This window comes from Paramormyrops kingsleyae, chromosome 6 (assembly GCF_048594095.1).
Source record: "Paramormyrops kingsleyae isolate MSU_618 chromosome 6, PKINGS_0.4, whole genome shotgun sequence".
Taxonomy (NCBI): Eukaryota; Metazoa; Chordata; class Actinopteri; order Osteoglossiformes; family Mormyridae; genus Paramormyrops; species Paramormyrops kingsleyae.
Window position 1 is genome coordinate 6829998 of NC_132802.1, and position 288358 is coordinate 7118355.

Here is a 288358-nt window from a genome sequence, read left to right on the forward strand (position 1 = left end):
ACATGGTGAGGGCAGCCCCTCCTTGTGGATCTGAACTCAAAACCGCACGCACTCATCCGTCTGCCTTACATTAGCAGGCGGTTTTGTAGGTTTATTGAAAGTTCATTTCTTTTCCAAACAGTCGTCGCTGATCAAAAGTCAAAAGTGCGGCGGTGTCACATTAGCGGCAGCAGGTGGCGTAGTCATTAAATGACTAGATATGTGGCAGCAGCCGCTGAGACTTTGGACAAGTATACAAAACAGATGGCAGAAGTGCAAAACCTTAAGGGTGAACACGTCGCATTATGAAGTGTTATGAAGAACAAGTCCCTAGTATGAACTGGGAGGGGACAGTGTAAGAACCAAGGGACAGGCTGGGGTGACATGTGTTGCCATGAGAAATGGTCCTTCAGGCAACCTCAGCCGGGACGTGTTAGTGTAGAACATCTTAAAGGTTACAGGCCATTGGGGAGGACAAGCGGAGGAACCAGCAGAAGCTTTTGCTGTATTATCACCTTTTATGGGTTTAGCTTAGCTGTGTTTCCTGGTGTTTTATGAGCTTTTAGTTGTTTTGTGGTTTCCTGGGATACAGGGGCCCCTAACCGATCGGCTGTTGCTTCTGGGCATGTGTTGTAATGCTGTTTGTGCGTGCTGTTCAACAACATTTAACGTTTGATGGTCGTTGTGATTAGTACAGATGTTGTATGTTGTCTTTCTCTTTTCAGCAGACATGGAAGCAGGTTATCTGTTTTGTTTTTTTCTTTTCTCTCCTCTCTCTCCCTCTCTCTCTTTCCCCCTTCTTCTCCTTTGTTTCCCCCCTTCTCTCTCCCTCGCCTTCTCTTGAGGAAGTAAATAAAAAAAAATAAAATAAAATAAAATAAATACAAATAAATAAAGTAGTCCTCCGCAGAGGGGGGGTGGTGGAGGGAGTTAAAAAAAAAAAAAAAAAAGATTATGTGCTGGAAAGATTCTGCTCACACCTGCAGCATGCAGTCAGACATACAGCCTTTAAACTCGATTACTTGGAATGTGCTGGCAGGAATATGTGTGTCTAGTAACCATCCCAAAAGATGTAGAACAGGCTGTCACTGAAGTGGTGGAGAGGGAGATGTGCACTGTGACTGTTCAGCAAGAGCAAGGATGAATGAGAGAGCCACATAGAAATATATCACATCAACACATATCACCTCACCTCAACACATCACACATTTCATGGAAATGAAGTTGTTCCTAGTATAACCAGGATTCTAAGAGTACGCCCACATAAAGTATACAAGCAAACTGCAGAATTCCATCTCTCAGTCAGGGCATGATGTAGCAGTTTTACTGATGAAGAGTTAGATGTTTGTGTGACGGACATTAAGCAACACATTGCCACGTTTGTGAGAACAGCATTACAGGGCATTGGGTGCAGGTTGACCACCAGAGTGATATCTTGAATGACACCACTTATCAGATTTTTGTGCATGCAGGTTTTTGGATTAACCTTTAGGTCAGCTGTTCAAACCCAGGTGTGAGGACTCTTCAGCAAATCAGTGCTCTAATTAGTAATCTAATTAAGGAGTTGCAGCAAAAACCAGCATACACACCGGCCCTTTCTGGATAAGTGTGGACTACAGACAGGAATCATCGCTGGTTGTACCATATCAGTGTCCTTGTTTGCCTTGGCGATGAACATGCCTGTCAAGGCAGCAGACGTGGAATCCGTGGGCTGTCCAGCTGTGCCAGGTCGCTGATGGCTCCTTTAAGGGCAGGAAAGCTGATTAAATCAGCATTAGAAACATACAAGTGTACACAAATGTGGTTTATGTTTTATTAAAGTTTTTTGTGTTTCTTCAGTGTTCTTAAATGTTCTCATATTTTTTGTGCTGTGTGTTGCGCTTCAGGACCACCTAACTTTAACTTGATGCAGAATATTGGGGTGATTATTTCGTTTTTTTCAAACACGAACACTCACGCGTAGCTTCACAGAGCTTCAGCAATGTTTCTTTGTCAGAAGCTTATCTTGCCCTCTTGTGGTCGATTGCGAGTACTGCATGTCAGCTGCGATGGCTTAGAGATTCTTTCTACTCAAACACGCTCTGTGGATAGAAAGATCCCCAGTCTCATTGACTTTTATTTGCTATGAGACTGGGAACACAGCTCCACGTGTCCAAGGATTACTGAGATTTTAGTCAGTCTGGATCAGACTGGATGAGAGACCGCAGGGTAAACAAAGTAAAAAAAGCAGTTCAGGTATTTACATTATACCAACAACACAGTAGAAAATGATAACAAAACAGGCAGCTGCACGTGTCCCAAGCTTGGGGCACCAAGCGCCCTATGCAGGCTTCATGTTAGGGCACCATGCAGAGGGGACCCTTTAAAAACATCACCTTTAAGTTCTATTTGTGCAAAATTCCTTCCATTTCACCAAAATTCCAATCCTGTGTCACCAGACTGGAAAGTCTTCTGCATAGATTGGATTTCATAAATACCATTCCCTTAAGCTCAGTGTCAGGCCAGGGTTCGAGTGTTGAGGCATAATCAGTCTGTGTTGTCTTTCAGTGGAGTGATCGGTTTGCATGCAGCTGAATTAAACGGATTCTGTCAAGGCTGTTGTTAAATTGGGTCAATAAGCACCTGGGTGACAGAACAACTGTGGGGTTTGTGACCGGACTGATAGGAAGGACACAGCAGCCACTGACAGGGCTAACAGGCTGGGGGGGGGGGGGGGGGGGGGTGCATATTCCAGGTGGGGGGGGGGGGGGGGGGGAGACAACTGTCGTGCTATTTAAGTATTCATGAATCACATGAATAAAACAGAAGATAAAACAGTGTTAAGGTAAGAAAATGAAGTACAGCAGAATGTCAGCTGTCTGTTCCGTTCGGCGGGGAGGTGACCAAAGAGCTGTTGTTTTTGCATGATCTCCGTGCAGCTTAAAAGTGACAGACGAAACCTACCCTTACTCACCTCTCAGCATGTGACACATCCAGCTTCTCTTTGTGTTTCTCACCAGCTGAAGATCATTAATTTTCTCTACAGACATATCCATTTACAAAGGTGAGTCTTCCCTCCAGTTTAACAGGTTCTCTCACAGAACAGTCAGGACAGTGAGCAGAACCATCCGAGACGCGGGTTCCCCTTTTCTTTGTCACAAATACAGTTCATGTGCATATTCTTTCTCGTGATTGCACCTTGCATCCACATCACTGTGCTCATTCTGTCTCTTACCAAATAAGTAAATGTAGCAAATTTTTAGCATGTTCTATCCATTGTGAGGGGTATACGCTCTGCCTGTTTTGTAATAATTGCAGTAATTTAGACTCTTGCTATAAAGTTTAGTGTTCATAGAATGTTGTTATTAAAACAAAATCGGTGCATGGGAGATATTTCTAAATGCACGGCACAAGACTGACAGCAAGATCAGAAAAATATTGCTCACAGATTTGGGAGGTATGATGGATCAGAAACGTCTCCCGGCCACATTAAAGGATGTTATTCTTCAATAAGCAAGCTATACATCCTTTTTTCATTTTGCGTATGTTACAGTTTCATTTTCAATATAAATAAGTTGAATGTTTAGATGGACAATGAGGCAGAGCGATGCTCTGAAAGGGGCAGTTACCATGGTTACTACATCCTAAAGCAGACCTCTGACTATGTTTGAAACGCCCCATTGACACCCTCAACACAGACCTACTAGGAGTGCCCAAGGATGCTGATGCATTGTAACACTGATATACTGACCATTTGCACATATGCGGCAGACGAATTGCTCTTTAATTTGATATATTCCCTAGAATGTCTGAACTGAATAAGTTAAAAATAAACAGACAAATAAACCAACAAACAAATAAAGAGAGTTAAAGGATAAAAACTTGTCTATATCTTGGGCTTTGTCAAAGCTTGTGTCGACAGGTATATGGTTTTGGTATCAGGTTTCAGTTCCTTGAGTTATATTTGGTTAAGAGATTCACCGGCTTGTTGTGCCGGGTTTGGAGCTTCTGAGAAACTGGGCGGTTGTTATGAGGTCCTTCTCTTTGCAGCAGAGCAATGGTGTAAGCAAGGGCCTCACAATGGGACACAGTGCCAACCCCCAGCCGAAGTCGCCCCCCCCCCCCACGGGAGCTGCTTCTGTGCTGCTAGACACCAGCCACACTCTCGAGATGTTTTTCATTGAAGTGCCACTTGCCAGGCAGTATCACTGCATATCACTGTACAGCAGCGTTGTTTCTGAATGATGTTTTACATTAAAGGACTGTGGCACCAACAAAAGCCTCATATTCTGCTGGCAACATGGCGGGCGCTTAATAATTAATGACGCACAAGCAACGGACTCACTGGAGATTAAAAGCAGAAATACCTTTAATCTCTAGTGTCTTTTGTCACAGAGGCTGCTTTGATCACCGCTACGGGGCTCTTCCTGCATCCTCCCGCCCTCGCGGCTGGCGTTGCAGCCTGCCAGTGCGCTAAGGGTACAGTTAAAGGCACAGAAAGGCCGTGAATCCAGCTGCACATGTGAAAGGGTGACATTCCCCTGGACAGCTGCCTCTCACTGTCCCCATGGAAACAAGAAGACCGCATATGATGTAATAGTTGAAGGACCAGTTGTTAAAGCTGTAGGTTGAAATCCCTGGAAGGGAATCACTGTTGTACCCTTAAAAGTAAGATTTGTTTTATTGACATAATCATCTATTCCATGTATGCAGTGCTGGAATGAATCGAACCCACAACGCTGGAGGTGGGAAGATACAGTACCTTAAACTAAGACACTGTACTGTTAAATGAGTTTATATAATAGCCTGTTGAGAAAAAAAACATATGTAACAAGATTACGCCAAACTGAAATCATTTAAATCTGTTATAATGTTTACATCATGCTGCCTTTTCAGGGTGTTTATGACACTCTGACTAATCACTGTGTTGTAATGACTCTTTGATTTCCCTGTGGGTGTCGTTAGTTAGTGATAAACATGCCACCAGGGGGAGCTGTTGCTCTGTCCAGCTACTGAGCTGGTTGCTCACTAAATTCAGTTGATTCTGTTGAAGATTCCTGGCTCCATCTCTCTGTGCTGCCAGGACCTGTGGTGGTCAAAGTTATTCCTATTAACAATATTAAAAATGTGTGTTTGTAAGAAGGGAATTCCATCCATTCAAATGCAAAGGTGGGATCTAAACCCCCAAGCACACAAACACAGGGTGGAGGTGGGATCTAAACCCCCAACCAGCCACTGTACCACACAGCAGGAAGACTTCAAGTTAATTACTTAATTCAAAGGCACAACAGCAGACATTTCTCAGATTTGAACCTTAAACTTTCGGGGTACAAGTCTGTCCTGTGATGCAGTGTTTCCCAGCACAGTCTCTGGGGACCCTCAGGCAGTCCATGTGTTTTGCTAAAAAGAGGAGCAAAAATGTGGACCATCTAGTAGGGAGCTGGGAGGGAGCAAAATCGCGGACTGTCTGTGGGTGTCCGCAGACTGGGTTGGGAAGCACTGTTAGGACTTTGTGTTTAGGACTCCCTTGTGCCTCCTGCTCATTGGTAGCTTTCAGGAGTAGGAGCACAAGGGCACTGAAGAGGATGTTTGGTAAGCTGTCTGTTGTAGGGTCAATGAAACACACTGCGGGTGTCAACCTCAAGTGTTAAACACAGTGCCGCAGCGCCAGGACTTCATGCCGGCCTCTACTGTGACCCCATAGCCCCCTCTAGTGGAGGACCTTCTGACACATAAAAAAACCTGTAGCCATGAAATGTGCACCCGTGAAAAACAGATGTGCAAGGTAGAATAAAAATTACAGGTATGTGGAGACTTCGTCTGGCTGCGACTTTTCTGTGCTTAGATGTGTCCTGTTTAAAAAGCAGCTGTAAGCTTTCTCGTAAAGTCCGTCCGTTCCCACCGCTGTTCTCTATGCATGGATTTGCATGCTCTTTCCATGTTGTGTGGCCTGCCTCCTGTTATGCAAATATAGGCCTCTAAATTGCCCATAGAGTATGAATGTAATGGACTGACATCCATCCAGGGTGTTGCCGACCTCGTACCCCCGCTGCCCCCCACATGACCCTCGCCAGGATAAGCTGATAGATACCACCATTTACCTTATTTGGAATTTATATAAATATGAAGACAGAACATTAGGGTGACTGAGTGGGTGACACTGTCACCTCATAGTGTCCTCTGTTTCCAGAGAGAAGCTGCAGGTTCTCCGTAACCCTGCACTGGATAAATGATTAGAAGATGGATGACAACAGACCGCCAGCGGACATATTGCCAGTTGTGGGCTGATGTCCATATTCGCATTTTACATCTCGGCTTTTTACTGTTAAGTGCTCCGCTGTGATCCCACACGAAGGCCGTAAAGTCACTCGAGTTCCTGTTCTGGTCCCTGACACATCGCTCTTGATTTCTCATGCCGCTTGCTTTCTGTTTCTGATCCATCTTACTTTCTAAATATGTGGGTAGTAAAATAAATCCCTGTGGTCAGTATTTTTCTGATCTCATTGTCAGCTTCTGTGCACCAATTTTGTTTTAATTGTAATTTTCTATGAATGCTAAAAGTTTCAGAAACAGAGCAGCGTCTCCCGGGTCCAGCTGACCCCTCTGCCTCCTGGTCTCTGTGCTCAGTTTGATATTGTGTGACTAATGTGCCCTAAAGACCCGAGCAGCCAATTGACCTTTGACCCTCTGGGTTTTTCCTCCCCACTAATCCAACTTAAGAGGTTTTTCTTGCTCTCTCCTGCTGTCTCCTGGCTTTGACTGTTTGCCCAGGGTCCTGAAAGTATTTGTATATGTGCATGAAAAGCGTCCAGGGGCAACTATGTTGGGAAGAATGTTTTAGAAAAAGGAACTGGACAGTGTTTCAGCTGTTTCCAGTGCTTACACAACAGCGTACAGCTGTAAAGAAACACACACACAACACAAACAAACACAACACATTCGCAAACTCACACACACTGTGCCTCATCCTTGCAAAATAGCACCTTTTCCCTCTCAACCTCAGTTACTGCTTTTCGCTGTTAATGTTAATATTTTTTCCACTGTTTTGCAGGTCCATTGTTGATGTTATTTTAACATTTTCTTCATGTACGCAGGGAAAGAAGGATTTCTAGAAAAAAAGCCTCATAAATTTAAATCCATTTGCACCAGGAAACATGGCTTCAGAGTGGATCAGTTCGACCTGGCAGGAATAATCCCACATGAAGAGTGTTTAAACATGCTGGTGAAAAGGAATGGTTTATCACCTATCTATTTTCATTATCCCTCAATAAAAGTACCATTTGATTATATTATTTTCCTTTTAGTCCAGCCCTTTCTCCCCCCAGACGCTAAAAACCCAGCAGAAAATGTATTAGATACTGCCTTTCATCGCAATGCTAATAAGATGCTAATAAAAACATATAGTGGCTCAGCAGTGGACAGTTAGTGAGCGACTGCGTCAGTGAAGTGAACCGACCAATCAGGAGACGCGCTGGGGTGTGCACCAATCGGTACTACCCTCACCCGCACCGTCAGCCCACACCAACTCATGCGTAAACAAAGAACCAAGTGGAAACCTCTATATCGGAGCGATTTATTTCCAACATAAAAAGAAACCTAGCTGCTTTGCACAGATATCACAATCACAGTAAATGTTGTCAATATGCCACAAATCTCGGTAATGAACCATGGACGAAGGTATGTAACCTAAAGCGTCAAAGGGACATCCATCGGTGTGCATGGGACACGTAAACTCAAAGCCAAAAAATACATACCATAAGAACGCTTTCCACACTGATAGATGGACTGAAATGTAAATGAATGTCTTTCTGCTCTGCCCCTTATTAATGGTGCATCTGGGATGCTGCTGAGCCTAGACAGGAGTCAGACGCTGGGAGCTGGCCAGCCTCCGGACCAGGGAGCTACTGGTGCCGCTGGAGATGCTGTGCACCATCAGTCACCTCTTACACGCCTGCAGGATTACATCAGTTTGACAGCTAGTTCCTGCCTCGGGTCCAGAAAGGTTCACCAACATAAACATCACAGAAAGACGCCTGCTTGCAGTCAGTGTAACACGATCTACCCCCAGTGCGGCCGCCAGTCGGATGCTAATGCTACGTTCCATTTGAACACATAACTTGGAGATTCTGAGTTCCTAGTTGGAAGCTTCAGCTGGAACGCCGCCTAAAGTTGGAAAGTCAGAAGAATCTACACAACCCTGAACTCAGAATTCAAGATGGCTGCACTCTTTATCAACTCTTTATGTCGTATTTGTGAGTCATTAAATCAGTTGTACACACAGTACTGTCCAACCGCTATCTGTGGACATGCTGCTAAGGTGTTTTATGCGCAAAATACCAAGCGATGTGTTGTTATTAACTGGTATTACTAATAATGGCTAACAATTAAGAACTGGGGCCTGTTTCAGAAAACAGGATTTCTTGCTTAGCAGGATAACTTATTGGATTTAAGGTAGTCTGGGCTAAAAGCTGAAGACCATTTAAATTCCCTGAAAAACTTCCCCATTCATTCTTAGGCCTCGGTGCACCACAAACTGATGAGGTGATGAGTTACTTGTTCATGGGGGACGCATAACTCACGCTCTGGGTAGCTGAGAAATGGGCCGGGCCCGGTGAGTGTCTGGTGACAGCGACTCCATCGTCTCCACTGCCCACAGGCCCCGAGACTAGGATCCGCGGGTCTCGAAATCAACACACAAAGAATGAGCGAAAGCGTTTCACAATTGTGGAAACATTTTCACACTGTGACTCGCGGCACAATGGAGGAGGGTCCCTTTCACAGGAACCAGTTCCCATGCACGGTACTCATGATGAATAGGAGGTATCTGTCCACAAGGGCCGGCTGCTCCACCCTCAGGCAGTGAATGAGACATGCTTTATTAATGAGAGCTACACTCTCCCACAGATTTCTCACAAGGACCAGCCTTTGTTCACTTACATTATGAATAAAGGACATTTTGCAGGATGTCCAAATGACACTTTTCAGTAAATCTCTGTGTCCTCACAATGAATAAGATGCAAGGGTGAGAACCTGCATATCCTTGAACCGTGGGAGAAAACCAGAGAGTGTGGAAGAAAGCCACACAACACAAGGAGAACATGCAGACTCCACAGAGATTGGAGGCCGGATTCAAACCCAGCGTGACGCAACAGCTCTGCTCCCAGAACCACACTGTATATCCAGTATGGGCAAAGTCCCACAATGACAGTCTTACAGTGGTTCAGAATCTTTAAAAAGATGGAACATCCTTTTTTGAAAGTGAACAAAAAATTATCGAAGCAGCAATAATCACCAAGGGACCTACTGTGCATATACATGTTTGTCTGGTTCCACTGTGAATTGTTACACAGTGACAGACTTGCTGGAGACACGTCCCACACATTGTCTTTCCATTCATCTGTCCTCCACCATCACATGACACGTGCGCCTGCAGCGGTTTAGAGCACGGCGCAGCGTCAGCCGCTGGAAGGCCGGTTGTAATGACTCCCTGAATGAGCTGCGATGATGCGGCTGGCTAACCCTCCAGGATCTATGCAGTGCAGCCCTTGCACCTTATTCCCAGTGTATGAGTTTCCAGCACAACCACAGCAGACATCAAGTTTTTTCCAGTGATTAATGATGGCTGGAGCCCTGAGTGCCCCTGAGTGCACTGTGTGCAAAATGCAGTGGCGGTAACAGACTCACTGATTCCCATTGTATGACTCATTTGCACAGTAATTTGCAGTGTTTTTCTGATGCATTAATCCAACACTATGATATACGACCTTTCCCACTGTGCCACAGTTTTGACTAATATTCTCTTTCATACACAATCTTTCTCTTCCCAAACTCCACTAGGAACTATTGGCTGTCATTCCATATTTCCCAGATTCTAGCAGTTCCAGTTCTTCGGTGATGCCATTTTGGTTGAGCACATAGAAGATGCATTTATTTTTTACGTGACGCACTGAATGTTCACTATTCACAGTCTTTGTCTGTGTTCCTGAGCTTCTTTCCGACTTAGAACGAAAATCCCACTGCTAGCTTAGGATGGTGGAACCTTGAACTAAATAAGCATTACCCAGATGTCCAGGAAAAAAAAAAAAAAACTTATTTCATTACAGTGTCACACTGATGGAGATCATTGTTAACCTGGAATTCCCTATTAGTCAAAGAGAGTCTGAACATTGAACCTGCTTGACAGCTTGAGAAGTCGTTTTTTTTTTTTTAATAGTGTCAAGGGTAAAAACACAAAGGGCATGGCTGGAGGGAGTCGGGCATGTGCTTCTGTCAGCGGAACACTCCAAGAAGACCTAAAGGCAAAGAGGTGCCATGTTCTGGATCCCAGTATCAAGGTTGCTGGTGACAAATTTCAGGGTTCAGTTCTGACGGGTGAAAGGCAGCACATCCAGACTCTGATTCGCAAGCAAACTGAAATGTAAAATGTCATGTATGTTCGGCCATACTAAGATCTTTGTCTGACCCCCCCCCCCCCCCATCAGTTTGTGGTGCACCGAGGCCTAAGAATGAAGTTTTTCAGGGAATTTAAATGGTCTTCAGCTTCACTCACTAACATCAAGCCCAGACTACCTTAAATCCAATAAGTTATCCTGCTAAGCTGCTGACTTGTCAGAGAAATAGAAGTGAAATGCTGTGCGGCAGGTGCAATGTGTTTGTGGGGTCCGGTTTCAAGTCGGCACGATGAAAACTGTTGTTTCCTCACCCACAGGTCACTCTCAAGGCTACAGAACCGGAGCACACGTACCAGATCTCTCACGACAGGACCATCAGCGAGACTATGGCACGTCCTTACAGTTATTAAGCAGACAAAGCTCCCTCATCACAACCTGATGTTTTCTGGTTTCACGTTGACTTTCTGGCCACACAAGCAGTCGCCTTTCACACCTGCTCTGTCTACCGTTAATGCTCCTCTTCCTCGAGTCAAACTTCGACTTAGAGCCATGCATCAGTCTGACTAAGACAGGAACGTGGGACTAGTTCTGGGCCAGAAAGCCCCTGGAACCTGCTCTAAGCTCATCTCATAGTGTGGAAGGTTTCACACCAGGTTAGTACCTTGGTGGGACACATTGCTGAACCATGCTTCAAAAATGCCAGTCCGAAATTAAACATCACGGCTTCTTCATCAACCATCATCTCATGGCCTTTAACATGATACTTCACTACAATAAAACAAAAATAATTAGCCTCATTAAAACTAACATTTGCATACATTTACTAAAGTTCAGAAAAACAATATGTATTAAACATCTAATATATTTATTTATTTAGCAAATGCTTTTGTCCAGAGTGACATGCAAGTGACTCAAATAGCAATTATAAACACACAGCTGTGAGAGAGTGGGTTAGGTGCAGCTGGATTGAGCTTCCAGTGAATTTCCACTTCAGGGAACAGGCAGTGCAGGTTTTTGCAAATCTCAGTTACAAAAGATTTACAACATTAAAACACCAGTTCAGCAATATTTTACAGTCAAACGATGCATTTCAAAGCGGCTGCTAGTTAGCTAACTTGGAACAGTATAATACTTAAGAACAGAACTTCACTGGCTAACAATGTAACATGCCTTCATGCTGCTTTTTATACTGCACCCAGAAAGCATATGGCAGATCAGCACTCACTTGCATCATTATTTAATAGCCAGAAGACCTGCCAAGTGTAAATCAATACTTATGGATGCGCATGTGTTCTCCAAAAGCTCTCTCCCTCTAATATCCAGGCCTCTTGTTTATAATACACAACAGTGTGCTGGGACACACACAGCCCAGAGGTAAGAGGATTAATTCCATATTACTGACAGTCCCCTTCCCTGGGGGTCCCACTGCACGGGTTCCATTTGCTACATCGCATCGACACAAAAGCACGAGCACAGACGATGCTTCTGTTCTTTAACAAGAATTTCACCAGTGTAACAATTTAGTATATGCATGATGGTGTGGTAATGTGGGGTGGCTGTAATTAACAGGAGGTGATTCAGCTTCGGCCAAGATGACTCAACAAGTAGAGCATTGTGCTAACAATGCAAAGGTTGTTGGTTCAAATCCTAGGGAGCAAACACAAAAAGTGTCAGATGAATGAGATATAAGTAAAATATGAATGAATTTGGGCTTGTATTTTGAATCCACACCTTCTTGTAGCCATTACGTGACAGGCCACTGAATCTCACCTACTTAAGTGTCAACCGGTACAGTAATGTACAGTAGAGTATATTACTATATAAGGAAATATTGAGTCCTCAGAAACCAGTAAGGTAGCATTAAAAAAAACACATAATGGGGGTTGAACTGCAAAATGCAAACCCAGTCATTCATGAAAGAACCAAGTGCAACACATTTCTGGTAAATTATATGATAATTACATTAGCCTGCATCAACCTGCCTTGGAGCAGCTTGTGGTTACGACTTGATACTTAAAGCAGAATGTACTTTAAAAACAAAAACACAGTGATTACCATTCCAACTGTAGCCATGCTGAAAAAAAGAATTTTTCCACTTCAAATACTATGGAATCAGACTAAATACTAGTTCCTTTGTACACTGAAGTCCTACAACATTATCCAGTATTAACACCACATCACAGCAATGAAAAGCCTTTGGGAATCTTGAAAACGCAGAGAGAAGACGGCACATTCTGGAGAAATACTGTCGACTTGATGGCACAAACGGTAACAAGAAGAACTGCTACTACTATTATTAATAATAATTTACATGAGCAATATATAACAATACATGTTCCAACTGTATATACAGCACCAGTTAAAAGTTTGGACACACCTAGCCGCCAACAAACAAGTGATGATTGGTTGATTAGATAACTGAGCAGATTGGACCTGGTCACCTGACCTAAAGACAGCAGAAACGGTCTGGGAGGAGTGTGACCAGAGAGTGAAGGAAAAGCAGCCAATGAGAGATCAGCATATTTGTGGGACCTCCTTCAGGACAGCTGGAAAAGCATCCCAGGAGGCCACCTCATGGAACTGGTGTAGAAGAGACAGTAGGGTCAGCCAGTCCCTGGAGCAACTGGGATTAAGGGCCTTGCTGAAGGGCCCAATGGTGGGATCACTCTGCTGACCACGGTATTTGAACCAGCAGAGCTGCCCCCCAAAACATTTTTTTTTATGTTTAATACTTTTTTGATCACTATATAATTCCATATATGTTTTATAGTTCTGATGTATTATTTGATGAATTGTTTAAAGTTTTAGAGAATATTACAAATAAACCTTTCTATTCAGGTGTGTCCAAACTTTTGACTAGACATTATTCACAGAAACAATAATGTCAGTATACAGGTTAGTCCAGTGAATATATTATGATTCATGCAAATGAGGGTTCTGGAGGTTTGCTGCAATAAGCTATTATTTGCGTTCTCTAGAGTCCAGGCAAGGTCACACATGCCGAACAGGAGCCAGGCGAGAGTGACCACCAGGTCGGCAGCAATATGGGACTGTGTCAGTGACATACGATCTCAGTGGGTACAATAGTAAAGACAATATTTCAAACTATGTGGAAGAAGGCAAAGCTAAGCCATTTCTGGTGGATACCAAGGAAAGATTATGAACAGACATGACAGAGCCGATAATATAGTGCTGCCAGATGACTCCCTTGGGTTGGAAAGTGTGTACTGAGGAAGACCTAAGAATTCTTCGCTGTTCAATTGTTGTTTATGACAGTGTTGGATCAAAACCCTTTGGAAGACCAATGTCCAATGTTGCCATGCTGGAAAAGAAAATCAGAAACAGCAGAGAAAGGATCACTGTCGGTCGGGCTGCACAGGGTTAGGTTTAGGGTTAGGGTTAGGGTTAGGGTGTAGCTGGATATAGGGGTAAATAAGGAAATGAACTCTGCACACGAGGCGCAATCTTGGGCACTGGTGAACTTCAAAGGATGAGACTAGGACACTTTCACTTAGGTGAACAACTGGGAAATGGACAACATAGAAGATACGGTGTAGTTTTAAAACTACAGACTCTCATTTACAAGCTTCAAATGGCGCTTCTCCATCGCACAAGGTGCGGTACTTTTGGTACTTCAACTTTTCCATTGACTTCTGGTCCCGGTACCAAAAGTTCTAGTACCTGAAGTACCAAAGCAGCTGGGGTACCTTATTGGTAATGTGGTTCTCTGGGGTGGGATTTGCAAATGTGTTCATTGTTGATTGGTTATGCATATACACTCACCTAAAGGATTATTAGGAACACCATACTAATACGGTGTTTGACCCCCTTTCGCCTTCAGAACTGCCTTAATTCTACGTGGCATTGATTCAACAAGGTGCTGAAAGCATTCTTTAGAAATGTTGGCCCATATTGATAGGATAGCATCTTGCAGTTGATGGAGATTTGTGGGATGCCCATCCAGGGCACGAAGCTCCCGTTCCACCACATCCCAAAGATGCTCTATTGGGTTGAGATCTGGTGACTATGGGGGCCATTGTAGTACAGTGAACTCATTGTCATGTTCAAGAAACCAATTTGAAATGATTCAAGCTTTGTGACATGGTGCATTATCCTGCTGGAAGTAGCCATCAGAGGATGGGTACATGGTGGTCATAAAGGGATGGACATGGTCAGAAACAATGCTCAGGTAGGCCGTGGCATTTAAACGATGCCCAATTGGCACTAAGGGGCCTAAAGTGTGCCAAGAAAACATCCCCCACACCATTACACCACCACCACCAGCCTGCACAGTGGTAACAAGGCATGATGGATCCATGTTCTCATTCTGTTTATGCCAAATTCTGACTCTACCATTTGAATGTCTCAACAGAAATTGAGACTCATCAGACCAGGCAACATTTTTCCAGTCTTCAACTGTCCAATTTTGGTGAGCTCGTGCAAATTGTAGCCTCTTTTTCCTATTTGTAGTGGAGATGAGTGGTACCCGGTGGGGTCTTCTGCTGTTGTAGCCCATCCGCCTCAAGGTTGTGCGTGTTGTGGCTTCACAAATGCTTTGCTGCATACCTCGGTTGTAACGAGTGGTTATTTCAGTCAAAGTTGCTCTTCTATCAGCTTGAATCAGTCGGCCCATTCTCCTCTGACCTCTAGCATCAACAAGGCATTTTCGCCCACAGGACTGCCGCATACTGGATGTTTTTCCCTTTGCACACCATTCTTTGTAAACCCTAGAAATGGTTGTGCGTGAAAATCCCAGTAACTGAGCAGATTGTGAAATACTCAGACCGGCCCGTCTGGCACCAACAACCATGCCACGCTCAAAATTGCTTAAATCACCTTTCTTTCCCATTCTGACATTCTGACATTTGGAGTTCAGGAGATTGTCTTGACCAGGACCACACCCCTAAATGCATTGAAGCAACTGCCATGTGATTGGTTGATTAGATAATTGCATTAATGAGAAATTGAACAGGTGTTCCTAATAATCCTTTAGGTGAGTGTAGTTAAAAAAAAGTAATAATAATAATATATGCCTGGACGAATTAAGAGACCTGGGCTTTAACTATGATCTGGACTAGAACCAGGTGAACCGGATGCCAAGAAAAAAAAATACACACAGTATTGGAAAAAAATTCAAATATCGCGATGTGATTTTGTTGTAATAGAAACTGGGATGTTTATAAAGCAAAAAGGGGTTCAAAACAAATTAATTTCTCACAAACCCGACCATGAGTGATTTAAACAGCAAGGATGAAAATGATTATGATTGTCTAAGAGAACGCATGCAGCGCTCATGCAAAAGTAGTGGATGTAAACTTTAAAGTGATCTTTCAAAACATATACTAGATCATTTTGAAGTGGAATAATCATAAAAATTGCAATGCTTGCTATGTTTTGTTTCCTATGACAAAGTAAAAATGTTATAGTACAGCTTAAACCTCCTGCACTCTCATGTCCAGACAGTATGAAGGTATAATAAAGCCTGATCTCAACCCAGCTGACTGTTGCAGTCCATGCGATGTAAGAATTGCATGTGCATAACATACAATGTTGGTATTAATATCACACATCGCTCAGCCATATAATACATTACAGCTATTTTTCGAATTCAGTACAAAACATTCTGCCTCACATTGTGATGCAATTCAGCGCCGGTACCAGTATTTACACCAGTGGAAAACCAAAACCTTGAAGTACTGCACTTTTGGAGCTGATGTATCAAAAATACTGTGTCTGGTGGGGTGGAAAGCGCCCAAAGTTGAACACAAAAATCAGGAAAGGGATATCTTAACATTACTGAATTCCAGAAAGCTGCCAGGAAACACAAAGTCCAATAAAACTATTATTGAAGAAGATCCATGAAAAAAATAAATAAATGGGGATTCTGACAGAGATCAATGGGCAAATAATAACAAAGATCAATCAGAGATAGATGGAATACATAGAAGATTTTTACAGCAAAGATAGACACAACCAAGATATGATTAATGAGGTCAGACACATGGAAGAACCTTCCAGTAATGGAAGATTTGGTCAGATTGGCCCTTACCTCATTGGCCACAAGGTGGTGTCCTGAGTCCCCTGCTATATTCCCTGTACCCCCATGATTGTACATCCTTACACAGCTCCAATCAGATCAGGTCAGGTTGGGGAGCATGAGCTGATGCAGCACGTTGCCGAAACTCCTCGGGATCCCGGCCAGCGATCCCCCAGGCAGACACACGGTCCAGTCCCACCCTCCAGAAATGGCCATCCATCTGCCGCAGCCAGGTGTCACGTGGGCGTCCCCTTGGCCTGGTCCAGCCGCTCGGGTCCTCAGCAGTGAGGATCCTGCGAGCCGGATCACCCTCAGGGAAAAGCGCCACATGGCTGTAGTGCCGTAACTGACGCTTCCTCACAATGCAGGTAATGTGCCTCATTCTGGACTCCGCTAGCAACCGCTCATTCGACACAGAGTCAAACCAGCGGTACCCAAGGATTCTCCAAAGAGACACAGTACCGAAGGAGTCCAGTCTTCTTCTCAGGTCATAGGATAGGGTGGTTCAAGGATTGATCTCCAGTGAGGATGTATCTACCTACCGGGATGAGCTGGAGGCACTTTCTCAGTGGTGTCAGTCCAACAACCTGGACCTTAATGTCTCCAAAATTGAAGATGGCTTTATGGACTTCTGGCAGAAGCAGCAACAGAACTACACTCAGGATCTACGGGTCTCCAGACCCAGCAGCTACAGGTATCGTGGTGTGCATATCTCTGATGACCTGGCATAGACTAATCACCCTTCCACGCCAATGCAGAAAGCAAGGCACTGCCTGTATCACTTCAGGCAAATGAAGAAATTCAAGGTTTCCCCCACCATACTAAAGACATTCTTCAGTGCTACTATAAGCCCTGTGCTTACTGGGTGCATCACAACCTGGTTTAGTAGCTGCAACTTCCAGGAGTACAAAGGCCTGCAGAGAGTGATACGGTGTGCTGAACGGATCACCAGGACAACGCTGCCATGCCTGCAGGACGTCTGTACTCATGGGAGCAGGACCAGGGCAAAACAGATAATTACACACACTTCACCCAGGCCATAGACTTTTCCAGCGGCTGCATTCAGGCCAAAACCTCTGTAGCCATAAGGCCAGGACAGAGAAGCTTTTTCCCTTAGGTTTTACGAACTTTAAACTCTGCTTTATCTGGTCTTAAATTCTGATAATGACTGCATTTGCACATCAATACTGTGGAACAATTTGCATAAAATGTTCCACACTTCATTTACACTCATACAATTTGATTGCCTTTCTAATAGTTCTTTTTTCTCTCCGTTTTATTACTTTTCTTACTTTTCCCCTTATAATGAATGTATGTTTATGCAAAGTGACGGAGCTGTTTTGCCACAACAACATTTCACTGCCACTGTACTGCACAATTGCACATGTGATAAATAATCTTGAACTGCTACAGAGGAAGGCTAGGAGGAGATTTCAAAGTAATAGAAAATTGATTAGCAGCTGAAGATTCGAAGTGTTGACCAAATTTGGAAAGCAGCTCAATGACCAACAGACTGGATGAGACGGACTTATTCCAGTACCAACGGAGACCAGTGTGCAAACTGAAGTGTCTCCCACATATCAGACGCCAAAAAAAAAAAAATAGAAAAGATCATTTAATGCAGATTACAGCTCTAAAAAGAAAATGTCCTGATGCACACACTGAACTCTGGAAAGACATCACAGAAACAAACGATATCATTACCAAGGCATGATAGATATACAAATAAACTGATGAATACCAGGTCAACAGGTGTTTATTAAAACAAAGCCTTTGATTGATAGTATTTCTATAGACCATGTCAATGTGTGGAATGTTCTCAGGAAAACTGTGGCATCACTGCTGTACCATTTATGAAGAATGTCTACCATGGATAAGTAGCCACAGTGAGAATGGAATATGGAGAGATTGGGGGGGGGGGGGGTTGGATTAGTAAAGTAGTTAGACGAGGATGAATACCAGCACCATACCGATTCAACTATTATTTAACATTCAACAAAACTTTGAACGACAAAAAATGACATCACAGTGAGTATGGACCAATGAAGTTGGCTTATAAAGACCTCATCAGAATTATACCACCCAATTAGCTCAAAGGCAGACGGTGAGCAGCAGAACTGTAAAAAAATATATCTGAGGTCCTGTTTACACTTAAATGTGCTTTAGGCGACTGGCGCGTAAGTGGACAGCGCTGAAAACACGTGTAAGCGACCACCATTACGCACAGTGATCCAATCACTCAGACCACTTGCTGAGGTGGTCTGCAACACATTAGACCACATTTACAGTAGTAGTGTAAACACTAATACGTCCTGGGTGTGTCCCCAACAAGGATGTCACAATAACTGTGTGCGGAGCAGTAAGGAAATCAGGACAGAAGCGGTCAGCTGGACACCTTGGAGACATGTGAACAACGATGTGTCTCGGTGGTCCATTTGTGATCCGATCGCCCAACACACATTTCAGAACCAAGTGTAAAGAGTGCCTAACAGCAGGCAGATCGAGTAGCACAAATCTCATGGGGGGAGTTTATTAATCTGGGTAACTTCCATTATATTAAGGCTGCTGATATAAAACAAAATTACACAAATTACATTTATGCGGACTGATACAATCCAGTATTTAGAAATACATTCAATGTTTTTTTTTTTAAGTTATACTCAATTAGAAATCGAACACAAAACAAAATCACACTTGATTCATGATTAAATGTCCACGGGGGTAAATGATAGCAATTATCGAATGATCAAAATCAACGTCATGCAATGTCATGCAGATCCTCTATCTATAATTCCGCAGATACACCAGTCTGTGCGGCAGGAATTTCTCACGACATAATGGACATTCCGCCTGCAAAAGGAACAAAACAAAGATTCACTTATTTCTCTGGAAATTGCAGTCCGCAGATGGGCGATATAGACATTGCAAGGTGTTATTGAGAAAGGCAGTTTAATTCAGCAATTGCATTCTTCAGACCACATTAGCATGTCTGGACACCTCTATGAAAGGGGCCGCTTTGGAAAAGCATGGGTTATTATCATTGTTCTGGAGGCTGCTGGATGATCACACCTTCTTGGGGTTAAGGTTGCAATCTTCTAATCAGGGTCTAATAAACCCAGACATGGGGGTGGAAATTGAGAGGAGGGCGGTGTGTGTGAAGAGTTGGTGTCACACCTAAATTGCAGGTGGCTATTTACGCATAGAGAATACGAGTGGATCACCCAGATTCGATTCTATTATGTCAGAATTGTCCTTCTCACATTCATCTAAAATGCCAGCAAACAGCAACGTGTGTGTGTGTGCGAAGCAGACCAACCTCACCTTGGTGTTGCACCACTCGGTGATGCACTCCCAGCAGAAGAGGTGCCCACAGGGAGTACTGGTAGAGTGTCGCCGCTCCTCCAGACACAGAATACAGCGAGAGGCCCGGGAACCAGAGGCTTCTACTGGCTGGGCACTGCGCAAAGAATGGGGAGAGCGGCGGGCAAGAAAGCGCTTGACATTACACCATCCATCCACCCTACAACAACTAATCCTGGTCAGGGTACCTAATCCAAGCCCAGGCAGCACAGGCCACAAAGCTGGGGCTCACCCTGGATGGAATGATGGAAGGGCCATCACAGGGCTCTCATTCACACACACACACACACACACACACACACACAAAATCATAAACTATGCTCTATTTAGAGATGCCAGGTAGGGAGTGGCTGCATGTCTTCAGGCTGCAGGAGAAACCCATGAGAGAAAGACGACACTCATTCCAGACGCACAGCAGATACAGGATTCAAATCTCCCTCCCCGGAGGTGTGAAGCGATAACATTAACTACTGAGCCGCCCTGCTGGTAACCAGGATCAAAAGTATTTCTAATGAATGGATTTAGAAAGCTTGCACAAATACCTAATTTGCCCAGATAACATTAAAATAAAAACTATCAATCTATAAATTAATCCTCAGTCAAGTATTATAAGTATCATTTGAAAAATTACTTAATGTACCTGGAAGGTAGATTTCGGTGCAGTTTCCACTCCTGTCTGGCTCTCTGTCTCTGCCTCAAGTTGTTGAACTGCAGCAGTAGAGTGAGGGCAAGCTGCAGCAGGGACACCACGCCCAGCGCTCTGTAGCTGCTGCGGATCAGCCGGTCATCGCCGGACATGTCCAGAACACGCAGCTTAACAGAACAAAGACAAGGACACAATGAGCCACGTCATCCACACACAGCCGCATGTTAACCCTGTATTCATAGTATTTACACAAGTCGGGGTTTAGTCTTTAACAGGTTGTGCTCTCCTCGTTTTTATAGTCAACAAATTTGTAGTTATTTTACATTCTGTATGAATATATGCCATATTAATTTCAAGATTTGTGTTTGGTTTTTAACCAAAAGATACCCGTTTATACAGATGCCCTGTCATAGTGTTTAAACTGGCAACCGTTCAACTACAAGACTCCCCCATGTCTGTTGAGTCTCTTAACTTTTCAGACCTCGAATCAACCAATTTCAAAATACATGCTTTTAAAATAACCAGCCTTATTTAAATGAATAAAAACCAGGGCAGGACCCGGACTCAGCCACTTACATAAGTAATACCCGTTGCCCTCTTGCTGAGGTGGTAGAAGGTCCCGCTGAGGTAGAAGACGGCCACATGGAACCTGTGCAGCAGGGTGACGGCCTGCTGGAACACGAGGAGCATCGGCAGCAGGGCCTTCCTCTGGGGCTCCGTCAGCAGTCTCACCAGCCGCCGGATCTGGGCCCGCACACATGAAGCTGGGCTCCACCGATGGCCAGCCTCACCCGGGCTTGCGTGCGAGTCCAGATCCTCAGCCTGGAGGTCATTTTCCAGGTATACCAAAAGTTTGTCCAGGCAGTAGGGCAGAAAGGTGTGGAGGAAGACCAGAGCAGCTCGCCGACTATGGGAGGGTACCCTACGTTTCGAGGGGTCCACTTGGACCATGCTAACATACTCCTCGCCCAGAGTCTGGTATCCTAAAAAGAGAGTGGAAGAGTATGGACTGTATAAGATCATTTGAAACCAGGAATAATATTTATACGGACAGGGTGAAGTATAGCGTTTCAGGTTTTCGATTGAGTTCCCAGGGGGACCTTATTATTGTATGCATCCGTCGGCAATATTCATAAGCTGAATTGCAAACATTAAAGGTGTGTATTAAATAGGCTCAATCTGTCAGTTGTGTTTGATGAAAACATTAATTCAAAGCGACTCGTGCAAAAGTTTTCTGTTTAAACAATGTATTTAAAAGCAAATTTACACTAACGAGAAACAATTTAGTCTTCCTTACCCGCATATGTTGTTAAACTATAGTATGCAAGATCTGCAAGTAACTCAATCTCTTTTCTCCATTCGAGCCATCTTTTGGATCCTGCATTGGAAATAAAACAAATCAGTACTGCTTTGAAAGGCTTTATTATGTGAGTATGTGCAGAACCGTCTTCGCTTTTTTAGATGACGACTTTGACTTGCCTGCAAAAGTCTGGAAGGCTTCGTTGGTGTTATTGCGGAGACAGTTCTGGTAATACTCATCTTTTTGACTCGAGCGAATAAGCTGAGGTTGATTTGCAGGAATAAGAGGCATTTTGTTCAGTGTAGGAGATGGGTAGCTAGCTAGCTTTTAAATCTTTCTCCTACGCATTTCGAAAAACAGACAGTATGCCTGTTTGCCAGTTTAAAATGCACATCGTTAGTTAATTACTTCAGAACGCGTGAGTATTAAGATACCAACATCAAAGCACGCTATTAACATCACTTCTGACAGTCTCAACTTCTTCTCTTCCTTGCAGCTATTTGAAAGAGGAGCGCCAGACAACGACTGCTAAATAAGCCCTGTTAGGATTAACAGCGCCCCCACCAGGAAGTACGCGCGTAGACCTCCTGGCAGTTATTTTACAGTACAACACTGTACTTCATAACTGAAGAACATAGCGCACAGACACGGGCAACTTACTATTATTTTAGCTGTATTATTTTAATAATTTTGAATTCTATTTGTACCCAATGTTCATTCTTCATAATCTAAAAAAACAATGTTCTTGAGGCTACCTAAAATCCGTGTAAAACAGTGTCGTTCACATTCCATAGGGTAGGCTACTACGCAGAAATCATTTAATGTGAGACTGATTCATTTGATTCATTTGATTTATTAATGGGTTAAATATCGTAACTGTAATATTGGTATTGTAATTGTAGTATTTTAAAATTTCATGAAAAATACTGAACTTACAATAATTGAAACTTCTTACAAAAATTATCAGATTAGGTCGTCTTCCTATATTTATCCTTTTTGTTTGATAATGTATCTCATCGTTAAGTACTGTTCTTGAGTTACCAAGTCTGTGACGATTGATATTGTCCGGGGAACTTGCCGAACCAGTTTCTTTGTTATTTCAATAAAGAAAAATAAAACTCCGGTTTTTTTTTTTTTTTATCCACCAGGTGAACGCTCGCTTTCTTCCGATGCGAACAGAATACCGCTGGCAACAGGCAAACTAGCCGGTCAGGAAAGTTACTCCCGAACTCCTTGATTAATAAAGAGACACACGTTAACTCATCTGTCATTTCCTACAGACAGGGGAGAAATCCTTTTGTGTTTGCCGATAAGTGGGAGGCGGTGAGTTTTTAGTTACTTGCGACTTCTTACAGCGCAAAGTTATAGAGACTGGGCGGCGAGCAGACAATTTCCCCTGGGAAATAACCAGCACTGAAGGAAACGTGCAAAGGTAAGCCTTACAGTTTCTGTACTTATAATGGTAGTTGGCAATGTATTTACAGATAAAAAAAAGAAAATTAAAAAGTAGACAGTAGGCCTTTATATTAAATAGAGCATTGCGCTTAAACACATGCAGGTATGTAGCCTAATTTTGGGATGTCTGACTTTGGGTGTCTGGGCAATCCTTTGATGACTAAGAATTTGTGATTCCGCAGGGCAACAAAAGCTTAGAAACTTCTGTGTAAGGTAGTGAAAATTGACAGGTATAAACATAATCGTAATCCTAAAATAGTGTTAGGGTACAATTGCGCAGGAAAAGGATTTTAGGCTGAATTAATGAACCTATTAGCAAACCTGAAAATGCTCACATCCAGGTGAATATGGAAGTCTGTGCACTAAGACTGTGGGCATGTGTTGGCCATTCAAAACGCATTGGGCCGATTTGTACAAAGAAAAAAATTTTTTCATGTCAGTTATGGCTATTTTGATGTTAAGTATAGATAAATTGAATATAAGCAATGTTGTTGAAGGAAATGGTTTTGTTTGGACCAGCAGTATGTGCAAAACTTGGATAACACATTTGTAAACTGTTAGGAACTCCGTACATTACAGGAATTTTAAATTATTTCTCATGTTAATAATATCGAGATGGCATTTCATGCACATGCAGTTGTCATATATATCGCTATATGACCGCTATAGTCTGCTATGTTCAAATCAAAGTTGCACGAAAACATTTTTACTCAGTCACAGGAAACAGAATTTAGCAAGCCCTACAGTTTTAATGATGGTTCCTCACAATACTTTAGCAAAAAATATAATATTATATGGTATCACGCACTGTTTTATGTAAGACGATGCGGCAAAGCGACGGGGCTAAGCCGCTGTTGCCAACTCGGGTCAGCTGGCTGGATCGAGTGAGATTTTCTATTCGAAACAAGTCTGGACACACATGCGCACACATTTACATGTACAGTATGTCACAGTTTTATTACAATCTAAACAGTTAGTTGGGTTTGCAAACTACCCCAACACTTTTGATGTAGCTTATTTTAGTGTTATAATGGAATAATTTAGATTTGTCGCAAGATTTCTTGCGTGACTCTGGAAGCGTGAGTGTAACGCCAGTTGCGTGAGACTTCGTAACCCTGCTAACTTTCGTTTCGCTGTGGTGATTTTGGAAGTTTTGCTTTTCAATACTGACACACGACTGCATTCTCATTGGCTTTTAAGGTGAAGTGCTTCCACACAAATTATGCTTTCTTTCTTTATTTGGATCCTCATCCCCCACACCTTCTTCCATCCGCCATATTGCCAAGTAATCTATAGAAGGAGAATTTTAGTCGATGTTTTAAAATAGCCGATTAATCGAATTTAATCGAGTTATTGTGACAGATGTAGATAAAACTATTAGGAAACATACACGAAAATGAAAATAAACGCTGAAACATTCCGCATATATGCAAGTGCATTCTGAAATAGGCTAGATATTGAGATATTAATCCACGATAACAACGTAAGCCTAGAATAAACATACAGAGATAAACCTAACATGATGATAATAAAATGCTTTGGTGGCAGGAACATTCCCAGAGCTTTAGCCAACAGGAAGACGTTCTTACTGTAAACGTTAAAGTACACAGATTATATATTTCATATATATTATACTTTTAAATTATATATTTTTATTTGTTTATTTATTCTAATATATATGCATAATGTATGGTAGCATGTAATATTATACATGCACATGACTTTGACCTATATACTGTAGCTCCTTCACTCTCTACATCTGCAATCCTTGTGTTTTACTGTATTATTGTGTGTATTATTGTCTGTACCACTGGATGCCTAAATTTCCTTCAGGATGAATGAAGTATGTATGTATGTATGTATGTATATGTATGTATGTATGTATGTATCTATCTATCTATCTATCTATCTATCTATCTATCTATCTATGTATGTATGTATGTATGTATCTATCTATCTATCTAGCTATCATCGTTGAGAAATACTGTTTTATAATAAAATATTATTTTGTCAGAGTGTCATAGGCTTATGTTTACACTGAGCACACCATCCAGCCCTGAACCCATGATCTTTGGTGTGTAAAACAACAGTGTTCCCCTACCAGGTTTTTTATTTCTTTCTTTATTATTAGGCTTGGTTGTAGCTGAATTAGTGGGATAGCATAACCGTTTGATTTAACCCACTGATCTCCCACCAGATCAGGACAAAACATGCAAGAAAGCTGGTGCACTAGACTAGGAGAAGAAAGACTTTATCACCATCATAAACTTCTTATTGTAGTTACTTTGCTCATAGTAGTAACTATAGTAGTAACTATAGTAACCATGTTTAATGTGCATTTTCATTTTTAGACTTGTTTAATGCTGTTGTTCCTGCGGATTGTCCCTGTGGATTGCAATTGCTTTTTTGTGACAGACAAGGCTGGAATGGCTAACTGGCATACCGGCATTTTCCCAGTAAGCCAATGGGATTGCGGGGCGACAAATTTATTGTGAGCGCCCCCCCCCCCCCCCCCCCCTCGTGCTCAGCCAAATTTATCAGCCAATCTTCAGCTGTGGTAACAGATTTGTTGCAAATAGCCTGGCGACATTAATTCAGGATTTTAGGGGGGGGGGGGGGGGGTAGGGGGCATATGAGAAATATACACACAGAACAAAAATGAAACATTTCGACCAATTAAACGGTTGCTGCAGATTAAACCAACAGTAATAATCAGGTAAAGTGGTCATTTAGGGGTTTGTGCAGTGGTTTCTTTTATTGCCTAAATGGACAATAATTAACTGGGGCAATACATTTGATTAATCATATCTGCTAACTGGACACACTACGAATTGCCTTTGCTTTGACATGGCTTACTAAGTAACCTGTTTGCTTCAGGTGTCACCCATGGGGCAGGTGGGCGGGGCAGGTGAGGTCTGGCAGGACTTTGGCCCCTGTGGCACGGCTGTGAAGCCGGGCTTTGCCGACATCGCTGTGCACTGTTGGGTCTAACCCTGGATAAAGACACCGTGCGCCGAGCAAACAGATGCTTAAATGTTGCCATTATTTATGGAGCAAAGCAGGCAGGCTATGGAAAGCGGCTGCACACAATCAGGCCTTGTTCTGCTGGCCTTGGTTTACAACGTTGCCGAACAGAAGCGCTTTAGTGGGGCTCTGCATGACATCAAATGTAAAGGAAAAGCACAATAAGTCACAGTTCATTGTTGAGGATCTGGACATTATTCTGTTATTTATGCTCGCACAGTTGCTGAGTAAATCTCTTTCACCGAATGGATAAGGGAATAATTTATTATCTGTGGGTGAAAATTGAGGACTGTTTAATTCAGCACTGAAATGAACATTTCTTCTAACTATCCCTCACTACACGTCATATTGTTGCTTAAGAACACTAGATATTTCAGAAATGCACATGGATTTATTTATTAATCTGTAATATGTATTATGCCTGTTTCAGTTAACATGAACTCTATTCATGATTTTTGTAAAGGTGTTGCTTCAGTAAAAGTAGCCAAAAACGATTTCCATGGAAATGTGGTTGATATGCAGTCATACCAGTGAATGACGCTGAGTAAATTATGTAGATTTTAACCTTTGTACATCCAGATATTTGTCTCAGAATTATTATTAAATGATTATAATAATTTGATAAGTCAAACATATTACATACTGTACACTACAACAGTAGTTATCAATCCTGTTCCTGCCCCCCTCCCCCCACCACCAGAATGTTCTCCTTCCAGCCCACACTGCTTTCAACCTGCCTCATTGATTATTAGCCTATTAAGGACCATAATGGCCTGAATAAGGGTTGCAATGAAAACATTCTGCTGGGGTGGGGTGGTGCTAGGATCAGGACTAAGAACCACTGCACTAGAAGATTAAGGCCTGTGTATTCATTTAGTGTTTAAAAAAAGAAAAAAAAACTTTTAATTTTACAATAATGTAAAGGGTAGATGGGAAAAGTCTGCTGAATATTTTTTTTGTGCCATCAGAGTGAGCATAAGTTGTGAATGAGGTTCTGCTTTGACAGGAGCGTTTGGCAGATGGTGTAGGGTTGCCCGCTGCAGAGGTAACTCATTTCCCTATCCACACATTCGCTGTGACTTGCCACATAGTCGCTGTGGCATAATTAGCATTTGCTGGGAGGTGCGAGAAGGAGCAGGAACACCCACCTCAGATAAAGCCTTTTGGATGGCACGAGAGCCCCTCTATGTGTGTGTGTGCGTGTGTGTGTGTGTGTGTGTGTGGAAGGTACGGACCATCACGCGCCTCAGGCAGAATCTGGCAGGTTGTAGCCAACTGGGCTGTCACGGGTCACCGCTTGTCTTGAGAAGGTGAGTGAGGGACCCTGGAAGGTGAGCATTTGCCGCTTCGGCACGTTCCACAGGGGACTGCGGTACAGGGCAGAGCTTGGAGGAAAGTTTTTGTACCCTTGAACTTTTTATGGGCTCAACTTGTAATACCTGAGTTGTGAAACTGCAGGGGAGAATGTGGAGGGGGTGCAAGGACAGGGTCAGTCATACCTGCTGTCAGGTGACAGGTAATGGCAAGGAATGTCCTGCGCAAATTATGGACCATAAAATTATGGGACCATAAAGTATCTGAAAGGTACAAAAAATAAAACAAAATCCATGTAAGATAATGAAAGTTTCACTAGTTACAAGTGTGTTACTCTGTGCTGTGTTGGCTGAGAGACCTGCTTTCATACCTCAGTGTTGTCTTTGACAGTGGTATCTGTGTCTGACTTGCTGAGGACTGAGGTGTACGTTTACAGGCCGTTAATGGGCTGAACTGCATATGAGGAATACTTCACTGTACAGTGAACACAATGCTGCTGTCTTCCAAGCTCAGATATCCTCTTAGTCTGGTGCAGGAGCCACCCTCAAGTCTCCAGGTCTTATTGTGCTGCGGGGTTGGCAGAGAGGGCCAGGGCAAATGGCAGTAAATCACTGGAAAGACCATGCAGGCAGGAAACACCCTCCGGTTTGTGTCATTTACGAGGTTTATGTTACGAGACAAGACACTGTCTGGCGCAGTACAAGCGACACACTAACTGCACAGCCAGTGAAAACGTGAAGTGTTGGATTGCACACATCAATCAGGGCAAAATACAGACGACAAAAGGCCCTTAGGTGTTAAGCGACAGAAGTCAGTCTACTCGCATTCTGTGGAACCAATCCGCCAAGCTGCCATTTCACTCTGATTAACCCTAACAAATACACCCTCAGTTAAGTGCCTGTATTGCATATATAGGTGCTTCCTGAATCTCAAGGATGCTGGAAGGCAGCCATTTTGTAAGTTTTTCTGTGTAGCGGTTAGTTCTATAACAACTTAGCTTGGTAGCCTTGATTGGATGCACTGTCAGGTCTACTCTGACTTTGCTTTAGGGACAGACTAGAAGAATGGTTTTTGTAATATCTGAAACAGCTCCCCAATGGGCATGTAAGTATTTGCAATTGTCTCTTTCTGAAACTGGAAAATAATGTCCTGTCTTATTGGCAATGTTTGGAAATATGAATGAAGTTATATTAAACATTTAACCTTCAATGGAGAGAAACGTTGCAAGCATTCTCTCTGGCTGAAAAGAAGCCAGACTGGAACCAAATATCCGAACGACATCTCAGGCCCTTTATATAATTTGGGCAATTTAAGACCATATCTGTTCTATCTGAGATTGTATCTGCCGGTCTCTTCTGCAGATTACATCTGTCATCAGCGCGACTTAAAAATCCGTCTCCTTGATGGCACAAAAACGCAGATAATCCTTTGCAAAGGACATGATGTGTGATCTTGTAATGGAGAGCAGTCTTATCTACACAAGAGCTCCCTGTTCCTGCCACATGAAAAGCAGCTGTGATGTTTGCGGGGGTTGGGAGGTGGTGCCAAGTAAATGTGAAGCGTGGAATTGGGTGTGTTTTAAAGCCCTGCTTCCCAGTGTTGCAGCTTGTGCATAATCAGGTTTTTCCTTTCATGGTTTGGAGAATGAGAACAATCAGAGCAGAATGAGCCACTGATTATGTATTTGCCATGATCTTGTCATTTATAAGTAAATCTCACATCATTCATTTTATTATATTCTATAATACCTGAGGAATGTTGTTATGTTTCTGTAGGTTTTTGCACGAAATGGACAACCCACATTTCTGGTCATCGGTGTGTCACCTTGTCAGCAGTCTTGCAATTTTGATTGGTGAATTAGAAGTGTCATAGTTTACATGGTTTATTTCAAATTAAGGTAGTCTTTTCTTTCAGTGGATTCTCCCAGTGACGTGTGTCTTGCCTTGAAAAGACCAGTTCATACTTCACTTTTCCGCATGTGCTTTCGGTTGCAGATGAGGGGACATGACGTAAATTTTGTCTTCAGGGGTTGGCTGCAGACGACTGGCATCATCGCCCAGATGTCAGGTAGCCCAGATGTTTATGTCCACGCATGTGCAAGATAATAGATTAGGTATTTCCATTAGGTAGCAAAATTTCATAGATCAGTGGGCAATGGCGTAAGAGCAGAAGAAGAGTAGTTGCTGTTGTTGTACCCGTTTCACTGCAAAGTTTATATTTGTATTTGTACATCTGCCCTCTGCTGGTCTGGTGGAATATCACCGCTGTATGGATGCACCGACGGCGACCATCTGCATCCGTAGCCAAATGCCATATGAATACAATCTGCCACAGGGACGACCGCCCCCAGCCCGAGAGCACGCAAAAGCGCATGTGGAAAAGTGAAGTATGAACTAGGCTTAAAGAAGGCTTTCCTGCCATCCTGCTATCCACTGTAAATGTCATTCAATATAAGATCTTAATATTAATATGACTTAATTCTCATAAATGGATCTTAAATACCCTGACATTTTATCAATATTTGTGAAAATTGGGGTTTTTGCACTAGGGAAAAGATGTTGACATTTTTCATGAACTTTTGTGCCCTAACACAGCTAGTAAGGATTTCACTTTGATTAATTAATTACACTGGTGGTCCCCAGACGATTGCACCTGACTGACTGAGCTAATGTGCTCCGTTCTGCTTAGTGCCACAGATGAATGTATGAGTTTTTTTTTTTTAATTATCTAAAAAGAGCATGTAAACGTTTTCTCAGGGAGCATCAGCTAAAACCACAAATAGATGTAATCATACCAATCCCTGTTTGTGCTAGCCTGTCTTGCTTAATTAAAACAGCAGGCATCAAAGAAACGTACATGGTGGTGAGGTGTAAGTAGGGGCCACGCCCAGTCTGGGGGCAGTCTGCTGACAGTCTCTGGGCTCAGGTCTTGTGAGGGGTTGTCAGGTGTTAGCCCCCGGGCATGGTCCGGGTCCTGAGTCGGCATGTTGATGTATACAAATGGCCGCAAAAGCAGTCTGAACACCTGTTCCGCCTTTTCCGAACAATTGAATGTTTTAGCAGCCTGATAAACAGTGCTGGCCTGTGGCCTGTTATCTAAAAACCATCCGTCAGCATAGCCCCTCCAGCAGGATCCTGGACAAGCCTCGTCGTGGGTGGGACGCGGCAACTTTTCCGCTTCCCGCTATTGCACAATCCCCCGGGCTCGCCGGAGTTCAGGTGGGCGACGGCGGACACGTCCGGGCCTGCGCTCACACACGCCTCGGCCCCGTTTGCCCTTCCAGATGCACGTCCCCCAGCCCCTTGTCAGCTAGCGATCTCTCGCCTTCATTTCTCGCACGTTTCCCTTTGGCTCCACATGCTGTTAATGTCTGTTTGAGTGTGTGTTTGTTTTTAAATGCACATATCAGTAGATTTTTCATTTACAACGTAATTCATCCTGTGTATGGTAGGCCTAGTCTGTGGAATGTGGGGCGAGACCCTGTGGACTGTAGGGACTTGTGCTTGTGTACCAGAACAAAACAGAGTGCAGAATAAAGTGTCTGAATAACCTTCTCCCCTTGTTAGCTAACAGGAAGGGGAGGTGCCGCACTGTCATGTATCTGTCACATCTAGAATTCATTCAAAATTTCACATGTGCTTGGCATTCCAGAACCCTGTTCAAATGTCAAGATGCTTTGCCTTATGTGATTGAAAGGCAGAAAGGACTTTAAAAACACATTTTTGAATTTAAGAAATTGCATCTGAAATTTAGAAAGAAACAATGTAGTGGAAGTAACTTAATAATAATTAAGCCGTTCAAACAGGGATAATCTCAACTATTAGCTAATGCTGTGAAAGAACACGATTAGGTTTTTCTGCATGAGTTTGGGGCATGACATGAGTAACAGGAAGCGTATAATCCTCCATTGTCCTGTTCCTTCCCACCCACGCCGTGTGAAAGCCGTGCCAGGCTCTCTCGCGGCACTCGGCGCTGGGAGAGATAGATGGCCACGATCCAGCACCTTTCCCGTCCGCACTGGTTCGGATTTCCACGGCATGTCCTCTACTGCCCCAGTTTCCGATGTGAAAAGTGGGCCGGGTTCTCAGAGCCGGTCCCTGGTGCAGCAGTAACCTTGTATGCAAGGTGCCCTTCTGCGGACGGGCCGTACGCAGAGGCTACACATCTGTGCCGCTTGATTGCTCAGCTGCTGTTAGCCCCAGAACTGTCCAATTATTCAATTATAGACTCACCATTTTTCTTCAAGGAGGATGCTGCCTCTGTGAAATTAGTTTTTCAAGGATGGAATGTCTGTAATTGATTAAATGCTTGATAAATACATTGACTCTACAATGAAATCCTTAAAAAAAAGAAAAGTTTGTAGTTTTGTCTGTTTTAAGCAGATATTTTTGTCTGTCCCAAAGGGAGGCCTAACCTTCTCCCTGGCCTGGTGACTTTGACTCAGATGTACAAACCCAGTTTTCTGTGATATAGTAACAGTTGGCTTAACACCCTGGCTTAATACCAGTGGGCTGGTGCAGTGGAGAAAAGACTTGGCATATGAAGTATCTGTATTTACACAAAATCAAACAAGACTCTTAACATATCGCTGGGGTGTGAAATGCACCCCTTATCGGCACAGTCAAGGTCAGACATAACAGGTGGCGGGGAGGAGAGGGTGATGTCATCCGAATGGCGTCATCTGAGCAGATTCTGCGTCACTGACAGTACAGTAGATATTGACAGTGATTTCAGCCGTTGAAGAAATAGTGGAAAAAGGGCAAGTCTGGGTGGGGACACTGCAGGAGTGGGGGAGCGGGGGGGGGGGGGGGGGGGTTACTGTATGTTAGTCCTAATGGCGAGTTGAAACTGGAGAAACATGGTTGGCAAATAAGGGCGGGAATATCCAGTGCAATCACAGCCAGGAACACAGGGTGTAACACTGGCTGTAATAATTTACATTCGTTTTTAAACTTTTTATGACTATAGAAATATATCATGCCTTTTTCCAGGTCCCCAGGAGTTGTCCCCTAAATGAATATCCTGTTGTGATAAAAAGATTTCCACCGACGCGTATGAAGCAACATAAAAATTAATTCCGAAACAGGGTTTATTGACGACATTCTGTGCTGAAAAAAAATTGAACTGAAAGAATATGAAACGTGTTCTTTGTACTTGTATTCACTCACTTGCAAAGTACCTATTGTTGTGAACAATATGCTTTCGTTTGTCCTGTCAGAACTCAGAAGACTTTATTGCCGGTTTGTTTGGTGCCAAACCTGAAGTGCAGCATGATCTCACGGCCACTTAGCCGAAACACTTCACTGTACACAAAACGCAGAACTGAAGAACACAACAGGAATTGGAAATTTACAGGAAACACACTGCAAAGTCGTCTTAAAATGGATAAGTTTGCAAAACAGTATCATGTGCAAATGACTGCAAAGTCCAAAGGAAACAGAATGAGCAGGTTACACAGGCGCAGAACAAACCGATGACCGGAAGTAGTTAAGAAACAAAAACAATTGTTCACGGTAGATCACATTCACCAACGGAGCAAACAGACACAGGAAGAGGTGAATTGTTCCTGGATGAAAGGACTTCACCTGTGTGACAGGATTATTGGGAATTTGGGTGAGTTTTTTAAGGAGCTGGATCACTATAGGAAAGAAGCTGTGGAGATGGTATGCAGTGCAGGTCGTGTAAGAAGCTGTGGAGATGGTATGCAGTGCAGGTCGTGTAAGAAGCTGTGGAGATGGCATGCAGTGCAGGTCGTGTAAGAAGCTGTAGAGATGGAATGCAGTGCAGGTCGTGTAAGACTTGTACCTCAACTGTGATGGCAGTTTGGGAAACTGAAAAGAAGTACAGTGAAAGAAGTAAAAGAAAACAAAGTAAAAAATAAAAACTAAATCAAAGACTTTTAAAACTGTTGATATACTTATTGCCTACTTTACAGTTTATTTTATTTTTAGTGCTATTTCATTCTTATTTTTCCTCTTATTTGTTCTTGTATGCTGATTTTGTTTTTCATTGTGTCTATTATTTCCTTCAAGCACAATCTAGGAAGTAGGTGGAAAAGCATTTCACTACACAGTAGTACAGTGTATGATTGTGTATGTGACAAATAAAACTTGAACTTGGAAAGAACGGGTATATGTTTGCTAACAAACTGCTGCCTCTTTAACGCTCGCAGTGGTAGCATAGCCGAGGAATGCTCTGTCGGACAGCATGTTCACTCATGTATGGACTGAACAGGCAATCTAACGTCTTGCCTCTTTCCTCACCCCTTCAGGTGCTGCTCGTGGTCTGACCCTCCCCCCCACCCTCCTGGCTCCGGACTTCCCACAGAGCCGGCCCGGGGCTAAGGCGCTCGTTTAGCGAAGCCCGGCTTATTACAGGGTCTTTCTCATGCTCAGGAAGATGGGGGCACTTACTCTGCGCCGTGCCTTCTAATTTCCGCTCCTTAAGCTTGGGACGTCTGCTGTCTGCCGGCCACTCTGCAGCTCCGGGATCCCACCTCAGGCCCAGACTGGCAGCGATGGCCCTCACCTGCCAGGACCGTTTGGGAATCTGTGGCCATCCGTCTCTCTAGTTCTCACGGTGCACACTTGAAGGTGATGAGATAAGGGGTCCCGGGCAGGACCTGCTTGTACAAACACAGATGGATTTTTCCCAAGGCTGCCTGCTCAGCCTGAATTTGTGAAGCCAGATTTGTGTTTTGAGGCTGTTATCTTCAATCTGGAGTGCTTCTTAGGATTTTCTTCTGCTCTTCTCCTGTTGGTAACCATACAACATTTGGGGAAAAGACCTTTCCGGACCTTTTTCAATACCAGCCCTGGGCTGTTGGATCTGTGGGGACTGAGCTATGTCTGCAAAAAAGCCAGACCCCTCTTTGGCTGCCAAGGACTCCACAGAGAGCCAGGATTCCCACTCTGTTGCTGTCAGCCTCTTCCATGCCTTCTTTCTCTCTGCGAACTTCATCGGCGTAGGTGAGTGGGGCAAAAATACACCTCTGGGGGGTTGGGGGTGGAGGGTGGCTGTCAGTGTCATTTGGAGAAAAGTCCATGGGGGTATTTGGCATGTGAATCCAGCAGTGGAAACACCATGTGTTGGTTCCATGGGGAATTATATAAAGCAAAATCAGATTGGAAAAATCTTTACTGGCCAGGTATGTTAACCATACAAGGTGGTGGTCCAACTGCAGCCATATAGAAGTATAATGCAACTCATCATTAAATGTTTCTCTGTGTTCGGGCTGAAGTTGTCTTGTAAGTTTGCTTTCATTTCCATTGAAAAACAACTTTCAGCTGAAACGTTGAGAAACGTGTATTAGCAGCCTCATCTGATTGCAAATTATTTGCAAATTATGCAAATTATGAAAACATAATAAGGCCAATGTCCTGACCGTGGAGGCTTTCAGAGCCTGGCGCGCTGCTAATGGCCTTTGGTCTTCTTGATTAGATAAGGAGAGAAGTTTTACATTTTATTATATGTGGCTAGTGGCATCAAGTAAATGTTTTAGGCCTAAGGGAAAGGTGTACTGCATTTCATATATATTTCAAAGCAGAAAGTGCAACTTAAGTAAGAAAGTGTTAGTAGCCTAGGCATTTCTAGAAATATATGTCGCCTAAGCGATTCTAAAATTATATATTTTTTTATCTCAGGTCCTCGAAGAAATTAAATCTATTTAGCGTTTTATTAGAGGTGTGTCGATTTTTGTACACATTTCATAGAAGATGGTAGTCTGACCACCGTCACCCAGTCTCCGCTCAGACCCAAAGGGCAGTGGGCTGGCATCCTGTTTTTCTTCAGAATTTGCCAGGGGTTGCGCCCCCTAAAGGTCAAATCTCAGAATTGCCGCTGGATAGTAGTATTACCTTTTTAAATCCAGACATCACTACAGTATTAAAACCAGTCAAACAAAGACTCATGGAGCTAAAAGGCGTTCGTTTTAAGCTTAGGGCTGCCTGGTTCTGTTGACAGATGTGGCGTGGCTTTTGGCATGGCTTTATACCTACTAAACCCCCCCCCGAGCTGGAATTCATACAGGACTTATGAGGTGTGTGATGTATTAAATCAGTCATTCTCAGAGATGATGTCAGCGATAAAGTGTCCCATCTGCTGGTTTCTGATAAAAGGGCTCTGTGTTTGGGGTGGGGGGGGGGGGGGCTCTGAGCTGACATACCGCTCCTTAGTGTGTGGGGTGTATGCTGTGTATAATTCTCTGATTCCATACAAGCACATTATGGTGGTTGCATCACCCCCCCCCCCCCATTAGAGCTAAGACTAAAGTTTGATTGGTTCTGTCAGTGGGCGAATCCAGTCTCTCGTCATAGGATTGAAATCAAGGGTGGGGATGCATGATTCATGAAAGGTCACGAGGAATCACAATACCTCAGCCCTGGGGAGAGGTATCTCAACAACACTCCAGGGTTTGACGATCCACAGGTTCTCAGCACTGGGGCAAATGTTACATTTTTGAGCACGCGGTTTTCATCCTCATTTGGGTCGAAAGCGTGGATACGATGGCTCTCAGAATCACTCCTAAATTCTGCTTTGTGCTTCAGTCATCATTCATTGTTGGTCTGTGCTGGCCATTTCCACAACTCTGTATCTCATTACAGTTTACATATACATTAGGGTACATAATTGTGCTTTGTTTTCAGTTTGAGTACTTTATGGCAAATTACAACCATTTCTAATCAGCCATCAGCAAAAGCTTTTTCTTTCCCTGAGAACCTAGATTCCTATCGCTGGTTCTGTTCTGTACCGTAATTAGCCGTCAAAGGGTAAGAAATGCCAGACAGCATAAAACTGCAGGGCAAACAGTAGGCAGGTTAAACAATGAAAAGATTCATATTTCATTGGTAGTTTATTATTAGATATAGCAAATAGGGCTTGGACTGATTTTGTGGTAGGAACAGGGAGTAAGAATGAAGTCTCAGTGTCTTCATTAAATTTAAAAAATAATGGAGCTTCAAGGAACTGAGGTCCAGGTTACATGGGGATGCTGATGTACCTCAGTAATGACCCATAGTACAGTAATTGTGTGTGTGTGTGTCTGTGGTCCAGCTAAACATTACATTGTGGGGACCAAATGTCTCCACAATATAACAAAAACCTGGGTACCATTTTTTGGGCCCCACAAGGGGAAATTTTGTAAAAATCTGTGACTGCAATCAAAAAGCTAAAATTTCCAAAATACTTGTTGCTTATGGTTAAGGTTAGGGCTGGGTAGTGGTTAAGGTTGTCATTTTTGGGTTTAGGGTTTTGCCCATAGAAATGAATGGACGGTCCCCACAAAGATATGAGTTCAAATGTGTGTGTGTGTGTGTGTGTGTGTAGGGGGTGAAGCCTGGGGTTGTTCCAGGGGCAGACACTTGGGCAGTGCCTTGCCAGGTGCCCGTGGCTGCTTGGTCTCTGGTTACATTCGCTCTTTAAAAACTGATCTGAGCGCATATTTCTAAAATAATCACGTTGATCCGGGCTCATATGCTCTTAGGGTATAATATCACTGTATTGTTACCCGCAGTTAAAGTTTACTCAGAAAGAAAGAAAAAAAATGATGTCAGCCTTCTGTGACAGTTTGTTTCTGAAAGGAATAAAAAAACGAAATACCAAAGCAGAATGTCGAAATCTGCTCTGAATCTGCTCCACTCTAAATGTAAATCTCCTTTCCGATTTGGACCTTTCCCGCTAATGAATCCTCACGGCTTTCTCATGTATGTTAAACGTTTTATTATCCCATGAAAATGATAGATTCCAAGGATCTGGGCGTTAGTGCAGAAAGCAGACGGCGACAGACAAAGTTCACGCCCACTGGCAGTTACCCCAGTCATGGTGAGGTGGGGAGGTGGACTGAGTCGGACCCACCTGGACCCCATACCCCTCAAACAGGTGTGCTAATGTCTGACGTTTTTGTGGTTATAAGATAGTAAGACACCTATTTTATGAGTAATGAACAAGGGATGATAGACTTCTAATCAAACAGGTCTAATATTTAGCATTGCCCTTTTACCCACGGATGGGTAATTGTAGCCATATCCATACAAGCTAGTATGTTAATTATAGATTAAAGATTTAATTGAAGACAACAATTCAGCAGTTAGAATCCCTGTCTCCTCCAGCTTACGCCTCTCTTTCACGGCCTGACACTTGTCCAGTTCAAGCTAGACTCAGAGGACATGAGTCACCTGCAGTCTAAACAACACGCATTCCCACCCTCACATAATCACAGGGAAATCCCACAATCCTTCGTCTGAGTGGTATGACACTCAAGGGTCATTGCAATATCCTGGGGCTGGCATCAGGACCGGCGAATGGCTTTTGGATGAAAAACAAAGTAAGCGCATGCAGAAACGGATTAGAGACAAACTGCTTATTTCATCAGCATAATTTTACATTCAGTTTTAAGGCCATGATCCAAACCAAGATCAGTGATTAAAAGATGGAGGAATACATCATAGGCCCTAATTTCTTCTAATGTGAGATGACAGTTGACATACTAACATAAGGTTTTTTTTGATTGTCCATTCTGATTGTTCATTCAACAATATAAGGCTGGTTTGGTGTCCTGTTAATAAGTATATGTGAGATGATGGTGATGACTGGTAATGACCAACTGAGGGAAAGTTTTTTTTAAAAAGTCAGCATTGTTGTCACACCGTGTCACGCAGCAGTCAGGTGATGAAGCCGGCTCTGTGAGATCTTGCTCTGAGCCTGTGCTAGTTGGCTTATTTAAACAGAGCAGTGAGCATTGCTCACATCTTACTTGCCATTGGTGTTTGGGTGTAAGCGTTGATCAGTTCAGAGTGTACTCAGCGATCCCATTGGCCGCCTGCTTCCTGTGGTGTGACGTGTGAAGATCTGAGTGACCTGCAGCCAGGTCTGGCACTGGGGGAGGGTGGCCTGCTATGGGGGGCTCTGTTATGTCTAAACACGCTTTAACTGATCATGACAACTGTAGTGGCCGGGACATGTTCCATCCCCAAAATGGTGGAATCGGCACGGTATATTCTCAAATTCATTAACCTATGTGAGACACGTTTGACAAGGATGTGAGTTTTGCTCTGAAGAAAGGTCTGAATTTACCATCAGTGTACTGCAGAAAGAAGGATGTGACCCAGATATCCCGGGAATGAGGGAATCTCAAAGTAACTGTGTCAGGAACCCCCAGGCAGAAAGCATGATGATTCTCATTAGAGCCGCAGTGCAGAATGAATAGCAAAATTGGTTCATTTCAAATGTAATTTCTAGCTTAGTACTTGCAAGCATTGTGATGTTTTGTTTAGCAAAGTCAGTGTTTGGCTCTGAATACTATCGCTGTGTGAAATTAATGCTACAAAAAAATGTGCAGATACAGGACAGACAGATAAAGACAGATGTGTGTGTGTCTGTGTGTGTGTGCGTGTGTGTGTGTGCGTGTGTGTGTGTCTGTGTGTGTGTGTGTTTGTGTGTGTGCTGTTTTTGGTAATACAACAGCTCCTCAAAATTAAGCTATCATTACTTCAGAGAAAGAAAAGAGCAAAAATGTGGTCTATCTGAAATTGTTAGAGTGGAAATGGAAGGAAGTACTGGCCTTCATGTGGTGAAACGTGGTTATTAATGGAAACAAGGAGGGTTGGACTGTAGCAAAGACTTTCCAGCCACACAACCTCAGCAGCGTGAGCCATTTGCACTGATGAGGAGCGACTGAACCCATACTGTGTTATCAGGTGTGTTCAGCTTTCAAACAGAAGGTGTCCTATATTCTGAGAGGCGTGATAAATGTTCAGCTCACCGGAAAATATGTCAACCTCCATAATGGTCCATAATGTCTTTTTTAATTTGCCATTGTAATACTCAGTGATCAATAATAAAATGACTTTGCCATGTTAGCATTAAACATTTCTAACAGCATATCACTACAGTTCATAACAATTGACATAAACTACTGTGGTAACATAATTTTTATTTAGAAGGGTAATATTATGGTTTTACGGTGTGTGATTGTGCCCTGCAATGGGTTGGCATCCCATACTGGTTTGTTCCCTCGCTTCTGTCCTTCAGACTTCGGACCCCCAACAACCCTGAACGGGACAAGTAGTTCCCGTAGTAGTGAATGGATGGATATTAAGGTTTTGAATATATCCCTCACCATTTTTTTGGAATGAATTCTAAAGTTAATCAAACAATAGTACTACTTGTATCAATTACAGAATTATCATCAAGAACAAAAACACAGTTTTACACAATTTCTATATAATCAAGGTGCATCTGTTCCCAAACCGTTTTTAATCAGGCTAATGAGATGGGCAGGGAACACGTCATCAAAAACGATAACTAAATGGCTACTTTTTATGAATCATGTACATTTCCCACAAACATTATACATTTTTCCTAGTTAACTTCACATGGATGGGTAGCTCTACTAGACCGTTCTGGACAGCAGCGCACAGTAGGGAAGTGAGGCACTCAAATGTACTTGTTTAACCAAAAATCTGCTTAAGAGCACTCTGGAGAGCACAATTATCAGTCGTTATTTGGTTGGGAAGAGGCCAGTCAAATGCAGGGGCCGAGAATCCTGATTAGTGTAATCACAGACAGAATTGGCTGCCCTCTTATCAGTGCATGTGGTCCTTCCCACAATGCCGTTCTCTGTATCTCCAAGTGATTGGGCGTCATGTTTCTTAGATTCCAGAGAAAAATGTTGGCAGGGAAACCGCGTGTCTTCTGGTGGTAGTAGTAGCAGTAACCCCATGCATGACATATCCCTTACATTTGCCTGTAGGATTCTTGAAGCGTGCCCCAGCTCATGGTGGGGGCTTGTTTGAACTGGAGTGAAGAGCAAACACTTGATTGGTTGGTTGTTTGCTCCTCGATTCACCAATCGCTGTTGGCCCAGGGTTTCACGAGCGGCTGTGAGCCGCATATCCAGGCTCCACAACATCCATGACACTTCTGTAAGGAGGTTTTTAAGGAGATTCTTGTAAAATCTTGGGGATATACTTCAGTTTTGTTGTATATTTCCTAATGAGACTTAAAATTCCCAGTAGAGGGCAGAATTGGCTGGAATTGACGCTCTCCAGGGGCTCTGAGTTAGCAACTTCCCCCTGCAATCGAAAGGCTTATAAAGTTTGTAACAGTGAAAAGTTTATTTCGTCTCAGAGGGATTCACTGGTTTTCCTTTTAAATAATGATTCTATTCTGAGTACTGTATTATACTGTAGTATGGTAACAAGGCAGATGTTTTTGCGTTATAAATTTGCCTGCATCCCGCTGTTCAAGGCAAAGATTAATCATTGTTCTAGTTAAGAGAAGGAAACTGTGGGCCTCTTCTTAGGCTGTGAGCTGTAACAGCCCCATATAGTGGGCAAGACATTCGAGAATTAAGTGCAGGCTCCGAACAAGTTATAGCCTTGGCTATGAATCACACAAAGTGCTGAGTGTGGAGTTTGGATGGACGGCTAAGAAGGGTTGAGGTCAACGACATCACTGTGGGGAATACTTGGTAACGGCTCTGCATTCGATTAGCTGATGGTCATACAGGAGCTGATTAGCTGAACATTTTCATCAAATGAATAAGTCGGGTTATTTCAACGTGCCAGTACAGGTCAGGTACCCCATTTAATGTTACTGCAGCGATATCCATTTCTGAGACCCATGCCAAAAAGTTTACAAGTGTGTCTATGGGCCCAGTGTAAGCATTATAGATAGCAAGAGTGTACATTAGGGACCAGTCCAGCGGTGACCAGGTAGACCCAGCTTTAGTGGGTTATGAAGTTTGTTGTGTTGCTTATGCCCACTTGGGCTCTGGTTAAAGACTGATAGCACCTACTTCATGGGTGATTCTAGAATTTTTTTAAGATGGGTGGTATGAGTGGGACCATAATTCATACAGAGGGGGCAACCGTATTTCTGGCCCATGGTATGTTTGGAATTGGTGAGTGGCACTCCAGGGGGGCCAATCAGCTTTCAGGCAGGGCTAGTGCAGCTGAGGCCCCGCCCCTGTATCTGCCCCGGCTCTACCTGCCCCGGCCTCACACTGTTTGGTGACTGCCGTGGTGACGAAGATGCAGGTTGCGGTAACAGCAGCTGAAAGAATTGGTTGTTCGCAGACAGCAGTAAAGTCACAAGCCTGCACCCTCCCCCATCTCCTGTCAAATGAGCCTTTTCACCCTGACAGACTGATGAGAGATTCTCCTATCAGGGGGATCAGAGGAGGATCATAGCGGACGCTTTATTCCATCTGCTGGGCCGCCTTTAATCTCCCTTCCTCTGTCTTCTCATGCATGTCTGAGGTCTCAGGGAGAGAAGAAACATCAACTGGGAGGCATTTGCTCTCTACGTCTCCCTGCATTTCATCCGTGGCAAAAGCAGGATTTTGACCGATAACTAGTTAGCCACCTCAGGCTGGGCCGCGGTGATAAGGTGCTCGTGGGTACAGGGGCGGGCAAACAGCTGGCTGGTGGGGAGGGCCTGAGAGATAAATGATGCGCAAGGTAGATGGACCAATCAGGGAACAGGGAATAGATGGAGGGTTTGATTGAGTTGATGGCGGCGGCAAATCGAAGGACGGCTTTAACAAAATGAAGCAAGGCGTCGGGGGGAAGGGCCGGAGGTTGTTCAGGAAATAGCGACGTTGATGTAATCGCTAAGGCAGGCGGCAGTAAATGGGGAGTGGAAAGTTTCCTGGGAAGTGACGGTGCGGGAGGGAAACGCTGCAGTCCTGTAACCATAAATTAGCATGAGCGCGGTACCTGCTTCCTCACATCTTTACTTGGCACAGACCTGCCATTCATAAGCTTCTGGCAAAAAAAACTGACTAATTAATCATGGCATAGTAAAGACAATTGTTATTACTTTATTGTCTTAAGCAATTCACGTAGCAAGGATCTCATTCTTCTTTTGAAGAATTGTTCAGCTAATACAATTACTACCGCTAATGCAATACTGGACTTCACTGAATTCGCTGCCCTAACCATCAGCAAAAAGGCTGTGGTTTTGTAAGAGATGATGGTGTAGGTGGAAATTGTTTTCGAATTTAGCTGAAAGCGTGTCTCTCTCTTGATGTTCATGTTGGTTTCATGTCATCCACGGAATGCCTTCTCTGCTTTTGCTCCCAGCTGGGGTATTTTTAAAATGTAGGCCGAGGGGACCTCATGGGATCATTTCCACGGAGCATCTGGCCTTCGCTGTTGTTGTTTTCCTGTCCACTGTGCAGCTCCTCTGCCTCATGTTTGAGTTTGACTGAAGTGCCCCTGAGTTGTCTGATCATCCCTCTCCCTTCCTCTTTTGCTGCAATGCACTCATCTCTTTGGTAAATCGGGATTTACTTTTTGATGTCTGTTTTCATGTAATTCTATAAAATCATGCCCTTGCTTTAACTTCCTACTTGAAATGAATTTGCTGACATATATTGCCAATACAAAATTTAAGTTGATATTCAGTGGAAATTCAATGTATTTTCAAGGTAAATTTGTGTTTACGGTGGGTGTTGAGGTATGACGGCAGTTGCTTCCATCCGTCCATCCATCCATTTCCCATCCACCCATCGCAGTATCCCTGGGAGCCCAGGCCACATGGCAGGGGACACCCTGGATTTAACTGATGTCCATCTTGGGGCAAACCTGTGGTCACAAGGTCCCAGAAAGACATGGCTGGGCCCCTGAAAAATTCTACTGAACTTAAGGCCCCCGACTTAAGGGCTATAGCCCAACTGAGGCCCTAAGCAAAATGTGAATAGCTGCCCATTGCCACGGGCAGGTTAAATTTGCCGAAGATGGGCCCCGCCAGTGCGTGGGCCCCTGAAAGTGTTCTGCCCTTCAAGATTCAAGATTCAAGATTCTTTATTTGTCACATGTAGTTATAGCTGGTACAACATACAGTGAAATGTGTTTCCCTGGCTGAAAAAAGTACTATCCGACTGTGCTAGACATAAGAAATAAGTACTCAACCGAGGATACGTATAAAATAAGAGGAAAAACGAATTTATATACATCTATATACAGAAGTAAAGATGCATTTACCATGTAATAAATAATGTGCCATAAGGTGCAGACAAGGTAAGGCGCAGATGTGCCACCCTTATATACCCTTAGATGTGCCATAAGGTGCAGACAAGGTAAGGCGCAGATGTGCCACCCTTATATACCCTTAGATGTGCCATAAGGTGCAGACAAGGTAAGGCGCAGATGTGCCACCCTTATATACCCTTAGATGTGCCATAAGGTGCAGACAAGGTAAGGTGCAGATGTGCCACCCTTATATACCCTTAGATGTGCCATAAGGTGCAGACAAGGTAAGGCGCAGATGTGCCACCCTTATATACCCTTAGATGTGCCATAAGGTGCAGACAAGGTAAGGCGCAGATGTGCCACCCTTATATACCCTTAGATGTGCCATAAGGTGCAGACAAGGTAAGGCGCAGATGTGCCACCCTTATATACCCTTAGATGTGCCAATCCTATAAGATTTCACCCCTCTTATCGGTCACCCTGCTCACGCTCAGGGACCATGGACATTATGAGGTCACCAGTTCACCTCATTTTTGGGCTGTAGGTTTATAGTGTTTGAAAATGCAAGAAATGACTAAAATATGGTAACTAGGTGAACTGCATTTACAGCAGTCAACCTGAAACAGAGCCTGTAAGCGGAATCCACCTTAAAACACCAGCTTGTTGTGTTATAATCAGCTCTTCATCAAACCATTAGGCATTATGCTGTCAAAATTATGGGATGCAAATGGGTAATTGGCGAGAGAAGGTGACAGATGAATGTTGATCTTGTCTGTATATGTTGTCTGCAAATAAAAGCATTTGGATTTCATATAAACCTGGCAGGTGCTAAGTAACCCAGTATATATATATATATATATATATTTCCTCCTGGTCATACATAAATAAAATAAACATCAGGAAACATTTATTATGCAAACAAGTAATGGTGTAGTACTTAGGCTGACAAACACACACAGATGATTTTTACATATAGAAATTGTTAACTGTTACTGCAAAGGAAACGAAATGAAATGAAAAAAAATGAATTTGACTGGAATATTTACTTGGTTGTTCTTTACCTTCAGTTGTTATACTGCCCTCATTAAGTGGCCTGCTTACATACATACAATGTGTCTTAGTGATTTATTGTGTCTGCATTGTGGTATTCTTCTGCTACCCAGATACGCTATCAGTTTTTTTCCAATTACTAAGACAGAATTTATGAGGTCAGTTTTCTATGTTTTAGGGTATCAGCAACCCCTACAGAAGCAATCCCAATTTAAAAGGGAATCCTATAAGATGGCAGATAATATATAGGATTTCAAAGACGGAGATTATTACGCTGTTCGTCTAAAGACACCGTCCTGCATTTTTGAGAAATTGACTTGAATGATGGTGCTTCCTTCGCTGTCTCTGTACGATGATTGTCGTATGATTAAGTATTAGGGCCGCATAATCTCAGATTCAGCTCTTTTGCTTTGAAGAGACATTTCTGCTCGCACTAGTCTGCTTTCTTTGTTTGCATGTGCCACATCAAGCCCTCTTCTCTGGGCGTGATGCTGATATCATAAGTGCCTCTGAAATCGTGCTTTTTAAAATAATTTGTCCATTATCCAGCTTCAATACAAAATGAGCAAAGTAAATTATTAGATTTGATGAGGAAAAAGAGTCCATTGCACCCAAAAGATTTTATCTGTGCTCGGATTTGGTGGAAATTTGGTGGAAGTTTGTTCCCAAACAATGCAGTGGACTCTCTTGATCATTAGCTGGGGTAGGACAGGGGTTCTTAAAGCAAGGCATTCTGCTATTGGTTTTGGCAACCTGGCCATCAAAGAGGATTTCTCATCTCTGTCTGCATTGGCCAGACCGTAATGGATTCCCCTTTAACCCAGTCCTTTTCTCAGCAGATCATATTGAAGCTGTCTTCTCTGCTCACCCATTCGATTTATTTGAATTGGGGGGTTAGGGGGTGGTGCATGTCCCACAATGCACTGCCAGTGACCTCAGACATAAAGAAAGGCATTTTTAATTGAATTTGTGTCTGAGAAACAGAATTGGTGAAGAACATTGTCCCTGGAGTGCTGCCCATTTCGTAAATAGAGGGTTATAGTTGGGGTTAAGATGTATTATTAATGGATGAAAAAAAAATCATTTAAGTCGCATTCAGCTCTGCATTCTCAGCACGTCTGTGTCTGTAAAACATCATGACTCATTGCAGTCATCTCTTTGGACTAGATGATGTCCATTTTTAGGTGTCAAAAATCCCATTTTCTTACAAGCAGGAATGGCCAATGTCCACGTCTGCCGGATCTGCAGGGCTGAAGCCTAGCGAGCATTTCCTCTGATGTTTGAAGTGGCAGAGATATCTTGCTATTCATTCTCTGAACTGCCGGCTTTCCCGTCCTTGTTAAGTTGCTGAAAAGGGCCCACTATTGGCTCAATTACAGTTTCAGGCCAGCAGAGGCTGCTGTTGAGCGAGAGGGAAGCCCACCTGAAAGAATATGGGTCGGTTTCTCTGTTCTCCAGGCCGCCTCGCTATAGACGTCTCGTGCGGCACTGCGGGAAATGGACCCCCACTGCAGGACGCATCTTGCATTCACCCACGGTTATAACAGCGTTCACTGATGGATGGCTAGTTTTTCAAAAATAATTGCCAGTCTTTGCTATTTTTGTTTCTTATGTTACATTTTGCCTTTAGGTAGCGGGAAGGTTTCTGTCAGTGGATTCCACTGGGACGGCATCCATCAGCAGTAACCGCAATCCCCCCGCCCCCCAGTGCTATTTCCCTCTGTTTGCACTATCATGCATCCTTCCAGTGTGCCATTCTGGGCAAAGCAACATACATGCATAATTAAATATTTAGAGAAGAGGGATGTTCGTAGGGCATACGGTGGCACGGCGGTTACCTCACACATCTGAGAGCAGGGTTCGAGTGTCTGCCGTGGCTCCATGTGCATGTTCTCCCTGTGTCATTGTGGTGTTTCCTCTGGGTATTCAAGCCCCCCCCCCCCCCCCCCCCAGTCCAAAAAACATGCTGAAGTTAATCGGAGCTGCCAAATTGCCCATACAGTAGGTGTGCATGTGTGAATGACTGGTGTGTGAGTGTGAGTGACTGGTGTGTGAGTGTGAGTGACTGGTGTGCGAGTGTGAGTGACTGGTGTGCCCTGGTGTGCCCTGTGATGGGTTGGCGCCCCACCCTGGGTTGTTCCCTGTCTTGTCCCCGTACCCTCCGGGATAGGCTCCAAACCCCCAGCAACACAAGCAGTTACAGAAAGGAAATGGATGGATAACCTAGCTGGTGATTTTCGGTGGGGGGGGCATGGACAAGGAGCACAGGCAGGGAGCAGTGGAATTCCCAGAATGCAATAGGTTGTTCTTGGGAGTAAAAGTTGTCACGCAGCAGAAATGTCTGGATCGTCCTTTTTTAGCATCTTTGGGTGGTTATTTTTGGGGGAGCACAGACAGTCATTTGTGGGGGGGCAGGCCCCCCAATGTCCCCCTGGGTTCTAAGCTCACTGTTCTCCAAAAGCAGCACAGTTGTATCCAGGATCCCCCAAAGCACAATGCGACAGGCCACAGCTGAGGTGCACCTGTGCATTACATCTGTATTTGTCTTCTTTGCAGTCCAGCTCAAAGTGGCTGCTGCTTGTGTTACAACCTGAACTGTAAGCGGCACGGCAGCTGGTGCCTAGGAGGGACAACCCGGTGTTAGAGACGGTACCGCTGTGAGGGAACCCCACAATGACGCAGGGAGAACATGCAAACTTCACACTCATGGAGGAATCTGACAACCCAAGGAAAACAGATTCATCAGGAAGCCTAACGGAAGCAGCACGTGATCCGGTGCTCTGGGGGCATCGCGGCGTCTTGGAGCCAATCGGTCGATGGTATTTATTTTGTGTTAGAGTGGAGCGGCTTGTTTAGGGTCATCCGGGCTTCAGAATAAGCCAGATCTCCCTCAAATCCTGCATAGTGCCGCAAGGCTGCCTCCTGCCCTCTCACTGTATCACCAGTGACTGAAAACTGTAATTTAACTAGAATCTGATTGGATATAAAAGGGGTAAGTGGGCAAAGGAGGGTGTTGCTTGCTTTAGATGTTTTAATGCAAAAGCAGCTTATGCAGCTTACTTTGACAGATTGCATATTAGTGACTGTATGTGTGTGGGGTTCAATCCATTCTGCACTTAATTCTACCCTTGTGACATATTACATACTGTGTCATTAGAAAATTGAAATAGCCCCCGGGAAGAATATTTTTGCATTTTTAGTTTTCACAATAAACATGCAAAAATCGTAGTCATATGATTTAATTGAGCACATATACAAGTATTCTGATGCCTAAATACAATTTACATTTTGTGATTAGCCATTTTTAGAACCACCAGGAATATGGCCCTCGCCTTGAGAATGTGGTATGATCGGAAATGGTTGTTTTAGCGGTCAAAGAGGTGGGACTGGGAGGTGCCCAGTGAGGCCTCCTGTTCATTGCAGGGATGAAGCTGAATCCACAATGACTGGGATCCCACAGGCCCATGATCCCATAGCGTTTTTTTTTTATTCAATCACACACACACACACACACAATTGCAGTTTAACAGCAATTTAGTGATATTAAAGGTCTATTCAGTGGATTATAGCTCACAGTGTCTTTATTGTTGGTGCCAAAGGGGCAGGAGAAGCAAAAGCTTTGACAGCCGCTTACAAAACCTTTAGATTCATATGTGAATTTTGTGTCCATCAAAGGGGCAGAGAGGCAAATAGCCCCTTTCTCAATGGGCGATAGACTCTAAAGTTGTTTCTCAATATGCGTACTTGACCGTACTTGTGTTCTCATAGACCGGTTTTACATCATCTTTTATTGGCAAAGACGAATTCCAATGCTAAGAACAGAAGTAAGGAGGACAAAGGAGGACAAATATCATGGATACATCGGTTGCATCCTCGCCAAAGGAGACCAATCCCATGATTCATTTCACCCTAAGTCTGTTCCTGGGAGGCAAGTTAGCAAGATCTCTCTTGCCAAGATCACAAGCATGGTCTTTGTGTTCTTCGATATTTAAGGGGACACCTTTAGACTCGCCTGTTCGTAGGACGGCGCCCTCCGGTGTTCACTGGGCTCACCTCTCACCATTTCACATGGTAGCTGCGAGCAACGGCGACCAGAAATCCCACCATGGAGACCAGTGCTGGCCCATTTTCAGCTGAGCGCCTGCCCACGGTCACCTGATTAAACACGACGCTGTTTGCAAAGCAGCCGCACAGGTAGTGCTGTGTTAATATTCAGGCCATCCGCAAAGGCGTGTGTTCCTGACCCCAGAGACTCTCTGTGCCCCATCACCTTCAGGAACGAGGACCAGCTTTGTGTCGTCACGTCTGATCGCCTCTGATGGCTGCTCTCCTGTGTGAATCTGTATTACGACTTGCTGTTTTATTGAGACCCTCAGTTCAGTACCTATGGTATTAATTTAAAATGCTGTAATTATACACTGTGCTCTTTTTCTGTGCTTTGCTGCTAAGGTTTGCCAAAAGTGTCATATGCACTAATTGTCATCTAAAGAAAAAGAGATGAAGTTGCGCTACAAACTTGTGCGTCACGTTGTTGCTTATCGAGGCAGCCCCTAGGGGGCTCTTTTCCACAATGCCTGCGCATTTGCTTCGTCTTTTTATACTCTCGGAATTTGAAACTGCCATTTTTTACTCTCTAAATCTGAAAACTGCTGGAACCTGGCCTGAATCTGTACTATGCTGTGGGGAAGAAGTTCTCCGAGAATGACAGCTGTAGACGTCAACAGAGCGAGCCGGTCTCTCATTAGAGATATACCTCCACAGGAGGAAGGGGGGGGGGGGTTCGTGGCTGCCGCTTCCTCCCAGCTATTGCTGGCTTATGAAGTTGCTACGAGTCGCTCTCCCAGGAAGTGAATCGGCTTCGGTACCCAAGCTAATGCGTAGCGGAGAAGATGTGCCGAATCTCTCTTTTCCTTTGTCCCTTCAACAGCAGAATGGTTCTAATTGGGGCTGCTGTTTCGCCCAGACTTTTGGCCAAGCTTTTCATTACCGTGTGTTCACTACAGTGTATGTTTGCCAACCCACCCTCGTGGTAACCAATCACCCCTCACCATTTGAGTGACGGGGGATAATTTTTGACAGCGTTGTTGCGTATTGTGATCGATTGCTCTTTGTTAAGTTTGCACCTGGCCCCAGTTAGGATGAAATGTCATCGGTTACATTGGACTAAAAGGATAGATTTTGCTGTGGTGCATTTGCTGTATTTGCACTACATCAGGAAAGAATTTCACCAGTGAACAGAGGCGGTGATGGACCTGCAGATCACATAGGAGGATTCACTATCAGTAGGATTCGAAAGTCATCTCCGGCCACTATGTCATTCTTACTGCAAATCAAGGAAATCATCAGATCAGAAGATTCTCCCAAAATGTGACAGAAATGCTGCTCCACGTATCTCTGTCTAATCTTGACATATTTTTTTATCCACCTTGTTTCTGTCTAATTTCAAGGTGTTGACTTTCCATGGATGCCCCTATGAATAGTCAAAAAGGTAAAACCAATTTCACACCGAGTTCATACCCCTCTGAACAATTCTCCGTCTGCTTCATAATTCAAATATTTTTAGGGTGTGGCTGTTCGCCTTTGCACTTGCGGGGAAAAAGAAGGCGGCTTGTGTTACAAACTAATCCTAGAGAAACCCCAGTGCGCACGGGTGTGATTTCACGTGCACGAGAATGAGAGAGGGATCGCAGCCACGTGCAGGTGTATCTCTTTCCGAGGCTCCCCCCACCCAACCTCAGTTCCTGCCATAAGTCCCCCAGTTGGGTCTCACTGAGGGTGGGAGGCTCCCTTGGGGGGGGGGGGGGGGAGTAGATGGGGCTGTGGTTGTTTTTCGGTCGCCGCTAGGGCTTACCTTGATGGAGAGAAAGCTATTAAGCTATTACCCATTTCTTGCTTTCACAGATCGTTAGGGAGTCTCTGCTGAACCCGCGAGTGTTCCGGAGAACAAAGAAAAAAGAACGTGTTTCAGCTCAGGAACGTGCGAATCCTTGGTGGCCGAGTTAAAAATGGTCCGAAATGTAAACATAAACCCCCCCCCCCCCTCATTGTCCCTCTCCTCCTCTCCCTCCCATTCTTACTCGCGCTCATTCTCTCTCTCTCTCTCTCTCTCGCTCTCTCTCTCGCTCGCGCACACACGTACACGCACACACACACACACACACACACACTCCCATATATGCGGGGTGCCGAGGCTGAGATGAGTAGGAGGAGTGTGCACCAGGAGTCCGCGCTTCTCTCGCTGCACACAGGAACCGCTCTGCCCCGGCGCACCCCCCCCCCCACCCTCCCAGCGCTCGAGCCTCCAGCCGCGCAGGCATGGAACTGGGAGGCTTGCCTCAGAAGCACAGTACGTCTCTGGCCGCCGTACACGCCACACTCGCTTTGCTCTCTGTGGACCGGGAATGCGCCGTTGGCTTTGGGTCGCCCCTGAGCATGTCTTACTTACTTACCTTAGGGGTCAGGTGAGGGCTCGTGTTCTGCGGGGCGTCGGGTGGGTGTGGAACATCTCAGACTGTGAAAATGACAGCAAACTCTATAGAAATTTGTGAGCCGTGGGCCCTTTGCCGTGGTGTGGTTTTGGGGGGTTGCGGGGGGTCGAGAGTGGAGTAAGTGCTTTTGGAGAGTGACTTCTCTGTCCCCGGGGCCACGCTGCCTGTCCGCTTCTTCTCTTGGTTTCGGTTTCACTTCCATCCATACTCGTGCCGTGAAAAGTGCCAACATGCCTTGAGTGACCCTCGCTGCTGGTTCTGGAAGATCGCAGTATTGCCGTGGCGGTTCAGCATCGCCTCCGTGAGCGGCCGGGCATGATTGGAGCTGCCCGACGGGTCCGGCGTCCTCCCGAGCGGCACCGGCAGTTACTTTTTGCGAGCGGCGGGAAAGGTGCTCCAGAACGTGGCAGGCTGCCGGATCCCTCCGCCTCGCCCGCAGATGGCACTCGGGGAACAATTAATGACAAGATTCAGAGAGCGAATCACTGGAGCAATGCAGGTTAAGTGGCCGTCCCAAGGGTACAACAGAAGGTACCTGAACTGTTAGGCTTTTGTTTCAGAGTACATTGGCTTAGATGTTTTTATTACATTTTAAAATAGCTCTATTATTGAATATACTTCTAGTGTTGGTTCTTGGTCCACTAGTGCAATTGAAAACTGCCCAGAAAAATGTCATTGGTCAGTATGTATCTATATATTCTCAGCTCTCTGCAATCTCTCGGAAACAAAGGATTGCAGTGTTGAGTTTGACAAACCGTGTCTGGCCTCCTGAAACGTTCCACGGTTTGATGTGTTTCACGTTCACCAGCGAACGTGGTCCTTGGAGCTGGTAAAAGCTGGCAGCATGAAGGGCTCTCATTGGCTGGATCTTTGGTGCCGTCGCTTTTCCCCGGAGAGGCTCTGGCACGGTGGCGGCTCGGGTGGGATTGCCAGCAGCCCGGCTGTCCTGTGTGTGTGTGTGTGTGTGTGTGTGTGTGTGAGCGGGTATACCTTACCTTATGGGGACACAGTGTCCCCACAACATGATGAATACCCGTTTTTTTCCCTTATGGGGACCAGTTTCCTCGATTTACTTAAAACCTGTGACTGCAATGAAAAAACTAAAAATGTAAAAACTCTTGTATTTTGCTTGGTTACTTTTGGTTATGGTTAGGGCAGGGTAGGGGTTAAGGTTGCCATAGTTAGCGTTAGCATTTTTCCCATAGAAATGAATGAGCGGTCCCCATAAGGATACGTTTACCCGACATGTGTGTGTCTGTGTGTATTTGTGTGTGTGCGGGTGGAGGTTCTCTCTCACATCTCTGCCCATTTGGGGAGTTGCAGTTCATTTCCTCGAGGGCTGAGCATTCGCACTCAGCGTAGTGAGAGATCTGCGGGCGCGGAGCTGACCGTGTTCAGCTGTGTCCTCGTAACCCCTATAGTGGCCTCGTACCTCTTTGCTATAGACAAAGCCGGTATCACTTTGAAAATTGATTTATGCTCCTGAAAACAGCATTATGGCCTCGATGGTCTCCAAGGATACCTCGTTCTGTGTCGCCCTAATTGTTTTCAGCTGGAAACCACGGAAACCACTTTGTGCGGTCAGGTGAGCTGTTGGTCCTTATTTTCAGAGTAGCACATGGCCTTCAGTCTAAATAATGCTAATCCTGTTTGGGGAGGGGCACTGTCTCTTCCTTCAGCACCTCCCCCGGCTGGACAGCTCCCCCCAGAAAGCCCAACTGCGTTCAGATGCTTGATTCAGTTATGCCAAGCAGTCTGTCGATCTTGGAGTTTATCCTCACGGCAATAAGAACTGCGAGAACGTCTGATATGATTTCATTTTTTTTTTGGGGGGGGGGGGGGGGTGGGGGGTAGCAATGAAAACAGAGAAAGAGAGTGAGTGAGAGAATGAGATGGAGAGGAGGAGAGGAGGAAGGCGACCGGCCCATAGGGGCCCCTGTGCATTGCATGCGAGCGCCGCGGGCCAGAGTGTACAGCATGCAGCTATGAGGTCATGCGTGGCTCGTCTCCCGCGAAGACACCCGCAGTGCGGGAAGCCTCCCCACTCAAGCCGTACCAACTCTCCAGCTCAGCACGCTCCTCTGTGTCTGCCCCAGTTACAGCAGAGTCTAATGCTGGAAGCGGGGGGAATGGCACACGGTGTACCTCTGAGACTCAGCTACTGTGGTGCCTAGGAATGCGAGCCCTAGAAAGCCTGAAGGGGTCTGCTGTTGCACCCTAAAGCCAGGTGAAATATCCAGGTATATGAAAGGGTTAAATTATGAGCACATACTGATGATGGCAGCTCATCCAATGATATCAGGCTTCGGGTTTTTCCTGGCTGTGCCACTCCGAATCTACCATGGCACCCTGGTTTAATGAACCTTCTGGACTCTGGAGCCCGTTTTTGTCCATCTCCGGTCACACTAGAGCATTCCAAAACAAAGCAGGTGGAATCGCGGCGTGTTTTTTTGTGAACATTCTGACCAGCATCCTTTGCGAGTAGCTGCATGAAAGACGCCGTGTTGTCCCGCAGCCTCATCCGAAATGAATGCCACGGGGCCCGGGCTTGGAGGAGAAACCCGATAGCATCCCTGCGGAGCTTCTCCGAGAGCGATGACACACCACGCCTCTCCACCACAGGTTCAGCTTGCTGCCTGGAGGGGACTTTTGTCTTTTGCCTGTTCCCTTTGTTCCTTGAAAAACTTACATTCCCACCTGTTTTATTTTTCTAATGATGACATTTATGGGTTCGATTTCCCTTATGGCCTTTTGCTCCTGAAATTCACGGTGGGATGAGGGGGTGTGGGCTGACCATGCGCCCATCAGGGTATGTCCGTGTGTGTGTGTCTGAGAGTTTGTTTGTGCGTGTCTGTGAGCGTGTTCTTCTTCTGGCCCTGCCAGAATTTCCTCTGCATAGCTCGAACCCTGTGCCAGGGCGACTGGCAGGCTGCTGCGGAAGCCCAGAGGTGGGGTTCTGCACATTGCTTCTACCCAGGTAAGCCCAGCCTGGCCTCTCCTCCACCTATCCCCCCCAGCGCTGTGTGGGTGCCAGGGAGCTGCTAAAAATAGTGCACATTGATTTGTCCTGCTCTGGTCTAACCGCGGGGGCCTGTCTGCCGTTTGGGAAGGCTCTCAGGAACACGAACGGAGGGAGCAATATTTTGTAAGATGTCTTTGCTGCAGGTGTAACCCAGTGTGGGAACGTTATTGCATTGCCAGTGTTTTTTGTGAGCTTCTGGTACCATGGAACGGACTGTGGAACTTCAGCGGTGCCTTCGTCGTCTGCGGTCAGGACGCCCAGAGAACGCAGAAACTGGGACACCCGGGCAGGTGTGCAAGGCTGCGTCCAGAGTGGGATGCAGGTTACGGTCGGGCACGTCAAGCCCATGGCACATGGACAGAAAACAAGCTGACTGACAGGTCACACGTCTGATCTCCCTGAGGAGGCAAACGGACGTACGTTAAGCAAAAAACATAAAAAACAAGAGGCGATTTACAAAACAAGAAACTGTGCGCTCTCGATATTTCCTGCACCTAGGACATGATGCGTGAGATGTAATTGAATGGAAACATTCTCCATAGACTGGTTGCTAAACTTCTTGAATGATTTGTTGTCATCGTGTACTGAAATTCCCCTGAGGCCTAGTGCCTGAGACGAGCGATCCATCAGCATTGCTGTTTGGCTGTTTGTCATCCATCGTCACAAGAGCCTCCATCGGAAGACAGCCTGCTACTCACTTAGCGAAACAACTGTGTTCCTAACTGCGCACATTTGTCACCGTGAATTATGATGCCGGTTAATCCAGTTAATGAGAGTTTGATGGCAGATTAAAAACGGCAAGTTATACAAAGCTAATGTTCGCTTGAAATACTGAAAATGAATCTTCTTTCTGAAACTAAATAGAGTAATTATAATTTGCTTATTGTGTTCTGTATGTTATTTATGCCCCTTCAGTGTCAGATACACACGCATCAGTCTGTATACGGCCTTTCACAGCAGTGCCAATATCCCACCCTCATACTGGACCTGAACTATCAGTAGTTCTGGGGTTACAATCACAGATATTTTAGTGTACAGAGCTCAAACACATTTGTAATATGTACAGATGGAGCTTAACTCACATAAATGGCTCCATTGTTGATTTGTGAGTTGCTGCACTGTTTACTTGTTTTGTTTTAAACACGTTTTTCAGGAAACCAATCCAAACCAAGCATCTCTGTAAGGTGGGATACAGCTTTGGTACCATCACTGCTGTTAACATGGCTTATCTGTAAGGGAGGACCACTGTGATTTGGGCTAGTAATATGATACATTTTACTAAACCTACTAATATCCATTTTACTAGATGATTATGATCAGTAGCAGCATCATTTGGGGCAACTTAGCCTTTTTTGGGAAATGTTTGCCTGTGTGTTGGCAATAAGAACTTTGAGATGTAACATGACGGTTCTTGGGATGGGGTGTCATGCTGGGCCAGTGGGAGGTACTGTTGCTTAACATCTCCAGGGATGTGGATTTGAATCTCACCTCCACTCTGAGTGCTTCCCCGCGTGCTGTGTCAGTCCCCTCTCACAGTGTGAACACCTGCAATTAGACCGTGGGATTTCTGTGACCTGCGATGGACTGGCATCCTGTCCTGGACATACTTCTGCTTGCTCCTGCTGACCCTCCCCTCCCTAATTACGGCCAGAATTAGATGGATGTTTTTAAGATTGCCTGTAATTCTTCATGACACCTGTTCTGAAGCCCTTCTGTTACCGTAAACTATTCTATCTTTGCTGGTTTTCATACCGCCGACAAGCCGTGTCACGCTTGGCAGCCGCCCGCATTCCCGACCCCTCCATTACTTTACCCGTCGTCGTATAATAAAGCCAGCGAGAGGATCCTTCCGCTGCTCTCCTGCCACCATCGCTTGACGGATTTGTGAGGCTTCTCAATGCCCATCTGTCGCTGTTGCCAGCAGAAGCAGGGTTTTGTTAATGATCTATAGTGATGATAACCACAAGAACAGGTTTAACCTCTGGAATTATTACTTATTTATCCACTGACTTAAATAGCTTTGTCGTTTCACACTTCTCCAGTCTGCTGTAGGGTTCCATGTTTTTCATTCGAATTCACAATTTTTAATTTGACTTCTCTGCTGCAAGTTCGACCAAGACTGCAGGAGTATCGCAGTTCGCCATCATAGGCAGGTATTGTGGTGTTTCTTCATGTGCGGCAAAATACTGTAATTTGTATGTTCAGTGCAGCAAGACAGATATAAATTATGCAGCCTGTTATTGAATTAAAGTGAGCGTGCGTGTGAGGCTGCCGCGTGTGTTAGGTTGCTCTTGATGTTATCTGCATGTGACGCTCCGTGCTGCACTTTCACTGGAAGCTTTGAATATCATAATGCAGTGCGGTGTCGCCAGTGTTGCTGGATAAGCAGACATATTCCCATTGTAATAAACAGAATTCACAGGATCGCTTTCACCAAGTGGCAGATTTGTTGTTGCCTTTGCTTCCTTCCACTGTAGCTTATTTTAATGGAATATGTAAGAAACACAGTGCACCCCCCAAGTCACCTTACCCACGTCTGTGCATTGCTGCTCAGTCCTATTCAAACCCTGAGCCCACTGATGCCCAGTAAGCTTCTCATTGCTAACCACATTTTCCTGGTCAGTGGCTTTATCTCCTGAACGTATGGGAACATTAGAATACTTCTTTTTGTGTACCCTGTCTTGCTGTTCTTTTTGAGATGGGTTAGAGCCGGGCTGTTGAATTCCAGTCATGGGGGGCCGGCTTGACGTAACTTCCCAGCGTGACGTTTATCCCCGGAGCGTGATAGCTAATAACCTGAGTTTGCAGAAACATCTGACCCCCTTCTGGCACGCAGGTACTCCTGGCCGGAACAGCACCTCAAACCTGAGGCCGCCCTCCAAATCCATCTTGACCTTTTCTGCGTGTCCTGGCAAAGCCCTCAGCCTACACTGGCTTTGTAGTGGGTTTAACCTGCTCGTGTGTGATGAAAGGTCAAGCATAGGTCGGCACGTAAATGTCAGAATGGCCTTTGATGGTGGCACAGGGCAAGACTGAGCTTGGCCACTGATGTTTACTGCAGTGCAGGGGGGGGGGGGGTTATGTCTCATAGCTCAGCATGGCACCCCAATGGAATGCAGACTGGATTGGCTTTGTGTGCAGTGCTCACAGGAAGTCTTGGGACGCGGTTAATTCAATAAAATTATTGCATATGTGTCAACTTTATAACAAAAGTCATCACTTTATTCATTTGTTTACAAAAAAATATATATCAGCACCAAGCCATCGCAGGGCACAATCACATGAGGGGGCACCAAGCCATCGCTGGGCACAATCACATGAGGGGGCACCAAGCCATCGCAGGGCACAATCACATGAGGGGGCACCAAGCCATCGCAGGGCACAATCACATGAGGGGGCACCAAGCCATCGCAGGGCACAATCACATGAGGGGGCACCAAGCCATCGCAGGGCACAATCACACCCCAGTCACTCACACGCTCACACCTACGGGCAATTTGGTAACTCCAGTTAACATCAACATTCTTTTGGACTGTGGGAGGAACCCGGAGGAATCGCCTTGACGACACAGGGAGAACATGCAAGCTCCACACACATGGGACACTGGCAGAAACATTCATTTTAAATATTAATAAATTGAAACCCAAAACATAGTTATAAAAGAGCTGTTCTGAGTTAAAAAGTTCATTGACAAGCATCATTGGCTGCTTTTTAATTAGTATCACCTTTGACCTTTGCAATAACATAAAACACCAAACATTTGTGTTTAGTATCCATTTGGGAGCCAATGGGTACTACTGCAATTAATAGCAAAAGACTTTTGTTATGAAACCAAGATCTCCGCTGAAGCCTCTCTGGGTTAGCAGGCAGAGGGGCTTAACTTAAAGCCTGATTGTCTTTGCCTTATTAGCAATGAGGGGTCTGAGAGGTGTGCATGCTGGACATGTAGCTACCAGTCCCTACTGGGTCAGCGGTAACCAGGGAAACAGGGCAGTTAGGGGCATGGGGGCCATGTGACGGGGGTGGCCAGTCAGGAGAAGACCTGCTGCACCCAAAATAGCGGAAAATACGGAAATGAAAAGGCTGGTAGTGAATAAAAAGCTTAAGTGTAAAAATGCGGGGATATGTTGCCTTGGATAAAAACATCGGCCAAGCAATTAACAGAAAATATTTTTTGTTAATTCCTACACAGTTAATTAGGCAAAATGCTCAGGGCTCCTCGGCTCAGCCCTGTCCTCTGCGGGTCGGATACATCCCTGTTTGGTACTTCTAATGAAAGGCTGTGGCTTGGCTTGCTGAGCGAGCGTTAGTAAAACAGGCTTGGAGAAATGTTCAAACTTAAAGATGCTGGGAATTAAACCAGCGGGGTACTATTCTAGGTAATGGCGTTTAATTGCAAGCTCATTATATAATCTTATGTAAGCCTTCCTCACTCCTACATAAGGAGCCGATCTTAAAAAAAAGCTGAACACGCAGGATTCATTTATTCTCCTCTCCCTTAGTGCTGCAGCGGTGGCTGGATCTTCACTTAAGGTCCACATCGCAGTTGATACCGTTTTAAAAATAAATGGAAAACTAATTTACCGACAGTCGAACACATAAAATGAGAGCCTAAAATACCAATCTATGACACAGTCTTGGATAACATGCCTTTTTTTCCCTCGTTTTACTCCAACTTTAGTCAGCACTGTCAGAGATTTCAATCCTCTGTAATGACCCTCCTATCAGTCATTTTTCCCCCCTCTTCAAGCAGACTCTCTGAAACGAAGCTGAATGTAATTAAAGCTTATCATCGGGGGTCTTGAGCAGTGTCAGCAGTCTTTGAAGTCTTTTCACGGAAGCTTCCGGCAGCCTCCGTCTCCAGTCTGCGAGCTGCCTTTTTCCTACAGGTGTGCCAGTTGCCAGGTTGCGCAGTGCAGTGGGAAGATCTTAGGGCCCGCTGCAACATCCCTGTTGTCAGAATGGCTGCAGGTAGCATACCTGCTAAGGACATGGTACCTGAAGCTTCTCAGCTGATGCCTGAAGCAAATTAGCTGCTTGGGCAACCAGATTCAATAGAGCTGTTTGGGGAACATCCCAAAGATGTTTTCTGCCGCTACCCTGTCATGCTAAAATAGTGAGCCCATTTTATCTTTGTTTACACACCAGCCGGGTTTCAGTGATCCCAGGCCATATTTCTTGTCAACCTAGAGTGTAAATTCCTCGGCGGAATGTTTTGTAAATGAAGTGGGATCTGACAGTCTTTGGTATCTGGGTATGTTCCAGGCAGCTTGCAAACATAACTATAATTAGATCCCCTACTGACTGTAATCTGCATTGTTTCTCTGCCTCCCACACCAAAGTCGTTTATTACAAGGATGCCTGTATATCCTGGAAATGATCGCTTCCTAGAAATGGTTGCGGCCATTAAGAGTAACGCTTTTCCCTCGTGGATGTTGCAGTGCTCCAGACACATTTCTGTTGGTTTCACATCCTGACGGTTTGTTCCTGGAAACCTGACTCATAAGCGAGGGCCGTGATGATGAGACTCAAAATTCTGCTTTTGTGGGACGGCGCCTCCCGGTGTGCAGTTCAGGGGGGCAGCAGGTACCGATGATGGTTTCTCTTCATCACTGATACTCAAAATAGCTGCATTAACATGCCTTACGTTGTCGTCCACAATGGACATGACCCTAGTAGCCTCCGTGCTGTCGGCCATGGCTGCCTGGAGGCCATCGATGGGTGTGTGGAGGTTTTTAATGCTGCCCATATGTGTGAGAGCCTCCAGTACAGCACTGTGCCTGCCTTCCCTGCCCTGCCCGTTCTCCCTCTTCATTTCAGCACCTCCCCTGCATACTAAAGTCTGGCTAACTCATATGAGGCACTTGCGGGGCTGCAGATAACGCCATGTGGGCCTCTGGCTGCATTTTCATTGGTGCTTTCCTGGGAATTGAAGTGCGTCTGTAGCTTATGGTCAGTTTAAACCAAAATAGACCTTTGTGCTTCTTTCCCTCTTCTCTGTTGTCCCTCCTCTCTGTCGACAAGCGAGATAACATAGAAGCACCTCAGGGATGCATTTGCCGTCCATCTCAGCCATTAGCTGGCTTCAGGAATCCTTGATTACAACCTCTCCTGAGTTGCACACCACCTCAATCTGTCCTAAGAGCACTGTTTCCACCATATTAATGTTAAAAATTAAAGAGGGGGGAGAGGCAGGAGTCCATTTCACTGCGGGAGAAATGTCCACTTATCAGTGCTCCGTAGCGCCCACTACAGGTCACTCATATGAATGTCGCTGCTCCTCACAGAAACCCTTTGGCATAAAGGAAAAGCCCACACTGTCTGTTGCTCTCATGCATAAGTGAAGCATGAGATACTGGGCATTTATAACTGCCTTGGAGCAATGCATCCAAGCATAATATCTTTTAGCGATATTATATACCGTAGATGATGAAATTCCCGAATTCTTTGCCATGTTATGTTGAGGAGCATTATTCTTAATTGTTGCACTATTTGCCCACGCAGTCTTACTAAAAAAGTACTAAAAATAAATTGAATGTCAACACCATATTGAGCTGTAGAATCTAACAATAGATCAGTGTATGTGCTGTGTTTGTTGTTTTTTCTACTCAAGAATCCAGCCAAACCCCTTAACGTGCTGTGCAGGAGGGTCACCTGAACGAACGCTAGTCCAGCTGTTCACTCTGATCATTCAATTAGCAAAGCAACCTTGATATTTTAGGCTTTTGAACATCTGAGCACGGTCCCTCCTCGTAGCTCAGTGGGGTGAAAGCGAGAGCATTTAGCCCGCAGCGATTTAAAGTTCCAGTTTAAGTGGTCTCAGTCATTAATCATTTATCAGATCAGGTTGGGGTGGCATAGTGGTGTTTCTTAGAAACGGCACCTTAACGCATGTCGCCATGGTTGTCGGTTTGAATCCCAGCTCTGTGTGTAACACGGGATTCTTCCTGCAGTCCAGAAGTATTCTCCGGGGTGAAATGGTATGATTGTTAGGCCTGGGGATCTTCTTTTATAAGAGATTTATAATTAGATTAAAGTAAAGTATTAATTACAGTTATACTAAAGAGCCAGCCTATCATCATGCAGTAGCCTAAACTCTTGATGTGTAACCGACCACACGGGGTGAACGTTAGCCCACCACTGTCCTAAGTGAGGAAGCTGACGAGAGAGTACCATAGAATAACACATTTTTATTTGTTTAGCTACCACAGCAGAGAAACGCAAGCAGCAACAACGAAAAGGGTATAAATTGTGGAGTGAAGTCAAGCTATGAAACATTGGACAGCTGACATAGGCTTGCAACTTAAAACTCAAACAAACGACGTCAAATGCTGCCTTCAGCTTAGGCTACATCTAACTATGCTTGGGCTATATTTAATTTTTCATGCTGTCATTCTGCCCATGTATTATACCAGGATTATGTTATTTTCATGGTATTTTCCAATGCAACACTATTATTTATTTATTCACCGAAGAAAGGGAGGAAGGAGGGTCCCCAGAGTAAAAATTGCTGAGGGGGAGGGGTCCCACGTTAAAAACTGCTGGGCGGGGAGGGGTCCCACGCTAAAAACTGCTGGGGGGGAGGGGTCCCACGCTAAAACCTGCTGGTGGAATCCAAAACAGTTTCCAGACTGCTCTTCTCGGGATTCTGAGGGGTGCTGTATCGCCACATTCTTCTTCTGATTCACACGTTATTTCACTGGTTTTCTTGTTGGCTTGTGTCAGCCATCTTTAGCTAGCTCAATGAATTCACTGCAGTCTGCCCCTAGTGGCAGATCCCATATTCTTTGTTAAGCGATAAGGGCAATTAGGCAAAACAAAACTGGAAAAAAATATGTATTAGATGGCTTAATGGTTAAATACTAAAATATTTTTAAAACACGAATTTTATTCGAATAACGAAATTTGACCTCCCAGCCCTAGTGTATGTGCCTCCTAATGGACTGGCATCCCATCCAGGGTGTTCCCCTGCCTTGTGTCCTGTGCTTGGGATCGGCTTCTGGTTCCCTGTGATCTTGTGCTGGATCAGTGGTTATAGAAGATGGACCAGGTTTCTAGGGAGAAGGGATTCACAAGGACGCACTCTTGGATCGTCATTGACCCCGTGAGAAATCAACACCACGAGAAATGGCATACTTCAGAAAAGTAGCGTGTTAATGTCACAGCTGTATGAATTTCCCGGTGAAACAACTATATCATTTGTATTATAATTAGTGTGTGGTGTAATTATCCCTGTTCAGTTAATGTCAGAGGTGAAGTTAAACAAACAATCGTTCTCTGCTGGGGGAGCATCCAGCTGCACTCAGCACAGACTCGCTCTGATCTTTCTCGTTCGCCACAAGCACAATCTGCTTCAGAGCCTTTCCCAGGCCCCTCAACCAGACCAGAGACCATTCTAGTGCTCCTGTATGTGATCTTCCAGTAATACAGCAAGCCCAAGCTTTCTGTGGTGAGGTCCCAACCGCAGGAAACCAGGAACAGGCCATATTGTCTGTCTCTGATTTTATAACATGTAACCTTCATCGCAGATTTTTCACCTTGTCAGATTAAATCCTGGCACTGCGTAGCTGTCATCCGCAGTGTGGGTCCGGCTGCAGTGTCACACCCAGTGTCTGACTGCTCGCATCATGGCTGTCCTGCACCATTCACAGCTTGGCCTCTTAACTGCAACCTCTCTGAAATGCGACACCACGTTCTCCACCTCTTCCTCTTCCATTTTTTTTCACCCTGTGCACCGCCCCCCCCCCCTCCAGTTTCCACCCTACCTTTCTGTGGAATACTGGAATAAACATGAATTATCACTAACTGCAACAGACAGTAGACCCCGATGACTGATCGTTTTATCTGCGGTGGTCCTGTGTCGCTCGAGGTCTGATGGCTGCCTTTAGGCCTGGCAGGGCTGAGAATTTGGTGCCACTTTTGCTGTTTTTGGGATTATGTGAGGAAGTTTCTTTAGGGGACGACAACAAAAGGAAGGTGAGAGCCGGTCTCTTGAGAGCAAGGTGCTGTTTCCCCCGGCGACATAAAGGGCTCAGCTGTTTGAAAGCAGGTTCTGTGGGGGGGGCGGGTTCCTGAGATCCAGATGACCTGCTTCTTCCTTTTCCACGTTGCTCAGTGGGCTTTGTGTGTATCAAACACACATCGTCAGCCATCTGACCAGACCCCATTGTGACTGGGGATGGGGGCACTTGGATCTTCAACAAGGGGGTTTAGTGGAAGGAAGGACCCAGTCCTTTAACATGCTTTCTGGAACATTCCGGTTGAGCTGGGACCACTGTCAGTCATAGCCCAGGTGGCACCCTAGGAAAACTGGGGTGGGGTGGTGAGGGGGGGGGGGTGTCGCCAACCCTCACACATCTGACGTGGCACTCACATTTTCACACTTTCACACTCATGGAAGAATTCTTACAGCAAATCTATGTTATTCCATTATAAGCCTAAAATTAGCTACATCAGAAACATTGAGGCAGTTTGCAAACCCTACAGACTATTTACAAGTTAATGAAACTGTTACATACATGCAAGTGCGTGTGCATGTGTGTGCAGACTTGACTGGAATCGAAAAGCCAGCTGACCAAAGTTGCGGGGTGGGTGGCACATGCGGTAAAGCTTGCCCGGGGGGGTGTATGCTAAGTAGGTGCCCTCTCAGAAGATGCTGCCCTGGGCGATTGCCCAGGTTAACATGCCAGGATTCTGACACTGCATCCTGGTGCTGATTTGCATGGTGGACAGCAGCTCGCACTGTAACAGATATAACAGATATTAATAAAAAAATGCTGCGCTTTCCAACCCCTGTGGCACCTGAAGCCGGCTGACAGCTTGACGGCAGTGACAGCTGGGGCCACACACACATCCAGTGACTGCTTGGGCCGCACACACATCCAGTGACTGCTTGGGCCGCACACACATCCAGTGACGGCGGTGACGGCTGAGGCCGCACACACATCCGGTGACGGTGGTGACGGATGAGGCCGCACACACATCCAGTGACGGCTGGGGCCGCACACACATCCAGTGACGGCGATGACGGCTGGGGCCGCACACACATCCAGTGACTGCGTGGGCCGAACACACATCCAGTGACGGCAGTGACAGCTGGGGCCACATATGTAATGTATGAAACCAAAAGGCTTGTTTCATGTTAAGTATTTTTTTTTTTTTTACAAAATTACTATAGGAGATTAAGTAATCATTAAATGTTATAAAATATAATTTCATAAACAGATTACTTTATTTTTGGCGAGTTTTATTTAAATGCGTATTTGAATAATAATAAGTAGTTTGATTCTGTGAATTCTGTTCAACACATATGATTTGAATGGCAGTTTATACTTTTGTACCACAGATATAATTCTGAGCCCCTTTTTTATTTTTCAGCAGCTATTATATAAGCTCTATTGTTGCACTGCTAACTAGTTTTATGTATTCCGAACATTGCCATCAGTTTTCTAAAAACAGTAAGACCTCAAGACATTTCTGCTGTCAAACAAATGTAACGATATGGAACATGTCAGTTTAATCACCAAATCTTAAATATATTAAATGAAGACTAATTAACTGTAACTGTATCCTTGTAAAACAAATTTGAACATAAGAACATAAGAACATAAGAACATAAGAATGGTTGGTAATTCAAAAAATTTTTAAATAATAAAGAGTTAATTATTAGTTTTTCTTTTTTATGTCTCACAAACCAGTTTGTGTATTGCTAAATTGCAGTGTTTCGCAACCCGGTCCTTGGGGACTCACAGACGGTCCACATTTTCACTCCCTCCCAGCTCCCGGAAGGAGCAAAAATGTGGACTGGCTGGGGGTCCCCAAGGACCGGATTGGGAAACACTGGTGTACTGTCCTGTTTATCTTGCCCAAGGCCTGGTTACACACAGCCGTAGTGATGGCTAGCCCTGCATCTCGGGCAGGCAAATCTAGTCAAATGGAAAGAGGCCCCCTTCATGCAGATGGAGGTGAATTGCTTATAATCGTATCAGGCACTTGCCTTCTCAGAATGTTCCAGAGAGGGCCTGCGCATTAAGGCCAGCCTCTTCTGTGAGGAGGCTTCGTCTCCTCCTGTCCGACCCCTGGGAAGCACTCTGGGCGTCTCTCCCCTTCTCCTCCCGCTCTGCTCTGCTGTACAGTAACAAAGCCGTCAGCACCTTCGTATTTCATTACAGCTGCATCTGCAGGCTGGCAGATTAAACTGGCAAAATGGGGATGCTGTTGTCATTAATTACACTCCGCTTAATATTCTTTGGCACCCGTGACTGAATGAGATATATCTTGAATGAATGTGACGTGTCTTTTCTTCTAAGAATACACTTCTTCTTGTTAAAGGTCTGAAAGACAATAAAGAATGGTTTGATTTTATTTCGCGAACATGCTTAATGGTGAGGGCTCTGGACTTCGAAAAAGCAAAGGTTGCTGGTCGAGATCATAGGATGTCCTGTTGTAGTACTTGGAGTATAATACTTAGCTTACAGCCCTTTATTAAAAAACAAAAATTTTCTTTGTATTACAGAATCCTGTGCAACTAAATTTTATGACTACAGTACAATGCAATATTCACATATTCTCCTTTAAAGCACATGGACTTAAATCCCACAAAAGTTGATTTTTCAGGTACTCTTAAATGTGCGTGTAGTGTGAGGAAGGTGATGCACATGTGTCCAGTGGCTTCTTTTTGAGTTTGCCAGCGAGCCTTGGTGTCTCTGGGGATCCTTATGGAGGACCTAGGCACCGTCGCTGGAGTGTGGTTCAGGAGGCGCCGACCCTTGGAAACCCTGAGGACACTCTGGGTCCATGCCCAATTTCAGGAGGCCACTGACTTAGTTGCAATCTCAAGCTGGTATCAATGACAAACAGCCCACCCTGTGTCCATCAGTGCATGGCTGTTATAGCCCACCATGGTCTGTCAGATGAGGCCAAAGGTTGTGGGTTCAAATCCCAAAATTGAAATTGCCCCTGGAGCTTTTAGCAAACTGCTACTTACTAACATACCATACTTTACTTTTGTTGGTATGTAAATATATTAGAACAACACTGAGCTTTATCTGTGAGTGTGTCGTATCTCAAATGTTGGAGCGACTGGTTTGCCTGAACTGCACATCTTTTGATCTGCGGGAGACAGAGGGGCCCCCTCGCTGGGGGCTGTGAGAAGGCAGCACTAACTGCTAAGCTTCCTTGTCAGCCAATTAGCACACTAAATAATTTAACAAGCACAAAAGATTCACCGCAGCTGACTGCTGTAAAAGCACAGGAACACAATTACACCAAATAACAAATGTTTTGAGGTATCCATGTTAATGTTATGATAAATCCTAATTACTCGTTCTGTACTAGTCGCAATAATGCCAATGGTGGTTTACTACTGAATGTATCCAGTGTTTAAGTGGGAAGAAACGATACAGACGGCAAATGCTGTGAGAGTAAATGTTTAGTGTTGACAGAAGAGAAAGCCATTAATTACGAACACATCAGTGGATGGAGTGAGAGACGATGTAAAGAGGGATCCGATTCAGATTTAATGGCCCGGTATTGTGTGCTGAGTGGGGACACGCTCTCCAGAACAGCTGATTTGTGTGTGTGTGTCTGTGTGTGTGTGTGTGTGTGTGTGTGTTTGTGTGTGTGCGTGCACACGTGCATTGAGATCACCCCCTCACCCCCGATATTGCATCATTTCTAGAACTGCAGTCACATAAGTGCCACTAATGCAAAACCAGGAAGTTCCCCATGAAATATGTACTTCTGACATCCTTCATGTACACTGATATGCCCTATAAGAACAGATAGGAAGCCTAATAGACGGAGAATTGTTGTTTTGAGAGACCTTCAAGTCAGATGCCTTCAGAAAAGTATGTCTGATAGTTTCCTTGGCCTGGATCGAGCTGTTCCTGTACATTTAAAGCGGCCCTTTGTACTGCGGGGATGCCAGGCACATATGCTTACTGTATGTACTCACTTGTCCATTATAACACCTCACTTAGCTTCTTTACTGCTGTGTTGGTAGCAGAAGGCTTTTGGTTTGAGACAAGGCTGATATTTATAACAGAAGAGGATGTGATTTTCCTGAGGTGCCAATTTTTTTTTTGCCCATTTGAGAGAAATTCAGGGGTTATGTGGTAAAATCTTTCAGCATTGCTTCCGCAAATGAACATTTGTCCTGCTCTCTGTTCCAGGAGGTGTAATGTACTACCAAAGTAATCCTGTCGAGACCTTGGATGCCTGAGACAGTTTTGTGGATTACACCGTCTCTTCAGATCTGTCTTGCTCAGAAAAAACGGGCCACCGTTTACATTAACCTTATCAAAATGGAATCCTCTTCATTCCTCTTCATGCCTGACATTATTTAAAGCCTTAAAATATATAATCCCGGACTAATAAGAAAAAATATCATTTTATCGTCTCATTATCATTTCATGCTTGTTGTATTACAAAATTTGAAGTATTGTTTTATTTTAATCACATGGAGTTGGATCGGAGAGCTGGTGATATGCATGGCACTGTAATGATATCTTTAACATTTGATACCTCCCCTTCTGCAGGTGGACTATCCTGGGAACTGACATTTCACTATATTATCTCATTTCACAGTCCCCAGCATGGTAGAGGTGTACGTCCCAAAGGCTTGGTCAGCTACACTTGTTGGTAATAGACTGAGTGCCTCAGCTTCTTGGTTCTTATTTAGTTCCTATTTGGTTAAAAATAGACATGATTGACAGTGTGTGATAATACCACCTGTGGCGAGGTTCAAAACCTCATTTCCCCCCCACCCCCCCCTGCTGCTAAGCACCATCAGCCATGCCTCCAGGAACTAGTAATATGGCCCAAATGTATTCTGGACGTTCTGCAAATTATTTCCATCATATGAGAACACAGGCCTGGTTAAGTGTGTGTGTGTGTGTGTGTGTGTGTGTGTGATACTCCTATCTTTTCCCCTGTAATGTGGCACCAGACCCTGAGAAGGAACCTGGCTCTTAGATGTGTCTTATGACGTCCCACGGTGAGCAGCGTAATCCCCATGACAAGACTTCGGAATTTATTAGCCGTGTAATTCCTCAAGCAGGAAGGATGCTGGTGTCCCCCCCCCCCCCCCCACGCTGTAAGAATGTGGGGCTGCCCGCGTTTATTTGCAGCAGGAATTCTGTCCAAATTTATTTATATGTTTTCGGTAACCAGAACGGGGTTTTGCGCAATGTGGCGGGGGGGGGGTGAGTGTTTATAATTTGGAGAGGATATGGCCCACACTAGCTGATCCAACTCAGCTCGATACGGCATTATGGGATGCTAATGAGGCCAAAACTGTGTCTGAAATGGCTCCAGTTTACAAACGCTGTCATTACACGAGTGGCCGTTTGCCAGACCTGCTGGGCGCAGATAGCGGGTGTCTTCGTGAAAACGGTGAGGGTGCGTGCTGTTCCTTTAAGGCACGGCTAACAAGAGGAAGCTTCTGCCGTTACTGGCTGAGGAAATTAAAATTCTAATCAGATCTGCATGCGATGGGACGTCCCAGTGCACAGAAGTGTCCAGCTGTTTATGATGTAAATGCCCCACATGGGCCTCGATCCCATGCCTTTGTGCTGTTAATGCCCCACACTGGCCTCCATCCTGTGCCTTTGTGCTATAAATGCCCCACATGGACCTCGATCCCGTGCCTGTGTGCTGTATATGCCCCACATGGGCCTCGATCCTGTGCCTTTGTGCTATAAATGACCCACACGGGCCTAGATCCCATTGTGTCCTGAGGCAGCACTTTGAAACAGCTGAACGATGCCAGCTTAATGTAGGCAAACAAAACTGGCCAGGTTTAAGGTAGATAATTTCCCTGCAGACAGATTTTGTTGCATTGAATCAAATAATGAGCCAAATTCCTGTCAAGCTTAAAGCATTAAGTAACCACTAATAATGTGGATGATGATCTCTGGGGCACAGAAGCCTTCCTTTCGTAGTCGGTTCAAAGCAGTGGTGCCATTTGTAATGGTGAAATACAGGGGAACACAGAGAAATCTTATTCTAAAAGAGCTAATGAGTCAAAGCTGTGTGTCCCTGTTAACAGACTCTTTAGTCTCATAGTCTTTCATGGGGTTAGTAACCCTGTTGCTGAGCCTCAGGGTCAAAGTGACAAAGGAGACCAGCATTTCTCCTTTTCTAAAGTGGCGTGAGAACAGGACTTATTAAATGATTAAATGACTGCCTGGAGGATTTGGATGTCAGCACACAACTGATGCTAGGAAGAAAGCAAGTGGACATTATGGAAAAAGCAGCACCTAGAATGTTAATTGGATTCACATCTGTGTCAAACATATCTGTGTCTTGTAACAGTAGCAGTTAAGTCTCATTATGTTCTTGCCTTGTTAGTAGTTGCTGTGTATCTCCTGCTCTACTGCTTACACCTCGGCATCCGTTGGAGTCTGATCGCAGCTGCACTTCTGCCTAGCTGACAACTTGACAGAATGTATGTTTGCGATGTGCTATTTGCCTCAAATGAATATCGCTTTGGACTAAAGTGTCTGCTGAATATGTAAATGTAAATTTAGGTATGCAGATCAGCGAGTGGATAATTATTACATAGGTCTGCAATCATTATAGTTTTATGGTTTTGATAGGTTATCCTTATTTTGCAGTTGTTATCAGCATTTTTTGCTAAACACTCTGATATTAAAAATTAAACTAGGGCAATAAGTTTAAGCCACATATTTTACCTTTCACATTATAAAAGTGATTTTTGATAATGCATTGTAATAACATTAAAGCAGCACAAATTTGCATTACAATCTCCAGGTGTTTTACAAGGCTGAATGGAAGCGTGTTTACTGTACAGTCCATTCCAGCTGTCATCCACTGTAAGAGAAGGTATACTGATCTCAGATCAGTCTTTTGCATTCATGTTTGCTGGGCTGACTTTTTAAACACGCTAATCTATACTCTTTTTCATTTTAAACTGGGCTTCTTCGTGCATCTATTGATACTTTTACCCATTTTCTTTTTCCCTGCAGGGAACTAGTTGTTCTGTAGTAAATTTATGCAAGGAAAGAAAGAAATGATAATTGGCAATGGAACCAACTAAACCTTGATAATTATGAGAGTTGTGCATTCTGTAATAGATCACTAATTACTGTGTGTTTAATGTGCCTTTCGTTATAGTCACAGTTTGTATAAAAGCCCAGAAAACTGACAGTTTTCTCAATAACTGTTACTGAAAAGCATGACATTGGTAATATGTACAGTATCTGCAACACATCTGAACTTCTCCAAATGCCTTTCCACAGACTCTAGACAGTCTGTAATGAGTTAAATCCGACCAGAAGAATTCTATTTGGTGTCATTAGTAATTGGAGAAATGAGATTCTGATTATGGAGAGTAGTGGGTCAAGTGTGACTGTCCATACGTAGCGGAATTGGTGAGACATGGACATCTTTTTAAATGGGAATGATTCCTCTCCCATATGTGTCAAAGATTAACCATTTTCAACTATGAAGAAATGTGAACAGAGCAGCTTTAATTCACATAGTATGATGCATGTGCACAAACACACACACAGACACGTGTGTCCAACAGATCTAATGTAATGTTCAAAAACAGAAGCCATTTTGATTTATTAGCTAAAGGATCAGGTGTATGATTTGTGTACAATGACAAAGCGTGGGGTCTCTCTCTCCCCACTGATCTATTCAGTGTAGATATCATCGACTTGTCAAGACAGCCTCCTGTCATGAGCGCCAACCGGAACAGTTTGGCTTTGGGATATTTTTTTCGGTTATTAAAGAAACTTCAGCGATAAGAAGCCATGCTGGGAGATTACAACGGATGTGCTTTGTAATTTTCAAATGCTAATTTGAGAGACGTCTAATAACGAGAATATGATTAAAAATGAAATTGCAGTCTAATGATTGATATGTCTGGTTAGAGGGTTATATTCATCCAAAAAACTTTTTCATTCATACTGGCAGTAGACAGCAGAGGTGGATTGTCATTCAGCGGCAGAACTGTAATATACGTACATTACGCTGTAGCTAATGTGTGATTGCATCGTAGACTCATACCGCTCGACACCCTTCGTCTGACAGAGGCTTCGGCCTTGGCTGATTCTTTATGGAGTCATGTTTGCCTCGTGCCTTTCGAAAACGCAGTCCTTGCATCTACCTCCATGTGGTCCTCCCCCTTCCACAATGTTGACCTTGCCTCTTTTCATTTTCTGTGAGTCGGTTGGATTTTTCACTATAACGATATTGTGTGTTCAGCCCCTTTCATGTGAACAGGAACAATGTGTCTTCAGTCTCTTCCCTCGAGAGACATGGAAGATTCACGCCTCAGGCAGCGGGATTTGCAAACATGCACAGTGTTTACGGCTAATCTGCTCCTGAGTCTGCCATCAGATATCGGTTCTTCATTATGTCCTGCTGGCGCTCGGCATTTCTCTGTGGCTGCATTGACTCCAAAACAACCGCACCGATAATGAACTTAACAGCACCCCCTATAGTAACACAACAGGTAGATCTGGGATTCATTCTGCATGGCGCCAGAAGCAAGTGATGGGAAGAAAGGATTGGCTGAGGAGACAAGGCCGAGCTTGTTAACGTTCCTCTTGGCATGTGGGTGGGCTCGATCTAGCTATCACTTGGCTATCAGTGTGAGCAGAAGGCAGGCTGATGGTTGGGATTCTTTAATAAAAGAGCACCCCAGGCAGCGAACGTGTGCAGCTGAGATTCAGGACATTTGTTCATTGCTTTCAATCCCAACGTTTGCTGCTGACCTGTTGCTAAGGGAAGTTCACTAGTTCTTCGTTCCATCGACAAAATGTAGGCTTCTGTACAGACTCTAGAGCCCTGCCAACTAAACCCCTTGAAGATGCTTGAGTGGGTTTAAGATGGAGACAAGGTGTTGCACCAGAAATACACCATGTTGCAAAACACTAATGTAATCACTGACACTTTCACAAAGAGCATTCACAAGTAATACGTTATGACAAGTAACATTTTCATAGGAGCTGCTACATGCAGAGGTTTCACTGTGGAAGACTTCCTCTCTGCATTCAGCTCTTTGCAGAGTTTTGAAACCTTCTAAAGGTCTAGATAGAAGTCTTCCTGGATGTAAATCACTATTAGTGCATATGACTATTTACGTGCACAATCCTTGTTATACAACAGTGAAGACATTCTTGGTTGGTGCCACCTAGGGGTTTGTTTGGCCTCTGCAAATTGAATTAGTGCCCCTGCAGTGAGGCGCAGCTCTGCTCATATACACTGCAAGGCTCACACTTTGTTAGGAGAACAGTCGGCTTGGCAGAAGATGAATCAGAGGTGGTTAGAGGTGGCAGCTTCGCGGGCGCCTGGGTAGGTCAGGAGACAGTGGCAGAGCGCCAAGTTTAACACAACGCTGCAAACATCTCAATTAGGATGAAAATATGAGTTTTTCCGCAGAAATATTAAAGGTTGTCTGTTGCTCTTCATGGCTGGTTTATAGTACAGAACCAGGAAGCAGAACAAGAACAAATATTTTAAAATAAATTTTCATGTTAGTGGGGATGTAAGTCAGGATGAAGTGTGTGCTTTGCATGCATGACATGCCGTGTTTGGTGCCCAGCATCTGCATGCAGCCTGAGTGTTAGGGGAGGGTCTCTCGGTGGGCTGGCACACCTTGCCTGTGATCCGAAAGTCGCTGGTTCAATTCTGACTGTAACGTCAGAAATCTGACTTTTTATCTCAGAATTCTGACTTTAATGTTAGTTTAACGTTTAATGTCTGAATTCTGATTTTAATCCCAGAATTCTGACTTTTTTTCTAAACTCAAAATTCTGACATTAAAGTCAGAATTCAAATAATATTTTCATGGTGGCCCTAATCCTCTTCCGTAGTGGTCAGTTTGGTTTTCAGTATTAGTATTTCTCTTTCTCAGTTTTGGAATATACCTGTACAATCGCTACTTAATAACAAATTTCAATATAGACTTCAATTTTACAAGACTACAATTTAAAGAACATGACAAAAATTATTTTAATAATTTCATTATTTGAATTATTATTAGAATTTTAATTATTTCAAGTCCATTACTGACATAACACATTTATTATTTTTATTATTCTCATTATTATCAAATTTATACAGCACCTTCAAGAACCCAATGATGCTTAAAGTAGATGAGCGAACTTCACCAAAGTGAAGCAGTAATAAACACAAGAACTCAGATAATCTGATACAGTAAAGTCCGCAGTAAGCAATGCAGTAATAAAGAAATACAATAATAGAAGTGTTACATGGTTGCTGTACAAATGGAGGAGAAAATGTAGCATAATGAGCACAAAATGCTAGCAGGGCACAGTGCACCAATCAAAGCGCAGAATGTGGAGTGAGGGGAGCAGCATGCTTGAGGGGTTTCTGGGGAGGTTTGAGATCTTGGAGTGAAGCAGAGTTTTGGGCATCTGGGGGAGGGGGATTCCTGAGACGGGGAGCAGCCCTTCAGGAGGCTTGGTCACCGAAGCTGGAGAGGTTGGATAGAGGAGTATTGAAAAGTTCTAAAACACTGTATGAAGATTGTACAGTAGAATATTTGATACCATATGACAAAATGCCAAAGGCTGAAAATACACACTTCTTCGTCGTCATATCTCACTTGTTGTACAACACCTCATGCATAAAACACATACACCCTCCCTTTCTCTGGGGGTGTATTTCTCTGGGATACATCAATCATTTAAGTGGTGTGTTTTTTAAATGTAATTCTATGGAAAGCTTTTGTGAATCGGATCCTTTATTCTGGAATTGTTGGAGGTCATAATGGTTTTTTCAGCTCCGGCAGGAAATGTGGGAGATCATTTTTCATGTGTACTGCCTAATGTCCGTGCTTGTCTTCTGGGCTCTCCGTGCCATTAAGATTGTCACCACGAGTGGCTGAGAATCTGCTTTCTCTGTTTATCTCCAGCTGAATTACCCCTTGGCCGTTTGAGGTACTGGAAGCTGAGTGTAGACATATTCCCAAGCCCACAGATCCCGGGATCAGTTTCTTGCACTGGAAACCTTTGAGAAATTATTGCGTTGTTCTGCCATGGAATGCAAACTGCCCCAGGGGGGTCACTTTGGGTGTATTACCACCACAATTCATTTATGGTCAGTGAAGACCACAAACACCATGTCGCAGTGAAGGTCAATAGCAGGGCTTGCAGCAACCTCCAGAGTCACACTGCTCCCCAGTGTTATTAAAAACAAATTAATTATCACTTTTAAATCACCTGACCACAGTCAAAGGTCACTGGAAGATATGCTCTGACGGTTCGTAATGGAATGTTACTTTCTTATTAACATTCTGTGTAGCTCACTGGAAAATGTTCAACCAGAGGGTTGTGGTCAAAGATCACATATTAGATACTTATATGACTGTAACACAGTTCAGCAAGGCTCTGGATCATCTTATCAGCCCTAATTGAGTTTTGACTGATTTGTCTTGTGTGTGTGTGTTGAGTCCAGTGTGATTACAAGACTGTTAAGCACCTAAAAAACCAAACTGTACATACATTTGGTCGATGTCATATCCAAGAATAAACGGAAGGCTTTACTTGAGTTTTAGACCCACTAAAAATCAGCGCACTCTAAAGCAGGGGCAGAGCAAAAGGTGTGATTAAGTTTTGTAGGTTCAAGTGGTCTTCCAAAGGAGGATATGAGTGACTTGTCTGTGGAATACTTACAGCAATCTGAAATGTAAGAATTGACTGGAGCCAATTCAAAGAGTCAGTCACAGGGCCACTTCCTGTTAACATTACATAGAAACAGGAAACGAAAAAGCAAGATAGTTTGCAATCTTGATTTCTCTTCAGGGCTGACTTCTGACTGTGCTGTGTAATGTTGTGGTCTATACCTTGATTCACATTGCTTCAGTTGTTTGTTCTGAACATATAGTGACGAAACTAAAGACCTTAATTTGTCTAAGTCCTTTCATGTTTTACCGCAACGTGGAGCCCTGTTTTGCTTCTTTAGATAACAAAGAAAAATCAATCTAGCAAAGAGAATGAAGTAAAACCTTAGATGAATAATGGATCTGAGGATCCAATTTGTCAGATAGGTAACTGAACCGCCTTTTTTCCTTGTATAAATCTATTAATTATAAATCTATTAAGGTTTGAAAGTTTTTTTTTTTTTTGCATTTGCTCATACAGAGGATGACCGTAAAATACATCAAATGCTACCTTTTTGATATAAATTATACTTAGAGATTTGAATTTGGTCAGTTTTATCTAGATGTGTAAGCTAGATACATTTGGGTCCAAGCATTATGTTAATATTAGGAGGTGTTCATTTATAGTAGTTTGTCAATTTAAAATAATATGCTCAAACAAATATATTTTTTAAAATATGCAAATGTTTAACTGATCCACACACATGAATATTCATTGAGATACAGGTGAATATTATTGAAATATTAGAATGAAGCCTGGTTCTAATTTTCAGTACATCATCTGAAAGTGAAATTTGGACAGATAATGAAGACAACTGTCCAAAAAGCACAATTAACTACATGAAACGATTTGATAAATTGCCAGACACGATTAAAAGGTTTGATAAAGTACACAAGAGCTATCTGGGAAAATGTGCGAGTTTAATGTAGTTATGTAAGCAACAACTATTTCAAGAGCCTGTTGTTACAGTTTTAATACACATTTATACCGATGACAGATAGGAGTGTAATTTGCTTCCTGTAACTTGATTAATTCTCAAATGTGGCCACTGACTGCGGAAGAAAGAGCAAATCAGATGCCTAATAGGATAATTCAAATGAGAGCCATCAATCTGGCCAGAGTGGCAACCAGCGTGCAGCCGCTTCTGTCTCCTCGGGGCCGAGGCACTTTCAATTACGCGGCAGCTCACTGGCGACCGCGGCCACCTCAGCGCTGAATTACGGCAGCTCACTGGCGACCGCGGCCACCTCAGCGCTGAATTACGGCAGCTCACTGGCGACCGCGGTCACCTCAGCGCTGAATTACGGCAGCTCACTGGCGACCGCGGTCACCTCAGCGCTGAATTACGGCAGCTCACTGGCGACCGCGGTCACCTCAGCGCTGAATTACGGCAGCTCACTGGCGACCGCGGTCACCTCAGCGCTGAATTACGGCAGCACTGCTACCTAGCTACTGCGTAACTGAAAAAAGCGGTGTCTGGTGTAAATGCTGCTGTAAATTACCTTATATATGCATACTGGGGTGGTATTGGTTGCCAACAATAACAGTAGATTACCTTTGCCTTGTATGGAGTTGGTATTAGTAAGCCCTTATTATAATTAGCAGTGGATTTCCATTGAGTTATGTATGGAGTTGGTAATGGTAAGCCCTTACCATCAGTAGCAGTAGATTACCTTTAAGTTATGTATGGAGTTGGTAATGGTAAGTCCTTACCATCAGTAGCAGTAGATTACCTTTAAGTTATGTATGGAGTTGGTAATGGTAAGTCCTTACCATCAGTAGCAGTAGATTACCTTTAAGTTATGTATGGAGTTGGTAATGGTAAGTCCTTACCATCAGTAGCAGTAGATTACCTTTGCCTTGTATGGAGTTGGTATTAGTAAGCCCTTATTATAATTAGCAGTGGATTTCCATTGAGTTATGTATGGAGTTGGTAATGGTAAGCCCTTACCATCAGTAGCAGTAGATTACCTTTAAGTTATGTATGGAGTTGGTAATGGTAAGTCCTTACCATCAGTAGCAGTAGATTACCTTTGAGTTATGTATGGATAGGGTATTAGTATGTCCTTATAATAAGTAGCTTTAGTGGATATCTCACTGTGGAAGTGTAGACATGTTGTAATGAGGTTCCTGTAATGTTAATGCCCCTCAAAGCCATGTACTCCTGAGACACAGTCTAACAAGGTGGCTCTGATTTCTTAAACAGGCCTTGCTATTTATTTATTAATGCAGAGTCAATGGGGGAAGCTGGTAATGTAGATAAATGGCACTCACAGGGTACACACTGCCTTCAGTCCTTTCTTTGGGAGCGTGTGAACGACGAGCAGACACCATTACTTACAGCCAGTTGTAACTTGTGTCGTCTAATGTGTTCTGGGACTGAGAATAGCTGAGACTCTGGATCTGTTCATTTTTTCCCTCATTGGTTCGCATTCACTGAAACGGTATAGTTTATTAAGTACGCTGTAAATACTTGACAGTTATCCACTGCAATTACAGTAGGTGTCATCTTCGCCAACACGGGAAGACTTAAGTGTTTGCTGATACAAATCACTCATTCGCAGGTCAGGAATCTCTGCTGTAGCTCAAGCAAAGATGTTTAATCTCCAGCAGGTTATGTGGGAGGAGTGTAAGCCGTGTGCATGGCTTTGGCTAAAGTTGTGCAATGAAATGTTTGACTCAAAACACCCATAGGTGGAAATTATGACGTACTTTTAAAGGGGCCCTATTATGCTCATTTTCACTGTTAATAATTTTATAACAAAATAAAGTCCCTTTAAACTTCTCTTCCGGCTGACTTGTCATTTGATATTAAAACAATGTACACCGATTATCCATTTCATTAAAACCACCTGCCCAATATTGTGTAGGTCCCCCTCATGCCATCAAAACAGCTCTGACCCATCGAGGCCTGGACCCCACAAGATCTGTCCTGTGGTATCCGGCACCAAGACATTAGCAGCTGGTACTTTAAGTCCTCTAAGTTATGAGGTGGGGCCTCCATGGGTCTGACTTCTTTGTCCAGCACATCCCACAGATGCCTGATTGGAGTGAGATCTGGGGAATTTGGAGACCAAGTCAACACCTTGAACTCTTTTTCATGGTCCATTCCTGAACAATTGCTGCAGTGTGGCTGGGTGCATTGTCCTGCTGAAAGAGGCCACTGCCATTGGGGAATACTGTTGCCATGAAGGGACGGACTTGGTCTGCTACAATGTTTCGGTAAGCGGTCAAAGTAACGTCCACATGCATGCTAAGGCCCAAGGTTTCCCAGCAGAACATTGCCTGGAGCATCACACTGCCTCTGCTGGCTTGCCTTCTTCCCATAATACACCCTGGTGTTTTCCCTTCCCATAATACACCCTGGTGTTTTCCCTTCACCATGTAAATGACGTACCTGCACCCAGCCGTCCACATGTAACAGACCAGGCCACTTTCTTCCATCATTCAATGATGCAGGTCTTACCCTCACATGCCCATTGTAGGCGCTTTTCGGGGTGAACGGTGATCAGCATGGGCACACTGACCGGTCTATAGCTACACAACCCCATATGCCTCAGGCTAGCCTTTGCTCCCCATGCGCATCATTGAGTCTTGGGCACTCAGGACCCCACCATCGGCTCACCAGTTGGCTTCTCGTGGACCACTGTTGGTAGTTACTGACCACTGCATATCAGGAACACCCCACAAGACCTGCTGTTTTGGAGATGCTCTGACCCAGTCGTCTAATCATCACGAGTTGGCCCTTGTCAAGATCTCCCATATCCTGCCCATTTTTCTTGCTTCCAACACATCAACTTCAAGAACTGGTCACTTGCCTAATATATATTGGCACCCTTGACAAGTGCCATTGTAACGAGATAATTAATGTTATTCACTTCACCTATTGGTTGTTTTAATGTTATGGCTGATTGTTGTAACCTTGTATAATAGAGAAAAGCACATTGTATCCTGATTCTGCACACTGTAGATGGAATGTAAATAATTCTTGCTTGTTTGTGTGGCCTGCCGACATTCAATGCTTTGTACACAGCCTGTCCTAGAGGCACAATTATATTATGAGCAGTAGGTGGCGCTGTAATTAAGGAATTGAATATTTTACTGAATAATGTCAAATCAAATCCCCGAAGGGCCTGGGTGAGAAAACACTGCTGTTAAAATGTACATTTGTTTAAAAATATAATTTTCATTTGAATCCAGAATTACTAACAAAGCTTACAGTGCATAAGTTCACCCGTAACTGGAAAAATTCTGGTATGGTAAGGAATCTTCCTGGATTTCTGTGTCCTCAATTTTAAATCAGTATTATACTTGCTAAATACAGAAGGACTTTCAAGGTTTATATGTATAACTACAAAGATGGGTGTGTAATTTTACCATAAAGTCATGTAAATCTCTTTTGACATAAAAAAATCCTCTAAATATGATGTAAGGGAGTGTAATACAGTAAGTCCATCATCCCCCAGTCCTCAGCATATCTGTCAGCCTGGTCCAGCAAGCTGAGCTCAGAGGCAGGCTATAGTGGGCCCTGTATGGCCAAATCCACGTCACATGACCCGCGCACGATGACATCACATCCAACAAGGGCTACAGAAAAGCGGGTCCTCTGGCAATGAAAGCTGTGGCAACGGTAATAGTTTGTTTATTCACCTTTCCCACCCTGCTGCTGTTTTTAACAGTTTACTGTAAATGTAGTCACCCGACATATAAGCCATAGTCCTTGAATTGCGTCAAATTTCTTTCAATAAAATGCATTTGTTTAATTTGAGAAATGACATTAAATCGGCATGAAGCATTTTTAATCCTTGACAGGCAGCGTACTATATTGCTGTGAAGTTTTCCTTCTCTTCCCCTCATGATGGATAATTTGTATGATATACAAAGTACCCTCTAATAAAACCTTTCTTATAATATGACTTAGGATCTCATTAACATATTAGCTTAGCGCCGCATGAGTGCGGGCGCCAACGCCTGATATCTAGGTGGCTTATTTTCTCCTGGCTCATTATAGGAAGAGCCTCCAGCAGCTGTGGAGCCCGGGTCCTTAAGGGGGGTCTAATGGTTCCCTAACCCTTCAGCCCAGGCGTCGTACCACGGCACAGCGTAATTGGGACTCCAGGGTAGAGCAACGGGTTGTAATGACGTGTCATTCTGACCTGAAGGTGGGGGCAGGGGAGGAGACTGAGGGGTGGGGGGAGGTTACTATGTTGCCTAGCACCCGTTGGCCATGTACATGCAATACACACACACGCACACACACACACGCACGCACACACACGCACGCACACACGCACGCACATACACACACACGCACACACACACACACACACAATGCAATAATGGGCCTACAGCACAGGATTGGTTAGTGCCATTGTTGGAATAATGACTGAAAAAATGTGAAATATGGATTATGCATAGTGGTGAATGTGATTTTGCGTGATATGAAAATCTAGATCCCTGAGTCCTTCCCTGATATTGTATTTATGAAGACTCATGTGCACTTGAGCTTACTAAAGAGGAGTGCAGAGTAAACGACAGGAAGGGAAGTGAGGCCTGGAGTCCCACAGAGGCCTGATTAGTGTGCGCTGTCAGTCACTGCCTGGTTTAACCCAATGGAATCCATTCGAGTGACCAGTAGTGACTGTGTTTAACCAGCCTGGGGTTTAGAGCCTTGTTGCTCCCATCACTGGCACACATTAGCATCTTGGGCCAGTCAGTACTGTTCACACAAATATGCATCTGTTGAGTATCAAATCATAATAACCATGCTACCAGTTAAGCCCAGAAACACTGTAGAGCAGTGTTTCCCATTCCAGTCCTCAGGAACCCACAGACTGTCCAGGTTTTTGCTCCGGGAGCTGGGAGGAAGCAAAAATGTGGTCTGTCTGGCAGGGAGCTTGGATGGTGCAAAAACACCATGTGGGTTCCCGAGGACCAGACTGGTAAGCACGGCTGTAAAGGAAAGTTACACTAGTGAAGGAGAAGAGTTGGGCACTACCAATCTCTCACCATGGATCAGTGCAGATTAGTCCTCATGTCACCCCTATTGCAAAAAGTCTGGAAATTGGCTTTACTCTAACCCTGCAGAAAGGAGACGTGGTGATGAATTGCCAATGTCTGGTTAAGAACGTATTTTGAAAACCATAGAAGGACAGGTACAGAGTGCACTTTCAGACAGTATATTTTAGTTCAGACGGTGCCTTTATTGACTGAAGGTGCCTCTGGCAATCTGTCTGAAAGGTGCGTGTGTTTTTCAAGTGTACAGCAGTTCAGGGACATTCCAGCATGTCTGTAACAGCAGAACTTTAAGAGCCTTTGCAGTCTTGGTTTAATTCAAGGCATGAATCCTTTGGGAGACCTTGATCTCATGATTTCCCTTCCACTAGAGGGTGCAGCTGGGAAACACACAGCTTCATTTTACCTAACTGAAGGTGACATAGATCCATCCAGCAATTATAGAAAACTTTACTAAAAATCCTCGACTTGAGTGACAGTCACTTCTGGATATGTTGAGAACAGGTATTTTGACAGGCATGTGATTGTAAAATAAAAATTTAAAGAAGACAAAGAATCCTTCAGTTAATAGGAGTTCGTAGAGACTGAGAGAGATTTTTATGTGGCGGTTATTTTTATAACATCATTGCCGCCTGTGTGCTTTCATTCATGGAGATTGCTGCCTTGAGTTATGGACTTGATTCGGCACAGCCCAGTAATTTCCAAAAGACATCCTCATTACAGCATCTTCACGAGGGAACGTTTTCATGGGAACAATCCTGGCTTTGGCTTGCGCTGAAAGCTTTCCCCGTCTGTCGTTTCTCTGTATCCGCCGTGCTTGTGCCTCTGCCTGCCTTTGTGGCTGGTCGCACAAGCCATGCATGCCTGACGTGTATTTGCATGAGAGCACTTTTTCACTGTCAGTGTTAATGACATGCCAGTCGCCATTCTATTCCGCCCCTGGTCTACCGGTCCCCTTGGAGAGAGACAGGAAATGAATCCAAGGAAAGAGCTCTGATAGACCAACTGTAAAGTCCGGAAATGCGGAAGATGTGCCCTGTGCGGTGGCACTGCAACCTAACCAACCGTCTAAACCAAAATTCTGGCAGATGCTCACAAGAAGCCCTTTAATACCTATAAAGTAAAGAGTTCATTAATGCGGTTGAAAAACTTGAGGAGAAATTGCACAGGCACTTTAGTTGGAATATTTAATGGTGATCTTGCATTATGTAAGCTTTCAGGGAATTTGGGCTTCCTGTTTTTTGAGCACTCCTCGTACCTTGGAGACAGGGGTGCGAGTTGGAAGAGTTTGCCTCGGATTCAAGATGTTGGTAACGGCAGTACAGTGTCACTTTTCCACTTTGGTTGATCCTTAATTAGCTTGGAAAATCACAGTATGCTGCAAAGCGGAAAACTATTTAAGAAGGTGCAGAATTTGCACTTGCTGGAAATTAAGTAAAACTGTCACGGCTGGCTATACTGGTACATTTTTTTGAGGACCCTGCAATTGTGTTTGCATAGTTTTTAAGAATATCACATTCAGAACAAAAGATGAAATGAAGCATAGATCACTTCCCAGAAACACATTTTCAAAAATAGGCTAGATAAACAAGTGGCACCTCATGTTTGCTTGGCTGCATGTGGAATTCGGCGCAGCCCTGTGTGTGTATGAAGCTTAACATGCCCTTAATGTGTGAGTGACTGAGTGTGTGACCCAGTGAGCGCCCTCTAATGGACACTCCAAGCACCTCCCTCTACCCTGCCAAATACCTCATTGGTCCTGGATCACTGAACCATAATTGGAAAAGCAGTTAGTGAAAATGCATGGATGGATAGGCGTGTTTTCTTCCTTGAAAGTGGGTAGTCATTTTAATAAACTTCCTTGACCCTCTGAACCGAGAGAGGCTGATAATCCGAATCCCAGAAATCATTGTTTTATGCTCCTATGCTTTGCAGTCCCTATGATTTATAAGTCCAGGGTCACACTTAGGCTGGAGGATTTTTCAGTTTTCATCCAGGTCACATGACTTGTTTCTGTTATGCTGGCTATACCATCCAGTGTGTGGGGTAAGTGTAGAGTATCAATGGAGTTACCATGTGTGGGGTAAGTGTAGAGGCTCAATGGAGGTACAGTACCATGAGTGGGGTAAGTGTAGAGGCTCAGTGGAGGTACCATGAGTGGGGTAAGTGTAGAGGCTCAGTGGAGGTACCATGAGTGGGGTAAGTGTAGAGGCTCAGTGGAGATACCATGAGTGGGGTAAGTGTAGAGGCTCAGTGGAGGTACCATGAGTGGGGTAAGTGTAGAGTATCAATGGAGGTACCATGAGTGGGGTAAGTGTAGAGGCTCAGTGGAGGTACCATGAGTGGGGTAAGTGTAGAGGCTTAGTGGAGGTACCATGAGTGGGGTAAGTGTAGAGGCTTAGTGGAGGTACCATGAGTGGGGTAAGTGTAGAGGCTTAGTGGAGGTACCATGAGTGGGGTAAGTGTAGAGGCTCAGTGGAGGTACCATGAGTGGGGTAAGTGTAGAGGCTCAGTGGAGGTACCATGAGTGGGGTAAGTGTAGAGGCTCAGTGGAGGTACCATGAGTGGGGTAAGTGTAGAGGCTTAGTGGAGGTACCATGAGTGGGGTAAGTATAGAGGCTTAGTGGAGGTACCATGAGTGGGGTAAGTGTAGAGGCTTAGTGGAGGTACCATGAGTGGGGTAAGTGTAGAGGCTTAGTGGAGGTACCATGAGTGGGGTAAGTGTAGAGGCTCAGTGGAGGTACCATGAGTGGGGTAAGTGTAGAGGCTCAGTGGAGGTACCATGAGTGGGGTAAGTGTAGAGGCTCAGTGGAGGTACCATGAGTGGGGTAAGTGTAGAGGCTCAGTGGAGGTACCATGAGTGGGGTAAGTGTAGAGGCTTAGTGGAGGTACCATGAGTGGGGTAAGTGTAGAGGCTCAGTGGAGGTACCATGAATGGGGTAAGTGTAGAGGCTTAGTGGAAATACCATGAGTGGGGTAAGTGTAGAGGCTCAGTGGAGGTACCATGAGTGGGGTAAGTGTAGAGGCTCAGTGGAGGTACCATGAGTGGGGTAAGTGTAGAGGCTCAGTGGAGGTACCATGAGTGGGGTAAGTGTAGAGGCTCAGTGGAGGTACCATGAGTGGGGTAAGTGTAGAGGCTCAGTGGAGGTACCATGAATGGGGTAAGTGTAGAGGCTTAGTGGAAATACCATGAGTGGGGTAAGTGTAGAGGCTCAGTGGAGGTACCATGAGTGGGGTAAGTGTAGAGGCTCAGTGGAGGTACCATGAGTGGGGTAAGTGTAGAGGCTCAGTGGAGGTACCATGAGTGGGGTAAGTGTAGAGGCTCAGTGGAGGTACCATGAATGGGGTAAGTGTAGAGGCTTAGTGGAAATACCATGAGTGGGGTAAGTGTAGAGGCTCAGTGGAGGTACCATGAGTGGGGTAAGTGTAGAGGCTCAGTGGAGGTACCATGAGTGGGGTAAGTGTAGAGGCTCAGTGGAGGTACCATGAGTGGGGTAAGTGTAGAGGCTCAGTGGAGGTACCATGAGTGGGGTAAGTGTAGAGGCTCAGTGGAGGTACCATGAGTGGGGTAAGTGTAGAGGCTCAGTGGAGGTACCATGAGTGGGGTAAGTGTAGAGGCTCAGTGGAGATACCATGAGTGGGGTAAGTAAAGAGGCTTAGTGGAGGTACCATGAATGGGGTAAGTGTAGAGGCTTAATGGAGGTACCATGAGTGGGGTAAGTGTAGAGGCTTAGTGGAGGTACCATGAGTGGGGTAAGTGTAGAGTATCAATGGAGGTACCATGAGTGGGGTAAGTATAGAGGCTTAGTGGAGGTACCATGAGTGGGGTAAGTGTAGAAGCTCAGTGGAGGTACCATGAGTGGGGTAAGTGTAGAGGCTTAGTGGAGGTACCATGAGTGGGGTAAGCGTAGAGTATCAGTGGAGTTACCGTGTGTGGGGTATACAGAAATCACAATTTCATATTTTTCATACCTGACATGGTATCTGATTACCAGTGTCTTCAAGCTAATGTGAGTTATTACCATTTTTTTCACGTTGTTATCTGTGAAATTCAACTAAAAATGAATTGTCTTCGCCAAATTACTTTTAGGTTGTACTTGTAATTATGGATGTTTCACAAAGTTGATTATGCCCCACAAGGCATTTTACGGTGTTAGTCATCTACGACGTATAATGTACTTGCTGACTAAATGTGTGACCTTAAATTACTGAAGATTTAAATTAAGGCTAAATTACCTGCCTGCAGATGAGTTTTAGAATTTAATTCTATACAAAGTAGTATATTTTCCTCCATGGCATGCTTAAGAACAGTGGATGACATTTTAATCAAATTCCTTTATCTGTACTTGTATAGCAAACAAACCTTTGCAAGTCATTCATTCATAGATAGTCTTTGTTGTGAATGGTGTGACTTGAAAACGAACAGATGGTTTGAGCGGCCATGGGGTATTCTGTCAAAATATAGAGCTAGAAAAATGTATTCACAGTGTATGTAAGTGTGCTCCATTTTTTCGTGTACAGTACTTGTGAAAGAAGTGTTCTTTAATTAAAGAAAGGTTTTCTTTTTGGTCTGTGTGACAGAAAAAGCAGCAAAAATACTGTAGCACTATCTAGGGCGGCCATCAGAAAATCAGGCTTGTGATCATAGACTGTGAGCTGCTGTCAAACACAGTGGGTCAGAAATAAATTGTTTACTCATGATTGCGTTTGTTAAGCATTTATTCATCTCCTGCATGACGGGTAAATGGTCTGACTTGCCATGTGGCCAAACATCATCCCGTAATCATGAGACAAATGGATTTCCTGGTTAGTCCTTGGTAAGAGGAATGGCAGCTAGACCCTATTGGGGAGACCTGGGCTTTTCCTCTTCACATGGTGCATCACTGAAATAGTCACATCTGGCATAACCTGATGTATATGCCATGGAATATGGCCGGTAAATATACTGTCCAGCTCAAGACTAGCCAGGACATTTCTCTGCAGTAATTATGCTCTTTAGATAATTCTGCATGTTAGTAATGTTTTAAAATAGCTATGCTAATACTAGTTAGCCTCCTTGATTCTGGCTATATACCCTGGGATACCCATGTGGACTGGATTTGTGTTGTTTGAATTTTTTTTTTTGCAGTAAAATCCATATTTATAAATGCTGTACACTATAGTGGTTTCGGCCAATGGCGCGGCCTCTCAGCCCAACGGCGGTTCACTCGCGGCTGCCTTGGCTCCCGGTCGCGGGCCGCGTCTGTCTGAGAGCCCTGCGGGCCAATTATGGGACAGATGTTGGCACTTTAGGCGCGGCGCCTCCGACAGGCGGCTGGCAGCACACGCACACGGACCCCTCTGTCTGCCATGCTTTCGCCGCTGCGGGGATTAGAGCTATTTTTTCTCCTTGGCTCGGCTGTCTAAGGCTGCTGTCGCCCCCCCCCCCCCCTCCGTACGGAACAGTGCGCCCTCGCTGCGGCTGCAGGCGCTCCCCGGAAAGGGATGCACCCCGTACGCAAAGGCCCGGCAGCGCCACGCTGAATAATACATGTGAGCCTGTCCCCGTGCCTCCACATCACAGCTGCCCCCCGCATCTTCCCCTCTCTCTCTGCCTCTTCCTCTGCCCCTTGTTTTCTGTCACCCCTCTTTTCCCTCTGTCCTCAAAATTATGGCCATCTCCCGCTGTTCTCTTTTTTCTCTTTGATTTTTCTCCTGTTCCATCTCTCCCACCCCCTCTGAACATTAGTCTGCTCCTGTTTTTCTGTTTATTTCTTTTCTTTTTTCCCCCTCCCTGTCTGTTATTACTCTCACCCTATCTTCCGTGCTCACGCCCGGCCCGCTCTCTCTCTTCTCTCTCTCTCTCTCTCTCTCCCGTCATTCCCAGGTTCCTCTCCGTTCTGTGTAATAGGCCTTTTTCCCAGGTGATGCACACCAACAGGGAACCACATGGGGGGGGTGGGGGGGGGGGCGTTGGGGGCTTGTTTGTGACTGGCTGAGCTCGTTTGGCCTACCTCTCGACGTGAAGACCCTACAGTTTGCTGTGAGACAGAGAGAGAGGGAGAGAGAGAGAGAGAGAGAGAGAGGGAAAGTGAGAGAGATAGTATTGGGAGGGAGAGACAGAGAGCATGAGAGAGAGGTAGCGGGAGCAGGTGCTGGCTCCCCCCCCCCATACCTCCGCCATGCCGCCCTGGTGGCCCTCGGTGATTCGGTGTGTAAGCAGCAGGACTAGAGGCAAGAGTAACCAGCTCCTTCCGTGAGCGAAAGGCCAGCTTTCTGGGGACATGGGGGACTTCAGCAGTATTAGATGCCTCAGCCCGGAGAAAGGTAAGCCCGACGGGAGACTTGTGTTTGTGTTTGGTTCTGAGGGTACGGCTAAGCATGACAGAACTCCTTCATGTTCACCTGGCTTACAGGTTTGCTCACACCTCAACTGGGCTTTGAGTTTTCAGACTGGAAGCACTGGATTACATGCTGAATTCATCCTTTTATACTTTAGAATGTGCTAAATCAGGGATAAGCAGTCTTATCCAGAAAGGGTAATTTAGTGTGCAAGTTTTCACCACAACTGCCTAATTTAATTACTAATTAGAGGACTGATTGGCTGAAGAGTCCTTATACCTGGATTTGAACAGTTGACCTAAAGGTTATCCCAAAATCCTGCATACACACTGGCCCTTTGAGGATAAGATTGCCCACCCTTGGGCTGAGTCTTAAACTGTCATAAACAGTTTGAGATAAGCCTGCACATCTTCTTAAGAGATCCTTAAAACCCAGCAAGCAGTTACTTTAATTGTCCAAGGTCTAGATGTTGGGGATTTTTATGCTGCTCCAAGGTTGAGAATATCAGTTTGAGTCAAATTCCACGTTAAGAACTCACCTTCTAAATCAAAGTGCTGTTGGAACATGTGCCAGTGGTTGATCCTCAAAGCATCTCTTTGCTACTGATTGATCTGAGGAAGCCTTAGATATGCTTCTGTTGCTATCTGTGTTACCCGTGTGCCGGATTTGGGAGATGGGTAGAAGACGTAGGTAGATATGAGGTCCTGCTGACATCCCTCCTCCAGGGCTTGGCTCCATATACTCAGTTTGTCCTCGGATACAGTAACCATGGCACTGCGTATTACAGTGCACTCACGGAGGGCACATCGCTACCTGTGCATAGCGGGGGGGGGGGGGGGGGGGGGAAGCTGCGGGGCTGGCCCTGCTCAGGACTGTGTAGCCACTCTCTCGTCCTAACAAACTCTGAGCGGAGAACATTTCTCACACGCCAGTGATTCGCCGTAATAAAACTCAGGCACTGCAAGGTGAACAGTGAGGTTCATCCATTTTCATTCTGAGGAACGTTTTTGACCAGATTAATATTTCAGAACTATTTTAGGATCTTCTGACAACAGGGTGTAGGACAATGAATTTTAGATGAGACGCTCTAAAACTCACTTTGAAGCCTAGATGGATGAAGAAATATACTTCGTATAAGAAAATATATTTTAGGCAAATTTAGACTACCTTTACACATTTTTGTATTATTTTTTTTTTGGAAGACAGGGCTGCCTATGTAAGACGTATTTTGAATTTTAGATTCCTGTATTTGTGTCACTAATATACAACATACAAGCGAGTACATTTGACACGTAGTGTGACCAGTTCCACCACACTGATTGGTACGTAGTTTGCTACATAAGTTGAATATTTTTTACTTGAGGGTTTTTACCAAGTTAATGTTTATTGAACAATGCTGATGTGTTTATTATTATTTTGGGGGTCAGGGGGAGCTGTGGGTATTTGCTCATGGGAAGTTGCTTTTCTTGCAGTGAATCCTACATCCTGGTATCTGGAATAAAATTAGTTTTGCTTGCCTGCAGCACAGATAGTTGCGTAACATGAACTAACCTTACATTGCTGTTGCAAACTGACAGATCAGTAACAATCAGAAACACACATAATTCCTAAAGGAGTAACATAAACAATGCTAGATAAAAATAGATGACTGAGGATAGAAGGTTTAGTTGATTTGTAACGGTTCCTCTTATTGTCATGATTCACAATGCAGTTGAGGATAAGTGTCCCACTCATAATGCTGTGATATAGTATCATGAAAACCATGCACCCAGCACAGATTGATTAATGAGCCATTTTAATTCCTCACTGTCAGGAGTCCAGAGCAGCAGAAGGTTCCCATCTGTATGGAGGTATCGACAAGCTCTGTACCCCCCCCCCCCCCCCCCACACACACACACTCCTAACCTCTCCCCTGTCTCTTCCTGACCCCCACCTTGCACCCAGCTGGGACCATGAATAGTGCTTTTTTTTATTACCATACTTCTTGAAACTTTCCAGGAAAATTGTTTTGACCTCGCCGATTGGCGTTTCAGCTGCTGTAGTTGAAAAGGAAGGAGAGATTTTATGTAATTTGTGTCATATTGCTATTCAATAATGCTATAAGGCTAAAACAACAAAGACTGGCAAGCAATTTCCAGACTGCATAAACATTTTGGAAAAGGGCTGTAATTACCATTAAGCATCTCAGGTGCTATTTTGGCGTTTTTTTTAACCTGCCTAAATGTACATCCATTGTGTTTATTACCACCATATACCACGTAATCTGATGCTTAAACCAAAAACCTGCTCCGTGATGGACTGGTGTCCCGTCCTGGGTGCCCCATACCCTGTGCCCAGCGGTGGACTGGCGTCCCGTCCTGGGTGCCCCCTACCCTGTGCCCAGCGATGGACTGGCGTCCTGTCCTGGGTGCCCCATACCCTGTGCCCAGCGATGGACTGGCGTTCCGTCCTGGGTGCCCCCTACCCTGTGCCCAGCGATGGACTGGCGTTCCGTCCTGGGTGCCCCATACCCTGTGCCCAGCGATGGACTGGCGTTCCGTCCTGGGTGCCCCCTACCCTGTGCCCAGCGATGGACTGGAGTCCCGTCCTGGGTGCCCCCTACCCTGTGCCCAGCGATGGGCATCCTGGGTGCCCCCTACCCTGTGCCCAGCGATGGGCATCCTGGGTGCCCCCTACCCTGTGCCCAGCGATGGACTGGCGTTCCGTCCTGGGTGCCCCATACCCTGTGCCCAGCGATGGACTGGCGTTCCGTCCTGGGTGCCCCCTACCCTGTGCCCAGCGATGGACTGGCGTTCCGTCCTGGGTGCCCCCTACCCTGTGCCCAGCGATGGACTGGCGTTCCGTCCTGGGTGCCCCCTACCCTGTGCCCAGCGATGGACTGGCGTCCCGTCCTGGGTGCCCCCTACCCTGTGCCCAGCGATGGACTGGCGTCCTGTCCTGGTGCCCCATACCCTGTGCCCAGCGATGGACTGGCGTCCCGTCCTGGGTGCCCCCTACCCTGTGCCCTGTCCATTTCCCCATAGTGATAGTATGGAAAATGAGAGGCTGGGTGGATTAACGTTTAGGTGTCTGGTGCAGCCCCACAGCCAGAAATCAATATCATGGGGTGTCTGGCACCCTTACCTGTCCCCCTCGGTAGATTTTGCCAAAGGTGGTCTGTTGAAATGTAATACCTGGCTACACATGGGGTGCCCCCCCCCCCCCCCCCCCGCAGAACAAGGGGAAGATGCTTTTACCTCAGTTCACTTATCAAACAGATCCATCTTGGCCCCACTTACAAATTATTAAAACCAACATGTTGTGCATTTTCTGCAACATTTTAAATCATGTCCGCAGCAGAAGATGAGAGCACCTTCTACGCAGGTCCTGTGATTCCTGCCTCTGCTGAAACACTGCTGGGACGTGCTGGTCCGGTTCTTACTCCAGTCCCTTGTAATGGTCCTGCTAGCGGCCTCATCGTCGTTAGTCAGGGTCCCTAATGAGTCTGATTACATTGTCAGTAGCCATGTGACACTGGAAGTCAATTATAGGAATTCCTTGGCATCTCATAACCCTAGAGTCCTGTCATAACCATAATCATAGAATGTTTCTGAACAGCAGTTCAGCTGCGGTTAAGCTATGCTATTAATAATGTCAGCCATATTTCCTCAATAAAAGCAATGAGTGACATGTTACTATACTACCCATCCATCTTTTTCAATACCCTCTTATCCACTAAGTGATCCAGAGCAAACAGAGACTAGGGCAGGATGGAACGCCAGTCCGTTACTGTACGCAGCCACACGCTTGCTCACATGTGCCCGAACCCGTGTCTCTGGAGTGGGAGAGCAAAGTGTACCCACTCCCCCCCCCAGGAAAGCCACACAAGCACAGAGAACACTCTCAGCATATGTCTTGGTTCCTGGTGTGCTTTCTTCTCAAGGGACATCTACATGGAATTCATTCAAAGGATTAGGAAGACACGCACGTCCATGTCGTCATCATGAAAACATCAGTTTAGGTCAAAGGTCAGGGGGCAGAGACTAAGTTGGCTCCGTCAAGAGCTGGAGATGGAGGGTAGGGGGAGAAGGAACATGATCGGATCACGCTGTCCTAATCAGCCCACTAATCTCTTGTCACCGTCTGTTTCTCTTTGTCCCTCATCATATTGTAAATGACAGATGAGGACACTTTTGAGAATGGCTGCTCATTACAGTGACTTCATTGCCATCCCTCTTCAAGTGGCAAGTTGGACTCAAGGTCATTTGTGTCGGGCGATTCTTGCTGCCTCCAGAATTGTAATTTGCTAACAGGCAGTACTGGGAAGAGAGGTTATTCGCAATAGAACCATAGCGAGAGACTCTTCCTTATGGCCAACAAATTGTTAAAAATGTTTAGAAGTTTTGCTTCTGTATTATTTTGCTTACCGTTTTAGTGGCATTATGTAAAATTAGAAACTGCTTCGGTGCATTATTTGGTACAAAACAAACTCAGTAAGAGGAGAAGTCCCAAACAGCTGCCCAAACTCTCTGACCCACTTTGTGAGCAGGTCTGCTGTCATGTGACCTGTGCTTTTGATGGCCTGTGTGGACGCTTCATACTGACAGTGTACATGGACATTTAGGTTAGGAGGGAGGGGTATTATGGTGAAGATGAACCAACCTGGGACCAGAGTGGAATTACTACTGTGTAAGATCATCTCTGGGAAGGTGTCTGTTCTGTTTTTTTTATTTTTTTTATTAGGAAAGTCTGTGCAAGCATTCCTCAGTTGGAGTGGGGGGTGGGCAGAATGCCTTGACACAGAATTGCAATGAAGTCCCACAGGGTCTTGCCAAGAAGGGGCAAGGAAGAGGGAGAGGGTGAGAATGGGACTTTTATTAGATCTAGTGCAGTATCTCACAAGTTCGGAATTAACACTTATCTTAAAAACGCCATTTCCTTGCTGTCACCAGGGGTCATTGAGTCCCCATGTCCCCGGCTTACAGACCCAGCAGTGCTCTGCTCGTGGTGAATCTTCATCATGTGGGTCCGAGCAGGCAGAGACCCACCGGGCCTTATGCCCCAGTGTCTAGGTCCGAGGCTGATCAGCAGGTCTCCGAGAGAACGTCGTACGTCTGGGTGTGCCGGGACGCTGAGCGATACCGGGGACCATCAGGTAGCAAGGCAGCTTCAAGACTGTGGTTTTCCTTCAGTCACAGGGAATAAATCCTAGAACAAAGCCTGATCTTGGACCCTTGATTCTGGGACACCATGTTAAACCTGCTTCAGTGTCTAACATTTAAAAGCACATATAATAATCTGCAGGTGCTGTTTACTGGTGTGGCTGATGTCATAGCGATTACCATCACGTCCCAGACACAATGCGTGTGCAAGATCACAGATATTTTAGGAATAGGCATGATTTTTCTAGCTTAGCCTCAGCTCTGCCTTTTGTTGCGTGTGATTATGCTTGATTGTGACACTCGACTGACTTTGTATCTTCCATGGCTGTAAGTCAGGCTGGTTTCCAACTCGCTTTGGACTTTCCCCCAGTTTCCTTCAGGACAGGTGAGTGAGCAACATTAGCATGGCCTGTTCCCCATGACCATGACCTTAGTACTGTTTCTAGCCCTGTCTCCTGACAATACTTTGTGTAAAGATGCCCTTTAGAGCTGAGCAGTCCTCGATCAGGTGTCTGACGGATGGAATGAGTCCATAGGACGCACAGGGGGTTGGGCTTATTGCACTTCATGTGTAGATATCCCCTACCTAGCCACTAGAGAGCAGCAGACTGGGGGGCTAGTGGATGCTTGCTGCCACCCATGCCCAATAGGACCCACAAAGAGAAATCTCTATCGGCGCCCATGCCTGTGTGTTCATGCTCCCGCTGCAGAGCTCCGCCATTGGTTATGGTAGGTGGCTGGCATGCAAATGAAAATTACTTGTATTTTCTGGAACAGGAGAGGGACTAGGATTTCGTGGAAACCACTGTGGTGTTTCTGACAGGTTTACAGCATACAAAGAGATTACTTTTTAAAAGGTTCTCTGTGAAACTGGTGAAGTTCTTCATGCACTAGAGGTGAGCACCATTTCATCAAAGTAATGAGTGGAAGTGCCCTGTTCATCTCGCAGGAGAGTTTGAATGAGCTTTTATACGTTTGAATGAGCTTTTATACGAGAGTAAGGAGAATAGGGCAGCGTCTCCCAGTCCGGTCCTCGGGGGGCCACAGACGGTCCACATTTTGCTCCCTCCCAGCTCCCGGAGAGCAAAAACATGGAATGTCTGTGGGCCCCCGAGAACTGGACTGGGAAACACTGGAATAAGGGATGTGCGACGACGGTAGGTCAGCGTAGCAAAACAGAGTATTTAAGGATGCACAGTGGATAGGCTTAAGTGTCACCTAATCTACTTTAATTAAAATTATCCACGTGTGAAAATAGGTAAGCAATTAAACAACAGTGATCTGGGGAAATTGGGTAAACAAACTGGCAAGCAAAACTCTTATCAGACCACAGTGCCTGGAATGTAAACATGTGCTGCCTGATCAGCAATATTACAGGTATGTACTGTATATGCTGTTATCAGCCCAGTAATACAATATACTGTATATGCTGTTATCAGCCCAGTAATACTATATGCTGTATATGCTGTTATCAGCCCAGTAATACTATATACTGTATATGCTGTTATCAGCCTCTGTACTTTTCCTGGGGAATCCTTTTGAAAGTGCTGGCTTGACACGTGTGGGATGATTCACACTGCCATGTGACACAGCTGCGTGTGAAGACAGACTGAAGTTCTGTTTTCCTGCTGGGATCGGGATCTGTTTCTGTCTGTGCTGTATGTGTGATAGCGACGCGTTATTAAAAGACCCGGCACGCGCCTTCACGTGTGACCGTATGTCTCAGCCGAGTGCTAAATACTAAATGAGTTGGTGATGACTGAAAGACCAAGTTCTATCTCTCTTTATTAATTAAGGAGGGCTCTCTAGTTTTATTTGACAGCTAGGGCAGAAGAAATCAATTAAACACCGGTGCTACATTTAGAGCAGTGTTTCCCAAGGTGGTCCTCGGGGGCCCTAGCAGGTCCATATTTTTGCTCCCTCTCAGACAGTCCACATTTTTGCTATGGAGGCCGGATTGGAAAACTCTGATTTAGAGGAATTAGAGGAATGACTTGTCTGCTCTATGATTATGTCGGCTTGTCTGCTTGGTGATTGCAGGATGGTTTGTGGGGTTTTGTAGTCTGAAAAACAAAGGGAGTGTGATCACTGTTGCCAGCTGCCGCTTTCCATTGGCTGCTTTCTGGGGATGGACAGAACCTCCCATGCTGATTGGCTGTCGTGCATGAGGGAGCTGTCTCCTCCTAACTGACCAATACTGCCAGTCTGTCACATTTGAAAAGGAGAATGACTGAGGGTCAGGGCTGTGGGCCGAAGCGCTGATGGGTGAAAGAGAAGGACTGAGGGGTCAGAGCTGAAATGTGGAAGAATGAGGTACAGGGGCCAAATGCTCAGTGATTGGCACTCATGCCTGGGTGGCAGAACACACTGCATGCCTCTGCAGCAAATTCACTGCTACAGCTCCTTCCTCACAGATGTGAAAAAAGGAAAAGGTTTTCAGTGGGAGTGGCTGCGCTGTTTGGGGAGCAGATGAAGCAGTGTGCATAGCTCCACTGCAGGCCTTCATATTGCTGCATGTTTACTGAAGCATTACAGCTTATGTACCTTGGACAACAACCACAACAGTGGTGTGTACAGTTTCTCTTGTTACAAGCCTAACACCAAAATGATTATATCTCCTGGTGCTTTGTGCAGATTATCACTTCTTAAACACATGTCTTATTAATACCCCCACATCTGTTTCAAATCATTGTGTATTTTTTTTACCTTCTCCAGTTTCAAAGGAAGTGAATGTAAAGGTTCTTGGATTTGATGTCTTATGTGTAGCTTACAATCATGTGAGAATCCTGTAAACCAGTGTTTCCCAATCTGGTCCTTGGGCTTGGGGACCAACTGACAGTCCACGTTTTTGCTCCCTCCCAGCTCCTGATAGGTAGCTGTATATACAGTACTGTGTTGTTTAAAGATCTTTTTGTTGGTATAAAACTGTGATATTATGTCTGTCAATGTATTTCAGCTTAGCCAAACCTCTCCTACAGTCATCCCAGCATTAGCAGTAACCATCCAATAAACTCACATATTTATTTACTGAACTAGCACACCGCAATATTCTCGTTGATTTAACACAAATAAATTAATTAATCAATCAATCAAGTTAGCTGTGGTTAAATTTGATGAATATACTCCCAGGCAAAAAACAAACTATGGCTAAACCAAAATTGCACAATTTCTGCACAATTGCACTGGCCTGTCCCTGTACTGCACCCTGTCCCTCTCCCTGCATTGTACGCTCCCCCACCCCTTTCCCTGCACTGCACCCTTCCCCACCCCTCTCCCTGCACTGCACCCTGTCCCTCTCCCTGTACTGCACCCTGTCCCTCTCCCTGTACTGCCCCCTGCCCCTCTCCCCTCCCTGCACTGAACCCTGCCCCCCCCCCCCTCCCTGTACTGTACCCTGCCCCACCACTCTCCCTGTACTTTTGGTCCATATCGCCCATCCCTTCCTGAGTGTATACAGTATGTAATGGCAGAGGTGCCCCTGAGGAGAGGTTTGGGAACCAAAGCTGTGTTCTTCTAGCCATCCAACTAGATATCAGTAACTTTTTGGAGAACAGAAGAAATTCTTGGTAATTTTTTTTGTTTCTCTTAATTTGCATACATTATAAAGGTAGTTCTGTTTTTTGTTCTGAGCAAATACACACTTATCACCATGATACATAGCTTTAGACATTTCTTTTGACCTCCTAAGCCTTTTACACAGGGCTGTATTGTTAGAAAGTTTAAATTTTCTTCAATGAAAGTGGCAGCTAAGCAACTTAATAAGCCCAGAAGGTGAGCTTGGGGGATGCACTGCCCCCCCCCCCCCCCATCCCCTGGCAGATATGAGCTGGTACTTGGCTGGCACCGCTCTCTGGGCCACTGGGCCATGGCGCGTCCTGCTGTGTGAGCTCGGCCTGCGTCTCCCGAGGGGGGCGGGCGGGCGGGAGGGGCATGGCGGACGGCGCCAAGTCTGGAAATAGACACCAGACCCGATGAGTGGCATGAGGCCCATCGGTGGCAAACAGGCAGGGTCCATATCACCTACTTTATTAGAATTTGCAGCTTTTTCAGCCCCTAAACAGGCTTATAAGCCCTGAAGCAACAGTGAGTTCCATTGCATGCTGGTATTTAATGTGGAATTAGTATAAATGGCCATCGGAGTAATTGGCTATGTAATGTTTGGACATCTGTTTCTATGCCACTACAGCAAAGAATTATTATGTTGAAAACTGCTGCAGGAGTCACTGGTTTTGTGTCTTGTATCAGACCAGTAAATCAGCAATGATGAATGTTCCAGCAGCTCTTCGGATCTGCAATCTGGGATGTGGGTCTGCATCGTGCCGTGATTTTAGTGTGTGATTCAATTTTGTGCTCTGCTCCCAGACTGGGACTGATGGACAAACCGGGACAAACCGTGTCTTGAGAGAGATGACTTCACAGCAGCATTCAGGGCTTCGGCGATGCGGGACTTTCAGCTGATGCGACGTAGGTCAGGAGTACAGGCCTTCTGGTTCATCAGTAAGGCACAGACAGTGATGCGTCATTGCTACGCTTCACTAAATAAACCGGACAGTAAGCAGCACACGCCAGGCAAACAGTGACCGCATTACTCAAAGTAACTGAATTAAATATTTGCTCACCTGTTACTGAGGACAGGAGCTCATTGGATGGCTGCGGCCTTTTGTGATTGGCAGTTTAGATTTAATGATAGGCGGAAGGAGGAAGAGCGATTATCCTGTGAATGAAATCGGTCGCTCTACTCCGGAGGTTCTGTCTTCTTGCATGAGATTTATCTATGCCATTTCTTTGCTTTATAACCCATAAATTTTCCATGCATGCATTTCCAAACTTCTGGCAGAGCTGGAAATTTTAGATCCAGAAAGTAAAAATCCAGTACAAGATTTTACACCTCTGACCACTGGTTAGGGTAGTGGGGAGCTGGGGCCTATCCCAGGCAGCATAGGGCACAAGACTGGGGTAGACACTGGATGAGATTCCAGTTTAATAAAGGGCACACACACACACACACACACAGACACAGACACACACACACACACAGACACACACACACACACATATGCACATAGACATACAGACACACACACACATGCACAAACGCACACACACACACGTGCGCACACACACAGACGCACACACACAGACACATATGCACATAGACATACAGACGCAGACACACACACACATGCGCACACACACAGATGCGCACACACACACATGCGCACACACACACATGCGCACACACACAGATGCGCACACACACAGACGCACACACACAGATGCGCACACACACAGACGCACACACACAGACACACACACACACACACACAGATGCACACACACACAGACGCACACACACACATATGCACATAGACACAAGTAAAGTATAGAAAAGCAAGTATAGAAAATAAGAGGTAGATTACATCACCCATCATGGCCATATGCTCATAGGAATCGTTTCTAAGCTGTAGTTGCTAGACAAATGAATGTCTCAGAGGCTTATACTGAAAGGTTACCTTCTACATACAGGGAGACTTCACACACAAAGTGGGGACTTGAACCCCCAACCATGAGGTTAGGCAGTGAGCCACCATCCCACCTCTACTAACAGTATTTACAATATAATGCTGCATATCTGCTATCAGTAATTTCATATTTTCAGTGGCGGTTCTAGACCATTTCAGCTGGGGGCAGACTGGGGCCAGTTGTTCTGTTGGGGGGGGCAGATGCATTTGACCTTGACGTCCTACTATTTGCACTCGATTGCCAGCATTAAGAAGCAAAAGACAATTATGAAAACCAACGAGTTATGTATCGTACACTTTGCAGTCACATTTTACAGTTTTTACACCCCCCCCCCCCCCACACACACAAACACAACTGCCCTGATGCTAAGCATTATTTATTTTTTTACTGAAAAAACACTTGTTATAAGTTAACATTCACGGTTTAAGCACAGGTTAAGTTTACCCCAAAGATCCCTCACGGGGCTGTTATATCTCAAACAATTATCCTGAGCTTTGTTAGGGTGAGACGGAGTCAGGATTGGCACCATGATTAAGTCATTTTGTCATTGTCCCTGATGTTCAATTCATTATGCCTGTCGCTCACTATTTGTCCTCCTGAGATTTTCAAGGTCCGTGTTGTGCTTTTATTGGTGACTAGTGATGCTTATCCTTCTGTAATTTGAAGGCCTGTGTTTTGTGCTGGTTTTTGATACAGCTATTGCCTTTATCTCTGTGTATTAATCATAATGGAGGCACCATTGCAGGAAATGTTTAATGATATAGACACATACCAAGAAAGTTTCAAGTCACAGCAAAGTAGCCAAGTATCAAGTTGTATAAATGGGCAAAAACTTGTTTTAGTTAGAAGAGTCAGCTGGGAAATTTCTATAATAACAAAACCCTTATTGAGGACAAAGTAGCCTATCAGAAGCCTTCTATCTGCTATGTCACAGTGACAATGTTCTGATATCGTCAGTGGAAATGAGTCTGTGACGACGCCTTGACATACAGACAGGAGCCTTGTGGGATTTGTGGAAAAGTCACTGCGTCTGAGCTGGGGGTCCTGGGCGTGAGAGCCACCGGGAACGGAAACTGCCACTGCATTAAAAGGGACTCTGCTGAATAACAAAAAGCCACATTCTGTCGCAGTGCCGCTCTTATTTACACAGCATCTGCTGGTATTGAGGAACGTGAATCAGCGGCTATGGGATAACGGGTGAGCTGTAGTTTGATACCTGCTGCCCTGCTTGATGACCCTGACATGTTTTATTAATAGTGGTTTGGCTCTCACTTCAGGCAGGAAGTCTATAAAACATTACATACTTTTCTATCCTGCACTGACATGTTGGGCCGGGCCTATCAGGCTCTCTATGGTCTTAGACCCTGTGACCCTTAGAAAGTCTGAGTATTGGACTGTTGGATTCTTCAGCATGAACCCACCTCATTTTCCAGTCCCTGTGAAAGTGGCTGGATGACTTTACCATCAAGATGTCAGAAGGTCTCAGCTGGTACTATGGTGCAACCCCAACCTCTTTCCTCATATGAATCTCTGTCTACTGCTTTTGCAATAGAAAGGGATCGATACACATTTCTGGCAGTTTGAGAGAAAAGATTAGCCCTTGACTGTTGTATAAAACATGAAACCGTTTGTTCACCTCCTCACCACAGGGTCATGAAAGCTACTGAGCACTGACCACCATCTGTCTAACGGAGCTGCAAAATGGGACCCTGGCCAATGGGGCTTGTTAGTGGGGCGAAGGAAAGTGCAGCTCGAAAGTAATGCGACACTGCCGAACGGCGGCAGAGCTCGTTAGACAGGGAGGCACTGCGGAGGAAAGCCCAGGCCATCCGTCAGGCTCACTGCTGCTGGCCTGGGTGCTGAACAGCCCACGCTTATCCTGCCCCATGAATGCCAGGTGTTGCTGAGTGCACGATAGGACAAGACACTTCAGCGTATTAAACTAACGTAGGGATGTGTGTTTATATCGTACTGCTGGTCCTCTCAATCACAAGTCAACAACAACCACCGTGAATTGACACATGGAGCCACTGCTGCATTTGAATCTTTGGCTACAGGCCGTTCCAAATTGAAACTGAAGGTAAATGAGGTAATCACTCCTATTCTTGCCGCTGTAATGTCTGCTCTGTCAGAGAAGTGAGTATCAGGGTTTCCAGCTTTGGTCAGCTGGCTGGCGTGAGATTTTCAATTCGAGACAAATCTGCACACGCAGTTACATGTCTGTCACAGTTTAATTACCTTGTACATAGTCTCTTAAGTTTGCAAACTACCCCAGTGCCTTTCCGTAGCTAATTTTAGGTTTATAATGGAATAATACCGATTTGCCATAAGATTTCTTGCATGGGCATGAGAGACACAAAGCACAAGTGAACGTCAGATGTGTGAGAGTTGGCAGTTCTGGAGTATTTACATTTTTTCCTACTGCCTTCAGGTGCAGTTCTGACCTGTAGGGTAAAAAATCTTGGGGTATCAGCAACAGAAGCCCGATAGCTACCTTCTTAAGCAGTCATGGTGCTGAGTCAGCTTACGATAACGGGGAAGGTGTGAATTTTTAATGAAAACATGGATTTTAACATGATGCACATGTCAGAACATCCCCCCAGGGCTTACAAAATCAGCGACTGTTCAAATAATGCCATTTGATGGAAAGAGAGGGTCTTTGGTCTTGAATTTCCGCTTGCTGAAGTCTTTACTAGGATGTTGTTGTTGCCAATCTGCAGGGTTGGGGCCATTCTGGAATGCAGTCATCAATTCCAGTCCAAATCAGGAGATGGAACTGTAAATCTCCCTGAAATTTGAATTCAATTCCGTTCCCCAAAATTTTTTTTTATCCCAATCCCAACACCAGTTCCATTCCGGATGTATTCCGGAATGGCCCCAACCCTGCCGATCTGTTTGTAAAGCATGAGCAGTCGGTCCTAAGTGCTCATCCAGGTTGTCTGGTCTCCTGTCACAATGCAAAGAGAATTGCTCATTCAAACTGGCGACTCTAGATTGTGTGACTGAGTACATTAGTGTGTTTCTGCCCTGTGATGGGCATAAGACTTGCTCAGAGCATTCAGTGTACTTCCCGGGGTAGGTTCCAGATCACCGTGATGCTGACTGGATAAGCATTTACAGAAAATAAATGAACAGATTACACAAAAGCTGAGAGCATTATTTCTCTATGGTTTGCCATGTTACTGGTAATGAAGATTAACACAGCTCTGCCCCCATAACTATTGCTTCTGATGAAACCATCCACTCTACAGCTGAAACAAAATGTGCGAGTGGAGATTGTGAAGCATTCGATGTGAAAGGATTCATCAATCCGGTTGCTCTGTGGCCCTACTGAGACCGTGGTTTTTTGACTTCTATTCCTTGCCACACTTGCTTTCCAGTAAAAAAAAAAAAAAAACAGAACAAAGCAATTTCTCAGTCAACTGTGGCGGCAGAAGACGACGCCTGGGGGTTTAATCAATAGTACTGGAGCGCTCACAGAACCTGACTGATTCATTAGTTTTGTCCTCATATATAAACACACGTCTCCAGCTGTATAAACTTTGATAGGCTATAGTTGTCTAGTTGACTTGATGTTGAGTCACTTGAAATGAATAAATTCATTTAAAGGTGCAAGTGTATATTTTTTAAGCTGTATCAATGTAAGTGGCATATTAGAACGTTTATTTTTAGCTGTCTGTTAAAAAATAAGTGTTGCAGGGAAGAAAATCAGATGATTTTATAGCTAAACGTGACTTCCAATCTTATAATCTTTTAGTAACATGTTTTCCTATAAAAACATCAGATTTTTTCCTGCAATACATATTCTTAATAGAGGACCATAAAATAAATGTTGTAGTATTGCCACATACGTTAAAATGCCTTAAGAAATATACACTTGCACCTTGTTCAATTCAAGTGATTCAGCATCGCCAACTAGACAACTATAGTCGATCAAAGGTTATACAGCTGGAGACGTGTGTTTATATATGAGGGCAAAACTAATGAATCAGTCACGTTCTGTGAGCGCTCTAGTAGTATTGATTTATCCTCCAGGCTTTTTGATGCTACGTTCTCACCAGTGTTTGTTAGTTGGTCGCTAATGAGAAGCTCATCCTAGCTACAGCTGAGCCATTTCCCTGGCAGCTTGATGTTTCTTATCTGTAATCTGCTTCACTGGAATGTCACATCCTTTTCCGGGTAAAAACTCAGATAACCAATGTATCCGGTCATTGTTTATTGTCCATTTCATAAGCTGAATATGATTTTCTTCCATAATCATATGATTTCCAAACTTAATTTCAAATCTGAACAACGCGTATGGGGTGGTGTGTTGCTCAGTAGGGTGGAGGTCTGTGCCTGGAAGTTTGTGGGTTCAAATCCCATGGCGGGCAGAGAAATCATATCACAAATCGGTCCTTGAGCAAGTCCCTGACCCTAGCTACTCCTGGGATGCTCCTCACCTGTATGTTGCTATGGACAAAAGTGTTCGCTGAATGTAAGCATATACAGTAAATATGACACGCCTGGTCCCAAAATGTACTGCCTGTATAACATATTGGGAAGACTTCTGTGTTGTTTGTTTGGAAAGCTGACTTTATCTCTTTAATGCGGACTGTTAGGCAACGCTAACAAGTCTCACGAGAAGAAAATAAGTGCAGGATTTCCTTTAATAAGAATTACTTTAAATGACAATAAAAATCACGGCTTGTTTTTGGTTTTTTAAAGGTTTCGGTCAATTGTACAGCAAGGAACGCTTCAGTAACTGGAAGCCTTTAGCTCACATTAACTATCACTGTAACCCACCTACACGTTCAGTCACTCCCAGTGGTGGCTAAATCGGCTTTGTGCAATTTATTTCTTGCTGACTCAAGGTTCCCAACGTGTCGGAAGAAGTAGGCGTGCCATAAAGCCGAAAACAGTATCACACGAAAACAGTATCAAGTAACCATTATGGTTAGTTGTGAATGTGCTCAATTGTGATATAGTTTATTATACATATGTTTTATATACCCGGCAGCAACATTACTGTAACGTTTTTTGTTCATATTTGGTGCTCTTCTGTTTCTAGAGATCTCGCTAGATCTATGCACATGCTGTGTGGTTTGTTTGAAAAGTGTTTCTTAAGTTATGTGTCATTTACATATTTGAAATATATTTTGTAACAACTCAGGCAACTTCCTCGTGTTAAGAATATCACACGTCGTAGGTTGTGTGTGAACTGACGTTGAAAAGTAAGTTTCTCATTCTTTAATAGACGTTAAAACAGTGTGGAAATATGCAGATGTTTTCTGTGGAATGGCTGGCGAGTCTGCCCTGCAGTGTCGATTTGCTTTCTTTGACATATCGGTGGTGCAGAGGAGCCGGTAAACCATCGAGCTCCTGTACCTGCTTCTGACAGTCTCTGCTGTCAGAGTGCTTCTGAAGCAGCTGGTGAGACACAGTGAGTCGACGCCACTCAGCTTTAAGCATCACACAGTCTCACACTGTCACAGTCTCTAAGTCTTAGTCGCTGGAAACGCCAACGTTCATCTGGAAGAAGTGCTTTTAAAGTATGGTATTGCTTCTCATAATGCCACCGTGTCATTTAAAGACAATTAGGCAGTGTGTGGGAGGTAAGGATGCAGTAAAGTGATATAGTTGAGTTTCTTCTTTTTGGGGTAATTTGGCTGCATATTGCAGTGCTGCCTTAAGAGTTTGAGAGTGCCTTCTGCATATTGCAGTGCCGCCTTAAGAGTTTGAGACTGCCTTCTGCATTGCAGTGCCGCCTTAAGAGTTTGAGAGTGCCTTCTGCATATTGCAGTGCCGCCTTAAGAGTTTGAGAGTGCCTTCTGCATTGCAGTGCCGCCTTAAGAGTTTGAGAGTGCCTTCTGCATTGCAGTGCCGCCTTAAGAGTTTGAGAGTGCCTTCTGCGTATTGCAGTGCCGCCTTAGGAGTTTGAGAGTGCCTTCTGCATATTGCAGTGCCGCCTTAAGAGTTTGAGAGTGCCTTCTGCATATTGCAGTGCCGCCTTAAGAGTTTGAGAGTGCCTTCTGCATATTGCAGTGCCGCCTTAAGAGTTTGAGAGTGCCTTCTGCATATTGCAGTGCCGCCTTAGGAGTTTGAGAGTGCCTTCTGCATATTGCAGTGCCGCCTTAAGAGTTTGAGAGTGCCTTCTGCATTGCAGTGCCGCCTTAAGAGTTTGAGAGTGCCTTCTGCATTGCAGTGCCGCCTTAAGAGTTTGAGAGTGCCTTCTGCGTATTGCAGTGCCGCCTTAGGAGTTTGAGAGTGCCTTCTGCATATTGCAGTGCCGCCTTAAGAGTTTGAGAGTGCCTTCTGCATATTGCAGTGCCGCCTTAAGAGTTTGAGAGTGCCTTCTGCATATTGCAGTGCCGCCTTAAGAGTTTGAGAGTGCCTTCTGCATATTGCAGTGCCGCCTTAGGAGTTTGAGAGTGCCTTCTGCATATTGCAGTGCCGCCTTAAGAGTTTGAGAGTGCCTTCTGCATATTGCAGTGCCGCCTTAGGAGTTTGAGAGTGCCTTCTGCATTTTACTTCGGGCATGTAATGTGCTGCACAACCTGCCTGATGTATATGGTTTCTTATCCATTTCTCAGCTGAGCAACATGTAATCGATGAATTGAGATGTTCAAAATATGTCCAGCTGCTGATTTGTAGAACTTAAGTTTCAATTCCGTATAACTACCCACCTAAAACCTTTTATTGGTTATGTACTGTAGTGCATGCAGGGTTCTTGTCTTAGTTTTAAGTGTCTATATATCTATCCTACGATTTAAACCATGGGGGAAGTCTAGAACGTCCATTTGCCTCTTATCACCCGACATCAATTAAGCAACCCATCCAAAAAATATCCGATGTTATTTTAGAAGCTTAAAAACTATTTCGGTTTTATTAAAATCACCCATATAAAATAAGGCATCAGTCCCACTGGATAATTCTTATATCCAGACCAATAGTTCATTATGTGGAATAAGAAGACAAATCCCAAGTAATGCGCAGATAATGGTTTGCTAGGAGGAAAAGTCATTATATCAGAGATGGTTTGAGTACAGTTAGCATATTGGAAAAATAAATTCATTTAGGGGGAGCAGCGTACAGTATTAGATTATTGGAGTCAATAAAAATGTGGTCTCTGATAGTTTGGTTTTTCGCTCTTGTTGAAGTTGGAATAATTTCCTTTCGTTGCCTGAACATTCCGTCTCCATTTGGTTTTATAAGACTAAGTCCTTATAAATGGGTCCAGTTTTTTAGAAATATTTTTTAGGTGACCTGCATCAGCCGAAATAGTCCCCGGGGGTCGTGCTGGTTTTCATGCCGGACATCCCGTAATTGCATTTAATGGAGATTTTATTTAGGTGGGATCCACTGCAATGTCACCTGGCACTGCAAGTGTGAATCAGAAGCTAACAAAAAGTCCCGCATACGTGGGGACCCCCCTCCCTTAATCTGAAGTAATGAAAATGTAAAGGGGGTGGGGTTTTCCAGCAGAGCTGCCATGGTAACTCATACAGTAGGGGCTGCACCCACTGTTCGAATGAAAAGAATTAAAAATGATATTCAATAATGGCTGAATAAAGTGGATTTAAAAAGATTGTATGTCATACTGAAAGTTTCTAGACCATTTTCCCTTAGTTGCCCAGTTGATCTACAGAGACTGCGGGGTGGGGCGTACTGCGTACTATGAGACAATTCAGTGCTCATTTTTATCAGAGATTATGATGAATGAGAAATAAAACAAACTGTCAAGCCAGCAGTATTGTGCATGCATTCGCTGTAACAGTGATATATTGCTTTGAATTTCCCGCCAGTCTGCTGTTGGTCACCCAGTTTAAATGTGTTTGAAATTATTCATTGGTAGTTCATTAAATGGCATTTTACTGATCTGACTAGTGCATAAAAAGGAGGGAGAATTTGTCAGGGGATCAGAAATTGCCGCTGCACTGTGTTTCCTGCTTGTCAGAATTAGGGGCTCAGCATACATTTACAGTATATGCTGTGGTTCATATTCTGTGTGGTTCCCTGCTCTCCTTACATTTTAGTAATTGCTTTTTCGCAGCCAAGGCAAATAATTGAAGCCCTCATTAGAGTTAAGGCTGATATGGCCTGCGATCCCCTCCCAGGAAAGCGACCCCTCGCATGATGGGCAGAGTCAGACGAATTCCTTTCTGTCCCTTGCCGTTGATGGCTTGTGTCACCTCTCGCCTGGAAAGCCTGCAGGGCCTTCAGTAATTCTGGGATAATGAAGATGCATGTGGGTCTTGATTTACAGGAGAGAAATATTTTGTTGATGGTATTTTCCTTTCCACCGTGAATGATATGAAGGCGTTCATCATCAGTCATGACTTTTTTTTTTGCTTTCAGTTTATTGGTTATATAGAACTTTCTTTCCTTTTGTTTTCTTTGACTTCATCCCAATATCGCCAGGAGAGTTGTTTGGTTTGTACTGATAACATGGAGAAAATTAACACTCAAAACAAACAAAAAAAATCACTTTTTTTCTGATCCCAATAACTGGGCCTTATTTAATAATAAAAGTGTCTGCAATTTTTGCCCTTAGTGGAGCTGAGTAAGTTCATTAGCTGTGTCGTTTTAGAGTGAGATTCCCCAGGAAAGCAGCGCTTGCTGTTTCCTTGCCACCTGGAGTGAAAGTTGTTTGTCGGCAGCTCTGCAGACACGATACGAAGCTGAGGCGTGCACGCTTGGCTGCTCTGATTGGTGAGCTGGGCGCGCTTGGCTGCTCTGATTGGTGAGCTTGGACTCAGAAGTTGCATGGGTCTGTACCTGAGAAGTAATTGCAAACGAGACAATGTTCAGCTCTGCTCAAAGACAGAACTAGGAGAGGGAAGGAGGAAAGTACATCTAAGTCTCTCATCCGCGTTCCTAAGCAGCATGAATGAAGCTGATCACGTTTAGCCACTCTTAGAAATGGGAAGTAGTTTTTTTGCTGGCTAAGAAAATTGTGATTTGGTGTGGTGTTATCTGTCCTCATCCCTATTCTCCCCACATACTCAGAGTTGTTCTCCTGTGTACAGACCTCTGCTGTCTCTCTCCCCCTCTCACATTCTTTCATTAAACAGTCGCAGGCAACATGTAAATCCCGCAGCCTGGATAGGGCTGTACGCTGAATCTTGGATTATAGATCCAGAGGGATTTAGGATTTCCGACTGACACGTGTCGCACAGTTTGTCTGCATGGCTTTCTGCTGCTGCCGCTTCATTCCGTATGGAAGCTCTGACTGAAAGCGTTGGAACCTTAACAGAGGGAGGGTGAGGAAACAAAGACAGATAAGAACTGCACTAAAACTTAAGGATTTTTTTAACTTGAAGTTGTTGAGGAGGAGGTGAACCTTGAACTGTTAAGGAGGCAGGCCTCTGAATTGGCAGGCCTCTGCTTATTGCCGAAGGAGCCATCATAGGCTACAGACCACAGCTAGAACCGTAGTGAAGCTGCTCCTGTTCACTTGCGGGTTTTTCTTCCCCCTGAAATTGATTTGTTCCCTTGCTTTATCTAAGCAGTAATCAACTGGAAAATGAGGCCATGCTTTAACAAATTTTTCTGTTGATTTTTATGCAAAAAAAGAGGAGAGCACCTGCAAAACGAACACGGCTGTAATAATCGTGGCCCAAGCCACTGCGTCTCTGCTGACTATGCTGGCTGGCACGCCGTCATCCCTGGGCCAGCAGCGTCCCACTGGGTCTCGACCCTCTTCCCCGGGGCCCCTCACCTCTCCAAAGTTATGGCAGAAGGCCTCAGTGTGCCGGTTAGCAGAGCTTTTTTTCTGGATCAGCGGCAGCATAGTGGCAACGCCAAGATGGAGAATGGCCCAGATCGGTAAGGCACCATGGGCATGGGACCAAACTCCAGGAATTTATTTTTTCTAGTTGCTGTTGGATATGTTTGTGTGAATACAGGTGTATTTTTCACTTTAAACAAGAAGATCAGGCCTTTTTGTAGTTAGATGGCTACTTCATTTAGTTCTTTTTTTGTTGTAAAATCCCAAATTCTTGCTTTTCACTTCGGGGAATGTTGTGTATGGTGTTGACAGGCACTCTGTTAATTGTTCTCGTTTACTTTTTTCCTGGCACTTGTGAAAAATGGGTTTCAAGAATACATTAAATGAGCATCAAGTAGTCACTTGGAGAAACAAAAAGAAACTCCTGAAATGTCTGGTTTATGTTTGATGTGACAGGAATAAGTGACATATGGCATCGGTTGTACTCTTCAGTTTTTCTGAATTTTTATGGGTAGGTTGAATAGTTTTATCTTGCTTGCGGCCATAAAAATGTAGAAATCTGTTTGTGGGGTACATGTCACAACTGAGAGCCAGTAAAACTCAGCCATCTTGTTTGTAGGAATATCAGGAAGGATATAGAAATTAAACCTCGTAATGTGAACATTTGCATCTTGCCCAAAGATTTGACGGACCACAGCTTTCATTAACTATCTCTGGGTAGTCGTTAGACTGGCAGACTTTGGTTCAGAGCTTTCCGTAGCTGCCCTCGCATTAGCCTTGAAATGGGGTCAAGACATTTTGCGTCAGTGGGGGCCACCTGAGCAATGCGAACACCTGTCACTGGGTTGCTGGCCATATGGTCACCAGACAATCCCTGAGCTTAGATCCATGTAATGGGACCTGGCATAGATTTGCAGCTTTCTGTCACAACTCCCAGTGCAGCCCAGACGAAAGTGTCACTCAGCCTCCAGCCAGGAACGTTCCAGAAAGAAATTGTCTTTCAATCACTTGCAAAATAAATAAATAAGGAAGCAGTGACCCCTGTTCCTGCACCCTTTCTCTTTTTGGTTCGTCACTTTGTCTTTAAAGTTGACCTTGTTTATTTCCCACTTGCAGTGTCTGTCGCAGTGGTTATCTGAGGCAGTCAGGAGGGGCCCCGCACTGCACCACAAATCAGTCGGCCAACTGCTCATGTAACTCTGAAGCGCCTTATCCTCCTGAAGGTTGCAGTGAATGTTAATAATGTCAGTAGGCTTATATTTAATCATAATAAGCATTCAGTCATAACTCATTGACTATTCTACTTACCTTAACTACTCCAGAAATACAAGTAAAATTGAATTTAAATTGCCTGAATGATTGAATCCATCTTCAGCCTCTCTGTGAAAACAATAATTATGATACAAATTGTACACTTAATGTATATTTCAGCTTTTTTGTCCCCCATTGTCAATTAAGTCTTTTAATAGTCTTTTAAAGTACATTTTGTTTCCAATTACATTTCCGCTTATGCCTCTGTTTAAATTAGACCAGTATCTGACTGTCTGGTACTAGATTTCACAGAATTGTCATATGTAAATAATTTTAATGAAAGCAAGAAAGAGAAATAAACTCTCTAAACCTGAATATTTTTCAGGAAAAGGAAATGTCAATTTCCCATAAAATTTCATTTTAAATTTCTCAGTTGAGTGTTTTAATGCTGTACTCTTGTGTACATAGTACAACACAATTATTACCTATACATTTGCTGCACTAGCAGTATATTCAATAAATATAACTACAGACAATAAATAACAATGGATCACGCTGCTGAGTAGATTAACTGGATTCAAGGGTTTTATTGGTCACAGCTAAGGTGTAGAGTCTGACCATAACCTGCAGTGAAATGCAAGGTGGTCAACTGCACCATATGCCCACGTAAGAGGCACATTAAAGCAGGAATAAAATGTGTAGCTGTGAGAGAGAGGATGTCTTTTACAATGCTAAGGCAGTTGTGTTTGGGCTGGTTTGTGGTCCTGCAGTGCAGTGGCCGCAGTGTCAGAGTACACCTTTTGCTTAATGTACACACTCATTTAGCCTGTGGGTATGCATGGAGACTGTGTTCTGGCTGACCGGTATTTCCACATGCGGCACACTGTACGCAGTTGTGCTGCAAACATGGTTTGGCCCCTGGTTGCAACAACATCTCAATAACATTGTTGATAATAAGTAATAGATATAGCTGAGAACTAATTTTAATCGCAATTTTTTTGCTTTGCTTTATGAATCGCGTGTAATGACATTTGTCATTTTGTATATGTGTCCATTTCTAAGAATGGACCTTATTGTTATAAAGTGTTGCCACATTTTCCCGATGGGAAACGGTCATGTAAGTAATTCCGTGTGTTTTTCTCAAGAAATGTTATGCTCACGCTTGATCAAGCTTTGGTCTTTGTTTCCATGCTACTTTGTCTCTTTAGAGATTCTCTATACTGTGTAAATTTTATATTACAATTGCAGCTGATTGTTTTATCTTCAAACACTGTTTTGGGCCAACTCCATTAGTTGATTGCCTGATCATATGATTATGTGATTATGAAAATAATAATTTTTTGCAGCCCTGCTTTAGTACCCCACATTACCAGTGTACGTCTTTCTGCAACTGCGTATTTCTCAGCAGTCTGAGCGGCTCCCGCAGTGGAATCTTTTCATCTCTTTCACTGCTTATTGCAGTTTCCTTCACAAAGCGCTGCTGGAGCATTAAGCAACGCCGTCATCCTTGGCATCACTGGACCTGCGAGACGTCGCTCCTCATGCTGCTTGAAGACATGTTGAGAGAAGCAGGTCCAGCTGCTCTCTGCGGCTCCCCCCGTTTTCTGCACAACAGGGATTTATTTCGACTTTTGATAAACAGTAAAGCGTTAATACATTCATTTTGCCAATAGTTCTTACCCACAGACAAAGGTTTACTGCAAGAAACCGTATGAATTTTCAAGCAGTTTTTTTGTGGTGGTACGATGGGGTATCGAATTTTAATCAAAATAGCCGTCCATTCATTGTTCATTTGATTTGGTGAGAGGCTACAGGGATGATGAGGAATCCCTCTGTGCGCCTTTCTAATAATCTCACCCATCCAATGAGGAGGTGACTGGCCACCAATAAGAGGACAGAATCCATCTTCGCATGGCTTATACTCATGGTTTGTTTGTGGGGCTCTTGTATTGATTTTTAAAACATTGTTTATGAAAAACATTATTTTCCCAAAACTAAAGCAGATGTGCTGCTTCAGTGACAGTCTTCCTGTTAGATCCCTTTGAGCTCACATTTATTACGTCTGTGTTTTCTACGGAATGAAATCCAGCAAATCAGTCACGCATGAGTCAACATATGAACACATAATGTGTCCCAGTAACAGTTTTAATTGTCGTGGACCCCTTAATGAGCTGTAATGTTTTAGTGTTGGTGGGCGTGGTGTGGCTCTCTGTGCTGGAGGTGCACTGCTGGCAGGATGGTGCCATGCAGAGTGTCCGGCTTCCTCGATTCACAAAAACGATCCACTGTGTTGCCTGATGTTGCCTGTGTTCCCCACCCGGTACTCGGGGACCCCCTATCGGGTCCACATTTTTGCTCCCTCCCAGTTCTCTGCCAGATAGCCCACATTTTTGCTCCCTCCCAGCTCCTGGCACAAAAACGTGAACGCACCTGGTTGTCCCCGATGTCCCGATTGGGAAACACTAGCCTAATTTGACTGGAGGCTGCAGCTCAGGAGTCAGTTTGCCCTGACCTGCCACTGGTTTACAACCCTCCCTCGTCAGGGCTGTTTGTCCCTCACCGCCAAATAAATGTGCAGCCTGTTGAGTCGCAAAGAGATTCCAGCAGTTGTGTCTAAATTGGCTGTCTTGGCGCCGTGGTGTTGCCACATGTTTTGCGGTGACCGTATGTGGGTCAGCAATATTGTATTTTTTATTTCTCTCATTTGCATTTAGTCCCTTTCAGGGTTTGTTCCCTGCTTCCTCTGGTTGTATTACGTCTAGCCCCAGCTGGCCTGTCTCTCTGCCGGCTCGTGCCTCGGTGTCGCTGGGTCGCATCCGAGATCCAAGCCGCCTCCATTTGCCATGCAGCGGCAGCCGAAAGCCCACGCCCCCGTCTCCTCTGCTTGCCAGCCTGGAACGGCAGATGTTCCTTCGTTGGAGACCGTCTGAAGTTTTAATGAGCCTTATTAAATTCAGATGCCACCATGGATTTTTCAATTTTTTTTTTTTTTTTTTGATGGCCAGGAGCTAATCAGTTTAATTTTCAGTGCCACAGCACAAACATTCCCCTCCGTAGTTTGTGAGGCTGCTTAGCCTGCTGTGGGAGGGTGGAACAGCTAGGTACGTTAATCAAGGGGAAAGCCAGTGCGTCCAATGTGCAGTGCGGGATGTGCATCGCCAGCAGCAATGAGCTCCGCCCCTTCTCATTAGGGGTGCCGCCCATCCTTGCTCTCCAACGAGTCACATGGGGTGGATTTCAGACTCAAGAGGGGGGCGAAGGGGAGGACAAAAGGATGGAACACTTAAGGAAGCAAGTCAAAGTTTGGGGGAGGAGAGCGATGTGAGGATTGATGAAGGGAGCGTTGCTGTGCGGAACTCAGCAGAGAGACCTGATATCTTCCTGGTTTGTGTTCCTGTGGATGTTCTCAGAGTCGAGGTGAGGTGTAGGACACTCACAGCTGTCAGCCTGGGAACGCCTTTAGCTCCATTAGCCAGACATACTGGGCAACTCACATGTAGTGCAGCTCACTGTTACTTAACATCATTTTCCTATGTCCTGAAAATGTAAAACAACGTAAAGAAGAAAATGAAGATAGATCTTTTTCCTTGTCCTTCTGGCAGAATTATTTCTGTTCTTGATTTTTGTCTGTATTATACAACAACCTCAACTGGAATTCATTTTCAGCGCGGCTAATTTGCTTGGTGCCTCTTCCCCACGTATTTTATTAGGCTCTCTGTTATGTCGCCGGTAACCAAGCGGAACGCTTGTCACCCATACGTGAAACTGAAGTTTCTTGTCAATGTTTTTAAAAATAAAACATCTACAAAAAGCAGATTTCAATACACTTTTTCTTTCTGCTGCCTTGTTAGAGGACCGCTCAGATTTTCGGTGTAACGATGCCCTTGTCTTTCTCTGCCAGCTGTTTTTGCTTGATTTAAGACGAGCTGGTGCTTGTGAGCTTAACTAGTGATATGTAAGCACGGTGTATGCGGAAAGGTGGGCGGCCATACTGTCATGCTGAGGGCTGAAACACCCCTTTTGGTGGAATAACAAAAACATAAGCAATCTAGAGGTCATCCTTTACACCAGACCGCTTACAAACTCCTTCCCCTTACATTTGTCGCTGATGTTTTCTTTAATGCTAACAGCGGCCCTCCCATGTGGTCAGGATTTTTCACCAATTAGAACTGAGGAATCTGTCTGTGTTTCTAATTCCCTCAAACGGAATTTGTCTGTACGTCAGATTAGGGGAACAAAAAAAGCCAAATTAAACTACTATACTGCTGTGTCACGTTGCGGCAAGAAGGTGAGCAGGGAAGCAGGAGAGCAAGCCGTACTCACGGGTAATCAGGGGTTTAATAGGCAAAAGACAGACAGGTAGGGACATCTACGGACACTACAATGACGGATCTGGGGAAACTAACTGAGACACGGACTAAATGCACAAGACAGGTTGAACATAACAGGCAACAGGTGATCACAATCGGGGATTCACACGAGGTAATGAGGGGGGCGTGGCACACACGAGGACCGTACGGAGCTGGGCGTGACATGCTGTTATTTCAGTCAGAGTATGTGTGGTATTGTGGTTAAAAGTAGCTTATTATGCCTGTTTAAACTAATATGGCTACTGTGTCAGGGCTGGAGTCTGTGTCCATTATGAATTTTTGACCCCCATCCTGAGTAAGGTTCTGGAATTGTCTGAATAAAAATACCAGCATGAATAAGGATGTAACACTTCACGTAATGCTATCTGGATTTTTGGGTGTCTCATCTATCAGTGGAGGAAAGTGTAGTTCATTTGTATACCTTGATGTCAGAATATAAGTGTAGTTTTGATATCCTGTGATATGACTCATATGGCATATACGTGACATGGCTTTGTGGGCTAAGGCTCCGTGTTCGTGATCAGAAAGTCGTTGTTTTGATGCCAATGTTGGCAACATGATTTCAACATTGAGTACTTGATCCTTCATCCCAAATTGTTCTATGGGATGCTGTCTGACTCTGATCTCTCAAATGTATGCCGCTTTGCAATATGTAAATGTAATATGCAAATATAATGTCCATATCTGAGTTATTCATAACAGGCAGAGGTATGAAAAAAAACAGATTGTTTCACAAATGCTGTTTTCCACCTCGGATCTGGAACACGTTGAGCGCCTTGTCTGGCCACAAGAGTGGTAGATGGCTCAGTTACACTGTGTTTACTTGTAGATCAGAACAGGAAAGCAACATCCGTGTGAGAGTGCTACAACGGGCACAGTGAGGTGTTACTCAAACTATCGTGACTCACATTGGGTGGTCTGGCAACAGCTCCTGATTTAGCTCTTTTTAACTTTGTTCATGTATGTTGCTTGGTTTGTCTAGCCACTCTTGTACTCCCCGCCCCAATGTGTCTGTGTGTGTTTAATGTGATCTCCTCTCTCCTCTCTAGTGGAGAAATGCATGAACTCCATGCAGACTGGGACCCAGATGGTGAAGCTGCGTGGTGGGTCCAAGGGTCTGCTGCGCTACTTCTACCTGGACGAGCACAAGTCCTGCATCCGGTGGCGCCCATCCAGAAAGAACGAGAAAGCCAAAAGTGAGTGCTGCACCCCCTCCCCCGTTTTCACGCTTACGTTTGTCACACCACCAGAGGTAGGCTGGCCCCAGCCAATGTCTGTCCCTTTAACATATGTAATGCGGATGACTGGTAAAACATTTATCCAGATAACCAAAATATATACAGATCCTTGCTGTACTGCTCTATCTAATGAATTATCCTGAACTGCTCCAGTAGAATAACCTAGAGTATTATTGGTAAGAGGTTAATGGTCTTCAGATAAAGTGTTAGCTAAGCAGGTAAATTCTGAAGGTACTTTTTGACTCGTTAGATACAAGTCAGGTAAAGATTTGTTTACTGCTCCTTTGGCCTAACTCCAGGATGAGCTAGTATGCTCTTTGTAGGCCAATAGCTTATTAGGTCATAGACTTTGGAAGCAGGGGCATCTGGCCCAAATCATTTTATTTCCAGGAATGCCCCAGGTGATGTGCCACGCGTGGCATTGTGGGATGCACACTATACAATAAGGATCGTGTGGTGCAGAGTCCTCTGTATCATTATTTGGTCATTTTACAGTGGAGTGAACGAGTAAAGCGAATGGCTCGAGTGACTCGTGCCGCCAGGTAATAAACTCTTTCTATTATTAATGGACTTTAATTTCACAGATGCTTTATATTGAGCGCCGTGCAAATCCATCTAACACACATGAGGGGCAGTCACCGCAGGTGTCCCCTCGCGGGTGTCCCATCGCGGGTGTCCCCTCGTAGGTGTCCCATTGCGGGTGTCCCCTCGTGGGTGTCCCCTTGCAGGTGTCCCCTCGCTGTGCGATTTGGGAGCTGGACCTATTGCGTTGATGCACACCTTGTTGCTTGCACTGACTCGATTTGGGAAATACCACAACAGAGATCTTATGCATTATTTGTCTTTGTCTGTGAGCTGAAGAAGCACGTTAAGAGTCAGTCACACTCTGAGTGCATGTCTGATCCTGTGGGGATTAGGGCTGTTTTAATTTAGATGCGTGTTTGGGATTTACAATAACAGCATTGTTACTTCTATAAAGAAGCTGAGAGGCGAGATACCTTCTGTTAGCCTGTCACACTTGTCCAATTATGGATTCTTGGTTCTCCAAATAAGACATGCTGATGTTTAGTGGACCTACAAATGGTCTTGTTATACATACCTGATTGTACCAGTAGGAAACTGTTTTAATTTTAAGCTTGCATTTGGATGAAATTCAGGGACTAGTATGAACGTTACTTTTAATTGATTTCTTTTGCAGCTGTAATGCTGGTTTTCTAATGGCTTGCGGTCAGCAGTTTGAAAAGTTACGGTGGTCTTGAGATAATGGTGTGTGAAAGTGGGTAAGGTGTAATGGTGAACGCAACAGTAAACTGGCCGCAGAATCAGTGTCAGGAAGCTGGTGCAGACCATTGAATCCAGGCCAGATTCTGGACAAGAACATCCAGTGCAGGATCTCATGGCTTTGGAATTGAGAGGGAGTTCAGACTGGAGTTTCAGGCTGTACAAATTTATTCAAATAATAGAGTAAGCAACACTATGCCCCCGAAAATATGTTGCATGCAAATATGATCTGTTACTCATTTTGTGCCTAATTTCTAATGTAACTAGATCTGACTGTTGAGTTTCATGCCCCAAGACAGAATGTAAACTCTACTTGTGTTACAGTCTGTAAAAATATATTGGGTGGAAAAAAAACCTGCTAAGTAAACAATGGATTATTACTTATGATTATTTATGCTTAGAGTTTAGTCCTAGAGGTGGTTGTGAAATAATTGGAGATTAATATAAATGGGCATTGCATTCTGCTATGGTAGTGTAATGAAGGACCTTAGCTTGGACAAAAGTGCAATAGTGAGCAGACCCTGAGCTTGACCAACAGTGGCACTGATCTGAGATGTCACAGCACCCCTGGAGCTGAGCACATAGCACTGCACATCTGCAACTCCACCCTAATCCTCCAACTGGGCTTCACTGAGCCCCATGACCCGGGGGATCTATTCCTGGATCCGGCTCATGCTCGTCATTGACAGGTGTCCGCTGGAGGTTACAACATCCCACTTTAAGGAGACATGTTGGAACACTTGATGTGGAAATTTATGCCGATACTGATAACTGCTATATTTTTGTTTAATATTACTAGGGCTGCATAATATCACACTGCGATATAATCGCGGTTGTGTGGCGCATGCTCACTAATCACCAGGGCTTTAGGTGACAGGCATAAACATTTAGATATTTCGCCCTGGTAGAATGCTGGGGTAGATAATTGGTCAGAGCTGCTTTGGTTGATATTGGCACTGTTGTCATGGTGAGGGCCCCCGCAGGCCGGAGCCCGGGGCGTCATCTGGAGGGAGCTGCAGCGTAGCAGCACTGCACTGCATGTTTACCAGCCTGCTCCCGCTGTCAGTGTGGCTGTGACTAGGCCACCTGGAGGTGTCCCCGCAGGCGCGTGAAACACGCAAACACGCTGACAGGGAGCATTTTGGACTTTGGAGAGCCTTCTGTTAGCCAGCTCCGCAGAAGAGCGCATTTCAACCTGCGAGCTGCATTAGGAAAAATCCAATTTTGTTTACGACGGCTGGGACTGCGGGGTGTAACCGTCCACACGGCTGAAAATGAGAAGCACTTATTGGTGCCCGGAGGCCCCTGCTCTATAAACACCATCGGACTCTCAAAGTGGAAAGTCTGTACAGTACGGCCCTTTACTGAGGTAATCCAATTAGATAAATGCTTAATCTGTCTTTTCCAAAAAGTAGCCAATCTTTAGCTTTGTACATGATTCTGAATGTGACTGGTAACCTCAGAATACTGCTGCAGCTACCATCATTAGAGAGTGTGCACACCTAAGCCACCATCATTAGAGAGTGCACACCTAAGCCACCATCATTAGAGTGTGCACACCTAAGCCACCATCATTAGAGAGTGTGCACACCTAAGCCACCATCATTAGAGAGTGTGCACATCTAAGCCACCATCATTAGAGAGTGTGCACACCTAAGCCACCATCATTAGAGAGTGTGCACATCTAAGCCACCATCATTAGAGAGTGTGCACACCTAAGCCACCATCATTAGAGAGTGTGCACATCTAAGCCACCATCATTAGAGAGTGTGCACATCTAAGCCACCATCATTAGAGAGTGCACACCTAAGCCACCATCATTAGAGTGTGCACACCTAAGCCACCATCATTAGAGTGTGCACACCTAAGCCACCATCATTAGAGTGTGCACACCTAAGCCACCATCATTAGAGTGTGCACACCTAAGCCACCATCATTAGAGAGTGTGCACACCTAAGCCACCATCATTAGAGAGTGTGCACATCTAAGCCACCATCATTAGAGAGTGTGCACACCTAAGCCACCATCATTAGAGAGTGTGCACATCTAAGCCACCATCATTAGAGAGTGTGCACATCTAAGCCACCATCATTAGAGAGTGTGCACACCTAAGCCACCATCATTAGAGAGTGTGCACATCTAAGCCACCATCATTAGAGAGTGTGCACATCTAAGCCACCATCATTAGAGAGTGTGCACACCTAAGCCACCATCATTAGAGAGTGTGCACATCTAAGCCACCATCATTAGAGAGTGTGCACATCTAAGCCACCATCATTAGAGAGTGTGCACACCTAAGCCACCATCATTAGAGAGTGTGCACATCTAAGCCACCATCATTAGAGAGTGCACACCTAAGCCACCAGGGTGTTGTAGGTTGTTTATCATCAATTGTTTCTCCTACAATCTGTTTGAATTTCTGTTGAATTTTGTTTCTCACATTAAATTTGGTCTGACATGATTTGTCGTAATCTCTGGCTTTACATTACAAAAACCTACTATTTTAAGGATGTGTTGACGTTTTATATACTAAATGGTATTGTATCAGGCAAAATCTGCTGTATAGAAAGATTTATATATAAATAACTAACGGTGCACATTGTAAGATTTTCCATGATATGAATTTGCAAGGCAGCAGTATCGAAATATCTGCCGATATTAGAAATGTTATTGTGATACGATACAATACGATTCAATGATACGTTATCAAAATTTTCAATATATTGAAACATAAGCTGACTCTAGTGAAATTTATTTGACTACAAAATGACGTAATATGGATTTAATTTTTCATTTTAACAACAGAATATGTTGGGGGAAAAAAACTATAACACATTGCTTTTAGATTGTCTCAAAAATAAAAACAAAAAAATGGAATTTGACCTGGACCTTATGTTACCTCATGCTGGCTGAACATTCCTTTGGGGGAAAAGTTGTGCAGGTTTGGTCTCAGGTGGAGTTGATTTTAAAGTCGGTTTGAAGAAAGAAGCCCAGTGATGACTTTGGTTCCTCAAGCTGATTTGCATGCATGGTTTTCTGATGTGTCTGTCCCCCCCCCTCCCCCCCCAGTCTCGATTGACTCCATCCGGGAGGTTTGCGAGGGCAAGCAATCGGAGATCTTCCAGAGGTACGCCGATGGCAGCTTCGACCCCAACTGCTGCTTCAGCATTTACTATGGGGAGCACATGGAGTCTCTGGATCTGGTGTCCACCAATGGAGAAGAGGCACGGACCTGGATTACCGGCCTCAAGTACCTGGTAGCGGGAATCAGCGACGAGGACAGCCTGGCCAAGCGGCAGCGCACCCGTGACCAATATCCTCTCTGTCCCCTCCTGCCCCGTCAGCTGCCATGCTTGTTCTGGATCGCACTGCTTTTTGTGGGACAGGCTAAGCTCACCTCTCCTTGTTGATATTGCAGCTACGGGGCTGTGAAATGCAGACGTCTTGGCGTGAGCACACACTGCCCCAAAGCTAAGCGACTGTTGTTTATCGATGAGCCTTCCACATGCTAATGCGGCACTGCCAGATGCTAATGCGTCTGCATTTATTTAGTTTCCATATCCATTGTAAATATTCACAATCTCCCATAGAAACACAGAACCAGCAGCTATGCATGAACCGAAAAAATACGGAAATTCACAAACTCCCTCACGGCTCACACGCACAAGCTCGTTTGGGACACATACAGAGAAAGCAGAATTAATAGGTGAATACATTAAGGGAGGCATTGTTTGTGTTCCATAGATAAACTGGCATAAACGTGCTTCTTATATGTAAGGATGCCTGCTTATCATAAACACGGATAGGATTTATGCATTTTATCAGCTGTCTAGTGTATTGAAGTCATATTCTATTTATTCATGCTTATTTTATTCCAAGTTAATTGCATATCAGGAGTCGAATGCATCCCAGGATTGTTTTACATTTTAAGTTATGCACATTTTAAAATGTTTCATAAATCTTGTCATTCAGTTTAAATAAGCAGCATAGGATACTCCTTTTGCATTGTTTTTGTAACCTGACTGTAATGAGCAGAATTATTGGCTTAGGGCAGACGTCTCGCAAGTGCCTAGATATATATTAGGGGTGGGACTTGATAAAAAAAAAAAATCTAATTAATTAGAAGCTTTGTAATTAATTAATTGAAATTAATCACATTTTAAATCACATTTCAATATTTGACACGAGAAATAAGAATTGAAAGTTTAGTTGATGAATGAATAATTATACATACATAAGCTTAAACTTCAAAACCTTGTTTATTTTCCCATCGGTCTACTACACAGACCAATAGATGAGTGCAGAAAACACAGAGCAAACACTGGAAATTTTGACCAAAAATGCCAAAGTACTGATTGACTTCAACTGCTCCCATTTTTCAAACATCATGTATGAAACACCAGAAAAAACAAACAATCCCATTTCAGTCAAACTCCCTCAAGTATCCCTGGGCAAAAATAAACAGACCAGCAGTTCAAGATAAAGTGCTACGTTACCGACCTGCGCGGCAGCCCCAACATGTTTTGCGTTGAGGTGGTAAAAAAGGGTGGAAGTGCTCCTGTGAAAAGCAAAGTCCTTCCTGTATAAAGTGCAAATAACAGCATTTTTCTGTTTGCACTTCCATCTGGAAATTACTTATATTTAAATTTCCCATCCACCAGCGTAGTCTCATCTGACTTCCATGGTCATCACATTGTGCGTCGATATAATCTATCTGCCTGGAACTCGTGCACTGAGAAACATTCTGCAGTGCAAATTAAAGTGCAAGTTAAATGTGTTAATTTTTTTCATTAGCTATTTTTTCTGTAATTAATTCATCAAAATTAACGTGTTAAAGTCCCAGCCCTAACATATATATCTGGATATTGCTTTTGTTGCATAACACCAAGTATCTTTTAACATGCTCTGAGCTCCAGTTATTCTCCTACTTACATCACATTTTTTCTTTTATCATATGGATCAGAAATAGGTCAGTTACACCGAAATCTGCATTCTGCATTTTTCAGGCCACAGAAAAAGTCTGTCATATAAAGTGCACTTTGAACGAGAAATTTAAAATGTCATTTCATGGCTGTTCTGGGGAAGTCGTCAGTGAAACCAGAGATATCGTGTCAGACGGGACCTTGGAAATATGGGCCGTCAGTGGATTGGGGGATTCGCGTTGCTGTTGGCCCTTAACTCCTGCTCCACGTGGCTCAAGCAGACGTTCTCCGAGGCGGACAAAAACGGCGACGGCAGCCTGAGCATCAGCGAGGTCCTTCAGCTCCTCCACAAGCTCAACGTCAACCTGCCCCGTCAGAAGGTCAAGCAGATGTTCAAGGTAAGGCGGCCTGTGTGGTGGGAACCAGGGACCTGGGAAGCGCCCTCTGCTGGTGGACCCTTGAATAGGCTACTTAATCTGAATTTACGCAATAATATTGGTGCGTTCGTTTTTCTCTCGGAACTCGGAAATTGAGTGACATCACGTCCGACACGTCACGTTCGAGCTACCACATCTCGGAATGAACATGGCTGCCTCCATGAATACGCTGCTGTGTGTTGTAGGGTTATATTTTAGCAGATTGGAGAGATTGAATTTTTTCCGAGAGACAAACAAACAAGAATCACGAACTAGTCAAACCACATTAAAAGCTTTATAAAATATTTTAGTACATTCATAGCGATATTCTTTTTTCGAGAGGAAAAACAAATTACAAACAAACCAAAGACACTAACAAGTCTGGTAAAAATCTGATATTGCATGCTAGAATACTGTTCACGGTCATGATACGGTATTCTCTACATCGAACACATGCAATTACATTTATAAATATTAATACATTTAACAAAATAAACATTTTTAAAGATTTATAAAATAGAATTACTGTTGAGCGTGTAAGCCGCCATGTTGAAATTACGTCACAGCGGAATCTCGGACAAGAAAATTGACATCAACTGACATCAACGACTCGGAGAGAAATAATCGAACGCACCAAATGTCTAGATATCGAAATGTGTTTCAAAATTGTCAGTTTGTCAATAGAAATGACATCTTAATGATTCAAGCACAGCATGTCCTACTTGTATATATAAAAAACTAATTTATAAACAAATAATAATATACATAATAAACACTGTTTTGGGATTTGGAACATCCCTAAACTGTCTACAGAACTGATTAAATGCTTTAGAAATACCTTTATCTTTTTCATTTCTCAAGTTCAGCAGACTGGTGGGAATAGTATGGGTGTTTGGCAGGGGGGCCGAGGAGCAGCGGAGCAGAGCAGAGAGAGGTCACACACAGTAGCGTGGCCACCTCTGTTTGCTCTTACTGCTTTTCACCCTGACTTTATGACAGTTAAAAAAAGTAGTTGAGACTCTGAAACCGAGGGTGACTGGTGGGGATTAAGCGGTGCCTGTTTGTGACTTGCATTGTCAGCATCTCATTGTGTCACCATGTCATTGACGTCAGCATAGCGCTCTGGGTCGCTAGCCCAGTTCGTCGGTCCAGCCTCACACAAGCCAACGCTAATGGGATTTGGCCACCTGTGCTTTGGCACCGGCACTCGGTATTGGATAATATCTGCGTTAAGCTCTGGTACATTAGCAGCGGCCAGGTAAGGCACAGACTGATTGGAGAGCTGGGCATTTGTCACTTGCATGGAGTAGACTCTCTGGGCCTCTGGCACCTCACGTCGGGTACTGGGTAGCTTTGTGATAGCCATGGACATGTAGGAGAAGGTGTGAGGCACTCTTTGATGGCCAGGCTATATAGATTGCCTTATGTTTCCATAAATTTAATTGTGTGTAGGTATATGAGTGTGTTTCCTTCTTCCTCAGTAATATGTACTAATATATACTTTATATGGTAATATATTCTTTATATAGTAATATATACTAATATATACTTTATATAGTAATATATACTAATACATACTTTAGATATATTATACCATGTATAATATATAATATATTCCCTATTTATACAACACAGTCAGTAAATCTGCCAGAGCATTTCACTGTATGTTATCTGAGTACAACTGCATATGACAAATAAATAACTTAAACACTTGTCACATATTCCCCTTCCTCAGACAGGACCCAAGTCAAACCTCAATTAAGGAAGAATGAACTTCAGAGTCTTTGCACTGCTAAGACAGACTGCATCTCTTATTACCTGTAAAAGGCAACTCTACACAGAATACCCTTCTTTATTAATAGCTGGGAAACACTGCTGAACATTCATCATTAAATCCCCCAACTTCTAATTAATGCCGTTCCAGTCAAAAATATGACACGAATAAAACCAAAACTTTTATCGCTATCCCTTTCTGAGTGGCTGGGAGTTTTTAATGGGTCTGCAAGTGTTCCTTTGACATTTTGTATTGAATTGCTATTCCATCACAAGTGTTTATTGCATTTTAAAAACCGTAACAGGTTGTGGTTTCAAGTGTTCTTTAAATCTTTGAGTGCTAGTTTCAGTCATACAGTATTAAGTGGGCAGTATGTAATAAGGGACTTAGCATGGTGATTAAAGACCAGGACTCTTAGGCTAAAGGTTGTCAGTCTTGGTCTCAGGATGGAATTGTTACTTACCCAGTGTAATATCTAGCTTCACATTAAATTCACAAGTGGTATTGTTGTGTAAAAGTACCAGGTTATCAGACTGCAGTTCTACTGGTTCAAATATCAGCATCAGAAGAATGATTAGTTATACTTTACATTAACTGCACCTTCATAAAGCATTCATTACGTATTAATTGAACATATTGCATTCATAATGCATTTATAGAGCACTCATAGTCAGCATGTTTCTATACCTTAACATCCTAAAATACCATAACAGCTTTAAAATACATTAATAACAAACATTATCAGATTAAATGATTATAATGTTATTATCATATAATGTTTGTTTTTAGTGTATATTTAGTGTATATTACGGTATGTTAGGATATTACGGTATACTTACATGCTTCTTATGAATGCTCTATAAATGCATTATGTAGGGCCACTGAATGTTCTATGAATGCATTATAAGGGCATCATCAAGGTGCAGTTAATGTAAAGCATTACCGAATGATTTTAGGGTTGAGCCCTTGAGCAAGGATCACTTCAAGGATTGTCTGACCCTACTTCCTCAGTTGTACATGGCTTTGAAAAAGCATCTGCTAAATTAATGTACTGTAATTAAACGCTGAGGCAGGTTAATAAGCGGGCACTGAAGTATGTACCATCCCCAGATATTCAGGGAGCACAAGTCCTGTCCCAGGTAGCCTGGTGATTTTAGGATAAATGCCTGAGGTGCAGTTAAGGGGGGGTCACCCCCAGTTTGCTGTATTCCTCTTGCACAGGACGTCATGTCCGAATCCTCACCCCCGCCGGCCGCAGGTGACTAAAGCTCACGGCTCAACTGGCCGGCCGGCCCATATGGTCTGAGAGCGGCACAGATGGTGGGGTCCTAGGGTGCAGAAAGCGCTGCCGGGCGGCAGGGCCGGGCGGCAGGGCCGGGCAGCAGGGCCGGGCGCCAAGCTGGCCACGAGGAGCGCCGGAGCGCACGGCACGCTCACGTCTCCTGGCTGCTCTGCTCACACAGGACGTGTCCTGCCATGTTCCTATGGCAGCTCTGCTTAATTCACCACTGCTGTTTTAGTAGAGTGCAAATTAGTCTTCATTTGCCTTCTTCCCTTGGTTTCTCAGTCTCGGTTTTTGATTTTGGGAAGAGCCCTTAAAGTAATGTTCTGGCCTCCCCAGGGTTCGGAGGACCATTCAGCTCCTGCTGTTAATCCTTTACAGTAAATTGTGATTTTTACAAACCCAATCATGCAGGTTTAACTGCGTAATTGCAGGTCTCATGCTTTCAAAAGCCATAAAATTAATGGTGTTAAAGATTTCACTCTTTTCATAAGTAAGTGCTCAGAAAAAAGCAAAGCAGGTTTGCTGAAGTGCGTCTCTGGCCTTTGCTGCTGCTGCCTAATGACCCCTGACCCCTGTCCCAGGCTCAAGCAACTGGTGGAGATGCTGCAGTTTCATTTAGTCACAGACAGGCAGACGCTTCTACTGGGAAGCAAAGTGAGACTGAACATCGGGCTTTGCTGGTGCCATGACTGAGGCGAAGCGTTTAAAAATCCAGTGACAAACTCAACGAGCCGATCACACGATTGCTTAAAAACAGTAATAAAGATTTGTGTTTGTTCAGCTATCGGCCTTTCGCTAGGAGGGCATCCAAGTTTTTTGGAATGATTTGTTTATTCCTCCTCCGTGCGTATTAATCGTTGCGCTGAGCCTGTGTCGTCATTTCATCACTGTGCGCATGCAGGCTGCTCAGGCAGCGGTGGGACAGCCTCAGCGCTCGGTGTGTGTGGCAGTCTGCATGTCGCCAAGCCGGCTAATTGAGTCAGACGTGAAGGGCGAGCGCCGCCAGCTCCCCCCAGCGTGCCGAGGTCGCGCTCCTCGGCCCCAAACGGGCTTGTCGGTGGAGCCGTCTGGCAGCGGCCTTGGCACGGAGACCCGCCGCCCGCCAGGTGCGTGTCTATCTGTCCGCCGGGCCGTGTAATTCCGCGGGGCTGAAAGCGGGTTCGCCTGCCCCCCATCCCCTCCCTTCCTCCGAAGCTGTGGAGGCCGTACTCCCGTCTAATTATACCTACTGGAGGTGCTGGGTTATGCAACCGAGGCGAATCTTCTCGGTGCCAGCACGATTCTCCGCCGATATGCAGCCACACGGTTCTGTGCTGTTCTGAAGCTCTGCTGATGTGGTGGCTGCTCCACCTTCCGCTCCGCTTTGAGTACCGTGTCCTGTAGCACCGCTTGAATTAGTGCTTTGATTCTTCCGCACAATTTGTGTTTTCCTCTTTAGGCTTGTTTTTTTTGTGGAAAAGCATACTTTCAGAAAGCTTGACCACTGGGTTTTCAGGTGGTTTCCCTGTGCCAGTCTCATTTCAGTGCTGGTGAGAGATGAGTGCAGTGCCCATAGAACCATCGGTTTGCAAACTGAATATGCATACAGTACCGTGAAAAACCCATCGGAGCCAAAGAACACGGTTTACCTTATAGCCATTTCAGAACTTCTCCAAAAATCATCTCAGTTTTTACAGCAACCATCCTACATTCCTGTGTGTTTGTTGATTTCACCAATAGCATTACGATGTATAGCTAATCAATACCTTAACAAGTTATTTAACTAAGTTAATTAATTAAGTTAGCTGAATGTGAAATAGAACCAATACAAAGAATGGCTGAGCGTGCTCCCCAGGAAAGACTCAATAAGATCCAATTAGATATTAGTAACTTTTTGGAGAACAGAAGAAATTCTTACTATTCATTGTGTCACTGTTGATTTGCATATATTGTTAAATTGTATTTTTTTTCTGATCAAATAGACACTTTGTACCCAGATAAAGAGCTTTAAACATTTACTTTGATGACCTTTGAAAAATTTAGCTCGGTACCGTTTGTTGATAACGTTGACATGATTGGTTCTGCTGTGTCCTCCTGCAGGAGGCAGACACAGATGAGAACCAAGGAACCCTTGGTTTTGAGGAGTTCTGCACCTTCTACAAGATGATGTCCACCCGCCGGGACCTCTATCTTCTAATGCTGACCTACAGCAATCATAAGGACCACATGGACACCGGTGACCTGGCCCGCTTCCTGGAGATCGAGCAGAAGGTTTGGCTCTCGTTCTGCTCCCGCCACACTGGTATCCCGTGACGTCCTAATGCCGGCTCAGGGGTTCTGGATTTCAGGGAAGAGTCTGTACAGGTGCTTCAACTTGTGTTTTCAGTACCATTGAAGTTCCATTGGTTTTCCTCTCCAGTTACGATGACCTATGAACATGGGGCATGACATTTATTGTAAATATGACTGCAGGCTGTTCTTAAATCAGATACTTCAATATGTTTGAGGATTTAAAAAAAAAAAATCTTTATCTCCTCGCTTATGAAGAATATGCCGCAGGGCAGTTGTTGAGGAAATCGATTTGACTTGTATATTAAATCTGCCAGGACAATTATAAGATAACCCAGAAGTTTTTTTTAGAATATTGTAGCATCTTCGAGGTCTTCTGTGTTCCCGTAGTTATTATGTAAGTGCAGATGTCAGTCTTGCGTTAGGGGCCGCCTTTGTTATGAAATAATAAACTGCTGCTCCAACTTCACCCTTAGCTCTACAGTGTTTCCTGTGGCAGACATGAGGAGTGGCAAATGGATGCACAATCCTGCTCATTTAACTTCAGAAAGATATTTAAAAACATACAGTATCGGCTGTGAGGCTGCCAGATGTGAATCTTCCTGAAACATGTTTTGCGTGACAATGCATCACCACAAGATTTCACTCAGAGCCAAAACATCCAATACCTACTGTAAACTGGCGCCTTTACTTTCAGACTGTAGCCGCACCGTGCTGCACAGTGTTTGTTTATCAATAAAATGCACCTCTTTGCTGATAAACAGATACCTCAATTCAAAATTTTACCATTATTTGATTAACTCAGTTCATGGCTGGACATGTTAACTTAAGATTATTTCATTTCATATTCATTTCAAGTAATCCTTACATGAGCAGGGAAAGGGAACCTAAGAGCGAGTGCATTCGCTGAAATCTGCTTCCTGTTAATTGTCATGAAAGGTCACCTCGGTTTATGCGATTCAATGGGTTGTATCCCGTCTGTAGGCATCCCACGTCGTTCTGCAGGATGTTTTCGATCTGTTAACTTCGACTTGTCTATAAGTGTCCAAGTAAAATAAGATCTAGTGGAAACCTATGACTGACTCTCAGCTGAAGTGATTCCCATTGCCTGAAATGGCTTTACTGGTGTGCTAAGTGCTCTAATAGTAGGACTGCAATATCCTTTGTTAGCTTCAAATGGATGTTAATGGCATTCGGCTGAATTATGGTCACATTCTAATGGTTGTTGGTGCTCTTAAAATACTCAATCCTTTATTTACCTCAGCCAGTTTTACGCAAGTTGTGCCTGTGGTTTCTCCCCCGCCCTTTTTCGATGTCTGTTTCTTTGTCTGTTTCTTTGGTACAGGCTTCTCATAATTCAGTTAGTTTACTTTGGATGGCAGTACTTACTGAACCATTGGAAGTTTAGTTTACCTGAAATAGTAGGATGAAAAACGAGAGACTTTTTCCCTCAGTGACTGCTAATCATGTCTCCCTCTAATTGGCGAGTCCTTCAGACAGCTTTGCACGCGGCGATTCAATTTAAAAGTTGACAGAATCCACCAGGGATATTTTTAGTGCCACGCAACACTGATTATTCAGCTGATCTCTGTCTCTCCCTTTTTAAATGCTGCATTTTCTGGCAGTTTTCAGATCTGGAGATCTTATGCATCATCTCATTACTGAGAGGTTTCTGGTTACTTTCAAGAGAACTTTTAGAAAGTGAAGCTGTGGGATGGTGTGGGTGTGAATTATAAATGGTGTGTCTGTGTTTCATCATAACCTGTAAAGCATCTTTGTTCTCAAATGAAGAGTGGGGTACGCAGAACCCTCAATAATAGGTGTTCCTGAGAGATGCTGAAGACAGAAGGAGACTTCTACTTCCGCAAACTACTTAGGGAAAAAGCTCCTTTCTGGGATTAAAGCTATGGAGACACTCAATGGGACATTTCCCACTCGGATTTCTGCCTACGGTGCGAGGGTCACACTGCTGATTGGCAGGGAAGGGAATCGGATCGGCCCATCAACTGATTTTAAACCCCTAGCTGTCAGGTTAAGGAACTGGGTTCCTGTACAGAAATGGGACAGAAGTCACTGGTGGAGGTGTTTTTAAAAGGATTACCTATTCTCTCTTATTTTGAGTGTTGCCTGTACTGTTGCTGTTGTCAATGCTCTTTTCATACTTTCTGTTTTGATTGACAAAGTGGGTAAAGATTTCTGCTATTTACTCATGTTTACTGGTGTCAACTGCTCTCTCTCTCTCTCTCTCTCTCATGTCTTGTAGATGACTTCTGTCACAAAAGAACATTGTTTGGAGATCGTGAACAAGTTTGAGCCCTGTCCTGAGAACCAGGCCCAAGGGGTGCTGGGCATAGACGGTAAGGAGCGACACGATTCTCACCGGCCTTTGCAGTCACCTGTCAGAGCTTACTTAAGCTAGTACAGTCAGCCCTCCGTATCCGTGCGTTCTGCATCTGCGGATTTAAGCAACGGCGGATTGAAAATATTCAGAAGAACAGAAATTCTAAAAAGTTTCAAAAAGCAACACTTTTTGAACAACCAAGCCGCTATGCTAAATCCTTGCGGATGAAGTGATGTGTAGACATTCCCGGCTGCAGCCTCTGCGCGCCAAGCACTATGCTCAATCCACAAGGATGAAGTGATGTGTAGGCATTCCCTGCTGTAGCCTCTGCGTGTCGAGCACTATGCTCAATCCACAAGGATGAATTGATGTGTAGGCATTTCCTGCTGCAGCCTCTGCGCGCTGAGCACTATGCTCAATTCACAAGGATGAAGTGATATATAGGCATTCCCTGCTATAGCCTCTTAGCACCATGCTCAATCCACAAAGATTAAGTGACGTGTAGGCATTCCCTGCTGTAGCCTCTGTGCGCCGAGCACTATGCAAAATCCTCGCAGATGAAGTGATGTGTAGGCATTCCCTGCTGTATCCTCTGCGTGCCAAGCACTATGCTCAATCCACAAGGATGAAGTGATGTGTAGGCATTCCCTGCTGCAGCCTCTGCGCGCCAAGCACTATGCTCAATCCACAAGGATGAAGTGATGTGTAGGCATTCCCTGCTGTAGCCTCTGCGTGCCGAACACTATGCTAAATCTTCGCGGATGAAGTGATGTGTAGGCATTCCCTGCTGCAGCCTCTGCACACCGAGCACTATGCTAAATCCACGCGGATGAAGTGATGTGTAGGCATTCCCTGCTGCAGCCTCTGCACACCGAGCACTATGCTAAATCCACGCGGATGAAGTGATGTGTAGGCATTCCCTGCTGCAGCCTCTGCACACCAAGCACTATGCTAAATCCATGCGGATGAAGTGATGTGTAGGCATTTCCTACTGCAGCCTCTGCACACCGAGCACTATGCTGAATCCACGCAGATGAAGTGATGTGTAGGCATTCCCTGCTGTATCCTCTGCACACCGAGCACTATGCTAAATCCGTGCGGATGAAGTGATATGTAGGCATTCCCTGCTGTATCCTCCCGCTGTTTCACAGATCCTCAGTCTCTCACCAGCACTTGCTGTTTAAGCATTGTTCACATTGTGTCTCTTTCATTCGCTACTAGTGTTTTAAGTGGTTTAAGTAATCTGTAAATTGCTAAACTTTATGTTGCTACTGATGTGTACTATGTAGTTAGGCTTACTGAACATGTACAAACCTCATTTCCTTACCAATATTCCCTAAACAATACAGTATAAGAACTATATGCATAGCATTGACATTGTATTGGGTATTGTAAGTAATCTGGAGATGATTGAGATGATTTAAAGTATACAGCAGGATGGGCGTAGATTACATGCAAAGACTAAGCTATTTTATATAATGGACCTTGAACATGTGCTGATTTAGGTATCTGTGGGGGTCCTTACCCACCCCCCGCCGATACCGAGGGACAGCTGTATTTTGCATTATTTGATGAATCTATTTCTCCGCTTGGTGTATCCTATAAATAACTGCTTTCACGCATAAAAGATTGAGCTCCTCCTTGGGACCCTTATCCTGTTTCTGCTTCCTCCCCCCACCCAGGTTTCACTAATTACATGCGCAGCCCTGCCGGGGACATATTTAACCCGGAGCACAACGAGGTAAACCAGGACATGACGCGACCGCTGTGCAATTACTTCATTGCCTCCTCGCACAACACCTACCTGATGGGGGACCAGCTGATGTCTCAGTCCCGGGTGGACATGTATTCCTGGGTGCTGCAGTCAGGCTGCCGATGCGTAGAAGGTCAGACCCCCCCCGCCCCCCTTTCGGTCTATAATCAAATCCTTTTACAGCATATGGGATTCTTAAGGTCACTTTCAATGTGAGTTTATGTTGTTGACCTTTTATTAAAAGCTGTTCCTAATACACGATGTTACCCAGAAATGACCCCCCCAGCACGAAAATACTGCTTTGACTAATGATGATTGCATGCTCAAAATACATGGGGCCTGCAGCCAGACTTACAGCACAGGAACAAGTTGTAACTTTTCTTTCGAACTGTTGAATAGGCCAAGTGTGCATTTGTGAGCACTTTTGTATTAATAATTGATTTGTTTTGTCTGTTGTTAAGGCTTCTGCAAGGCTCAGTGTTTTTATACAGCGTAAGCAAGCAGTAAATGGGCCATTCAGAAGCAGCAGCCTGCAGGATGTAAATATCATAATGGGATGTTTTCATTATATTATCCCATAAATCTGCACATATATAAAACTTACAGCTAGTATTTTATAGAGAGATTTAATTGTTTTTTATCATTGAATAAACTTTTGACAAATTTTTGTGCTTTTGTTTTATTGCTTTTTGTGCTTTTTTCCCGCCAAATTGAGCTGAATATTTTTCCCGTTTTGCGTTGCTAGATATTTTGCCGAATGATGTAACGTTAATTTAATGATGTAATGTTCATTTCTGAGGGGGGTCGCTAGGTGATCTTTTCCGGCCCACTGTTCACGCCGATTGTAATCATTGTATGTCTCTTTCCCTTACAGTCGACTGCTGGGATGGTCAGGATGGCGACCCCATCGTGCACCACGGCTACACGCTGACCTCCAAAATCCTCTTCAAAGATGTGGTGGAAACCATCAACAAATATGCATTTGTTAAAAACCCGTATGTCTATTTAATTTTTAATAACTCTTACCATTGTTTGAAAATTCACCATGAAGCAGGAGTTTGCTTGCATGTATCCTGTGCTTCATAATTGAAAAGGATACATTTACTTGTAAAGAGAGTTTAAGTTTTGGTGACAGAATGTGACTCCTCATTTTCCTTTTAAGGAATGATTTGGAGATTTCCTTTTAAACGGTGCTGTAGGTGCCGGGGAAGGCGGCTGGAAGCCACGCCCTTTATATTTACACTTAAGCATTTAGCAGAAGCTTTTGTCCAAAGTGACAAACATGACAGGAAATTAGCACAATTACAAACATACATGCTGTTGAGGAGTCAGCTAGGCATTAGTGCATCCAACAGATGCTGAGGTGTAAGCAGTAGAGCAGGGGCTACACAGCAACTACTAGAACATAATAAGGCTATTCAGTGAGCAGAAGTGCAACATTAAGATAATTCAGGGAACGTAAAGAGGCATCAGGCTAGTAGAGGAATTCATGGCACAGGTGAGTTCTTGAAGGTGGAGAGGGAGTCTGCTGACTGGACGTGTCCACCATCAGGAACCACTCATGAGAAACGTCTGGAGGGATATTCCTCGTGTGCTGGAGGGGGCTCTGAGCTCCTGTATCTACAGTATATGTCATGGTGCTGAAGCTTATCCAGAGCTTACTTATGCTACAAGAGGAACAGCAAAATTGTCTTACATCAGTGTCTGGTATTGAGGCTGTAGGGAGTGTCAACCTTCAGCGATTGACTTTTCACAGAAAGCGGATCATGGCTGAGGGAAAGAAAGGTGATCAGAATGTGTCTCTTAGCGGAGATGCCGGGTTGCCCTGTGAAGGTCTCTGCGTGGCAGCGATGTTTAATTAGCGAGGCACTCATGCAAAGGTTCATAATCCCGGCAAGCAGCACAGGAAACGTGACCTTCAAGGTTACTCATGAAGTAACTGAAAAACTCAATTAAAGAATGAAATTTAATCATTTTATGTCAGGGTACCATTAAAACCTGTAGGCTGCTCAGAAAACATCAGAAAACAAGTGAGCGTCATAATCACAGCACAAAACCAAGGCTGTTTTAAACAGAAAAACACTCATCAAAGCACCGTGTAGCAAATGAAGTGGAATGGAAGGCACTGGCTTGGATGGTCACCCATCCACCTTCCAGTCATTAATTCAGTACGGGACGGTGGGAGCCCATGTCCTGTCCCAGACAGCAGAGGGCGCTGGGCAGGAAGATGTCCTGCATGGAAGGCCAAGCAATTGCTGGGTCTGAACAGTCAGTAAAACCAAATTCTGAAATGTCTGCAATCAGCTAAAATAAGAACCTCATTACTGATAAAACAGCGCAGCGAAGATTGGACCGTCGTAATGCGTAGTCTTGCTTTAAATGTGATTGTTACCTTCCATGAAATGCAGCATTTTTTGACTGGAATAAAATGTCCACAGAATGTTTTTGATCACGTTAAAAATGAATCGCATCTTATATAGCAGTGGTCCCCAACCTTTTGTAAAGTTAGTGCTACTTTTCCGAAGAACATTATCTGGAGGGCTACCAAATCACAACAGTATGTTTTGCTGATGGGGGGGGGCATTCAACCTCAATAGGTTTTGCCGATCGGGGGGTGTAAAGATGTCGCCATCGACTACAAATGTCTTGATGATCGACCTGTGGATTGAGATTGACCGGTTGGTGTTATAACTTCTATAGAAAATGTCATAGATTTTTGAAAAATGAAATATCTCAGGTGTTTGTATCGTATCTCAACATTCCTTAACCATACATCTACCCACCTTCCATAAGCACTAAACCAGTACGGAGTCACAGGGAGCCTGAATGACATCACAGGGTGCAAGGCAGGGGATTCCCTGCATGAAGAGACTGTTTGAGAGACTCTAAGCTGGGAGGGAATGTAAAGCAACAGCTTGTTTGGAGCTTTTCTATCGGCTTTCGGAGGGGAAAGAGGAAAACCGGAGGAAATGGAACGTATCTTATCAGGCTTTCTGGAAGAGAGGCAGACACCATGAATGAGGGTTATTTTCAGATCTGAGGAGTCGGCAGCCTTACAGTATCTAAAGTCACCTCTGGATCATTACACAAAACTCATGACTTAAAATCTAGATTAATCATATCATGCTTATTTTTTCTGGTTAAAATGGAAAAAATGTGGATGTGATCTAAAAGAAGATTTATTTAAGCGAAAAAAAGAGCCTTTGATATTAAAAGTACATCAAATTCCCTGTACGGCAGCAAGGTGGGACACAAAAACAAAACGAGCATGTTATTGTTTGTGGATTTGCTATGACATGTGTGCTGTATTCAAAGAGAATTTTGGGAAGTCTTCAGGTATCAGATTTGATTGGCTAGCATTACGGAGAATCACTGGAAGTCTAATAACTTAGGGACGACAACTTAATAACATTTATGTCCCCCTACCCCATTTTTTTTTGTTTGTGCTGTTGTGTCAATTTTGATATTTAAATGAAATGCGGCTGGACTGTTTTCTGTGCTTGCTGACAAGCCTTGAGCTCTCTGTTGGGGCTTCGGGTGATATCACGCAATTAATTTATTATGGTTTCCGCAAAAATTGCCTATAAAAGGCTGAAGGTTCAAAGGATTACAACAATATTGGTGTTATTGAAAATATGGAGTCTTTTTAATCCCGTTCAGCATCACCTGGGTCATGTTTAATGTAAACAGTACAGGAGATCCATGTGTAAAATACTTATTTTAAAGTACGTGTTGTTTGTTCTGCTCTGCAAATGGACATTTTGCAGACCTTAACAGACCTTAAATAAATTATAAATGTGTTAACTGTGTTTTCAGTTTTCTAGATGCTAACTGAACAACTAACAGCCTGGTTTCAGGAACAGTGCTCTGTTAGCTGTGGAGGTCATGGAAAGTGCTGTGAAGGCTTCACTGATCAAAGATTAAAGGAGTTTTGTCAAATAGGTGATGAAAACCAATAATATAATCTTGGAGAGGAAAATATTGACATGGCTGACTGGCCTGACGCTTTGCGATCGTCTCCAGATACCCGGTGATCCTGTCCATCGAGAACCACTGCAGCGTTCCTCAGCAGAAGAAGATGGCCCAATATCTGATGGAGGTGCTGGGAGATAAGCTGGACCTGTCTGACGTCAGCTTGGATGAATCGGGCCGCTTGCCCTCCCCTGAAAGCCTGAAAGAGAAGATCCTTATAAAGGTAAAGCTGTAAAAATATCCTGAAAAGACATCAGGGATGATGAAAGAAGCTTCTGGCATAGCATATCCGTGGCTTTGTGCGAGGGTAGGTGGGCAACCAAGTTCAACAGCAAAGTAGGACAAAAGGTGACGACTTTAAGGCAAACAAGAGAGACCATTTCATAAGAGGAACCATTTTTCCGTAGCCAGTGGGACTCATTCTTATTGCAAAGCAGGCCACTGCGTGACTTTGATAGATGGGTTTGTTCAAGTTACAAGTCCGTGGCCTGTAAGCTGACAGCGTGCTGTGATCCCTGAACATGTCCCTGGCTGTTCTTCTGAACCTCGTACTGCGTAACATGCCGGTCACTCACCGTTCATCCCGACCGCACGTACCCAGCTGAGCTTCACTGCTCTCTCGGACTTCGCATCACGTACCGTGTGAGCCGCTCGAGGCTGACCAAGAGTAATAGGGCCCCTGACAGACCCCCGATTCTGTTGGCCTCTGGGAACGTAACTGCAGAATACCGGAAGGGCCCGAAGCGTGAATTCTGATGTGTGGTGGGGGCTGCTTCCCGCCCGTATCAATCACTTCTAGAGCGAAGTCTGAGAGAATCCCCCAGAATCCCCCAGCTTCGTGACACCCTTCTGCTAATCAAGTCTGTCTCGCTGTAATGGCAGACTAGTCTTGCTCTGGAAAAAGTTTTGACAGCTGAAACACTGAAAAATAAATATCTCAGGAGTATGGAGTAATTTTTAGGTCTTCTCTGTAGAATGGAGGCTGACTGAGGTAGTCAATCATGCAGTGGAGCCTGTTTTTAAATGTGAGAAGTCCTTTCCACCACGATGCCGTCGTGGCCAGACTCCTGTACTACAGTGTGCCGTCATGCTAACATTTTCTTGGTTGGCTTAATCAACATTCACACTTCATTCATGTCATCCTTGAAATCGACCGGCCCTGTTATCCCTGACAGCTGAGTGTCAGGCACCTGCTACACATGCTTGTCAAATGTATTTTGGACCAGAGCTACCATTACGATGAGCAAGATGAGTAACTAAGAATGCCACACTGTTCGTGTGTGACATTCGGTTGTGTGGCAGATTTATCTAAAGTGTAGGGTGGCCTACAACGGTTAACAGTGTTTATGTATTGGGCAATTCTAGCATTATGGATGTGACATTTAGATTCACTGGCAAACAAAATGCCTCGGAGCATGTCAAGCTTAGTATCAGTGGATCAGTTTGCATATCTATTCACGTAACCTTTTGGATTGAATGTAGACCAGTCCTTAAAATTCATATATTAATTTGCATTATAGAAATACATAGCATTTTATCAGTGTTAGAGATGTGAAATCAAATGGACCTTTGCATGAAATTGCCCTATAAGTGATCTTTCTTAAGCTTAATTTTTGTATTACTAGAATATGTTATTATAAAGATATTTTACACTATTTGTATAGTTCAGTTTTAGTGAATAACAGGTGTTTGATAATATGGTTATCCAAAGTAAGTAAAGGGAAAAATTTTCATTGTTGACACTATAGCACACAACAATGAGATTTAACCCATATGTGACATAGCAGCGGGCAGCCCTTATTTAGCCCCCAGGGAGCAGTGCGTGGGGGCTGTATCTTGCTCAGGGTACCTCAGTGGTACCTTGCTGGTCAAGGATTCAAACCAGCAACCCTCACAAGTGTGCTTCCCAAACCATTAGGACACCACTGCCCCTGTTAGTATTGGCCAGTACTACTATGGTACGTTTTTTCCCTTCCCAGGGCAAGAAGCTGCCAGCAAACATTGACGAGGATGCAGAGGAGGGAGACGTGTCGGACGAGGACAGCGCCGATGAGATGGAGGACGACTGCAAGCTCATGAACGGAGACGTAAGGCTGCCGGCTCTTCCTCCAGCTCACTTTCATTTTACAACGGTGCACAGAATGGAAACACACCAGGTTAATGTCCACTACATTTGTATATGTCACATTCAGGCAAATTGATCTAGTTTATCAAAAAAATGCCCCCCCAGATCTATGAATGGCAATAATTTACCTGTAAATTGTGCTTTTTATTTAGTTAGAGTTGAGAGTTTAGTCCAATTTACGCTCAGTGGAAGGAGTTAACTGGATGATGTATCACGTACTCCTTGCTGCGTGACATGATGAGATTCTCGGAGGTCCCTGAAGGGGTGGGCAGCAATTACGAAGGGATAGTGTGCAGTTGGAGCCGTTGGCTGGGAGAGGCTCTCGTGTCGGCAGCCGTAATGAAGGTGTCCCGTGGCCACGTCTCTTCACGATGATCTCGCACCTCGTGCTTTGATTGTAATGTGCATGTAGGGGACATGTTTTCATCAATTTGAGCACTCCTGATTTTTGAAACATTAATTGGTGGCTGGCAGCAACATTGCCTGCCCACCCCTGATGAATCTTAATTATCATATTCCTTCAGGGCTTGGCCTGGGACCCTCTCAGTTAATTCTCGAATTAATCATTTGCTTTCCCTCCCCCCACCTTGAATGAGATGAATTGTATTCCCGCAAACCTTTCTTGTCCATGAAACCCTCCAGCTTTGAATATGGAATCGAGGCCTGGAAACCCAAACATATGGTGTGGTTTTTTTTTTTTTTTTTTGCTGTCAATAACTAAACAGTTTAACCTGCTTCCCACTGGTTGTTTTATTGGCTCCCATTGGGCTAAACCAGACAGTGATTGACAGCACCCGCTAAGTCCCGCCCCCATTACAATACCAGTAAATACATCTGGATGCCTCTCCTTTGTTGTGTGTGTATCCTGTGCACTTACAGCGTAGGTCCTGATATCCTCTTACGGTGTTACTAAGTGTGGAGCTGTAAGCTGAACACAATCATGAGTTTGTTTGGACCTTCTGGAAGTTTCAGCATGCTGAGGAGTGAGGGTAGTGAAAAGACTTTTATCTCCCCTGATCCGCCACTAGTGATCAGAGTGAGGTTGAACGTTACCTGTCTTTGAGTTCTGGAAATGAATCGCTAACGATGTGAGTATCCTGAGTGTGGCGTCTGCGCGCTCATGCGTGCTTTATTATTAGCGGCCTGTCAGTCAGCGCAGTTGCATCAGGCCGCGTTGGTGCGTATCGCTGGGTCTGTGCTGCCGTTCTTCTGCTGGTAAACTCGCTACACGCTTTTGCATCACGGCCGTTTGACGCTCGGCCGCCCGCGTACGGGGAAGACGGCGGTCCGGACCCCGCGGTCCCCATGCCACGTGATGGACGGGAAGCGCATGGAGCTTGAGCAGGGGGCTCCGGGTCATCCCCCCCCCCCCCCCGCCCCGCACAGCTCTCAGCAAGCACCGGCACCGCCCGCGAGGTGCGGGTCTGAAACAAGGCTCCAAAGGACTTTCGGCAGGGGGGAGGGGGCCACGGCAGCGAGAATAACAAGACGGCCATTGATTCAGCGTTGCCATAAGAGGCAGACGGCTGCCCATTGGACCTCTGTGGCAGTGGCCAGTGCTGGTTCAAGCCCATTATGTCTGCTGCCATCAGCGGAAGGGTGAAAAGGTTAAGGCTCACTGGTGCCCCCTGCAGCTTCCAAACGGAAATTCCTTCCCACTGAACTGTTTGGTTATACTCTCTTTGTTAATGTTATTCTTAGTTCGAGTGTAATTCAGCTGTATTGTATTATTTTATTCTGAAACTTTTCGGTGGTATTGTACAAATCTTGATCTTTCGTCCAGATGGTGCCAGATTGGTTGTCACTCTGTTGAATGAAACTAGTTATCTGTCATGGCTAATTGAAGCGTTTATCCTTCTCTTGATCTTCCTGATGGTTTTAACTGCTGGTGGTGTGCTGTTTTATCTCCAGTTCAGCTTTAAATATTTTCCCCTCACAGCGAATATATGAATATATATGAATTTCAAAGCTGACTATTACAGACCCTGGAAATAGAGGCCAGTGTTTGGGCTGCTTAGAATTTACCTGAATTTACATCACAATGAAAAGCTGCGGAAAAAGACTATTTTTCCCTTAACAAATAGATACACTGCCGGTCCTAGACGGAGGGTGAAACAAGCCCAGAGAATAGATACAACAAGATGTTTGTGAAATAACTCTGCCCCCTAGTGTTCCGTATTTGTAATTGTTCAAAAACAAGAAGCTGGGCTCGCTGGTGTCGTATCAAGCCTTACTCAGGAGTGGAGCTGTTCAGGCTGTGACCGTAACAGGACCTGATGAATCAGGCACTGGTAAAGAATAAAAGGCAATTTAAAAGCATGCTGTTGTCATGCTAGTGGTAGCAGCTGAACAAATCTGCCCTGTCACTTCTAAATGAAGATGCCCAGATGAGAATAAGACGCCGCTTTCAGGCTCTTTCCCTCAAGGGGCTGCGCTGGCTGCTTGTCGCAGAAGTTCATTTGGAAGCCCCTGTGATTCCTGGATAACTTTCAGTTTGCTGTGTCCCTCTCGCCACCTTCCACTATTAGTCTGAGGCTCGGGGAGCAGGGAGATGTTTCTGCCCAAATGTCATTTATATGGCAGTGCAGTTGGAACCGGTTGATTAGCTATGGGGGTGGGGGGGTGGGGGGGGGGGTGTATCGCTTTCCTGGTTATCGCTAAATGGGCTCAGTCAGATGGGGGGGCTGCTGCTCTGACTTCAGTGTTCAGAAGTTCACAGTGTGAACCGACTTAAAAACTGAAAAATTTGCCATTGGTATTATGGTGATTATGTGGAAAAACTTTCAGAGTGTTTCCTGTTTCCTGCTATTGAACGGGAAATAAAATGTTTCAGCATGATTCCACAGGGACCTATAAAAATCATGGTTCTTTTAGACTCTTTATCTGCACAAAAATCCTAAAATGCACCAGTATGAAATTTGGGCTTTGGAGCCAACGTGATCCTGTTTATTTTGCTTTAATGTGTGTTTGCGATGCAGGAATGGCTGTTTTCCCTCTTAATAAGGATCTGATCGGTGATCTCAAAATGTAAAATGAGTAACTAAAATGTGACTGTTATAATGTGTTTTTCCTGAGTTGATATATATATATACTCCCATCCTGCACTCACGCTCACATCTCTGTGCACAGATGTCCGTAAACAGGAAGCAGGTTGAGAGTTTGGCAAAAAAGAAACTGGACACACTGATGAAGGAGTCAAAGATCCGCGACCGTGAAGACCCCGACAACTTCACCATCACCTCTCTGCCCGCAGAAAAGATTAGCCAGAAAGGATCCCCCAAGGTACTCCATGTTTTTGTCCGTACCCCATAATTTAATATGTGCGATTAGCTGGAATCGGTGGATCTGTCACTATCCGTCACCTTTGGATCTTAACCTTGTCAGCGGTGTCACGTTGGATGGGGACACATGCTATATCTGTACTGTGTACATGTATTTTTATCTTCTCCCTGTTCCCAGACGCCCACGTCTCTGAGCGCCCTGCCATTTGTTATGTAATCTGTGCATCAGCCTCACAGTGCATTCTGGCTTGGATTACTGGCCTGCTGTGCCGAAATCAAAGATGGTGCCCGCTCGGGGGATGTAGGGGGTGTTGGGGGGAGGGGGGGGTGAGTTTATCCACTGACCCCGCATTGCTGCAGTGCAGCTTTATGGCTGTTTTTTTTTGGGAGGGGGGGCATTGTGTCCACCTGTATTTACAATTCTGTGAATGCCTTTTCTGTCTCCGCGTGTAAAGATCACGGGTGATCTTCCCGTTACATGGGAGGGAAACATGCAGACGGAGCCCCGGAGAGCTAGGCTTACCCATAAAGCCCCTCCCACTGCACCCGCTCCCCCCCCACCCCGCCCAACTGCCCATTCATATGGAACACAAAACGGCCATTGAAGGATCACTTCCTGTCATCAGTATGTCCTTCTCCTATGCAGCTCATGGGGCTTCATTGGATATTTAAATTGACATTTTCTCAGCCCCTTCTGCATATGAATGTCAGTCCATCCATGTGTGTGATTTTTATGTACCCAGAAGGCCGCCCCTGGTCCAGTGCACACTGGCATCCCCTGGAGTCATCACTGCGCAGTGTGGCTCTCCATGTTGTACAGTTGTAGTCAAGGCCTCTCCCTCGCATTCGTGATATATATACGGCTTGCAGAGGGAAACGAAACGATGTTTATAGTGGGGGAGAAAGGTGGGGGCACTCCTGGAGAGCAGATGCTTGAATCAGGTGCCCTTTATTAACCGATGTGCCCTGGAGCCCTCTGGAAGTGGACTAAAAGAAGGTTTCCAAGTGGGGACAATAGATACAACTCAAATCAAAGGTACAAGGGTCAGCGGCCAGCAGCTGTGTCCTTTGGTCAGCAATCTCTTCACATGTGTCTTCCTGGGGGGCCAGGTGGGGGGGTTGGACCCTGTAGGCTAGGTGGGGCACTTACATACCAAAGGGGCAGAGTACTGAGTCAGTGGGAGATGAGAGGCAGAGACTAAGAAACATCGTGTTCTGCTTCCACAATAGACATTTTTAACTTTTTTATCACTGCGGCAAACACAGTTGATAGTGTTTTTGGTTCAGCAGACACCCCCATGCCACACTCCTCCGACCCCACAAAACAAGATGGCTCTCGTAATTTGCCCCCCCCCCAGTCTTCTGTCACTGTGTAATTACCTGCTGGTGTGATAGATCAGCGCTGTAATTGGGAGCCCCCTGGGGAAGGGCATCCCCGCTGGACCCCCGCTAATAGTGATGAATGTGCAGCATGACTGGGCACGGCCCCCTGACCCCCTCCCTCCTACTCACGGCTCGTCGCAGTGAGTAACACTGTGTAGGCTGGGGGCGGCACCACGAGGTGGGGGGAGTGCAGCTCACAGGCTGCCACAAGGGCAGGAGTACGTGGTCTGCTTGAAATTGGGGGGTAAACAGGGAGGGCTGAATTACCCCACCGATTCATCTAAACTTAATGAGTTACGTTTCAGAAGCTTTTCGACACTGTTTGTGAAGTATCACCTTTACCCATCATACTTTTCACAATTATATCTTTCAGAATTTTAAATGATTATTTTCCTTACTTTGGATTATTGTCTGTGCTGTAAGATTCTTGCTGGCAGTAAGTGGGCACATGTTCCCTGACAATGAGGGAACGATCAGTGTGTTAAATATCACTGTGTGGTCTGTCTGTTATATATCACTGTACTGTGCTTTTATAGTGTCGATATACATTTTTTCCCCTCAATTTCGTTTATTTTAATATCCATCCATCTCTCACCTGCTTATCCAGTACAGCTTTGCAGGGGGACTGCAGCCTGTCTCAGGCCATCATCGGGTCATACTGGTTAAGTGGTCGGACCGTGTGTGGAGTGCGGGAGGTACCCAGAATAGCACCCCGTGTGGGGGGACATAGAAACTGCACACACACACATACAGTAGAGCAAGCGAGGGATTCAAACGGCCCACTGGGCCTCCTGCCTCCTACTTTCTGTTCTCTTTGAAATGTATCTGTATCATCTGCACACAAATCAAATTCTACATCTTCTCTCAACTTTCATTTTTCTTCTTTCCTCTCACCCCCCCCCCCCCCAGGTCAAAGGTGATGAAGGCACTGACACTGCTGATGAGTCAACCCCCAACACCAATAAGCGCGTGGGCAGATCCTTCATGGGAAGCTTCTCCAAACGGAAGGTTGGTCCTCAATCAGAGGCCCCCCTCAATGCACCCCCCCCCCAGTGCCCCTCTCAGAGCGCCCCTCAATGCACCCCTCAGTGCCCCCCCCTCAATGCACCCCTCACTGCCTGCCCCCCATAACCCGTTTCAGATCTCCCTTTATTGCCCCCCTCAGAGCCCCCCCCCATTCTGCATTGTCTGTCCTGGGGGGTGACGCTCCTCTCATCATTCCACGAGTCCCTTCTCTCCTCAGCTGACGCTGATTTCTGTCCCACAGCTTCCTTCACAGCATGTCTGCCGCTTACTCCGCGCGGGATGCCGTCCCCAGAGCGGCCCATCCGCACTCGTCTGCCCCCCGTTCCCTTTGAGCGGCCTTGACGTTTTCGCAGATATGAGCGGCCAAGATGCTCCCGCGGCCCCGGGCGCCACGGGACACTGAGCGATGTCACTCCCGTTTGTCTGTCACCTCCACAGAAAAAGGCCGCCAAGCTGAAGAAGACGTCCAGCCTGGAGGACACTGACACGGATCAGGAGAGCTCCAGCAGCGCCTCGCGAGCACCAGGCCATCACAGCAGGTACTGGGACGCCCGCCCACCCCTCCTCCGAGAAGGTCCTCATCCAGCAGGACTACCACAACTCACTGGAAAGTTGGGAGCCTGTTTGTGCATGTAAATCAACAGGAAAATAGATGCTATACATCCAGATGTATATTTCTAAATTTACATTATATACTTACTGTCAAACTGCCAGCTGAAAGCATATCATCACAAATCCGAATTTGAGCCTGACCCTCATGTGGCCTTTTGCAATGGAAACCGAAATGGATTTCAACAGCAAAAGGATGCTTGTTCCCGTCAGGAAGAAGAAGACCATGAAACTGTCACGGGCTCTGTCCGACCTGGTCAAGTACACCCAGTCTGTGGGCATGCACGACATCGAGACGCAAGGTGAGCGGCCGACGTGCTCCGAGAAGCAAGGTGCACAGAGTGATACAGGGCGCCACCTAGGGGAGTGGCGAACTACCTGCATGAGGAGGGACATGATCCCCCTCATCCCCCAAAAGGGCATTGTGTAAGAATCAGGGCCGCAGTAGGGAGCCTGGGTACCCTGGCAGATCCAGTGGGCCTGGAACTGAACAGGGGCCCTTTAAAACATTGGATTGTGAATTTTATTGGGGTGGGGGGGACAAGGTGACATTTTGTCAGGCAGCCCAGAATTTATAGCTTTACCCCTGATAGGAATCACACATAATGGCTTGATCTGGAGAAAATAACAGTGAATAATGATGTTAAGTATGAGGAGGTCATGCAGAATGTTCAGGAGAGTAACCTGAGCCGCTCCTCCCCCCCCCCCCGCCCCCGCCCCCCCCCCCCCCCCCCCCAGCGGCCACCTGCAGCTGGCAGGTGTCATCATTCAGCGAGACCAAGGCCCACCAGGTCATGCAGCAGAAGCCCGTCCAGCTCGTCCACTTCAACCGCAGGCAGCTGTCGCGCATCTACCCCTCGTCGTACCGCGTGGACTCCAGCAACTTCAACCCCCAGCCCTTCTGGAACACGGGCTGCCACCTGGGTGAGGGACTGCGGAGCCGGGAGGTCGACGCCCATCTCTTTATCTATTACGCCAATATGATCCCTTTCTTTGGCTACCCTTTGTGGCCTAACTTTAAGCCTATAGCCAGAGCAGAGAGGTGCTAATCGGTTTGATGCTTGTGACTAATGCCCCCTCCGCCCCCCCCCCCCCCAACAGTGGCGCTGAATTACCAGTCCGAAGGCCGTGTGCTGCAGCTGAACCGAGCCAAGTTCTACAGCAACGGCAACTGCGGTTACCTTGTGAAGCCCAAGTGCATGTGTGAAGGTGGGGGCCCTCAGGGTGTATGAATTAAAAACCAGCCCGTGGATCTGGCTCTTCCCTGATTGGCGGAGTGAGGATGAGGAAGAGGAGTAGGGGTGGGGGTGGGGGTGGGTAGGTGGGGGGTGGCAGCAGCACAGGTTCAGTGGCGTCTCCTACAGGTGACTTCAACCCCATGGCGGTGGATCCCTTACCGGGACAGATGAAGAAACAACTGGTGATGAAGATCATCAGTGGACAGCAGCTCCCCAAGCCCAAGGACTCTATGCTGGGCGACAGAGGCGAGGTGAGACCCCTCATACTGCTATGGTGATGGGGGGGGGGGGGGGGGATTTCCGTGCTGAATCAAAGTACTATGCAAACTGAGTGGGTCTAAATGAGTACCAGATTAGTACTAAAGAGTACCAGTTTATATGCATGACTATATAAATATATAATCATTAATATGTATATGTGTGTGTGTGTGTGTGTGTGAGCGGGTTTACCTATCCTTATGGGGACACAATGTCCCCATAACGTGATAAATATCCGGCTTTTTTTTCCCTTATGGGGACCAGTTTCCTGTGGTTTAAGCTGAATTGCCCAATACATTTGCCAGGAAATTAATACATTCCATGTATGGGGTTTGCTAATATGAGGCAGCATCGTGCCTGTCTGACTGGCAGGATGCAGCAGGAAAGTTGTTTGTCTGAAACATGATATTGAGTACTTAGTCTGCAAAGATAGACTTGTTTTGGGAGCCTGGAAGCTGTCCTGCTGTGGAGTCACATGGCGGGACGGCCACGTCACCAAGGGCACGTCCCAGTCTCAGGGGATAACAGAGCCTCCGTCACGCAGATCATTGACCCCTTCGTGGAGGTGGAGATCATCGGGCTCCCGGTGGACTGCAGCAAGGAGCAGACCAGGGTGGTGGACGACAACGGTGAGCCAAGGCGATTAGCGTCCGTCTCCAGCAGGCCGCTCACTAAACTGTAACGTAGCGTAAAGTTTGGACAGATGCATTGCAGTGTTAAATGCGCAAAGAAAGATCAGATTTTTTATTATCATTTTCTCTATATTCCATTTGCTGCATGCAGTGTGTTAGACACCTTTAACTGTAGACCTCCTCTTGGAACTTTGTTTTGGGTGGGTATCCTTTCCAGTTCCTTAATCGCTGTGTTTTCTGTATTGAAGACAGTTCTGTTCTCGGCAGTTTTAAGTACACTGTGCATGAGTTTAGAGTTTTACAGCCGGCCTGTTTGTAGCTGATGGTTTCAGGTGTTACTGATTCCCTCAAGGGTATAACAGCATTGCCCAGGACTGTGAGCGTACAAGAGGGTTAACATTTAGTTTAGATCACATCTTTAACTTTGACCTGCCTCGGGTATGCAGTACAGGTTATAAGCGCCACTTTAACCAGTAGTCATGCATCCTGCGGTTTGCATTTCCAGCGGAGACTGCGGTGTTACGTTTCCAGTCAAGAACAGCTGAGCGTGCGGTTAAACAATCCTTCTCTGCAATGAATAATGCATGATCCTGCTTTGAGGATGCTGTCCATCCTCTCCCTGTTTCTCGGTCTGTCTCTCCCTCGCTCACTCTCTCTCTCTGGGGCACAATAAGGATGAATTATTTCCAACTCTCTGCTGCAGGGTTCAACCCCATGTGGGAAGAAACCCTTGTCTTCACACTCCATATGCCAGAGATCGCACTGGTTCGCTTCCTGGTGTGGGACCACGACCCCATTGGGCAGGACTTCATTGGCCAGAGGACCATAGCTTTTACCAGCATGATGTCAGGTACCCCATGCAACGTCACCATGCCTCAGGACAGGTGGCCTGGGTGACCGTTTAGGAGAAATGTCTTGTGTGTCTAAAGATGCACCTTTACTGCATAGTTTACTGCATTGATGATTGACAGATGTTTGTTTCCATTTTGCGTGTGCAGTGTTGGACTTTGTGTTTTTTAAAGGTTACCGCCATGTCTACTTGGAGGGTATGGAAGAAGCTTCAATCTTTGTTCATGTAGCAGTGAATGACATCACTGGTAAGGTAGGTACTCAGTAAAGCTGTGAGAAAAGCAAGGGGGTGACAGTCTAACATTCACTGGCACCTTGCAGCTCGCCGCTTAAAAGTCCTCAGAACATAAGATGTCCAACCCTTTGTGGAACTGCAGGAAGAGACTAGGGCTTGGCAGCTTGTATAGGGGCACAGAAGTCGACTGGGGTTTTTCCTCAACGAGGTCCTTAGTGGCGGTGGATGGGGTTTAAAATGACTTTGTGAATGACTTTGTGTGTGATACTGGGGGATAAAATGACCCCCCAAGGAAACTGCCGAAACAGATTTTAAATTAAAGTCTGGGTGGAGTGAAGAACATTTTATTGACTGTGGATCTTTTGGTCTTATCAAGCCAGGGAAATTGATTTTAACTAATGCAAAACATTCCCAATTACAAATACCTTAAGCCAATCGCATCTTCTATTTTGATTCTTCGTGCTTTTTACAAGTTCTCTTAGTGGAAAGCGTTTCACAGCAGTGCTCAAATTAATAACCATTGAATAATCCACTTTATGACAAATTGCCCGGCTCCTCAGTTTGGGCATTTTGATGTGATAGGCCCACAGTTATTCAGTTTGGGTGTGTATTTTGATGTGATAGTATGGGCTGAAATTTGTGCCACTAGAAACTGAATATGAATAGTGTATATTTGAATCTGCAGTTGTTGCATTAAAAAACTGAATCTTGAATTTATTAGTTTGAATCTGAATTCCAATAACTTGAAACTGCATTTATCCTACCTGGAAAATTTCCAGTTCACAAATTCAATTTCAATTTATTCAGACGCACATCCGGGTCCTTGAGGAAAAGTCATTTCCAACTCATTTCCACGTTTACGACAGTTCTGCTGGTCGGGGTAAAGTGGAAGCGTGTACTGGGGTGTCACAAACGCATTACCTTATGATACATATGAGAATAAGCTTTATATACACAAGCGACAGCATAAACATTAACCATACGTGTGGTTATTATGGTAGTATATGTGGTTAAATGAACGATTTCTCGCACTGCTAGTTTATGTTAATATGGTAGACTAACGCAAAACTAGCTAGGGATATGAATTTTACTTCTAGTTTAGTTTAAGTTATGGCTCGCCCGTTCATCTCATGTGGCTTTCTAGCTGTGTTTATGCTAAATATCTTCATCTCGCCGATATGAGGCGGAAATCGCAAATTTCTAATATGCGAGTATGGAATATTATTTAGCATTTCTTAATGCATAGAGAATGTAATCATTAGGACTCTATAAGAAGCTGATGTAAACTGTTGAGAGTGACTTTGTAACCTTCAGAGAATGCAGACCAATTACTGCTGTGCACAATGTGACGAAAGACGAATATGAATTAGCACCTTGTGTTGGCTTAGAAGTTTCTGTATCTGCTAGCTATTTTGTTAGCCTTTGATGTATGAATATGTACTTTATTAGTGCTGCAGCTTATCACTATGTTGAAGGACAAATATATTATTAACCCTCTAGCCAGACAATGTGCAACAAGCTGAAGTTGCCAAGGTTTGCTACTGAAGGAAGGGATTGGTCTGAGTTCATCAAAAGTTCGGTTCATAGAGATGGTCACGCCACCATTATGTTCAGCCGAGGGACCAAACAGTAAAAGAGATGATTGACAAACTTATCATATAGGGGTGTGGATCAAGGGAGAAAACAACGATGGTGAATGGTTGAAGAAATGATGATGCTTAAGTGACGAGATATTGTTACACGATGAGAAAATGTATAAAAAATGGTGTAAAACAGTATTGGACACACTCCTGCAGGGTGTCCAGCCTTGGGTGTAACCTCACTGTGGCAATAAAGGCTGAATCTGAAGATCTACACATGCGGCTCCTGACTCCTGATTGGTGGAGAAGAAAAAAACACAACATGAGTGCATCGATACACGTACCCCTGTATCGATCTAAATGTAAAGTTATACTGCGGGTTTGAGGTGAGGTCAGTTGAACTGGCGTTTAATATGGTGATCTGTATAAGCAGTGCTGGAAGTGGAGAAATAAAAGTGTCGCTACTGTATTGACTGTGAGAAAGGCAGCGGGGGTGTTGGTAATTAGGGGTGTTGGCGCTGTCGGTACTGCACACGCTGCCCCGCCACTCTCGCGTGACGCTTGTCTCTGAGTAGCAGAGTACTGGTAACTTGTGAGAAGTGATGGTACGATAAAGATTAAAATTTAGCAGTGCTGGTACCGCTTAATTCTTATTACGTATATGATGACTACGTATATGATCACGCAATAAGCTTGCGACATCCCAGCACACGCTTCCACTTTACCCCGACCTGCAGGACTGTCGTAAACGTGGAAATGAGTTGCATCATGAACTTGCGGTCGATTACTTTTCCTCAAGAACCCAGATGTTCGTCTCAATAAATTGAAATTGAATTTGCAAACTGAAAATTTTCCATGTAGGATAAATACAGTTTCTAGTTTTGGAATTCAGATTCAAACTAATAAATTCAGATTCAGTTTTTTAATGCAACAACAGATTCAAATATACACAATTCATATTCAGTTTCTAGTGGCACAAATATTAGCCCATATGATAGCCCCTCAGTTATTTAGTTTGGGTGTGTATTTTGATGTGATAGCCCCTCAGTTATTCAGTTTGGATGTGTATTTTGATGTGATGTCTCCACAGGTATTCAGTTTGGGTGTGTATTTTGATGTGATAGCCTCTCAGATATTCAGTTTGGGTGTGTATTTTGATGTGATAGCCCTTCAGTTATTCAGTTTGGATGTGTATTTTGATGTGATGTCTCCTCAGGTATTCAGTTTGGATGTGTATTTTGATGTGATAGCCCCTCAGTTATTCAGTCTGGGTGTGTATTTTGATGTGATAGCCCCTCAGTTATTCAGTCTGGGTGTGTATTTTGATGTGATGGCTCCTCAGGTATTCAGTTTGGGTGTGTATTTTGATGTGATAGCCCCTCAGTTATTCAGTTTGGGTGTGTATTTTGATGTGATGGCTCCTCAGGTATTCAGTTTGGGTATGTATTTTGATGTGATAGCCCCTCAGTTATTCAGTTTGGATGTGTATTTTGATGTGATAGCCCCTCAGTTATTCAGTTTGGGTGTGTATTTTGATGTGATAGCCCCTCAGTTATTCAGTTTGAGTGTGTATTTTGATGTGATAGCCCTTCAGTTATTCAGTTTGGATGTGTATTTTGATGTGATGGCCCTTCAGTTATTCAGTTTGGATGTGTATTTTGATGTGATAGCTCCTTGGGTATTCAGTGTTATCCATTAGACATTTTGTCCCTCTGAGCTGGTCAGTGGATTGTGAAGATGAACTGTTCCTTCTCTATAGGAGGAGATCATTAATATTTGACAAAATAAGATATTTAGATTAAAAGGAACCTTCTAAGCAGATATGTTTCCTTGGAAATGTGTTTTTGGAATGGCTCATTCATGGGGTGCTGATTATATTAACCTGGACATAGGAGATTAATGGCAGATTAATTGCACAACCACTGAAGGTGCTTAATTACTCTGATTAGACTTAATTGGGAGAAAATCATCTTTTTAATGGCAGATGAATTGCAGCTTTTCACTTCCTCCTTTTGTGGTGACAGCTGTGTGTTCTTTTCTATTTTTCTGCCTCTTCTCTCTCATTCTCTCTGATCTTTTCTCCCCCTCTGTCTGTTTGTGATTTCAGTGCACCTCTCTTTGTCAAAAACCCACTTTTAGAAGCAGGAAATTTTTAGGAGTCATGAAGGTGGCCCTCATACCTCAGGTGTAGTGAGAACCAGTCGGCACTCTTGCATGCGCCACATGCCCCTCCCTCAGTGACTCTGTCCCCTCCCCCCTGCCCCGCCCACTCAGGAATGAGCCACTAGCATTGGAGATGCCAACTCATACAAACTATGAGTTGTGACATGAGTGTGACAGCTGTGCTTGCCAGCATTTTCATTTTGCCAAAGTAGATCCAGTGTCACGACCCGCAAAAAACAGGGCATCAAAGAGGAATGTGTGAGGCTCCACTCACTCCAGCATCCTGAAAATAGCCTTAACTTGAGAGATTCTCAGCCATGTGTGCTGCATTTAATGGTGAATCGTTAAAAATACAACACCCAGGTATTCAAAAGGACTCCCATCCAGGACTGGCGCAGCATCTGGGGTCCTGTTGTATCTCATAATCCTGTTGAGGATCTCTTAAGAGTGAAACTTTGTTTTGCAAAAGTTCACCGTTGAACGGCAGGCCCAAACATGGTTCAGTGTTATCCTTGTCTCACCAAGTTAATATATGTTGTCTAGTCCCTCATCTGTATATTCATGGCAGGATAAGGTAACTCACAATGTCCAATGTACAGTAGAAGCCTTGAGTGCAGTTGCATCGGGGTGAGAAAAAAAAATACTCAATACGTTCATGAAGTTGTGAGTTATTTCATCTTGGTGGGTGTTCTATAGTGCATATTTGAACATGAGTAATTATCCACTTGGATCTACTTGTTCATGTTTTTTTTTATTATTATTTTTCATAATGCCGCTGGGTGATCTAAATATTTCATAACACGCTCCTCATTTAGACTCCGGATGTGTTTGCGATGGGAGTGACCTTCTGTCTGAGCTAGCGGAAAGATCACTCAGCGGCATTTGGCCGGGGACCGCCATGGGCGTCTGTCCCGTCACCTGTCATGCCGGGGGTGTCCGTGGGGAGAAATGGGTTTCTCGCTGTGCCGTCACCATCCTCCTGTCCCCCCGTGTCCAACACTCGAGCCAGATGGCTCACTGCGTGCCTTAATGTCTGTGAAATATGACGGTGTCTGGTCAAGGTAGCTTGTCTGTCTACATTCTGTTTCCACTTGCAGACTTCACAATTAACCAGGATAATTGATTTTATATTAGAGAAAAAGTCCAGCCAAGACTGCAAAATGATGTACACTTTATAAAGGGGAATGACAGGACTGATGTCTGTACGAACGCCTTCCGTATGCGGGGAAACGGGTTCATGGCATCTCACAGCTGTCGTTTGCCATGACATCATCCATAACAGTCACCAGCACAAATATGTGTCACCTGGCAAAATGTGGTTTGCTGAATCACTCGCCTTATTTGGCTCTTGGTGACGCTATGGCGTGAGGCGTTCCTGCTTAACCCCCACAGATTTACATACTGCGGTGATTTATCACTGCAGTCCGTGCATCACCTGTGCTGTGCTGGAGGGACCCCCCCCCCCCCGACATCATGCATCCACACGAAGGCCTTGTTGTTTTTGTGTCACAATCTGTTCGGTTTGAACCTGTGCACTTTTCACTGTTCTTCTTCCTGGCAGTTGTTGTTGCAGCTCTCATTTTTTACGCGACGTGTTGACAGGCATGTGATTTTGCGCTGAGGCGAGACAGATTGGGCTGTATCTGGCGAGACAGTTTACAGGTACACGTAGTTACGCCTGTGTGGTTGGTTGGCCATTACAGTGTTTTTGCAGGCTTGCAGATGCTCCGCTGGGAAGCTGACTGCCTTAGATAGCACCTTATTCTGGCCAGAAAAACACCATATTTTTACAGGCATCTATTTACATATGTGTAGAGTCGCCAATGAGGATGTGATGTCTGGCATCTGGTCTGCAGGATATTAATGGTGCCTCTGTGCCTCCCCAGGTCAGGCCAGTCAGCGGTATAAAAGGGCTGTTTCACAGAAACCCAAAGCAATCTTCCCTCGACAGCCATGCTGCTGCTCAGCTCAGCCGTAAGTCAGCCTTCGGCGCCCACCTCCTGCGGCGGACTGCCAGCGAGCCCACCAAGGGCCAGGCCAAGGCCAAGAAAGGTTTCCCAGAGATTTCCATCAACACCAAAGACTGTAGCTCTGAGGGCACCAGCGAGGACCGGGACGCGGAGGACGGCTCCCGCCCCCGGTGTGACCGTGAGAGGGACTCGCCCGCCGCTGGCCTACGGGACTGCACCAATGGGGAGGCACCCCCAGGGGGCAGCAAAGGTAAGGGTCCATCATCCCTGCCGCACCACAGGAGGGTGCTGAGCGAGCCGCTGAGGCGGGCTAGCAGGGTGCCGTTGCGGGAGCCGGCGGAGGAGAAGCCCGGCGTCTACGCACGTGTGGCCATCAGTGGCTCTGGGAGGGTGGGTGTGGCCTCCAATTGCATCCGCTGCATGCTGGGCTCCAAAGAGAGCCCTGACATGGAGAGGAAGCTCTGCCCCCAGCCGCCACCCCAGCAAGCAAGGGCCGCCTATGTTCCCAAGCCCATATCGAAATCCATCCCCGAGCAGCTGCGGGCAAAGCCCCCAGCCCGGGCAGATCTGCCCCCCAAGTCCCATAATGACCCCACACACAAACTCCCACTCAGGGCTTCCCCACAGCCAATGAACACTCCACACACTGCCGGCCACCGCCTCCCCTGCAGCTCCCCCTCGGCCCGGGACGCGCGATCCTGCAGTCTTCCTCGCAGGAGGATCCCCCTGCCTGCCGGTCCCGTGCCGGTCAGCTGGACCAGCCTGCGCTGTCAGGTTCCCGTCCAGCTCGCCAGCATTGCAGGTGGAGACAATGCCGGCTTCCACCTCACTGACACTGACTCCAGCAGCGGCGAGAGCCTGGGCAGCCCCGCGCTCCCGCCTCCCCCGCCGCCGCCACGTGGCCCGGATCCACACCACCGCTGCATCGGCACGCTGCAGCGAGAAATGAATGCCCTCTTTTCTCAGAAAATGGAGGAGGTCCGCAGTAAATCCCCCATGTTCTTCAGCGGTAAGGTCTAATCTGGCGGCCCTAGCAGCCAATGAGCTGTGAGCCTAGCCCTTATGGTCCAGAAGCGTAGCTTTGTTAGTTCCCATGCCGCCCCTCCCTGCGCCGTCCCACAAAAGTGCATGTTGGTGTCAGGTGACCTTGCCATCTCCACACTCAGCAAGGCCTGCTGGAATCTGACTGACAGGCAGTGCTGATATCTGCATCATAGGTTGCAATGGCAATGGACCAGAAGTAGCCATGTGATCTAGTTCATGAAGTACTGTGATTATATATAATGCTACAGTATTCTCAAAATACATTTGAGGTATAGATTGTGTTTCACACATTCAGCTGTAGGAGGCCCAGCTCTGAGAGGAGCCAGGGGGGGGGGGGGGGGCTGGTCCATCCAATGAAGAACATGGATCTAAGGCTAGGAAAATGCCAAATGGTCTGGATACATTTTTAGATTTTTCCAGATTAAAAAGAATAAACCATTTTTTTAAGACGTACTTTTTGAACACCAAAGCAACCCCCTTGCTGGCCCTCCAGAGAATCCTGTAACCCACCTACACTTTCAAACTGGAAGCAGATCCTTGCAGATTTAGCAAAGGTCGATGAATAGTTTCAGATATCAGAGAAAACAAATGATGAATCACAGTATAACACTGTCTCTTCTGTTGACTTTTATATACATGAATGTGATGTGAACACAGATGAATGAGCTGGTAAGTCGTCGTTTGCCTGGACTGAAATGTCTTCTGCTGTGTGAGGAGTAGATGCACAAGCTTTGTAGATGCTGTAGTTAGACGTTAGATTTTACTCTTAGGAACACCTTTTAACCTTTTACATTTTAAAGTAATCTGTGGCATTTGTAGTATCTGAAACTGATCACGAAAATGGGAATATGATTAATTGGTATAGCATTTTTACAGTAGGATGCAAACAACATACTATACAAGTCAGTTGGAAGTTGAGCAAAAGTAATTAGATAATACAGTACGCTAGCTACAGCTGCAAGTACTCTAATAACAACAGAGGTTAGATCGTTTTGCTTTACTTTTGGATTACTTTGAAGTTAACTTCAAGTTCAAAGCATAGGAGATACCACCTTAGACTCAGGTTGATCCACATCCATGAAACCAGAAATTGTACTTTAGCTACATAAAGTGTAGCGTGGCTTCAAAAATTACTGCGGAACCGAGTCCGCAATTTTGTGCCACAGTCTCATCAAAAACTGTGTGTCATGAAGTTGGAATATGTGGCAGGTCTGCTGCTTGGGAACCATTTTTATCCGAGCCCAAAACAAAAAGCCGTGTAACCTGGTTTAAGGTGCACAGAGCGTAGACTGCTGAGTCATCGAAGAAAACAAAGCAGCATGATCTGAGCCACCCTTCACCTTTTTGCTCATATGGTCATATTACTATCAAGAAATCTGAGACATTAGTCTTACAGGTCCAGCTGCATCCTGTGAAGACCTTCCTGCACCCTCATGATGTTTGACATATTCCTAGATAGCAGTGCTCGCTTACAAACCGTGAAATAAATGTACATGTTTTCATAAACAGCCGGATTAAGTCAGATCTCGAGAAATAAATATCATGGAATGTTCTGGATGGCAGAGTGTCACATTTTCACCCCCTTCATCACTCCAAGAACTGGAGACTTTCAGGAAGAATGGTAACACGTTGCCCTATTCCCAATGAATTCTGTGATATTAATAAATTCAGGTGTTTCTGTTATTTTTTCACCACCTGGGAAATGGTGACACTACCTCACTTGTATGGTTAGCATGTTGTGGAGGGGTAGGAGACCAGCTAACCTTGCCCCCCCCCAAGAGTCTTTTTTCAGCTTGTGTGTTAATTACTTACACAAAAATGATCTGAGGGCAGAAGGAGAGATAACCAATCAGATTGTGAAGGAAGTGGGTCCAAGCAACTAGAGATGGGACCAAGATATCTGATTGGTTGGTCCCACTCTTCTAGTTGCTTAGACATACCTCCTCTACAATCTGATTGGTTGTGTCTCTGAGCCAATCATTTTTTACTTCTGCCCCCAGAACATTTTGTGCAAGTAAAACTCTAATGAGCTTTTTTTTCACAACTATGCCAACCTCTTCACAGGCTATTGGCTTTTCCTGATTGCACAATATGTGCTTTATGTATTTAAATGTGAAGGGCTTTGGGGCAAAGCCTCAAACCTTATGACAAAGGTTCAGAGCTTTGCCATTAGATGGGCTGTGGGATCACATGACCCACCTCCTCTCCTAAGTCATGTGCATTGTCAGCTGACCATGCCAATCATGTGACTGCACAGCTGTGAGTACTCAGAAAACCCCATAAGACTCCTCCAGCAGTCATATCATATGGTCTGTATCCTGCCTTTGTTGAACTTGGACAATTTATATAACCCAGCTGCCATTCCTGCTTCCTTCTGGTCGACATTCCAAAAATTCATCTATTATTGAAGAAATTTTTTCCTCTGCTGTTTCACCCATGGGGTGCTGATTCCAGCAGATGTTGCAATGTGATACTTTCCAAATACATTCTGTCCTGTAAAGTGTGGCTGTCCCCTGTCAGCATACAGCTCTCAGCTTAGCGGGGTGATCACCAGCCAGGCACAGCTTTCCTTTAGTGTGCAGGCCTTAGTGACACAGCGCACTAAGGGCATTGAGGGTGGCCACTCAGCCTGACAGTGTTAAATGAAAGCAGCTGAAGTATCTCAATCACTTAACACAGATCTTCGTTTTAGGGCCATTGTATCTAGAGTGCTATTCTGTGGGACAGAGGTCTTCCTGAAGGCTTAGACAGAGATGCAGAATAGTAAAGACTAAGATGATTAGGCACACACGCACACACACACGGTGAAGTTGTGTTCCCTTCCCTTCTTAACCCTAACCCTAACCCTAACTCCCAATATATACCTCCTGTTACCACCGTCAAATAGGTTGTGTCACCTGAGGATTTTGTTAGCTTATGATCACCTGTGACAGGGAGAGATCACCCTAACTTTTTCTGTATGCTTTGTAAGTCCCATTACCCCCACCAATGAAACAGGCCCCAGCACAGTACATACTGTAGTCCTGCAGTGCATTCCGTTGTTTGCTTGGATGCGGCCGTATGTATTTCTTAGCGGGTCCCAGGATATCAGCTGCCTCAAGAATGTGGGATGCATGTGATCAAACTGTGAACTTGACTGTTGAAAGCTTCCCTTCAAGGGTATGTTTCGAATATGTTTCACAATGTCCTACATAGACCCCAGGGAGTCATAAGCTTGGGGTCAAATGGAATTTGCCGTATGGGTGGGTATCCCTACAGATTACCAGGTCTTGTGACTGTGTGGAGTTTGCTGCTGCCTTATTAAGGGAAAGGTTCACATAAGCAGTTGCTGTAAGGAACAGTAGGGCCCTAATGCTTGTATTTACCTGCTGTCCTGGCGTTTCTGCGGTGCACTCCTCTCTAGCCCTCCCATGTGCTAAACTCCTCCCTCTCTTCTGTCCCTTTTGCACGCTGTCTACTCCTAGTGCAGAATTAAAGGGATGACACAAGCCAGGTAAAGTCTCCTAGTTTCACCTTTTTGTGTTGATCAAGCACTGATGTCACTGCCGCCATTGACACATTACCAGCTTTATGATTGGACCAAGTAAACATAATGAGGCAAAGGTAGACCTAACATGCAGTGCAGCAAGGAAGTCTGTCCTGTTGTCCTGTGCTCCCCCTCTGTCATAAAAGTTTTTGTATTTTTTTGTTGTTTTTATTGCCTTCCACACCACTCTGACTTCGTGACACTGACATTGTCGTTGTACGTTGATGTTTTGTTTCTTGTCTCTTTTCGTGTTTTTCCACAGATCAATATCAAAACAATGTAAGATGTATAAAATACACAATACTCAAGTCTACGTTTTTTTGTTAATTAGTGATCGCCTTACTGTAGTTGTTTTTCACTCGTTGCCCTAGGTAATGCGTCTGCATAATATGCTGGTTCTGTGCTGTGTAAATTGGTAATATGTTTCTTATATGATATGATATCACCTTTCTTTTCTGTCTTCAGATAACCCGGAAATGCAGCGATCAAGTATTCCACTGCAACCCCTGGAAACCATTGCTGAGGAATCTGAGGAGAGACACACACGTCATTCCACATCCATTTCCAGTCCAGCCAGCACATTGTCGCTCAGCTCTATACCAGTGTCCTTCCCATCTGCAGCAGCTTCATTCCGGGCAACAGCGGGGAGAGCGGCGGACGAAGTCGGACGACGTCATCCCATGGAAAGGACATTCTCACTCCACGCAGAACCTGCCAGTGCCCAAAGCAGCATAGGCAGAGCCCAAGGCACAAAGACTGTTAACGGTGACTGTGAAGACCCTACATTTACATCCATTGATAGTCCTTGTCACTTGGACCATGCGTGTCAGCATAAGGGTAACTGTGAAAGAAGCACAAGCACAGGTCAGGGTGATTATGTGTCCCTGACAAGCGAGGAGGTAGATCAGACTCTTACTGTGGAGTGTTCCCCGGGTCATCCTGGTGCCCGGGCACCAGCCAAGAGGGCCTTATTCAGCAATGGTCCGACTTTGGGCTCAAAAGGAGGGCAGAGCTGCCCCATCAGGAGGGCCAAAAGTGAAGGGCACGTTAAGTCAGAACATTGGGAAGCGGTGTCCTCGCCGGTACCTGAGGTCTGCACCGACGCTACCATGAACGACCGGCTCTGGAGCAAGCTGGACCTGGGAGCCCACCGGGACAGCGTGTCGTCATCATCCAGCATCTCCTCCAGCGACACTGTCATCGACTTGTCCCTGCCCAACTTGGCCAGGAAGGGCCTGGCCAGCCTTGGTGGGGCAGAGGATGAGCATGAGGAGGTTTTCACGGTCAGCAGGGCTGACTGCCTACCCTCTGCTGCCAGGACAGGGTATAGCACCTTGCTGGTCAGCAAGAGCAAGTCCAATCCAAACCTGAGGGCCGACGATCCCAGCGAGATCGAGGATGAGCTGCAACCTCGGCCACTGGGGAGGGAGCCGGGGGCGTCTGGCCGGCTCATGCAGAGGCGGCACACGTGGAGCCGACTCTACATGGAGGGCCTCAAGCAGTCGTCGGCTCTGGCCAAGAAAGCCTCCACGCCGGCACCCTCCGAGAAGGATATGGACAGCAGCTCCAAGTCCAAGAGCCTGGGTGACCTTACATCTGACGACATCGCCTGCAATTTTGACAGCAAGTACCGGAGCATCAGTCGCAGCTTTGTGGTCCGGCCTACCAGGAGCCCCCGGAAGCCCATTGGGAAGGCTGGGAACGAGCTAGAGGAGCAGCTCAGGAAGCTGACTGACGTGGAGCCGCTGACAGCCAGCGACTTCACTCAGCCACTGGACCAGGGGGCAGAGGTGCCACCTCTCCGGCGCATGTCATCGCGGAGCCAGAGCCGCGTGCGCTACATCGCCAACCGGGCCAAGCAGGCGCAGGAACGGCAGCGGCTCCAGGAGCTGGCCCAGCAGGGCGGCAGCCCCATCGAGGAGCGGGGAAACCCGGAAGGGGCTTGCACTGTGGCCAGGAGCCCTTGCATTGGCCTAGACCTCCTGAGTCAGCTTCCCTTGATGCCTCCAGGGCAGGGCCCCCAAGAGATGGACCCCGAGGTTGTCTTTATGCTCAAACTCTAAGAACCAAAAATGAATAAATGAAACCGGCACAAAAATAATCCAACTGATCCAGTCATGAAGAGATTCCATGCTTTAAGTTCATTTATCATTTCCAAACCAGGGAATACTGTAAACTTTTAATTTATCTCAACAGTTGCATTGAGTGATTTTGGGCAAGTCCTTCAGTGGTCTATAGATGATCATCTCACCAAGTTTCTTAAAGACCATGGAATTATGACTGATTTAAATGCAAATTACATTGAATTTAAAATGTGGAGATTCTGGGCACTATTACTAATTTTAAGTAAATAATACCGTTATTTTTTATAATGTCCAATTTGCTGGCTGGTCATATAAGAGTTAAAACCATGCATTGTACATATTTACATACCCCACAGCATGATAAACAATGCCAGAAATAAGTGTTTTCATAAATTGGCTACAAATCTACATTGTTAAGCAGACTGTTTATATTCAGTTAAGATGTGTAAAGTCACGATACGTTTAACTCACAGTAACCTCAGTATCTGAACTGTCGATAGTCCACACAATCCAAATGTAGCAAGACTTGTCATCTGACTTTGTTTCATGTCCAGTTTAATTCTCAGACCCTTTGGACAACTTTGTATCTCTTCTTGTTTTCTTTTTTATAAACAAAAGATGTACTAATATGTCTTTATATGTAATAGTTCAGCTACACATTAGCAATATTTTAACATTAAAATATGACAGTATTGGAGGAAATGCTGTCTGGAAGGCTGAATCTATGAACACATACTGTACTGTGGCTCATTTTGTACAAGACCAAGACATTAAAAAAACTGAATGTTGTCGGGAAAAAAAAAGATTTTAATTTGAATGATTTTTAAAAATCCTATGCATATGTAATGTTTTCCTCGTGTAGCAGTTCACCTTTGGGCTGTTATGTGAATGACATGCAAGCTTTGGGGAAATGCCGGTTTTTATGTTACACGGCATGTTCTCTCATATTGTGGCTTGGTGTTGGCGTACAGAATAGCACAGGGTCTATCACCGCTACTGTATCCATCTCAAATCGTCCATCCTCATCTTCTGCATGTCCCAAGGGCCAGTACTTGTTGCCATTTTAATTTAAGAGAAGACGTTTCACGTACCCCCTCCCCTGCCCCCCCCCCCCCAGGATGAGATACACCAGCGTCCTCACCGCCTGTATGTGAGTCGCAGCCTTGCCGTAACCATCTTGGGCGACTATCGCATTGCTGTCATCTTTAAATGAGGTCGTGTCGCTTTCAAATGCATTAATGCTTTTAATTTTAATTAGGAAACACCTTCCACAATTAATACTGTACCCAGTTTCCTTCGTCCCTGAAACACAGCAGGGAGTAACGGATCCTTTTTGGGAAATAGTACTTCTGATAAACGCTTGACTCCCTTCTTTATGCTAAGGTTTGAATGTTAAAATAGAGTTTAGATATGGAAATAGGCCTCGGACTTGAAAGCAAAATCATTTGGACAATGTGTGTGTTTGGAAGCGATGTGGACTCCCGCCGAAAGGAAGCGGCACTTAACACTGGCATGAAATGGCTGTGAAGCAGAATGGGATTTATTTGCACTGCCATGCTGGTTTGTTTTCCTGTGTAAAGATGTAGGGGTATTTAAATTGTAAGAGTGTATTATTAGCATACACTCAAGCACACTTGCTTTTTTTTTTTTATATGATTTCACGTTCTGTCTTGTGTTTTCAGTGTCAATTAATATAGGTGTAAGTTTTATTAATTAAAAAGAATCTAAAACATGACATGCAAAAAATAATAAATCTTTGTCAACCTATGTAAATGAACATGAACTGAATAAAAAGTGTTTAATCTGCTCTGTGGTGCTTGACGCCGCCTTTGTGGTTGTGAAAGCTTTTGCTTGGCCCATGTTGTCCGTCGTGCCCTTTCGCCAAACACAAAGGACGCATATAGAAGAGGTTCATTGACTCTTTGGGTAGAGATCCCAAAACAGCTTATGTCTACCACACGGCTCGTTCTGTCAGTCATCCTCGCCGTCCGCGTCAAAACCTATCGTCCCCGTTGGCCAACCAGCTCTGGCGGCTGTCAGTGTCATTCATGAGGCGATCTGATGATACGTGGCTCGCTCATATCTGTGTTTAAAGAAAGCGACACGGAAGACAAGAGCTGGGGCTGGGGGGGAAGCTGAGCTTGATGAAGCTGTGATCGCTTCGAAATATTTTATTCTAAGTACCAACTAAGTAACAGTGGGAATAAAAAGCTGGACATGCACCAGGATGTGGTTGCTGTGCGATCTGAGCCGTCGGACTCTTCCGGAGCGCCGCCAGCTTTCCTGGGCTTTACATGCCTTGCTGACTGACAGAGATTGTCCCCCCTGCCGCCACACTCACAAAGGATGTCTTCATTTGAATTCCGGTGATTCCCCCGGCTCACTTCAAAACCCTCTATTTATGGGGGTGGTTTAGTGTGGTTCATCTCTCAAGCCCCTGCTTTTCAGGCCTTTTAATCGCTGTTAGCGGAGGGAATGTTGCTGTCACTGAGGCTGAAGGCTCCCCAGAGGACTTTGGCACTGGCCTTCAGGCTTCACCCGGAGAAAATGGAGATCTAAAAAATTAAGTAAACAAATAGGGAGAAGAATATAAACGTGTAAATGAGCTTTACTTATGGAAAGCAGACATCCTTAATCGCCAGTCTGCGATTTGGTGTCGGTATATATAGAAACATGTATCGTAAATATGAATTAATTACAGAAACCATATTCCTTTGAAGACAAAAATCTTGTATTCTATATGTAGTCATTAAGTAATAAAGTAATTTATTATGCTGACTATTTAAAATGGTTCTGGTAAAGATCTGCGTTGCAGTTTTTCTTGCTTGTTACCATAGATTTTGCCTCCATGTAAATGGCTGTATGCTCACAGATGTGCACAGTATTGCAGCTAATTTTCATCCTGTCCGAACAATATAACGAGCATGTAATTGGTTTTGCCAAATCCACCTCTATCTTTCCCTCCTTCTGCCGTCCTACAAAGGCTCGGCCAGTAGTGTTACAAAATACCCCCATCAGAGAGGGGAAAAGTGAGAACACAAAGAGGGAGTCGCTCAGACTGGCAACTTTCACAATGAAATGATGCATTTTGCTTGTCTGAGACTTATGTTGCAGTCATGAATGGCTTTTCTGTCACCATGGTTACAGTTGCCGCAGGTCCACCCCATAACCCCTGTAAACTAGACTTGATCCATGCTAGCTTTATGGTTGTATCTGGCTCTACTCCTCCAGCTACAAAGTGTGGGGGGGGCTGAGTGAGGGGTGACTTGGTCACACTTTACACGCCTTATGCAATATGAGGGTGGGAAAATCTCATAATCAAGTTGTTTTTTGTTTTTTTTTTTTAATTTTCCCTCCCACAAATTCTATTGGCTGTTCACGGCAGCTTGATCATTTAAATCTTGCTGCTGTCCTTCCTCTCCAGCTCAAACACAGTGCTGCTTCAAACAACAGTGTGGGGTCTTGAGGTAAGATGATCTTACTTTGTCCTCAGTGTCTATAATGATGTATATATGACTGAACGTTTTCTGGCTTAATGTTATCAGCTGACAGTTTTGTAATTCTTCAGTACTGCTGAGTATCATGCTAAATTTCAAAGAACTTTTTTTATTTTCTTATTAACTGAAGAATCCCTTTTGTTGAGTCATAAATTCCACACCATAAACACACTGTAATGTTGTTTTAATTAGAAAATTTTCTGCATTTGATTGTCAGATCATTAATAATATTACATGAAATTTTTGTTCTTTTATAACGTCATCTGTCTCGTCACAAACACTGTAGCTCACAGTTTCAAATCGTCCACAGATGTGAATAATACCATATTTGTTTACCTATTAATTGACCGTCTGCAAACAGGTGATTTGCAGTCCCAGCTGTAGTGTTATGTTGCAGCAGAGGAAATGTAGGCAGTCCCAGTTAGTGTGGGCTTGTGCTGGTTAATATTCTGGTCAGTAATTTTTGCCACAAGGACGCATTGCAATATACAAGTCAGGAGGCTCTGCTTGTGACCGTCAGGGTCTTACCTCTAAGTGGGAGTTACCTGACCTCATCAGCTGCTTTAATTAACATCTACTTGAACAAATGGTACGATTCAAGACCAGCCCTGGTAAAAGATGACAAATAATTCATCATTATAATTGCAATACTTCCTTCCATCTCTCTAATCCTCAGTTTTTGAGGCAAAAACATGAAATCAAAGCTGGGAATCATCATGTGTGTGACAGTCCTTCTGACAGCGGTCTGTGATGCAGGTAAGATCACCCTCCTGCACCCAGATGCGGACAAATGTAAAAGCCCCAAAATTCAAAAAGCATTCTTCTGTGGCAGGGTTTCCCAATCCAGTCCTCGAGGACCTGTAGACAATCCATGTTTTTGTTCATGGAAAAATGTGTTTGTCTGGCAGGGGACTGGGAGGGAGCAAAAACGTGGGCCGTCTTTGGGTCTCCGAGAACCGGGTTGGGAAACACTGCTCTATGGCATGTGGACATTCATAGTTGCTGGTTTATGGAGACCAATGAGAAAAACATGCTTATGTTTGTGATTTATGAGTGGCCCAGTATAAGGATGAATGAATGAATTGGAATCTCTGTGTGAGTGTTCCTGTCTGGGAGCATTGCTATGACAATAATCTATACAGGCACGCCAGAACCTCATGTCTGACTCCGAGGCCGTGTTAGCAACAGTTCATAATCTGACATATTAAACTTTTCATTAGCCGGGGGTAGCCTGTCAACTGGGACTTTATCAGAGCAGCAGGCTGCCTCCTGTTTGGCAAGAGTCGTCCCTCAGTCATAGAAGAGAGGGACCAGTCGGCTGCGGCCCCAACTGTAATAAATCAATTTGCCGCAGCTGAAAGACAAGGCAGTGTGTGAGAGAAAGGAGGGGAGGGGCTGCCTTGAATAGATGGGATTCTGGGAGCTTGTAAGTTTGTCAAATTTTGAAAAGGGACTGATTCTCTATTATACTGATGAGTCTTATCTGACTATGAGAAATCATCAGCTACCCCTCCCCCCCACCCTTAGCAGATACCTACAGCCCTAGATCTTGCCCCCCCCCCCTCCCCAAGATCAACATTGCCATGCTTTGAGATCAGCTCAATTGACCCTGAAAATGAAATCGGTCACAGTTTATGGTAATAAACCAATCACCATGTCGTAAACATCCTCTGATTGGCGTAAGTGTAAAAAAAGAACCCCCTTCCCCCCCAATCGACCTTTGTTCCCCACTCCCCATCCCGCTGCCTTGGCTGGGACAGTCGCCAACGCCTGAAGGCGCCGGAACACGTCCATGGCCGGGCCGTCACTTCAACTGAGCCGCAGGGGCCAAGAAAGGCTGAATGTGGCCCCCCTCTCGTCCACCTCTTGCTATCTTCATGTGGGCTTTTTATCCACCCATAAGCATAACGTTGATCAAGGGGTCAATGGCTTTGTCAAAGAGCACAGAAGTACAAGCCATTCATTGTGCCTGCCTGGTTAATCTGGGAATTTGTCCTGTTTGAGGGAAGGGAAGAAAAGCAAGGCCACAGCAGAGTAAGATGAAATGGCTCGCTAACCACCAAGGATGGCTTCAAAGAGCTGTGAGAAAGAGGCCGGGGGAATTCTGGCAAGACAACAGTAGAGTCTTCAAGCCTCATTCTTTTTTTCCTTGACCATCGTCCACTCAGTTATAAATAGATTCATCAGCCCCCGTAATAAATTCCACTCACTCCTCCAAAACTCCTAGGTGACAGCTGTTTCAGGTTTTTAGAAAACAAAAGATGATAATTTGACCCTAAAATAGCTTGATTAAATTTTGTAAAACCCTTTTAAAATGAAATCTTTTTCATTATAGGGCCCTCAACTTTATCTGTAACCACCATTAAGGTATGTATCAATCTATCATGCATAAAATAAAAAATACATTTATGTATTATGAATATAAATTAAACCTTTTTAACACTTTGTTGAGTTTAAAAAGTAATAATAATTTATTGTCCTCTGTTTAAAGAAAACAGAGTAGTTAAAAATAGGAGGGCAAATGATTATCTTAATGATAAAATACAGTATTTTATCAATATATTAAAATCAGTGTTATTCTGTGTGTCATTGCAGTTCAACGTACTGTGATCTGCTTCTAAATGAAAACAGGAAAATGTTCTTAACCCCTTTAACTGAATTTATCAAATGACTGTTAATGTATGGAGACTGTTCTTTTGTGTAAGTGTGTTGCTAGACGTAATCTCTGCACTCCTGCAGCAAGAGCCGTACACAATGCCTAAGGGGACCGAGCTGGAGGGGTACTGCATGGACCTGCTCTCAGAGCTTTCAAAGAAGCTGAGCTTCAAGTACAACGTGCACCTGGTGAAGGACGGCAACTACGGGCGGCAGGATGAGCGCGGCAACTGGAACGGGATGATCGGGGAGGTGCTGAGAGGGGTGAGCGTGGGCGCCTGGCTTTCCTCTATGCTGAAGAGTGACAGATTTCCTGCAAAACTGCTCACCTGCCATATTGTCTCATTGGTTAAAATATTCGTCAGTGAATTATGCTCCAGAATGATTTCAATTGCATATGTCAGCATATAGAATTTATGAAATACATCCAGGCAAATCAATGGTACTTCTGAGGCGATTCACGCTCATGGGAGTTTTACTTGCGCTCGAATGTTCTGCGGGCAGATCGAGAAAAGATTGGCTCAGATGGATAACCAATCAGATCTTGGCCAGATGCCAGACCAACCAATCAGATGTCTTGATCCCGCCTCCTCTAGTTGCTTGGACCCACCTCCTCTACTATCTGATTGGCTATCTCTGGCTATCTTGTTCATTTTTCCTCCTGCCCTCAGAACATTTTTGTGTAAGTCAAACTCCCACGAGCACAATTCAAATTAAGGTACAAAGTTAGGATTTTGATCACAAGTCCTTGATCACTGCATCTATGCATCCTGCTATCCCCACGCTTAAAGATCAATGAACGGGGTGATGAGACTGTAGGATAGTAACTGATTCCATGCTACTTCCTGTTGCCGTACGTCTGGGTCTGTGTCTATGTCCCGGGGTTAGGAGGCGGACCTAGCCGTGGCTCCACTGACACTGACAGCCACTCGCGAGAAGGTTGTGGAGATGAGCAAACCCTTCATGCAAACGGGAATCAGCTTCATCATTCACAAAGACATGGGCTCGAACGATCCAGACCTGTTCAACTTCCTCTGCCCCTTCTCCACGGAGACCTGGGTGGGCATCCTGGTAGCATACCTGGTGACAGGAGTCTGCATCTACATTGTCTCCAGGTGTGAACACGGCTCAGTAAAACCCATTCATGTAGCACTACCTGGTTTTATACATGTTTACAGTGGTTCATTATTTAATTCTTCTATATCAGTTCAGTTTGATGTATTTTTTATGTAATGATGAAGTTCCCATGACAACCATCTTTTAAAAAATGCATAAGATATTGAACAGATCCTTGTTGACTGTAAAAAAAAGTGTTGCAGTGACCAACCAGTATATAAATTGCAAGGGGTCATGATCTCACCCTCCAGAACTAATTTGCTCCCCAGCGCCCATGAGCATGCAGTAACTTAAATGAATTTCAAATGATCCTCCAGAAGCACTTATCCAGTGCAGGGTCACAGTGAGTCTAAAATCTCTTCTCCACTGAGCCACAGGGCAAAGACTCTGACAGAAAGGGCAATTTAGAGATGCAGTGGATGCAAACCAGAGAGCTAAGGGATTACCTGCATGGACACGGGAAGAACCTCACACACACAGCAGGACATTAACCCACAACAGTGCTACAGTGAGAGCACAAAAAGTTTTGTGACATTAAATATCAGCATTTTACTTAAATAGTAGGTAGTGTTTTGTTACTTTGGAATCATAGCAAGTGGCAGACCATAATGTAAGCAATTTGCGGCCATTAACAGACAGTACAGTATTCCTCCAGCACTCATATTCGGAGGGCAAATTTCCAAAATTCACTCAGTCCATTTCTTGTTGTTTTTGAGATGCGACCGCCAATGACCTCAAGTCAAGCTGCCTCATCATACGTTACAGTATCAGGAACTGAAACTCACTCATGTCCTCTAATCCAATGAAGAACTTCTGTTAAATTTCCAAAAGTCCGCAGAATTTTTTTCAAAAATGTATCCTGTTGACTGATTGAGTTTTAGAAATTTATCAAGGACAGGATGCTGGGAATTCATTTGGAGTTATTAAACTGTGGATTTACTTCTACACTGGTAGAACTGATCCAATGAAAGATAAAACAGTAACACTTTGTTGAGGGTAACACTTTACAATACAGTTCCTTAGTAATTTAGCAGTAACTCAGTTACTACTCAAGGTCATATCGTGAAAAAGTAGTTTGTGGTTAATTAATATATTAAGTAAGAGTTAGTTAATGATTAATTAAGAGTATAATTCCACATTATTTGTGCCCCCTCAAGTAAATTGTTACCGGTGAAACAGCAAGATTCCCATGGTTTTTTAAAGAAAGATTTTTATAATGCTTGGCTGTATTTTCATCCTTAGTCCTGAATCCTGAACACATTACACCCTGAAACACCCCTTTCTTCACCCCCCTGTGAAACATTAGCAGGAAAGCCAGCTCCTAACAAAAGCTCACTCAAGGGTGAAAATGGGGCTCTGACAGCAGTTTGGGAACGACGGGGTGGGTTTCATTACGGTGCGTGGCTCAGCCCTCTTTCTCGCTGCCGGCTTTGGGCACGCAGGCTGAGTCCGTGTGAGTGGAGCGAGCCCCAGACGGAGGAGAACAGCTTCTCGCTCATGCACAGCCTTTGGTACACAGCCGGGGCCATCGCCTTGCAAGGTAACAATGGCTGCATTGTCTGGGGGGGGGGGGCGCCAAGCTGTGAGCCAGCATGCCAGGGGGAACTCAGTGGGAAAGGCCGTTTCAGTGGGCAAGTGAAACCTTATTCTGCTTGATTTTCAGAATGTGGGTTTAAAATGTTATGAAAAAGGTAACAAGAAACACACATGACATAAAAATGTTTGATCTTCTTTATTTGTCCTTCTTAAAAATAATTATATCCATCATCGCTTAATAGAATATTGGTAAAAATCATATAATTCCATTTCTTTTTTGGTCTTAGGCGCTGGGCCCCACCCAAAGGCCCTTTCAGGACGCGTGATCGTCGCCATCTGGTGGTTCTTTGTAGTAGTGCTCCTCGCTAGTTACTTTGCTAACTTGAGCTCGGCTCAGCAGTCGGACAAACCGCAGGTTTCCCTGGCGACCTTCGAGGACCTCGCCAATCAGGATGTGGTTGAATACGGAACGCTCAGTGTCTCTTCCACCCTGACATTCTTTAAGGTGTTCAGTCAAGAGTGTATCTTTACTCCAAAATAGTCTTAAAATTTGTGTTGAAAGTGATAAAAATGTTTTTTTTTAATCCAGTTAAGAAATGTGCTAGTAGTCAAGAGTTATTATAATACTATTCACCACCCCTCTGTTCTGACACTCATAGCACAAAATGTCACAGTATAAAATTTCTTTTGTTGCTGTTCCAGAATTCCAACAACCTGTTGTATCGCAGGATCTATGAGAATATGGAGAGGAAAAAAAGTTTTGTATCATCATTCGATGAGGGCACCCGCAGGGCTCAGAAGGGTAACTACGCCTTCATCGGAGAGTCCGTCTCCCTGGACCTGGCGGCGTCACGCTACTGCAACCTGGACCGCAGCCGCGAGGTGATCGGAATGAGGGGGTACAGCATCGTGGGACCTATAGGTGATTCATAAGGCTTATTTATTCAATCAGATGCTAATGCTAAAGACAGAAGGGAATGTTTTTAGTTGGTTTGAATGTCTCCCTGTTTTGCTCATCGCAATTAGAAGTTGGATAGTTGAAGCAAAATAATGAACTTGGTGTCCTAACTGGATGAAACAGTTTAGATTAGATAGATAGATAGATAGATAGATAGATAGATGGATGGATGGATGGATGGATGTTACTTGCCTCCAAAATGGGTTATGTTCCTATACGGCTTCCATGCAGGCTCATCCATAATGAAGAACGTCAGCGTGGCCATCCTGCAGCTGAGCGAGGCCGGTGAGCTGGACTACCTGCGCAACAAGTGGTGGTCCAGCAGCTGCATGCAGGAGGGCTCAGCGGCCTCCTCGGGGCACCCGCACCGCCTGAAGGGAGCGTTTGTGGTGCTGGGCCTGGGCCTGGGCCTCGGGGTGATGCTGGCCCTGCTGGAGCTCATCTCCAGCTCCCGGAAGAGTGCCAAAGAGCAGAAGGTGAGAGCAGTGGCAGGGACATGCATACGGGTCAGCGAAAGTCCCTCGGTGCAACCAAAACTATCAAGAGACAAGACTTTCACATCTGTGGTGCCTTAGGTTGGTGGACTTGGAGCAATGGGATGTGCATTACACCAATATGTGAATTCCAGACCACACTAATCACACGCATTCAGCTTTACCAGCCTAATTCCTCCAATCACTACTACAGCCATGCACAATCCAACTAGTGAGGAATTTCACAAGTTGACTTTACATTTCTCTACTGTCTGACAGCTATTCCTACCGAAACCCACACGCACATCCGGATTGCTTCCTTCGTCCGTCACTTGAAGATGATGAGCCCTTTATTGAAATGCTGTGTTTACAGAGAATCGGCAACAGTGGACGAGCCACTTGGCTGGGGTAACACTAACTGTCTGCATATCTGACCTTCTCCTCTCCCCCACACAGAAAAATTGCTGTTCCGTGCTGTCAGCAGAGCTGAGTCAGCGTCTGGGGACGAGTGGCGCTCAGAAGACACAGGAGACCACAGACAAAAGCAAACCATAAGCACCTGGCCACCGTTAAAGCGATGCATACTAACCAGGCCTGAAAATGCAGTTGCCGATTTATTCATGACTGTTCCATTAACCTCTCTCACAAGCGGACGATTCTCAACACTCTGTAGGAAGCCTGTCAGAACCTGTGGAACTATTCAGAAGTAGGCCGATTAGTCTGAGTACAGGATACGCTGTAATATCCCACTCCTGTTATATTTTACATGTGTTTATATTACGTTCTTTTTTTTATTGTTGTTATTAACAGAATTTGGCACAAACGAGCTGCGGGATTCTTGTTTTGATATTCCTCTATGTGTTTTTGATGCACTAAACAATAAAATCTGTCTTATGTGGATAAAAATATACAATCAGTTTTCTTATTTTGTGTTTTGATTATAATATCGTATCCCTTACGGTCAATATATTGCAATATTAGGTTTCAGATTTGAGAAAGCGCTCCTTTATACAGTGTGTAGTTAGAGTATGGAATAGTCTTCCTGTCAGTGTAGTGCAAACTGAAACCTTGGGTTCCTTTAAATCAGAGCTAGATAAGATTTTAACAAGTCTGAGCTATTAGTCGAGTTCTCCCCAAATGAGCTTGATGGGCCGAATGGCCTCCTGTCGTTTGTAAACTTGTCGTGTTTGTACACTTCTTATACCAGAAGTGAAATGAAAAAGACTAGGACATTTTAGGGGGTTGGAAAATATATTAATTAATGAGCAGACCAGTTATTTGGGGGGGACACCAGGTTAAGTAGATTGATTAAATTAATATAAATCTAAAATGGGACTGTAGCTGTACCAGGACATTATAGATGTATTGCCTCAAGGACTGGCTGTCCATAGTGGCTCCCTATTGGCTGTCAAGGATGCTGTGTTTGATCTCTTTCTATGTATAATACCATGCAAAGCATATCTGTAGTCCATAGTCAGTATGTAGAGCACTGTAAGCAGTGAATAGGAGCCCTCTGATTTCAGCAAAATTCCACTCAATGCTATTTCTTTCTCCAAACCTGAGCAGCCTGTAGATTCCCCCAATGCACTAATTGCACTTCTGCTGGATGCTATATAGCTTAAAACCAACCAGCAGCGTTCCCAGAAAGGGTGCTGTGATTAGGGAGTAGCTACTTTTATACGTATTCAACTTTCAACTGTGTTTGGGCCGAATTTGACAGGCTTTGCAACTTTTCCTGTGAATTACTTCCGTTCATAAATGCAATTTCTGACTATGTGCATTTACTTCGGGGGGAGAGTCCTCTGTGCATCACCCAGCTGACATTTTCACAAAGTACATTCTTGCCTACAAAAATATACAGCAACTGAAACTTGTATTTAAGCATTTGTGTGTAAAGTTCTCCAAAGGTTTCCCACCTGTAATTAATTTTCACATACAGTAGGTTTTGTTTTTTTTCCACACTATAAATGCATCCAAAGGCAATAGATCAGTATTTCTTTGCTCCCGGCTCCGTGCTAGACGATCATATTTTTGCTCCCTCCCCACACCTGTCTGTGGGTTCCCAAGGACTCCATTGGGTAACACTGCAACAGAGATAGCAGTTCATCTGCATCATGTAGCCGGGTGGTGGAAGGAAACTCATTGACTGAGAAAGACATGCAAATGGCTCAAACAGTTCTACCATGGGACTGACTACTGATAGCCCACTCCTAATGATAATAATTCATAATAATAAATTCTTTATTGAGAGCAAGCTGGCAGTGAAGGGCAACCACCCGTAGCGGCACCCAGGGAGCTGGGGGGAGAAGGGCCTCACTCAAGGACCCGCAGATGTCCAGAGGCTGGGCTTGAACCAGCGACCTTCTGATCACAAGCACAGTGACTGAGCCAGACACTGCCACCATGAAAAACCATATCTGTGGGTCCCTGAGAACCAGGCTGGGTGACACTACTATAGAGTGTCACCACACTGCCTCCAGCACTCTGGATCTGCTGCTGCTCCAGCTGATTGACAGGTGGCTGCGTTTCTCCTTCAGCACCCTGGATAGTGGCCACCTGTCAAAATTTCAGCAGCCATCTTGTGGCTTGAAAAATCAAAAGCCCCAACCCAGGCCACACCCCTGATTCCACCCACATGGGGAGCACTAATTGACCCAGCTGGCTCCACTTTCCTGGAGGCTTAAGAAGAAGGAAAGGGCAGTACTGGGTAAACCCTGACTTTAGCAATGCTAAGCCCTGTATAGGCCACCTAACAGTTGGTTGCCCTAAATTAACTGGCTCCCAGCTCATCTCCCCACAGCCCTCGCTGACATCTCTCTTTCTCTCTCACCCAGACAAAACTGGGAATGAGTCGATGTGTCTGGCAAGCAGCCGTGTCTGCACTCCACTCCTTTTTGATGGGGCTTTTCTGGAACCCTCTGCTGGACCATAAAAACCCACTTCCTAACCCCCCCCCCCCCCCATTGGTGTTGATTTGTGAGACCAGTTCTCAATAAAACTCATCTAGACAGGGCACTCACCCGTGACAACCTCTGTGCTTGTTTCCGACTCAATATAATACTATGATTTAAGATATTTACATATTTATCAGACGCTTTATTATTTTTTTGGAAAGCAGAGTCAGCCAATCACTGGAGCAACTGGGGGTTAAGGGTCTTGATCAGGGGCCCAACAATGAAATCACTCTTCCAACCATGGGATTGGAACCAGCAACCTTCCGACCACAGACCAAGATATTTACTTATACAAAGTGATAGAAGCATATATGTTTAAATGTATACCATCATTCTGGGTTTGAAAGTGATTGAAGAATTGAGGTTAAAAAGGAATTTAGTGCTTTTTTGCCCTTCCTGCAATATTTTGTCGGTTTTGCAGAGAGACTGGAGTGCTGCTTCCGGAAAGAGATATTTCAAACTGACTATATAAAAAATATAAAAATTACATATAAATGTAATTGGCATGAGTACCATGTACACTTGTGTGAGATGGGCACTCATTAGCTCTGATGAAATATGGATGGCGTCTGATTTATATCTATGGTGGGATTTGCACTCTTACATTAAATAAATCATGCAAATAATTCTTTTTTTTTTTCCTCAGAAAAAGCACCTGATAATGAGTATAAGTATCTAGCTGTGGATGCTTTTGGAAAGCCACTTCAGACTTTAATAAAAAAACACTATAATTGTACATTTTTTATCGTCATATTTATTTAGACACTTGTACAGGATGAACAGCAGATCTGTGACTGGACAAAAGCAAAGGTGCGGCATTCTACCTCCTTCGGTGTCACAGTTACCAGGGCACCGTGAAGGGGGGGCATTAGGACAATTCCAAGGGCCCCTGAGTGATGGGATCCTAAAATATTTGCAAGATAATTAGATTGGTCTGGGTCTGGCTTGGGGGTCCAGTACGATGTTTTCATCGGGCCCAAAAATCTCCAGCAGTGCCCCAGCACAGACGTAAACAACCTGAGAAGCTGACTGTCAGCCTGAGGAATGTTCACCACATGCTTAATTATTTATTTACTGCATGTTGTCATTCATATCAGATACTACTTACTGTGATGACTGCATGCATACAGTGTAGTTGCTCGTATCGTAAGAATTAATTTAATTCAAGATAAGAAAAAATGGGACAGAATTCCTAAATACTTTTTTCTCCCATGCATATAGTAAGACCTTCTTGTTTTTGGAAAGGCATTATATATGATGGATGAAAACAGACATCTTGAATGTAGTGAGACTCCAGCTGGGTGAGATCTGGCAGGTGGCAGTAAACGCAGCCTTTTAATTTGTCATGTAGACTTTTGTTTTGCATCAAGGGGCTTGAAGAAATGAGTACTGAGCAACAAAGTGTCGCCATGGAAACGGTTTCCATCAAACCAGCCATCCATATTCCAGCTCTTGTCATATTTTGTTCCCGGAACAGACACCTTCCACATGGATTCGACAAACTTCAGACTGTGGATATGCAAACACCAAGTCCAAATCGTGTTTTTAAGAGAAATAACAAGTTTCCAAGATGCACTTGAGATATAACAGTCAAAAACAGTTTTGACTATAGCTGAATTCCCGCTCCAGCACAGTGGCTAGGGCGTGGGGGGGCTTTTGGGCTCCAAATCCGCATCAGGATGGATACGATAGCACTACCTTCCTTCACACACGTTTTATTTCAGCGTAAAACAAGTTTTTTTCGCCTTAAATTGACGAAATCCTGGTTTATAAAGCACTGCGGACAAATGATTAGGTTATGACAAAATGTCTTTTAAAACTTAAAATACCCAAAAGAATGAGTTTATGTTATTTCTGAGGAAGCTGGCTGACATTTAAGAAAAACTAGAGATGCTTAGTAGTGCTAGCTTACTCGCAGAAACAGGCGCAGACTATGAGCACAAAGCGAACCCCATGTTTAAACGCATAGCAAAAAGTTAAATGCACTAAGGTGGAGATGCATCACTTTTTACCACGTTGGCCACGCCCTCCGGCCTGCACGCCGTCTCGTTGCTAAGGACGCGCTACCGTTACTATGTCGGGGAAGTGCGCGGCTTGTTCCGGGATTGTACTAAAACAGCCTCGCTATTTAAAACGTGCTTGGCCTGTTTATTAGATGAGTCTGTGAGTCATACTTATTCATTTTGCACTGCCTTTAGGGTTCGGTGTGAACGTGTACCCTAACAGTTAAGAGGGCCAGTGGAAAACGGGTAAAAAGCACGGTACGCCCGCCTGCCCGCCAGACACCGGCACCGGACGGGGCCGTCATCAGCCACTGAGTCCTTACAGGAATAGACGTGCCTTTGAACATGGGAAGGATTGCATGGAAAAAAAAACATTTTAAAAAGTCTGATTTTGAACATTTTTTTTGCTCTAAAACTAAGCTAAATAACCAGTCATCCACTTAACTGGTTGTTAATCTGTATGTTTGGTTTTTGACTTCGTCAGGTAGTTTGGCACGTGGCCAGTCTTTTAATTATTACCACTTTTGTTGAAGTTGCTTTCAGAGTGAATGTTTCAGTTATTTTTAATGTATTTTCCTAAAGTCCTTCAGTATACAAGCTTGCAGCCGATGTGAAATGAACGTGTTGAGAAACAAAAAACATATGGTCTGGGCTCTGTCTCCGCTTGCATTGATTTTACATCCATAAGCTCGCTGAGCACCTTGAAGGAAACGCTAGGTTCAATGCCGCTGTTTCAGGATGTACTGCACCATTGCTGGGGGGTAACGCTGGTTGGAATGCGATGCTGTGACCCATTTCGCTTTAATCTCTTTATCGTTAAGATGATTTGCTCTGATTGTTATAAATAAAACGGTCTGTGTCATACAAACAGGAGCTCTGCAGCTACCGTACTTTATATACTGGTGTCTTTTGCACTGTTAACTTCTAAATCCAGGGCTAGCTTTGGACTTTGGAGACCCCACGGTCCCACAAATGTTTTGCCGACCAGTGGGGGTGTCCGACGCAAAATACCCGGTTTGCCTGATGGCTGAATATGATTTCTTAAATTTTTGTTATGCGTACACACTATTTACATATAAGCACGATTTGCATCTGAGACTAACAAATATTATATATTTGTATATTGTATATTTTAAATTAACCAACAGGAGATTAATCCAGGCTCCAGAGTAATTGCCATCAGTGAAGCTGTTCCCAGATCGGCCCAGGACGCCGTCCCCAACAGCCATGCTGACCGCCCTGCCCTCTTTTACTGCATTTTTCAGTATGAGCAGCACTAAGCCGCCTGCAGGAAACGCCGTAAAATAATCTTCTCTGATGACTTTTCCTTTACTGTTTTTTTCCCTTTTTTTCCAATGGACCCGTGCAGAGTCTATTGAAAATGAGGGAAATTATAAAGCCCCAAGAGCCCCAATTTCCATTGAAAATCACGGGTAATGCACTGCTGCCCGCCCGTGTTACGAGTTTGCAGTCTTCGTGTTGTCATGGAGATTTTTTTTTCTCAGCTGGGTAATATTTCTTACAGGAAATAATTATTCAGTTCACAGGATAAATGAATATCCTATGTATAAAATGTCTGTATTCATTATACATCTATATACGTAGTTTATGCAGTTGGCCGGAAATAAAACGATTTTTTTTTTATGATCGTGCTGATTGGCGTTGTTTCTTTGTGATTTGTTCTCACCATCGATCTTGCATTTTCCCTTTTTCATAATGTGCCACTTAATATACGCCTTTCTTTTGAAATGACATTGTTTTGTACGTTGATGTCTATTCGGGTTGTGGTGTGTCGCATTTGCATTCGTTAAGAGCTTAGAGACGGCAGTAACCGCAGGACCAGGCAAACTGACCACGAAGGACAGCAGTTTCTAACGAGGGTGAAATTGTCGATGGTGGGTTGGAAGGCGACGTGCGGAGGTACTGGGCACGTTCAGGTGAAGCAGATCTGCCTTCAGCCATGAGGCTCTATACCCACAATCCCCTTCCCCCCGCCATTCACTATGTATATACATTTCGGACATACAAAGAGATGGGAAACTCCATTCATCTTCTAACTACTTATGCAGTACAGTGTCCCTGTATTGGGGGGCTCAGAATCATACGCGCGATTTTCCCCATTAATTCTTTTAATCTGTATAAATTGGATTGTTGTGTAAGTCATGTCCTTATGCTGCCAGGACAAACTCTTACTTGCAATTTGTATTTACGCTTAGAACATACACATTGCAGGCAATCACGGTTTAAAGCACTTTCTGTTAAGCTGAAAGCATAACACGGGACCAAGGCTAGAAAATCAAACTGAGACCAAGAGCATCGTAACTTAAAAATGTAAATTCAGACAAATCATTCAGCCCTATACGTTATGAAAGAATACTAAGTCTTACTTTGCAATACCTGAGGTAGTTATAGGTAACCGTAGTGCCACCTGGATTGAAATATTTAGACAAATATCGTTTATAAAAAATTTAAATGTATTTTGAAATATCTCAAGCGTATTGTGTTGATACATTGAATACATTAAGATATGGTATTATTTAAGTTGAACTGGTAGCCTGGTTAATTACAGTATATATATTTTTTATAAGCGCTGCTATGGATGGTTATAATATAAAATGTTTTCAGGTCAAGTATATTTTCATAATGTATTTTAGGCCTGCCACCAACGACTATTTTTTCTACTCATTAATCTATTGACTATTTTACCGATTGGTCAATTAATCTAAACGATTAATTTGCCTCCAGAAAACCAACTTGACCGTTAAATTTTAACAACAAACTATGTGTAATTGCAGGATTTTAGATAAAGGACGCTGGCATTTTGTTCATATCGATGGGATATGAACATTATTTTCTCCCACAATTCTATAATTAGATCAGTAGTATGGTTAAAATATTAATGAGATGCATATTGTGATGCAGAGGATTGAAGATGGAGGTGGGTCCAAGCAACTAGAGTAGGCTGGACCAACCTATCAGATGTCTTGGTCCCGCCTCCTGTAGTTGCTTGGACCCACCTCCTCTACAATCTGATTGGCTATCTCTCTGGACCAATCATTTTTCATTCTGCCCTCAGAACATTTTATGTAAGTAAAAATTCCACTAGCCTGGAGTCACCCCTGTCCTGCAGTGGTGGCTATCTGCACCATTCAAGCTTCAGACAGCTGGCTGTGATTAACTGTAGGAATGTATTATTTTAGCTGGGGCTGTAAAAATATGTAGGAAATTTACAGAAAAATAATATGGTTTTAATATGCTGTTAAACGCATGTCTCTTTCAAATGATACGATACAGGTTACTACTGGATGAAGACGGAGAAACATATGAAGGCTCATTTATTGCAAACAAAAAACACAGGCAAGGGCAGATGCACAACAGGTTCAAATGTCGGAAAAAAATATGTTATAACTTAATGCTACAATAACAACATCGTGTTTAATCAGGGTGCTGACGATTAACACTCCGTCTCTCTCCGGGAGGCTTTTTAAAAAGGGGATACGATGTGCTGTTTTTTATTTGCCTCATAGCAATGGAGACAAGTACGAAGGAGACTGGCTTTGTGATCAATGACAAGGTCACGGCGTCATGTGCTACAACAACGGCTCCAATTATGAGGTGTGTTTAGCTACCTCCTCTTGGGAAGCCGACATCTAATTCGAGTTTCAACTGCCTGCTTTTCACTTTGATTAACTACGACTGTCGGTGGCCCAAATTTTGCTTCAAAAACATTTCTTTTTCCTCTATTCTCATTTTGGAAAGATCTAAGGACCTTTCAATAGCATTTTAGTTTTGGATAGGGTGGCAGGTTAGGATGTATTAAACAAGTAATAATTTGCTTTCTTTCCCCTCAACTTTCCAGATTTTATTTATAAATTTATATTTAAAACACTGGATTAAATATTATGAGTGCTCCAGTTTCTGCCTGTATTCCAAAAACATGCAGTTAGGTTAGCTGTCTGTATGCCGTGTGTGAATATGCCCTGTGATTTACTGACAGCCCATGCAGTAAAGGTAACTGTCTGTATGCAGTGTGTGAATATGCCCTGCGATTTACTGACAGCCCATGCAGTAAAGGTAACTGTCTGTATGCAGTGTGTGAATATGCCCTGTGATGTACTGGCAGCCCATGCAGTTAAGGGAACTGTCTGTATGCAGTGTGTGAATATGCCCTGTGATGTACTGGCAGCCCATGCAGTTAAGGGAACTGTCTGTATGCAGTGTGTGAATATGCCCTGTGATGTACTGGCAGCCCATGCAGTTATGGGAACTGTCTGTATGCAGTGTGTGAATATGCCCTGTGATGTACTGGCAGCCCATGCAGTTATGGGAACTGTCTGTATGCAGTGTGTGAATATGCCCTGTGACGAACTGGCAGCCCATGTCATGGTGTAACTCCTGCCCTGTGCCCTGTGCTTGCTGGTAAGGCTCTAGGCCCTGACCTATACTGGAGGAGTGAGTGGAGGTTTGATGGGTAAATGATGGATGGGTGATTGGTTGTTTGTGTCAAGCAGCTATCAAAATGGTCACAGAAGAAAAAGACAAACGGGAACCTGCACGGTGTGCTGGTCAAAGCCAGGTGTGTTTGGGGTCGAAGCTATTTGGTCAGGCTATAGCGGGACCATGCATATTCCCAGCTCTCCGTATCTGCTACAGGCCAGAGGAGGTGTGTGCTTGCGGTTTCCCCTCCTGCGTCACATTTGGGGAATATTTGTGAGGGGAGGGGTCGCTCGTACTTCGCAGTGAAAATCGGGACAATTTTTAAATCCATCCACTCGCCTATCCATTTTCATTACCTGCTTTTTCCAGAATGCCGTAATCCTGTGAGCCTGGAGACTGTGCCAGGAAGTGGAGGGGATACTCCCGATGGGATATGACAGGCTTTTAAAGTATAGAAATAGGAAAAAGATAGAATGAATGACTTAGATATATTATGTATGATAGAAGAGAGGGATTATGGATGGAGCTAATAGGGTAACACAGGGAGGAAAAGGGACAATATTAAAAGACACAATCTGCTGCTCAAATAGGAAATGAATGATTTGTGAATAGGCGTAGCAGACTTGGGCGTAGATGATATTCCAGAAGGGACCGTTTGTTACTTTCAGATGGCCTGGGAATGTGTTTTTCTGGCCTCCTTTTTCATGCTTAAGCGCAAATGGAGCTCATATGGTATTCAGATTAAATCCAATTTGCTTTATGTCCATGTTGCACAGTTACCATCATGGCCGCTCCAGCACACTTAATGTAACATGTAGCAACTAGCATTGCCAATAGCCTTGTAATGTTTAGGCAGAAGCAATTAACAGTCCATTAGTGGTATTACATATAGACGTATATGTAGCTGGCTGAGGATGCGAATATAAACGAAGTAAAGGAAAGATATCTGTGGGTCAAAGGCCAGCTATTTGGCAACTTTTCTGGGCAAGGTGGCCAAGTGCAATTCTGCATTTTCAGTTTTGCGTCTAGCAGATGCTCCACCTCTCCTAGAGGCTCTGGAAGCCTCCCATGAATTGGCAGCAGGTCCCTGACGTCCACGATTGATGCACCACATCCCGGAAATCTGTCATCCCGCTATTCAGCAACGATAAAATCAATCAGCCCACCAAAATTTTACTGCCTTCCCTGTAATCTCCTGTCACAAATGATACCAGTATTTCCCGATAAAATTTCCCCGTGGGGTATTTTCAAACGAAAAATACTGTGGTATACAGAAGTACCGTAACTGCCACCCAAACTTAGCTAGGTCTGCACCCCCCCCCCCCAGCTGTCTGTCATCTGCTGCCCTGAACTCGATATGACTAAGGTGGGATGTCTGGTGTAGATCTACACCGACTGGCTGTTTTTGTACAATCAAATCTGAATTACTCTCACATAAGCCCCTATAATTACTGTTTTATTTTTTTTTGTTATTGTTCACACTGTCCTGTGTGCTACTGCCCCCTCCCTGGTCCTTTTGAATTTGCGTTGAAAGTGAGTTCAGGGGGGCTGCCATGTTTTTTTTTTTTTTTTTTTAACTTGTAATGAATACGTGCTTTAGTTGACCACTGGGTGGCGACATTGTACCGGAGTTAATGTCAGGAGTGGGAGCAGATGTGGTACAATACGATGCAAAGTGGCTGACTGTGCGGCTCCCTCACAGCTCCGGGTTTGCGGCTCTGAATCCAGCATCCTGCTCTGATTACAGTTTTAATACTTATATGTGGGCGAGTTTTCCTAAAAATCCAGCAAAGTGCTGGTGAATTAGACTCCTTAAGTGCATGTGCCTGTGTGTGTGAGTGAGTGTGTTTTAATGAAAGCCTATCCAGATTCAGTCCTGCCTCTTTTTTGCTTTGGGCACAGTGACCCTGTATGAATACGTGATTGTTGTATTCATATATTCATATTTTAAAAGATGGAAAATAAATTTGATAATTGTTTGTATTTGGGCTGTTCTGTAGGAGTCAATGTGACTCACTACTTTTTCCAGTGCTTCCTCCGCCTGGGGTTTGTGCCCCACCTTTGATCTGCATGTGCTGAGGATGCAGAGATGCTCAACTCCTGTCACGTATGTCTCCTCTGGAGACACTCTTTTCTTGCAGCTCAAAGACATGCAGTTAGGCTCACTGGTATCTCTAATTGCCCGTGGTGCATGATTGTGTGTATGAGTGCGTGTATGTGCCCTGTGATGGACTGGAATCGTGTCCATTATGAACCCCTACATTGTGTCCAGTCTTGCTTGAGAGAGCAGAGAAAGCATAATTAATCATCATTTTCATCCAAGCCTTTAATGGCCTATCACAGGTCTCCCCGCTGACGTGTTCGGCGGCCATCTGAATCCCTCCTCCGGTGTATCTTCCTGCCTACCCACTTCTTTTCACTCGATGGCATTCACTGAGTGACATCCCACGTTCGGGGGCTAGCGCCATTCACTCGTCACCACTCACTGTCAACGGTGGGTGTCGCTCTGGAGCGACGAGGGATGAGCTGTTTAACCAATCCGAAGGAACGTGAGACGACTTCAGCCCCAGAGTTCTCCCACCCGCCAAGCACATGCTGTTAAGTGAGTTGTTGTCTCTAAATTGCCGGTAGTGAGTGTGTGTCCTCTGATGCACTGGCATAGCAGCCAGGGTGTCCGCTACACTGGACTTCCTGTCTTCCTGTACCAGATTTACAGTGATGAGACAGGAATGCATTCCTGCCTTCCTACATGTTTCCCGTATTGAAACAAATCAGTGTCACTTATCTTGGCTGTATAATTGTAACAGTTAGTTGAAAATAGTGTCTGATTTCTGTAGGTCATAAGTGCTGCCGTTTGTCATACAATAAAAATGAATTTCAGCTTCACTGATAATGCAGTTACATATTAGGATAATTTAATGGACGTTCAGGAGGGCCAAGGAGCCTCTCCAAACTTGTGGTAATTATTCAGGAAGGTGTTTGACATTCCTAAGGCTTCTTCGAATGTGGCTGATAATTATTCGGATTGATTTTGTTGTGGATGGGAGGTGGGCTGGAGCCGGTGCGGGGGCGGCTCACCCTGCTCCATGGGAGCAAGTCGTGCTAGATTTACAGAATATAATTTAATTAGCTCCAGACTGATGGCTAAAACTCCAGGAGAGATGGCTTACTGTCTAAATAAGTGCTGGAATAAAGCAGTTAATATCTGAGGTGGAGCTGTCCAGGGTTGTCCAGATGGTTTCTTCTAAAATGTAGGTCAAGTATTGCTCTGAAAAATAAGCCATCATCGCTGTGTCTTGCTTGATATTGCAGTGGAAATTATTAACAATGTATTTCAAAGGCTGCATTGCAACAAATTCTATGCATTCAGTAGGACAGGTTTGTACAACATTTTATTATAATACTACATCAGAGGAGAGGGGAGTAATATTCGGCTCATGATAGCTGAAATGATAAATAGTTCATTGCTGTTGGTCGAATTTTTTTTTTTTTCTTTCATTTCTTTTACTACAAATCCTTTCCTTTTTTTGTGAGAGCGAGGAGACGCAGGGAAATAGCAGTGTGTAAATCGGCAATGCTCTGAGCTGGAGCTGGAAGCTGAAGCACAGGGTAACCGGCAAGGAATCACGGGCTCGGGGTGTGTGTGTGTGTGTGTGTGTGTGTGTGTGTGTGTGTGTGTGTGTGTGTGTGTGTGTGTGTGTGTGTGTGTGTGTGTGTGTGTGTGTGTGTGCATGAGAAAGAGAGAGCGAGTATGTGCACACATGTGGTCATGTATGTATTACATGGTGGGGCCCAAATTTACCTCAATATGATAAAAACCTGTTATTTTTTTGTCCCCACAATCGGAAACTTAATTTAATAAAAATCTGTGAATGCAATCAAAAAACTAAAAATGCCTAAAGTCTTATACTATTACATGATAGTATACTAGCAAAAACTGAAATGGCGACACCAAAAAAAATAACATATTGGGGAAAGCAGCCACTCAGTGAAGCTCTAGCAGACAGCACATACTGAGGAATCAGGCTAAGCAGGCACTATATACACAGATAACCAGCCTAGATGAGGGGCAGGTGTGGGCCATTATAAAGTAAACACCAGGAACCAAGGGCTAAAGGAAACAGCTGAAGGTAGTTAATAAATTCAACGCACTCAAACACAAGAAGTTACAAGGGCTACAGAAAACTGCTGCAACTAGGTACAGACAGAGATAACTAACAAGGTATGAAAACACAAGCTAATACAGAAATACACAAACATAAGAAGACAATAAACATAGGCTACTACGTACTAACTTAGACGTCCACCGAAGCTGGATACACGCCCACTCCAGTCCATTCAGCCACTCAGCAGCCTTGTTGAACAGAGAACCACACTAGGGACTGTGGCAGGAACTAAACACAAAAACGAGTGGAACGACTAGCACCTCTGATCCTGACAGGTATTTTTTTTGTTACTTATGGTAGGGTAGGGCTGGGTAGGGGTTCATGTTGGAATGGAGAGTCCCCATTAATATATGAATCTGTGTGTGTGTGTGTGTGTGTGTGTGTGTGGTCCAGGGCAGACACTTCACAGACGGTGCCCTCTGCCAGCTTGTCCTCTCGGAGCGGCTCTGTTCGCATCGATCCCAGCGTGGTGCCTGGGTGTCGATCGCCGCGTGCCCTCCGCAGAGCCTCCTCATGAGCAATCTGCCCGCCGCTAACCTCTCTGACCTCTCCGCCTCGGGATCCTGTCGGTCCGTGCTGACGAATGAGGCCTGCGGCCTAAATCCTTTAAAGTTTTTTGCTCCTTTTCTTTATTAGCATTTCATTAGAGAAGGGAAATCTGAGGGCTACTTTTCCTGATACCTGAATTACGCATGATATTTTCTATGTACATATGTGATTTTAGGCCCTCTTTAGGGGGTGTCAGCCGGCCTATTATTTATCTCAGTCCCCCTCCCCCCCAAAAATGTTTTCTTGTTGGTAAGCCAACAGTGGGCGGAGCTTTGAATCACCGCTGCTTATGTACGTGCGGTTAAATTAGGATGAAGGTAATCGCGTGATTTCAATATGAATCTCGAAAGGTTTTCATTTTTGTTAGTTGTTGTTTTTTGAACCAAGTAAATCTGGCTCCCATTAGATGGTGTATTGGAATAGAAGAATACACTTTTAGACAGTTAGCAAGTGGCACCCATCCTTGAGAAGGGGCTGGCTGTTGTACCCTTGAGCTAAGCGCTCGATCCAAATAGCAACATGCCTTAGGTAAGGCGCGCAAAGCTGTGTGGCTTCGACGCCTTTGCTGAGGCAGCGTGTCAGCTAACCTGGCTGCGGGTGTGTTAGCAGGCGGGTGTTCCTGCGACGCCACTCACCACAGGGCAGATAACGACGCATGGTTATAATAAGGGCCTGACTGCAGCTCTGCAATGCAGCGATCGCAAACTGTCTGGGAGAGACGAGATGGGAAGCCTCCGGTACCAAGAGGCCGACGATGTGCTCAGCCTGCCAACGACAAAATCACTGCTACGTGGTTATCATTAGCTCCTCAGGACGGGTGGGGGCGCACACCTAGAATGTCAAAATGCAGATAAAGGCCCGCATTTAATATTTATTGCATATTTCAAAATGTGTTTTTACTTGAAGCAGGGTCAGTGTTAAAAAATAAAAAATAAAAACCAGATCCCCCCCCCCCCACTGAGGAGCGGCCTACTTTCCGGGTGTGGATTTTTTGTATGGGCCTTAGGCATAGAGCTTGTCGATGTGATCAGGATTAGAAATTCAAATGGTCCATGTCGGCTCTTTGAAGTGCTGGGGGAGGGGGGCACCGAGAGCGGGGGCCCATGGATGTGCCGGCAAAGCCTGCACATTGATCCCGTTAAACGTGTTTGACTTCCCCGTTTCCCCCCCCCCCCCTTCCCCACCTCGCTTTTGAATTTTTGGCTTTCAGCACCTCCTCTGTCATTTAGCTCTGTGCGACTATAAAGATTAATTACCATCAATGACTCACCGGAGGATCTTCCAAAAAATGTTTTTTTGTTTTTATTTCTATTTTATCTTTCTGTCACTCTCTATGTCAATTTTATTCATCACCAAGGTGTGCTATTGCCTGCTACTTTATTTTTACTCATGGATATCTGTTAAGTATGTGTATTTCACTATTTACAGTTTGAGTGTGTTATAAATAATTCAACTTTCTGGGAAAAAGTGACAGCTTCAGTTTTTTGTCTCTGAAGTTGCCTTTGCTTTGCAGTTTAAACCTGCCCTTTCAAATATATGTTTTTCAATTGTGAGTTTTGGAAGAATAGAACTCTTGGGAGGAAGTATGGCCCCTATTATTCCTGATAACCACACACAGATGCATAGCTTATGGACAAAACATGTATAGAGCAGCTGTTGTCGTGGCGGTTTGGTGTCCTGGGGAATGTGGCGAGGAGGATGCTGAGAGAGCCAGGCCATGGCACCTTCTCGAAGAAAAATGCTTCACCCATCCTTCTTCTCCAACCATTTATCTAGTGCAAGGTCATAGATTTTACCCTTTTACTGAGTAAGCAGAGGGCAGGAGACACCAGCCCAGCACGGTGCATGAAACACTTCACATTATTTCCATGTTATCTTATCAAAACAGAGGCGTTGGTTGCCCAAAACAACAGTAGTGCTCCTTAAGAATATTGTTACCCACAACCTGTAAAGTATCACTGTCTGCCTGCAGTTTGCAGCTGATTCCAGTTTCTCTGTTTTTGCTGGCGAATGCTGGTCCCCCCCGATGCCGGGTGGTTTGGGCTGGGGTCCCTGTCTTCCTGCCCCCGATGCCGGGTGGTAAGGACTGGGGTCCCTGTCTTCCTGCCCCCGATGCCGGGTGGTAAGGACTGGGGTCCCTGTCTTCCTGCCCCCGATGCCGGGTGGTAAGGACTGGGGTCCCTGTCTTCCTGCCCCCGATGCCGGGTGGTTTGGACTGGGGTCCCTGTCTTCCTGCCCCCGATGCCGGTTGGTAAGGACTGGGGTCCCTGTCTTCCTGCCCCCGATGCCGGGTGGTAAGGACTGGGGTCCCTGTCTTCCTGCCCCCGATGCCGGGTGGTAAGGACTGGGGTCCCTGTCTTCCTGCCCCCGATGCCGGGTGGTTTGGACTGGGGTCCCTGTCTTCCTGCCCCCGATGCCGGGTGGTTTGGACTGGGGTCCCTGTATTCCTGCCCCCGATGCCGGTTGGTAAGGACTGGGGTCCCTGTCTTCCTGCCCCCGATGCCGGGTGGTAAGGACTGGGGTCCCTGTCTTCCTGCCCCCGATGCCGGGTGGTAAGGACTGGGCTCCCTGTCTTCCCGCCCCCGATGCTCTTTGATCGTCACATCTTACCCTCCTCTTTGCTGTTTCTCTCTAATTCCTGGAGATCTGAGGCCCAAAAATCCTTGTTGTGCCTCCAGTGAAACGTTCAGATGGTTTGGTTTCTCTGCAGGCATTAAGTGTGGTGTTACATTTCTGACAGGGTCAGTGGAGGAATGACCTCTTTAATGGTCAGGGCACTATGAGACACTGCTCCGCTGTTGTCTATGAAGGCATTTTGGATGAATGGCAGCCCATGTGGTGAGTATTCACTTTTCTGTTTACATTTTTTTTTATTTATGACTTGATTTTAGCTCGCACCCTGGCTTATTTTAAGATATTATATTTAAAATATTTTTGTTAAAATAATTTGGAGAACCCCCTTCTCAAACTCTAGTGTCCTTCTTGATACTCAAGTCAGGAACCTTTGGGTACAAACACAGTTTCTTAACCAAATTGATACAATATTCTCCTTATTTGCTTAGGTAATTCCAATAATTGATCAAACTCTTTCCCAATTTTTCCTTTCACCTCAGCAATATTACTATTATGTGCTGTCAGGTCAGTGTTGACTCTAGGCTACCATATGGACAGCATTCTTCCAGAATGTTCTGTCTTCGGTCCAGTTATCTTGCGTCCAAATGGCTTGTTAATTAATGATACAGTTGAGTCGATCATCTTACTGCTCATCATGTTCCTCATTTATGTTCCATTGTCCAAAGCGGGCTGGTCTTCTCCAGCACGCTGGGTTTTCTATTAACATGCCCAGTGTAAGATGTGTTTAGTCTAGTGAACTGTGCCTCTGGTGAAATTTTCAAAGAATACGAACATTGAAATGTGAAAAAAGCATGGTTAAAGGTAGTGAAGAATACCTCACTTTTACACCCAAAGCACAGGCCCCTATTTTATACCTTTGGGTGTATACACCATGCAGTACATCTTACTGTAACTACAGATGATATGTTCAAATATATTTAAAAATGCATATCTAAATATTTCTTTTAAGGCATAAATTGGCATGAACTGGAGTGTCTTAAAAAGGCATAAATTCCTGCTTAAAACGCCACTCATTTTAGCTGTAATTGACCGTGATGCTTTTTAAGACACTCCAGTCGCTCACTGAATTAGTTTGTTAGATTTAGTGCTACCTGGCCTGTAGCATCCATTCCCAAATCAACAATGGCAGATATTGTGTAGCAGGGCACAGCTTTCAAGTCCTTACAGTTTTAACTTATGTTACTATGCGTTGCAGTTAATTGATTTTTTTTTTTTTTTTTTTATGAGGAGGATCCATGCTTTATGAGGGGGGGGGGCGCCTGGTGGCGCAGTATCAGGAGTCAGCCACTGGGGTGGCGCTCATGGTGCCCTGGGTGTGTCTTTTATCTGAGAAGTTGCATGCCTGTGTAGGGAGTTAGTTGATTTTCCTGGCTATAAAATCCTCCCCCTGCAGTACAATTCAGTGGGATGGTGGCATTTCTTTTCCTGCAGACAGGTGGATGCTTGAGAAATTAAGCAGAACAGGTTGTCCCCCATGAACACCACAGGCCCTAACAGCCAGGGGACGCGCCTTGGCAGTGACCCGGACCCCCCCCCCCTCACCCCCCCGTTTATTGATGACCGTGGACGCATGGTAATGATGCTGTCAGCCACGGCACAGGCTTAGAGAACTGAAGGGGGGGGGGACGTCACCCTGCATTATTGATAGCACCCCAGGGAGGCGTGAAAGTGTGCCTGGGCGTATGGGAAATCGGGGGGGGGGGGAGAGGGGGTGGCAGGGGCGGGGGCGAGGGGGGCCCTGCTGCTCCGGCACAATGCACGCTTCCAGAGAGTTCTGTGAGCTTAGTCGGACAGCCAAGTGGCTAGTTATTGAACCAAGACCTTGACAGGTGTGGGAAACCACCAGGAGAGAAGGCAGAGGTCCTCCTGCCCCCTGTCCAGGATGCAGGATGCTCTAATCTGCTGTCTGAGCAGGTGTGGGCTCACAGTGGGCAGGGGGGGGGAGGGGGGCATCACCGAGTGTATTGTATTATACAGACTGTAGTATATTCAGTTCAGTTCAATTCATATTTATTTATGTAGTGCGTTTTCACAATATGACATCAAAGCACTTTATATTGTCCCTGCCCAGTGCCCCCAAAGAGCAAGCCAGAGGTGACAGTGGCGAGGAAAAACTCCCTAGAAGGAAGAAACCTTTGGAGGAACCAGACTCACAGGGAGAGCCCATCCTCCAGGGGCCGGCGGAGGAAGTCAATGTCGGTGCGCTTGATTTATTAACAAACTGAGCCCAGACAGGAGTCCAAGTTCATCGATCGGGAATTGCCCTGGACGTGACATCCGAAGTCAAGACCTCTCCTCTCTCCGCACTGCTCCGTTCTTTGTTCACCACCGTAATATTCCTCTCTCGCTCCAACATTCTGCGCTGCTGAAGTTCTCATGGGTTCTTGCTGTGACCCGTCAGACGGGCCGTTTCCGAGGATCCGATCGGAGCGCTACTGAGGGTCATAGCTGAGCCTGGGAAGTGGAGATGGTGGAACAATATCAGGATGTCAAGTTTGATGTCTCCTTCTGGAGAAGGACACACCTTGCTAAGATATCTATGCTGCCCCCCCCCCCCGCGAGCAGCCGCAGACTGAACACGCTGCCCGATGCGGCTGTATAACTCTTTAATACATTTAATTGGCTTGTATGCAGCTTTACAACGTAAACGATTAAGCAGGCAATTTGTTCTGATTTTACAGTGAAAGTTGGGTTTATGTCAAATGTGCATTAAATGTCTTACAATTATTAGTAAATGTATTATTACTGGCAATCACTAGGAAAATATCTGCAAATTTTGTGCATTTACGGATCCTGACAGTTTAAGGTTGTAGCTAAAACCTGTTTTATTACAAATTGAGTGGTGTTAGTTGTGGTCGCATTTGCATCCAGATTGTTACATTAAATGTCTGGTTTATATCCATGTGGCAAATAAACCAGAAGTGAGTGTTTAAGTTGCGACAGCACGAGTCTGATTGCAAGACGTCTGTCTTGTCTTTAGCCGGGGCATCCAGAATGGCCATCGTGGGAGGCGATGTTCTCGAGGTCTTTGAAGGATCACCTGACCTGTAGTGGTGCAGCCTCTCAGAGGATGGAGACAATGCTGCAGGTGAGAAGGGATGTGGATGAGGCCTGAAATTCTGTTACTGCACCCCAGTGTGGAAAAACGTCTCAAAATGACGTCCCCACTGAATTAATATGATATGCCGTAGTGAGGTTTGCCGTGTAGCTCATTGGTTCATACTGAGTATGTATTACATACAGTATAGCTGGTTAGCTGTTTTTTTTGGCCTGTGATTCAATTGTATACTTCACTGGCCTGATTCAGCTTCGGTGCCACAGCGGGGTACTTCCTGGGTCACAGACCAGCAACATCCAGTTTAGGTTAGGGAAAGTCCAGGTCCTAAACCAATATACCACCTTCTGCTGAGTTGCAAGTTAGTTTTTTTTTTTGGCCTTATTCAGTTTTTAATATATTAAATGTAAATAACATTTTCGATGGACTGGGTATGTGCCAGGGGCAGCTTGGATGGGATAAGCTCCAGTCTCGCCGTGACTGGATAAGCTGTTATGGAAAGTGCATGCATGCATGGGTGGAAATAAAACATATTTTAAAATAAGCCTGCTGTGGTCCAGGACTGGCGTTTCGTAGTAAAATTCACTCCACTGGTCTGTCTGTCTGTCTGACGTGTGTGTACTTTGACTTCCGTGCATGTGGACCATGACCTATCGAGTGTCTTCTGAACCAGAGCTATCTGACAGCTACACAAGGATGTGTTTTAAAATATAAAAATCTGTCAGACCTGTACTGCTAAGACATAAACTATGACAATAGAAGGTATCAGAATTTTGGTAACTGCTTGTGTTTTAGTTAAAAATAATGTATCAGCTACGCCTGTTCCAGAAATGTGAGGTCGTTCGTGTTGATTTCGGTTCTGGTTCTGCTTCTAAGGTGAGAACGGTGAGAACAAATATCAGCTGCTGTCCGACTTGTCGACATCTCCCCAAACCTCCTGAAGATGTTAAAGGACATGAAGGAGATATCAGTTCCAATGCCACTGTAAGGCATCCATACATCATCGTGTGTTTACATTGACTTTATAATGGATTGCAAAAATGACAGTTACTGTATCAGCCATTAAATATTAATCCAGTGATCTGATTTGCTTTCATAGGAGAAGCAATTTACGTATGAAATGTTTTAACTGCTAAGTATGTTCGCTCTAGTTGTATAACGGTATGGATATTTCTTGATATCGATACTTCTTGATATCGAATGTTGAATGTTTTTTCTTATTTATCTTACAATTCATGTGGAAGAAAAAAGATATTAGATTAAGTAGTTAGTTTATAGTAATTTAAAAATGAGATGTGTTCTTGAGTCACAGGAGAAACGAATGAAACTTGTCATCTTTGGAGGTCAGGCTACGCAGTTGAGACTTTAATGTGCGGATATCCTTGGTGGGGAAGATAAACTGCAGCTTCTTTCAGCTTCCCCTGGGATCTGCTGTTTACATCCAGCTGAGGCTTCAGTGAAGTTCTCAAAGATTTTTATTCTCTGGAGGAAAACCTGAGAAATGCGAGTCAAAACATCGTGCCTCGCCTCTGAGACGGAAGGGGTTGAAAACCAGAGATGTCTCTACAGCTTTTTTTTTTAATCTCCCCTGGGAGGGCCCTCCTGGGACTCACGTCCATATCCTTAACTAATCGACCAGCCCCCGCTAAACGATAATTCATCATTGATCTCAAACCGTAGTCTAAGCATAGCTGTAGGTGTGTTAGGAAAAAAAAATGACAGTGGAGTATCTTGACGTGAGGGAGAGGCGTTTAAGGGAGGAATGCCGGCTGGCCAGCAGTCTTGCGGCATTGCGCAAGATGGTGAAATGTCAGTTCTCCCTCTTCACATGCAGCGGGTTCGAGGTTATTAGTCACCTTTTGATGGAGAGAGTCTTTGAAAGTCTGTACTCCAGAGGCCCCGCCCCCGCCGCTGTGGCTAAATCCGGCTTTGCGCGGGCAGACCCGCCGATCCCCGAGGGGCACCGTGAGTCTGGAAGCGGATCAGACGGCGCGGGACTTGGGAGCGCCCCCCCCAGCTACCTGGATGGTGAGAGGAGATAATAACCGCACAGATTTGTCTCACCCATCTGCTTAAAGATCCCCATGTAGCTGTCGCCGCTCCTTCTCCTATGCAAATGCGGCCCGGTGCTGACATCAAAGCGCATGCCGAATCGCACATGGCCGCCCTTGAAATGCCGCGGCCGTAGCACGGCCTGTCCACCGGGGGGCGGGGGGTGTGACAAAATGCCTCTCGCCTTTGTTCTCGCCACTCGGCTGCAGGGTGCTCAGAGTGGCCCCAGTTTCGGAGCGGGTCACGGGCGTTTGGAGTTTACAGGGGAATACCTGTCCGTCAGTCACACTTAAATCCGAGGGAGAATGCTGAATTGGATTAATGTGTTGAATCGGGAGACTTAAGGCCTGTAACAAGCTTTCGGTGGTTTCTCTAGCGTATGATATTAACCGCCCCCAGCCTGCCGCTTGGCGTAACATAAACCGATAACGGCATTTAAGTACGGCTAACTACCCGATTCCCCCGGGGCTGGTGGTTCAAATCCAGGCCCTGTTGTGTGAGCGGGGACTCAGGGTGTGTGTGAGCCTGGGGGCAGCCCAGTGTGCCATCCAGGGTGTGTGCGAGCCTTACACCTTCTGCTTCTGCGGAACCAGCCATAAATGGGTAAGAGGTTATTGAGCGTCCATGGATGGGTTAGAAGGTCATAAGAGGAACTAATTATTTCCGTAATGTGAGCAGTATGGATACTGTTGCAAATGCATGAGCCCAAGAATGCAGTCGGAAGTGCAGTGGGACTAAAACGCGGTAAAAAACATAATGCACTTGTCATAAATATGAATGCAGATCATTAGATCGTTAGAAGGGCATGGCTTTTTCCACGCCGAATGTCTGCTACTCGACCGCCCGAGGTCTTTGCCTTCTCTATGCGTCAGTGAGGTGTAACATGCATTAAAGTACCTACCTGCATAACTGCCTTTCAGAAAAATTATGTAAAGGGCGGACAAAGGAAGCTCACCGTGCTTCCATTAGTAATCAAGTCAGTTAAAAAAAATAATAATAATGTAAGCAGATTGTCTTTTTTTCTTCAAAAAATCTGCAACTGCTCAATAATATGATATTGAATAACTGATGTCTAGGTTCCATCCATTTTCTATCCCGCTTAGCTGCTACAGTGTGGTGAACTTTTCTGACATTTTAATGCTAACTTTGCTCAGTTTAAGCAGCAGGCGCTGCTGTATGGCGGAGGGTCGAAAATCACACTAATTACACTCGTGTATGGGGGCCTGATATCATTCCTCGGTTGCCAAAAGAAGAAGGAGCATGTCGCAACACGAGGTGTGTATCTCATTCGGCTCGTCATGTTGCCGTTTTGTTTACAGCCGTCTTGGTAGAGCACATAAGCAGTGGCAGAACCGGTCCATTTGGCATCGCTCCAGTCCCGAGTGCTCTTCAAGGGAGACGGTTGTTCTGTGAGCTGAACACCAGCAGATCAGGACAGGGGGCACCTCGGCTAAGAGGACTCCCAAACCACGGTTATATTTCAGCACAAGCAGCGTGTTTGTGAGAAATAACACGCCACCCCAAACAGTCGATGTCTGCACTTGTGTTAACACGTACCCTGTTTCTCATGGTACAACATCACACGATCAGCAACTCGGCAAAGGCAGCTTTCCGTTAATGTTCATTTTCCGTTTTCACTCTCATTTCACTCTCATGTTCTCTCATAATCTGTGTACAGAAGGGTTTGCTTTCACAGTGTTGTTCCTTCCAAACACCTGCAACTGCAAAAATATCTTAGTGTTTTTAGTTGTAAGGGTTGGCTTTAAGGCTTCATTACTTATGTAGTTTAGTAATAATATTTAACAATATTAAAATGCATTCATTTTGTGATACCTAACCTGATCATGCAGTTTCATTAGAGAATAATGATTCTCTAATAAACACCTACTTAAAAATGCTGAAATCATTTAAAATGAATGCTACCATTGTTACTCACTAGCAAACGTCATTTAATGCCATCATATCATGGACCTTGATGTCATACGTTTTTAGTGTTTTGTCCTTGATTGCTTATATGCAAAAGATACAACTTGAGATAATTATGCCATAGCCTGTGGTCTCGTACCTTGGCCTCAAACTCCCAGGGTTCGAATGCCACTCAAAGTCCTTGTAACTTTCTAATATGTGCCACGGTTCAAAGGCATGAGGTGTCTACATATCCCGTCCCTGTAATGTCTACATATCTCGTCCCTGAAATGACTCCGTGCTCAACACAACCCCTGTTCTGGATAATTAGTTTGGGGAGATTGATGGAATATGACTTTGTGATAAGATACATTTATCTTTTTAACTTTTATCAAATCTTCAAATTTTTGTACTCCGGAGATGCATTTGAAGAGGGGTATCGTGTAATAAATGACCTACTATTGCATGCTCTTGCAGAAAGACAGTTCAGGACAGATGGGTGTAATTGTGATCAGTGTCATCCTACTCTGTGGCAATGTCCTTGTTTCCATCTCATTTAAATATCAATAACTTGCTGTCAGGTTAAAGACACGTTATCCTGAAATGTCCCGTTTTCCTGAAAGCTAGCTGTGCCTGACCTTGTCAGTGATTGTTTTTATGGTTGAAACAATTACCTCAGCAGAACTCAAGGTGATAAATATTTGATATCAGTCTCCATTAAAGAAAAAAAAAATCACATTTCTCTGGGAGAAGATGAAAGATGCTGTCTCTCAGCTGTCTGGTATGTTTGTGATAGTACACTTGGGAGTAGATTCATCGTGTGATATGCAGGCTTGCTTGTCTGCTCTTCGAGATGTTTTTTTTAAAGATTTAAAAGAGGCGTTTTATGACTTTTTAAAAAAACCTTGCGGATCTGTGATAAAATCACCCAGAAACACATTTTTTTGTAGGTGAGCGTTTTGATTATATCAGAATAATTATTAATTAGATAATAGTCTTTTGACAAGGATATAAAAACTATGCACAGCCCGTCAACACAATTTCAAAATGTATGTGGGACTTTTCATATTTAATTATGGTATTTTGACCTGCAGTGGCAGTGTGAAATAATGTCGGATGGTAGTAACCAAAGTATAGAGTGTGTGGGTGTATAGAGTATAATTTAAAAAGGTTTTTTTATCCTGTATTCTATATCGTATCTTCCCATAGACGTGTCTGACAAATAAGGTTAATTGAAGTGTGGTTTAGCTCGAGCAGAAAGTCTTGCTATTGTCGTTTAGCTAATGATGTGTTTGAGTCATTGTAACTTGTTGTTCACTTCTACTGTATATGGCACCCTGTGGTAAATGCTGTTGCAGTATGTAAGGTATCCAGAGTCGTTCATTTATACACTAATAGTGAGATGATTGTTATTTTTGCCTTGAGATGGGATAGTATACCATCCAGGGTATGCTCTACCTCAGTGCTTCCCAACCCAGTCCTCGGGAACCCCCAGATGGTCTATGTCTTCGCTCCCTCCCAGCTCCCAGATAGACGTCCACATTTTTGCTCCCACCCAGCTCCTTGCCAGACAGTCCACATTTTTGCTCCCTCCCACTTCCCTACCGACTGGGAGCAAAAATATAGACTGTCTGGGGGTCTCCGAGGATTGGGTTGGGAAACACTGCTCTACCTTGTGCTTCTTGGAGACCAGGCTTGCCGTACTGGATCTATGGATGATTGTAATTTGCTGCTCCAGGGTCAAATCTATTGGAATGGCTGCAGCTGTCCTTGGAAATTGCCCCCCTCATGCCCCCTCCCGCCTACACCTTCCTGTGTTCCTTGTGCTCTCTTGGCTTGACTGTCACTTGCTGATGACCTCTTGGCACACTGCTTGTTTGAGATGATTGGTCTGCTGCAATGCCCTTCTTCTGCCACCAGGGGTCGTGCTTGGTTTAGGTTTGACAACAGAATTCTGCCAGTGGGGATCTGTCCCCTAGTAGTGCCATACTACTCGATATCAGTTTCTGCTGAATTGCTGTAATACACCACACTATCCTCTAGAACAGTGTTTCCCAATCCGGTCTTTGGGGACTCACAGACAGTTCACGTTTTTCCTCCCTCCCGTAAATGTGCACTGGCTGGCAGGGAGCTGGAAGGGAGCAAAAACATGGACTGACTGTGGGTCCCTGAGGACCGGATTGGGAAAAAATATTATTATTATATTTCTTTCGAGTGGGGAGGAGGGGGGTTATATTTTGTGCAAGATTCTAAGTCTATTTGGCCTTTAGGAAAGATAACAGAAACATCTTAATTATTCCACTAATGGTTTTTTTCTGCTATACAGTTTTCTCGTAATATTTGGCAGGAATCTTTATTTTAGTTCATTGTGTTTTGACAGGTTGTTGTGTAGCTTGCTTGACTGGAAAAAACGTTTGTTCTCAGTTTGCATAAAGGAATATTCCCATACGTGGCATTATTCGACCTCTGCATTAAAGGTACTGCAGAAAACAGTTCCTTCATAAAACTTGTCCTCTGTCATGGCATCTGCCTCTTCCATATGTGTCTAAAACTTTTCTTTTCATTCTTGGGCAATATCGACTCTTCCATTTGACAAGCATTCCCAGCTGTCCTTGGATTTGGGGGAGATTTTCTCAAGCATCGTCGGATTTTCATGCTGAGCGATCGTCGTCCTGCATTTCTAAGAAAATTCATGAACCGGAATTCGGTAGGACTTTGGATTTCTACCTTTTCATTTCCCCGTTCAGTTTGGCGTGCTCTGGGTTACCGTAATGCCAAAATCTCCTTCTTGGATTCCAACACCTGCCATCTTTTTTTGTAGATTCTCCGTCAGAATTACTCCCAGCGACGTGGCCTGTCCCCACACGTGCCGATGGGATACAGTTAGCGTGGGCGCTCGTGCTAAATCCCTAGTTCTATCAGTAATGCATAACGGTAAATGTTAGACATTGCTACACTTTTTGGAACCTCAAGTAGGTAACAGGAACTCTTTATGCTTATTTTATTTACACTTTATACTTTTGCACTTATTTTGAAGGAGGTAGTTGATTCATATGAGAACTGTACCGACAATGGCAAGCCAATGGGTTTCAGTGACACACAAAGGGAAAAAAAACACCAGACTGCTTGTAATTCTCTTCAAGATAACACCTGCATGTTTGGGGGGGGGTGTGGAAAGCCATTTTAGGAGATTTCTTAAATTATCTTATTAAAAAAAAGAAACATAATAATAAAATTACATTACACATTATACATTGAATTATACATTTCAAATCTGCTTTGCTGAGCATTCTGGAGCATGTTCCATATTGGAACCCTGCATGAAAATGAATCAGGTTCAGTTCGGCTGGAGAAGTTCTTTTTTTAACGGTTGAATTGTGAGCCGGAGGGTGAAAAACAGGGACACAGCAGAGCAGAGCTGCAGGGGATGCTGGTTCATCTGTGACTGAGCCTGTGTTTCAGTTACACTTCAATAAAACTACTGTGCATTTTTTCCGTTTACTTTTGAATTCATAACCCCTTATAGAGACGGTCTGGGCTGCTATCCTTATTATCGTTATAATTTATGCTTGATCACCTCATTATTAAGTGTCAATGTCACCTACTGTAGCCTATATAAGAGGCATTTCTCCAAGACACCCTGTCTGATTCACAAAGGCATGTAGTGATGAGCTGCTTCATGTTGTTACTAGCTGTCCTCTTCTGTTGTTCAATGGTCGTCTCCAACGAGCAACTTGCATTCACGTACCCATTAATATGGCAGCGCATGCAGACCATCGGTTGTTCAAGGGTTGCAATAACAAGGCTCTAAGGGGGCTCGAACCCGCAGCCCCTGGGCATCACGATCACAAGCATGCGGTGCCTTAGATAGCTTACGTCTACTGATTTAGGGAGGGGTGGGCATGCCTGCCAGTCAGCGGGGAGAGAACAGAGGCCTCCACTGGCCTAGGAAATACCAGGAAGTTCAAAGAGTTTCAGTGGATTTTATAGTCGATCCGATCACACATTTATATTGACAGGCTGGTCCACGCTTCAGAAATCCTGCACCGTGCTTAATCACTTGGCTTTGCATTATTTATAAGCTATAATTTATCACAGTCCTTTTAATCTTTTTTTAATGTGAGTCTTATATATTTATACATATTTGTGTGTGTGTGTGTGTGTGTGTATATATATATATATATATATATATATGCGCTGTGTGTATATGGTGTATATGTGCTGTATATAAATGTTTTTGAGTAAATATGCATAGTGATATTCCGTTTTCACGGCTCAGTCCCTGCGGTGTTTGAAAGTCATTGGCAGATCTCGTTTTTTTTTTTTTTTTTTAAATTACAGGTTGTACATCTTTTTTTTTACTTATAAACTCTAGGTCAAACCAACAAGGTGACATACTTGATATGTAGATATCAAATACACAGCTTTTGTCTTTTTTCAGTCAGCAAGATGTTGGATACAGCTGCCAAATGTTTGAACCAGAATATCCTGTCTTGAAATTTGAGACATTACACCTTCTGGTGGCTGGTTTCTTCATGTTTGTTCAGTGTGGCTGGATAGAAAGCAAGCATGCAGCAGTGTTCAAAGCGGCAGCTTTGGACGTTAGAAAAGCCATTAGCCAAACTAGAGAAGGTGAAGTGCTGGAATTTACATATTTCATATTTCATGAACATCTCTTTTAAATATCATCACAGTCCATTGCTAAATAATTAGTAATGGAAGAAGGATGTGTGGTTTTCTGTTATATATGATAGTAACAGTGATTTAAATGTATCCAATAATAATTTTTAAGAATTGCATAAAGGAGAAATGTAGGATCGACTCTAAGGGTTGTTTTGCGTGTCAAAGCCTATTAAATTCTGTATGCAACTCGGTTAAAAAACAAAAATCGATAAATTTTCCATTTCTTTGCCCTGTCTGCGGTCACGACAGAACGCCATTGGTTGGCCATCTGTCCGCATCAGGTCTGTGGAACGTGAACTCAGATGTGCTGCATAGTTTATCCAGTCTCCTTAAATCCGAGTCTCACCATTCACATTTCGGTAAACACCTAACCTGATACATGTGTTTGGCTCAGGTGGTGTTTGGATACATATTAGGTTTATATTTACATATATTCAAAATACAAAGAAATACATATTAGAGGTAATTATGTTTTTAAAACTAGTTAAACAGGATTACTAAGACAACTTGAGGCATATTAGAGGAAGGAAGTATGTTTCTGTACATGACCAGAAAAAGATGTGGCATGACAAAGTATAGGGATTTATAAATGTCATTACTGGTGATTTAAGACACATTATTTGAACCTGCATACAGAAACATTCAGAATTCACTTTTCTTTGTACAATATCAGGTTGTAACAGTCTATGACTGTTTTTGTACTTTACAATTTTAAACTGACCTGGTTTTAAAGGTCTGGAGCAGCCAGCATGCTTTATTGATCACCAAGCGATACTGGAACTTTAACTAGATGTTAAATGTTAAATTTCCATTGTAGCTCACTTGAATTAGCCAACTGATTACTGCATGTAGGAGATTTCCTTTGGTGAGGGAGAAGATGACCTGAATCACTTGATAACCTGCTATCAGGTGGTACTATCAGAACTGAGAGCAGAATCTGCATTTGGCAGCAATGTGGACGCTGTGGATGTGCAGCCCTGGGTACAGAAGTCGTCAGAAGTCCTTAGAGCATCAGCGCTTTGTGAGACAGCTCAGCTTGAGAACACGTGGAAGTACACAGCTGCCGGGGGCAGAGGCCCATCGCCGACGTGGCTGAGGTGACCTCGGGTGGAGAACACCGGTTATCAGGAAAGGTCAAATTAATGTTGCAGTTCCCTTCCTCCATTTTAGTTTCTACAAATTCCTATAACCGTGGTTTAGATGAATGGTGACTCACTGCAAACACAATGATAATAAGCTGATTTTTTATGTAAGATATTTCACTTCTGGCTAGCTGGTTTTCAGCTAGCTGCTAAGTTAATCTCGTCTCATTTTCTGGCCTCATCAAAGCAGGTTCTTGTTCTGTTCATACTTGCTTAGAAAATAGAATTACCTCTTTTTCATTTGCAGGATAATGCGCTCGTCTAAATTAGTTTATCGTATAATATTTGTTGATGCCTCTGGCCAGCAAGACACCCTAAACACAAATGTAAACCAACATTTTTCTGTCATGTTACAAAAAAATGAATGTAAGTGTTACTATATTGTCAACATCTTGTGTCAGTTTCAGTCTGTGAAAGGCTGTATCGTCCTAAGCTTGTTCCCAGCACGCTTAGCCTGGCGGCACTGTATTGGTGAAAGGAAACCATCTTTTATTTGTTGGATACATCTACATACACATTTCAGTCATTACAGTGCTCAAGTGACCCATTTTCTAAGCTAAAAGATGGAGTGGTGACCAGTTTGAAAGTGGAGGATTTACTGCAGTGATTTCAGCTACAGGGGTCATTTGAATGTCTTGTTAGATCCATTGTCACGCCAAAGCTTTTATGAATCAAGGCCTTTATGCTACGTCAATATATAAACCCTCATTGACATTTCGACATGTTTGATGTGATAATGGTACTTATGTATTTTATTTGGCGCTATTTATTTACTTTATTTAAGGAAACTTTGGAATAGCTACATTTGAAAAATCGTCAAGTGTTTTAATTAAGGGTTTGTTGTGGGGCTGTTTTCTGTGATTCATGTGGGTGTCGCTGGTCAACAACCAGCACTTAGCTCTGCCTGCTCGATACTAAGCGCGGCAAAATGAAAATGCCTCCGTGATTCATGGCAGCGAAGCTGGAATTGCAAGGTGTGAGCATAAAGCATGTTTCTTTGGCCAGGACAGGCTGCCGATCCTGACACTGCCAAAATGCAATGAAGGCCACAGATGGGACGCATCCGGCTCGGTCAGTCCGGGAGACCTAATTACACTTCAGAAGGCAGAGCTGCAGAAGTCCCGAATGTTTATTACCTGTCCGTGACACTTCCACCCAAATAGGCCCGTTCTGATGTGGCTGCTGAATCATAAAGCACCGTCCGCCCCCATATACAGCAGTGTAGCCGGCGAGCCACGACGCAGCAAGCTCCGTGATGGTGTCACAGACGCAGGGGGGCGTCCCTGCTCAGACGCCCTGGGGTGCAGACTGGTGTCCCACGTAGAATTGAAAAACAAGGAGGGGGAAAAAAATCAGCAGAACACAACAGTCACTGAAAATAACGCTTCCCTCAACCCGAAGATGGTTCATTTATGATGGAAAATCCCAAAGTGGGCGGGGTTCAACAATAGGAGCCAAGCAGAACTGCCAATGAGAAGTAGGTTAAGCTGGTCGTTGATTGGCGGCACACGGCAGTCCCGCCTACTCCGAGTCTTAAAGCTTCCTTCTCCTGTTCTTAACAAACTGCATGTCTTGCGGAGAGCGGTTGTTGTTCTTGGTGGGTGTGGCCCAGTGTGCGTGAGAGCACTGCAGCTTGGTGTCCCGTGTATGCTTCCCAGGACAGGCTCCAGATCGCAGTGACCCTAATTAGATAAGCGGTTATTGAGCATGGATGGATTCCAGGCCCAGGAGGGGTCTCAGAGCAAGGTACTTAACCTGAATTTCTCCAGCGTTACATCCAGACGTATAAATGGCTAAGAACTGTGGCCGATGTCACTTTAAATAAAGTGTCCACTAAACGACACGATTAATAATATGATGCACAATAATCAGAATAATTATAATTAACCCCCCCCCCCACATTAATTTCTTTACAGGTTCTGTGATGCTGCTTAGAAAATTTTAGATTTACATTAGCACCTTCATAATGCCTGCATAATGCCTTCGTAAACATTTACTGCACCTTCATAACGCATTCATAGAACATTCATAAGCAGCATATAAGCATACCTTACCAGCTGTAATATACATTTATAACAAGTATTATATGATAACAAACCTTATGATTGTATAATGCTTGTTATTAATGTATATTAAAGCTCTTAAGGTATGTTAAGATGTTAAGGTATACTTACATGCTGCTTATGAATGTTCTATGTATTCATTATGAAGGTGTACTGAATGTTTATGAATGCATTATGAAGGTGCACTGATTGTACAGTGTTACAAAAGAACTATGTCTGTATAGTGCCTCTCCACCATTTTCCTCTATCGTTCTCATTCTGCTCACCCCATATCAGCAGCAATATGTATAAACCATCTGGTTGGCATTTTGCAGATGTGAACAGTTAATATGATTAATATAATTCAATGCAGAGCTGTTAGTTCAACCTGTCTGACAGTATTTTAAAAGGCATATCTTGTTCCATTATTGTGTCTGGGTTATTTTCAGGTTTACCTTAATGTGCCTGTGATTTATTCTCATAAATGGCAGATAAATATACATTCATTTCTGTTTCAACGATGAGGTGGATTGTTTAGATTAAAATCAGGGGGTATTATTTTAATTGTCAAAGCTTTTATGTAATCTACTTATCAAGAGCGACTCATGGATAGTGTGCATAATAGAATGAATATTTGTGTATAATACAGTCTTGCTTTTCAAACATTAGTTTGAAGTACAGTATTGTCAACAGCTTAATGTGCCTGAACCTGCTTGTTATTGTCAAAGTCCTTAGGAGAACAACCAGAAAACTGACTCCAGTGGTGTGTGCTGCTGCTCAGTGACAGGGAGGGCGACCTCGCTGGAGTGGGAAGACGGGGGCCATAATCCTCACGCCGCACAAGCGGTTTTCGAGGAGTGAAGGTCGGCGCGGTCACACCGGCTCGCCGAGCTCGCCTCGTTAATTCTCCGCCCCCCCAGCCCCCGCCCGGCTCATTGCTCTGCCGCTAAGCTCGACGAGAAAGTTGACCCTGGGCTAATTTCCTCTAGCCTCTGCTCGTACCCTTTTAACGGGTTCCCAGAAGCCCCGGCTTGGCACGTGAATCCCACAGGCCTTCTTCATTAAGTCTCCCAACAAAAAAATAAGGACATCATTAAAGTCTCTGAGATTTGGCCTGCTTAATTAGCCTCTGCCTAGACTCCAGTAATAGACTGTATGTGGAGTTTTTCCCTGACTTCAGTCTGTTCACAGATTCTAATTTATTGCACTATATTAAACTGTCCCAGCTTAACGGCGAGGTTTTAGGGAAGGGACAAGCTAGCCAGCTTGCTGTAAATATGGAGTTTCTGATCCATCACTTACATTGGATATCATTCATAAAGGAAGGGGAGAGGTTTTCTTTAAGCAAGCGACAAATCGAAAATTACAGGAGTTTATTTGGAGTTTCTTTTGAAAGAAAAGTGATGGAGATCAGGCTGCTGAGCTTGATCTTTCTGTACTAGTGCTCTGAGATTTTATTCGTCGTGGACACTGACGTCGCGGGACCTTTATTTTTCTTGGAAATATTGCATTTTATCAATTATATTAATAAAGCTGCTCCATCTGGTTTTGTGATCAGGATGGTATGAAAAAAATTCTGTTACATTTTATTGATCATCAGATCTACTTATCCTTGGTCCTGCATCCATGAGGCCTGGTTATGGTTCTGATTCTGAGCTAATAAATGAATGTCGCCTGGTTCCCAGTGGATTTCTCGGCGCTTCTAAGCCAGTGGCCTTTCTTCCACGTTATCCTTGGACCTGGTGGTTTCTGTTTCTCGTCCATGTATCTTCTGGCTCATGGAGGCAGAAAGACAATGACATTCCTGCATCCATCTAGCTCCATCTCAAGCCTTATCAAGCAAAGCGTTGTGACTAATGCAAAAAATGTAGCTAATTGAAGAACGGCAAAAAAAAATAACAGTAAGGACATTACAGGAGATGGAGAAAACAATATTCTTTCGATTATAAATTTATTTTACAGGATTTATTTATTGACAATATTTCCTCTTATACGGGTTGTGTCACGCCAAGCACTTTTAGTGAAGCAGGTTATGCCTAATTATATTGAAATTCTGCACTCTTTCGTGCACTGTTTTCCTTTCTCTTTTTTGTCTTTTATATAATTAGCTTAGTAATTAGCTTTGAGTATGTTAATAACAAATATAGAGGTATGAACTGCTTGTAATGTCTCCGTGATAGGGTGCCATTAGAAATATGGGCGTTTTATGCAGTACAGAGTGATTAATCTGTCATATATATTTTACATGATGCGTTGCATGGCGGATTCATTTTTTAGCATTACTTTTAATTGAGCCACTGAAGCCACTGTGAGTTATGCGTCAGATTTTTTAAATGATGCTTTGGCAGTCAAAAGACTGGCAAGGATGCAGGTAAGCAGGGGATCATCAGGTGATCCTACAGCAAGCCTCAGGTTACGTGGGGGCTGCATGGAGCTGTTGCTGCCTTATATGCTTTAATTGAGTTTGTTAATGGCCACAATCTGATGGGGGGGGGGGGCATTTCTGGGCACTCAAGAGAGCCATAACTTTAGCTTACAGTCTTTTTATTACAAAGGACAAAATTAAAACTACTAGGGAACTTTTTTTTATTAAAATTAATGGACCATGTGTTTTGCCGTCAGTGAAAGCAATTTGCTGCACCTCCTAGCCCCCCCCCCCCCCCCCACCCCGCACCTTTTTTTTTTGGCCTGTTCTGATTGGTGAAACCTTGCAGAGACTTTGCTATTGTAATGCTAATGTGATTTAATACGTTTAATGCGCCGGTGTCCTTGTGGCAAATTGTGGCAAGTGCACAATTGGAGCAAGACGCCCCCCCCCTCCCGCCCCCACACTTTGGGTTGTATTTAAATTTTTTAATAACTCAGACAAAGAGGAAGAGATGTTGTGTAGAAACCGCTGAATCAGCCTCTGAAGTGACGAGACTCTTCTCCATTGTTATCAGTACCATCGATGTCACATCACCAGCCCGCGAAAATGGCTTCTCATTCATTTTAATCCTGCCCAACCTTGTTTTTGCTATAACTATTTTTCGAGTTGCCGCTTTGTTGGTCTGTTCTAACCAAAAACCTTGCCCAGATGCGTGAAGGTCTCCCATAGGTTCGCCGAACAGAACGTTGACAAATTACAGCCCAATTCACTAAAGCTTCCTCAGATGTTTTCTGTGTTGAAGGACACATCCTTTAAACGCCCTGTTTTTGTACAGCATCCACCCCTGTGTGGCCTAACATTTGCGTGGTTAATTTTGATACAGCAGTACATTTTTTGTCCCTGAAAATACTAAAAAAATTAAGACCCAGGCTGTACATTCTATTCATTATATTCTATAGATTTGTTTATTGGTCCATGTTTTTATAAAAATATTAAAACGATAACTATGCAGTGTGCCATTTTCATGCTCATCTGAGAAGCAGCTAAAAAATATTCTTTCCGGTTCAGTAATAAGAACAAACTGTTGATTTTTTATGTATAATTACACATCAGTCTTTATTAAGATTTTTCATTAGCATTGAAAGCATGAGTAATACCTTTATGTATATTGTATGAGTGTGTATTAATAAATTACCTTTTCTAAGCATCTTTCCTATTTTAAAAATGAACTTCATTTAAGGAAATGTTTTTATTCTTGAGAGATGTGGCACGCCTGAAGCTTTGAGAAGAAGCAGCAGGTCGAGGGGGTGGATGTGAGATAGGGAGCAGGCTAGCGTGGGGGGGCTCACTTCTGGGTCATCCAGAGAGCGCCACGCTCTGTGACCTACTTGGTTCTGCGAATCGCTAACTGCATGCACGAGTTTAGCGATCGCTGGCCTGCTTCTCGGCTGATCGGTGAGGCTTCGCTGTGGCTTTGTAGCAGCAGAGAAACCGGCTGGAGATGGCCGCAAGGCCGGGTGAAACCGCAGAAGCTGCCTGGTCCCAGGAAATTCAAGATTACTTACTGAAATCCAACAAAAAGCACCCTTGACCCATTAGCGGAACAACATGTCAACAGCACATTTGTAAGTTTTATGTGGAAATATGGCAGTCGCCGGTCTCTGTATCCTCATTGGCCCTTTTTAACGAGCGCTTATTAATCGAAGCCAGCTGAGCTCAATCAAGTGGAAACGTACCACACGAGGCGGACTTGCATGAAAAGAAGCACCGTTCCGGGGGATCACCCCCTCACAGACTCGCCGGGCTTGCCTCGCGTTAATGCCGGACATCACTCATGCGCCATTGCTACAGCACAGCAGATCTGCCCCGTCTTCCCTACAGCCGCCGCTGCACCGTAAGCACACAGTGATTATTTGTGTCCAGCTACTCCGTCAGAAACACGGACACTGCAGCGCTAGTGAAGTTTGCACTGTATGCGATGCATAACTTACTCTCATTTCTCTCAACGATTTCTAAAAAAAAGTAATTTAAATTTCTAGAAGCCTGCAAGTCTTGCAAAGCCCTCAGCGTTTTCACTGTTGAAAAATCTGCTCCTGCAGGAGCAGAGGGAGGGGAGAGACCAGGCTGTGTGTTCTCTTCGGAGGTACTCCTCTCCCTCCTCTCCGATTTCTCCTTATTTGACCTCGTGGCCTGTGATTGGTGCCGACTCGGCTGTCCTGCTGTGTAGCTGCCAATCATCTTGCACCTGCTGCAGTAATGGTGATGGAGAAGGAGTGCGTCAAACATTAAATAATATAGACAGAGGAGGGGTGGCCCAGTGGGGAGCAGCGTGGCCTTACATCTCCAGATCCGGGAGGTCAGATCCGACTCCTGACTCTGTGTGTGTCCAGTTCTCCCCTTGTATTGTGAGTTTCCTCTTACCGGCCTAAAACATATGGTTAGATGAACCAGCGACTGTAAATTACACTCAGCGTCTGAGTGTGTGCCTCATAATGGACAGACGTACTGTGCTGGGTGTCTTCATTCCCATTGCATCCTGGGACAGGCTCCAGACTGACTGGGATGCTGTAATGGGTAAGTGGTTATACAAGATGATCGAATAAGAAAACGGTTATTATCTTACAGCCAGGATCCGTGTCTGCCCTCCTGGTCCTGAAATGGACGGCCAGCTTTTAAATCTTGCGTGAAAATGGTGTCAGAATTCAAAAGAATGAGAAGGAAATGGGCACAATTCGGCACGTTTTCCATAGACTCTTGCTTTCAGATGTGAGATCAGGAGGTTCAGCGAGTCGCTTTTTGAGCGTATCCATGTGCGGTTGCCGTCCGCGGCGCCCAGCTGTCAGTGATGCTGAAACAGGCGTTTTCTGGAAGAGGACATGATGCTGGCTGCACCGTCTGCCTCAGCTGCGACAAACATCACGTTTCAGAAGGTCTGCGCTGCGACAGCGCCAGTGCCCCCCTCCCATTCGCGGGGCTCGCACTTCCTGTGTCCTCAGCCGTGCGACACGGGTCAAAGCGGGGGATGTTAATCCAGTCTCTTTCCAGCCCCCTGGCTGATTTAATGAGAATGCAGCATCCCTGTGGCTTCAGCCCACCGTGGGGCCCTACAGGAAAATCACTCAAATAAGGAGCGATTTAACCCCTCCCCCCCCCCCCCCACCTTTCCATTGCCATATCAGCTGTTCTGGAAATTTCTTCACTGATACGTCATCAGGATCCCGATACCTTTTTGGAATGGGAGACGATTTTATTAATAAAAAGGAGCTTGTTATGCATTATGCATCTTCTTTTAACCAAGAATGTCATTTGGAGGGGTTTTATACCTCCACATGGAGCAATAAAAGGCATCAATTTCAACTGATGAAAAATGCCACCTTCTATACGGGACTGTAAAATCCCTATAATGCTTAATACGCCATTATTAGGCTTTACGGCGTCTCGTGGTGTCATGGCACCTCCCATAGATACACGTCTTATTACCTACGCACTCTCCTCTCACGATCAGCACACTGTAATTGAGTCAGCTGTAAAAAAAAAAAAAAAAAGAAGATAATTAACTGGCTTCTCGGTTGTGTTTGGAGGTCAAATTGCCTTGCCGCTCTGTGGCAATTTGGGGGCTCCTGCACGCCTGCCGCAGAGTCCCAGAAGGAAGGCTCTAACCTTTATACAGCCGCTCTTGTTATAATCGTCCTAATTAAAAAACACACACAGGGGGTCAAACGGAAGTGCCCCCCCCCCCCCCCGCGCGCCTTTGGGTTTCCGACGTCATCCCCAGTCGGATGGGCCGCCCCCCTTTATAGCTGCAGCGGAGGAGGACTGGGGGCTTGGCATGGGCAGCCGGTCCAGATGCACAGGAAATTACAGACCAGTAAAGTCAGAGAGACGCTGAAGCAGTGGGATTGCCGGGTCCTTTCACAGAGCTTCAATGCCTCAAACTTCATGGCTATTTTTTTCCATCTGCTGTCTTTTTTTTTTTTTTTGCACGTAGCTGATGTGATGTAAGGTTATTTCATGGTAATTACTGAATAAGCCATTAAAGGAAAGCTTCTATACTCAGTCTGCATTTTAATCATTTTGCATGCTACCATGACTGTTGACAATAATTTGATGCCATGCAATCCTTTTTACTGTTCAAACTGCATAAATGTACAATATTTACAGTTGTATACATTAATTCGTCTGCCATACCTGCTTGGCCTATGTGGGATTGCGGGGGTCCAGAGTCTCAGAATCGCGGGAGCTACAGGCACAAGGCAGGAAATGATCCAGAAGGGGTTTCAACCCATCATAGGGATAGTTACATGCAGTACATTATATACAGTACTACTCATAAGTCTTAGGCAGTCAAAGGAAATGTTTAACGCTATTTATCTGGGTGGTTATTTCTGGATATTTGCCCAGAACAAAAAAACAAAAATGAACATTAGACCATATGAAAATGCACAGTAACACAAAAAGAATTTCTCCTGTTCTCCCGATACTGGTATCTTGTTGGTTCTGGATCTTTGGTTCCTCAAACTCTCCTTAGGACACCCCAGGCAGTCCATGTGTGTGTTAAATATCACCACCAGCACAAATGATTAATTAATTTAATTTGTTAAATGACTTGCTGAGGTATTGATTGACCAAACATGGCAGACTGGTGCTCGTGCTTTCAGATATACGGCTGTATTGGATGGTTGCTGCAAACACTGAGGTGACTTTAGGAGAGGCGTTGAAATGGCAAAGCTAACACAATTTGGCACATGTATTATATATTTATACCAACATGAAGATCATTTAAACAAATTTTTTTTTGAACTGTACTGTATGTAGTTTGGTTACTTACGGTTAAGGTTAGTGTTCGGAAGGTCTTCATGTTGGGATTTTATGTTTTTCCCATAGAAATGAATGGAGAGTCCCCACAAAGCTATTATTACAAACCTGTGTGTGTGTATATTTATTAGAGTGCCACTATATATTAGGCAAGGAAACAGTCAGTTGATGTGTTGGAAGCAGGAAAAATGGGCAGAACACACAGTGCATCACAGCTTGCTGCATATGCGCTACGCAGCCGCAGACTACCGTTCACTCCTGAAAGTGCCTACAATGGGCATGTGAGGGTCAGAACTGCACCATGGAGTGATGGAAGAAGGTGGCCTGGTCTGTTACATGTGGACGGTTGGGTGCGGGTACGTCATTTACCAGGGTGTATTATGGGAAGAAGGCAAGCAAGCAGAGGCAGTGTGATGCTCCAGGCAATGTTCTGCTGGGAAACCTTGGGCCTTAGCATGCATGTGGACGTTACTTTGACACGTACCGCTTACCGAAACATTGTAGCAGACCAAGTCCGTCCCTTCATGGCAACAGTATTCCCCAATGGCAGTGGCCTCTTTCAGCAGGACAATGCACCCAGCCACACTGCAGCAATTGTTCAGGAATAGACCATGAAAAAGAGTTCAAGGTGTTGACTTGGTCTCCAAATTCCCCAGATCTCAATTCGATTGAGCATCTATGGGATGTGCTGGACAAAGCCCAGTCGATTAGAAGCCTGATTAGAATGCCAGATACCACAGGACACCTTCAGAGGTCTTGTGGCGTCCATGCTTTGATGGCACAAGAGGGACCTACATAATATTAGGCAGGAGGTTTTAATGTTCTGGCTGATCAGTGCATATACATATTATGGTTGATGTTGATGTGACACTATTCAGATGTACTGTATACTGCAGGGCGTCTCTGCTCACCTGCACTTGTTCGTCGGTTAGCGACAGACACATTAGCTAAACAAAGCACTTCATTGGAGGAGACGTTACGAGCTCTTCCGCTCACCGCGTTCCCGGACACGCGTGTGCTCTGGAAAGGGAGAGTGCTGACATGGCAGGGGGTCGAGCCGTCGTTCTCCTCACCAGCTGCTACTGCATGTTCTCGCCGTGCTGCCGTAGGAAATGCAGACCCGGCAGCCGGGATCTCACAAGAACCTCTTTTCATCTGTAAGGATGGCTGTGCGGGCACTGTGCCAGGCAGCAGGCAGTGTGGGTTGGAAAGGTTCATGGTTTGAGCCTGGGCCTGGAGCTGAGTGGGGTCCGTAACCCTGATATCGTCAGTGGTTATCTGGCTGTATGTTCAGAACCAGCAGAGAACAGACTATATGTTCTTACTGAATTCCCTTGATTAGCTAAGCCAGTCCTTTTATTGCTAAATGTAAATGTGACATAAAAAATAAAGAAATTAGGGCCTGGCTGTAGTAAGCGCTTTGGATACTATGTGAGTTAATTCTCTTTTGCCAAAAGTAGATGTTTCAGCATTCAGGGATCTATTTTAAGATCTCTTACCTTGATGACATGTATTCAAAGCCTAGGTTCTCCCTGGAAAAAAAAAGAACTTGAGGCAAGATATCTAATAATGTAGGCCTTTGGTTTGGAGTGATGTGTATCAGCTGGTCCTCTGAGACACGTTAATGGGGTGACATTTATGCGAAAGTGTTTTTTATTCTTTGGTGAGTTTTGGTCTGAGGGTTACTTATATGCTGATGACTTTGTTGTTTTTATATAGGACAGGTTTGTGCACAGGAAGAAGACTTCATCCCTCCTCCAGCCAATCAGAGAGGCGAAGCAGGTCAGGCCAAGTTCCAGAACCTTATGCTGGCTCCTCCCCCTCCAGACTACATACCCTTCTTACTCATGGAAGAAGTGGAGAAGGTGATGATATCAGTGCTTTGTATAGTGCTCAACTGCATGTTGTGCTTCATCAGGACATCTAACAGTCTGAATATTTATTCTTTATTTTAATCAGTGATGGATATGTAAATGATGCCTTCAAAACATACAGATTTTATCTTATTAGTATTATTTTAGCCTTATGTTAAAAGGAGAGTGTGGCAACTGGAAAAGGAGCATCAGAGAGACTGACGGCAGGTAAAGAGTGAGCGGTAGAGAGTGAGCAGGTAAAGAGTGAGCGGTAGAGAGTGAGCAGGTAAAGAGTGAGCGTTAGAGAGTGAGCAGGTAAAGAGTGAGCGTTAGAGAGTGAGCAGGTAAAGAGTGAGCGGTAGAGAGTGAGCAGGTAGAGAGTGAGCGTTAGAGAGTGAGCAGGTAAAGAGTGAGCGTTAGAGAGTGAGCAGGTAAAGAGTGAGCGGTAGAGAGTGAGCAGGTAAAGAGTGAGCGGTAGAGAGTGAGCAGGTACTGTAAAGAGTGAGCAGTCCTGCGCTGCCAGCCTCTCGGCATTCACTGCTGTGGCCCCTTCCTTCTCCTCGGAGTCGTGTACAAAGAGGTCAGAGAGGGTTCACCAGCAGGGGACCAGAAGTGGTTCTTGTTGGGGGGGGGGGGGGTGTACCTCTTGCGTAAGCTTTTTCTTACGTGGAAAAAGAGTAACATAAGTTTTAAGGCTTCGTTTTATACTTCGCCAAAGAAGCATAATGTTCAGCAGACAGACAAATGGAAGAAAGCACAACAATTATGTTTGTTGTTCAAGTTCCAGCTATAATGTAACCCCCCCCCCCCGCCCCCCACACCCAAAACCTGAAAAGAAAGCTGAATGCCCCAATTAATTGTGAAAGCCACCCCGCTTCCTGGAGCCCCCCATGGCCACCTGTGTCCAGCCTAACATATGAGCCCTTTCACGTGCCGATGCCCCCTGACGAAGCCTGAATGCGGCTGCAGTGAGGGTGCGTGCTCGTCGCGGAGGTCCTGCTCCGCCGCAGTGTATCCAAGCTGCACTGTGTGCCCAGGTGTGGGCATGGGGGGGGGGGGGGGCACCACCATAGCTCAGACCCCACAGAGCAAACTGGGACGGGGGGGGATCCGACCCTACACAGAAAAGACACTATAGCGAGGAAGCTGAATGTATGGTAAATCTTTCTCTTCCCTCCTTTTCTTCCCCCCCAAATGGCCGCCAGTGTCAGCTCTCACGGTGAACAAAGAGCCGCCCGCCGCCATTTCCTGACATCCCGTGTCAATCATGGAATAATTACAGGGGACAGACACGACGGGCCTCAATCCATCACCCCCTCCTCGTCCTCCCTAATTACTGTACAGGGGGCTCCGCGGTGCCCCCTAGTGGTCTGGTCCAGTGTAACGGATCATGCCGCTCCAAGTTCTGTGTCCTTTCACTGTGCTCCCCCTTTCATGTTGTTTATAGCTAAAACGGGTGGCCCCCACTTTAATTAACAACAATCCACCAATGATTTTTGTCTTAGTCTGTTCCAGTTGCACAACGAACACGTGGGCTGTGATGGCAGCAGTTTTGCTTCCTTCCCCGGGTTAATTATGCCTTGCCTGTTATCCCTTTGTCATGCTAGTCCTCAAGTAGCTCTTAATGCTGGAAAAAAAGTCACTGGTTTTTATAAGACACCAGTACAAAGTTCCTCTAATGCAATATTTAATGAAAGAAGGGATTATCAAATCAAGATGTGTTTTCACTCCGAGAAAACTGAAAGTGATTCTTTAAATCGCAGCTAATCTAGTTTTTGTTCGATGAGCAAATGGAAAATGTTTGGGGATTGGGCGTGTGCGTTTTGTGCATCTGAGACTCAAACAGTGTCAAAGACATTCAGCTCTTCAGACAGCGTCCCCCCCCCCATAGCTATGATAAGCCTGCCCCCACCCATTCAGTGTGTATTACTGTCATCATTCGAGAGCTGTTACTTTCTTTAGGAGATGAAATGTCTGTGTCGTTATGTGTTTCTTTGTTCTTGTGTCTTTTTTTAATGCCTCACTCTGCATTTTATTTCCATACAATATATTGCAGTTTTTAATCATTTGAAATTTCTGATCTTCTTATAGAAAAATCTTAATATATTATGATATTTTTAATTTTTCCAGTGGAACCAAGTGTTTATTTAAAAATTGTACATGGTTGACTTTATTTATCATACCTTATATGAAATATTTATAATTTTTTGCAATGACTGAATTTTTGCAGCACTACGAGCTGTACGTCTGTACGAGCTGTATGAGCTGTACGTCTACAAGAGTTTTACCCTTTACTATAATCCTTTTTGTGTTGTATGCTGGGAGGTCATTTTGATTATTCGATTATTCTTTTTTTCTTTGTTGCACAAACCAAAACTTGATTTAAGTAAACCCTGTGTAGTTTGGCAAGAGTGAGTCTTTCTGTACACTCTTTGTTCACGTGATTTAGAAGGCATTATAGACCTCAGAACAGAGCCTCCTCTTTAAAGAAACACAGCACAGACTGACCCCGGAACAGGGTCACCTCAATCGAGGAACTGCCCAGGTAGACCTCAGAACAGGGCCTCCTCTTTAAAGAAACACAGAACAGACTGACCCCAGAACAGGGTCACCTCTATCGAGGAACTGCACAGGTAGACCTCAGAACAGAACCTCCATGTTAGCTGTGGTGGTCTTGGCTTGCAAAGCATGCACTTTTGTATTGTTGATGACAGCAACAGAGGTGAACCATTTAGGCCAGAAAGTACAAATCCAGACCAGGATTTTGTTTCAACGAACCAGTTGAGTACTCCGTGAATGTGACTCTTTATGCTCAACTGGTTGGTTGAAATAAAATCTTGGTCTGGATTTGTGCTTCCTGGACCTGAATTTTCCAGCCCTAAACAGGAATAATCTGTGGCCACATTCAGTCAAGGAGCTATAATCATACTATTATTGTTATAGTAATAGCAATACTTTTAATTATAGGCTGTGGTTGCTGCGGTCATTTTTTCAGGCATGACGTATTTTCTTGAATTTGTGACTATAAACAAATTTGGAACGTTCCTTTCGGCCTGAATTACAACAGTAATCGAAGGATTGGTTACCGTCCCTGTCTTGCGTCGTGTAATGCGAGAGGATCGCCTTCCCTCTCAGGCCCAGCTAAAGCCCATCTTATGTCCTTCCCAGGAGTTGCAGCTGCCTTCTGGATGCAGTGAGGGCTGCCGGGGGGAGAGGTGACCCTGAGCACCTGGCATGTGGCCTCGGCTGGGGCAGAGGAAAGAGCCGGGAAGCTCTTCCCTGTGACCTGACATTCGTCGTCGTGTTTCCTGCTTCAATTCAGCTTCTTGATTAGCAGATCAAGGCACATTTCCCAATACTGTACCAACAAAAATGGCTGCAAGTGCATTCCCAAAAGCAGTTTTGATACGCTGCTGCTTTGTGTCTGTTCCTCTGCTGGCATTTAAGTTGGAAATCTCTTAGTCGTCCCCCCCCCCCCGCCCTGGGTTTTTTTGCATCGATACTGATTTCCACCCCACACCGCCTGCACACGCGAGGAAGGCCTCGTCCTCACTCTGGAGCTCACTTGCTCCTGCTTTCATTAGCCGGCAGGTCGACGCCTGCATGATTTATTTACCTTCGCAGACACCCCCACACACGCGCAGCTTAATTATTCAGTGATACCTAAAGAGAAGTGTGTATCCCAGCCTAGGAAGGCCGACCGAGTGTGAGGCCTGGGGTCATCTGATGCGCTTCTGAAGGCTGTCAGAGGAGAGGCAGGGATTGGAATAGCAAGCAGGCGCACCCCGGTCCATACCTGGCACGCCGCGAGGAGAGAGATGAGAGGCTGCACCAGCATGCGAGTAAACATGCGTGGCTACGGGGGGGGATCAGAGGCGCTCGACATGCACGTAAACATGCGTGGTTGGAGCGGCCAGTGGGGATCGGAGGTCCTCAAATGTATGCATTGGGAAGACCTGCTTTTTAGGGTTGCCAGATTTAAACTGGACCAACTCTGAACCATCCATCTTTCAAGTACTTATGCTGAGGTTTACTGGGATGGCAGATCCTGTCCCAGGCAGCACAGAGCATAAGGCAAAGGGGCACCCTAGATATGACAGATGACACGACACCTCCTTTTCTTTGGTCTTGGCATAAAACTAATTTTTCAACCAAAAACAAGGTTTTCTTAGACCGCTCCTCACGTGACCGTGGCTTTTCACCACAGGAAGCAGTGAGTGGTTGAAGAATAAATGCAGAAGGCCGGCCCAATTACTTTAATTTTTATTTTTAACTTCAATAATAATGCTATAATTTGTCGATTGCTAGTCTGTGGTAGATGAGAAAAAAAAAATTATGAATCTGGCCTCCTTGGCTTGAATGCTAAAATATCCCATAATCAACCTACAGGAAGCAATATATTTTCGTATGAACTGATGTACCTGTGAATTCCATTTGCAATTAAGGAACATCACTTTAGTCCTGCAAGGAGGGTATCATTTACTTATTCTCATACAGACGCGAGTTTCTGAACACTGTCACTAAGACGGTGAAGCCACAGAAGACAGGAAGATGTCGTTGCTTAGGAAACATACATGTAAATGTACTCATACTGGCATCCAACCCAGCGCTGTCTCCCCTCCTCTGACACAGTACAGCTCTCTCCCCGACGGGAAGGCAGCACCTCGAGTAATGGCGGACCTTAAAAACACACGTGTATTTTTTTGTCTTTGTCCTGAAGCCGTGGGGCACATGAACTCTCCCTCGACACTGAGAGACCATGTTATTTCAGCTTTCCCTGTCCCCTCCGTGCTGCAGAATGAAAAATAAATAAGTGCGTTGAAATTGAATCCAGCCGATATTTCTGTGTTTGAACAGACTTGAATTTGAATGCCTTTGATGTGGTGATGTCTGGGAAGGAGCCCTTCAGCTGCTAAGGGCTATGGAAGCGGTTTAAAACAGGGGGGACACTCCAGTGAGATCCGTCAGGGCTGCGTACGCACCCAGTCTCCCTGTCCGCTGTCCGTCAGTTGTAAACAACGCTATTATGAAATTACATATTCCTCTTTGTTGAAGAAAATGATTAGTAATTAACTGGTAATAAGGCCAAGCACAGCTGAAAGGGCCTCGTACCTGCAGCCAATGAGAGTGAAGAGCAGCCAGCCTGCTTTGAGTTTGCAGTCATGCATGTTTGGATGAGTGTCTGTAAGTGTGTGTGTGTGTGTGTGTGTGTGTGTGATTCAAAGATCACAGATAACAGGAAAATTTAGACAGTAAGGCTGTTATGCTGGCCAGCATTGAGGTCAGGAACAATGACTCATAACCAAAAGGTTGGTGTTTAACATCCCAAGAGGGTTTTTCTGTCGTCCCCGTGAACAAAGTATGTAACCTGATTCGCTCCACTTAAGTGTCTACAGGGGCAATTCTTTGGGTTTTTTTTAAGGTGGGGGGCATAATCAGGGTCATAATTCATACAGAGTGGCCAACTTTATCATTAGCCAATGATATGTTTTGAATTGGCGAGTGACAGGGGAGGGGCCACTCTGGGAGCCAATCAGCTTTTCCGAATCAAGCCTGGGAAGCTTGACCTGCCGCATTTAATGGCAGCAACTGCAGTGCAGTAGCAGGAACATAACGAAGAAATATACTACAGGCGGAAAAGCCAGCTGGCTGCATGATGCGTAAGCGCCGTGGGGCCCGTCGGGCCAGTATCTACCTGTAAAAGCTCTAATGTGCCCAGTGTCCCCAGTACTGAAGGACCATAGAAATGTTTCCTGTGTAGGGGAAATTATCTCTCAGCCAACTTGCTGTTTAATGATACAGCACATCGTAGCACTTTGCTGGTTAGGATTTCATTAGCCTTTTCTGTACGTATTGCACATTATTATGGAGAAAAACCTGTTTATGCATAGATTGTTTATGTTGGTTTATGTGTATATAATCTTGTTTATGTGTATAGTTTATGTGTATGTTTTTTTCATTATGGTGTGAATATTTATGTTTAATTAAATGATGTCATGCAGGTGATCTGTTACTGATCATTTAATTACTGACGTCACCTTGTGAGCGAAAGGTTAGCCAGTTAGGCCAGCTGTATGTGAAAATGTTTTACAAAATCAAAACTTTTGTATTTTCTTTTGCGTCTACAGTACCCAAGAGAAGAAACCACGATTCATTTTGGTCCAATTTATACCATTAATTTCCCCAGAGATGTATTTGCAGTCTACAAAGAAGTGCTGCATTCATCAAGGAGTCTGGACAGAGTGGCTCGCTCATCGCAAGCGGGTCTCCGGCACTGGTGCACTGAAAGAACCACCGCAGAGTGGACCTCACACAGATGAAATTTCTCCTCCTTTGCCAATTCAGCGCCGGTTAATGGATGCTGCCACAATGGGCCGTGGCCACCGGCATTGTCTAAGATCATCCGAGCGAGATGCTAAGTTTTAATCATTGTTCCGATTAATTTGGAAATCCTCTCCCCCCCCGCCCCCTCCTAAACAAAGGACGAGAAAAGATTCAGTGGGCGAAACGGCGTCACAAAGGGGATGACTTCATAGCGTGCCAGAGCTGTGATTGGCGTAGATGTCAAAACAGCGGGCTAGCCGTCGGCGCTGGGGAATTATGAGCGGGTCGCCCTCGATGCCGATGCCAGGGCATAGAAACGTGACAATGGGCCCTCGTTGTGATGTAAAACGGTCTAGCAACGGCTGTACACTGGGCAGCTATTGTAGCCTGATCCTGCAAACTTTTCAAAGATCCCCTTTGGTCACAGTGGCAAAGCCGCGACACCTGTTGCACGTTACGTACGTTATTCCGCTGCATCTCATTCCGTGTCGGTCCTTATCCATGCGAGGCCGTCCCTGTCTCACGGGGATTCCTGCGGGGACATCATGGCGGAGCGCCCCCCTGTGGCAGACCGCTCGATTAGAAAACGTAAACATCGTAAAGCTCCATCATGCGCCCAGGTGTGGGGGGAATGATTATCAAAGCCAAATAAAATAAGACGAGGAGGAGGAGCCTTGATTTCCAGCCACCTTAACCTGCAGCAGAAAAAAAAAATTGCACTGAAACTCGGTGGAATCATTAAATATTTATCTCAGCCGACGAAGTAAACTTCTGCTTTTCAAAAACCCTGCAGTACCAAGTCAGCATGATGCTTGTGAGTAAAAGAAACATCACCTTTGGACTAGCATGCAGATAGCTTGCTTTTATATTTAATATTCTGTCCGAATCGGCCTGTGGTTTTACCTACAGCTCAGTGTGCTGTGGGTGCAATTCCAAATAAGCACCTCAAAGATGCTCCAACAGGGTCCTTTAAACTGGCACTACAGTGGATATCTGCAATAGGACCCCTACTAGAAATACAATTCAATAATGGGTCCATGTCATTAACTACTGCGCCCCCTGCTGTCCTGCTTCTGCCTGCGCTTCTATATCTGAATCCATTCTGAGAGTCCTCTTGCTGACAGTGAGCCTTGGTTTAGGGGAATCTTGGCACCATCATGGTTGTCCCAGAAAGGCTTTAGTAGAACATTCAGCAGCACAATAGGCGTCATAGATGTTCGGAATCCCAACAACCCATTTTCCAAATGACTCCACCCCAAAAAAGCATGCAGCCCTCACTAATCCACTACAACTTTAATGACAATGACTTATGGTTGCACTCAAAACATGAATATTAGGTTACCTAACAACAAATGAAATCAGCGCTTATCCTGCGAATCAATGACGACGTAACATCCTCTGTTTGAGTTCCTTCCCGATGTGTTCAGCGGTCGCTGTTTTTCTGTCACGACGCCTCTGCGAGGTGACAAGGTTGCGACTGACCTAACGGTGGGACCCCAACGGCACTGAAGTGCGGAAGAGAGAGGAGGCCGGTTTTCCGGACCTTTTCCAGATACCCAATCCGCCGGGACACCGACGTAAATTCCAGCTGCGTGGTAAATCGACGTAGGCAGCACCGCCACCACAGAATAAATAATAAAAAAGACATACAAAGGGCGTATAGAAACTGCCTTTTTGTTTTTACGGCTGCCCCCCACACAGGGTAGCGCATGTGAGGGGAATACATTAGCGACAAAATGAAAATAAAGCCTATTTTTATTTATGTATTTGTTTATTTATTTATTTTCCCTACCTATTGAAGAGGTCTGAAGTTTGAAAAATGAGCCAGTTCTCATTGCCGGCAGAGATAATAAATGCAGGCAGGTGCGAGGGGTCCGGATTGGAAGCAGCTGGGGGCTGCGCTGGGGGCTGCGCTGGAGACGCGGTCCGGGCCTCACGCAGACCCCAGCCCCTAATCCCCGCGGCTCTGCTCGCATGTCTCGCGCCTGACGTAACGTGGAGAGGAATCCAAACATATGGAGGGAATTGTATGCCGCTGCAAGGGGACTTAACCCCTTCTGAAACACTTTAAAAAAGGGGGGGGGGCTGGCTGTTACAAAACAGTGTCCAAAGGCATGTGTGTAAGAGCTTAGGAATTCCCTCTCTCGGGGCAGTTCCTCTGGTTGATGTCTACAAGGGTACAACGCACTAAATCAGAGGAGAAGGGAATGCGGAGGGGGTGGGGGCACGGGTGAGTTTCTCCTTCAGGCATGGATATTAATTAGAGTTTTCCAGGAGGATAAAGCCCCTCTTTGTTTTATATTTTTCGGGCCAAGAAAAAACTGTGTTTGGGCTGTTTTTCGCTTTATTGTGTTCAGCTCACCATCGCTAAGGAAGTGTCCAGGAGTTGTATTACTATTTAAGCTGTTTAATAGGGTCGTGTTTTGCAAGCGCTCCATGGACAGACATTAAGTTTAAGGCAGGGTCTGATATTGTTAATGTGATACGGTGCGGCACATGTTTTGATGGTAATTGGGCAACTTTATTTTTGGGGGGGCGGCTATTTTGAAGGTGTCAGCTCAGCATCCATGTGCTCTGCCTTCCTAGGAAGTAATGAAACTCGAGCGGTTAAAATGAGTGCCCAGATTTCATCTGCTCCACACGATTGTTGCTCCCCCCCTACCCCTCACTAAATGAGGACGACCTGCCCAAAGCGAGGGCTCTGGAGCAAAAGCCCTTTGCTCCTTTTCTTCTCCGTGTCTTTGTCCTCCTGGCCCTTCCGCTGCTGGCTGGGACCCTGAAGGGCGCAGAGGTGCGCTGTCGGGGACACCCATGTTGTGGAAGAGATTCATTTGGAATTGATGGCGGGTGTGGCGCCAGTTCTTGCAGTGCCCACACCTTTCAGGCATTGTCTGGGCTGCTTTTTAAACCTGGGGGGGCTCTCTGCGTGAGTCTGCGCTCCAGCTGGCCCCGGCGCTCCCCGCTGGATGCCAGGACAGACGCCCGCGCGTCGGGGTGGGCCGCTGCCGTGTGTGCAAATGACAACAATGCCATGCTTTTTTTGGGGCGCATCGTGAAGCGGGGGGGATTAATGCAGGGAAAAAAACAGCCCCAGGAGACAGGATCCCCATTGTGTACAGGCCTGATGGCTTTGGGGGACTCCAGTCTCACGTCCTCCCACATCCAAGGGGAAGCCGCCCTCGCAAGGCTTATACTCTTTGGCATGATCCAGCCCCGATTTATGGATCTGTAGCTTCAATAGCTGAGGTCATAATGATGGGATTTGCAGAGTGACGCTCCACCACGCATGCGTCATTCGTATCCGGGTCCGCTCCAAAGCAGACTGAGGAAAGGAAAGTAAACCCTCTCTTCAGGGTATGCTGGGCGTGTCAGGCCGCCGTTCCTGCCTGTCGGAATACGCACGCCGCTCGTGAACCTGAAATTAGCACGCGGCTTGTTGCTCAATGGATTTAATTACACGGTGAAGCCGTGGTCGCATTGAGTCACGAAGACTTGCCCCTGCAGCCTTCACGGAGGCCCGGGTGTTGCACAGCTTCAACCAAAAGAGCCGGCTGCTGCAGATATCCTGCCAAGTTCAGGTTAAATGCAAAAATATTTAAATGCAAAAATAAAAAACCTGCCGAAGGAACAAAGGGATTTCTGCTTGACGGAAGGGACCGCGCACCCCCTCCTTCACGTCCCCGGGTTTTAGCGTATCCTCTGCAAACAAATTGTTTGTTGAGGTTTCTCCTCTCCTTTTGGAAGCTTCCAGGCAAGAAGCGTTAAGCATCAGGCAGCCAAAAGCACTCTTCGGAGTCTCGTCGGGGCTCGCCTTATTGCGAACCGAGCCAAGAAATTGTCACACAAACAAACGTGCCTTTGACGATTATGCACCTTTTGTGTGCCGCCATTACCGAGAAAAAAAAGGCAGTTAAAAATGTTATAGTTCCTTGCACTGCCCACCAGTTCCTTTTTCTAGTGGCTTATTGCTGGGCTGGGCAGTAATTAGGGACATATACTGTACACCACAGGCTTAAGGCTTGGGCCTGAATCTTCTCTGCAAGGCAAAGACTAGTCTATGATGCTTCTGTATGTCTAAGGGTTCCTATTTACACAGGATTCATTTTTTGCCTGCAGAATTGCTGCAAAGCTTGATGAGTTGGGAGCTTCATGGGAGTTTTACTTACAGAAAAATGTTTTGAGGGCAGAACAAAAAATGATTGGTTCAGAGAGATAACCAATCAGATTTCTAAAGGTGGGGGGCCCCAAACCACTAGAGGAGGCAAGACCTAGACATATGATTAGTTGGGCCCACCTCCTCTAGTTGCTTGGACCCACCACCTCTACAATCTGGTTGGTTATCTCTCTGAACCAATCATTGTTCATTCTGCCCTCAGAACATTTTTCTTTATGTAAAACTTCCATGAACGACGAGTTGTGGATTCAAAGAAGCCTTCCTGCACACCACTGTTGTACTAGCCTGTTATTTTTGCACTTGTGGCCTTCCTGTTAAGTTTAACGAGTCCGTTGATTCTCCTCTGACCTCTCTCATTAACAGGGTGTTCTCAGCACCAGACGCACTGCTGATTGGATGTTTTTTCCCCCCACTATTCTCCATAAATCCTACATACTGAAAATCCCAGAAGGGCGGCTGCTTCTGCGATGCTGGACCCACGGTGTCTGGCGCCAATAATCGCGCCACAAAACCGCTTAGATCGGGCGTCTCGGCCTCTCCTGCTTCGAGTGGAACAGTAAGCGGAGCTGTCAGCATTCTGTATGAATGCAGTCAGAAACCACGATTCACTGCTTGGAGCAGCAGGCTATTCGTGTTAGCAAGCAGGCATAGCTAATGAACTGCCCATTGCGCGTGTAAATTATTATATAATTCAAAAGAGGCAGCGTGTTGGCTCAGTGGGTAGCAGTGTGGCCTCACACCTTTAGAACTGGGGGGCTGATTTCCAGTCCCAGGTCTGCGTGTGCTGGGATTGTGTGCTGGGGCTGTTTTTTTCCATGTACTCTGGTTTGCTCCCATAGTCTGAAAACGTGGCTTTAGGTGAGTGGCTGTATGCGTGTGTGTCCTGCGATGGACTGGCATTCTGTCCCAGGTGTCCTCCTGCCTGATGCCCCCCCCCCATCCTGCCACAGGCTGTGGGCTCCCTGCGTCCCTCTGCTGGGCAGCCAGTAAGGGAGATGGATGGATTATGTAAGAAATTCAATTGACGTGAACTCGGCTGATGGCTCTGCCTTCCGGAGCGACTCCTGTCCTGCGGGGTAATGAACGCTCCTTCAAGCCTGACAGCGTTCGTTCTCAGCGAGCGAGTTGCCGCCGGTGACAAGCCCCTCCTCCCCCTCCTCCGGCTCCGGAGAGCATCGCCCCACTGCCGGTGATTTGAGTGACCGCCAGCGATGGGAAGGCAGTGGCGGCGTGAATTCCCTCGCTGGGCCGCGCCGCGGTAATTACCTCGCTCACGTCTGGCTGACTGGACGGCCGGGCGTCTGCTGTCGCCGCTGCCGCTGCCTCGCTCGCGTCTGGACGTCGTTTTTCCGAGGCAGGCCTGTCCAGCTCGCCGCATCCGGCGGGGAATGACATCGGGCCGCTTCAGGGGACACGGGCAACGCCTTTCCTGGGAGTGGATTTAACACGCAGAAAAAAGTACATGCTTTTGCATTGGCTCAGCGTCATGTGCTCGAAATGCGCAGATGCTGCATTGTACAGTCAGCTCAGCTGCTCCCAGAATTCAAGGTCTGCAAACTCCGTGCTAAAGCGTCCTGCATATGAGAAACTGCTTTGTTCTTCCTCATTAACACTCCGTACAGAGACCTCAAATCAAATCACTTTATTTATCATGTCCCTTCATATCTGAAAAGTGCAGCTGAGAGCAAAACTCATGTGCAAGAGTTGCAAGAGCAGGGATGAAATAGTTCATTCAAGGATTCTTGGGGCTTATCTGCCAGGTCAAGGTATACATGCAGCTCAACTGTAACCTGCAGTGAAATGATGAGAATAACGAAAAGTAGGAAGACAGAGTTACACTATAATAAATATGTAATAAAAAAGGACCAGTAAATTCAATTCGTTTCTAGTTGTACAGGTAGTAAGACAACAGGAATAGATTATTGTCATTGCACTGCGGTACAACTAGATTAAGGTACATTTTCTTGATTGGTGCTAAAAAGAGTGATTATAAAAGGACTAAAAAATTAGTGCAAAAACCACAAGTGTGGGCGTATTGCAAGTGTAGTGCAAATTTTAAAAAGTGTATATAGGAAGTACACAAAAAAGGTCATGTACAGCACAGGAGTAATGAAAAGTGTGCAAATTAGAACAGTAAGTACAATAAACACAACGAATGGCCATCTGAGTGTGAGCGTGGGTGACACGGGTTCGAGATCAGCATGGATTTGTCTCATTTCTACATCATCTAGACATATTCATATCTCTAAAGCGCCCACAAACCATTTTTAATAGCGCAATTTTTTTTAGCAGCATGGACCTTGCTCACAGTCTGCCACTGTGCTCACAGTCTGCCACTGTGCTCACAGTAGTAATTACAGTAATTGCTAACTTTGCTGTTTAACATTTAGACTTTAGGCTTAGTGCTGATACACCACGACCCGGCCTACGGAAAATTACGGGCCGGCGTGCGGTTTCAGGGTGCCTCCCGTTTTGGGGACTCAGGGTATGTTGTACGGAGAAGGTCCCAAGCAATTCCACTTCATGTACTTCTCTCTGCCTCAATGGTAGGGCAAATGGCAGAGCGCCTCCCGGTGGTCACATAAAGAAGGACAGCCTGGAGAGCAGGGACGTACAGCCAGGTTAGTCTCTCTATAATCAGAGGACCACCTGACCCAGCGCTGTTTATTTGCTTGGCTTTCACTTTCATTTCATTTAGTTAGAGGTGCAACTTCGTCTTCCTTCGATTTTCACAGCCTTCTGACATCACCTAAAGGTACAATAGCATTTCCCTTCTCTTCCCCAATCGTGTGCCAGTTCTTTAACCACTGAATCAGCCTGGGCTCAGGAAGGAGGCTGGGTTTGCCTGCTGAAAGCTGGAGATTTCTCAGTGCCACAGAGACGTGGGATGCGAATAAAATGGTGTCAGTTGAGGACTGGCCTAAATAAAGAGTCATATCTGGGTCATTATCATTTGCCAGGCGCCTTACAGTTACTGTTTCTTATTCCTCGCAAGTGATGTTTGCAGTTTTAAATTCTTGTTCTGAGCACGACTCCGTTCAGTGTGTACTTTTGTGTGTTTTTTCCTAGCCTCGGATCAGAAATACGAGTCACAAAGATGACCTAAGATTTCACAGTACAGTCAGGAATAAAACTGCCTTTATTCCTCGACAGTGCCGAGATTTCTACAAACAGTCCCTCAGGGTCAGTGGCATCTGAAGAGCACTATATGAAATAATTGAACCGAATTAAATAAACTGCCCTGACCAGGATGAGCAAATAGATGCCGGACCGAATACACTGTGAGATGGATTTTATTCATAATACTAAAGGCGTCATGCCCATTGATGGGTCAACAAGGAAATATTTCCAGAAAAGGTGTTTTAAGAAATGGCAGAAGGGAGGTAAGGGTATGAATCTGGTTTTGCTCTCATTTTTGGTACAGCAGTAATTCGGCCTACAAATAGATTGGAGGTTACTGAGGGAATGCAGGAGGAGAGTGGATTTGCCATAGTCAGCCCTACATAAAGCCTATATATCACAAACGCTCATTTAGCAAAATAACACAACTTCTGGAAAACGTCTACGCTATGCGTCGTAATTCAACCGTCGTTTTCCTACAGCAAGTTCATCCTTATATTTTTTCCCTCCGTATATGCAATTATAGATGCGCATAAAAAGAAAATATATATGTCGGCACAATTTGTAGCTGTTTTAGCGGTGCCAGCTGAGCACCGTTGTGTCAGCGGAGGAGACGGCGAGCGCGTGAGCGCTGCAGAAACGGCCGAGGTTTGGCCGCTCGTATGTGGGACGGCCCCGGGGCCCCGGGGCCCGGTGCGTCTGCGGCGGCAGTGCTGAGCCTTCGCACTGTAGTTTTGGCAGAAGCCCTGATTCAGCACGAGGGTAAAAACTGAGGCCTTACATGGACAGTAAAGCGAGGCTGAGACGGCCTCGCTTTCTCCACCAGCCAGCCCCGTCTGTTAAAGAGCTCCGAGACACGTGACGGCGAGCCGGCGAGCTCGCGATGGGTCATTCGGCAGCTGATTGTCTTTGTCTGCAGCTCCCTTGTTGGGAGCGATTCTCCGCATGAGTGCAATTGGGATTCCACCAGTGGGGGACAAAGGGAACCAGTTACACAAAGAAAGGTGACGGCTGCCTTTTTTGTAGCAGTCTGTGTGAGTGTGGATTAGGTTTATATTACATTGGAGGGAACAAAATGTCCACCGCAATATAATAATAGCCAGTTTTTTTGACGTTGTGGGGACCAATTATCAGGTCCCCACAAAGATTTGTGAATGCAATCAAAAAAGTAAAAATGCCAAATGTCTCATATTTCGTTTGGTTACTTATGGTTAAGGTTAGGGCTCCGTAGGGGTTAAAGTCAGCATGTTGTGATTAGAGTATTTCCCATAGAAATTAATGGAGAATGTGTGTGTTACAAAGCTGTGTGTGTGTGTGTGTGTGTGTGTGTGCCCCTGTGTGCATCTGTGTGTATTTTTATTTGAAAGGAAGGCTTCAATTTCACAGCACGTTTGATCTACCGTTTTAGCTCATATATCATTAGAGGAAGCAAGAATCGCTTAAAAAAAGAAAACAAGGAGTATACAGGCATGCACACACACGCATGCACACCCATAGACATGCATGCACAGACATGCACACACGCATGCATGCACAGACACACAGGTACACACACACATGCACAGACATGCATGCACGCACACACACACGTGCACACACACAGATATGCAGGCATAGACACACACGTATTCATGCGCACGTGCACACTCACACACACTCAAATACATACTCACGCACGCTGCTGTATCACATTTCAGTCTGAGAGTGGCGGCACTAAATTACAGAGCAGCTGCCCATTTCCTGGTTCCCGGGCACAGTGCTTGGGGCTCTCACACGGCATCCGCGGAAGAGAAAAATCCCCGTCAAAATGCAGTGTTCAGGGGACTCACGCGGCGACTGCGATGCCTCGGAACCGACCACAGGCCAAGCCTGATGTGGTTGAGGCGTGAGCCAGCCAGCAGGTTCCGTGCTGCTGCCCGGGTAGCCCATCAGCCCCAAAGGTATCCACCTGTTTACCATTCTTTACATTTTCATAAACATGTACCAGTGGAAGCGTAGACGGCCTCTGAGCTGCCGCTGGTTAATTGTGTGGCAACTTGGAATTAATCGAAGAGTATCTTTAAGTATTAATCCAGATCCTGGTCTCCATTACAGCTTCCCTCACCCCGGCCCAACTCTGCTTATGTTTTTCTTTACGTACCCAGGGCTTGGTGGGCAGGTAGGCGGGCAGGCAGGGGGGCAGGTAGGTGGGCATGTAAGCGAGTAGGTAGGCGGGTAGCTAGTTGGGCAGCTAGGTGGACAGGTAAGCAGGCAGGGAAGTAGGTGGCCAGGGGGGCAGATAGGCGGGCAGACAAGGAGGCAGATAGACGGGCAGATAGGTGGGCAGACAGGAGGGTAGATGGGCAGATAGGTGGCCAAGTAGGTGGGTAGGGGGGCAGATAGGTGGGCAGGTAGGCGTGTATGTGAGCAGGCGGGCAGGTGGGCTGATTTGGATAAAGCAATGAGCTTGGTGATCTTTGTATTATGGCATTCAGTTGGAAGGTATATCAGAGGCGCTCATTCTTTTATGTTCCCACGTGAAGAAGCACATGCACAAAGCCGCATTCCTTCTCGCCGCTGCGAGGGAAAGCGTGCCGGCTATGTTCTCCACGATCGCCTTTCGTATGTCTTCCAGTCGTGTTGGCATCGAGCTTGTAATCGTAGCTCACGCTGGAGTGCAAGTCGGCGTGAAGTCCCCGCAGGGATACAGCAAACAGACATGTGTATCTGCACACAGTCCTGCTCTCAGAGAAGCCTTTCAGTCCTGCCACCACCACCCCGCTTCAGCCGGGCCCCCGTCGAGGACTGCGATCGCAGGCTCCGTCGACATCGAGGGACATGTAACAGTTTAGGCGCTCCAGTTATACCATCTCAACATTTTTTTATTTTTTTTTTGGTTAGGCCCCACTGACTGCACAGCACTGACTCAATCCCCATATTTCTCAGGATCCATTGCCTTTGGGCACTCTTCTATAAGCTGATTGGCCCCTTGAGTGCCTCCTCCCCTGTCAGTCAATGATTCAAATCATATCATTGGCCAATGATAAGGTTGGTCCTTTTCTATGAATTATGGCCCCTCTGTCTGAGGCTTGTGTTTCAAGGGACGAGGGATGGGAGGCTCCGCCCACCAGGGCAGCCCCTGGACGCTCTGGTTCTCCAGAAGTCTCTGTGGGAAACACTCGCTCAGGGCACAGGAAGCTTTTAATCAGCAGCTAATCAGCAGCCGGAAAAGTTTCCGCACGATCCAGAAGGCATGTGTCTCGCTGATGGTGTTGGCCCTGTCCAGAGTCGCATAACCATCCCTGACAAACTTTGTCGTCCCAGACCTCTGATGAAAACGGAAGACGGTATAAAAGTCGCTCAAGGTCTCTATGCTTTCGTCCCCTGGTGCATATGACTGCATGACTTTTTAGGCATGTTTGTGAGCAACAGGTTGTTCTCAGGCCATCTACGAGCGTGGAATCGATAGCGAGGGTGATTCCTGTCCGGGTGACACATGGAAAATCAGACGCCCTGATGGTTTGGGCAATTTAGGCCCTATTCTCATCTATTACTTTGCGATAAATATAGAAACATTCATGGTGAAAAACAAGCGTAGGTTCAAAAACACATGAGAAGTGGTTGTCAATAGCTGCCTTCTCAGATGTAGGAAGAAACTCATCGGACAGGAAGGGGCCTGTTTCTGTATGAGGGTAAAGTATGTGCTTAGTGCAGATTATTATGGAGTGTATGGAGCGCATTCCTTGAGAGTGCAGTTCTGCTTTTCTCATCATGAATCATGATCATACATTTTTCTCATTTGAACAGATGGTCCCATCTGAGGAACCTTGATGCATCTAAAACTGGGATCACATCACTATAGCTGCCTATGTTCTGCAGACTAGACTTTAATATAGCTCATCCCCAACCTCGTATTCAGACACAATAAGCACGCTAAAACTATTTTCGGTCTTTAAGAATAAATATTAACCGAATAAATTTAAATCACACCCCTTAGATTAACACAAAAGCATTCTTTGTGTGGATTTAAATTCAGGATGTGTCAATACTAATACAAACCAAACTGTAAATGCCAGCTGAACAACACGGCACATGTGCACAGGGGGGGGCAGCCATGTCACAGCTGGGTGGGGGTGACATTCGAGCACTGCCAATAGAAATGTGTACAGCCATGTGACCTTATGTGGGCATAAGCAGACTTTCCCTACTGGTTATAAATATGTACCTTCCATGGGCCAATACATGGCCATAACCTTACCTACCCCTATTCTTTAATCTCATTATAGTGCTTAACAAATGTTCGGGTTCTTTAAACTATACCATTCCAATTTAAATATATGCAATGGCCTGACATCTCGTTCTTCCTGGATCAGGTTCCAGATTCACTGCACTGGATAAGTGGTGATGGATGGATGGATGGATGGATGGATGGATGGTTTCGTATATATAACTGAATTAAACTATTGGTGCAAAAAAATCACTTTGCCCAAAAGAAAATCTGTAATATGAAATAATTGTTTCAATATCAGGTTACATGAAAGTATATTTGCTTATAAATGTACATTTTAAGGTATGAAAGTAGCCATATTTTCCACTAAAATTCAAAAAGGTTTGAGATGTTGCTAATTGTATAAAACACTGTAAAAGTCTCAAGATTGGTGTGATAGTTTTCGCTACTAGTATCACAGCAACAATCCCAGATCACACAGACCATTAAACCGCTTTGTGCAGTCCATAAAGACGTGAAATGTAGACCTTGTGTAGACCTACCTCCCTAAACCCTGTAGTTCATCTGAAATGCAGTACTGACAGGTTCTTTATTCCAGCAGAATATGTGATTTATTTCAAATGCAACAAGCAGCGCAAATTTTTTTTTTCTTTTTTTACTTTGGATTGTAGAAATTTACTTTTAGTGAAGTTTTTGTCCTTCAAGGTGGGGTGGGGGGGGGGGAAGCCAGATTAATGAAAAGTCTAGTAGGTGTGGGAAAGATCGGTGCCTGAATAACAGCCGTTGGCTATTCTGTCAGATTTGGCTGCTACCCTGTTACAGTAGGGAAGGTCATGCCCCCCAATGAAAGCACAAGGTGTGTGAAACGCCAGGCGTGACCAGGGGGACCAGATGTGACACAGGCAGGCGGTCGACACGGTCGCAGGGCTGTGGGAACGGCGGGTTCCTGCAGGTTGGGGCAGAGAGCAGCTGACAGCCAAAGCCAGGAAGTCATTATAACAGGCAAAATGTAATGTATACATTTAATTACCTTTATCAAAAGCGGCTTGATGTGTGTACGGGGGCAGCTCAGTTTAAGTACCTGTTCTTAAGGTTTCTCATGGGACTTGAACCTGAAACCTTCTGGTTATGGTTTTTTGAGCACTACACTACCTGCTGTAAAAATAATACAGACACCACCTGGGCCTTTTGTACAACTTGTTTAATGAACCCTTGCACCAGGGGTGACTCTTAGGGGGATTCCAACCCCCTCCTACCCCCCGGTTCCCCAATAATTAAATTTGCTGAGTGGGGAGGGGGTCCCCTATGATAAAATTTGCAGAGTAAAATGTATATGAAAATATGGGACAAATCGCTAAATGGTTTTACAGTAATTATTTTTCAGGAGGGCCAAGACAAAAAATAGGGTCTAGAACTGCATATGCCTTACACTCGCTCTCTAGTCCTTGGTGGTGTCTATGGCTGCTGGAAGACAGACCCAGGGAGGTCTAGACCGTTAGCTCACTCAGCATCCGCCCCCTATCGGTGACGCCCATCATATCAGCCTCACTTCAGATCATGATGGAAAATAAAAGATCCGCCCTCCACCTTTTTTAGTAGAATTGTGTTTTACCCAAAGGTGGACGCATTAATACTGGAAACAGCTTATTACATGTGGTAACATGTATATAAAAAAACTTCTATAAGGATCTACTTCTCTGCTCTTTTGCTTTCTACAATTCTGAGCTCTGTCTCTTTGGGGTCCTTGGTGAGTTCACTGTTGACTTACTCTTGCATAACAGGTGAGTACATCATCATCGTGAATGAAGTCACCAGCCCCCCATTCCGGGGTAGCACCCTGCCGTCCGCCTTCACCCTGCTCAGGGTGCACCCCGCCAAGGCCGGCGTGCCAGCCAGACAGCAGCCTAGCTGGCAGTGGTGTAAAGTACTTGAGTAAATGGACTTCGTTACTGTACTTAAGTATTTTTTTGGCTACTTTGTACTTGTACTGAGTATCAAAAATATAAGCAACTTTTACTCTCTACTCCACTACATTTGTGACTGAATATATGTACTCTTTACTCCACTACATTTGAACGGACGCTTACCGTTACTCGCTACATTGTGATTGCGTGCGACAAGTCAGGATCTTTATCTACCACGGCTAATTTCTTCAAGTATGTCTGGCTGCAGCCTGCAGGAGGGCGGGGTTGGACATCCAACCCCGCCCACATCCAACCCGGCCCATTCGTACCGCGAAAGCCACGCCCTTGTCCAACACGTCTTAAAGCGGAAGCCGAAGCGAACTCGCAGAACGGAATCGTTGTAGTACCTGTTATGTCATTAAGTTAAAAATCTTTAGTGTCCCAGTGTAATAACAGTGCTATCTATTATTTATTATTTTGTTTGTTAATGTTTCTGCTAGACACACTATTGACTGTCAATTACTGCACAAAGATTTTACTGTGGGACCCGCATGGTTGTTTGTGGTTGTTTTGCTGCTGGTTAAACGTTTCCATCAGTTAGCTGACTATCTAGCCGACTCACTACCAAAACTATGGTAACTAGGTAAAGACCTTCTTGCTGATAATATAGCTTCCATGTAGTTAACAAGACTTGACACTTAAAGACTTTGTGCGTCATCAGATATTACTGTCTGCTCAAACGACTGTTCAGCTTGCTTCCTATGGGTTACTAGTTATTAGCTAGTTAGCAAAGCCACTGTGGTAGCATCCATTAAGGCTGTGCGATATAGCAAAAATATTTTTATCATGATCATATCAAACGATATTGATAATTATCATGGTGTAATTCAAGTCATTATTTTATTAATATGAGTGCTCCATTTTTGCTTGAAATGCCCTTAAGAATTGTCCTTAAGAATTGCCCTTAAAACACCATTAAAGTCAGCTCTGAATTTGTTTTTTTATTAGTTTTTTTTATTGTTTTACCTTTTTTTTGAACATTTGAGTTTGACTGAGACTGACTTTTTGTTCTATTTTCTTCTTCTGCCATTTTGAAACATTGAGGTGTTCAATTTAATGTCTATATTAGGAAATAAAGCCTCATAAATAAATAGTTCCTTGTTTTCCACATTTCTTGGTGTTCTTTGAGCCTACATTCAGTACGAGTAAAATACTTAAGTTCTTTTAAAATTGGATACTTTACGACTTTTACTCAAGTCTTATTGGAATTGGTGACTTGTAACTTGTAATGGAGTAATTTATACAGTAAGGTATCTGTACTCTTACTCAAGTATGGTTTTCAGGTACTCTTTACACCTCTGCTAGCTGGATCCCGCCGCTTCAACTGGGTCCCCATGAAGCCAGCGGAGTTTATCCAGCTGCGCTACGTCATGTGACAGTAAAGAAACGGCTGCGGATGGTCAATAAACCCGGAGCGTCGATGGCCTGGCTGCTTAGACAGAACGGCATGGGACAGATCACATGACTGGGACTGATCACATGACTAAGACAGCTCATATGGCTGGTTCAGCTCACAAAAATGTCTTGGAATCTGGTCCAAACCAAACTCCCAACTCACAAGCCAATGTAAAACATCACATTCCAAAGCGCTGATAACAATAAAGTGAATTTTTTCTTTTGTCATAAAGTTCTGTATTGGAGTTACCTTAATAAGATACTAAGTAGCATATATTGGCATGTTTGGTATGTTTTAGAAGCTCTTGGTAGCAGATTAAAGACAATTCACAGAACAGTCTTGCCTGTGTTTGGAAGGTTTTGGAATTGAATCCTGTGGTCGGCTGTGTAATCATATCACCATTGGGCCCTTGAGAAAAGTCCATAACCCCAACAGGAGCAGTGATCCACCAGTCTGACCCCAAAATCATTCCTCACTTCGCCTTGGATAAAAGCATCAGATGAAATGTTAATTTACATCTGAAATTCTTCTTCTATTCAGTTATTCTGAATGCTGCACAGACTTGTGAGCTCTTTCAAATCAATGCCTTTGATATATACTTTTGTGGTGTACAAGATTTTTGTTTGGTACAGATTTACTGGTCCTCTGTGAAATACCAAGGATCTTCTTGTCGGTGAGTCACTGCTACGTCTCAGTGTATTTGCAGTGCTTTGCTCTGTGACTGTGTTGTGTTGCAGGACATTCCAGTGACGGCGGTGGTTAATTGTTCCTGTTCCTGCCATCAGTGATTGGGTGCGCGGCTGTATAAAGGGGCGCTGTTCCCTTGAGAGAGGACGCTGCGCTCTTCCATTAGTGAGGCTCCGCCCAGTCACGCTTTGTCGTCATGACCGTTTGCTGCTTGTGTGAGAGACAGACATGGCTTTGGCATTGTGCCTTGTTATTTTTGTTATTGGGTTTTGTTTCCGTCTTTTGTTATACAAGCCATTATTTGTATTATTTGTAATAAACCTTTTGTTTCACTGATTATTTTGTTCGTCGTGTGTTGGACGCTTTTCGCCGTCTCCTTTTCTTTGTTAAGGTCTCCTATCCCTAGACTAGCACTTAACAATCACCATGGCTGTGAATAAGTTATATTGACTTGTTTGTAGCAACTTCCTATGCGGAGTTTATCTATCAAGATGATTACTGTTTTTACTTCAATGAAACCAGTACATTTATCTTATGTGACTGGACATCTAGTCCGATAGGAGCGAAGGGCAACTTGTAGTTTAATCATCACTCACAGTTTACAGTAACCCCATTGCCAGATAATTTCTTACTCTCCTCTTTTTTTTAAATCAATCTTTCATTCTTCCCTTGTCTCTTCATCTGCATCCATTTGCCCTTCAGAGTCACCTTGTTTGAAAGTGTGGTCTCTCTTTCTTACAAGACTTCCAGCATTAAAACCCTATGAAGAATTTCCAGTAAATCACACCTTGAGCCTGTGTTATTTTTTTATTATTATTTTTTTTTTTTGGAACTGCATGAGAGTAACAGGCTTTTCTTTTCACAGCCGCTGAGTTGTCGGCCGTGAGACACAGACAATGGAGCCTCCCACACTGCCCCCCCCCCTTTTCTGTCCCCTCCCACACCCATGTCCTTGTCACCATAGGGCACTGCTCTTTCCCTTTGACAGACTACAATTTATGGTCATATCTGAATGGTGCACATGTTTTGTTGTTATTGTGAATGTTCTAACTGAGCCCCTGTCGCCCCTATTTTCAGTTTTTCAGGGGCGGATTGATGCACAGACCATGCTAGGCTTCAGCCAAGGGCAATAGCAAAAATTTGGGCCCCTCGACGCCCAAACAGGGGTGCTGTCCTGCCTTGGGAAAATGGAATAGTTGACCTTCCTAAATCTGACCCCCCTACTCCACCCCACCCCACCCTCCTACTGGTAAGTTTATAATTCTTCCTCGTTTGTCTTTCAGCCTTTTTGTTTTTTTTGGGGGGGGGGGGGTAGCCTTGTCAGCCTAGGGCCCCCAGAGCAGTTAATCCGCCTGGCTTTCTGACAAGCCCTCCTCTGTCATCAACCTGAATTTACGGCTCAATTCAACCATTAAGAGAACAGACTGGAATATAAAAATGACTAAATGTCGGGGGGGGGGGGAGTGTAGGGGCAGCGCAGGGAGGGGGTATCTGTATCTGTTTGGATATTCTAATTTGGGGTGCCTAGCCTTTATCGCCCATGACACGTCTCCCAAACATCGGGGTCCACTGTCATGCTGATCTTCAGGAGAATTTTTTCTCCACCATCTCTGTTTGACATGCCTCCTACACACCACCTACTCGCTACCTACTCACCACCTACTCCACCTGGCGCCCTTTCCGCTCCATCACGCTCAAGGTCCCTGCTGGTTCGGCTGCCTCATCAGAGAGCAGCATGGAATTATGAAAAACACTGTTACAAATTCCATCGCAAAGGCCATCTGTGCTCTGTGGCGAGGAGAACAATAGGTTAACAATGGAACAATTGGTTAAAGTCTGTCCTTCTTATTACCTCCCAAGTATCAGGTTTGTCTAAAGCATTCATTAAGCATCCCTGATGGAGAGCTGGGCTCAATTACCAGCCACCAATTGAACTCAATTATGCATAAAGAAATGCTGTAGGAATGAAGTAATGAAAACACATGCACATCATCCATATTGCTTTCTAAAACAATGAATTTGGGGTAATTACACTCGAGTGCTCCCAAATGACTGACGCCCTCAAGTTAAACAACAGATATTAATATATTTACATCCTGCTACAAAGCCTTTCATAGTGCTAAGTCGTCTCTTAAATGTTCTGTTGATTGAAACTTACAAAAGACAGGGTAGGTAGTTAACGGTAAAGGTAGTCAACTTAGTTAACGGTAGTCTCTGAAAATGAGCGCAGAGACTATATATAAGATCTGATACAGAGCCCAGTCTTGTTCTCCTGTTGGTAACGTGATGTTTTGTCTTAAATCTTAAACTGATATTCTGCAGGTTTTTCCCAGATTCGCTGGCGTCCAATAAAAACTTCGGGTGCGAACAGTCGGATTGTTCTTGTTAATATGTTTGACTGTACAATCAAAACATAGCGTAGACTTTGCTGTTGTTTCCGCTATGCTAACTGCATTTTCCAGTTGTAGCTGACTGATGTTTTGATAAGAAAGAAAATTTACGGCACAGTCTGAATAAAGCGATCAGCCCTGCTGATAACTAGCTAGTTTGTGGCAGTGTCACTATGGCCAGCAACCAGTACCATGTAACGTAAAGGGATGCGCTGTTTCCTCTTTAAGCTGTACGGTTATATAATGTGCGATGGTGAGACGATGCACACACAGCTTACTGCACTAGTTCCATAGCTTCTGCTCATCTTCAGGAAGTGAAATATGTGAACTTGGGGGGGGGGGGGGGGCGTTTGTAGGTGCTCCGCTGGCTCCAGGCAGAGTCTGAGAAGTGGTGTAAAGAGGCAAGATCTGGGGCTGCTGTTGAAAATGTGTCAGGCAGCATGTTTAGAGCCTCAGTACCCACTGCTTCTGACACGTTGTGAGTCATCATCTGAAGGTGTGGCCAGAATCCTAACCCCCCTGCTTCCGCCCAATGTTGGGACATCTCCGAAGGTGTGACCTACAGGTGTGTGCATGTATGGGGGGTGGGGTATGTATATATTATATTGTGGGGATCAAATGTCCCCACAATGTAATAAAAATATTTTGACGTTTTTTGGGGGGGGGGGGGGGGGGGGCATTTTTTCGGTCCCTGCAAGGGGAAACTCAGTTTTATAAAAATCTGTGACTGCAATCAAAAAACTAAACCTGCCAAAAGTCTTGTATTTTGTTTGGTTACTTATGGTTAAGGTTAGGGATGGGTAGGCATTAAGGTCGTCATTGCTGGGATTAGGGTTTTGTCCATAGAAATGAATGGAGAGTCCCCACAAACAAATGTGTGTGTGTGCCTGTGTGTGTGTGTGTGTCTGTGTGTGTGTGTGTGTGTCTGTGTGTGTGTGTGTGTGTGTGCGTGTGTGTGTGTGTGTGTCTGTGTGTGTGTGTGTGTGTGTGTGTGTGTGTGTGTGTGTGTTCCACCCATGAAACAGAGAACATCTTAGAAAGCCTTAGAAAGCCTTAGTTGCAGCTTGACTCCCGGATCCACTTTGCAATGCTAATTAAGCGTGTTTTCTCCATATGCATGTCACATAGATGACAATGTTATGTTTTTAAATAGATTCATTATAAATTATTCTAGGTATGTTTTCTCCTCTGGCAAGTTTAATGTGCATAATTGAATTAAAATCAAGATAAATTTAGTATAAACCGTAAATGTCAAGTTAAGGAACGTAGAAAGTGATATGATTTCACATCGCAGTGCAGTAATAGTGCTCGAACATCTGGAGAGCTTATTGGTATAACTGTTGACAGCTAAATCTGAATGTCCCTTCCCTATCTCTATGCCCCCGTCCCCCCCGCCCTGGCTTTGTTATGCAGATATTGGTCCTGTAGCGCAGTCTCTCCCTTCAGCACATAGAGCGATCTGTCCATCGACCAGCATTCAGAGCAGTTTGGCACAGTCCTGGAGACCAGCCAGTGTAACCCTAACCCACAGCAGACTCCGGGGAACTGGGCGTGGGGGGCTTGAGTCCTCTGAGAGCTGTCCTTGGACCCGTGGGCCTGGCTCCTGGTTCATCTTGTACTCGTCGAGACCTTCAGTACAAAGCGACTTCCTGGTTCTCGGTGATGCAGACAGTCATGACTGAGGCAGTAAGGTGACAAAGGGCGTGAAGCCTGAAGGAGACGTGAAGGAGCTCCTGGGTCCTGCTGGGCTTAACTGAGCCTGAATTATTACAGTATAACATCCAGAAACGTTCAGTAACGGCAATAGTACTGCAACAATGACTACAACTAATACAACAGTGGCCAAAATTGTGGAAACACTTCCAGCATTACATTTTAAAAATTGCTACATGAATATTGGCGGTAATGTCTATAAACAATCAAAGAATGCTACAATATCATACATTAGATGATTAAATAAATAAGTAACTGGAATATCTGGAATAAAGTTCTGCAATCTCTAAAAATTGGAAGTGTTTCCACAATTTTGGCCACTAGTGTTCTTCTACTACTACTACTACTACTACTACTACTACTAATAATAATAATAATAATACTAATAGTAGTAATAATAATAGGCTCTGCAGTCTGCTGAGGGATGCAGCTTTAGAGTCTCTCCTGCTACTTTAACCAGCTGCTGTTGGGCTCAGATCCAGCTGCATAACCATCAGGCTGCCTACTGACCCAGATCAGCACAGCAGAAGCTCCTGTTTGCCTGTGAGAACCTCCACACTCTCCTTAATGTCGTGCTCTTTGCCTCCACCGTGCGTCTTCCATGCTAACCTTATGAGTCTGGCCATTTCCCCGCTCTCATTCTCTCTCTTCTCATTTTAGCTGTTCACCTGAAGTACCTTGACATCGTATATTTAATAATCATTCTCCAATTTTCCTAAATATTTTCCACCTGGTGGTTGAATTGAACCTCTCGGCGTTTTAAGTCGTAGGTTATTCGGGCGAAAACAAGCGAGTAAATATGACAAGTTTGTACAGAGGCGGAGGAGCCGGCGGCTGCCAGAGTTTTAATTGAAAAAAATGTTCTTTGAAAATATTTTCCTATGCGAGCTCCGTCGCTCTGAGCCAAGTGAGGTTAACATCGCCAGGTGGCATTTCCAGGCCGCGTCCCCTGATGGTCTCTGGACTGCGAGCAGACTCAGTTTACCGGCTCGCTATGACAACCGGCCGTTTGCTAACACCGAAAACACGCAGAGCTGGATGGGACTCCCACAAGCGTGTGGGCGCAGAGGGCGGTGGTGGGCCCCTTTAACAGCCCCCGCCGTTAATGTTTAAAGATTTGCTGCACATATTTCCCATATATGCTGCGAATCAGATTAGCATTGGAGCTAATTGCTATTTGATGTTGTTACTGGGGAGTAGCTGTTTTGTCTCTTTCCTTGTCTGAATGGGTTAAACTTGGAATAACAAGTTCAGCAGCTGGGTTTGAGATCCGTGTGGCGAACAATGGCGTATTCTGAGGCGTGCCTGCACAAAGCCAGGGTCATGGAAAATTTATGGGTCCCAGAGACCTCAGCAGCACTGGGATGTTGTCACCTCCCGGCTCCAAGCCGAGCAAAGGCTTCATCACACCAGTCTGACGTTGGGCCAAGTTACCGATTAGACCCTACCCAATCTCAAGTCTCCGCCCCTTTCTCATGACCACGCCCCCTTTCTGCTACGGAGCACAGGTGGTCTCACAGTAGTTCTGCCTGCCAAGGAGGCACCTGGACTTTCAGGGCGGGGCTTAGAGATTTGACACCCATGTTTACCTCAGACCGACACATTATTGTACTTTTGGAGAATGGCCTGTGTAATTATCGTAAAGGAAGAAAGCTCACTAAATCCCACCGCGTTTTGTCTTACCTCGTATTTTGATCTGCCATAATGACAGCGGGAGAATCAGGTAATAAGAAGTTAGCGGCTTTGAATGTGTATAACCTTGTGTTCCAGAACTATTGACGACTTACGTAATCCAGTGCTCCAAATGAGACCTAAATCTAGCATCATAACAAATTTCACAGCTGATTTTGTAATTTAGTACATTTTTGTTTTTGAAAGCTCTCGGTGACCCTCAACCAATCAGACAAAGCCCCTGAGGGACTAGCTGATGCCCAGCAACAGAGAAAGCTGCTTTGTCAGTCGCCACGGAAACTGTCTGTGAAGGCTGACACATAGCACCATTCTCTTACGGCAACCGCGGCTCTCTCCCAGCAAGACGCACCGCCGCGTGGAAGTAATGGGCCGAGAACCGGGTCCGAAACAACCCCCGCGAATGCACGCGCCACGTCGGCGTGAGCGATGAGCGATGAATGAATGATCTGGGTCAGGTCACTCTGACTGTCTCGCGGGGACAGTGCATTTTTCCCCAGCAGTCTTCCCACAATGCAACACCGTTAAAGGGGTGAGCTGCAGCACTTATGTAAGAAATGTGTCAAAGGAACCCTATGGCAAACTGCTAATAAAGTCATTTTCAAGTGCATATGAGGCTCTTTTCGGGGGGCTTGTCGTGCTTTATTCACTTATTCTTGTGTACGGGTCTCTGAGAACAAGGACTGGACCGTATAAAATCTCATCTGGCGCCAGGAGCTTAGCTGGAATTTTTGGGTCCCCTGACAAATATCTCCCTGCCCCCCACCCCCCACACAAATTTATGCATAAATAAGCCCCTGTAAAGTGCTGGGCCCCCGGATCTATGCCCCCCTGACACCCCTGTCTGGCACGATGTATGTAGAGTTAAAAGTATTGATCTGTTGAAGGATTATGGGCGGTACACTTGTTATCCAGCGTGACAGGATGGTATTGATGAGCCTTTGCTCTTAAAGAAGGAGGGGGCATCACGGGAGAGGTGGTGGCGTAATGAAGGGGGTGTTGCTTGCGATCTGTCATTTATGCTACAATTACATGCACCATTCATGGTTTATTTTCTGAAGCGTGTCTACTGCGGTAATTTGCGTCTTAGCTGGGTATGCGGTGCAGCCTCTGTGTTTTTGGCTCATGCTTGAGGCAGCTGAAGGCCTCAGCGCCGATACGAGGGAGGAGGGTCTGGCTATCGGCGACGATAACCATGCCTGAGAGCCGTGGAAGGAAGCGGCAGCCCCTGTCACGTCCTCACATCAGCACGACGGCGGCAGACAAGGATATCGATCAAGACGTATCGATCGAGGGCCTCCCCCCCAGCCCCCCCCCCGGGGAGGACCATGGATTTTTAATCAGTCGCAGGCCGGCTGCTCGGACGGCAGTTGGAGAGGAGTGTGACATCATCCTCCCGTGACCGCCGTCCACGTCACGGAAGCGAGGCTGAAGTCCGGCCCTGCTTCTCCGCTCCTTGTTTTTCTTTGTCCTCGTGCTGGAATGGAGCTGATTCGGAAGCGGTTCGTCTCATTTTGTGGGACTTTCTGATGGACGCGGCGGCCCGCATGACGCGCACAGATGTCCTATTGATCGGCCAATCGAGTGGCCGGCTCCGCACGCTTATCGCCAGAGGTGAGACGTGAGGCGATGCCTTGGGGGAATCGCGGCGCGCTCAAAGGGGCCGCCGGCGAGGAGCTCAGCAGCCCGCGGCCGATCCGGATTCCTGTCACGCCTCAACGTCCGGAGGAATTTACGAGAGTGCGAGCCAACGATGAGAGGCCTGGCTTCGGGCCGGGGGAGTGGCAGCACATGACTTTGACGGGCGAAGCCAATATTTCGGTCCAAGAAAACGTCAGTGAGCCTGTCGACGTACGGCTGGGGTGGAGTGTGTCGATTATTACCCATATCCGTCTCTTCCCAGCTGACAGACCATGTATTTCTTGGTTGCAGTGATTACAAATCAGCCCTTTACACTGTACGGCTTTCATACTATTAATATAAAACCACGAATAATATTTCGCACAACACATACAAATGATACAAACAATTTTGGAATACAAGCGACCCTCCCCGACACCAGAATCCCTGTTTTGCTTTTGCTTTATTCCTGACACGCAGCCCTAATGTGTTTTTTAGCATGTGATGAATACAGGAAGTATCCTCAAACCATGTTCCAAGGCTGGGTTTGCATGCCATCTGTAACTCTAGCCTCTGACCAATAACACGTTAGTGTCTGTAAAGCCGAGCTTTGCACTCGTACATGGATACTACAGATAGCATGCTGGTTTAAAAAGTGTGATAATTCGATAATATAATCCCAGGCTGACACTGGTAGCCAAATACATCATCAGGCTCTTGTCCTCTGTATGTTAATTCCATTTTTGAGCACATTCAGATTTGTTCTGGCCATCAGAAAGAGGCATATTGTTTTTTATATGGCACGCCACGTTGTCCCTGATGGTATCTGCACGTGGAGAAAGTCCTCTAATGAAAAAATTGTGTCAGTGAATGAAAGATAAATGGAAATAGATCAAGTAGCATGATGTTGAAGTCATGCGTAGTAACACAATTCAAAGTACAATTGGGCACAAAAGAAAAGTTACGAATCTGGCCATAAATCCTGCCGGCATCCTTCGACATACTTTACAAATCTGTGTTTGTTAATAAGCTTGGCCTGTCACCAAAAATTTGCGAGTTTAGCTGAGGGACTGTGTCATGGCGCTCGCATGGAGGGCGCTTGTGTTGTACCGCATGCACGCGGTTGAAGACAGGGGGAAATTATTGGATCGGAACATCTGCGAGACAACTATATTAACGAACTACATAACCTTTCTGCGTGTTGCTGCACGGACGGGCCCTAGCCACCGCCACGAGATCCCCTTGTACCGCTCAGGGGTGCCCAATCTGCAGATGTCGCGGGGTGCGAGTGCCAAGCGGCTCTGCCCCTGTGCCAGGCCGGCCCCTCGCTGGCCTTCCAGCTGGCAGCGGGGTAGGGGTTGCCATAGCGCCACACGGGGAATAAGACCCTGCCAACGAGAAGAGGATGCCAATCCAGTCTTTGGCCGGCCCACTGAGGGTGCCGAGCGAGTTCCGTCCCAAATCCCTGGCACACCCTCGCGTTTCTCCTCTCGGCCCTAATTGAAAAGCAGGAGAAACCGTGGAAGCGGCGCGCATAATGAAGGAACGATATGGACTCTGCAGAATACACGGGCGTCATTACCATAATGGCTGTAATAAGCGCACCATCTGTATTCGTGGGTGGCTAGCGAGGTCACAGGGCAGCCGGCAAGGGGACGGGCCGCTGAACTCGTGACCCACGCTGATTAGGTTCGATCCCAGGGAGGGTTGCGGCTGAAATGTAGGGCGGAACAGACTATCTCGCGCGATGCGTAACGGGCGCCTGGACGGGCCAATGGGCTCGCCCCGCCGGCGGGATTTCCCGTGGGAGCCGGGGGGGATGGAGGGGACTCCCCAACTGTGTCCACACCACAGGAGAGCCGTGGGCGTCCAGTGCAGGCAGCGTAGTCACAGCTGCACGGCAAACGGCAGGCCAGCTACCAGAAAATGGCTCCTGCTCACTTTTAAAAATCCGTGATTCATAACTATCAGCACCATCCCGTCCTGCCAGGGATGGAAATTTCAGTGGATAGATATTGGTCATTTTAGATAACAGGTTGTAAATAATGATAACAAATTTGTTTTTACATTTAAAAACAGGCCAGCTACCAGAAAATGGCTCCTGCTCACTTTTAAAAATCCGTGATTCATAACTATCAGCACCATCCCGTCCTGCCAGGGATGGAAATTTCAGTGGATAGATATTGGTCATTTTAGATAACAGGTTGTAAATAATGATAACAAATTTGTTTTTACATTTAAAGTCATTATGTTCTGCTGACTTCCCGTGAGCTTGAAGGGAAAAGCTTGTACATTTCCTCCTCCCCAGTCTCCCCTCAGTCGTCTGTCTCAGGTCCTACTTAGGCTGTCTGATTACCAGCTTTGTTATTTCATGGGAAATCTCTATGAGTTCTATACTAGCAAGACGCTACCTACAGCTGACATTAAAGTAGAGATGAAAAAGCCAGTGTTTTTCAGAAGGTTCATTCACGTTCATCTCGTCGGCCATGTTTACATGACTGTGCTGCAGTTCATTGGCTGGTTCTACAGGGACAGCAGAATTTCCCATTCTGCTCTGACCACGGCGTCTCTCTCCACATGAGGGCACATGCCCTTGTTATTTTTTTTTTTTTTTTACAAAAATTGATTGAAAACGGCGGTTCAGCCAGCGCTGCTAAGCAGGCACCATTCATTTCTAAATGTTTCAGAGGTATGGGAGCACTTGGCTCTCTGATCTGGCATCCACCCTGGGTTTTTTTTACGGAGCGTGTGTTCGCTTCCTCTGATCCTGTGAGGTGTGACCTCTCGCTGAGAGACACAGTGTCCACAGCGCTTTCGAACTTTCATGTCTGCCATTTTTAAACCCCTTGTCACACAGCATGCTTACAGTCGTCTTCCGTTTAATCTTGTTCACTGGTACCTCTCTCTCTGTAATATACACACACACATACATACACATGTACACACACATATCTGGCTGGCATTCTCCCCATAGAGCAGAAGACAGATGAGCTCGATGTAAAGCCCTTGCTCTGTTACACAATATAGTTCTCCCCCCCCCCCTGCCTGATACAGCACAGGCCAGCATCCCCATGCCAGCGGTCCGTCCGCCTGGATCCGTAACCCTCTCCGTGCCGGAGCGAAGAGCTGCAGCCTGACTCGCTGTCATTCACGGTTCTGTCCCGGAATGATTATTCACAGCGTGGTGACTTTGGCACTCGCGCCTTGTGTGCTTTCGCGACAGATTGCCGAGTTCAGGGTTCGGTCGGCAGTGCGGCAAATACCTAACACCCAACGTAAATATATGGCAAAGAGATATCACCGCGGGGAGCAGAAATGTTGTTATTCCTGTTTGATATCCTTCCAGGTACGGGACGAGGACATAGCTAATTAGTTGCCGGGGAAGTGTACAGCTAGCAGGGACAATATAGGCTAGCGAAAAAATGCAACTTTTCCAAATAAATTTAGGTACACGTGCATCTGACGCCCTTTGTAGATGGAGTCTGATTATTCATCTCGGACAGTAGTGCTGAAGTCAAGCCCCGAAGACCCAGCACGCAGACGAGGAGGAGTTAAGTCATTCCTTTCTCTTGAGACCGGATGTTTAATTCGTGAAGCAATTTGGATTTCGAGGAAAACAAATCGCATCTGGCTTTTTGGGGCGACGCAACCCGCGAACGAATCCGTCCATTTCATCGGGACCATGCGTCGGTTTTCCTCTCACCAGATCGACATTCCCATCCCGCCTCTGGGAGCACCTGCTTCCCAGCAAACAGTGGAGCAGTGCATTCATTCTTTACAAATCAATTCATGTTTCAGCTGTTTTTACCCAAATGTTACACTATATCCATTTACACACCTGTTTTTTTTTTTTTTTTTACAGCGGTTCCAGCTGAGCACATCGCTAAAGGATACACCAGCAGAGCCACTTTCAGGGATTTGGTCTGAGGTCCTTAAGCGCTACCCCATTTGCTGTACAAATACCGGCCTCCCGACAGCTGTCTTGTGGGAAGCAGGGCCTTGATTACTAGGCCGCCCTCGTCAGCCCTCGTCAGAACGGGCAGCGGGAGCAGTGGCCTGGGACTGCTGCTCGCGGTCAGGCCTGAGCCTCCCCCCCCCCACCCCGGCCTCGTTATTATCCCTGAAGAAGCTATTACTGAGCAGTGGGCCAAAATTGGAGCTGCAGGGCCAGAGGAGGGTGGGACAGAGAAATGCAGCGAGAGGCCTGTCAGGGGAGGCCAGCTAACACCACATACCCTTTTTCTAACTTTATTCCCCCCCCTGTAGTGTCACCTTTACCCCCCAGCAACGCCAAGTCTCCCTGTCAACACGGCATGTTCATCTCCAGAGCTTGGTTCTGGCGTCGGTATCTACGCTCTCAAATTCGCGGAAGCGTCAAAAATAAAAGAACCTTCCGCTAATTAGTGAATCTGCCAGCGTGCTTGATTGCGTGAAGGGGCTGTCGTTGAGGTTTTTAGCCTGGCAGAATTCAGCGTTTGCCGTTTGATCTGCTCTGTACTGGGGCTGCTCGCTGGCTGCTGCACTGCTGCTCTCTGCTTGTAGGGGACTGTTTTTATTATTACGAGCCGATTCCATTACAGTGTTGCTTAGCAGCTGCGATTCTCCAAAGCGACTTGCATAACCTGCAATTTGAGACTTTTACCCCATTTATTCAGCTCGATTTTTTTCTTTTTCTTTACTCAGAAACCAACTTGGTATCTGACTCAAGAATTCCTCCGTTTTAGTCACGAGAACAGTTCCTAAATCACTGTGCTACCAACTGGCCAAGATAATTATCAATTGCACGGTCTTGGCGATTTCTTGTTAGCGTTCAAGTCAAAATCGATGCAGCATTCTCATTTGATCAATCCCCACCCCCAACCCGTGCACCACACCGCCCCCCCGAAAGTTGGCGTTACGTCTGCCGAACCCCCAGGTCCTTTTCCCCGAAGTTACATCACACATATTACCTCACCCTTCGGTGTAGCCCAAACAGACGAAACGCTTTGTTGCCACAACAGCTCGGTGCAGTATCTGCTGCGCTCATTTGGCGGCCGTGTAGAGGAGGGTGCATTCCTGGACCCGCAGCGCACCAACTCCATTCGCCCCAGGGGGATGGAGTTTCCGTAACGTCCTCGTCACCTGCGTCTTTTTATTTGGAGGGGGAAATATTACACCCAGATGTCAGGGAAGCAAGGGAGCCCTTTATATGGAGTGTCGCACTGAGGGCTGCATGTTTCGCTGAGTAGTTTCACGTTGTCCATTTACACGAATGCGTCCTTTTTTTTGCCGCCCGTGCTGGGGTCGCAGTAAACTTTATGATGAACTGTAACGGTTTCAGCATTTAAGTTCTGCACCTCTCAGATGCATAGGAGTCAAGCTGCACTGAATTCTGGGAGAAGAAAACGCAGTGTCTGCCAAAATGATTACAGAAGGACAAATCAAGTGAATCATTTCACTGTCACTGTATATAACAAATTTCTTTTATTATTTGATTTGTTATTAAGACATAAATCAAAAAACCATTTGTGTCCTCTGTGATATTTGTCATTGTACTTCACTATAGTCTGGTATACTATTTCCTAAATTATTGATTATAACTATTTTCAAAAATGAATTGATGCAATAATTTGGCATTATTTATCTGCATCTGGTATGTTTTTAGTTCAAAATTTTTGAGAATGCAGGGTCATGCTGTCTCTGGAGCTATTTAGTTTAAGGAACTTACTCAAAGGCCCAGTGGTGAAATCACTCTGTAGGCCATGGGATTTGAACTGTTGACCTTCTGATCACAGGCACAAGCCAAACCTACACACCACCCTGTACCAGGTCACAGTGACCCAGAGTTCAAAAGGCAGGAGACACTCTGGACAGGATTTCAGTCCATTATAGGGCATGCACTCACATACACTCTGTGCTATTTTTTCGACATCAATTCACAGTCCATTTTTTGGACTGTGGGTGGAAATTAGAGAGCCACAAGACCCAGACAAACTCCACACACAGGGCCAGGGGCAGGAATTGGACCACACACCCTGGACATATGAATCTGCAGTGCTAACCATTGATCTATGGTATAAAATAACTGTCCACATTCAGCTCACACAGGACAGACTTCCACAGTCTCACGATCATCTGTCCACATTAAGCTCTTACAGAACAAACTTCCACAGTCTCACAATCATCAGTCTACATTCAGCTCTTACAGGACAGACTTCCACAGTCTCACGATCATCTGTCCACATTCAGATGTCACAGGACAGACTTCCACAGTCTCACGGTCATCTGTCCACAATCAGCTCTCAGATGACAAACTTCCAGTCTTGTGAGTTTTTTTCTGATGATTAAAGCTGTCTGCTTCTGTGTGTATTATATTCCAGCACTCATCATATCACCTTTGAGACTGGTTTGACTGGTATGTATTTACCAAAGGATTAATACTCTGCAGATCTCCTCAGGGAATATTATTCTAGGACGTGATTGATTAGTTGAAGAGAGGGATCTTTATTAACCCTGTCCTCTCCGAATTCCCTCCCCCCAGTGAAATGGAAGGTCCACTGCTTGCACTGGTACAGAAGTCCAGGATAACCCCACTGCTGTATGCCAAGAAGAGGGTCCCAAGCTGGCTACAGCTGCAGAAATGGATAAGTGAATGTTTACTTGGAGAGGCATGCATCTGGACAGACATGTCTTTGGCTAAACACAGCTTTGGACAGATGTGTCTGTAAAGCAGCTAAATGTTTTAATTATACATAATATAATTATGTTGCAAGATGGGAGCAATGGATATGAAGGAGGTAGAGCCCCTGTCCACTCCTGAAGCATGCCCCGCCCCCCCATGCTGTCTGGTGACAGAGCTCAGGGCTTGACATGATTGCTCTGACAAGGTTAAATTGGGGGGTTGCTAATTACACCCTGCACGTTATGCCCAGCACCAGATCAGTGTTTGGGGGGGGGGGGGAGGATCTATACATACATCTGAAAAGGCGAACAATCCAATCAACCCTAGAGGTACTCAATGGGATGACTCTGGTATCCTCATTGTTGAGTGTGAGCAAATGAGTATTTACAAGTATTTAGTCTGAGATCACTAGAGGCAATTTATTGGGTTATGCTACACAGATTTTCTATTTGCTCAGAGTAAATGTTTTCTTATAGTTGAATGAACAAAGCCTACATAAATGTGCGTGTGTATGTGTTCTTGTGAGTCAGATATACATTTATGTACAGTATATTTACATTTTCCCCCACAGTTTATGCATAATGTTTTTTATTGTTATAAAGCACTTTGGTCAACCACTGGTTGTTTTTAACAGTGCTATATAAATAAAATGACTTGACTTGACTTGATTCCATCGTCGGGACCAAATGTCCCGAGAATGTGATTAAAAACCTGCTATTTTGACGTTGCGGGGACCATTTTTTTCGGTTCCCCAGAAGGGGAAATTCAGTTTTATAAAAACCTGTAACTGCAATAATTGGTTACTTATGGTTAAGGTTAGGGCTGAGTAGCGGTTCATTGTTGGGATTAGAGTTTTGCCCATAGAAATGAATGGACAGTTCACACAAAGATATGAGTACAAGTCTGTGTGTGTGTGTGTGTGTGTGTGCGTGGATGTGTGTGTGTGTGTCTGTGTGTCTGTTTGGCCATTAACACCAGAGACAGGGGTGGAGTGCACAGTTTGCAGGCATGTCATCCAAACCCCCCCTCAGCTAGGGGTCTGCGTGGACCCTGTCCGCAGAGGTGCCGGCGCATTCCATGCTGAGCTCGTCGCTTCCCGAGCCGGGCTGACATGATGCGAGGAGACGGGGGCGGGGGGGGACACCCCGGGGCCCCTGGCTGCTGACCCAGACACTTCCTGACAGCCCCCTCCCACAGGAAGCCCTTCCGGCTGTGACAGCCATCATATGTGCGGATGCTGCGCCGCTGCTTTGTGGCAACCGCAAAGTGCTGCAGCAGCAAGTTATGCGCCTTGTTCTGAGTCCACGGAGCGCCAAAGGGCCGAACGCTGCGCTGGAGCCTTTTTCTGGGTCACAGTCTGCTTCCCATGCAAACCGTCACAGCTCACATGCACTGCACCCACATGGGGGTGCTTTGTGACAAAGGCTTTGCTAAACACTATTTATTGTATTTTGCACACTGTATGACAGTATTTATTTCCTGGCACAAACAGGATGCACACTGTTGTCACCCGAGTGACAATGAATTATTAAATTATGAATAAATTATTTATGAATAAATTATTAAAGTTTCGACACTGAAATCCTCCAGATCCTGTACACTCTGGATGGAGGCTCTCGCATGGGTTGGGGGCGGGGGGGGGGGTCCACTTGGCTTCCTGTGTGAACATCTTGACTTCTCCTCCCCCCTTCCAAAATACCCAGCCGCTCACACACACTTCTCTACCCCAGCCTAGGTAGCAAAGTATGGAGGGTTCATTTTCCCCACAGACCGATTTAACCCCCCCCGTATCCACACTTACTCTCCCCAGTCCCTCGATTGCCTCTCCTCCTTCATTCTTACACGGTGAGAAGTTTGACAATGTACATAAACGAAATTCCAGAATGGCAGCAGAATATGGAGAAAACACATGTGGAAACGTTTGCTGTCTGTGTGCACGTGTGTGCGAGTGTGTGCGTGCGTGCTTGCATGTGTTGAGTGTATGTTCTGCAAAGCTAGTCTCTCGTAGGCCTCGTCTCAGACAAGGATCATTATTTATGTACACCAGACAGGTACAAGGTCGAGACACACCCATCAGTTCAGTCTTCGGCCGCCTGTTTTGCTTTTCCTCTTGGTTTCCTCGTCTATTTTTGTACAGAGTAGCCATTCCCTCGTGAAAACCAGCGCAAGCTGGGCGTGGCCCAACCATAAACATCAGGATCTCTCTGCTTCCTACATTAACATGTACTGCAGAGAGCTAAAACCTGAACTTCAGTGCATGGCCAGCTTTGTAGTACCGGTTCAAATCATATAAGATTTTGTCTATCTATTTATTTTGCAGACATATTTATCTACAGCTTTGTACAACTGAGAAAGCAGGAGGAATTTGCAAGGGCTCAATGGTGACATCACTCCAGTATGGGATTTGAACTGTTGACCCGCCAGTAACAGGTACAGAGTCCTAACCCACTGAGCCACACAACACCAGCTCCTGCAGTGAGGAGGGCAGCTTTCTGGTGTTGTTGTGACTTTAGACTGGGGACGTGTAATTCCCTGGGGCCACACCCCGTACCACCTTCATCATCTGGGGTCTTACCTGCTTCACCCAGGTAATTGTGTTGGTGGCAAATCACCTCACCTGGAGTTTCAGGTGCAAATGAAGTGCCAATTAAACCGCAGAGCTGCTTCATTGGGAGCCGCTGACCTCTCATCTTCAAAGAGCCCACTCGGCAAGGCGACTCCCACAATGCACCACTCCTAACTCTCCCTGCCATGTGACTAAACCTTCCTGCTTCTCTTTGCAGAGTGACGGGGATGTTCCAGGAAGCGGGCGACGTCGTCGGATCAGATGCAGGATGGTGGTGTGCTTTGGTCACAGCTCGTTTGATTTTATCAGTCAGGGGAAACAAGTGGACTCGTGGTTGTCAAGCTGGTCTTGTAAACAGAGAAGGCAATTCTGTGTACATTTGGCTTTTTTTTAAACCATTTTTTACTGTTGGATGTTTTAATAAATAAATGAAGCATCTTTCCCATATAAAGCACCCATCTCAAAGGTTCAAAGACCCTCCGGAGGGTCATTTGCTAACATGCTAGGCTATGTGAAGGCTATGATTTCAGCAGGTACATAATAGGACCATAATGTAGGTATAGCTACAGTGTCTTAAAAGCTATCCCACCCCCACAGGTCTGTTCCCCTCACTTACAGACTCCACAATAACTCAGGGAAGAAGTTTTACCTGAACAAACAAAGGGTCTAGGGAATCTCCTGGACTGATACCATGCTGTGTTTGACAGTGATGTCAGCACTGGACCCTTAGCCTGCTGCTTACTTACTTACTGTGTCTTCCGGTTCGGGGCAGCGTGTGGCTCAGTGGGCTAAGCCTGTGTACCTGTAGTCACAAGGTCGCCGGTCCAGCCTCAGCACGTCTGTGGCTCCTTAAGCAAGGCTCTCAGCTCCCTGGGTGCCCCAACAGGTGGCTGCCCTTCACAGACAACTTACTCTACAAAGAGCAAGTTGAGGGAGGCATAAAAACAATTTCCCCATGGGGATCAATGAAGTATCTATTATTATAACCCCGGTCTCTCCAGGAGCCCGTGATGCTGCCTGAATCCATACTCTGCATGTATGTCTGGGTGTCTCACAGAGAGCAAGATGGGACATTTAAAACTACCCAGTTTCCCCAACAGGATGAATCCAATATTGCTATAAAACACACCTTGATGCCTAACTGTGCAACATATCTATTAAGATTATTTCACTTATTTCATTGGTTTTGGGATTGCTGTGGAAATGGGTCTTTTTTTTTACTTACATATAATTTTCATTTTCTCATTTTAGTGCCGCTGGCAGTTATGACACAAATAATGTCTTTTTAGTTTATATGTCAAGCTTAATTTAACTGATTTAAATTATTAATTTTCAGTTTCCTGTGTGTTTTTCAGCCTGTGCTCATATTTAAATGGCAGTCTTTCGAAAATCAGATTGGAGACATTTTCCAAATTCTTTGTGCGTCTGTACCTCGCCCTCTTGATCGCTTCCCTTCTGCCCTTTTCCAAAAAGCTCAGCACCACACTGTTATCACTCCCCCTCAGTTGGGGTCGGGAACAAGCAAAAGCGGGGGGCTCTGTTTTAAAAAAAAAAAAGAACAAAAAAACACTCTCACAAAGCCTACGTGGGGGATATGGAAGGCAAACAGACAACAGATGTGCCTCGAAAATCAGACGACAGGGAACGTAGCTTGTCGCTAATGTGGACATTTTCACTGTATATCACATTAGTGCTTAAACTATCCAATCACATAACAATATGAGGGAATGTAGCTTGTCGCTAACATGTAGATGTTTTCACTGTATATCACATTAGTGCTTAAACTCCAATCACATGACAATATGAGGGAATGTAGATTGTCGCTAACATGTAGATGTTTTCACTGTATATCACATTAGTGCTTAAAGTGTCCAATCACATGACAATATGAGGGAATGTAGATTGTCGCTAACATATAGATGTTTTCACTGTATATCACATTAGGGCCTAAAGTGTCCAATCATATGAGAATTGGAGGGACCGTAGCTTGTCGCTAACATGTGGATGTTTTCATTGTGTATCACACTAAATATTGTACTGTCCAGTCACATGACAACAGCAAGGAATTTATCTCATGTCTACTGTGGATGTTTTCACTGTGTATCACACTAGGACTTACACTGCTCATGACAAAGACAGAGAATGTAGCTAGTCACTAACATGTGGACGTTTTCACTGTGCTTCACACTGCGGTTTGCACTGTCCATGCCATGGCTATCTATTCACTGTGCGTCACACTGCGGTTTGCACTGTCCATGCCATGGCTATCTATTCACTGTGCTTCACACTGCGGTTTGCACTGTCCATGCCATGGCTATCTATTCACTGTGCTTCACACTGCGGTTTGCACTGTCCATGCCATGGCTATCTATTCACTGTGCGTCACACTGCGGTTTGCACTGTCCATGCCATGGCTATCTATTCACTGTGCGTCACACTGCGGTTTGCACTGTCCATGCCATGGCTATCTATTCACTGTGCGTCACACTGCGGTTTGCACTGTCCATGCCATGGCTATCTATTCACTGTGCGTCACACTGCGGTTTGCACTGTCCATGCCATGGCTATCTATTCACTGTGCTTCACACTGCGGTTTGCACTGTCCATGCCATGGCTATCTATTCACTGTGCGTCACACTGCGGTTTGCACTGTCCATGCCATGGCTATCTATTCACTGTGCGTCACACTGCGGTTTGCACTGTCCATGCCATGGCTATCTATTCACTGTGCTTCACACTGCGGTTTGCACTGTCCATGCCATGGCTATCTATTCACTGTGCTTCACACTGCGGTTTGCACTGTCCATGCCATGGCTATCTATTCACTGTGCATCACACTGCGGTTTGCACTGTCCATGCCATGGCTATCTATTCACTGTGTGTCACAGTAAGGCTTATGCTTTTCAACTCTGTGACATTGTAGTGGTTCCACTTTCAAATTTCCCATATCTTACAGCCATACACAGAGAACAATTAGCTTTTCCCGAAACAGACGCGGATACCCCATACTGTAGCCACAGTCACACTGCCCACCCTGCTGAACCACATGTTGCTGGCTAAACTGCTTTAAACTGTCCTCAATGAGCTATAATTTAGCCGTAAAAGCCAGGAAAGTTCATTAAATGAGCGAAGCCTGCACACATTTTATTGGGCTATTTTGTGCGCCTCCGACATCTTTATTCATGTTGTTTTCCTGTATTGAAATACTCTCGCATCTGTAATGACTTCTGGATGGATGCTTGATGTAAGCAGTAATAGGGGAACGACAATCGCTTTCTGTATGCGTCCGGCATGTTTGTTGTGTTTTTCTAGTACGTGCATATAGTGATTAGCTATGAAATTATATATAAAAAAGGGAAGTTGCCAACACAACAGATTAGTCATAATTATGTCTTTTGAACTAATTCTGACACATCTGCGAACAATACTGGCTCAATGCGAAATTTCCAAATGCCCCCCACTACTGTCAGGGCCAGCAAAAGTATTAATTCACGAAAACAGATGAAATATTCTGTCTGATACTGTACATTTAAATATTGCAAAAATAAATATTCAGGAAAGGCAGGGTCGTGTTTGAGGGGGGGTGAGCGGGGGATTGTGGAAGGGTAATGTGTGTATATTCAACAGGAACCGGTGTGACATTTCAGGGGAAAGGGCTGTCACGCGATGATGCGTACAGCCAGGCATGTTCACACGCAGGCAAAGGTGTCAGCGCCTAACGGGAGGGGGGGGGGGGGGTGAAATTCCGGCAACACAGCCGAAGGCTTTGACCTTGAAGCCCCCGTTCGCTTGCCTCTGCGTCATTTTCATCGGATGCGTAACGTCACTCGGCCCCGATCGAACGAACTGCAGTTTTTCGCCTCAAGGAAATGCCTGAGAAGTGAAGCATCTCATGTTAAAAATGAGTATAAAAAGCATTTAGTGGATTGTTTTAAATATTGAAGTTCCAGCTCCCATTAAGATGGCTGCGCCAAAAGGAGAGCCTGAACACACGCAGGCGCCCGGCCGCTTTGGGAGAGCGGAGCGCTCACATCCCCGACGTTGATGTGCTGTTGGATACCTGCGCGTCCGGTACAGCGGCTGGCAGTGTGGCAGGTGTCTCCTTGCTCCTACCACACGACGTAGCCTTGAATATGTTGACTGGGAAAGAGACTATGATGAAAGCCTGTGTGCTGGTAATCAGGGAATGCTTTCAGCCTTCTGCCAAATGCTGAGCCCTGCCAGAACGTGCAGGGGACGGTGCTGGGGGGGGGGGGGGGCATCCACTCCCCTGTTTTTCGCTCGACAATGGACAGAACAGGACGCCCGCTGCCAAAAATGTGTTTCCAATCTCCACCGTGCTCATGCAGGAGATTATAATCAGTTTTGTTTTGGTTTGCTCTCTTTCGAATGGAACTTTTATTTGTGTACCCTGTGGGGCAGGGGGCTGGTAAATGTGATGCACAGCCCAGAGAGCCCCGTGCCTTGGCTAGCAGACGCCGCTCTCGCGTTGGCCAGAAGAAAACAAACCATTGGTGCGGCCAGCGAGAGGAGCTGGATAGCGAGCAGAATATGAAGGCAAATCAGAGCAAAGTTCCTATTCGAAACCTGCAGATTCTTTTGAATTTTGAATAGATTTACACATATTTACAGTGCTAGGCTGTTATTAAGGAAATTCAGTTTATTCTATAAACAAATGAATGCAGCAAACAGTACATCTAAGAAGCTATTCACTCATTTATCAAAATGTGAGTGAAGGTCAGTGAGCAGTTATTTTGCTCCTATGAATTTTAGAAAATTGCCACTGAAAAACAGGACAAAATATTACATTATAATTATAACCTGGATGGATATATGTGCCCTGATGAGTGGATGATTTATTCGACTCCTCATGCACTTTTGGCCATGGTGACCTCACATCCCAGCATGCACTGGGCTTGCCATCTCGCTGCCCTATATGGCCATGCCGTTTCTTACATTTCATAAACTTATCAGTGTTTATCACGCAGTTGTTGTTTGTTCACGTAATTTCACAAATGCCATAACTAAACGCATCTTGTTCCAAACCGCAAACTAGTTTTGAGTGGCAGCACTGCACCGGATTAACAAGTCCCTTCGTCAGGAAGCCTTGCCAAAAACTGCAGCTTTCAAATTGTGTGCTGCTAGTATGACCTTATGGGCGTTCCAGAACCTTCATCTCTTGTAAAAGATGATCTGTTGTGGTGCAATTCAAAATACATTGAAATCATATTAGCCCCAAGGATAGCCCAGAGGATGGGGAAAGGATACATAATCGATAACAAGAAATCAGTATTTCAACACCTGTCCACCAGGGGCTGCTATTTGCTTTGGGGAAAACCCTAGTAGAATGTCTGTTTCCTGTGAAGAGCATAATACACGAAGCTCGACGCACACAGCATTCGCGTCGAGATTCCGCTCCTTGGCCAAAGCGTTGGCGGCACAGCGCCCCTCGTTATCCGCCTGTTATCTCGCAACGCGCTTTGTTTGCAGTCGGCCTAGCAGCTCCATGCTGAATCGAGAGCCTCGCCGCTGGATTCCGGCGGAGTGAGACTAAGCCCCGATTAGCGCTGGCCCGCGCCTCTCACCTTGCTGCATCTGGAGCCCGTTAACATTCCAGGCCTCCCCGTGGAGGCCAGGGGGAGCTCCGTCCAGCCTACCTGTTTAAGGCCAAATGCAGAGCCCCTGCCCGGCGCTCGGCTGCCGGCGGATCCCACGCAGGGCGCCGCCTGAGAGCAGCGGCCGCCACTTTCCACCTGCCTCCCTCCGCCACCCCCCTGTCACCCAGGGAGCCTTAAATCAATATTTATTATTTAGTCTCCTACCAGATATGTTCGCCCGTGACTTACAGAGTTCGCTCGCTTTACACATAACGTAGCAGGAGACCGATGGTAATTCAGGTTACGTATTGAGCTCAGCAGCTAGCAAGATCTCAGCCGGAGCAGCAAGCCGCCACCTTCAGTACAATTATTCACTCGAAATGTATGGACACGAGTGCCTGCAAATGCTACAAAGTCGATACTGAAAAACGTCAAGATGTTTCTTTCACTTCCCGCCATACCAGGGCTTGAGTTAACGGGCGAGCTGTGTAACTTTCATTAAATGTTATGGAAAAAGAGTCATGTGACTGAGGAACGCATGACCGTCGATTCCACATGTGCCGTCTATCACAAATTCCGGAAACATGAGCCGGGATCTGCCGTGGCCGGGTCTTTGCATGCATCCGCGTTTTCCGCCCGGTTTGTCCTTCGTTCCCGGCCGTGGTCCCGGGGCCCCCCCTGCGCGCGGTGTCTGTGACGGGAGCCGCGGGCACGGCGTGGGCGTCTGGCCCCGTGCGTGACGCGCTCCTCTCCGCTCCTCGCCCGCGCAGGACGGGGGAGGCCCGGCGGCGTGACAGTCCGCTGGGTCCACCATCTGTCAGCCAGCTCTCCACACGGACGAACGTCTGCTCAGTCCGTGGGCAGTCGGAGACGAGGCGTAACTGTGACCAAAGCGGGGCTGCGCCGTGACCGACCGCGACGGCGAACGGGAGGACGCAGGTTCACATCCCCTGGAGGATCGGAACCTCTTACCAAGAATAATCCCAACAAATGCCCAACTGCGAGAAACACGGAGGAATGTCAAATTACCAAATACGTATTGTGCCTGATACATAAATAAATATTTATTAAGGAAATTTGGGATGCGATTATGGATTCTCCAGGGGGCTTAATTGTGTGGAAATATGCAATTTTTAAAAAATTGAATGCGGCGGGGGGGTTGAATATGTGAAGAATTCAGCGAATAAATAATGTAAAAGCGCATTAATGAATCAGCAGGGACTATTCTGGCTACAACGTGAATGGCTGCAGCAGGAGGACAGCATTCTGCTCATCCTGGGTCTCGTTCTGCAGGCCCCAGAACCGGCAAAGGTGCTGATCCGTCGTCTCTTCCTGCGACTTCCTAACAGCTCAGCGCGTTATTCCAGGGTTGGGAAATGTGCGAGAAAAGACTGCTTCCCGTCAGCGAGAAACAAACTTATCTGCCTCTCAAGCGGTTAACGTCAACGCATCCTCCAGTCCGGACTAAATCCTCCATTCCAGGCTGAATGAAGAGCGAAGAATCATCCCGATGCCATGCAAACGGACTGATCCGCACACACGTGCCTGCGTGCGTGTGATTAACTGTCAGCTTGCCAGTCATATCTGCCATGGTATCCATAGGTTACGGAAAATAACACATGAGGTTAGAGTGTTATTCTGGGTGACAGTCATCATGCATGAAATCAGCTAGCCTTTTGAGCATGGGGGCAATCTTATTTCCTTGTTATGGGGGCTGACTTTGTGTCATGGAGATTTCAGAGACTGTAAACCATAAACGAGAGGAATAGTGGGCGGCCTCATCTCCTGCCGCACCTCCTCATCTGCACAGTATCTCCCCAGTAACGTCCCATTGGGGTAAAATCCACCGTCTCCTCCTCCTCCGAGGTGGGCGCAGACCCGGCATCGCCGTGTCGGGGGTCAGCGCTGCGGCTGCATACCAGAGTGTCTGATTCCCCGGCCCCCCCCCCCGCCCCATTTCATCTGCAGCTGTGAACTTGAACTCCCATTTCAGTTACCCCCCCCCCCCCCCAACTGCGGCTGACGAACACGCCCCGCAGTTGTGCAGACGCGCCACTGGGCTGCGGCGGATGGTTTCTGTGGGCTGAGCACATGGGCGGACTTCGAAATGCGCAGACGGTGAAGTTTGCATAATGCCGCTTTCAGACTTCTTGAGGTTTCCCCCCAAAAATGGGATGGAGAGTCTTTGGCCAACCCCTCCCCCCCCCCCAGCCAGACCTCCTTCCACTTGAACCATGCAGCTGTTTATTGCACAATTCAAAACATTAGGAATGTTTGCGATGGTGGTCTTTGCAGTTCGAGCCTCCAGCAGACCGTTAACGATCATGTGGTTGTGGATCCATTTTGTAGTGGCTTTCTTCTGAGAAGAAACGTAAGACTAGAAAAACATGCAAGCAGGATCGTCTATGGGGAGTCTATAGTTTTCAGTCCTGAAAAGGGCAAGCGAACCAGCTGTTTATTCGCTGTGTACTTACAAGTGTGTGTGTGTGTGTGTGTGTGGCTAAGGCTATCTTAGCCATTCATTTCCATGCGTGTTGCTGCCTGATCACCCACTAAGAAGAAAACACCCACAGGATCAGTCTCATCAATGATTCTGTTGTCATCTGCAGTGCAGGTTACAGGGTCCCATCCACGCACCCTGTCTTCGCACCCCTCTTCCCACCCCCACCCACAGGCTGACTCGACGGCGACGGCGGCAGCGAGGGGGTTAAGCCTGTGCCTGGTGCTCCCCCAGCAGGAAGACCCTGCTCGGGCCCGTCTCCAAACAGATGTTCAATTGTTTCAGGGCTGCGGTTAAATTGTTGGACGCTGTTCCAGCACACAAGGGAGGGGGAGGAATTAAACTCTGAGGATCACAGCTGCAGAGACAGAAAGAAGACGGAGAATGAGTAGAAAGAATCATGGCGGGGGGGGGGGTGGGGGGGTACAGTTTTTTTTTTTTTTTTGTAACAAAAAAGGCGTGTTCCAGAAAAAAAAACCCGCCCCTGGGGAGGCAGGGAGGACAGGAAAATTCAACCCGTTTCTGCATAAATAGCACTTTGAAGTCGTGGGGGGTGGAGGGGGGGGGAATGGAGCCTGTGCATTTGAAAGCAGCTCAGTGTCAAACTTTCGCCGGAGTTTTCCTTAAAATATGCTCTCTCCCCTTGAGCCAAAACCCAACCTTGGTTTTTTCTTCACCTCACGTTTCATTCAGCTTTACCGTCTCTGGCTTGACGCTGTGCAGTTAAGCTGCCTTTAACACCCCCCCCCCCCCCCCACACACACACACACACACACACACACGTCTTGCCTTTTTATGTTATTTAGTTGGTTTCCAGGTGCTGTTGCCCTAAGAAACTCACATTTACACTTTTATGTGTTTAATTAGACAGCTGTGCTTCGTCTGAGAGATTCCAGGCTCAGAATCCCACCAGTCAGGGCACCAAACACCGTCTCTTAGAACCTGAACTCTACTATATATGTTCTACTGAAATGTATAAAATGTATATAAATGTGTATTAAAATTAATATCTGCGTTACTGCACATTACACTGTCAGATATATTAATCCGCAGGATGAATAATGGCAATTAAAAGACACTCCTATATTCTGGAAGTTTCTCTGTTGCTAAGTGATTTGGGGAGAAACTAAAACATTCCAGCCAAGTCTCACAAACAGAAAAAAAAAACATTTGTGTGCTATCCTTCGTGTCCGTGTCCATGCACTCAACCACAACTCGAGTCTCAGCTGCTTAATCCATCCATCCATCTTCTAACTGCTTGTTCTGGTCAGAGTTGTGGGGTAAAAAGCTTTAATTATTAATATGCTCGGTAACATATGTACATTTAGCTGGCACCCAGTGTTAAGTTTTCTGCGACGTGATGATACTTTCATTAGGAAACCTGGAGTAAAATCCGTGTAAGAAGGCATTTGCGGATAGAGGGCGGTTTGATTTTCTCTGGAAGGCTGAGCGGTTTTGCACTGCTGTTCTGCACATGCCCATACATAAATGTCACTGAATGCAGTGGGAGGGGCACGGAGGGGCCTGGCAGGGGTCAGCAGAGAGGTGTGGTGGGCGGGGGCGGGGGCGGGGGCGGGGGGGCACCAGTGAAGCTACTGTAACCAGCCACTCCAGTTTACAGACTTCCCATCGCTGGGAATTCATTCATAAGGAAAGTGGGAAAATGCAGGCACACTCCAGGTGAGCGGGTGTGAAAAAATGGCACTCAGGGAGACCGTGAAGGTGAAGGTGAATATGACCCTTACATGGTCGGCGCTGGCGGCCACACAATCCCTCTCACAAACATACCGCTGACGGCCGCGCTTTTAAAATAGACTCCGCTATCAAACTAAAAGCTTTAAACACGCTGTGAGCTTTTGTCTATTTCTGTGTGTGTTCTGCTTCAGCTACAAATATGTCTATTTCATAGTCACGCTTACAAAAAGTTTCTTTGTCAAAAAGATCCTGTTTACATTTTCTCTATTTAGCAGAGACTTTTATTCAAGGTATGGATGTTGCACAAAGGCCTAACAATGACATCACTCCACCAACCTTGGGATTTGAACCACCGACCTTGGGATTTGAACCACCGACCTTTGGATTACAGGTACAGTGTCCTAACCTGCTAAGACACATATCTCTCCTGTATATTACATATATGTACATTAATAATTAAGAAATAAATTTAGTCCAGGAGCTTTCAACCTATATTAAACCAGGGATCCTCAAGTGACAATATACCAGAAAATAGAGCCCCTACCGTTAATGTGTCTTCACAGAAATAAGAAAGCATGAAGAGCTGGGAGGGGCTAATATTTCCCCACAAACAGCCCCCCCCTCCCTTGTATAAAAATCCTAGACCCACTGATAAAGGTGAGCCTTCATTCTGCAGTGGAAGGTGACGTCGATCCAACTTGTCTCTGCAACCATTCACATCCATTCATTTTTTTTTGTTAGGTGTTTACTGCCATTCTTCGGCAGTCTGGAGAGAAACAAATAACATTCTGTTGGAATCCATCATAAAAGAGAGTTCATATGGTTTGCAAATTAAAAACAAATAGATAATTATGAGTAATGGCAAGCAGGCGTCCAAAGTGAAAAGAATTTTGGAACAGAGGATATAACTGCGATTCACTTGACAGTTACGATACTCATTTATAATGAACAAAATCACATCACCAGTATTCATCTTCAAGAAAATGGCACAAAACTAAAGAACATGTTGACATCATCAGTTATTTCGAATATGAACATTAAAAATGAATTTCATTGCTAATGTGAAAATTTGGTTGGACAGTCTAATTTGTATCTGATTTAGCGAAATAATTTATAAATGAATTTATAAATTAATTTATAAATTGTCAGCTGGGCTATAGCTACTAAACTGCGTGAAACTTGGCTAGCTGACATCATAATAATTTTTGCTCATTTCATTTCAGTGCAACTGATCTGTTCGCCTAAGCAAGCAGTCATGTCACCCTTTTGAACATCACAACTGGGAAAAAAGTCTGGATTGCACTGGTGTCTAATTTTTGCAGTCTAGGTTTCCGAATATCTAGCTTATTGACTGAAACCAAGCATGTTTTTAAAAAGAAATCCAGTCAGATGTGCTGACTACATAACCTAGTGCATACCACAAGGCATCAAGGTCTATAAATAAAGAATCCTGGGTAATTAAAATGAATACACTCACAGCAGAGTTGTTACGGTATTAGCAAATCTTTTATTTGTACATTTGAAGAGCTTTACACAAATAGTGAGCCTTCACCTTTTCACCCATCTGGGAATGATTAACCCACAAATTATGTAAAAACCAATATTAAATAAATGAACATACTTTTGGAAATGAATGCAGTCTGTATTTTTTTCCAACGTCAACCATGAGTCTCACCTTGAATTCTTTAGGAAGCAAGACTTAAAAACATTTAATTGCACCAAGCCTTGACCTTACAGCACAATTAATGGTATGAAACACAACATTCCACGCGACTTTTTAAAATTCGGGAATGACTGACGAGTTACTCTTCACGCTGAGTCATTTTGGCAGAAGCCGCCGCTCCGGCCAACCCGGAGCCACAACGTCGGCCACATCCCCGGCAGGCATCACATGACTTCGGCTGCGCAGAGACACAAGACCGTTCTTTTGACACTTGATTATTCACAAACCGTGACCTTGGCTCTGCACCACTAGTGGCCGCCGTACAGGCTCCCAACGTTACATCCACTAACACGACTATTCGAAACAGCTTCCTCACCACCATAGTTGAGTATAAGCACAGAAGCCTGAGCCCCCCCCCCCCACACGGGTCCTCGTGGGAGGAATTTGTGAGACACCTGGCCCAACACACCTGGCCCAACACACCTGGCCTTATCTGCTTGAATTTTCTTTTGCTTTTTTGTCTCCCTACCTTGTCTGTTCACAAGCCTCCCCACCTACCCGTAAAATCACCGCCAGACCTTTTGTGAAAACCAAGACACATTAAAAGTGACGTGAAGCGCTTTATCGTCTTCCTGGCACACACACGTGTGTCATAGGGACACACTTTCCTTTATGTACATGAGCTCCGATCGTTTTTTTTTCCCACGGATTTTCTTTGGTCTGCTTTCCTCCATGGAGGGATAGTATTTCGTTTTTCTCAGACAATTTTTTTTTATGATTCCCTGTTTTTTGCTCTCTCTGGAAAGTAACCTATGCAGACCTTCGCAAGTGACTTGTGCTGAACTTCGTAAAATGGGATTGGCTGATTGGAAGTGGCGGTGAGGGGGGGGCGTGTCCACACTCTCTGGGTCTTGATAGTGACAGCTGGCTGCAGTGAGGTAGTGGTGCCATTGGGCTAAAACTCGTGAAACTCGTGTGAATTTCTGCTCTAGACAGTATTTCCTCTCGTCTGCAGACTCTGCCGTCAGACTCCATTTTGACATCTTGGGAGAACTGAGAAAAAAGGTGCCTTTTGTGACTTGGTGGGAAAAAAAATTCTACTGCTGATACAAGTAACTGGTTAATGACTAACCAGTCAATCTGGGATGGTTTACTATATATGAACAGTTTATTAAAGTATGGCCGTAAGTTCTCCGATTAAAGGAATTCACGAAATGTTAATGAAGTACGTGCTGTAATAACTTAATAAACTTTAGGAGTTTATGAGTAATAAGCGTAAGAATTAGCTGGCTTTGTCAATAAAGCCAGGCTCTTAGCGAGATGTGGGTGGTGCGCTGACTCATTGTGTAGTACTGCAGCCTGACACCTTTGCATGCTCGCCTGTGTCATGCAGGCTTCCTCCGGGTAGGCCGGTCTCCTCCTGCGGTCCGAAAAAACGCAGTACGGCTAATTGGCTCATAGTGTGAGAGTGAGTGTGTGTCTATGTGTCCTGTGACGGACTGGCATCCTGCCCGGCGTCAACCCCCACCTTGTGACCTGCGCTGCCTGGGATAGGCTCCAGCCCCCCCCAACTCCCTCCCCCCCCCCCGTGACCCTGACTGGCTGGAAGATGGATCTGCTGTCCTTCACTCAGTTTAACAATCGTGTGAATGCAAGGTCATTCCAGTCTTCTTACGGAAATGGCAAACTGAGTCCAGCTCAGTCTCCTCAGAGCGTAGGCTGCTGTACCTGTGATCAGAAGGGTATTGGATCGAATCACAGGGTCAGCTGAGTGATGTCACCTTCCCAGTCGCTCCAAGGATTGCCAAACCCTGCTTTTTTAAATATATTTGTCGCTTTGCATTAAAGTGCCTGCTGAATAAATAAAATCCAGTACAGGAAGCGAACCAAAATGGCTCGTTTTCGTTCTTAAGTTTGATATTCAACCTTAAACTGTTTCTGTTGCTGTCACCATATCGTATCGGCAGCAGCAACTGGGGAAATGTCACGGTGTCCGCGGCCGTCCTGCAGCCGCACTCTTCTTACACGAAGGCGTGTTTCGAAACAGTAGAACCCCCCCCTGCTGTCAGCAGCCCGCTCCCTGGCCAGGCCCCGAGTCGAGACTCTGCTCGAGCTGAAACAATACTTGGAACGGGGTGTGTGTGTGTTTGCGCGTGTGGGGGGCAAAACCACACGGGTCTGACTCAACCTCTGGGACGTCCGGCTTTCCCTTCCCTGTGGCACGGCTCACTTGCCACACACTTGGGGGGGTCGGAGATCTCGCAGCTCTGCACCACATCCAGGCCTGGGCTTCAGGGACCTCCCTCCAGTTCAGAGGTGGTACTGGCGAGAGACCCCCCCACACAGGGGCCATTTTTTTCCCAGAAGTCTCTCTGCTTGTAGATCTCTGCGACTACAGAGGAGTCAGAAGTGGCCTCTTTCTACTCTGTGTTCTTAAAACCTTTCTGGCTGTTTTTACTTAGAAATTCTGTTTTGGGATCGTTGGCATAAACTGTAGTAAAAACAAAACAGAACCGTATCACTACTAGGTTTATGTTAGCCATGCATGTGTCCTACGAAGCGGGGTTACTGGCTTATCGGGGTAACCAGCCAAAGGCAGGCAGTACGATCAACTGGCACCTCAAAATTGGTCATAGTGTACAATTGTGTGTGTGTGTGTGCCCTTTCATGAGTTGGCGCCCCCTGCAGGTCGTGACCCTGCCCTGTGCCCTATGATGAACTGACGCCCCCTGCAGGGCGTGACCCTGCCCTGTGCCCTATGATGGACTGACGCCCCCTGCAGGGCGTGACCCTGCCCTGTGCCCTATGATGGACTGACGTCCCCTGCAGGGCGTGACCCTGCCCTGTGCCCTATGATGGACTGGTGCCCCCTGCAGGACGTGACCCTGCCCTGTGCCCTATGATGGACTGACGCCCCCTGCAGGACGTGACCCTGCCCTATGATGGACTGGCGCCCCCTGCAGGACGTGACCCTGCCCTGTGATGGACTGGCGCCCCCTGCAGGACGTGACCCTGCCCTATGATGGACTGACGCCCCCTGCAGGACGTGACCCTGCCCTATGATGGACTGGCGCCCCCTGCAGGACGTGACCCTGCCCTGTGATGGACTGGTGCCCCCTGCAGGACGTGACCCTGCCCTGTGATGGACTGGTGCCCCCTGCAGGACGTGACCCTGCCCTGTGATGGACTGGCGCCCCCTGCAGGACGTGACCCTGCCCTGTGATGGACTGGCGCCCCCTGCAGGACGTGACCCTGCCCTGTGATGGACTGGCGCCCCCTGCAGGACGTGACCCTGCCCTGTGATGGACTGGCGCCCCCTGCAGGACGTGACCCTGCCCTGTGATGGACTGGCGCCCCCTGCAGGACGTGACCCTGCACTGTGATGGACTGGCGCCCCCTGCAGGACGTGACCCTGCTCTGTGCCCTGTGATGGACTGGCGCCCCCTGCAGGACGTGACCCTGCCCTGTGCCCTGTGCTGCCTAGCAGGCCCCTCTGTGTCCCTGTACTGGTTTGGAGGTCGGTAGATGTTGGACATATATTACAGTCATTGCAAACCCTCTGTTTAATTTCTCCCATGAAGAAGCTGTGGAATCTGTCTCCAAACAGGCAGCGATTGCCTGGCTAATTTCATTATTCAGGCCTTATTTCTTCATGCGTAGCCTTCTAAAGCAACTTTACAGCATGCTGCACTAAAGGAGAAGTACTGGGGGCAATTCCTGAGGAAAAGGGAGGTGGCGGGGGCAGATATGGGTGTGTTAGCATGTTGAAGACACAGACAGGCAACCTGCACTTTGCTGGTTTGAGGAATCTGCGTCAGCGGCCTGAGTGATGAACTCCTCAAGCTGAAATGCTGCTTTCGACATCCAGCCATATGAGCGGGCAGTTGGCTACAAAGCAAAGGTACTTTATTACAAATAATTATTAGTAAGCTGCTTGCGTAATTCCTCAGCTATAGCTCCATGCCTGGGCATCCAGCAGGTGAAACCTGCTTAAAACAGGTGCGGCGTATGCCTGTGTCTGGCCGCTCAGGGCCGTATGCGGTGAATCACTGTCTGGGACTGCAATCTCCAGGAAATGAGCAAAGACAATACACAATGGAGGCTGTAATTTTGCAAATTGTTGGCAGTCAACCGCTTGTGAGTCATAAAATGAAAGCCAAATTAATTTGGTGGATCCAAAAAAACCACAAGAAGCAGTGCTGTAAAGCTGGGCGTGGCGTCACGGATACCTGCGTGCGCTCCGGAGGAGCCAGTCGCCGGCTAATTGTAAGCTGTGTCAACTGAGAGGTGGGGAGTTTAGCTAAATGAAGTGCGAGTGTGTAGTTAGCATACAGAACTCTGTACGTCAGCCTTTATCTGTCGCAGATCTGGGATTTTTAAGTCCAAAGGGCTATTAGCTTTGGTTCCAGTTGTAAGGAGGGAGAAAAGTCACATTTAATGTAACGTGGGCGGTGTGGAAAGCAGGTGGCGTAGTGTATAAAAAGTGGGGACTCTGCTTTCCAAAAAAATCCCCGCGAGGGGTATGGAGCAGCTGTTGTACCCTTGAACAAGAAACCTAATATATGAATTTATTACCTGAAAAAAAGATTTGTGAATAGGTGAATGGGCCATGTGAGTTGTTGTTTAGTCCATAGTGCATACTTAGGAATGGAAAGTGTCCACGAATGAGGAATAACAATAAAGTGGGGTCCAGCCTGCCCTTCTGCGCGTGCTTGGATGGACCAGACCTTCCTCGCAGCCGTAGACTGTGTTACGAATTACAGTAAAAAACAGAGATGGAAAACAGCAAATTCTCAATATGGCTTAATGAACACATTTATCGAAGGCAGTCAGATTACATCTTTAATTTAAAGTTAATGTGCAGTCAAATAAAGGTTCTCTTTACACGTTTTTGACATTAGGGGTATTTCTTTCAGATGTTTCAGAAGTGCAACTTTCTTAGTCTCATAAAATCCCTGATGGGTACAACCGTGGGCCCACAAAGAGCGTTTAAGTGCTTAATAATAAGCACGGGGACTAATGCTCGTTAGCAAATGCTTGCTTTCTGTCTACAAGTTCCTCATAAAAAGTTCAGTTAAGGTTTATATTAAATGTGCTGCAATTTGCTATGATTTATGCAACGCGGCCGTCATCTTTGGTAGGATAACGTCAGATACACGTTCTTAAAGAAGTGGAGTGAGCGGAAATGCGGCCAATCTCCAGTCTAACTTCTTGGATGTGCTGCATTTATGCGCACACATGTTTCAGGGAAGGAGATTTATTAAAAGATGTCATTATCCTTGGCAGCTCGGAGAAACCCACCTCGATGATGTCAGCAGGGGTGTGCAGCATGTGTGTTGGTTCAGGGGAGGCTGACATGGAAGGAATTAATAGAGACTGATGACAAAGTTTTATGTAAGCTATGAGGCAGCCGAATCCCTCTGCTTTGTGGGTTTTTCATGAAAGCTGAGAGCACTATCGGCCTACGAGCACCACGCGAACCAGCCGGCCGGGCCGGCATCTTTAGCTCTCTCCTTTTTAAGCGTGGAATGGATTGCTATTAATTTTAGTGAAGTCGGTCAGCCTATGCAGGAAACCCTCTATCACAAAGAGAGAGGAAATGTTTGCATAAGCAAGTCATGCGGATAATTTATATATCTCGTAATGTCTATACTCTCGGAGCTCAATTTTTTATTTTTTTTTGCAAAAGAAATGCATTTAGCTGATTGGTCTTCTTCCAACCAATTTTTGGCTTGCAGAGTGAGATTTTAAGCTACGACTTAGTAGGACACTAGACATTGATTGTCAGCAAGAATAAGCTGGACGTGTGATGAGGGTGTAAATTTGGGTATGGCTGGTAGAGCAGAGTCCCTACCAATAGTGTGGGAGTAACGTGTGTGTTTAGGGGAGCGGGGGGGGGGGGTTCAGGGATGATCTGGTGACGCCAACCCTACACCTTTGACTTGTGACAGGGATGGGAAGGAGGGGAAACAGACCTGGAACCAGCAAGGGAACAACTGATGTCCTCAACCTAAACTGCTATGCATGAATGCAGGTATTAGTATGTGATAAACAGCCAGCTACCGGCACACTTCATATGGCCTGGTTTTATGTCTCTCTGTTTATTCTCTCTGCAAGTCGCATGAACCTCTGCGGCAATTCTGCCCCCAGCCCAGATATCCCACATGCAAGGGAGCATCAGCATTTCTCCTGCTTATACTGCGGGGTTCCCGCTTGCAGAGAAAAGGGAGATCGGGAGAGAGTGACACAGAGAGGTAGGGAGTGGGAGAGAGAGAGAAGGAGAGAGCAAGACAGGGGGAAAGAGAGAGAGGAGGAGAGAGGGAAGGAGGAAGAGATGGAGAGAGAGAGGGCAAGACAGAGAGAAAGAGATGGAGGAGGAGAGAGGGAGGAGAGAAGGAGATGGAGACAGAGGGCAGGACAGAGAGAAAGAGATGGAGGAGGAGAGAGGGAGGAAGAAAAAGAGGGAAGGAGCAAGAAAGTGAGAAGGAGAGGGAAAGGGAGAGAGAGGGGAGAGAGACGGAAAAGGAGAAGAGCAGAGAAACAGAGAGAGAAAGAGGGAGGGGAGAGAGACAGGGAAAAGGAGAAGAACAGAGAGAGAGAAAGAGACAGGGTACAGAGACAGGGAAAAGGATAAGAACAGAAAAAGAGAGAAAGAGAGAGGGGAGAGAGACAGGGAGAAGAGCAAAGAAACAGAGAGAGAAAGAGTATCAGCAGTGAGTATGGCAGGGTGTCCCCAATGTGTCCCCAATGTGTCCCCAGTGTGTCCTCAAGGTGTCCCCATGGACACAGCTCATCAGTCCAGAGAGAGCATTAGGCGTGATGGCGTTCGCTGCAGGTCAGTCTCAGCATCCAGGTCCCCGAGAGGCTGCAGAGCAGCCTGAGCCAAAGCAGAGAAGCACAACATTTCTGGGAAGGGGGTGATGAAAGCGTGAGATAGCTGCCCTGGCCGAGGCCTGCCCCCCCCCACTGACATCGCACCCCACCATTCTGCTGCTCCAGCCCCTTCCCCGTATCTTTGCGCAACTATTCTGGGAATGCAAAAAAAGGAGGGGGGTGGACTAAAATTCAAGGAACTATTCCACTATTTCAATGTGCTTGCTTTCTCAAGAATCGTTGATATTGTGCCAGTTTTCCGCATCACGTATGGATGACACTGGGGGTTTAACATCGGCGGTCTTTGGCGCCCCGGCACCAAACACGCGCCTTGCAGAAACGTCCCTTTGCCGCGGCGAGGGCCACGGACCGGCGTGTCGCTTAAAAACACGCCCGCGATGTCTCTCAGTGATTCACACCGCAGCGAGCCCAAAAACTAAAATATGCAAAAGACGAGGGCTTTGTGGAAAAAAAAAAAAGAGAGGCTGGGTGTACGGCACACGTCAAAGGGGCCGCTCTGCCGAGGGCTCGAGGCGTGATGTGATGCATTCGCTGTGAGATGGGTGGGTGTGTTTTGGAGGCGAATCGTTCCCACTGCGAGGGGCCCCGCCGCCCCTGGCTGACTCAGACGGTCCCACACAAGCAGAGCGCGGGCCCCCGGGGAGCTGTGACTCACCCGGCCGGACGCACGCGGGCAGGAACAGACGCGGGCACAGATGACCGGGCTGTCCGCCGTGCGGGGGAAGCACAGCGGGAGCGGTGGGGGGCGCGTTCAAGCCTGCGCCGACGCGCTCCTCGGACGTTAGTGAATCGCCGCCGCATGGCCAGACCCGGGCCCCCCTCCCCTTCCCTCAGTTTGTTTGGTTCTGGTTCTGCCGAGCGACGCCGCACACGTGTGCCGCTCTCTCCCCGAGCGGCGGCTGCCTTCCCGTCCCCCCCGCTCTCAGCTCGGAGTCCTCATTAATGCCGGCCATTTGCGATGCACCAGGGTCTGTTTCAGGTTATTTGACGCCTCGAATGCGAAGCTTGTCACAGCAGAGAGAGCAGAGCCACAGGAATCACATATTAAACACATTACAGGGAAAAAAAAGCTTGGAATGAGGAACAAATGCATTCTCAAAACGACCTTTAACCTCCAAAGGGGGGCAAGGGGGTCGCAGTGGCACTGCCCCTTTATCTGGCACTGTACCCATCAGCCACTGCAGAGACCAGATGATGCTTGCTGACGAAACTGTTGACAAACATGTTAACGCATCTGCAGTGAAAACAGTGATGTGTGTGTATGTGTGTGTGTGGGGGGGGGGATTCCCAACAGTAAATTTTGATGGTGGGGGGATCCCCTGAAATTTTGCAGTATGACAACCCATCAGATGTCAAAATGGACTGAAAACCATTAGACTCAGTACCTAGAACTTAGACAAGTTCTTTGCAGATGAGTTTGTGTGTGTGTGTTGGGGGGGGGGGGGGGTATGGGGATTATGTTTATATTACATTGTGGGGACCAAATATTCCGCACAATGTAATTAAAAACCTGCTATTTTCACGTTGTGAGGACCATTTTTCAGGTCCCCAAAAAGATATGTGAATGCAATCTAAAAATGCCTAACGTGTCATATTTTGTTTGGTTACTTATGGTTAAGATTAGGGATGGGTAGGGGTTAAGGTCATTGTTGGGATTACGGCTTTGTCCATAGTGTGTGTGTGTCTGTGTGTGTGTGTCTGTATGTGTGGTGTGTCTGTGTGTGTGACTGTGTGTGTGTGCGTGTGTACAAGTGTGTGTGTGTGTGTGTATGTGTATATGTATGATTCTAAACTGAGGATCCCTGATTTGAAGCTGAATCCCCATGTTTGTGTCTTTCAGGATGAAATATCGCCCCAGATACACATTACATGTTAAAGATTACGGCAGATGAGTCTGACTCACTTTGCAATCAGCACGTGATTTCCTCTGCGTTTAGCGGTTCCCCTGCCTCTGTCCTGGGAGTGGTGCAGGGGTTGGATCACCATGCTTGGTTACCAGGCAAATACCAAATAGCACTGCTGGGACTCGCTAGCGCCCCACAGAGGTGCTGTGAGACTGGCTCTGGTCCCGGCCCCCCTCCCATGCGCAGATGCCAGAGATTGTGCGCGAGACACCGGCCTGCATCCTGCTGCACAGCTGGAATGTAAACACATGCCTTCCTGCCGTTGGCGATAGCTTTGTTGTGTCTGTCTGAGGAGCCCTCATGTCATACCCTGACACACACAGACACACACACAGAGAGACACACAGACAGACACACAGACACACAAACACAGAGAGACACACAGACAGACACACAAACACAGAGAGACACACAGACAGACACACAGACACACACACAGACAGACACACATACAGACACACAAACACAGACAGACACACAGACACACAGACAGACAGACACACATACAGACACACAAACACAGACAGACACACAGACACACACACAGACAGACACACACACAGACAGACACACATACAGACACACACACACAGACACACACACATACAGACACACAAACACAGAGAGATACACAGACAGACAGACACACACAGACAGACACACCTGCACACACATCTACACATGCACATGTCACGCACACATACACACACATATGCACACACACAGACATACACACACACAATCTTTATGGGGACTGCTCATTCATTTCTATGGGAAAAATGCTAACGCTAAGTATGACAACCTTAACTCCTATGCAGCCCTAACCATAACCATAACCAAGCAAAATACAAGAGTTTTTGCATTTTTAGTTTTTTCATTTCAGTTACAGATTTTTATTAAACTTAGTCTTCAAAAACAAAAAAATGGGTATTCATCATGTTGTGGGGACATTGTGTCCTCATAAGGTAAGGTATACCCGCTCACACACACACACACACACACACACCACATCTTACTCTTAGAGCTGCTTCTCACTCCTAATATCACATTATCTTTCAATTTGTGACCCATTTTCCACATTTGTAGGTCTGTGCTTGATGGATTATATGTAACAGTTTTAGTGGCGCACGGACCACATGGTGAATGTGGGGAAGATGGATAAATGGTTTTAACGTTGATGCCCCCCCCCCATTGGGGGACTGATAAAGAGGGAGGGAGAGAGAGAGAGAGAGAGAGAGAGAGAGAATCACGTATCAGCTGCTGCTCTTCACTGGCGCCTGGCTGCTCCTCACTGTCACTGTGTTGCACGTGTGTCATGCACCTCACGGCTGCCAGTCCGGCCACATCGCCATGTGCCTCAACCGCGCATCACACAGATCCACAGTGACACCCCCCCCCCCATCAGTAGGGTTCCAGATGCCTTCAAACCGGCTGTGGCTGCTCCAACCCCCCCCCCCTCCCCAAACAGATCCTCCCCTGCAAATTGTTCCCCTCTGTGTGTCTGTATCCGGCCGCAGGGCGCAAATAACTACATGCAGCTCCATTTAATGACATACAGTGGACAAAAGAGCTGGGATTATGGGGGGGGTGGGGATTGGTGGGGGCAAGGGAGGAATATCACTGCTTTTATTGTTCTGTCCGGTGCTGGAACGTTTTTGAGAAGTCAGGCTTTAAAAAAGTCAGATGTGTTCCCAGGAAGCGACAGATAAGCAGGTACAGCAGTAGAAGAGGGATGCAGTGAGATGCAGTGAGATGCAGTGAGGCTGCATCACTCCAACTGAAGGGTGTTTCTCCAAAAATTGGTGACAATTCCAGGGAGTGCAGGATGCTTCCTTTGATCCATTTCTTTATTCATAGTGAATTTTTAATATTCTGTACGTCATATAAGCCAAAAACGCAGACCGACCCAGGATTTGGAATCAGTGTTCAAATGATCTCTTGCTTAGTCGAGTCAGTCTGTCCATTTTCCAGCACATTCTACAGGACAATGATATTAAAATAAGAGCAGTTTTCTTCCTTAATCACTAGAGAAGCTCGTCTTTTGTTCGTGGTAACAGCTGGTAGGTAGACAGCTAGTTTGGGCGTCAAATCATGCTTTAAACATGCTAAGAAATGTGAAATTCCACAAACGTACCTTAGAGTTAAGGACAATAAAATGAGTAGCAGGTTTGTAGATTTTTTTTAATTTATTTTGACTTTCAACAAGCTATTCATTAAATATTTTCCTGGTGAATATTACTATCAATTATAATACCGACCATGACACTTTTGACTTAATTGTTGTTATTACTATTGTTGATAATTCTAATTTTAATGTTTCTTGCTGAGAAATTAGTATTATTAATGTTGATGATAAAGTTACATTGTGATTTTTTTGTACTGGTTTTTCAGCATGTTTAAGGTGAAGAATCCAGACCTTATATTTAATTGAAACTGCTATTAGACGTTATGAAAAAGCAGATAGCTTAATTAGATGATCGACTGCTGTTTCAAGTGTTTGTTTACACCACCCCACCTCATCCTGCCCCCGTCCCAATCCATGGACCCAACCAATTACGAGGATTGGGGACAGCGCTGTATCTAGGATCTAGGTGCATGGGGAACTTAAGATGGGCCATTATTCATACAGAGCGGTCAACCTTATCATTAGCCAATGATATGTTTTGAATTGCTGAGTGACAGGGGAGTGTGGATTTGGGGGGCCAATCAGCTTTCAGCTGGGGCCAGTGACCCTGTAGCCCCGCCTCCTTATATACCACTTATTGGGAAGGCTGTTTTTGTTTTCCAAGCAGAGGATGTAATTGGCCTGTCTGGGGCCTGCCAATCACAGAGGCCGGGAGCCACCGGTGTGGTCATTACATTCTCATGCCGTGCTGGAGAAAACCAGATTTTGGGTTTTGGGCCTGGACCTACCCACTTTAGAACGGACGGTGCTGTCTCGGCAGTGTCTGGACAAAATCAAATCAGGGCAGGGTGGGCAGGCAAGCGGGGGTGGCGGGGGGGGGACGTCTGTGTCTTCAGGCGGGCCGGCTGTTCTGTCATACCTGCGGGTAAAGCAAAGTTCAACGGGAAATCAAATTAGACGGCCAGAAAACGGATTGTCAGCGTCTGGCTGCCTGACCTTATTTTGTCTGACAGCATAATCACACGTTTAAGAGGGTCAGTGTTTATAGGATTTCGGTTAAAGTACAGTTGTTTTGACTGCCCCTCCCCCTCCCCCTCCCCCTCCCCCTCGCTTACAGGGGACAGGAGGCTATTCTAGGTTAAGAACGATGACCTCAAAGGGAAAACATACAGCAAAAGTACTTCCTGTTCGCACTGGTCGCCAGGGAAAGAATGAGCCAGGCAAAAATTTTGTAGCTATCAGCTGTTGTTTCCACCAAGGCCTTGGTTCTACTAATGAAGCTGATTACTGTGTCTCAGGAAAAGCAGAAATGTTTCCTTTTTGCTGGTTATTACCCATTTTAATTATTTATACATCTATTTAAAATAGACATATCAAGACAGCAGGGCAGGAAATGCTCCTCTTATTGCAATTAAGCCCAGGACATGTATTTTTAATTAAGATAAAAATAAAATATGTGGTTCAAATATATAGAAAGGCAAAAATAAAGGAAAAACAAACATCTGAAGTGGATGAGTGCAGATAAACAGAACACTCGCTCTGTGCATCACCTACACCTCTGCTTTCTTGGTTGCCATGGTGACAATGGACTTCATTCATGAAAGTAGTGACGGCCAAAATGATGCTTCATGAACCATTTGCTGTATTTTCTGACTCCCACTAGATGGCGCATTTGGTTTGCTTTGGGGCATGCTTTGAGCTCTTCCTTGACCAGAGTGCTCCATCTAGTGGGGTCAGAAAATACACTACATGGTTCATGAAGCGTTGTTTTGCCCATCATTACATGATAGGCTTAGTTTGGAGGTCACCGCCTCCCCTATGAACATCTATTTCCCGTGGCCTCGTATTAATTAATCTGGCATCCCTGTCAATCTCATGTGCCAACTGGCATCCCCGTAAACCTTAAGGACATGTTGGAGTATAACGAGCGCCCGTTACCGAACGGCCGGGGGAGGGGCGTCTCGAGGCAAATCTCACCACAGTGTATGCAGCCCTGGTGACAAAGCTGTCACCGTCCAAGGTTGTGGCTCACCCAGCATGGTCGCTCATGACCCCCCACCCCTGTGTCAATGCAGCTGTGAGCTCTTCTGAATGTGCATGGGGGTCAATCACCTTCGCAAGCAGCGAACAAGGCGACTCACTTTTAATCTGAAGACAATTATTCACTTTGCTGAACGGCACACGAAGTTCCGGGAGAAGCCTGCATGGCCCAAGGTTGCAGTCGACATTTGCATCATTACGGGCAGACACGGACCCAAGGAGAGCCAGCTCTGATCATGTTGAAACACACACACACGCATGTGCGCCCTCACACACACACGCTTGCACGCACACACACAGAGAACGCGTGTGCTGCGAGTGTCTGGAGCCGGAACCAGCGTCGGCTGCCATGTGAGGCACCGGAAGGAGCTGGCTTTCAGACACCAACACGGCTCAGCCACATGGCCTGATTATAGCAGCGCTCGAACAGCCTGTGTGTTTTGTACTATTATTTATTTATTATTAGATTATGAATTAATCTGGAACTGAAAAGAGGCAGGCAGGGAGGGAGAGACAGGATGCAGATGCTCATTTTTGTTTCCATCGCGTCCATAGCTGCCTAAAAAACGAGTTACTCGAGCACAAGATCACGAAGCGCGGCAGAAAGACGAGATGAAACAGGTCGCTGGCTTTAAAGTCTCTCTCGGATATGTTCTGACAGTAGTGCGTTTGTGTCCCTTGTCCCTGATCACATTGAAGGAGAGACATCCATATTTAGATGTGTTTCTTACTTGGAAGCTCAGGTCCAGAAAGTAAAAATCCAGACCAAGATTTTTTTTCAACCAACCAGTTAAGTACTCTGTGACTGTGACTCTTTATAGTCAACTGGTTGGTTGATATGAAATCTTGGCCTGGATTTTTACTTTCTGGACCTCTGCTCCTACCCAGGAATGGTGTATCACACCCCTGGCAGTGCAAAGATACCGACTGACACTAGTATCTCCTCAGCAATATACTGCAGACGTGAAACCTAGGAAACGTTCATTACACCAACATTTATTGCTACTTTCCTTCACTGGCTGTGTCTCAAGGTAACACTAGAGCCTTATAATATAGTGCAATTGTGATATTGGTACAGATGCTCCTCACAATAAAATCCTGAGTCAAAAGCGCTGTTGCACAACACAATGTGATAACACAGGTGTAAATATAATCTTCTTAATTCTAAATGTAGCCTATGATAAAGGAAATCCCATAGACTGCTACTTACAGGCTTTCGGTTTAAGCCGTATTCCCTGTTAATCCCATCATTTGCCAAGTCGGGGTCCCACGGCACCTTGGGATTTGGAGTCCACTGTCTTCTGATATCGACGCCCGCCGGCAAAAGGAGAATGGGGAGAGATGCCCCAGTTCGTTAGCCTGCTTGATAACAGGAGCTTGGTGGTCAGTACTGGATTACTCTGTTAAGCCTGAGATGCTGAGACCCTCCCCAAGCCTTTTTGTCAACCATCATAAGCTACAGACCTGACACTCATGCAGTAACTTTTCACATCGTCAAGGCATTTTCATATTATTTAATATTTCCAAATGAAATAACAACTTGCAAGTCAATATGTACACTTTTCATTGTCACAAACGCCTTGGACGGAAGCTTCCAGAAGGGCTCCTGCTGTCATGTGACTGGCTCCCTGTTACGGCTCAGACTTGCTTTAGAATGGCATGCTGAGGTTTCCACGCCTGCCGTCTCTCCGGAACCACAAGTGCCGTGGACAGATCTATCATTTGGGGAGGAGCACCACCGCTACGTCACCTGGCAGCCGCGGTGTGGCAAGGCGGGTGCGAAAGGAATTAAGGTCCCCTAGAGTCTTATTATCTCAGCCCTGACTTAGGTGGGGGTGGGGGGGGGGGCATGAGTTACAGAAGCGGTGGGGGGAGAGGGGTGCAGAGGATGGAACAGCAGGCAAATTAATTACACATTGGCTGCTGGGAATCCTCCACCTAAATGCCAGGCAGGTCCCTGTGAGGCGATGCAGTTAACAGCTTGCCCGCAAAGCGAGAACAAACAGCTTGAGAAAAGATCCTCTCTCTGACTTAGCGACGTGTGAGGAGGGAGGGGTGCTAATTGAAAAGGCTGCGATGACCAGAATGGCCCGACAGGGATACGAGGGCCAGGGAGAGCACTCTTTTCTTTGTTTTTAATGTCTCTGAGATGCTATTCCCATTACAAAGCGATTTGGCCTCGTTAGCCCGGCGGACAAATAAATGCACACGGTTCCTGAGCAGCCCCGAGCTCAGGACCCAGTGTCCTGTACGCGGCAGTGGTGGCCGAGACAAAGGCAAGCCACTCTGTTCCTCTCCCCGCCGGCAGAAAGCACTGACGGCCGTTTGTTCAGGGGCCGGCTGATGTCATTTATTTTGCTCCCCCCCTGCCCCCCCACCCCCACCCTGCTCGCGGGTCCCGTCTGTCTCCGTGCCCTGGCCAAAGCGCCGCTCCTCAGCCTGGCCTTTCGCCATGTGCCTCTCACGCACAGGTCCCACTTTCTTTGGCCCATCCTGTCACACCAATAGGCGTCTAGCTTATTGCCCGACTAGATATCATGGTCCTCATAAAGGACATGACTGTTATTCATCAATCATCATTAAATTGACCTGTGTCAAATTTTGAGAGCCAACCCAAATACTGCATTGTACCATCCCACTAATTTTAGTTTAAAGTGGATGGAGATTTCTCCCAGCTGTCTCAAAGGCACAAGTCGGGCAAAGGAACAGGATGGGAGTATTAGCTATAAGCTGGCAAGGCGTGTACGTGCAGTCAGATGTTCGTTACATTCTGCCCTCGATCGGATTTATCCCTGCTTCCCTACGTCAGGCAGCTAGATATTTCTCAAGTGCAGTAGATCTCATTGAGGCCCCACCGGAACCTGAAACTGCAGCCTTTTTGGCGAACATTGATTTTGCTGAGGTAGCTACGGGATCGATCCTTTCAGTTTGTGACACTAATGGTCGATGGCGCCAGCCGTCACGTGCGGCACTGCCGTGTCAAACAGGAAAGCCTTGCTTTTCGTTTTCTCCGTCTCACCCATGCGGGACAGGATGAATCGGTGCAGAAGCCGTCGGCGAAAATAGTGCCTTCCGTTCTCCGCCGACGGGCGCATGCAACCCTGCAGTTTCGATCCCCTGTTCCTGCCCGGGGTCCGCTCTCCAGGAGCCTCGCGCCCCAGTGGTAGATTCGGGATGCTGTTCCTCCGCTGGGATGCTTTTGAAGCACGCTAGCCGCTTCTCCAGGCCAGACGCTAACAAGCGGCAGCGCTAACCACCCACAGGAAGTCCTCCTGTCAGCTCCGAGGAGTCCGCCCTAATTACCGCCGATCCGTCAGGGAAAAAAAAAAAAAGGCACAGACGAGTGCCGTCTGCACGCCCGGCGAGATGGGGGGTGGGGTGGGGAGTTGGGCCTGGCTGCTGACACACTGGGCGTCCTGTGCCGAGCTGGAAACCAGAGCTGGAAACTGGCACATCTTCTTTTCCTTTTTTTCAGTGCAAGAGAGCCCAGCGTTCTGGGACCCTTTGATGAGAGCCAGATCAGAAAGATTTGTTCTCGCTTTGATCAAAGGTGGGTTCAGACGCGGTTCCCACACGTGGCGAGACAGAGGAGGGAGGCGGGGAACCAATCAGACGCTCCGTCTGGTCTGCAGACTGACTGATGAGCTTCGCCGGCCTGGTCTCTGCTTCCTGACATTTACGCTCATCCCGCAGTCTGGCTGTCTCATCCCGGCTTTATCCATTATAGATGGCTGCCAGGATTAGGGACAGAGTCGCCACTCCTTAGCGCCCCTTGTGGAAGGAATCCTTCCCTTTGAATGGTGTGCTGCTAAGAGGGTGTCAGCCGGTCTCACTAGTCTCTGTGTGGCTGGTTCACCATCCATCCATAGATCCATCCATCCATTCATCCATCCATCCATCCATCGTCAGTCTTCATAACCATTTATCTGCTACACTGGTTGCAGGGCTATCTCCCTGAAATGACTGCATTTTTCACTCGTACCTCTATCTTTTTCCAGTCAGTATGTTTGACCCCCCTTACCCCCCCCCCTCCCCCCCCCGGCACCTCTCAGAGCGCCAGGCTTAAATATGATCAGAGGCTAATGCTAAAATCCCCATCTTTTAATCGCTTCCAAGGAAAAAGACAATTTCACAGATTTGACACATCCGAAGCTGGCAGCAGTGCTTCACCCAGTCCCCCTCCCCACCTTCCCCCTTCCCCGGCCCAGGTTTTCATTCTATCCCACCCCCCTGCACACCTACATCTAATGGTCAGCCAATCACAAGCCCCACGGCCTTGTCTGGGCGGGCCTGAGCACTGGGTTTAGTGGCAAAGCGTGTCTGCAGTAGTGACGTTCGGGAGGAACTGGAAGCGAGCCGGGAGGCAGTGGAATCACTCAGCCACACCAGCGTCTGCCTGCCATCGATCCGGCCATCACTCACGTCGATTTGCAGAGGCCAGACGGACATCCCACAATGCACTGCGAGCTACTCACAGGCAGACTTGTGGCAAGACCCAACAGAAAAAAAAACACTGCACCTCTCCACTCGGCCACCGACGATTATGAGTGTCCAGAGACACCTTCTCTGTGATTGCAAAGCTTGCTTTTCCCTCTTCTTCTGATATTCTCGCCGCCCGAGAGCCATTACATAACTCATGCCTTTTGTTGCTATGAGCTCTGTACGCAGTACTGCTGCATGTGCAGGGAAAGCAGCCTGGTGTGTGAGCGAAAGGCATCAAGATCAGCCCTTAAGGCACAATCCTAATCAACGGCTTCCACAAGCCCTTTAACGGACGACGGGGGAAGATGGAGGACGCAGACGTGAAGCTGCAGCGATGTCGGCATGGGCGATCCGCTGCCACGCCGGCTCTGCTCTCACCTACACCAAGAACTCGGGGCTGCGGCCTTGTTTACAGAGATGGCTCACCTCCCCCCCCCGCCCCCGAAATCTCAACAGTGGTAATGCGGGGAAGAACGGAAAAGCACAGCCGACTCGCGGAGCGGAACGGGAGAGAGGGAAGAACAGCATGGCCCAAGTCACGGACTGCGCTCATCGATGCATTTCGCTGGTCCGGCTCCGAGCCCAAACCCAATCCTGGGCCTTTAGGACCTTGTCCTCGTGTTTTGATCCTTTGAAATCATAAGCTGGCCATTGACACACGGTGGGTGGGGGGAGGCCTTCATGGGGCTGATGGCCACAAAAATGTCGTGAGGCCCAGTCTGCAATGGGCACGAATACAGCCAGTCTGTGAATGTAGCTGCTTTTTAAAAATTTTATAAATTTTTTTTTTTTTTTTTGAGCAGGCTGCCTGGCAACGGTTCAGAAATGTCGATCCACCTCAGCCAAAGCCTGGCTATCCTCCAAGGCCGACCCAGCCCTGCGGCATTACCCCCTGACCCCCCCAGAACAGGAGGCTTTGCCTGAGGGGGGCGGAGGAAGTAAGTTCCAGCGGCTTGACAATCCTCCACCACCTCCAACACCCCCCCCCCCCAATCCACTTCCTCCCGGGGCCTGTGAGGACCCCAGCCATAGGCCCAGGAGCAGATGCTCAATGGTTTGTGGGTAACCAGGCTGCTGGGATGGCCCCTCTGAGGTAGTGGGAGCCATGAAGGAGCTGGGCTGGGGGGAGGATCGGCACCAAGAAACGTCCATATGTGCCTCGAAGCCCCCTAGTCAGGCCCAGTGCTGCTGGCTGGGAAAAGCTGTCCAGTAAAGTTTCCAGGAACCCAACAGGAGATGGATGCTGAGGAGGATTCAAGGCTGCAAGAAAGAGGAGAGGAGGAAATAAATACGTAAAAAACCCAAAATGTATTTGATATGTGTATTAAATACAACAGGGGCATTCAGTAGCATACTTCAATTCAATTTACATTTATATAACGCCTTTCACAACAGAGTCGCCCCAAGGCACTTGACGAGAGTGTGTGGCAATCCATCACTACATCGTTTATATAAAATGGTGTATGAAACAGGGAAGAAGGGAAGAAGGAAAAAACGAATGCCAGAAGACGAAGGAAGAGAGGAACTAGGGAGATAAAAACCTCTGGGGGTCGAAGGTCGACTTAGTGAAATGGGCTTGTACCCAGAAGGTTATCGGTTTGCGCCCCGGGTATGTCTCCGCTGGCATACTCCCAAGAAGAACTACTAACCTTATCATAGCTTTAATAGAATATAAGTCACCGTGAATAATAGCTTCTGCCAAGCAACTAAATTAATCAACCGAAACAACTGCATGCCTAATAGACCTCTGTGTCTGTCGTGTTTAAACTCATTTTATTACACTGCTCTGTGTATTAGAGTTTGACAGCGAGTCATACATGGTTGGGATATTCAAGGGCATAACTTTGGATTGAGCATTGGGGGAGTTCTCCACCCATTTTAGGGGGTCCAGGGGTGTATTGGCTGGTTTTGATTATTGGGGGGTTACAACTTCCCCAACCCCTACAATTAATGTGTTTGTTTGGTGCATTTGCTTGTTGCTGGCTTTGTGGTGAGTAAACAGTGGCTGGGATGCTGAGGTGGAGCATGCCAGGTTACACCTGCGTTTGGAGGATAGGTAATTGATTAACATCGACTGATATCTGAACCACATTCAAAAAAAATGTAAGGCCATACTGGTAATGGGTCTCAGGTTCCATGAGAAGTCCTGTCTAACAGAGAGAGAGTGGAGCTGTAATATCTAGTCACTATTCTCCTAAACATATAATGCCACTTGGTTCCTCTATCACTGATTGGGTTCTGGGGAAGATCCAACAGGACACTGCAGTACCATTGATCATCTGCAGGAAACACTGACATGTTTTACCACAAACACCTACATTTTTTTGGCTTCTGCTTTAAATGACTTACAACTCAATTTATATATAGTGTCTGCTGAGTCAAAGAATGATGTCATCAAAAGAGACATAATCGGCAAGTGTAACAAATCCTGTGGAGTCATTTATGAGATTATTTAACCCTTTGTGACACGGAAATTCTGTTCACCACATAGCAAAAATTGTAAAAGGATATTAATACTATATATAATTTCAACCTTATCTGTATAGTGCATCAAATATCTTATCTGTATAGTGCTTATCTGTATATTGTCTCAAAGTGCTTTACATTGTCTCTGCCCAAAGCCCCCATTGAGCAAGTCAGAGACAACAGTGACAGAGAAAAACTCCCTAGTAGGAAGAAACCTTGGGAGGAACCGGACTTAAAGACGGAGAATAAAACCGATAACAGCTAAAGATTCAGAAAAAAACAGGCAGAGTGTTAGTTAGAAAGAAAGAAAATGATCACAGAGGTCCAGCTGTATTCATCTGTTTGCATCATTTTAAAAAATGCACAATGGCAGTTGGGGGGGGGGGGGAAGCTTAGTCTTTATTCTCACATCAAGTGGAGTGTGACTTATGCTAATAAGGCAGGTCATTGAGAGCAGAAATACGGTTACTGTCATATTCTTGCCCTCAGGGGGGGCTGGGGGGACATTTGAAATCACAGCATTGTCCTAAGAAGACCCCAGAGGTGGGGTTAATAAGGAATAAATGGTAACGTCATTCAAAAGCACAAAAAAGTTTCCAGCCTTTAATCATTTATCTAGATGTTATTAATTGTCCACAAATATAATGTCTTTAATGACCCGGAAGGATTAATTTTGTGGTTAAGGCTCAATGCACCCTGAATGGAAAGAGTAATTAGCTCGACACTCCAGGCTGGCCGTTAAAAGACACAGAGGGCTGGTAAGAGTGACTCAGCGCAGAGAGGGAGTCAGCGGCGGCCGGGCCGAGGCGTGGAAGGGCGGTATACCGCCGGTCGGTGTGACACGCCACCCATTCTCATTCCTCACAGACGAGATGGACTTTCGCCGTTTTTTCGGTTATGAGGCGTCTTTGGTGCATCCACGGCTTGTGCAGACGTCGCAGCTCCTCCAGGGGGCGCAGTAAGGGCCTCTTTGAAGGGAACCTCTGAACGCTCCTTCAAAGGCACCCAAAAAAACAAGCTGACACCCCTCCCGCCAAAAATCCCCCAAATTGAACTGCAGAGAGGAAGCCAGTTTTGCTGAAAGACAATTGCATTAAATATTAAATATTTAAGCATCGCCTCCAACTATCTGGGGCTGTTAATCTACCCCCCCCTCCCCAATCTAGTGCCTCTGCGTGATGTGAAATCCAATACAGCAGGAGGACAAGATAAGACAAGCCTCCGTGGCAAAGGATGCCAATGTCTCGGCCCGGTTGCTGCGGGGGGGTGCGGTGCTAGCACCTGCCTTTGGACTGCAAGCTTTCCAGGACGGTCCGGCGCACGTATATCTCTCCGCACTCCGCCTGGGCCCAGCCTTCAGTGCTTGTTATTATTATTTTTTGTGTTTTGACTGGCGCTTCACCGCTTCTCCACCCACGACATTTTTAAAGGGCCGGCTCTCCTGCTGTTTCTCCTGCAGCTCACGTTCTTTCTCTTTTTACAAAAGCAGAACATCGCCGCCGCAGCAGCCATTCCTACTCCCTTCCATGCCTTTCCCTCATCGCTCTGTCTTTCATTTCGTTTCAGCATCTTTTTTTGCCACCCTAACACAGGTCAATGAAAAGCTTCCCTTCCGCACACTGCCTTGTTTCTGCTTTTTTCACATCTTGAGTTTTTTTTCTCCTTGTTATGACTTGTCGTTTCTCCAATGCTTCCGTCACACGCAACGAAGCGTTTCTGCTTGTGTATAATTCCTAGCCAGAGATTTGTTTAGCAAAATTAAGGTGAAAGGGTTTGTGTGCCCCTGGGATTTGAACTGACAACCTTCTGGTTTGAATGTGCACATGCTGCTAGCCATCTCATTTGGGCTGCTGTGTGATACTGGCTTCTTCATGGAGTTGTTTACCTCACCTGAATGAAAGGGAACCTTTCTCAAAGCCCATGGGTTTTCACGTACACTTACAGGATCGGGTTTTGACCCAACGGCGGATGCTGGCTGACCCAAAGGTCAAGTAGCCTGACAGCGCCCAGGTTCTGCCGTAAGCGACAGTCAGGGCAAGGACAGGGCAGGGACATGGAGGCGTATAAAACCCCCACACCTGCCTTTTTTTGGGGGGGAGGGGGGGGGCTGAGGTTTGGGCCGTGACACGTCCTCTGTGTTGTTTAACCGGAGATGTAAAGCACAGCAACACAAGATCTTACCTCTTCATCTGCTTTAAGACTTAGCGGGGGCTGGGGGTAGGGGGGAGGTACGAAACTCCAGTTCTCAATACATCATCTCCAGACAGGAAGTCTGCCCCCGTAAAGACATTCATCTGCCTCCCAGATGTGGCAAGCATCAAGCGGGTCGTGGGTCGGGTCGCCACCATGCGGCCACCACTAGAGACATGCTATGGTCAACTATAGGGGTACGAGAAGCCTCCCTTGCAGGGCCATAGCTGATCCGAACCCTGTCTGTTATGACTGCTGGGATGTGTTCCTGTCACATGACTCGCTCTGCCAAATAAACCAGTAAGGTTAAACAGATGTGCTTCAGCATTCAGCCCATCCTCTGTTTCACTCTGTTGACATTAAAATATGCATTTATAAACACTGGCTCCACCACGGCTTTCGCAAGGCCAGTGTGGGTCTTTTGAAATAATAACGTGAATCATTTTGTTTCCTGCACTCCCGAAAAACACAGCAACCGGACCAAGGTTCAGAGCCACTTTTCCTTGTCACGCACGGCCATTCTCGCTAATTTGGATGCTAATGTTTTGGATTTAGCCGGCACTTTTAGCGATTTTAAGTGATTAAATGTTAGCCTGCTTGCATAGCTTAATATTTCACTTGATAAATTCAGGGATGCTGCAGAGGCAACATCCCTGGGACTTTATCCACCCCTCCTGAGGTCCTAAAGTGGTTCTGCTTATACTGCACAGTTAACACCCCTCCAGATAAGATGGTACATCCCATAGGTATCAGTGTCTGTAACAGTATGCCATTGGTCCATGCCATTGGTGTTAACATTCTTTATGCTGCTTCCATTCATTTATATCACTGACCTCCTAACACTGCTGGGAATGCTGTGGTCGTATGTTGATGTAATACATTAACGATCAAACACACAAATGCCCAATCCGCCAACCACACTGTGCAGCAATGAAAAAAATCTTTAATCGTGAAATGTAACTGAATTCAGCTGCTGTTGCTGCCATTGGAATATGCTAACGGCAAATTAATGAATTAAAGAGGAGGTGAATTTTCACATATAATATTACTCTTGATTTCTGTGGTGAAAAAAAAAACCTCTCTCAACCTTCCTCTGATTCCTAAATTTCCATCATAGTATTTCTGGGAGGAAAGGAGATGCATGTTTCACCAAAGGTCAACAATTTTTCCCTTATAGAAAGCAGAGTGCTCCCTGAATACCTGGAGCTGACCTGTGACCTGTGACCTGTGACCTCGCCGTCTGAATTCAGCCCTGCAGACTGACATGGGACCCACACTGATTGAACCCCACCTCCCCCTGCCTGGTTTAATTAGTTTGTTCACACGCAGAGCACCGGACACCATGCCTGTGTTTGAGTGCACATACATGCGATTAAACCCCAAGAAACAGACTTTGTACTCACATCCCCGGGAAAAAAGCATCCTTTAATATTAGTCTAGTTTAAAAAAATATACCTAAAAGTGCCAAAACACATTAATCTTACTGGGGTGGAGATATGATTCATATGCTACATTAAAATGAGAAACAATGTCTCCCGCGGTAGGTAAACAAGCACGTGTGTCACGGTATTTATTTAATGGGTTAGCACACATTTATGTCAAAAACACTTACAGATGTTACTTTTTTGCAACATATTTAGACAGCTGGAGACTTTTTTTTTTTTTCCTCAGGCAATTCAGAAGAACCAGCAACCTTTTGTTCACAAGTGCAATTCATAGTGCAACTTCAAGGACGGCAAAATCCTGTCACGGACATCCTGGTCCACCTTGCGGTTACGTCACCGCTCTTCTGAGGCCATGGGGAGGAACTCAGCGGCTAAGGAATGGGGTCAGAAGGTGACAGGATCAATCAGTCGGTTACGTTTGCCCATGTGTTTTTATCAACACCTTGTCTTCGAGTGTTATAAGTACATTTTCCCCCCAAAGCACACTTCTGTATTTTCTCTGAACTTATCAGTGGGAATTTTTTTTTTTTAATGCCGGTTAACACAAACAACAATGACCTGTGGGAAACAGCTGATTCAGAATCAAGCCTGGAAAACACTACTAGAAATCATTTATACAACCATGACCTCTAAGATGGCTGCCCAGATATACTTAGCTGTTATACCCTAGAATAAGGCATCTTGAGGTCGCTCAGTTACAGAGGTGGAGAGCTCATGTCCAGAGAGTACAAATCCAGACCAAGATTTTGTTTCAGCCAACCAGTTGAGGATTCTGTGACTCTTTATACTCAGCTGATTGGTTGAAACAAAATCTTGGTCTGGATTTATACTCTCTGGACCTGAAATCTCCACCTCTCTTCAGTAAAATCCTCAAATATGGCACCATACTTGAGGTCTCTGTAAAAATATTTAGCTGCATGAATGAATAAACTGCAAAATTAGCAGTATGAGTGGTCAGATAGCAGTTGCCGAGGATACGGTACTTGCATCACTAGGTGTTATGACAACAGCTGGCAGCCCAGTGGTTAGGAACATGTGTGTTAGGTCCAGATGCAAGCAATAGCTGTGGTTCTGTAAATCTGAAGTGCTCCAGTAAAACAGCCCGCTGTTAGGATGGGTTGAGATTACAGCTGTTAAGTTTCTCCGGAGACAAACATGTGCTGATTAATTGTAAATAACTGGTTGCCATCGAATGGCGTTCCTGAAAAAGCGGATAGTGAAAAAGGAGCAGCCTGAGCAGTAATGAGAGAGCTGGACTGAATCAGCCTGGTCGCCAGGAGTCACCGACCCGACAGAACCTAATAATAACGATCCATCCATCTTCCCATCTTCGGGGTCACAACTTTGCTCAGCTGGCTGGAGTGAGATTTTCAATTCGAGACAAATCTGCACGCACATGCGCGCGCATTTACATGCATGTAACAGTTTTACTACCGTGTAAACAGTCTATAGGGTTTTCAAGCGACCACAACGCTTTTGATGTAGCTAATTTTAGGTTTATAATGGAATAATGCACATTTGCTGTAAGATGTCTTGTGTGAACGTGAGTCTGGAAGCGTGAGTGTCACGCCAGATGCGTGAGAGTTGGCGACCTTGCATCTTTTAAATATTTAACCTGGATCCAGAGACAAACAAGCACGATGACGACGATGGAGGATGTTGAGGATGTTGATAATGATTAAGTCCACGGCAGACAAAAACCGACTGTGCGAAACAACAAGAAAAGCAGTAAACAGCAAGACTCTATCGTGTGCCACTGGCTTTGCCTCAGTAATACATTATCTGTATAAACGCTGATGGGAAAATTTAGATTACTGTGCACTGTCAGTCACTGTTATATCTAGCCCTCTTTGAACCAATAAAGTAATCAATGGTAAATTAATTAAATCACCAGACAAGACGTGGTCAAACCATGGTTTTAACAGCGCCTACCATGGGTTTTGAAGCGTTATTTCTTAAAAAATTAATTGCTGAAATGATTTTATATTTTAATGGGAAGACAATCGACTTATATCATGACTAAAAATATTTCCTCTTTTTTACACAAGGCATTTGTTGGTGTCGCTTTTAAATAACGTATGCTCTTGCGGTATGGATTTGCTGTTTTATGGCAGCAGTCCTTTTACACGCAACTCGGCATTCATGACTTTTCACCATTTATTTATTTTTACTGGGCTCTTTTTCTCGTAAATTCAATTTGTTTTTATTTTGGTTCACCACAATACGTCTGCGTTTCAAACGCCAGCCTAAGCGAATATCAATTGATTTGCAGCTGTCGGGGATGGAGGGGTCTTCTTGGAAAATCTATTTACTGTTCAATTACTTGGTGTCCCGTCAGTCAAGGACGGCGAGAAGCTTCGCGGCATTCCGGTAGTTTGCTGGCGTTTCGGGCAAGCCTTAAATATCTGTCTCACTGCCCTTGCCTGAGTTTTCAAGGCTGGTTTTTGAAGGTCTGAGTTGCATTTTTGCGTGATCTTTTAGGAAAGCACAGTACTGTCAGTCCCACAATTAAAAAGAGTAACATTCGGGTTTCAATTAATTAAAATTTTGTTGTGTGGACAAAATGGTGCTCCACTTGCTTAATATTAAGACAATTCTGGTTATTGTACCAAATAGGCTACGGTGATTTTAAATTATTTTTATAAAGTAGATGCTCTTTTGCAGCATCATCCCCAGTTACCTTCTCTTTTTCCATTGTGTAAAAGTGGGCATGATGCTTTTGACTGAAATCGGCCTACATCTGGGTAGTAACTCTATGTCCATCTTCTGCATTTGATCACCTTTTAAACGCACCGCCCTCAAGAGGACTCCTACTGATCGCCACAGCAGTGTAAAGGTTGGGGTTTTTTGGTTTAATTCATCACCCGTTTTGTAACATGATAGACTGGGATCTGGAGATCGCAGACATTTTCAGCTCTGACTAATGATTCATAAACACTGCGGTCCATGGTACACACGAATAACTGTGAATGGGTAACTCCCGGTGCCAGTGACCAGCCGCCTCCTCGCTACGTGTAAAACGCTGGGCGTTTTCTTCGCTGGCAGATGGAGGATTCGGCTGCAAAGAAAGGGGAGTCATTACTCCGAAACGCGTGCATGACTGGTGTTAAACTTACACTTTTATCGTCTTATAAGCCGAGCCAAGTAAAGGAAATTCAGAATGAGACACGTCGCGAGCAAACAGACAGGTTTCCAGATTTCACTTCTGCCACTGTCGCCGTTTACGGGACATTGAAGAGTGAACGTCTCTATTCTCGAAGGAAACTATTTCATGAAATTAAAAACATTAGAACACTTTAATGTGGAAATGTTATTTGTTTTCATATAAACGTAAATCAAAACAACTCGCGTATGGTTTGCTCCTCAATGTTTTTGTGCACCATACCTGAAAGCTAATTATACAAAGAACGAACAAGCCTGTATGGTTATTCTCCCCGTATTTTCTTTGCCGACGCCCATTTAGCTCTCACGCTGTTTCTCCCCATTGATTCATGCACCCGTCGCATATAATTCGGCTTAATTACTTTGTTGAAATTTCCGGCCGATCGGTACCTCCTGGTACTCGAACAGACAACCTTCAGGAGCGGGATCTGTATATTTAACCACCTCGCGACTGGCGGTCCCTTTGCTGTAATGCTATCTAATCTCACTACATCCAGTCTAAACACCGTCAGATAAAAGCAAAAAACATTGTCACGCAAAGTCTGACAATAGAAATGGTAATTCAAACACGTTGGTATGGTTCCGGCAGATGCAGGGAGCCTTAAGATCATAACCTGAATATTTAGTAGTATTTAATATGCATTTTCAACATGAATCCATTTTTATGCGCCCTCCACCTATTCACGTAATAGCATTTTCACGAAAGTAATCTACCGCAGAGAGTAATTAGTGCTTCAGTGTCACCTGTGCCTTAGGCTGTGTCAAAAATGTACAGGGTCTTTTACAAACCGTGTTACAGAAAGGGTGGAGGGGGATCAGTACCTTTCAACTGCACTTGATTGCGGCACAGAAAAGCCGGCAGAGAATAGTGTTGTCTGCTTTGTGCTTTAATTTTTTTATGAGTCATTGTATGTGGGTTGAGTAGGATAACTGATGTTTGCTTTTGTCGTTCCCGTCTTACCCCAGCATCGCCGATATTCTTTTTTTTTTTCTTAAAGAGAGTGGGCTGCAGGTTATAGTTCCATTTTACCACGAGACAGATCGTCAGAAAATCATGATCCTCAGGGCAATGATTTAACTCTGTCGCGTGTGTGTGTGTGTGTGTGTGTTTAACGTCGACATTTCAGATGACCAACCCATTGGTTTATTATTTCCTATCAGAAAATTTATGGCAGATCAAATTAAAGAATGCCGCGAGAGACGCTTTACAACATGCTTTCATAGCAAGTGCCCGTCGATATTAAAGCCCGACTTTTGAATTCTTAATTTATAAGGCTGGTGCGGGAGCCCTTCTCGTCTCCTCTCCTCTGCCTGAGTTGTGAGAACCCCTTGCTGGTCTACCTTAGTACCTGTGTGAACTTTGTACTGAAAGCTCTAGGCATAAATCTTTCATAAACTGCAGTGTAAAATGACAAGCGAAGGAGTGGTCCGTATTTGCGGTGAGCCAGACCTTCCTTTCATGAGCGGCGATCCCGCTGTTTATTCTGTATAAAGATTTAAATGGCGAGATAGCGCTGTTGACGAAACGTCGGCGGCGAGTAGGATTAATGCCCAATTTATGCCGAATATTGAACCCCTCCCCGCACAGTCACACTTACCCACACACACACACACACACACACACACACACACATTTTTAACTCGCATTCATAACCCACAAACACCGCTACCCTCCCCCCGCCCTTTTACTGACGCTACAGGTTTCTCAAACACTTCACATGAAGGAATTAAGGCAGGTAAAAAAATGTGAAATGCGGTTCCATTTACTGCGTCGGCATGTCTCAGTGTGCATCTCACCCTTGCCAATTTTTACGTCTGTTACGACCCCCAGCATCTGCGTAACTAATGCTTAATATTTTAAGAATTATTCACTTTATTACAGTCCAAGACTAGTGCTAAATGTCCTTCAAAGAAATCAAAAAAACAGATCTGTCAGCGGCAGAAGGTGAAGGCTCATCCTCGGCTGATCCCGTTATCCAAGGGACCCTTGAGTATTAAAACCTTAACAGAAGGAGAGCCCCTTTCAGCAGAAGTAAGGAGGTTTAAATATGAAACACCAGATCCATACCGTACTGAGAAGTTAACCTCAGAGAACTGGTCGGGCAGGAACTCAGTCATACACCTCAAGGAGAATCAGCCTGCAGGGTCTTCATTCCCAACAGCAGGCAAGCAAGCAAAAGAGGTGCCTGCTTTCTGAGTCAGGACACCCCAGCAGTCTGTTTTGGGTGGGAGGTGCACGCCCTGCATGTCCACTAGCAGGAGGTATGTGAGGGGGTCTGGTCCTCACCTCTGCAGGTACCCTTCCATGTGACCAGCATGCTGAAAACATCCGTATTACAAAACTGTAATACCTGAAAGGTTCACAAAATAACTTTCATTCACATACCCAGATTAAATTTTTCTAAAACACCAAACTAAACTATTTGAACAATGCCTTCATGAGGCAAAAACAAGAATAACTGTGACATTTAAATTCCCTGTAAGGCCAAAGGGGGAGGTCTTACATGTGGTTCACAGCATGCGGGGGGG

At 45.4% G+C, this 288358-nt stretch overlaps 3 protein-coding genes across 4 annotated transcripts; 2 read left to right on the forward strand and 1 right to left on the reverse strand.

Annotated features, from left to right (window-relative positions):
- Positions 1-18900: 18900 nt before the first annotated feature.
- pex10 (peroxisomal biogenesis factor 10) lies at positions 18901-22219 on the reverse strand. The gene is made up of 6 exons (XM_023841461.2): positions 21872-22219; positions 21690-21770; positions 20969-21375; positions 20387-20559; positions 19708-19843; positions 18901-19236 (listed from the first exon to the last, which is right to left on the reverse strand). Exons 1-6 carry the CDS (start codon positions 21981-21983, stop codon positions 19168-19170), a joined length of 978 nt encoding a protein of 325 aa, XP_023697229.1. The 5' UTR covers positions 21984-22219; the 3' UTR covers positions 18901-19167.
- Positions 22220-33789: 11570 nt separating this feature from the next.
- On the forward strand, positions 33790-160068 carry plch2a (phospholipase C, eta 2a). Of its 2 annotated transcripts, XM_072713515.1 has the most exons (22): positions 33790-34453; positions 114059-114205; positions 118598-118841; positions 120719-120848; positions 126005-126175; positions 128457-128550; positions 130217-130420; positions 131162-131282; positions 134311-134482; positions 136239-136346; positions 139514-139666; positions 141958-142056; positions 142513-142613; positions 142897-142985; positions 143422-143607; positions 143785-143892; positions 144048-144172; positions 144724-144808; positions 145515-145661; positions 145834-145913; positions 151525-151858; positions 156644-160068. In XM_072713515.1, exons 1-22 carry the CDS (start codon positions 34330-34332, stop codon positions 158239-158241), a joined length of 4620 nt encoding a protein of 1539 aa, XP_072569616.1. In that variant the 5' UTR covers positions 33790-34329; the 3' UTR covers positions 158242-160068. The 2 variants fall into 2 exon arrangements, with proteins under 2 accessions (XP_072569616.1, XP_072569615.1); XM_072713514.1 differs by lacking the exons at positions 33790-34453; positions 114059-114205; positions 118598-118841 and having other exon boundaries at positions 120651-120848; positions 142873-142985.
- Positions 160069-161607: 1539 nt separating this feature from the next.
- Positions 161608-169410, forward strand: LOC111859167 (glutamate receptor U1). The gene is made up of 10 exons (XM_023841632.2): positions 161608-161729; positions 162436-162515; positions 164095-164126; positions 164499-164678; positions 165303-165529; positions 166973-167070; positions 167354-167571; positions 167769-167988; positions 168256-168500; positions 168954-169410. Exons 2-10 carry the CDS (start codon positions 162452-162454, stop codon positions 169050-169052), a joined length of 1383 nt encoding a protein of 460 aa, XP_023697400.2. The 5' UTR covers positions 161608-161729; positions 162436-162451; the 3' UTR covers positions 169053-169410.
- The last annotated feature ends 118948 nt before the right edge of the window (positions 169411-288358 follow it).

What these genes read in the sequence shown, in the direction of transcription:
- LOC111859167 (XM_023841632.2), top strand. Translation starts at nt 162,452, where the DNA reads ATGAAATCAAAGCTGGGAATCATCATGTGTGTGACAGTCCTTCTGACA. An exon ending in TATCTGTAACCACCATTAAG is followed by an intron (nt 164,127 to 164,498) that starts GTATGTATCAAT and finishes GCACTCCTGCAG; the next exon opens with CAAGAGCCGTACACAATGCC. An exon ending in TCGGGGAGGTGCTGAGAGGG is followed by an intron (nt 164,679 to 165,302) that starts GTGAGCGTGGGC and finishes TCCCGGGGTTAG; the next exon opens with GAGGCGGACCTAGCCGTGGC.
- plch2a (XM_072713515.1), top strand. Translation starts at nt 34,330, where the DNA reads ATGTCTGCAAAAAAGCCAGACCCCTCTTTGGCTGCCAAGGACTCCACA. An exon ending in AAGAGAAGATCCTTATAAAG is followed by an intron (nt 134,483 to 136,238) that starts GTAAAGCTGTAA and finishes TTCCCTTCCCAG; the next exon opens with GGCAAGAAGCTGCCAGCAAA. An exon ending in GAAGCTTCTCCAAACGGAAG is followed by an intron (nt 142,057 to 142,512) that starts GTTGGTCCTCAA and finishes TCACCTCCACAG; the next exon opens with AAAAAGGCCGCCAAGCTGAA.
- pex10 (XM_023841461.2), bottom strand. Translation starts at nt 21,983, where the DNA reads ATGCCTCTTATTCCTGCAAATCAACCTCAGCTTATTCGCTCGAGTCAA. An exon ending in AGCCTTCCAGACTTTTGCAG is followed by an intron (nt 21,771 to 21,871) that starts GCAAGTCAAAGT and finishes TTTCCAATGCAG; the next exon opens with GATCCAAAAGATGGCTCGAA. An exon ending in GGGCAACGGGTATTACTTAT is followed by an intron (nt 20,560 to 20,968) that starts GTAAGTGGCTGA and finishes TGTTCTGTTAAG; the next exon opens with CTGCGTGTTCTGGACATGTC.